The sequence below is a fragment of the Cnephaeus nilssonii genome, assembly GCF_951640355.1.
Source record: "Cnephaeus nilssonii genome assembly, chromosome: 14".
NCBI lineage: Eukaryota > Metazoa > Chordata > Mammalia > Chiroptera > Vespertilionidae > Cnephaeus > Cnephaeus nilssonii.
In genome coordinates this window covers 9,336,700-9,549,199 of record NC_137085.1, presented here as the reverse complement: position 1 = coordinate 9,549,199, position 212,500 = coordinate 9,336,700, and the positions used below count along the sequence as shown (strand labels likewise).

Below are 212,500 nucleotides of genomic sequence, written 5' to 3'. Positions count from 1 at the left end.
CTATAGACTGACCGTAGCTGGTTTGGCTCAGTGGATAGAGCATCGGCCTGTGGACCTAAGGCTCCTGGGTTCAATTCCGGTCAAGGGCACATACTTCAGTTGCAGGCTCCTCCCAGGCCCGGGCCCTGGTAGGGGCACATGTAGGAGGCAACCAATCGATGTGTTTCTCTCACATAGATGTTACTCTCTATCTTTCCCTCTCTCCTCCACTCTCCCTAAAAATCAATGGAAAAATATCCTCGGGTGAGGATATATTTTAAAACACACACACAAAAACCCCCCACAAAACTATAGACTAATATTCCTCATGTAAATGATGCAAAACTTCTTAACAAAATATTAGGAAATAGAATTCAGAAACATATTAAAATCTTACACACCATTACCCAAAGGTAGCTTATTCCAGGAAGGCAAGACTTGCTCAATACTTGAAAATCAATCAATGTAACCCACTATATTTACAGGCTAAACAAGAAAAGTCCTATGACCATATTAATTGATGCAAAAAAAGAATTTAACAAAATTCAACACCCGCCTGGCCGGCAATGGCTCAATGGTTGAGCATTGATCTATGAACCAGGAAGTCACAGTTCGATTCCTGGTCAGGACACATGCCCGGATTGCAGGCTCAATCCCCAGAGGGCGGCGTGCAGGAGGCAGCTGAGAATGATTCTCTCTCATCATTGATGTTCCCTCTCCCTTTCTCTCTGAAATCAATAAAAATATATTTTAAAAAATAATTCAACACCCACTTATGATAAAAATTGTCAGAAAATTAGGAATTAAGGGCATCATCCTATAATAAAAAGGAAATTTCCTGTGTAAATGTTTATGTAAATATAAATATATAAATAAGCATGCTATATAAATAAAATAGTTCCTAAATAAATAAATAACATCTAGAAAACAACCAACAGGTAATATAGCACTTGTTGATGAAAGACGGAAGCCCAATAAGGCAAGAGAGGGAAATAAATGACATACAGACTAGAAAGGAAAACTTAAAACTATACCTACTTGCAGAAGACATGATTAATTATATAGAAAAATTCCAGGCATCTACAAAGAAACTTCTAGAACTACTGAGCTCAACAAGGTCACAAGCTACAAGATCAATGCACAAAAACCCAGTGAATTTCTGTGCTAGCAATGAACAGGTGGAAACTGAAATTAAAAAGAGAATGTCATTTACAATCACTAAAGAAAGAGATACTTAGGTGTAAATCCAACAAAACAAAACTTGTACGTGGGAAACTGCAAAGTGCTGATGAAAGAAATCCAAGATCTAAACAAATGGAAAGACATACCATGTTCATGAATGAAAGACGCAGCATAGTAAAGATACCAGTTCTCCACAAATTGAAACACAATGCAATTACTCTCAGGACTCTGTAGACTAGGCAAGATTATCCCAACACAATGGGATTTAGTATCAAGACCTCAGGAAGACTTCTTGCCAGTTAGGCAAGATTATTCTAAAATTTACACAGAAAGGCTAAAAAACTACAATGGTTAAAACAATTTAAAAAAAAAAAAAAAAGTAAAGTGGGAAGAATCACTCTACCTAATTTTAAGGCTTATTCTACAGCTACAGTAATCAAGACTGTGAGGCTTTGGTAGAGGGATAGAAACTTAGATCTGTGGAATAGAGAATCTAGAAATAGAACCACACAAGTATGGCCACTGATTCTTGACAAAGGTGCAAAAGCAATTCAATAACACTTTACCTGCACTAGGATGAATATGATGAAAAAGAAAGACGTTATAACAAGTATTGGCAAAGATGCGGAGAGACTAGAACCCTCACACACTGAATGTCTAATGGGGTGGGTTTGGCAGTTCCCCCAAAAGGGAAACAGAGTGTTTATGACTCAGAAATTCCACACCTAAGTAAATACCCAAGAGAAATGAAAATATATGTCCACACAAAGGCTTGTACATGAATATTTATAACAACATTATTCATAATAGCCCCAAAGTAAAAACAACACAACGACCCATCAACTAATGTATTGGATGAATAAAATGTGGTATGTTATGTGGTATTGAAATAGGATATATACAAAGGAATATTATCAGGCAATAAAAAAATGAAGTACTGACACATGCTACAACACGATGCCAAGTGCAAGAAGCCACAAAAGACCACATATTTTATGATTCCATTTACATGAAATGCCCACACTAGGCAAATCTAAGACAGAAAAGTAGATTAATCGTTGCCCAAGGATGGGAAGGTTGGGGTATAGAGAAGGGAGTGATTACTAATAGGTATGGAGGTATTTTAGGAGATGGTGAAAATGTTCTAAAATTGATTGTGGTGAGGGTAGTACAACTTTGTGAATATACTAAAAACCATTGAGTTGTATACTTTAAACAGGTAAATTGTATGCTGTGTGGTTACATCTCAATAAAGCTGGCTTAAAAAAACAATTCAATGGATGAAGGACAGTCTTTTCAACAAATGGTGCTAGAGCAATTGGATATCTTTATGCAAAAAAAAAAAAAAAAAAAAGAACCTAAACCTCACATCTTACACAAGAATTAACTCAAAAGGGACCATAGACTTAAATGGAAAACTATAAAACTGTTAGAAGAAAACACAGGAGAAAATCTTTAGTACCCAAGGATTGGTAAAAGTTGTTAGACATAGCACCAAATACATGATCTGTAAAATAAAAAATAATAAATTGGACTTGATCAAAATTAAAAAGCATTTACTTTGCAAGAGACACATTAGGAGGAGGAGGAGACAAGCTACAGACGGAGAGAAACGATTTGCAAATCACATAGCTGACAAAGGATTCCTATGTAGAATATATGAAGTGCACTCAAACTCAACAGTAAAAAGGCAAACGCTCTAATTGGAAAATGGGCAAAAGACATGCAGAGACATTTCACCAAAGAGGATATACAGACGGCAAATAAATGAAAAGATGTCCACTATCACTGGCCATTAGGAAAATGCAAATTAAGACCTGGAAGAGCTCTCAACTCGCACCTATTACAACAGCTAAAATAAAACATACGGGCCACTTTAAGGGCTGGCCAGGTTGCAGAGAGCTGGGTCTCTGATGACACAGCGACTCGGGCAGTTTCTTAAACATTGCACCTCTACTTACCATACCACCCAGCAATTGCACTCCTGGACATTTTCCCCAGAGAGATGAAAACTGTGTCCACCCAAAACTCGCCACGCAATTGTTCATGGCGGCTTTGTATGTAATAGCCAAGAACCCGAAACAACCAAAATGCCCCTCAGTAAGTGACTAGTGAAACCACCTGTCGTACATCCCCACCACGGAACGGAACGCGACTGGGAAAGAGACAGGATGGAACTATCGACAGACACAGCTTGAGTGGATCTCAAGGTCATGATGACGAGTGAAGAGAGACAATCTCATAAGGGCACGTCCTGCCTGGTTCCCTTCACATATCATTCTTAAAATGACAAAATGATACCGATGCGGAGAGGATTCAGGGCTTAGGGATGGTGGGGGTGGAGGGTGGATGTGACTATAAAAAAGTATCGAGGGAGATCTTTTCTGTGAAAGAGGTCTGCCTCTTGACTGGGGGAGTGGTTCCAAAATCTACACATGTGATCGAGTGACAAACCCCATCCCCTGTCAGACTCTGGGTGTGACAGTGTGCCATAATTGTGTCAGATGTCACTATTGGGGGAGCTAGGTGGAGGGCACATCAGCTTTGCCTTTTCCATCCCCTGTATATTGTTACCTTTCCCAGGGTGCACACTGAGTCTCCCCCTGACTCCAGGGATGCTCTGTCCTGGGCTCAGTGACGCCGTGTGTGTGACAGAGGTCAGGTGGGGTGACGACTTGACCTCAAGGGAAGGAATGTGTAAAAACCAGCAGATCCTTCCTCCTCGAAGCCTGGCTGGAGGACCTGGAGGGCAGAGCCCCAAGGGGTAGGGGGTGAACCATGGAGACCCGGGGCAAGTGGTAAATAGGCAGCTCCATCCAAGTCGGTGCCCAGTCGTCTGGGGACATAGCTAAGCTCCGTTTTTAGAGTCCTAACAACTCATGTGTGCGCGCGCACACACACACACACACACACACACACACACACGCGCGCGCGCGCGCGCGCACACACACACACACACACACACGGCCTGGATCCCAGCCCCTCACACCACACAAAGCACCATGTGCCCCTTCAGAAGGTCCTCAGACCAGAGGAAAAGCTTGATTCTCCTTGTTTTCCAGAAGAAACCAACAGGACGAGGGAGGGCCCTCATCCAAGGTCACAGGAGGGTTTGGGACAGATCTCCGGGCAGGCCAGCTGGCCGGCGGTGTGGGTGCTATTCAGTTGCTCCTGAAACTGGCAGGTAGGACCCTGCCAGGCCCACGTGGAGCCAGGGGCCCAACCACACCCTCTGGGGCCCTGCCCTTGTCATTGAGTCACTGGCCATCTCTTCTCAGAAACTGACCATGAGGCAGATGTGGAGGCGGCTTCCTCCTGTGCAGCTGCTTGGGGCTCGGCCTGACCTCACCTCCTGGATCAGTCAGTCACAGCCCCACGCTCCCTCCTCTCCCCCATGCGGGGCGCCCCGTCTGTGGCTGGCCCTGTGCTGAGGGTTGACACATATTTATATTTATTATCTCACTGAGTCCATGTGAGTCCAGGTGGATCATTATTCCCACTTTATACATGAGATGCTGAGGCGCAGAGAAGTCAGGCAACCTGTCAGACAGCTATACTGAGAACTGAGAGTCGGCTCAGGACCAAGTCTCTCTACACACTTCAGCTCCCGCCATTCCTTGGCCCAACTTAGAAAAGCTCTGCCCGCAAGCCCAGGGGAGCCTGTGGTAAGAACCCCCATCCAAGCCACTCAACCTCAGACTGGCTGGAGGTGAGGCTGCCTGGAAGTTAGGGGTCCAGGTCCCAGACCCTGCTCCGTCACGCCATACTTGTCCACTCTCTCTGGCCCTTACCTTCCTCGTTTGTAAAGTGAACACAGTGTTCAGACCTTCTCCAAGGACGGGTGGCGATAAGGCTAACGGTGCCCTTGAGGGGTGTGACCATAGCTATTATTTCGTATCTGCCACCTGTCCCTGCCCTCCCCCACCCAGCCACGCCCTTGCTCCCATCCAGGCTGAGCAGGCCCAGATCAGCCCCACAGCTCTTCCTCATCCCCCTTCTCTAACCCAAAAAAAGGACTCCTCAGTGGCTGGGGCCCAGGGTATCTCCTTCCCTCCTGCAGGCCTGCCCAGCCAGGGAAAGGACAGGCAGAGCCAGATGTTTCCCAGATGTTGCTGATTTTTAAGCACAGGAGTGCTCCTCTGAGGCCCAGGGCCTATTGCTTGAGGTTCTGAGAGCTCTGAGGAAGAGGCAGGGGAGGGCCTGGGGGAGGCTTGGGGAAGAGAGGTGAATTGGAGAGGCTGGCTAGGATAGGAGATCCGTGGGAGGGACCCAGAGAGAGAGTAAGCAAAGGGGCTGGGGAGCAAGGCAGGGAGGTGAGGGTAGGGAGCTCAGAGAAGTCTGGTGAAAGGGAGGGGACCAGGGAGGGGCGAAGGCTGAGAATCAGGCTGACCTGCCACCACCCCCCCCCCCCCCCCCGCAGGATCCCCACTTCACAGGCACAGAACTTTAGAACTCCCTCGAGGCTGCCGGGCCCTCCTGAGCTGCTCCTGGAGATAATGAGCTCCCTGCTACAGGAGGGAGGCAAGCAGAAACCCAAGAAGGGACCCGAGCACCAGGCAGCAGTTTGGACCCGAGCGAGTCTGGGAGGCCATATCTGTCCCAAACCAGACCAAGAGGCTGAGAGTGCGAGGGACTGGACTCGCCAGCAAGAAGTCAGCTGAAGTTGGCACAGGCGGGCCAATACCGAATCTCTACCCACTGGCACCCAGCCAGGCAGCGCTGCTGTGCCCTCTCCCCTTTCCACATTTTGCACCCTACTTGCCAGCTGACCCCAAATGCGCCCAGCTAGGCCAAGACTGGGCAGTGGCGCGGGGACAGGCTGTTCTTAGTCCCTGGAACGGGCTGACTTTGTCCTCCAGCAAAATTGTTCCTGAAGGACAGGGTTCTGGGGTCTGGGACTAAAGGCCCCCTGTCCCCTTTAATACGGGCAGAGCCCGGGCTGGGCAGGTGGAGAAGGAGCTCTGCCCCTCCCCCTGACCCTGAATAATGCCCTTGCTAACAGCAGCTCCTACTGAAGGAGCATCGCCCTGTGCCAGGCACCGGGCTACACTTGCCGCAGGAATGACCTTGCTCAGTCATCACAGCTCTGGGGTGGGGGTCAACATGCACAATTCACAGATGAGGAAACGGAGGCAACGTGAGGTTATGTGACTGATTCACAGACTGGCAGCTAGTAGTCGGTGGTGGAGGCAGAAGCTGAATCCTAGAGCCTGACTCCGGACTCTGGGCCTCTCACCGCGCTGGGTGCTGCTTCCCTCCCTCCACCTCCGTCTTCCCACCTGTGGGATGAGGAGCGAGCTGGACATACTGACCACACAGCTCTCAGAACCCACACTGACCAGCCTGGGATTGCCAGGCAGAGACCAAGAAACCTGATCTTTTTTCACATGTGAAAAAAAAAAAAATGGGGACCAGGCCAAACCACACTGAACAGGTGAGGGGACTGAGGGACTGAGGTCTATGGGGGTAAAGGCTGTCCCCAAGGCCCACCCCAGGAGCTCAGGGCAGGACCCAGGCACTTTCCCAGTCTGCCTTCCAGAAGCTTGGCATAGCCAAAGCCCCTCTGAGGCCGGGGGTCCCGGTGTGAGTCATGGAAACCAGGCAGTGGGCCCTTCCAAAATGGGAATTCCATCTGCCTGACTCTGTTCTCCTGGACTCTGGTTTCCATGGCAATTTGGGGTGGGAAGGTGGAGGGCCTGGAGGAGGGCTACATCCCTGGAATTAAGAAAGGGGAGTCTCCTATGGGCTGAGTGTCTCCTCCAAGCAGAAGATGCCCTCGCTCCCTGCCCTTCCTGCCTCACTGAGGCACTGGCAGCTGCCCTCCACCACGACACAGCCGCGCACGGCTCACTGGCCAGGTCTGGCGCCTGGAAGGAGACCCAGCCCATTCCTGGAAGAGCTCACATTCCTGTGCTCGTATATTAAGCACCTACTGTATGCCTGGCCCCAGGTTAGGCCTTGAGACCACCATTTCTGATGCTCCCCTTATGGGGGTGGCCTCGCCCAGGGAGACCAGCGAGGGGAAGCAGGGCGAAGAGTGCACAGCCCCGTGTCCAAGTGCCCAGTGGGCAGACCCGAACCCAGGACACCAGACAGGGAACGAGCTCCAAGGAGAGGGGTCCAGCCCCTCTTACACCAACCAGTTCTGTCCAGATTTAAGTCAGCCCAGCTGAGCCAGTCCCCACCCACAGGCCGTGTCCTGGCCCCTGCCCCGAGACCCTGGCAGCTGGTATGTGTGGGCATCAGGGAAAGCTTTGGCCTCAGCTTGGCTTGGATTCCAGGCCCTCTTCCACCCTCCGGGAAAGTGGGCCAGGGCCTCCCCTGAACTGTGGCTGTGGACCAGGCCTTCCCTAAACTTGCATCTCCTGTTAGGCACAGTGGGGGAAGCCTTCCCCAGGGCCACAGAGGGACTCTGGGAGCCCTACTCCCTGTCACCTCCCCAGCTCTTCCTTGTCCTAAAGGCCTCGTCTGCACTGCTGCCCTGCCAAAGATTCTGGCCCACCCACCTCCACCAACCAGCCCCGGGACACCTGAAAGTTCCACCAGAATCCCAGGGTGTGGCAGGGCAGAGGAGTGAAGGAGCTTGCTGAAGGTCACACGGCCAGTGGGTGACCAAGGCCGGACTCCATCCTGTGGCTGGCAGAGGACAGGAGATCCAGAGCTTTTCAGCCAGTCGGGCTTAGACTGAACCCTGTCTCTGCCCCTTGCCTGCTGTGTGACCTTGAACAAGTCTCCTTACCTGCCTGGGCACCACGCTCCGCATCTGTAAAATGGGGATAACCCCCTCCTCCCAGGCTTGCAGAGAAGAGAAGCGGAACGAGCATGGCAGAGCCGGCCACAGAGGCAGAGGTGGTCAGGGAGCAGCCCTCACCACTGTATGGTGTCTGTGGCTCCAGGATGGGAGGCAGGGGATGGCTAGAAAGGAGGAGAAGCTGGACCAGCAGGCCAACGACCAACCCTCCCAGCCCCAGTCACCCTGGGAAGCCTCAAAACCAGGAACACACAGGTCAAAAACAAGAACTAACACAGGCCTTTTATTTGCTCCAGAACTTGGCTGCTGTGTGGTCTGAGGGTGTCATGCTTCCCCAGAGCCCATCAAGGGACCTCCTTCCTCGAGGGCGCTGGATTTCTGGGCGAGGGCAGACAGCATCGCCCGCTCCTCCAGGCCTCATCAGTCCAGAAGGCCCAGCTGCCTGCCACCGGTGCCTGGGGCCAGCACATCCCCTGAACCTGGAAAATGATGCCCACCTTCTCTGCAAGGTGGCTTTTCACAAGGCGTTGGTTAAAATATTGCACTTGTAAATTAGGAAAACTGATGAGGCAACGGTTTCCTATTACAGGAAGACGTGTCAAGCATCCTACTACTGTTTAAATAAATAAAACTCAAGGCGGGGGTTCTGTGCGAGCCCCAGTGGCCCCTGGAGAGCCCTGGAGCCCGGGCCATGCCCCTGCCCCACCAGCCAGTTCTTTAAGGAACTTGGTCAACGCGAGGTCTCCGCAGCAGGGAGCAGCAGCTCCGGATGTGGTTCAGCCAGGGCCCCCGACCTGCCGGGGCCCTTGAGCCCCCTCGTACCGCGGCAGTGGGGACCCAGTGGGGCCGGTCCTTCTCTCCTCCAGTGGCCTGGGCCTCTCTTGGTCCCGGCCTCTCATCCAAATGTCCATCTGTCTGTCCGGAGACGTGGCCTCTGGGGGCTTGGTTGCCCCCTCCGTCGCAGGGGAGAGGGAGGCGTAGGAGGGAGCCCAGCCCTCCTAGTGTGAATGCTGAGCTCTACCCTGGCGGCCCCTAAAGTGGGGGACTCATCTTCTTTTGGTTAACGAGGTCCAGGTAGAGGTCAGAGCGGAGGAAGCGTGGGTACGAGTCCTTTTCCATGAGCCCGAAGATGCGCTTCTGTGCCAGATCGAAGCAGCCCCTCGTGACGCTCTGCAGGTTGTCCTTGGTGTGCTCCCGTGTGTACGAGTCCAGGTTTACCTTCAGGGGCACAGGTGGCATGGTCAGGGCCGCCTGCAGGGGGCTGACCCTGGGGTGGGGGGTGGGACCTGGGCGGGACCTATCTGGCCTCTCACCTCAAAGCCCCTCTGCTCCACATCACAAGGTTCAGAGTGGAGGCCCTGGGCCGGCAGTTCAAGTCTTAGCTCAAGTCTTAGCTCGTCCCTTACTGAAGGGCCTGAAAACCACCTCCAGAGTCAGGCTGCCCGGGTTTAAATCCCAGTAGCGCCACACCTAGGTGTGTGGCTTTGAGCAAATCACTTAAGTGCTCTGAGTCTCAGTTGCCTTATCTACCGCTTAGGAATAATAGTACCTTCTTCTAAGAGTTGTGCAAATTAAGCTAGACCACCCGTGTTAAACACATAGGGGTTGAATCAACAGACCCCCTCCACCCCCGTGGCTGCGCACACAGTAAGCACTCAATAGACGTCAGCTGCTATGATTAGGCTCTCCAAGACGGTCCCTCATTTTAAAAATGAAGATCATATTAAAATCTACTTCACAGGTTATAGACGTGAGCCCATTCATAAAGGGCTTAGCATCGCAAGAGGCCATTTTTGGTATCAACTGAATTCAGTTCTTCCCGAGGTCCCAGCTGGCTTCCTCTCCACCCCAGGACACACGGTGCCTGAGAATCACCCTGCCCTCTCCCCTTCCTGACCTCCTCCTGGAGGCATCCAGCTACCCCCAATCACTAAGAGGCCATGGGGCACGGGGACAGGGCTGAGGGCCCGGACGGAGTCCTTACCTCCTTGCACGCCTGGATTGCGATGTACTCGGCAAAGATCTTCTTGGCCTTGGCTGCCATCTTGGACTGTGACTTGACCTTCTTAAAGTCCTCGCATGCCAGCCAGAATTCCAGGTTCTCCTCACTAAACTCGGTGCGCAGAAAGGCCTGGAACACTGCTAACCCGTCTGTGAGGACAAGTCCGGACCCTGGGTGAGAGGCAGAACCAGCCTCTCCTGCCCTCAGCACCCCCAGATTATCCTTCTGGGAACCTTAGGGTGTAAATGCCTCGGTGAGCCCTGGCCAGGTGTCTCCCCATCTGTGCCTCAGTTTTCCCATCTGCAAAATGGGGATCACCTGCCCTGTGAAGCTCAGAGGGGATCCTGCCCCTGAGAGGAGGATTGCCACATTTGGCCCAGTGTGAGCCCTCACAGTACATGGAAATGTTTCTTGTTATTCTGGGAAAATGGGTCTGAGCACACAGGTCCCAACGGCCTCCAGCAGGCAGTGCCAGCTCCCATGGACAGGGAGGGGCTGGCGGAGCCGGCTCAAGGCCAGGCCAAGGGCCTCAGCCCGGGCTCAGCCTCTCCCAACAATAGGGACCCCTCACGGGGCCCAGCAAAGAGGGAAAGGCTACCGCTGCAGGATCAGGCTCCCGCTCTGGTCTCGGAGAGGAAGAAGAGAGAGGGAGGGAGAGAACCCAGGGAGGGAGAACAGGACACTGGCCCCCACTTACATTTATGAAGCAGCAGCTTCTCCAAGGACTCGCCCCACTTGAGGGCTTCCTCCGAGGTGGGCCTGAGGGCAGAGGAAAGGGGCACCATGAGGCTCTGAAAAGTGGGGCAGCTGGGTCTGGGCAGCCTCTGTTCGCCGCCCTTGGCCCAGGCAGTGACTGATCCTGACTGGGGAGTCCAGGAGGGGCCCACCCCGTTTCTTGGGGTCAGCTTCACTTCTATCCCCCCCTGCCCCCCGCCCCTGCCTGGCTGTCCTTCCCAGGGCAGCTATCCCCTGAGGGCTGCTGCTTGTGGGCACCAGGCTCCCTCTATCTGAGCCTCCATCCCACCCAGAGCTGGATTCAATACCCCTTGCCCTTTAACCCCACCACCAGCCCTGCTCCCCCTCTCCCCCGTCCTCCCTCCGGGGAATCAGTGAGTGCCTGAGGGGTCCCAAGGTGCCAGGGGGGGACCTACTTGAATGACTTCATCACTTTGTCTGCCTTGCCTGTTGGCTGGGCCCCGGGGGACTCGTTCCGCCGCCTGAAGATGCCCAGCTTGTTCTTCATGTCCTTGGCTCTGGGGGCAGAAGCAGAGAAGGCGGGGGTCGGTCAGCCAGGCACACTCAGACCCTGTAAACTCAGGGTCGGGAGGCCGCGGGCTGGGGCAAGGGCCACCTACTCCTTCATCGTGTGCCGCCTCTGTAGGTTCCCGTTGCGCGTGAGGTACATGCCCCGGAGCATCTCCGTAGGCCCCCCCACCTTGGGGCCCGGGAAGGTCTGCAGGGAGCACTCGGGGCTCCTGCTCCCCAAGCTCTGTCCTGAGCGGCAGGCAGGCCAGGCAGCAGTGGGGCAGGATGTGGAAGAGCGTGCCTGTGCTTGCTGGGATCCCAGCCCGACTGCTGCACTCCCAGGCATAGGCGGGGCTGGGACTCAAACAGGAGGAGCCAGGAAAAGGGAGGGGCCAGGACGGGGAGCAGAAAAAAAAGCCCCCCTGGCCAACCCGGAGAGGGAGCCCGTGACAGGGGCTGTGTCTGCAAGGGGCGGCCTCCGGGGCCCGCCCAGGCAGGAAGCCAGGCCCAGTTGTTTGTGAGTGGCCTCCCCCGTTACCACGGCAGCTGGGGGAAGGAGAGAACGAGTCAGCAAATTGCCGGAGGGAAGAGGGGAGGAGGGAGAGCCTGTGCACACCAGGGTGGCAGGACTGCCTATTTTTAGCCAAGAACTATTTTTAGCTTTGCCACTCCCCCCCATGGCTGCAGATTTTAGCCCTGGGCGAAGCTGCTAGCAGCGAAGGGTTAAATGTCTCATGCTCCTATTGGCCTGCCCTCCCCCCCTTTTCTCTAGCCCCCTTACCCCTGAGCACCCCCCAGAGAATAGCTCCCAACCTCAGCCACTGGCTTTGGATACCCCCATCCACGAACATGCAGGATGCGCCAAACGTCTTAGTACAATGTTAAGCTTAAATAGCTTCAGAAGTACAAGTCCTATAAACTTTCAAAAACATCTTTTGAACGTGCAATTAGTTAGTCTTTGAAACATTTTGAGTAAGTTTGTTTGTTTTAATTTCTTATCTCCATCTTTCTGATTAAAGATGAGAAATGCTGACTGAAAGCAAACATTTAGAAGGTATGATCTAAATCACAGAGCTAAAGACGTGCAAAAGAAATGTAAAAAACTCAACTTTCAAATGTGCTTTATAAGTCTGTAGCATTTATACTTCTGAAGTTATTCAAACTAGGACCTACTGGACACCCTTGTACTTGAGGGGAGTGGTACCCGGTGGAGCTTAAGAGTGAGAATTTGAAGCCAGACAGCCCAGGGTTCGAATCCCAGCTCCAGCAACCAGCTGTGTGCCTTTTGTCAAGTTACCTAATCTCTCTGAATGTCAAATTTTCTCATCAGCTAAACAGGGATGACAAAGGTACCTAACATCTGCTGGGGTTGTTTCAAGGCCAGGATAAGATGCACAGAAGGCTTTAACACAGTGCTAGGGGCAAAACTGCCCACATGTCTACCGGAGGGTCTGGGGCAGCTGCCCAGGGATGGGGACCCTGCTCTAGAAGGTTCCAAGCCAATGCGATAAGGCCAAGGAGTCCAGGGATTGGCAGCCCTCTGGGTGAGGACTGGGCCCACAGAGAGCCCTGGGGTGGCCGGGAGGGAGAGAGCACAGCTCCCTGAGCCTGGTGCTGAGAGCCCCTGCTCCAGGCCCACTGTGCAGGTGGGTACACAGAGGGGCGGAGGGAGAGGGGGCGCTTGTCTGAGGCCCAACCTTCAGGGGCTCCTTGCTGGCTCAGAGCCCACAGGGAACAGCAGAGAGAAGCCTGCAGCTGCGGCAGGAAACTGGAGAGGGCAGGGGAGCTGGGGGAAGAGAGTTTCTACCGTAGTGGATGGAGCCCAGCTAGGGTCGAGGCTAGGGAAGAAGGTTGCAGGAGGCATCTGGGAAAGATCCCTGTTCTCCCCACCCAAGCCCAATTTATGCATAACGGTGGGCACTACAGGACCTGGAGAGGAGGAGGTCCCCTCCAGGTGCCACCATGTGTCCCTTAACTTCCCGCCCTGCCATTCTCTGCAGTCTCCAGGGTCTCGGCCTGAGGGAAAAGGAGATTCTCCACACACCCTGTTAACTGACACTTCTAACAAATCCCGGAGCATGGCCAGAAAGGCTTGGGGAATATGGGATTCGCTATCTGGGCCAGCAGCGCCCCCTCCTGGCAATGTCTGAGACTGCTACTATTCAAGAGCCAAGAGGAGAAAGGGGAACCTTACCAACTGTCTGTTCAGCCCTCTCAGAGGCAGCCAGGACCTGTTGAGGTCTCTCAGCCACTATTTCTTTCAAAGGCTGGGGCGGGGCAATGGCAACCTGGCTGGCTTCCTCCGCTTGGTTCCCGGTGGCTTCCAGGCGCTGAATCGGCACCTTGCCTGACACTACATAGAAGCTGAGGGCAGTGCCAGAAGCTCAGAACCCTAGTAACCCCGCCCTGGGGCCACTGCCAAGTCCCAAGGTTCTGCTGTTCCCTGTGTCTGCCTGGGGCAGGACTGGGTGCAGCCCCTTCTCCCCACCTGTACCCCCGGAGGAGGAAGAGGGGTGCAAGGGTGAGGGCCATGGGTCTTTCCAACATACAGGTTTTTGCTCTTTCTCTTCCGGGAGCCTTCGTCATTGTCCCCAACCGTGTCGGGCCCACTCATCTGTGGAGAAAAGACAGGTATGGTGTGATCCAGAGGCTGCTGCCTGAGCAGCGAGAGACTCAGGAATCAGAACAGCTCCTGCAAAATTGCTTCCTCTAGTCCCCACCCCTCACAGAACAGGCGAGGGAGGGAGACCCCACTACTAGAAACAGCCTGTCCAATGGAATGCAGCTGGCTTGGCCGAGCCTCCCCCCAAGGGTCTCCTCCTAGTGCACTTAGGACCTGGCTTGCTGAGAAGAGGGCAGAGACATCGCGGCAGGCAGTAGGGCTGGCTGGAGAGCAGCACTTCAGCAGGGCTTCTGCTGTGTGACTGGGCCAATGGCTGTCCTTCTCTGAGCCTCTGCCACAACCTTTTGCAGCAAGGATTCAGAATCTGGAGAAGGGGCCACGCGCAAATGGGTATACTAGATAAGAAATATAAATTTGGAAGGCATTGGGGGAACCAGGCGGACGCCCTTCTCTAGTGGAATGGCTCCCTGAATGTCCGGACCCATAGCTTTTTATTTACTAGAATACACATTTGCCCTTTAGCAAAGCAAACAGACATCAATGGTAAGGTTTGGTAAACAATAAAAGAATATCAGGTTAGGGCCGTGGTCGGCAAACTGAGGCTCGCGAGCCACATGTGGCTCTTTGGCCCCTTGAGTGTGGCTCTTCCACAAAATACCACGGCCTGGGCGAGTCTATTTTGAAGAAGTGGCATTAGAAGAAGTTTACGTTTAAAAAATTTGGCTCTCAAAAGAAGTTTCAATCATTGTACTGTTGATATTTGGCTCTGTTGACTAATGAGTTTGCCGACCACTGGGTTAAGGGATTGCCTTCAGCCATTCAGCCAGCAGCAGGTAATATAATGCTGATTCTCAGCCCTTGCTGAATATCAAAGTCCATCAGCCTTCTGATGGACCTCTCGTATTTATATGTTAACTACTTTTTGGTCGTTGCCTCCAGCAAGCCTCTATTCCTTAATTTCAAAATTGAAATCCTAAGGACTAACTCAGGATTCTGCAGTTTGAAAGATACCTGGGACTGCTCAGTAGTGTGTAAAGTGAATTATTACACCTCTCTTGCCTTAAAACTCTCCATGGCTCCCTAGTACCCTCGGGGAAACATCCAAACTCCATAACATGATGTGCAGGGTCTATCATCTCAGGATCCGGGCAGAAAGGTCCATTTTAACATCCATTACCACTCCTCCAGTGATCTCCCCAGCCTGACTCCTGCTCCAGCAACCTCCTTGACCTGCTCCCCAACCAAACAGAATGTATTCACTTGCCTCGTCCCTTACTGTGGGCCTTCGCACATGCTATTCCTTCCATGGGGGATGCCTTCTCCTCCTACGACCCAGCCTCTGGAAAGACCTAGACCTCTGGAAAGATGCTTAAATGCCTCCTCACCTGGGAGGCCCTCCCTGACCCCCAAATCAAAGTTGTGCCTCCTTTACTCCCTTTGAGGTCCCCACTACACCCAAAATGGCTTGTTCCAAATCTGTCTTCTCCACTGGACTGTGAGTTCCCATGAGCGAGGCCGCTGTCTGACTGCACCTGTCTAGGTAATCTTCACCGGACCTAGGGCACAGTATCCAATAAATATGTGTAGAATGAATGAATGAATGAATGAATGGAGAGAGAGGGAAAGAGGACTGGGAAAGATGCATCTTGAGGTGCCTGCTGCTTGATTCAAGGCCTGCAACTTTATCTCCCAGGCTCCACTTCAGCCCACAGATTCCACCCATTCCACCCCCATCTCCTTGCCTTTGCCAGTGCTATGCCCTCTTCCTGGAATGCCCTCTCCTCTTCTCCCAGTCTTCACCTCCCCCTACTCCAGTGGTCGGCAAACTCATTAGTCAACAGAGCCAAATATCAACAGTACAACGACTGAAATTTCTTTTGAGAGCCAAATTTTTTAAACTTAAACTATATAGGTAGGTGCATTGTTATTAACTTAATTAAGGTACTCCTAAGCTGGCCTTTGCTAAAAACTCAAGAGGCCAAAGAACCGCATGTGGCTCGCGAGCCGCGGTTTGCCGACCACTGCCCCAGTCCATCACTCCTGCAGACCACTCCAGACTCACACCATCTCTACCGGGGCCTCCCTCTGTCTCCCTGCCTATGCTTGCCTGTCCTTCTCAGGGGAAACCAGAGCCCCAGCTGTGCCACCCAGAGCAGGAGCCCAGGAAGTGCTCCGAGACAGCAGAGGAAATAGCGCTCAGAGAGGATGGGCATGGACACTGTGTCCCAAGATAAGATAGAGGGCCTCCAGGCGTGGCTCTCAGCTCTGATTCCGCATGAGCCCCACCCTGGGTCTCAGTTTCCTCACTTGTAAAATAAAGATGGGCTACGCCTTAAAATACTGTGTTAATTCTGGAAAGAAAAATAATCCAGAGATATCCAGCAGGAGGAGCTACTAGCCTCAGTAAAGCATGCACCCATGGATGGATGGATGGATGGATGGATGGATGGATGGATGGACCTACGGATGGATAGATGAAGGACAGGTGAAGTATGGCATCATTTATAGAGCTTGTACTATAGGCCAGACCTTGGGATGGGCATTATTCAGATACTATCTCATTCATCTTCAGAGTAAGTCCATACAGTAAACAGAGGCTCAGAGAAGGTAAGCCACTTGGCCAAGGATACCCAGCACTTAACTGACAGCAGGAATCTAGGCCTATCTGAATCCAAACCGTGTGTTTCTCCGCCAGAGGATGCTGCTACGCAAAGGCGAGGACAGAGCACGTTTTGAATGTTTCCAGTGAAAGACTCAGGGGAAATGCCGCCTCCTTCCTGAGAACGCTGCCCCACCAAGGCTGTAAACACGAGTGTGTACGTGCACACACAGGCACACGCCCGGCTGTGACGAGGGATTCCAGAGCTGGGTCTGCAGCCAGACCTGGCTATAGATCTTCTTCCCACTGACTTTGGAGCAGTTTCCCAGCCTCTTTAGTTCTAACACAGGGCATGGGGCCGACCACACACCCCACTGCCGGAAGATTCCCTAGGAACAAGTCTGGGCCCGCACGCCCCAACCTTGGCACACAGTGTGTCCTCACTACCCAGAGGCTGCTTGTGCTCATTGCCCAGTGGGTGCTACTACCGTCACCCACTGAATATACAAGCTGTGGCCACGCCGGCCTGGCTAGGCAGGGCCTGAAGCCCCCACCCGTGGGAAAGGGCCCAGGCGCTGTGCTTCCTCCCATTCTAACCTCAGCTTCCGCACTTTATCAGCACCACACAATGGGCCTGGGGGCCACTCCCACCCGCCCGCCAGCCCCAGCCTCTGCACTGCTGGGAAATGGGCTCTTCCTTCCACTGCTGGGAGGGGGTCATCTTCGGGAGAGGGGTCATCTTCGGCAGGGACCAGCCAAGCCAATCCCCCGGAGAGAGGGGCCGGGCAGCTCTGGCCCTGGGAGTCGGCCCCCAAAGTAGCCAGGAAAACCCAGGCACCAAGGGGTGGGGGGCAGAAAGCGGAGAAACGAAGATGAAAAGTTAGGATTCTCGTTTGCAGCCAGAGTAGTTCCCAAGGTTCCTGTCTATGGGAACGGCAGCCAGGCCTGCCCAGGGCCCAGCACAGAGGGCCTCTCCTTCCCATCGGCTCCCCACCATCTCTAGGCTACGTGACCCTCCCTGATGAATGGCTAACGGAGGTGGGCTGAGCCCAGAACCATCTCCCTTCCCTCCAGGCAGGAATCCCTGGGGCCTGCCCAGCCCCACCCGGCCATCTCCAGGGACTGAGAGCTCACTGCCTCTTGGAATAATAACCATACTTTTTATTGTAATTAGAACTCTAACCATAGCAGTAAAGATGCTAAACTGCCTGGATTTGAATCCCAGCTCCGTCGTTTATCAGCTCACAGGCCTCAGACGAGCTACGTCCCTTTTCTGGGCCTTGGTTTCCTTACCTGTAAGAGGAGGAGGATAATTAGACCCACCTCTTATTATAAGGATGAATGTTAGCCCGGATGAAGGGCAAAGCACAGCGGCTGTCCGTGGATGTCCTGGTAACTATCAGCCATTGTCGTTACTGCTGTGACTTGTTGAGCGCTCACTATGTGCCAGGCACTGAGCGAAAGTGCTATTCAAATGCGAGGAGCGCGCACATTTGGAATGTTTTCAGTGAAAGACTCGGGGGGGAGGGGGGCGATGCCGCCTCCTTCCTGAGAACGCTGCCCATCAAGGTTGCAAAGACGTGTGTGTATGTGTGCACACACAGGCTGTTCCTAACTTCACCTAATTTAATCTTTGCAACAATTCTAAGAACTATTTGCTTATTGCTCCCAGTTTGCAGGTGGGAAAACTGAGGCCCAGAGTAGTTCCGTTACCTGCATGGGCTCCCAGAGCTGGTAAGTAAGCAGAGAGTTTTGGGCCCAGTTCCAGAGCCCACCCAGGCCTGAGGGCGCTCCTGTGAGCAGGGCCTCCCCGGGTTTCCCAGCCTGGCAAGCCCCAGGGAACCCTGTGGAAACACTGGATCTAAGCTCTACACTTATTTGTTTAGACACCGGCAATCATTTCTCTTAGGCTTTTCTTAAATAGGAGCCTGGAAGGTGTTATCACCTCTCGGAGCTGGAAGGCATCCTAGGAGCCCTCTTGTCTGACCGGCAACCTAAGACTTAGTGCGGCAGGGCGAGCCCCCTCCGCTGATGGCCTCTGCACGTGCCAGTGCCCTGCAGGAGGAGGGACAAGGAAGCATGGCCAGGGAGGGGCCCTGCCTGTCTCCTCGCTGTCAAAGAGTGACCTGTGACTCTGGCCTGGGCCAGGCCAGACCGTGGTGCAGTTCAATGGCAGCATCCTGCGCCCAGACACAGCTCGGGGCTTCCCTGGCTCCCAGGAAAAGGGCAGGCACAGGCCTGTGGATCTGTCCAGCCTGGCCTCCGGGGAGCAGCCGGCAGAGCCAGGGCTGGCAGCAGAGGGCACTGTGAGACAGCTCAGCTCAGCACAAGGAGGCAGGCCCAGGCAGGACTCATGGGCTAACTGTGTGGGGTCTCCTCTCTGGACCTCAGCGGGCCCATCAGTAAGGTGACCATAGCAGGCAGACCACGTCCGGGTCTGTCTGATTCGGACACTCGCGCTCACAGTAGAAATCAGTGCACAAGAGGGCAGAATGACAGGTGGGGGGAGGGTCAACGTAGGGACGGTCACCCTGCGACAGGCAGCTTTGTGCTCTAGGCAGCCTCCGCTTAGCCACACATCAGCACACTGACCAGCCTGAGGCCGAGCCAGCTCTGTCTGGTGCTCCTAGGTCTCACGTCACCCCAGGGTCAGTGCCATGGGCACGGAGCACCTACATACGGCAACCTTCTTGAATCCCTGGACAACTCCAAGCAGACTCAAGTCTTCCCAGTTTATAAGAGAAGACTGAAGCTCAGAGAAAGACGTCACGTGGCCAAGGTCTCAGGACCAGGCAGGAGGAGGCAGAGCTGAGACTTGAACAGAGTCTGTCTGATTCCTTAGCCTGAAGACTTCACCCCTCTCCTCCCAGGAAAGCCAGGCCTGAGCCAGGGAGATGGAAGTCCTGGGAAAGCGCTGCCTCCCCAGCTGCCAGCCCCCTGCCCCTGCCCCTGCCCAGCATGAGGTGTGCAGGGTCTGGGGTAGAGCCAGAGGGGACGGGACCAGGCTGAGGCCACTGTCCAGCTGCACTCGCTGTGTGGTCTGGGACAAAACATTTCTCCCTTGGCCTCAGGCTCCCCACAGCAAGGTGAGTACAGCTGGGCCCTCCTTGAAGCCGTGCTGTGAAAGCTGGAAAGGGAGCTGGAGGCACTTGGTGCATGTTGGGGTAACCGCTACTCCTCGTGCGGCTTATCTTCCTCCTCCTCCTTGTCAACGCGATTCCCATTTATGGAGCACCCACCCGGTGCTGAGTGGCAGCCCTGCCCTTAACACTTTACCTGAGTCGGGCTATTTAATCTTCTCAGCATCCCTACGAAGGAGGTGTTATTTCCATACCCATTTCACTGAGGAGGAAACTGAGGCTCAGAGGGACAGGGACTTGCCCAATGCCCACTGCCAGTGAGGGCTGGAGAGAGACCAGGGTGCTTGTCCAGCCTAGACCTTACTTCTCCTTGACAAGGGCAGGTTTCTTACTAAAGCCGGCTGGCTGGAGGGAACAGGATATGAATGATGATGAAGGACTCAGGGCCCAGCAAGCAGAAGCCACACAGAAGGGTAGCTACCACGGGCTGGGGCGGCCTCCGAGGCCCTGCCAGCTCAGTCCCTCAAGCCCAAGAAAGGAAGCAGCAGGCCAAGAGAGGGGCGGGGGGTGGGGGGAGAGGAGGCCAGCGGGAACCCTGGGTACCCAAAGGAGGAAGCTGAGAGAACTGGCCCAGGCCTGCTGGACTCCCAGGCGGAAGTATCTATCCCAAAATAGGAGTTGAGGTCAGCTAATTTGGGGAACTGGAAGTGTATGCATGAACGTGTGTGAATTTATCGGTATTATGTGTATTTCCATCGGAGCAAGCGGGGAGGGAAGAGAACTTGGATGGGTCTGGAGGGGGGATCAGGATTGAGAGGCTCAAGGCAGATGGTGGACCTCGGACGTCCTCCAGAGAAGAGTGTCCAGGCCTCGCTGAGTCAGCCCGAGGCCTCACCTCAGCAGGACAGAGGTCTGGACTCTCTCCTGTAGCAGCTGCATCAAGAAACGGCCTAAGACCGTGACACTCAAACTACCAGGAACATCACAATCCCTGGCCCTGGAGGGGGCTTGTCTATAATGCAGGGTCTGAGCACCCCCCGTGGGAATTCTGATTCTAGAAGTCTGGGTTGGGGACTTAGAAACTTGTATATGCATAGCCTCCTCCTGGTGAATTGGAAACACTTCAAAGTTTGAGAACCACATGTGTTGACAGATGAGGAAACTGAGATCCAGTCCCCAATTTGGGATTTCGTTCCCATCCTGGACCCAAAGTTTAAGGTCCTGTTCTTGAGGGCCCAGCCTGCTTTGCCAGCCCGACCACCTTTCCTCCCAGGTGCCACGCACCTGCCATCCCTGCAGTTCAGGATCCCCTGCTCTAGCCAGACTGGCTCCTGTGGACGTTTTCGTCCAGGCCACGTCCTCTTCCACCGAGTGCCTGCCTCCGCCCCTCTGCTTACTCCAAACCTGCTCAAGTCTCAAGGCTCAGCTGAGGGAAGCTGAGACGGGAGAGAGCGAGAAGACTTCTGAAGCCTTCCCTGATGGCCCTGGGCCCTGGGGTCTCTCCTCCCTGGACTCCCAGGTCTCTGAGGGTCGGCTGTCCTCTGCGGACACTGACCACCCCCACCCGCCTAGCCTCACAACAGTCGTCACAGCGACACCTTGCACTGCGCTGGCTGTTAGCACCCCAACAGCATCCGCTTAGCGTCTGCGCCAATGTCCTCAGGCCCCAGACGCTTCCGGCGTATCCTCAACCACCCTGGGACGTGCGTGCCATCCATCTCTGCTCCTCAGAGGACACTGAGGCCCAGAGGAGCTGTGACTCACCCGAGGCTCCACAGTAAGAGACAGAACCCAGACTCAAGCTGGCTAATGGGCGTCAAGGACATGGCGCAGTCATTCTCGGGTAGGCCGCCTTCCTGGCCCACACAGATAGCTCACGCCTCCCAGGCTGAGGTCGGCCTCACACATTGCTGGGGCCCAGCTGGGCCCAGAGAACAGAGCCTGGCACACAGTGGAAAATCAATACACACGTATTCCTCTACTTATACCCTGAGTGGCCAGATTATTATGATCTCTGAACGCATAATAATCTGGCCACTCAGTGTATATATATATATTTTAGAGGCCCGGTGCATGGGTAGGGTCTGGCCAGCCTGGCCAGGGGGAGGGGACATGGGCGGTTGGCCGGCCTGCCTGCTGGTTGAACTCCTGGTCGAGGGAACAATTTGCATATTAGCCTTTTATTATATAGGATATATACTGAGTGGCCAGATTATTATGCATTCAGAGATCATAATAATCTGGCCACTCAGTGTAAATATTTGCAGGAGGCAAAGAGCACGGTGGTGGAGAGCTCCAGCCCTGGAGGCAGATGCTAACTCTGGTTCTGATATTTAAAAGCCTGGTGCAAGGGAGACAACCTCAGTGCCTCAGTTTCCTCCTCTGGGGGGAACAATAATCGTATCCACTTCATAGGGCTATTGTGAGAATGAATGAGGTAATGTGAATTACGTAAAATATGTGCTGTCATTGTTTTCGGCCGATGGATTTCTAATCTGGCTGGGCCCGGGCCACGTCTAAACTGTAACTGTTTCTCTAGCTACTATCTTGGGCCTTCAAGATCCAAATACACAATGTCCTGGGCTAGGCTGTGTCTGCTCTACTTTCTGTGGGGGTCCCCAGTACAACGGAGCTGTAAGAACACACTATCTGGAGTCATAAAGTCATGGGTTTAAGTCCAGGTTCTGCCTTCTGGTCTCTTGGGTCTCAGTTTTGTTCTCTGTCAAATGGGTATAAGGCTCATTGGAAGAACTCATTGGAAGACTTAGCAGGGAGGTCCTGGTGGGGGTGGGATAAAGTGACTGCTCCTTCCCTGCAGCTCCTGGACCCCACCCCACCATCCCATGTACCCACGCCCCCTCCACCCTCGGCCTTCTTACCTTCCGGTGTCCCGTGAAAAAGAGGGAAAGGTGGTGCATGGAGCCCCCGTTGCGGCCCAGTTCCTTCTTGAGGGTGCGGGGCGAAGGTATGGCCCAGGAAGAGGTAGTGCCCTCCCCGTCGGAGCAGTTCAAGGTGGTGTCGGAGGAGAAGCAGGGCCCGCGGGGCTCCTGCAGCAGGCTGCCCTCGCTGTGCGTCCGGCGCCGCAGCGAGTTCTGCACCCGCAGCGAGAGGCCGCCCTCAGCACCCTGGCCCGTCTCTATCATGCTGCTGCGCTTGGCCTCGCTGCGCTCTCCGTAGTTGTCATCGCTTGTGTCCTCATCCTCATCTTCCTCCCCCTCGTCCCCCTCCTCAGCCTCCTCTGCATCCTCCTCATCCCCGGAGCTGCCCCCCTCCGCCCCTGCCTTCTGGGTGTAGGCACTATCCAGCCGGACCTCAGGAATCACAAAGGCTGGCCTGGAGGCCACAGGCGGGCCCCCGGTGGCTGCCGGAGGGTCCCCAGAGCCCGTGGTCTCAGCGAGGGCCTCAGCTGGTAGCGGGGCCTGGCTGGGGGGTAGGTCTTGACATGGCGGAAGGTCCTGAGCAGGAGGGTCCTGGGTGGCAGGGAGGTCTTGGCTGAGTAGAGGGTCTTGGCTGGGAGAGGGTTCTTGCTCAGCAGGAAGGTCTTGGCAGGGAGGGAGGGCTTGGGCTGCAGGGGGTTCCTGGAATGGTGGGGAGTCCTTGGTTGGTGAGGGTTCCTGGCGTGGTGGGGGTTCCTGGCATGGTGGGGGTTCCTTGCAGAAAGCTGAGTCTTTGCTCGATAGGGATTCTTGGCCAGGAGATGGTTCCTGGCCAGAAGAGGAGTCCTTAGTGAGTGGAAGGTCTTGTCCCGGAAGAGGCTCCTGGCCAGGAGAGGGGTCCTTGCTGGGTGGGGGGTCGTCGGCACCTGGCCCCTTCCCTTCCTCCAAGGGCATCTCCCTTTTCTCATCCACCTCCGACTCAAACATCTGGGAAACAAAGAGAAAACAACAACGGTTCAGAAGAGGAGGTTACACGGTGACCAGGTACTGCGCACACAGAGGCTGAAACAAAATCAGGCAGTGGCCTGAGCCCCACCCCACCGTCTGAAAGCCAAAGCACCAGATGGAAACCTAGAAGCCCCTTTGGTCCCAGCCTTAACTCCTTGCTCAAAACTACCGCCCCATCAAAAACATGAGGGGAGGAGAGGTAACACCATGATCTGGCTCCTATTGTGTGCCAGGGGCTATGCCCGATTAAACCCCTTATGCAGTCTTCCCAGTGGCCCTCTCAGGACTTGCTGTGGGCAAGTCTCCTCTATGAGTGACGGAGAAGCCAGGCTCTCTCTGCGTTCATGGACTAGAACCAAACCAAGCCCCAAGCCACAGCAGTCACTGAGTGGGAGGATCCTGGAACCGGCCAAAGGGAACCTTCTACCTGAACCAAAGTCTTTTTTAAAAAGCCTAATGAATTGTTCAAATAAGAACTTGCTCTCAACAAAATGAAAAGGCAACCCACTGTATAGGAGAACATAGTCGCTAATGATACACCTGATAAGGGGTTAATTTCCAAGATATAAAAGAACTTATACAACTCAACACCAGGGAGACAAACAATCCAATTAAATCCTGGGCAAAGGAACTGAATAGACACTTCTTCAAAGAGGACATACAGATGGCCGATTGACATGAGAAAATGTTCAACATGACTAATCATCAAAGAGATGCAAATTAAAACTACAAGGAGATCTCACTCACACCTGCCAGCATGGCTACCATCAATAAATCAATAGACAAGTGCTGGTGGGAATGCAGACTGGTGCAGCCACTGTGGAAAACAGTATGGAGTTTCCTCGAAAAATTAAATATGGAACTCCATTTGACCCAGCGATCCCACTTCTGGGAATATATGTCCTAAGAATCCCAAAACACCCATCAGAAAGAACATATGCACCCCTATGGTCATAGCAGTGTTATCTACAATAGCTAAGATCAGGAAACAGCCCACGTGCCCATCAGTAGATGAACGGATAAAAGAGCTGTGGTACAGTTACACAATGGAATACTATGTAGTAGTAAAAAAGAAGGGTCTCTTACCCTTTGAGACAGCATGGATGGACCTGGAAATTATTATGCTCGTGAAAAAAAGCCAGTCAGAAAAAGACAAATATCACATGATATCACTTATATGTGGAATCTCCTGGACAAAATAAACTGAAGAACAAAATAGGGCCAGAGACATGGATGCATAAAACAGACTGACAGATCTCAGAGGGGAAGAGGGTGGGAGGCTGGATGAGATTAACGAAATAATTTATGTGCATATATGCATAGTCCATGGTCACAGACAATAATGTGGTGAAGGCCTGTGTTGGGGCAGGGTCTAGGTGGAGGGGGGCCAAGGAAGGGTTGGGAGACATCTGTAATTCTGTCAACAATAATTTTTTTAAAAAATAACTTACTCTCAATGTTTAAATATCTTTTTTAAGTAGCTATTTAATACTAAATGGAATGAAACAAGAACTTCAAAATACTGCCGACACGTGCACTAACCAGATGTCACGGATACATGGAACCTCACTGAGGGAGCATCCAGGGACTTTGAAACTGTGCTTGGAGGAACCCCGGGAGTTCCCCACACAGAAGAGAGAGCATTTGCTGCCTTGCACACGTCCCCTCGAACCCTCGGAGTTTTTGCTGGGTTCCTGTAGGTTTCCTTTGCAAAGGGGAAAAGAGTGCCTGGAGGAAGTCTGAACGCAGCCGTCTCGCAGGAAGACTGGGGCGCAGAGGTGGGGAGTGTCCACGGTGCCGCAGTCACGGGAAGCAGGTCTCAGGCCTGGGCTCATCAGAGTCCAGGAGTTGGAATGCTGTTGCTAGGACTATTTAGAGCCCAGTTTTTGTCCATGAAGAGGCCATAACCAACTAGTACTAATGAAAACGAAAAGCAGCACCACACCTACACCGAAACTGTACAGACACATGAGCGCACACACACACACACACACACACACACACACACACACACGCTAAGAATTTCAGGGGTACATACCCCTACAACACAGTTCAGAGTTCTTGCGACAGAGACCCTTAATGTCCATTTGACAGATGAGAAAGCTGAGCCAAGGAGCAGTGAGTGACTTACTGCACAGCCACCCAGAGACCAAAAGGCTGCACCAGAGGCGGAGAAAACGCCTTCGCCCTCAGGAGTCTGTGACGGTGAAGCCCCAGCCAGACCTCGCATCTGGGAGCAAGTGGCCAGCCACATGCGGCACACACGTGTCAGGGGTCACACGGGGTCTGGGAGCACCAGAGGGGGATGTGAAAGCACAGTGTGGGTAAGAACCACTGCCTGGGAGCCTGAAAGTGAAAGTGTCCAACCCCCGCAGAGGTGGTGGCTGCAAAGGGGGAGGGGAGGCCTCAGAGGACGGGAGGAGGATCTGGAGGGTCTGGTCCCCAGGCAAAGCCCAAGACGGGTGCCCACGCACCCCATGGACTCTTTGCCCTGGAAATCCTGCCCGAATCTGGGAGATGACACTCAGACCTCGCAGCCTCAGACCCTGAAACATCAGCAACCCCAAATCCCCGCTGCACAGAGAGGGAAGCTGAGGCCCAGAGAGCGGCAGGGGCCAACCTAGACTCACACTGCGGGGTCAGGTAGAGTCAGTCGCTAAATCCTCAGGGCCTCAAGGTCCCCACCTATTCAATGGGACATCCAGCACGCCCAAGTAACAGCCAGGAGAACATACTACAGAAAGTTAAAGCTCTCAATGGGATTATGGTGCGGGTAGGCATGGTGACTAAAAATAGATCGAGAGGCAAATGCTGAGATCACAGACCTCAAACAGCATCATGCCTTTCCCAGGGGCCCCTGGGAGCAAACCCAGACACCCCGAATCAAAGTGGGTGGCTGTGATGCCAGGTCCCCCAATGCAGAAATCTCACCTGGAAACTAAGGACTGCTCCCAGGCGGACAGAGAAAGCCTCAGCTGAACGGACAGCGACCTGGGGACTTGCCCAAAGGTACCAATCAGGGCCAGGCGGGGGTTAGAGCCTCAGGCCTCCAGCTCCTTCTCCCCAAGCCTACTTCAGATCTCAGTCCCCAGAGCAGCCCGGATCCCCGCCCATCGCCCCACCCACCAGGGAGCGGTCTCCACCAAGAAAAACAAATGCCCAAAGCCAGCTCCCTGACGATCCACACGGGCTCAGCTCACCCCCACCTGGGAGGACCAATGGAAGGAAGCAGCAACCGGTGCCCTTGGGCCAGGCACCAAGTGGCCCCGAGAAAGGAGCAGCCTCATTTGCATTCCCCCTTTCCTGGGGGGTGGGGGTGGGGTGGGCGTGAGGCCCCTGCCTGTCCCAGAGGTGCCTGCAGCCTGCCTGAGCCTGCCCACCCCTCAGGAAAGTGCAGCAACAGACCCAAAACCAGAAATGCAAGTCAGCCTGCCTCTGCCAATCTTCCAATCTTGCCCTAAACCGAGGCCAAACCAAACAAAGCCCGGAGGACAAGTGCCTCTGTCCCCAGGGGTGCCCTGCCCTGGGCAGCGGAGAAACCACCGAGGACCGAAGGGCTCTCAGAGTGCCCAGCATTTTGGTGCTCCGATGCCAGAGTCAGACTTTGGTTTTGATCCCTGTGGGGTCCCTTTCCCGCTGTGCCACTCTGGCCAAGCCCCCCGAGCCTCCGGGAGACACAGAGCCGTGATATCACACCGGACTCACAAGGGTGGTCCCACAGGCCTGGCCCAGGAGAAGCATCTGATGGAATGGTGGCTGTTATCGGTCTAAGGAATGGGGAACTGAGCTCAGAAAACAACCTAAGAAATCGGAGACTGATTCAGTTATGTCTCCTGGCAGAGGGTCTCTCCCTGCTTCCTTAGACCCTTACACACAAGTTGTTGGGACCCTCAGGGCTCTAGAAGGGGGAGCAGGCTGAGCATTACCCAACTTGGGCCCATCCCCCACAGGCAGACAGGGACCAGACCTCATTGGTTCTGTCCTGTGCTCCTGATGGGCCACCAGGCAGGTCTGGTCAGGCCAGTGGTCTTTGGAGAGCCGGGATGGGGGGTGCCTTGGGAGAAGGGGGCCTCTGGAGCAAATACAGGAAACCTCAGAAATCTGGGGGGAGAATTAGGAAAGGAGAGGAGAACATGTCACAGAATCGATAGACGCCAGCCATGGGACTGTCCTGTGAGCAAAAAAATGGCACATGCAGAGGCGTCCTCCATGAAAACGGCTCTGGGCAGGTGAGCAGGGCAGGGGGTTGGGAGGACTGGGACAACGTGCATGCATTCATTCATTCTCCAGGCACAGGGTGAGGCCCTGGGGCACAGCAGAGGACAAGTGGGACACAATCCTTGCCTCAGTTACCTGAGCAGAAAAAAAACAAAAGGTTGGACAATCGGTCTTGTCGAGCGTGGTGAGTGCTCTGATGGAGGACGTGCAGGCAGCGGGGACACCCCGCTAAGGCAGCTGTTGCAACTGATCGGGGTGACAACAATCCGGCCAGAGAGACCAGTCTGCTGGCCCATGGCCTTGAGTCCCGAGTCCTCAGAGCAGCTGCCCCTCTCCAGCGGGGAGTCTCTCACCCCCACCCATCACTTCCTTGGCTTGGCTGGACCAGGGCTAATTCTGTCCATGTCTCGCCTGCTAGCAGCACACAGGAAATGAACCAGGCCCTCTAAATGGAGCTGCTGTTGAGGATCTAATCAAATCCTCTCCCCAATCCAATCCCGGGGCTCAGAACGGGCTGAGGAAGGCCGGCAGGTGTGACACCAGAGCTCTTGCTCACACCAGCTCTGGCTTCTCGCCCCCGGTCCCCACCAGCTAATGCAGCTGGGGATGGCCGTGAGCTGCTGGGACTGACTCGCTCCATGTCACACAGCTACTAAATGTGGAGCCAGGTCTGCTGACCTCAGAGTCAACCTGCAGCTCTCACTGAGATGACTCATCACATCCACTACGCATTCCAGCTCCACGTGTGCCCTCAAAAGCCACTTCCTGAATGAGGTGGGGGAGGGGAGGGCACGGGGAGGTGTGAGCTGGGGTTTGCCTCCATCTCGGGGTGGCCCTTACACAGCTAGGATTTCACAGAAGGAGCACGGGACATAAAGCCAGGAGGCCTGGGCTGGAGCCCTCGCTCTATTATTTGCTCGCTGTGTGGACCCAGGCTATCACTTCTGGGTTTTTTCCTACCATAAAATGGGGTGGGATGCCTCTTGCCCCCTGTCCCAGAGAGCTAAGGGGATCAAGTCTGAGAAAGGACAGGAAAGTGCTCTGTGAACTCGAAAGGCCTCGGAGAAAGGGAGCAGCTATTAGAATTCTGGCCCAGCATTCGACCTCTGGGTTGACTTGGGATGGGTTACTCCTTCGAGTTTGGCACGCTCTGGGCCTGGCTCCTGGGTTCCTGGCTCAACGCTGGCTTCCAGGAACCTCAGTTGCTCGGCTGACACTGAGCTCCCCAACCCAGCCTCAGTCTGGCTCCTCCGGCCTGGCTTCTTGACGCCTAAAGGTGGAGGCCAGTTCCCTCTGGATACTGATCCCGACTTCACACTGGCTGGGTGAACTCGGGCGTAACCACTCTGACCCTCAGTTTCCTTAGCCATAACCGGGTCCTGCTGCTCTCTCAGGCACCCACCCACCCCTCAGGCTATCATCACCATTTGGCCACTGACAATGCCCAGTCCACTGGGCCAGCACAGACCTGCCTCCTAAGTAAGTGTCAGTAAGTGTCCCCCATCAGTAAGTGTCCACCAAGCACTCGTGGGACAGCGCTGCTCCCAAACACTGTTCTAGGCTCTGTGGACGCAAAAGGGGACGAGAAAGACATGGCCTCTCCCCTGGTGGAGCTCAGAGGCTAGAGAGGAGGGACTGACATTAACCAAGTCATCGCCCACAGAAACAAACAGTGAATACAAACCGTTATCCATTGCGCAAAGGAAAACTATAAGGTGCTGTGAGAGAGAAGAAAGGGGCAGCGGGGAAGGCCACCCCGTGGGCCGACACTGAGCCTGAAATCTGCTCATTGGGCAGGGAGGGGCTCCCTCGAGGGGAGGAAACAGCAGATGCAAAGGCGCTGAGCCAGGAAGGCTAGCACCCAGAGTGCAGGCACGGAGATGGAAACCTTCCGGTGGATATCCCGTCAGTGCCCCCCGATTCAATGTGTCCCACCCTGAATGTATGGTCTTCCTGGGTCCATTCCTCCTCTTGGCCTGTGTATCAATGATGCCAACACCCGTTGCCCAAACCAGGGGCCTGGGTATCATTCTCCCTCCCTTTTCCTTCGCTACTGCCCCTTTGGCCAATCACCAAGTCCTCCCTGATTGTCCCTCATAAAATCTTAAGAATCATTCCACTGGGGGAGGTTATGCATGTGTAGGAACATTCTGTACTTTCCTCTCAATTCCTAAAATTTCTCTAAAAAATATAGGTTATTAATTTTTAAAAAAAGTAATCTTTCCATTCTCTCCATCTCCACTGCCACCACCGCCCTCCAGACCACTGTGTTCTTCCATCGGGATTGATGTCAACTTCCCAGCAGCAGGCCAGACCCCGCTGGTCATTCTCTGAGTCATGCCCGGGAGACGTCTAAGTGCAAATCTGACCCTATCACTCCTCTGCTTGACACCTCATGTGGCTCACCAATGCCCTCCAGATAAAGTCCAGATTCTGTAGCCCTGGGAGACTGTCCTCCCTCTACTCTCACTACTGCAATCTTAAGTGTCTGGTGAATGAATGAATGAATGAATGAATGAGAAATCCAATGAACTTCATGGGTCCATCTAGACCCGTGGTGGGCAAACTGCGGCTCGCGAGCCACATGCGGCTCTTTGGCCCCTTGAGTGTGGCTCTTCCACAAAATACCACGGCCTGGGCGAGTCTATTTTGAAGAAGTGGCATTAGAAGAAGTTTAAGTTTAAAAAATTTGGCTCTCAAAAGAAATTTCCATCGTTGTACTGTTGATATTTGGCTCTGTTGACTCATGAGTTTGCCGACCACTGATCTAGACTCTTCCTACTCAGAATGTGGCCAAGAACCAGGAATAGCAGCACCAGGAGCTCATGTGAAACAGAATCTTAGGCCTCAGTCCACATCTCCTGGAATTTTACTGAGATCCCGGCTGATTTATTTGCATATTGAAATTTGAAAGGCACTGATCCAGACTATTGGTTCTCAACAGAGGAACACTGTAGAATCACCTGTGGCACGTTTAAAAATATCTCTGTCTGGGCCCACTCCCAGACCTACTGGATTCCCTACAAGTAGGGCCTGGGTACCTCCACTTTTTTCTGACTCCCCGGGGAATTCTGGGGAACAGCCTCAGCTAACAGATGAGGTGGTGACATGCCCAAGGAATCAGGACAGAGTCCAGACCAGAATCTAGGTTGGGACCAGTTCCAACACATACCGCTCCCTCTGTGACGGGAAGCAGTGACAAGAGGCATGACCTCAGAGCACCTGTGCCAGGATGGGGAGCTGGCAAGCCGGCTTGAGTCAGCTACCCATACACGTTCCCTAGAAACAGGCCCGACTGCAGGAGGAGCGAGAGGAAGGAGGAATTGAATTGCAGATGGAAAATTCTCTGTTTCTTAAAGGATCCCACAGTAACTTACAGGCTTCTCAGGGGTTCAGGGGGGGCAGTGAGCGTACCCATTCTATGGAAAGCAATACTGAGGCTAAGAGGAGACGTAGCTCATTCAGTTCAGAAACTCTCAAGACACAGCCATCCTGAGGCATGAGAACAGAGGAGCCTCCTCTAAGAAACCTTCCCTACCCTTGGCACTGCCACCAGGCTAAGCGGAAGGACATACCCCCAGGCCTGGCCTTTGGAGCCTGCTGGGATGCCTCCCCACCCTCCTGGATGCCCAGCCTCTCACTGGGCAGGAGGAGGCATTCCCAGGGTCTGAGTTCCCAGTACTAAGCCCTGTCACCACCTTGCCACGTTTCTTCTCGTCTGGGGACTCAGGTACCACTGTTTCCATCGCATGGGGGAAGCTGCACTCGCAGTCTCCGCCGCTCCTCCTCCCCTCGCCCCAGAGACCCCTTTCATACCTGTAGCTCTCTTCTCATCTGACAGGCATGGCGTTGAGAGCCGGCATTTCCCAGCCTCTTCCTCTCCCTGTGGTGACTGATGCCTCCCTCTGGCAGAAGGAGAGCGCTAGGGCCTTTGCGTCCCTCCTGCCCCACCCACCCCTGGGCCCTCTGCTCAGGAACCAGTTTACCTGTGGGCTCTACCACCACGCCCCTTCCCACCTGGCACCCTCTTTCTCTGCCTGAGAGACATTTCCCCGAATATCTCTATTTCCTCAAGCCCCTTTCCTGCCCATCCCTTGGAGCCCAGCTAAATGCGGCCCTGGGGTGGCCTGGCTAGAGGGCTCTCTCCTCTCCTGCTAATAACGCCTGGCCTGCCCTCCTCTCGTGGCCTGAGGAGGCCCTGGTTTGGCTCATCAGGACTGAGCATCTGGCTTACTCACCCTCACCTCCGCCCCCATTGCCAGAGTTACTCAGCAAATGCCTCCGGAGCCCCGGCCATGGGCAAGGGCCTGTGCAGGACAAGGAGCCAAAGAGGAGCAAGACCCGTTCTCTCTCCTGAAGGCATCAGCCCTCAGAGGGAGAGAACCAGGTGAGGGGCCAAGGCAGTCTCCCACCCACCCACTGCCACCCCAGGGGACTATGAAAGCGGAAAGGGCTGGGAAAGGTGGCAGACAGCATGGAACATTCGAGGAAGTGCAGGTGGGTCCATGGAGCAGAAAAGCATGGATATGCTAAGGGATTTGGGCTTTTACCCTGAAAGCAGTGCAAACTTGGTGCCATGGGGATAGGGGAGGTGGAGCTAGAGATGGTGGAAACAGAAAACGGTGAAAAAGATAGGGGAAGAGGGAGAGAGAGACCATTAATTGAGCATCTACTAGACACCAGGCACTGTGTGACACTTGCTTTACATACACTCTCACTTCCAGCAACCTTATGAGGTCATCACTGGCCCCATTTTGCAAATAAGGAAACGGTGACTCAGAGAGGTTAAGTAACTTGAGCAATTTCAAAAAAAGCGAGGAGAGGCATCCGAACTGAAACCACGGTCTGCCTGCCTCTAAAGGCCCACTCCTCCTACCACCCCACGATCCCTCTCCCGCTCCCTTCACTGCCTTTCCTCCCTCCCTTCCTTCAAAACACTTTACCAGGCCCCCATCTGGGCCAGGCCCTGTGCTAGGCATGGTGAGCAATACCAGATACAGGGTCCCTGCTCTTAGCCCAAATAGGTGGAGACTGAAAGGCAGATGCCCAACTCACCCGGTGCGGGGAGGGGTGGTACAGAACTGCATACACCTGGCAACCCTCCCAAACTCTCTCCCTCCCAGGGACCTCCTCCCAGGCAGAGCCAGCGGCATGTGGCTTCTCGGTGATGTCCACACCAGGTGTCAAACAAAAAAGCTCTGCCAAGCGAGGAGGACCCCGGGGGGAGGGCACACATAGCCCCGTGGCCATGAGACCAGGATTTGGACTCAGGCAGGCCTGGGAGTGAGTCCCACTTCCTAACCGTGTGGCTGAGTCATGTGCCGCCTCCCCCACAGGGCTGCCAGGGGATGGGAGGCAGGGCCTGGCCCACAGCATGCCCAGCCCACCATGCCCCTCCTCTCCACTGCCTGACTCTCCCTCACGGCCAGCACCAGGGATCGACCCAAAATCTACGGCTTAACTCCGAGCAACAGCTCAGAGAACAGGGAGCACGTTCAGAGCCGGGGTGGCGGAGAGACGCCTATTGCCAGGGAAGCAGTGGGGTCTGGAGACAGACAAAATCCAGATTCAAATCCTGGCTCTGCCACCTCCCAGCTCAGTGGCCTCGGCCAGGCTGCTTAAACTCTTCACGGCTCCATTTCCTTACCTGCAAGATGGTGACACGAGGAGTGAGTGCCTACGGCTCAGCGTTTTGGGGAGACCATCACACAAAGGAGCCTGGCACATAGTAGGTGCTCAATAAACATTCACAGTTCCTATAATCATAATGATTACTCTCCACAGCAGCAGCCTCCCCACCCCCACCCCCACCCCCTGCATGCCACTCCAGGAGAAGGTGCTTGACACATTCTGACCCTTGTGACAGCCCAAGGATGGGGGTACTATTATCGGTACCTTTCGGGAGAGGAAACTGAGGCCCCATACCAAAGGCCCTGGAGGGGCTCAGCTTCCCCTAGGCTGGGTCAGTCTGGCTCACCATGTGGCCTAGGCCAAGTTACTCCCCTGTCTGGGCTGCGCTCTCCAGGAGGGAGTCCGTCCAGTTCCGAATCTCAGGGAGCCTGGAGGGGTCAGATCTCAGGACCCAAGGTGTGGCCAGGTCTCCCGGTGGGTGCATCAAGGGCATCAAACCCTGTGTCCAGAGATTCCCCACGCCTTGTCGGGCTGCCCCAGTTCCTAAAATATCTCCTCCTTCAGGGCATGGAGTGCTGGGGCCCTGAAGTGGGGTGGGGAAGAGGCTCTTCCTCTTGACAACACTGGGGTGGACATCTGGACATCAGCTGCAACCCTGTGGCCAAAGGTCACCCTCCAAGGCCCCAGGCAGGCTGCAGCCTCCGCCACTGCCCCCCTGTAGCAGACACCTTCTGTCTCTGCTGAGGGGTGATGGTGAGGCTGGATTTACCTGGGTTTACATTCTGCTCCTAATTCATTCTCCCGCCATCCTCCTGTCATGGGACTTTCTCCCACGTCCCTCACATGAACCTGACTATACTCCTCTCCTGCTTAAAAGCCCTCCATCGCTCTGGGATAGTATAGTCCTAGCTCCTTACCAACTGATCCCTCTACCAGACATACCATTTCTCCTCTCTTCCCTCCAGCCAGTCTGAACTACAGGTGCCCTTAAACAATACAGTTTTGAACTGTGCAGGCCCACTTATATGTGATTTTTTTTTTCAATAAAATACTGTACATGTATTTTCTCTTCCTTATGATTTTCTTAACATTTTCTTTTCTCTCGCTTACTTTACAGTAAGAATACATATGTAATATATTTAAATAGGAAATATGTGTTACCGACTGTTTATGTTATCAGTAAGGTTTGTGGCCAACAGTAAGCTATTAGTAGTTAAGTTTTGGGGAGTCAAAAGTTGTACATGGATTGTCGACTGTGCAGAGGTTTGGTGCCTCCAAACTCCCATGTTGGTCAGGGCTCAACTACATTTGTGTTTCCCCAAACCCACTCTACTCTCAGGCACCCCGATACCTGTGCTCACTGTACTTCCTACCTGGAACACCCTGACTTCCCTTATCTACCTGGCAAACGCCTTATCTACCTTTAAAACTCAGCTCACCCACACATGGATTGCCCGTTGATTTCTATCAAAGGTGATATTGCCCTATCGTGAGAAAAGATGGTCTTCTAAATAAATTGGATAGCCACTCAGAGAAAAGGAGTCTCACCCTCTATGCCCATGCCGTGCCTAAGAATCTATTTCAACTGGATTTTAGATCTAAATATAAAACCACAAAGCAATTAAGCTTCTACAAGATAAAATAAGAGACTATATCCATAACCTCATAATGGGCCAAGAAACACGATGATACAAAAAATGCTCTCCATAAAAGAGAAAGATTGACAGGTTAGACAGCATTAAAAGGGTGAGAATACAAGCCACAGAGTGGGAGGAGATATTTGCAGCGTGCATATCCGACAGTAAACACTATCCAGAATATTTTTAAGCTCCCACAAATCAATCAGAATAAAGGCAGATAACTCAATAGAAAACTGGGAAAAAGACTTGAACAGACACTTCACAAAGCGTTCATCCAAATGGCCCGTCAACCCATGAAAAGGTGTTGGACCTCATTAGTCATTGAGGAAATGCAAACAAAACCCACAGTGAGATATCAGCACACCCAACACCAGCAACGTCGGCTCAGTACTCGTACGCTGCTCCAGGAGGGTGTGGTGGTGTCACCCTTTGGAAAATTACATGATTGTAGCTACTAAAGCTAATTATACACCATTTTATGACTCACAGTCGCAAACCGTAAGTACTTACCCAGTAGAGAAGTATACATAGTGCATCAATAGGCATGTGCAAGAGTATTCATAGCAGCACTATTCATTATAACCCCCAACTGGCAACAGCCCGAATATCCATCAACAGGAGAATGGGTAAATTGTGGTATATCCACACAATAAAACACCACACCGCAAGGAGAACAAATAAAATCAAACTTCATGTAATAGCATGGATAAATCTCACCATCAAAATGATGATCGAAAGAAGTCAGTATAAAAGAATACATTCTCAATGATTCCATGTGCACAAAGTTCAAAGACAGGCATCACTAATCGATGAAGGGAGTCGGAAAAAGGGTTACCTTTGAGGGGGTAGTGACTGAAATGGGGCGAAAGGGGATTCCAAGGGGACTAGAATTTCTATTTCTTGACCTGGAGGATGTGTTCACTTTGTGAAAATTCATTGCTTCTATCATCCTAATCTTTATGTAAATTACACTTCAACTTAAAAGTTTACTTAAAAAACATACAAACAAAAGCCTTTATCCCAGTGTCTCCCCTGCCCCCGGGGCTGGGCTCCCCCTTTGCTTTGTACCCATCTCTGACAGCACATTCCAAAGAGCTGCCATGCCACCTCCCGTGCACGGAATGCCCACTCTGTGCCAGACCCTGTGCCAAGAGCCTCGCTTCACCCATATCGTCTCATGCAGTAACAGCCACTGTGAGGGAAGATGCCAGCAAAGCATTCTGGTACCCACATCATCTCATTTAACCGGATGAGGCTGGGCCATGGCCTGAGGAAAAGGAGGCAGGGAGAGGTCCAGGGTCTTGCCCAAGGGCACGCAACTGTCAAGTGGAAGGGCCTGCCCTCAAGTCCAGAGCCCATGCACCCACCCACACATATCCTACGGCCTCCCGTGGGACAGGAAGGTGCATGTGGCGCGATACACAGGCGATTTTTATAGCTGGGCAGGAATCACATCTACACGTCAGAGGGGTGGACAGACCAGGATGGAGACCTGCTCCTTGGATGGACAAGAGTCTCTGTAACCAGATTCAGCCTCACCTCCTGCAGAAAGCTTCATGGAGGCTCTCAGGCTGGGTTAAAAGCTTTCCCAGGATTCTCACAGCCCCCTCCCCAAGCCTCCCCATCCCAACTCTGTTGTTACCATTCATCACATGCCTATCCTGGCACTACATTAAAGATTAGGCCTTGCCTGGCCAGTGTGGCCCAGTGGTTGAGCATCAACCTATGAACCAGGAAGTCACGGTTTGATTCCCAGTCAGGGTACATGACTGGGTTTCAGGCTTGATCCCCAGTGGGGGGCATGCAGGAGGCAGCTGATCAATGATTCTCATCATTGATGTTTCTATCTCTCTCTCTCTCCCTTCCTCTCTGAAATCAATAAAAACATATCTTTAAAAAAAAGATTGGGCCTTTATGTCTATACCTCCAGTACCTGGCAATGCATGCTACATGGTAGACATTAAACACATGTGCAAGGAAGGAAGGGAGGGAAGGAGGGAAGCAGGCAGAGAGGACAAGTACAGAGCAGCTCTTTGGATCAGCGGTCGCCAACCTTTCGGACCTCACGGACCACCAGTGGTCCGCAGACCACCAGTTGGCGACCACTGCTTTGGATCAACAGGGAACTTCACTAATGGAGGTCAGAGCAGTGAAGGACTCCATGTCCTGGATGGACAGCAGTTCCAACCCTTGACTTGAGGCACGACCACACCACCTATCATCCTGGGTCCATCCCCAGGCTGCCTCCGGCCTTGGCTCAAGATTTCAGCCAGCCGTTTGGCTCCCAGAGGCTCTGCCCAGCTCTTCTCTGCCTCTCCCAGGTCCCCCACACTCGGCCACCCTGTCCCAAGGGTCTGCGTTCTGCCCTTAGCCCCAGGCTAACCCAACAAAAGGTGAGAAGGACACCACAGAGGGTCTTGGCTACATGAGGGAAAGTGTGCCCGGTTCCAAATTACTTATGGTGTCCCCCGCCTTTCTAAGTTGGGGGCGTTGCTGACAGTTCTCTGGCAGCAGCCTGAGCCACAGTGCCAGGTGCAAGCAGGAGGGAGAGGGGGAAAAGCCACGGGCCGCCTGGAGTGAGGACCTAGGCCCATTGCCAGAGGAAGAGGGACCCCTTCCCCTCTCTTCTGTGCCTGGAAGCTTTGATCTCACAAGTGGCTCACGGCCCTAGCACCCCTCTCCCCAGTGCTGCCTCACCCTCACCCCATCCAGATGCCTGGGTGCAGCGGGCTGTGCAGGGGAAGGTGGCGGCTCCCTGGGGCTGAGCCTGGTTGGCCTGTGGTGAGTGGCTCCAGCCTCTGTGGGCTGAGAGGGCTGAGCCATAAGCAGCCTTGTTTATCCCTGGGAGGAATGATGGCTTTCCCCGAGCAATGACATCTTGGAAACGGCCTGGCTCCACAAACAACAACAAACCTCCCAGCCTCAGCCTGGGCTCCAGCTCGCAGGAGAAGGCTTCTGACCAGGAGCACCTGACAGCAGGGAGGGGGCGGCTGCCTTGCTGAGCCAGACCCTGGCCTTGACCAAGGACTCTGGAAACCCAGGAAGAAGAGAGGGTCTGCAGAGAATCCAAGAATCCGATGGCTGGAAAGAGCCTGGCAATACCTGGTCCAGTCCCTGGTTGCCCCAAAGGGGAAACTGAGCCAGAGGGGGAAGTGCATATTTGCCTGAGATCCTCCAGCAAGCAGGGACTAGAATGTGCCTTAGCCTCCAGCCCTGGCCAACCCAGGGCTTTCTCTACTGCACACACTGTTCTTCCCGAGGAGAGCCGGGCCCCAGCCAGCAAGCCCGGAGGTCCTAGGGGAAAAAAGTGTCGATGCGGAGTCCAGAGAAAAGGAGCGCCAAGACGAAAGCCAGGTACTCTGAGCAATCCAGTTGGTGTGACAGAGAGAGACACCTGGGCTGGGGGGCCGGAGACCCGGGTCTTGTCCCAACTGTGCTGCTGAGTCGCATATAACCTCAGGCAAGTCCTTCCTCTCCTGCCTCATTGCCCTGTGTGTCCAGAAGGCAAATGGACTCCGCCATCGCTAGAGCCTTGGAGACCAAATAGGGGAAAAGCTCTCAGGAGCCTCAGGAACCCAGCTTGGAATGAGCACTCCTTCCACACCTGTGCTTCTTCTCAGGAAACCCGGCAGACCCCTGGTTGAAGAGCCGCCCAGATCGACCCCCCAGGTTGGCACCATCTGAAGGGGCCCCAAGCTGAGCTCCAAGCCACTCGAGTCTGTGCAAAGGACCATAAGCATTGCATTCAAACAAGCCAGGGCTGCGCCTTCTGCCCGCATGCCCAGGCCACGGTGTGGACACCATTCTCGCCCGGTATGACTTCTGAGTGGGCTCTCCCTGTGGCCTCAGCCAGGCTGAAGGCAAGATTCTCCCTGCCTCGCCTCCTGTCAACTCCCCCCTCAACCCCTTGACCCTATGGAGGCAACCCTGACATGCAGAAACGAGGGCCCCTCCAAAGGGACTCCTGGCCACCAATGGACAGACAGACTCCAAGTGGAATAGTTGCTCTAGTGGTGGAAGTGTGGGTGGGATTAAGACTTGGAGAGAAAAGAAGAAACCGGCTTTCCAGGCAGCAGGAACAGCATGTGCAAAGGTGAGAAAGCCGGGCGTGGGGTGACTTCATTGATACCAAGTACTTATAGTCAGAAGCCTCGGCAAAGATGTCTGGTGCCAAGCCCTGGAGACATCCCAACAGGGGGTCCCTTGCCTCAGCTGCCTCTATCTCCACCATCGCCCTGCTGCCTCAGATGCCTGGCGGGGCCTGGAGCAAGCCCGGCTGTAGAACTTGGCTCCCTGAAGGGCCCGCCCTGGGCTAAGCCAGGCCACGTGCTGGAGCTGGGGAAGCGGGCAGGTGGCCCTTGGCTGGGCAAGGAGGACTCCAGGGGCTCTGGTGGAAACTTTGACTGTGGTCACGGTGCCCTGGCTGGGATCCCGCGGGCATTGGTGGGGCAGGCACTGCAGCTCAGCTCCTTCCTTCTAGGAGATCTATCCGCTCCAGCCAGCTCGAGAGGAGAAGCAGCCCCCAGCCACAAGCCTTTAGGCGGCAGAATGTGGAAAGTTTGTGGTGCGTGGCCCCGTGGCCCTGCCCTGAGAGTGCCATACCCACAGCCGAAGTGCACAGCTCGGGCCGCGGTGCTGGCAGCCACGCATCCTGTCGTCACTGTTCCAGGGCGCAGCAGTCCTCCATCTTGGTCCCGGCCATAGACCACGGTGTGAACTTGGATGTGGCCCTTACCCCCTCTGGACCCGGGCTCTTCTTCAGCTCTGAGGTCCCACGCACAAGGGCTCTTCCTGAAAACCTCAGGACAAGAGCAGAGGTGTGGGGCCTCCAAGTTGAGAAAAGGACTGGCCTCTGCCCGCTCACAGCGGCTAGCTCTGTGGGGTGAGTGGGTCCCTGACCGTTACCCCCTTTCCTTACGGGCCTCAGCCGGAGCCAAGGGAGCAGGTGCGGGACCTTTCCCAAGGGGCTCAGGATTCCGAGCATCCCGGCTGCGCTCCCGGTACCATTTCGGCAGAAGTCTCCGGGGGTCGCAGGCAACCCTGGGGGCCCGCCCCCGAGACCACCTCCCTCCCTGACACGGAACTAGGCAAGAGCAGCCTTCCCGGGGGCCTGGCGTGCGGTCAGCATCCCCGACATCACCACCACCACCGCTGGCTGGGCACTCCCTCCCTCCCCAGGCAGTGTCCCGACTTCTGTCACCAAACATTCCTTTCTCCCAGAAAGAAAAGCCGGCTGACCAGCCCCGAAGTGGAGAGCGGCACAGGGCGGAAGCATGCCGCTACCCTGCAGGGTCCCCACCCCTGACACACACACACACACACACACACACACACACACACACACACACACACGCTCCGATCAGAACACACACGGTTTGGTTGCAACATGCCCATCAATGGCTGCCCTGGGGAAGAAACAATAGGAACAGGGGCATAGGGTGGCTTGGACAAGACCCCCCCCACCCCCCCACACACATACCCTGTCCCCGAGGCACCTACCCAGCACACTCCGGCAGGGACCCAGGCGACGCGGGGCTGCCGCTGCCGCCAGCCCGCCCGCCCGCCCAGGTCTCTGCCCGGTGTCCGCCCGGCTCCTCCCGTAGGCGGGCGGGCGGGCGGGCGGGCGGCCGTGTCAGTGGCAGCTCCTGGCGGCCGGCCGGCGGCCGTGTCAAGCAGCTGCCTTCCCAGACAGAGCTTCTTTGTGTCAGCAGAGCTATTTATGGACTTACCCAAGTTCCCCAGGGGAGCGATACCTGCTGGGAAAAGCAGAACCAAATGACCAGGTTCCACCTCCCACATCTAGGTAGCCTCTTCAAAACCCTTGCATCACTCGGCCCTCCCCCTCCTCCTCCTCTTCCTCCTCCCCCTCGTCCTCCTCCTCCTCTTCCTCCTCCTCCTCCTCCTCCTTCAGAGCTCTTCCCAAACACACACCCTGTCCAGCCAGCAGCCACCACTCTGCAGAGCGGCTGGATTTCTTTCTTCCATCAGATAGAAAACTCTGTGATTTCCCAAGCCACTTCCACCCGAGGAACCCGGGATGTCTCAGAGAGGAGTGCTCTGCCAGCCCGCCCTTCAGCCTGCGAGGGGCCCGGCTAGCTCCTGGGCTACCCGCTCATACTTGCGGGCCCTCGCCCCCCCCCCCCGCCCCCGCTATCTGTCCCCCCACCCCAGGCTGGCCCCGGAAGGGAGAGGCATCCATCCCTTACCGTGGCACCCACTGGCACTAGGATCCCGAACTGGCGGCACCCCACACACATCCTGAGGGCTCCCCCTGCGGGGGCAGTGCAAAGCCACCAGCCACCACTCAGGCAGGAGGGAGCCAATCACCGAGGCTTCCCTGTCACGCCCCCACCCCCATGCTGCTCTCATCCCAGTGGGTGGCTGCAATTCAACCCAGGGTCCTGCAGCCAACACAGGCTGACTTTGCAAATGCCACGCCCGCCCCCGCCCCCGGGGTGGGGAAGCGGCGGCTGCCTCAGGCCCCTCCCAGCAGCACCATCCAGTGCAGCATGTTTTTATTTAGCACTTTTGTGTCCCAAACTCTGGGGAATCGGAGATGGACAGGGAGGGCGGGGCTTCCTCCCCTCAATCTGATGCTACAGCAGCCCAAGAGTGAGGGCCACACGTGAGGGGACCTCCCTCACAGAGAGACGAGGGCGGCAGAGGAGAGAACAAGGGACTGGGAAGCAAGGGTCCCCGGTTCTAGCTCCAGCTGCAGCACTGGTCAGCTGGGCATCACTGAGCAAGTCCCAGCCTCCCTGCCCCTTGGTTTCCTCATCCGTAAATCGGGGCTGACCACACCTGACCTGCCCACCGAGGGGATTAATAGAGGGTTCAGTGATCCTGTGCCAGGCACTATTCTGAGAGCATGGCCTTCGTTAAATGATTCAATTAATCCCACCAGCGCCTTGTCAGGCAGGGTCTATCATTACCCTGTGAAGAACCCGAGGTACAGAATGGCAGGGGAAGTTGCCCACGGTCACACCGCTAGATGGGTGTGGAGCCAGGATTGAACACGGTCGGTCCGACTCCAGGGTGCCCCCTCCCAGGCAGGGCAGCCCCACCACTGCGGGCAGCGGCCTGGCCGGCACAGAGCCATTCGGCGCTGCCGCTACGGCTGCTGCAATGGGCTGTCTGATGTGCCTGAGGCCCAAGTTGGGGGTGCCCATCCCGTAGCCAGCTCCCACCTGAACATGCAGGCACCCTAGGATGTCGGCACAGAAACAATGGAACGGGAGGAGTCCCATCCCCCTTTCTGCCTCACCCCACCTCGGCCACTCTGGACTGAAGTGCTGTCCCTTAGCCCCTTACTCTCCTTATGTTAGTCCCAATGCCTCTGAGGGCCCATCTCTGTCTGTCTCTCTATTCCTGTCTCTCTCACACATGCAAGTATAAGAAAATGTCCTTTCTTAGGGGAGACCTGGAACAGCCCTCATCCAAACTACAAACTCCGGCCGATGCTGTGTCTTGTCCCTGGGGGCAGAGCCAAGGCATTTCTTGCAGGAAGCTCCCAGGTCGGAAGGCTGCCATCCAGCAGGCTCCGGGGAAGCGGAGCCCACCCTTGTCCCGAGAAACTGGGAAGTGAGTCTCAGGAGACGGCCAATTCCAACAGGGCTGACTTAATTCCTTCCCAGCGGGGCTGGTTGGCTCCCAGGATGAAATCTGTGGTGGTTGGGATAAGAATTCTTAGGGTGCAGAGCCTGGACACAGGGTTCCTTTATCTGAGAGGAGCCCTTGAGCCTCAGCTCAGCCTTTACCTTCTTTTAATTAACAAATAGTTCCAGAGCACCAACTATGTGCCAGGCTCTGCGCCAGGCCCTGGGGACTGGGTCCCGCACTCACAAAGCTGACAGTCAGTGCGGGAGGCAGACATCAGCCACACAGTCAGGCTAATGAGTCCATAAATAAACATCGTGCCACAGCGGGCAGAGCAGCTCTGCCAGCCCCGGGCACTGGGGCGAGAACAGATCCCGAATGCATCCATCAATGCCCTGGGCCACAGGATAGTCAGGAAAGGGCATAACAGTCAGTGCCTTGAGGCCCAGGCATCTGCCAGGCCAGGCTAGGAGGGCATCTAGTCTCCGGAGGAGCTCAGGCAGCCGCTGCCCTCTCCCTTCCCATGGTTCCAGACACACATCAGAGGGACCTGTGGGCCCTCCCAGTGCACACACAGCCTGGGGCAAGATGGGGGAGTCCCTGACAGCCAGGCTGTCTAAGCTGGAGGGCCCTCAGAGGTCTTCCACTCCAATTCTCCGTTTACAGCCAGTGAAGCTGAGGCCCAGAGAGGGAAAGTGACTTTCCCAAGGAAACGGAGCAACTCAGCGGCAGGGCTGGGCCCAAGGGCTGCGAACTCCCGGTCCAGCGCTCCTTCTGTGGCATCCCAATGCTTCTCAGACCTACATGAGTGACGGTGCTGCTCAGTATAGGAGGGATTGGGATCTAGGGAGCAGCAAGAGCCAGGTGGCTCACTGGCCACAGCATTGGCGCCTGGGCCCTCAGGCCTGGGCCCCACCTATTATGTTTACCAAACACTTACTTGACACTTACTATGTGTGAACGCTGTTCAAAGCACTTCCTGGTTATTGACTCATTAAATCTTCATAACCCTATTGGATGTGATGTCCAATGAACCCATTTTATAGATGGGTAAACTGAGCGTAGGGAGATTAGAAAGCCTGCTCAAGGTCACACACCAGTGAGTGCACAACTATGGATCAACCCTAATCCACTTTCCACTGTGCCCTGCACTACTGCCTAGAGCAGCACCTGGAACAGATGAGCCCCCCAGCAACACTGAGAAGAAGGCTGGGTGGACAGCCCAGTCACGCAGGCAAACTTCACACTCTTCACAAGCTGGCAGCAGCTTCCAGGGCTAGGACCAAGAAGGTTCAGTAGGGAGCCCGTGTGTGCACACCTCCTGTTTTGGGGGGCAGTACCCCAGGCAGAGCCCAAGGCCTTAGAAAGGCCCTAGAGAGATGTGGCAGCAGCAGGATGCAACTCAGGTCCCCTGGACAGGCCGCTCTCCTGCAGCCCCGACCATCCCGAGGTTTCCACCATCTTCCCCTGCTGCCTCCACTGTGTTAAACCTGGTATGTCCAGGCTTGTGTTCCCAAGATCCCATAGTGAGCCCTGCACAGACGGAAACCCACTCACCCGCCCCTGCAAACTCTACCTGGCAGAGGCCAAGCCCCGGCAATGCCCACCTCAGAGAAAGGAATGTACCTGCGAAAGGCGTGAATGAGTTTCCCATCCTGGCTCCTGATCCAAAGTCCAGGAGGATTTTGTCGCAGGGCAGGGAGGAGCGTGATGCCCGCTATGCAGAAACTGGGCACAAGCAAGAGAGAGGTGTGGTCCCAGAATTCCAGAGCCTATGATAGACTAAGACCAAGCCCCGCCTCCACCAGCAGCGGCTGGGGCTTTCATTATCCCTGGACAATGCAAGGACCAGGCCTGCGCTCGGGTGTCTAAGGTAACGGAAGCTTGAGCTGGAACACTGCGGCCCCACCGTCTACAGAGCCCTGCCCCTGCCCCAACGTGCTACAGAAGAGGGTGGTGACCCTGAGCTGCCCTGTGAAACTGTGGAATTGTCTGTATATACCCTCCGAGCCCCAGCTTTGAATCCACTAACCCACTTAGGAAATCTGGTTTTACTCATTGGATCCCACAAGCCCTGGTTTTGGGGAGGGGAGGGGGGCAGGGAGGCGTCTACAGATTCCATGCAGAAAGGCCCTCCCCACCAGAGAGTTAGCCAAGAAACAGTTATTTGTTATTTCCATAACCACTGGATCCCTACTATGTGCTAAAGCCTGTGTCCAGAACTATGGACACAGGCCGACAGGGAAGCAGCCCACCCCTAGGGTCCGACTCGAAGGTCGGCATGGCTGACCTGGCACTGATGCTGCAAGCAGGCACTGTCCTATCAAGTCTGGCCTCTATGACCCGAACCCCAGGGTCTCACACTGCTTGCTAAGGCCATGCGCCTGGCTCTTCCTGGTGGCACTGGCCTTGATCTTGGGGCACGTGCTGCCAGGGGTGGGGTGGGTGGGACAAGAGCAGGTATCCTCAGGTTCAAACTCACAAGGAGCCTGCAGAGCCCAGGGCAAGTCCCTACCCCTTTCCTGGCCTCACACTTAGGTCTCTAAAATGAGACCACACAGGTGTGTCTGGTGGCCCCAGGCCCACTCTTCCCCTTCGATGGTCAGTCCAGGCCTCTCCAGGTTTTCTCAATGACTAGTTTCAGTCAGTGGTGTTTAGAAAGAGCACAGGCTTTGAAATACAACAAATCGGACTGCAAGTTATCTGGGGCCAGTCCACTTCAATGGCTCCGAGTCTCAGTTTGCTCATCTATACAATGGGGCTATTACTACCTGCCTCACTGGGCCCTGTGGGGACTAAATGAGGCAGCACGTATGGAGTGTGTGGCACACAATAAGTGCTCAATAAATAAGAGTATCGCTGTTGTGCTGTCATTGTTGTTGTTATCCGTAAAAAAGACAGAATTTACCCGTGAGAGGGCCAATGCAAAGAGCAGAGTTAAAAGTGCTCTCTATGAGAGGTCTAAGAGATAAGGAACTGCCGTGGTGCCTGGCATCTACTAATAGCGGATAAGCATGAACCATTACTGAGCAACAGGCTACTGTCTTCATCCCCGTCTTACAGATGGGGAAACTGAGGTTCAGAAAGGTGACCAGTATATGGCAAAAGTAATGGCAAACAGGCAGTACAGCTCCAACACCTATGTTCTTAACCTATGTGTTCTGCCCCCGGTTCATGCTCCCAAAATGTCTCCCCCCTTGCCATCTGCCTCTTCCTCGCAACGACAGGCAGCAAGGACAATTCCCAACCTGCTCCCGGGAGCTGGAGCTCCCAGCCACAGCAAGAAGAAGCCCATGCGCAGTGAAAGCCAGGAGACCAAATGTCCTCCCCAGAGAGCTGGCCTTGAGAGCTGTCACTTCTGGATTCCGCCTCCAGCCTGGGTGCATGCTGCAGTCCCCTCAGCAGCCTCGGCCTGACCTTGGGCGGCTGCAGTGGTACAGGATGGCCAAGAGCCGTGACCACCTCCCTTCCTGGCTCCAGCCCAAGCAGCCATATGTTGGCCTGAGATGCCAGGCTTTTGGGAGCAATCCTCGACCCACTGTGCTTGTGCCAGCTCCGGGGACAGGCTGTGTCCTGACTACCCGAGTTCCTGGGAAGTGTTCGGCACAGAGCAACTGGCTCAGATATGTAGAGGCCAGCCCTGTGACCTTGGCTGCTAGATGTGGTTCATCCACACACTCCTCCCGGGCCACCCCGGCTTGAACCGCTGGGCCTCTGCCCAGGCCACCAAATCAGAGGCCATAATGCTGCCATCATGACTGCCATAACTGAGGGAGTGAGCCAACACATAAGCAGGCAGAATCAAGAGATGGAAGGGGTGAGGCTAATTCTTGGGGATATTGCTCAAGGTCCTGAACTCAGCTATACCTGAAGGCTACCCTCCATAACCCCATCAATTCCATTTCCTGGCTGAAGCTAATTTGAGTTGGGCTCTTGTCACTTGCAACTGGAAGATTTCTGACCAGTACTTAACCCAGTGTCTGACATACAACAGGCACTCTGAAATTATCTGTTCACTCAACCACTCAACAAACATTCCACAATGAGAAAGTGACCAGGTTTGCTCTTTAGGAAGAATCATCTTGGCTGCTGTTCAGGGAGGTGACTAAAGGGACAGGAGAAGGTACAGGGAGATCTATAAGGAGGCATGCCGTAGTCCCAGGGACAGAGATGAAGCCTGCAAGAGGGTGGCCGAGCAGAGGGAAAGGGAGGGAGGGGAAGATCCCCAACTCTAAATTCACTGGGAAACCTTTGATGATCCCATCTCCTCTTTGGTCTTGTTTCCTAAGCTGTCTCCTTTCCATCATTCTAGCATCCCTATGTTTTCTCCCTCTGTCAACAAAGTTTTACTGAAAGGTACTGGGGTCAGGCAGGGTCTGGGTCGGGTTTGAGGGTTGGATTTGATAAGCAGGGAATTTAAGCAGCTAAGAACATGGGCTCTGGAGTCAGATCCCTGGTTTGGATCATGACCTACACCTCATGGTAGGAGACCCTGGACAATCTACTGGACCTGTCTGTTCCTTTGTTTCCGCATCTATAAAATAATAATAGTGTTGGGCAGAATACATATTATCGAAGAAGGAAAAAGCACATTCGATAAATATTAGGTGCCATTATTACTATTACTATTATTTGTAGTAGAAAATCAAGAAAGAGGGAATTGAACACACAGAAGATAAATAATTCAAAGAATTAGTTGAACATTTCCCTGAGCTAAGGGAAGACTTGAGTATTCAGAATGAAACAGCTGAAGTTAGTACCAGGAAAAATTACCAAAAGAGAGCAAACAACTAGAAATAATCTAATGAAATTTCTAAATTCCAAAGATTGGAAAGAGAACTCTGCTCATTTCCTTAAAGAAATCTGAGGTTCGGAAAGATTACGTGGCAAAAGCAACGGCACGTGTTCCAACACTGGATGCTGGGATGACAAAGCGCCTGGATCCGCTCCTCAGGAAAAGGGCAAACACTTTGAGACTTACAAACACTGAGAAAGTATGCTACCCACAGACCCTTTCTGGAAAAATCACTCAAGAATGCTCTCCAGACAAAAATGAATCAAAGTCAAGAAGTCAAGAGTGAGATAATGAAGTATGTTAGAGAACGAGAAGCAATGAAGCCAGAAACATTTACTCAGTTAAGTACTGATAACGCATCATTGAGAAGTTAGATGCAATTTAAACAAGTTAGTCTTAAAACATAATAGAACTAATGTTTAAAAACCCTAACAATCAGAAACTGAAATTCTAGATGACTTCAGCGATAGTGTGGAGGCATGAAGAAAAGCAAAGCAAAGTATGGGCCAGCCCACATGCTCATTATGGGTAGTCGGAGGTGAGGACAAACTATTGTAGATCTGGTGTCATTCCTGATATTGAAATGTGTTTGTGAAAAAGTAAGGGTAAAACCACTGGCAGATTAGAGTTAGGTGTATAACTTCAGAGGAAATTTTGCAGAGTAGTGGAGATTGGTCTTGGGATGTTGACTACTATTAACCCATATTATGAAGCTATAGTAATGGAGTCTCAACCGGATGTAGTATTAGATTAATGAGGAAGACAAGAGCATTAAGAAACCCACCCACCGATGAGATGGAGGGAGGTAATGGGAGAATAAGGACACATATGTAATACCTTAATCAATAAAGAAAGTTAAAAAGAAAAAAAAGAAACCCACCCACCTATGTCTGGAAATTTGGTCTATAAGAGAGAAAAGGAAAGATGATTCAAAAATTAAGTTTGGGAAAATTATTTAACCATTTAAGGGAAAATTTTAATGAGAGTTCCATCTGACACCAGGTATTAAATTAACTGCAAATAAGTTGAAAATATGAATATACTTGAATAAAATATAGAAGAATATTCATTATAATCTTGGAGTGTGAAAGACCTTAGAAAATATAGTCCTTCTACCCCAACCCCCACCCAAAGGCTTGACTATCAAAAGATTTGATTACAAAAAATGTTAATTTCTGAATGATTAGGGATACTATAAATAAAGTTCAAAGACAAATGGCAAATTGGAAAAGATATTTGTAACCTATATCATAAGTAAATGGTTAATATTCTAGCCATATAAATAAGTCAAAAGCCCCAGTAGAAAACTGGCAACTGATATGAACTGACAAGCAAAGAAAAAGAAATATAAGTGACTAATAAATGTAAAGAGAAGCTCAACCTCACTAATAATCCAACAATTGCAAATTAAAATAAAATATATTTTTTCACTTCTCATACCAACAAAGAATTAAAAGAGCTGTAACACCTAGGATTAGGTAGGGTGCAGGAAAATAGGCACCCTCACTCACTATTAATAGGAATGTGAATTGTACATTTCCGTAACCTCTCTGTTCCTTTGCTTTCTCATCTGTAAAATGAGGATAATAAGAATAGTGTTGGGCAGATGACATGTTTACATAGAAGAAAAATATTTGCAGAGCATGTTGGTAGTGTCACGCTCTTTTCTACAGAAAAATGCGATAGGATGTTGTACACAGGGCATTCTTAGGATGTTTATTGCAGCATTGCTCATAATATCAGAATATTGGAAACAGCTGATTGCACATCAACAGGGGAGTAGTTAAATAAATTATGGTCCATTGGCTACTAAGAATAAAGAGAGAGAACTTCAGGTACGGATGTAAAAGATTTATACACTGAGTGGCCAGATTATTATGATCTCTGACTGCATAATAATCTGGCCACTCAGTGTATATCCTATATAATAAAAGGCTAATATGCAAATTGTCCCCTCGACCAGGAGTTCGACCAGCAGGCAAGCCAGCCAACCATCCATGTCCCCTCCCCCTGGTCAGGCTGGCCGGACCCCACCCATGCACAAATTCATGCACCAGGCCCCTCTAATATATATACTAGAAGCCCGGTGCACGAAATTCGTGCACGGAGGGGGGTTGTCCCTCAGCCCAGCCTGTACCCTCTCCAATCTGGGACCCCTGGAGGGATGTCCGAAACGGGCAGTCGGACATCCCTCTTACAATCCAGGACTGCTGGCTCCCAACTGCTTGCCTGCCTGCCTTCCTGATTGCCCCTACCAGCTTCTGCCTGCCAGCCTGATCACCCCCTAACCACTCCGCTGCCAGCCTGGTTGATGCTTAACTGCTCCCCTGCCAGCCTGTTTGCCCCCAACTTCCCTCCTCTGTCGGCCTGGTCACCCCTAATTGCCCTCTCCTGCAGGGTTGATCACCTCCAACTGCCCTCCCTTGCAGGCCTGGTCCCTCTCAACTGCCCTCCCTTGCAGGCTGGGTGCCTCCCAACTGCCCTCTCCTGCTGGCCATCTTGTGGTGGCCATCTTGTGTCCACATGGGGGCAGGATCTTTTACCACATGGGGGCAGACATATTGTGTGTTGGAGTGATGGTCAATCTGCATAGTACTCTTTTATTAGATAGGATAGAGGCCTGGTGCATGGGTGGGGGCCAGCTGGTTTGCCCTGAAGGGTGTCCCTGATCAGGGTGGGGTTCCCTTGGGGCGTGGGGCGGCCTGAGCGAGGGGCCTGTGGTGGTTTGCAGGCCAGCCATGCCCCCTGGCAACGCAAGCGGAGGCCCTGGTATCTGGAATTTATTTTCCTTCTACAATTGAAACTTTGTAGCCTGGAGCGGAGCCAAGCCTGCTGCTCCCTCCCCGGCCGGCAGCCATTTCTGTTGCAGTTAATTCACCTTCTATAATTGAAACTTTGTTGCCTTAAGCGGGTGGGCCCTGCCAGGGTGTGCGGAAAGCTTTGCTTCCCTTGTTGCCGCCGGCAACCCTGGCCTGCTTTCTCGAGCTTCGTTCTGCCACCATTTCTGTTTGAATTTGTTTACCTTCTATAATTGAAACTTTGTAGCTTGAGTAGAGGCTTAGGCCTGGCAAGGGCAGGCTGAAAGCTTGGCTTGCTCTGTTACCTGGCAAACCTTGCTCTCTGTGGCTGTAGCCATCTTGGTTGGGTTAATTTGCAAACTTGCTCTGATTGGCTGGTGGGCGTGGCTGGTGGGCATGTCGAAGGTACGGTCAATTTGCATATTACCTTTTTATTAGGTAGGATATACAAACACACACACACACTGAGTAACCATATTATTATGTGTTCAGAGATCATAATAATCTGGCCACTCAGTGTATGTTATATTGAGTTTTAAAAAATGAGTTACAGAAACTTTTGTATGATGATATTATCTAGTAAGATAAAACATAGTCTATGTATACATATGTGCATGGAATAATATTTGGAGAGACCACACCAAGCTTATAGCAGAGCTGAGGAATGGGGATTTTCTTTATTTTATCCAGTTTAGTAATGTTTCAGATTTTTTGTACAAGTATATATCAAAGAACATATATAAGGCTAAATAAATAAATATTTTCATTTGTAAATAGATTTAAACATTTTAATTTCCTCAAATAAGTTTAACAAAAATATACAAGACCTATAAGAAAAAAATTTTCTTTTCAAAAGTTTACTTGGGAAATAATAAATGAGGAGACATAATCCTATTCCTGGATGGAAAGACAGTATTGAATAGACCTCAATACTCCCCTTTTTGATATTATATTTTTAACATAAGCCTAATCAAAATCTCAATGAGATTTTTGGGGAGGGCAGAGAGGAAGTAGGGACTGAATAAAATTATACTAAATTTCACTTAAAAGGATAAATATGTGAGAATAATTTTTTTTCTTAATTTTTAAAAAGAGTAATGAAAGGGTACTTATGCTAACATAATGTAAAAAGCAATGGAACAAATAACTGAGAAAAATAAAAGGCATTCTACCTCATACTATATACCAAAGTAATTGCAAATAGACTAAAATGTTAAAAGTTGAAAAACAACCTGACAGACGTGGCTCAGTGGTTGAGCATTGACCCATGAACCAGGAGGTCATGGTTTGATTCCAGATTGGGCACATGCCCGGTTGCAGGCTCGATCCCCAGTGGGGGGCACACAGGAGGCAGCCATCAATGCAACGCTCTCATCATTGATGTTTCTATTTCTCTCTCCCTCTCCCTTCCTCTCTGAAATAAAAAAAAAAAAAAAAAAAGTTGAAAAATAAAACCATTAAGTTCAAGGGAGGTGCAATGACTATTATATAAACCTTGGGTGACTACCATAACACCAAAGGAAAAAATATTTTTAAAATAAACAGATATGATATTAATCATCAGAAAATGTAATTCACAACTGCAATGAGAAACTACTTCACACCCAGTAGGATGGGCCTAATTTAAGAAATGGGAAAATAGTAAGTGTTAGAGAGAATGTGGAGAAATCGGGATCCTCATACACTGATGGTGGGAATATAAAATCATGCAGCCACTTCAGAAAACAGTCCAACAGTTCCTCAAAAAGTTAAACATAGAGTTATTATTGGACTCAGAAATTCCACTCCTACGTATATATCCAAGAGAAATGGAAACACAGGTCCACACTAAAACTTCCACACAGACGATTATAGCAGCATTGTGCAAGCAACCCAAATATTCATCAAGCGATAAATGGATAAACAAAATGTGGTAGATCCACATAATGGAATAATATTCAGCCATAAAAAGGAATGACACGCATGCTACAACATGGATGAACCTTGAAAACATTATGTGAAGTGAGAGAAGCCAGTCACAAAAGACCAAATACTATGATTCTATTTATATGAAATGTCCAAATCAATAAAGACAGGAATGGATTCGTGGTTGTTTATGGCTGGAGGAGATGAGAGAATTGGTGATACTCTCTCATTATTGGTGTTGCTATTTCTCCAGATAAAGGTTACTAGCTAAAGGGCATGGTTTCTTTGGGAGATAATGAAAATACTGTAAAATTGATTGTGGTAATGGTACTAAAAACCCACTGAATTGTATACTTTTAGGAGATAAATTGTTTATGTGAATAATTTCTTGATAAAGCAACTATCAAAGCAATGCAGAGATCTGATTACCTATGAATAAAAAACATTTGTAATTTTAAAAATGATAAAAAAATGAAAGACTAACACAAATGTCTTTATTAGATAAAGAACTCCTGATTAAACTATAAACCACCCAATTAAAAAATGAGCAAAAAAATACCTTGAACGCATGTTCACAAAACATAAGTAACAAAAGGGCATATAAATAAATATTCAACCTCTCTAGTAATCCAAAAACGAACCTACTAAAAGAAATGTAACAATGCACAGTGTTGGTGAGGGTGTGGGGAAATGGTCCTTCTCTTACCCAGACTGTTTCAGTTTGCTCAGGACTAAAGGGTTTCCCAGGAAGCAGAACTTTCCGTGGTAAAAAGGCCAAGTTCTGGGCACAGCAGGATAGGTCGGTCAATCTACAGTATGGGTTATATAGCACAACCGATCTGGAGGGTCACTGGCAACAGATATCAAGAACCTCTTTTACAAATACACACTCTTTGACATGAAAATTCTACTACCAGGAATTTATTCTAACAAAATGTTCATTCATTCATCAGATATTTGTGGAGGGTCAATCATTTTCACTAGATGCTGGAGATACCAATATACACCCACAAGGATTTGTGAAATATCAAGTTTTTGTAAAAAATGAAAAAATGGAAACAACCTAAGTGTTAAACTTCGGGAAACTATTTAAATAAAGCCTGTTTCATCTACACCAGGGGTGGGGGACGTATAAGGCCTGTGAAATCATTTCGTCTGGCCCTGCCAAGGCATTAGGGGTGTGTTAATTAAATTTTTGTCCAAAGATAGCAGGCTAATTTTTAAGTTGATAATTTTGTACGGCCCGAGAATGATGTTATAAATATCCAAATGGCCCTTGGCAGAAAAATGGTTCCCCACCCCTGATCTACATAATGAAATATTCTGCAGGCACTAAAAATGATGCTGGAGAGGAACATTTATTGACATGGAAACATGGATACACTACAGGGTTAAATGGGGAAAAAACAAGTTTGAAAATTGTGTGCACTAGTAACTACAACTTGCAAATAAGATATATGTGTGTATAAACAATTGCCCGACGAGGATACACCCAAACATGTTAACAGTGGCTATCTCTGGGTGTTGGGATGAAGGGTGAACTTCATTTCCTTCTCCTGGTTCATCTGTCTTAAACGTTTTCTTCATGATAAACGTAATTTTTGCAACAACACAACAACAAAAACGCCAACTGCATTAAAAGCAAACACCGGCATGCCCCATGGGGGAGGCCGCAAGGAAGGGGCTGCAGAGAGGTGAGCACATGTTCATGCTTGACCTAGTGATGACGGCACCTTTACTGAGTACCTTCTGCATGCCAGGCACTTTGCACACCCAGCCCTTTAATCCTCACAAGAAACCAGTGAGATAGGTGCCCTCGTCTCATCGGACGGATGCTAGGTGGTCCACCGGTAATTCCACAGCTGGTGAGAGGCACAGCTGGCATTTGAACCCTGGCCTGCCTGCTTCTATACCCAGGCCCCTGCCTCTACCTTAGCTGCCTCTGCTTGTTCCTGGGGCAGGGCAGAAAAGAAAGAGGTCCGAGGCCACTAGACCCTCTCTCCTGCAGACCAGTTTTATGCCCCCGCCTTGTACTCTCTCCCTGCAGACAGTCCAGGGGGCGACAGGAGGACACATCAGCAAGGATAGGGACACCAGTAAAGGGAAGGCGTGGCGCTGGAAGGCCAGCTGGCTGAGGTCAGGGCTCAGGGCAGACTAGAGGGGGACTCCTCGCCTGCTGGGCGACTCTCAGGAAGCCCAACCACATCCGGCCCCAGGAATTCCCAGGCCCTGTGCTCGCCCAGAGGCAGTGAGAGAAAACCTCACCAGGCCTGGAGCCGCCCTGCTGAAACAGCAGGAGGAAGACAGCCTGCCATCCGGGGCCTTCTCCCGGGACTCTGTGGCTGCTGGCCAGTCCTTTCCCCTCTCCCGGCCTCCGGAGCCTCCCCTTCTGTATGAGAAGGGGACGTGAGGGCTGATGCTCCAGGACCCTCCCAGACTGAAACCCTCTGAATCTACGGCACTTCCTCACAGAGGGCCTGGCAGGAAGAGGAAGGGGGCGAGGTCCCACCCAGCTCCCGAAGGAGCCCCCTGCTCTTCCCCTCAGCGCTGATCCCAGTGCTATTTTTAGAGCAGACCAAGGGAGCTTCTCCGCCAGTCCTGCCAGGCTCCAACCTCCAGGTGAAATACAGCAGCCTCATTCATTCCACTCCAGCAAGGACACGCCAGGAATTGGGAGACAACTCAGCCTCCTAGACAGCCGCTGCCCACGCCTTTAGCCGGGCCATTTCTCACTATTTCCTTTACAGCCCAAGGTGGTGACTTACTCTTCCTAATGACAACCCAGCGGAGTGAGATGACGAGAGCATGTCTAAGACAATCTGAGTCCTTCCCTCCTCCCAACCTGGCAAACTTCGAAAGTCACTAAAGAGGAGCGCTGGCGGCCTACAAGGTTAAGGGGGTTGGGTCCTAGTTCCAGCTCTAGCATCAACCATGTGCCCTTGGCCAAGTTCTTGCCTCTCTTGGTCTTAGTGTCTACAAATCAGTTTGTTAATCAATTGATCTCCGTGGGGGTAGCTTCTCAGTTCCACATTCAAAGACGGTATGGTTCGATCAAATTTCTAATCACTCATAAGATAAATACTATATTCCCAATTGTGGTTTTGTGTTGAAGAGAGGTGAAGAAATTTGCCCAAAGTCACACAGTGAGTTACCAGAAAATCAGGATTTGAACCAAGGTCTTCAGAATCCTATGCTGGTTTACTCTGAGGGCAATGGGCTCGGCGAGAGGGGAAGAGAACCACAGGGACAGTTTTGATCAGGGCTTCTTTCTCTCTGAGGATATACAGGGATCAGCATGGAATAAGATGGAATCCATGACCCGGAAGTGAACCTGGACAGGTTGCTTAATAAACCAAGTGGGGACCCAGGCTCTGGTCTTGCAAAGCTGAGGTGCAACAGAAACAGCTCGGAGTCAAGAGAGTCAGGACACCTGAGTTCTAGTCCCAGCTCTGCCACTAATTTGTCCCATGACCTTGGCCAGGCCACTTCCTGTTTGTGAGCCTCAGTTTCCTCATCTAGATTTCTAGAACATGGGAGGTTTGAATTGTGTGACCCAGTTCAATTCTACAACATCTACTAAGGGCCAGGCAGTAACAGAAAAATAAGTAAGATACAGCCTCCACTGGCTTCCCAGGAGCCCACAGCCTCACAGGTGAGACACATCCGCCTGCCACACAGTGCTGAGAATGAACCAGATACTATGGAAATGCGGAGGGGGAAAGCCACGACCTGGGGTGCAAGTCTGAGAAAGATGTCTCAGGGAGGTGCCAAGCCTTGAAGGTCGGGAATTGCATTCAGCAGAGACAACAAGGAAGGCAGGCAACATCAGGCAGAATAAGCAGTCTAAACATGAATGTGCGTGGGGGACTTGGAGAAGGGGAAATAGTCCAGTGTGGCCAGGGTGCGAGCACAAAGCAGGAGCACAGTACAACCAGGGAGAACCTTGAGAACCAAGCTGAGACCCGAGCTTGATTCTGAAGACCAGGGCCTCCCACACTGGCCTTGAAGCAGGACTGTGGCTGCTCAGCCTCCCCTTCACCTTCAACTTGGATGGTCCATGATTGCTGGAAAGCAGTACAAACAGAGCAATCAAAAGCAGGCGCTCTGGAGTTGGGCCACCCAAGTTCCAATCCCAGCAGCCCACTAGCTGTGTGACCTTGGGCAAGGTTCTAAACTTCTCTAAGATAGCGCCTTCATATATCAACTGGGTATGATGAGGGTAAAGGTGTAACAGGGATAATGAACCCCATGAGGCTGAAATGAGGATTGAAGAGACAAACGTAGGTCCAAAGCTTGGCACTGGGCCAGATTCACAGTACACATGCTCACCAAATTACTTAGTGTTATTGTTCTACCCTTAAACCAAAGATCTGGGAACAATTCGGAGGATGCTGGCCCTATTCAGAGAAAGGCTTGAGGGGAGACAAGGTCAAGACAGGATAGACGGTCAGGTTGTGCTGTCTTTGTTAAGAGCTAAAAAAGGAATGACAAGATGGCCGAGTCCAAGGGTAAGACTTGAAGAAGGCAGTCTACCCACAGGCAGACAGGCAGCAAGGAGGTGGGAGGGGAGCTGGAGAGTCTGCTTCTTTGGGGGGATATCTGAAATCCTGTCCAGTTGATTCCCAGTTACTTAGAGTTGAGATTTGAAACCAGTCAATTAGCAAGATCTGGGCCCAGAACCTGGAACAGTCTCTCCCCGCCCTCCACAGGGCTTGGGTCGAAGGCCTCCTTCCCGGCTCTTGCTCCGTGCACCCGGCCTGAAGCTGAAGCCATCCTTTTCTGCCTTTGGCCCACGTGCCATTGCTGCCGGGTACCCCAAGGCTGTGTCTGCTGGTCCTCTTGAATGCCAGACTCAGAAGGGGAAGGGAGTCAACCCACAGTCCCAGTGCCAAGCCCCCACCCGACCCCCAGCCTGTCTTGAGGAGCTCCACGATGTCTTTTATACCAGACTTTGCAAATCTTGTGTGAAGCTATTGAATCTTTCAGCCTGGGCCACCCCTCAGGAAGATGAACGCTGGAAGTTCATTCTCCATGGTGTAGAGAATATTGTATCTCACTTATTTGTCCTAAAGCTTTAGGACAAATAAAAGCTTAAAAGGCCACAACTTCTACATGCAGGAGAGCCCCCTCCTGCCTCTTCCTGGAGGAGATGACAGATTTCTCTCACTCTCATTCCAAAAAGACAATTTTTTTTTTTTTTTTACATTGGAAAGAGCAATGGATTAACTTCAAAGGCCTGGGCTTGAGAACTAGCTCGGCCTCTTACCAGCTGAGTGACCTTAGATAAATCATTTAACATCTCTGAATCCTAGTCCCTTTCATCTGAGAGCTGGGAGGCCTAGGGGAGATAATGCCTGGGGTCCCAGATTACCATCTCCAAAGCCCATGCTCTCCCTGTGGGGAGCCCTCCCACACTGTGAAACTGCCTGCGCCTCACTTGACAGAACGCTCATGGTAACATGTGTGAAAAAGGAAGACTCTGGTGGCAGAATATATTTTAAAAAATTTAAACAAAGAATAAAAATACTAGATATAAATAATTGTCCTCATTATTTCCAACAGGTCCCAACTCCCCAAGGGCCAAAAGACCCAGGGCCAGCAGAGTCCCGGGCATGACTGCACACAGAAGAGAGGAGAGTTTCAAAAGACCCAGAACCTGAGACACATAAGCGGGTACAGAGGGTATATACCGGGAACTGAAGGATCACTTTGTATTCAAATCACACAGATGGCCTTTTCAACAATACATGCTTGTGCTCCCATCCTCCCAGCTCCCAGGCCCTGAGACACCAAACCAAGACAATTGGCCCATCAGGAAAGAGACCATTGTGTGGGCTTCTTGGGTGATTTATGTGGAGGGAGGGGCTCGGCTGTGTTTCCCGTGATTATGACTCTCAAATGCAATTTTGATAGCTTGTTCGCCTTCCCGGACTGCTGGGATGGATGGGGGTGCTGAAGAGCGGTGGCCACCGGTCAAATTGCATCTTCTCAAGCTCCCGGAGTCAAATTAATGATGTCCTCGATTTGAGAGGCAGAGCAGCCACGGCACTCTGACCACCGTCCCTGGAAAGATGGGGTCCTTCAGGAGCTGATGTCTGCTTCCCCAACAGCTGGCGGGACCGAGGACCCTCATGTGAGCATCCACCCCACTCAGCAGCTTACTGAGACAAGCTGGGGGAGAAGCCCTGTCCCAGGCCTGGGTGCTGCATTCGGATGCACCATTTCCCTGTGCCCAGAACTCCTGTCCCCTGCACCTGTCTGGTGGACAGAGGTAGGTCCCAGGTCCCAGAGAGGCAAGCTTGCTCTCTTCCCAGACAGGCGAATCTCCTGTGCCCCACATTCCCCTTAATGTCATTTTGTAAGGGAATCAAATGAAATCAAAGTGCAGCAGCAGAACTGTCTGTGCAGACCCAGCTGCGCAGCCTCTCAGAATTAACCCCGCGGCTGAGTCCTGGCTGACGGACAGTGTGCATCCCTTGTCCCACTTCAGCCCCGGTCTATTCCCTGCTGGGCGGGGGGACTGGCTTGGTCATGAGCACATACATGCCATCTCCTGTTAGACTGCTGAGGCCACATGCCCCATCTTTCCTAGACTGAGAGGGGGGTAAGGGAAGAATTCTCGTCGGGGCCACCCTTCTTGGGGTTCCAGTGGCCACCGCAGTGGAGCAAACTCACCAGGGCACAGGCCCCTCTCTAAAGACATGGAAGAGGTCTTACAGGACACGACGCAGACTATCCGGGCTATGGAGCTTCTGGCCTCTCTGACCCCTTTCCCTGCAAGTGAGCCTGACCTACACACCTCCCTCCTGCATAAGCTATGTCACTGACACCTGCAGCCTTGGGCTGTCCTCATCCCAGGCAGTTAGCAAACGTGTGAGAGCTGTCCAACCCTGGGCTCCAGTGGGGGTGCAGCCAGCAGCCAGCTGGCTGAGCTCTAGGCACCGTCCCCTGGATAGGCCTTTCTTTAGCCCTGAGGCAAGACAGTTTCCTGTAGAGTGCTGAGCCACACCTCGCCCTGGGCCCTGACCTGAGGAGCTCTGCAGAAAACAAACCAAATCCATTTCCAGAGGTTTGTGCTCCAGCTTCCAATCAGACCGTTCATCAGAGAATGGAGGGACAGCACAGATAAGCCCTGAGGGCTGTGAACGTCCCACCTTGGCCAGCAAAAGCACCCACTGCTCCCAACTCCCAGAGGCATTCCCAGAACTCAGCACTGGGCCCTACCCAGGCCTGGCCAGGAGGGGGTCTGGGAGGAAGGCCCCAATCCTCTCTTGCATCCACGGAGAGAGCAAGGCACAGTGGAGGATGGGGGAGGGGCGAAGAAATGGGAGAATTCTCTGTGCTCATTCCAGAGCCTCTACCACATCCCCACCTCCCCAGCCACCATCTAGGACAGGCCACCCCCACCCCTAACCTGGAGGTCTAAGGGGACCCCTAACTGATCTCCTCAGAGCCAGGTGGGCACCTCCTGAAACTGACCTTCTAGAAATGTGCCTGAAACTCTATGACTCTCTTTCTCGAAAGCCTTCACTGGCTTCCCATTGTATCTAGAACAAAATCAATAAAATATGAACCACCACAGCCCTGTGCAATATGGCCCCCACCCGCTTAACTGCCTCTTCACTGAGCTCCAGCCACAGGGGCCTGGCCCCGTTCCTCCTGAACGCCAAGCTTCCCATTTCAGGTACTCTACCCAGCCCGTCCCATATGCCTGGAATACTCTTTCCAAAGTCCTTGAGTGGCTAAGTCCATTTTCTGGCCCGCAGGACCCAGCTTAAGAGTTACGATCTCCCCCACCACACACTACACACACACACATGATCTAAATATTCTCTCTTACAGGAATCTGTTCTTTTACTTCCTAGATTATCACAGTTTGTAATCACATGAGAGTGTGTGTGTGTGTGTGTGTGTGTGTGTGTGTTCATTTATTTAATGCGACTCCCCTACTAGGACTGAAATCTTGATAAGAGCAGAGATCATGTCCATCTCATTCTCCGCAGTATCCCCAGGTCTTAGCCCAGAGCCTGGCATAAAGTAGATGCCCCCAAAATATCTGTTGAATGAAGGAATGAATGAGTGAGTACAGATGAATGAATGGGTGACGATGTCTTCTGGCAGTGGAGGGTCATGGCATTGTTCTCCACCAGGGCTGACCTCCCAGCCTCTCCTGCTGCCCCCAAGGCAGGCGCTGGAACCACCAGAAGCCCAGATGCTATTTCACCTCCTTCTTCCTTGTGGGAAATAAGTTTCTGAGTCTTCTCCATTAGGACTTTCTGATGCCAGTCTGCAGGCGCCCTGAGGGCCTCTCACACCACGGCAGTCCTTCTGATGCCAGTCCACACACACCTGTGGGGCTGCTCCCTTCAGATGACCCTAGGCCCACCATCTTGGTCCTCAGTTTTGGGTCCAGTTGAGGTGAGGTTACTGTGTGGTAGGGGATGCCCAAGAAAGGGTTAAGTTGCCAGAAGCAGAGTCCGGCCTTTGGGTTTGCTCAGCCAATCAGAGTCTGTCCTGATGAGGTAAAGCTTCTATCCTGGGTGGCATTGGTTGAGTTGGCCAGCCCCATCTCCTGCTGGAGGGAGCCGTAAGGGTGGAGTTTCTGTGGAACCAGACAGAACTGGAATTAGCTTGCTGTCTACTCAGGCCTGGGCTGCCCGACTCCAGAACCTGCCCCTGCTCCTTTCTAAGGCGCTGAGACAGACCCTGGCCATCTCCCAGGGCCCTGTCTAGCTTCCCAGTAGAGATGACAAGGTGGCACACCTCAGCATCACATCTGGAAAAAGTCTCACAGCCAGAACAGACCCAGGAGGCCTCAGTTTCCCTGCCTGAGCCCTGGAATACAGCAGTTGGTACAGGAAGTGACGTGGAGCAGTCGTCACAGGCACTCAGAGCAGCAGCATTCAGCTTCAATAAACAAAGCCACTAGAGGAATCTTCCTATATAGACATGACTTTATTAATCATCATAATTCACAGAGTTCTTCTTGTGCGCCGCTTTGCTAAGCACATGGCATGAGCCTAATCCTCACAAGAACCCTGTTAACCCATCTACTTTGCTGATGAAAAAACTGAGTCTCAGAGTGGCTCAGGGTCTCGCCTGAGGCCGCAGAGCGGGAAAGTTTGTATCTCCCTCATCGCTTGCTATGCTATTTTTGAATGACCGGTTGGCATATCTGTCTCCACCGCTGGACTGTGATCTCCCCAGGAAAGAGCGTGACAGATTCGTCTGTGCATTGCCACCATCAGGCCCAGGGCGTGCCCTGAGAACAGGGTAGAACAGGCTGTACCGCACCCCCTTCTCATCCCTGATGGCTCAGTCAAAAGCCTGCCCTCCTCAGAGGCTTCCCATTGCCCAGCCCAAAGCTGTGCACACGGTGGGCTCAGGGGTGGTTCACGGAACGGACGGCAAATGTGCAGCCGCGACCCCACTAGACGGCTCTTAGGATCCACCAGGCACCGCCTTTAATACTCAGCTTGCCACTCTGGTCCCTGTCACGTCTGTCTAATTAAAGGAAAATTCCAGAGGACAGGAATCCAGTCTTGTACATCTCCATGACCCCAAAGGACCTAAACAAGAGTCTGGCACAGCGTAGGCATTTATTATGTATATTTGATTGAATAACCAAAGTCATGTGTATCTGTCTGCCCTACTCGCTTAGAGCCTCAATGGCCACAGGGCAGAAAGACCACCTCTGAGTTCTAGATGAGTTGCATGGCAGCATGCCCTGCGCAGGGAGTTTGGTAAAAGTCATCCCAGGCAGAAGAAGAAAGATAGGTTCCCTCCAGGGAATGATAATGAAGCAAGAGAGGGGACAGATAATGAGGAAGAAGGGAGTGGTGAGCAGAAGACAGAGGCTGGGAGAGCGGAGGGAGTGGGCCATTTATTTCTACAGAAAGATGGAGAGCATGCAGGCCAGCCCCAGCAGCCTTCTACCTACTGTGGTCGGCTAATAGTGAGCAAGAAAAAGGCAATGGATTCCCCAGAGAAGAAATGCAGTCCACCTGCTGCCGGCCTCATTGTGTCCACCCTGCCACAGCTGGAACCCCCACCCCGCAGTCCACAGGCCACAGGCACCTCAAAGACAGCACCGAAACCCTGTGCCTGCCTGCCCCTTCCCACCTCCAAGAGAGAAACAGACCTGGCCCCTAAGACAGCAGATTTCACAGGCAGTCAAGTAATGCAACATCTTTAGGGTACAATTCCCTACTGGAGACCGGATGACCCCAGGTCCTCGGCTCTCATGAGTGACCAGAATCGCAAAGCTTGACGAGCTGGATGGAAAGAGCCACCAGACCGATGCACAGATGGAACCCCGGAGGCCACGCGGGAAGTGGTTGCGGGAGGACACACGCAGGCAGTACCTCTCTATCCTCCTTTGACTCCATCTTGCTCCAATGCCCTCTGTCCTTCCCAACGAGCATTTCGCGTTCAGGGCACCTCACATTTATTATGTTTTGCAAATTTGGGGGAACACTTTGCATTCTTTGAAATGTTTGAAGCATCTCTATTCGAAGGTGTCAACAAATACGGGCGAAAGGAATGAGGTTGCGAAGGGGCAGCGTAGGAGTTTGTGGAATTGCCTTGATAATCCCGCTTTCCCCAGAGAGGCATTTGATTCGGGGGCGGGGGGGTTGGGAGGCGGGCGGCTTGGGCAGTGGCTTCCATTATGCAGCAGAAGGCGGAGCACTCCAGAAAGAACAAAGAAAAGACGTTAAGAAAAACGTGCTACTCAGTCAGGACAAGTTGGTCAAGCAGGACTCTGCTTAAAAATCAAGAAGTCGATGTCTGAGGCCTGCTTGGCCTTCCCTCTTCTCTCTCCCCTGGAGGACAGCAACCCTCGTGGAAAGGCTGTGGCCCAGCCCTTGGCAAGGAGTTCACAGTCACCTGCCAGGACCTGATGGAGCTGAGCCCAGGGGGACAGCCACCTGGGCCGTCATTTAAGGTTCCTAAAGCCCTCCCACAACTACATGGGGCTGGAGAAAGTCATGTTGACCAAACTTTCCTCAGGGAGCATTCTGTGAGTGACCAGAAGGAGTGAGTTGCTAAGACGCTTTAGTGTGTTGGTGGGAGTGGGCAAAGTTGGGCAGCGAGACCCCCAAGGGGCCAGTCGAATAAGATGATTACACAAGTGTCTTCTAAGGAGGGTGGGCCAAGTGGGGTGTGCAAGACTGGGGTGGGCCCAGGTCTCAGGGGAAGAGGCAGTTCTGAGACCATCCCCGCAGTTAGCCTCTCCTTCTTTACCTTTCTCCTGCCCAGTATACAACTTGTCCATCAGACACACGTTTAAGGAGTTTTGATTTGAAGAGGCGACCAACTGTTGCCTGCCCAGGATGCTCTATATCTTGGTGTGGCCCAGAAGCCAGGCCTCGAAGCCTGGGGCCTTCCAGGCTCAGTCAGCCAAGCCCGCAGCCCTGCAGGGACCAGAGTGTGTCTCAGAAACGCAAGCTACTTTAGTCTCGAGACTCCCCAAGGTACTGAGAAGGCTGTTGGGAACACACTCCAAGCCCAGGAACCCTGAAGCTGGGCAGAAAGAACTCTTTCCCCTGAACCGGAAGGAGCTAAGCCCAAGACATAGAAACCTGGAGGACATGAGTTCGGCCATGCAACATCCCAGGGGCTGCCCCAGTGAATAGGGAGTGGCCTGGCTTCTGACTATAACCAACCCGGGATCAAGAGCTCAAGGCAGCCGGCAGCCAGCAGCCTCCACGGGTCTCTGTTCAGTAAGAGAATCTGACAGTGGGAACCAGCCAGCCAGCACACAACAAGTGGCCCTGATGGAGGTGGGGGCAGTGCACTGCCTACTGTATACCAAGCACTGTGCTGTGAACTGTATAGGCGACATCTCCTTTAATTCTCACAACAACCCTTTGAGGGAGGAACTGTTGTCCCCCGATAAGGATAGCAAAGCTCTAAGTTAGTATAGTGACTTGCTCAAGGTCACACCACCAGTCAGCAGCAGGTTGCCACACCAAAGTCCATGCTCTTCCCACAGTCCTCCCTCATGAAAGTTATTCTTGCCCCCGGCTAGTGTGAAACAAGATAACGGTCAGGTCTGAGGTTGTATAGTTCTCAGGCGCTTACCCGGGCTGTGCACCACTGCCCAGACCCCTCTCCCCAACCTGCTGCCCTCAGCAGACGCCACTGCCCCCAGCAGATGCCTGCTGCCCAGGGCACGATGGGCTTAACCGCATCAGGAAGAAACAAGGCCAGGGAGTTTACAGACAGCTACCCTCCCTTATCCTCTTCTCCCCCACCTTGGCTCCTGCAGCCAACCAGACCAAATCCCAAAATGGCCAACCCTTTAGCAAGAGAAGCACCCGAGCGACTCACAAATGGGGAAATACAGCCGTGCCTTGTGGCTGGCCTCCGAGCGACAAGGGTCCAGCTCCCATCCTACCCCCTCCACAGGCACGGGGCCAGCTGAGGGGCCTGCTCCAGAGCAGTCTCAGATGGCAGTCTCTCATCTCCCCTGATGCTCCAGTTGGCCACCCCCCTGCCCGCCCCCGCCCCAGCAAACTCCACTTGGCTCCAATGAGCTGTGACCTGCTCAAACTAGAACAGCATCTGCTGCAAACATCCCCTCCCAAGTATGTCTGCCTTGGGCCAGCGTTAAACACCAGTGTGCTGCGCCTGGCACAGCTCGCCGATGGCAGAGGGGCGCCACATGCCCGGCAGCAGCAGGGAGGCCAGTCCAAATTAGACCTTGCCATGGGCAAACCAAAGAACAGAGCCGAGAATTGATGGGTCATGCTCAATTTGGCTCTGCCACTCTACCCGAGCAATATGAAACCCACTCAGTAGCCCCGGTGAGGTGCCAAGGGGCAGAGACATTCAAGCGCAGGCCTCCCTGCCAGGAGCTCGTGGTCCAGATCCAAGTCCTGAGCTGAGACTGGTCCCAAGCTCAATTCGGAGGCTCCAGGGTCCAGGCCCCTGAGGGGAAGGCAGGCAGCCGGGGCTGCAGCCACTGGCCACACCCTTACCTTGCTCTGTGGGGGCGAGGCCGCCAGCTGTTGCTGCTTCGCGATGTTCTCTGACAGGCACCAGCACACTCTCTTCTTCTGCTCCTGCGAGTGCGCTTCCAAAGTGAATAAGCACTCTGCCTTCTGACGTCAGGGAAAATAGAGAAAGGGACGGTCAGGGCTGCTCCCCGGTCCTGGGGGCTCCCAGGCCCGAGCCCATCCCTGGGCTGCAGAGGGCGAGGCTGCAGCAGGGAGGGGAGTGCCCACTAAAAGCCACAAATGCACACGAATCCCCGGTGGCATCGAGGCAACCAGAGGAGCAGGGAAGCTGGTTCAGGGGCCAGCTGGCGAGCCTTGTGCCCACGGGTTGGGGGAAGGGAGGGAAGCAGTGGTTCCCAACACAGTGGAGGCCTATGGAGAGCCACAGAACAGAAATGGTGAGGTCACCCCCGGGGACAGGCAGCACAAAGCAGCAGCTGGGAGAGCACGTGGGGAACCCAGAGGGCCAAGCTTGGTCTTTGCCTTTCTGATGCTCTGTGGAGCCAGGACCCCCCTCCCCCAGCTCACAGGACCCCCTCTCCCACCCAGGGCACACTTGTCTAATCACCAAGCCAAGGTTCGATGGGTGATTGGATGGCACACCAACAGAAGCCTTTGGAAAGTCTTTGGCAGGCACCGTCCTGTGGCCTCTAGCCGCGCTGCTGCCTGGCCTGCGAGCTGGGACTGATCCATGACTGCTCAGCTCCCCTGAGCGCAACAGCAGTCTCTGGCACTGCTGTCATGTGACTCCCGCTTCGCTATTTAACCTCGTTCAGTGCTGCAATCTTATCTCCCCAACTGGACTAGAAACTCCTTCTTGGAAGGCCTTTCTCATCTGGACCTAGCACAGTGCTTGGCAAGCAATGCTCCGGTAAGCTCTGGCTCCCTGGAGGGACTTCCGGGAGGAGGTCAAAGCCAGGGCAGCCCGGCCTGAGCACCAACGGGCTGCGGAGACTCAGGGAGTGAGCCCTGGGTCGTCAGAACGGGCTGGGTGGGGAGGGGCGGTGCAGCACGCCCAGGGCTCTCATCCACTGCAGCACACTCCGGTCAGGGGATCAGGAGCTTTCTGACTCCGCTGGAATTTGATTATAACCTCCCAGGGCTGCGAGCAGATGAACTCAGCCAGGGAGCTAAGAGCACACGCTGGACGGCTTGAAACAGAGAAGACAGCGTGTGTATGCAGTCCTTCCTTGTTGTGCGGTTGAACAGGCCTGGTCTGAATGCCAGCTTTGCCACTTCCTAGCTGATGACCTCAGGAAAAGTCTGTAAAATGGGAACGATAATGCCATCGCCCACGTCTCAGGGTTCTGGGGAGGCAAGTGACGAGGGTCATCTCAGGCCTCAATAAACAGCTGCTATTGCTCAGCTATTGTTCACTCCTTCATTTAATACATATTTGTTGAGCACTTGCTATGTGTCAGAGATTGTACTAGGCCCTGGGGGTAAAGGAGAAATAGAGCTCTTGCCCTGAGGTTGGGGCGGGGGGGGGGGGGGGGGGGCAGACAATAAACGAATAAACAATATATTTACAAATTGTGAAAAGGCGACAAAGGGAGAGGGCCTACTTGGCCAGAGACGGCCTCTCTGAAGGGGCAGCAGTCCAGCCAGGCTGGAGCAATAAGGAGCCAGCAACGAAAGTGCTTGGGAGAAACTGTTCTAAGCAGAAGCAACAGCAAATGCAAAGGCTCCAAGCTGGGTGGTTACAGCATCATCTGACGGCATTGAGGAACATTTTCCACCCTGCCATCCAACGCAACCCTCGGGGATGCCACCCTCCAGGGTGAGGACAGCTCCCATGTTAAGTGTTCTCTGGGTATAGCAATTACTTTCCAGCTCAAAAGTGCTCAGAAGCTGATCTTCCTAAAAGCATCAGAGGAGAAAGAGAAGAAAGCCCTGCCCCCGGGGCTTCTGGGAACTGGGTGGATGGGTGAGGCAATCCTATCACTAAACCACAGGTTCCCTCCATTTCCCAGAACCCCCAGCCCACTACAGGGTAGGACACACCCAGCAAAAGACCCCAAGATCCCCCATGGAGAAGTCAGGTGGAGCGGGAGACAACCAGACAGGCCGTCTGCACCCAGTCTCACTGTGTCCCCCCTACGAGGGGGGTAGGGGTGAGGCAGGGAAAAGGCCATCACTCCACAAAGCTGGCCCTGGCGGGAGCCTCCTGGGGTCTGCCTCTACCTTGCTGTTTGGATGTCAGCATATCCTTTAATCTCCCTGAGTCTCTTTCAGCTCTGAAGCAGAAATTCTGTCCTAATAATAATTCCTTCTATCTCATTACCAATTTTAAAAAACACATTACCATCCACGATCTCAAGAAAAGTGTCTCCTCTTAAGGCCCTAAATCTAGGCCTGGCCCAGTGGCTAGTGGTCTTAGACGGGTACACATTATTAGGAAGCCCTTGCTCCCCAGGCTCCTCTTGAGGTGCTGCCTAAAGCTTTGAGGCTGGCCTGGCCAAGAGTGACAGCACAGAGCCAGGGAGGCTGAATTGCCATCTGCCTAAGTCTCTCTAAATCGGGGACCCCAGTGCTGCCCCCACAGGATGCGAACCTGTTGCTCTTAATCCATTGTGTGATCTCACCCATCCGTTACAAGCTGATACACACACTGCCCTCAGGACCAGGCTCCAGGGTCAAGGGTGTAGGCTACCCTGCAGGCATTCTCACATAACTCATTCGGGGGGGGGGGGGGGAGGGGGGGGGGCTCTTGACTTCAGGGAGGTTAGCCAAGCAGCACCCGGGCCCAGCCCTCTCCATTCGAACATGAGCATCCCAAAGCCAACCAGAAACCCAGCACCTCTTGGCCTCTTTCAAACCCCCGTCTTGCCTCACCGCCTTGTTCCTAAATTACTATCTTTGTAAAAACTAAAACCTCTTCTTCTCCTATTTACATTTGTTCACTTGCTTTGACAAACGTTCTCTCTTTTAATTCAGTTCTCCCCATGACCCTATCCCATAGCGAGGAAGGGGAGGCACAGCTGCTACCATTCTTCAGATGAGAAAACAGAGGCTCAGAGAGGTCAAGTTGGCTGCTCCGGGAGCTCTCAGGAGAGGAGGCATGCAAAGTCTGTCTTCCGCCTCCCCCAGAGCCTGTGAGCTTGCCACATTTGTATAACTGCGTATGGACATTAATTACAAAGAACGTGAGATATTCCTCTTAACTTTTAAAAGGTCAATGACTCTAATGGAGAGGAAATGAATATGAAAAGCTCTCCTCCCGTTATGGAGCTGACAAAATAACAGCTACCATTTACTGAGCACTTACTGTGTGCCAGGCTCTGAGCTAAGTGCCTTGGACACAGTATCTCATTGCATCTCATTTAATCATTACAAAGTAGGCCTCATCGGCCTTGTTTCAGACATGAGTATGTAACCTGCCCAGATCACTCAGGTAGGAAATGGAAGAGACAAGATTCGAATCCAGGTCTTCTTAACCCCAAGTGCAGACTGAAATTAATGGAGCCAGTATCAGATTCTATGTTGGTCCCTAGCCAACGTGCACTCTGACCCAATGCCCCAGATGCTCTGAAGCCAGTAGTGGGCTGCATCTGTCCCATGGACTTGCAAGTGCTGAGAGACATTGGTCCAGAAGAATAGAGACCCCATAGCCAACGGGGTCTTAGGGCCATGGTCGGCAAACTGCGGCTCGCGAGCCACATGTGGCTCTTTGGCCCCTTGAGTGTGGCTCTTCCACAAAATATCATGGCCTGGGCGAGTCTATTTTGAAGAAGTGGCATTAGAAGAAGTTTAAGTTTAAAAAATTTGGCTCTTAAAAGAAATTTCAATCGTTGTACTGTTGATATTTGGCTCTGCTGACTAATGAGTTTGCCGACCACTGGCTTAGGGGAAATCCACCCAGGGCCTACTGCTGGGGCACAGTCAGAGCAGCTGCCACCCAGGCAACTGGGGCTTTCTCAGGGCAATGGAAAACCCTCTCCAAATCCCGACTCTCTGGCCCTGGTTTCTTCTCTGGGTACCACCTGCCTGTGAGGCAATGGAAAGAAACCGCTTGTCACAAGTTCCAACTCAGATGTGAGTTCTGGGTGCTGCGTGGGATCCAGAACCACCGTGTCAAGCCTGTCCCAGGGAACAGAGCCAGCAGCCCTCTCTCGTCTTCCTTCTTCATGGACATGCCTCTCATCCACAGCAGCCCAATTAAGAGCAAAGAGAGGCTCCTGGCTGGCGTGGGGTCAGATCACCTGGCACTTTACTGAAATAAAAGGCCCCCGATCAATACCCCTTCATCAGTCTTTGGAGCCTAGGAGGTCACAGCTCCCGGGAAACGAATGAGCAGAAGTGCTTTCCTCTGGGAAAAACAAACCCAGCTTGGCAGGAAGCCCTCTTGGCATTCAAGAACGAGGAGCTTCATTTCAGACCCCGCCGGAGGGAACGGGGGTCCAGAGGGGTGGGCATGGAGGGGCCGATGCTCTGGCTCTTCCCAGCCTGGCTCGCAGCTTCTAAGCTGCTCACTGTGCTCTGAACTGAACACCCGCTACCTCTGAAGTGTCTCCGCCAGCTCCTCTCAGGACCTGGGGGTTGTGCTGACACAGGGGAGGATGTCCAATGCTGTCCGGCCCTCGGGTTGCCATTCTAGGCAGCCAGCATCCCCGGCTCAGTTCTGACGGTGTGCACTGTCCTTTGCAACTCTCTGCTCTCCCCTGAAGCTAACATCAAATCATCTTCTCCCCAGAGGTCTGTTCACCGGAGGGGACCCTCTCCAAGACCTGCACCTCTTATCTTAGCCAGGAACTGAAGAAATGGTTTTCAATCACAAATGACACACACTCCTTCTCAAAGGGGTGGCCTCCTCTCGGCCAGCCAGGGTAGACCATGCCCCACCCACAGGGTGTGGCCAGGTTCCCGGGACTGTTGGGTGGGACAGACCAAAGCAGGAGCAGGGGACAGGAATGGGTCTAATGAACCCTTGCTTGGGACAGAGAGCCCCCCTTGCTCATATTAGCAGAGACACAGGTGGCGAATAAAAATTTCGCTGAAAATGGAAAAGAATTTGATGGCTCAGGAGTAGCTCTCAGTTTTTGTTTTTTTTTCACCACCAAGAACCTCTGATGAAAGCCCCGGTTTGATGATATTTTATCTCCCAAACCGTATTAAGCAATAAGCTGTTTGCCCCATTTTGCTCAGCAAAGGCATTACACTGCCCATCAGAGCTTCTGTTCAGACTGAGATAACCAGGACTACCAATCACACGGAGCCCAAAACACAGACACGTGATGTGTTCTTTAGCCTGTGTTATCTGACTCGGGTAAAGGTACAAAATGCCAGACCTGCCCAGGACCACTTTGCCTGAGGTGGGATGGAGGTGGCACCAGAACCCTGCCCTAGAACCTATCCCAGCAGCTCCTCTCAAGCACCAGGTCACGGATCTCTCCTCAAAGGCGGAGAGGAGGACTCACCTCTGCCAGATACAGCACGCAGAATTTCAGGTCTTCCGAAGGACCTTTGGGAACAAAAAGGAAGACTTGCGTTAGCACTGGCTCCCGTCTCGGCAGTTTGTTCAAGCACAGTCTCACCCGCAGGGCTGTGTGGTACGTCCTGGAGAAAGAGAAAGCAGCAGGCCCTGGAGACAGGGACATCGCTGGAGCAAATGCCATTTAGGAACCAGCAGGTTGGGACACAGCTGGACGGCCTCTGCCTGCAGGTCAGCCTGACTGGAGGAACGCTGGGATCGCACCCCCACGAGGCAGCCGGGAGCCCGCTTTGGGCATCCAACAGCCAGGTCCAGGGAACTGCCATCCATCCCAGGAGGCCTCTTCCTCTCCATGCCGCTGGGAGGGAGGGAGCCCTGATAGGAAATCTGTCATGTGTAAGGACCCCATCATTTCCAAGCTTCTGCCAGCTCTTTGTGTTGCTGAGGGTGGGAACAAAAGGAGCTGGTTTCTTTTGTTTAAAACGCACTGGGATGTTTCCTTGACTTTCCAGAGCAGACCTTAGTGCCAAGGGAGAAACAAAGAGGTCTAAGTAAAAAGAAGAACAGAAATTTGGGTTTAGAAGCTGGTGCTGAGAGAAGAGAAGGCTCCATATAGCAGGGAGGGGAACGCCCAGGATTTGGGAGCCTCAGGGGCACAGGAGGCCGAGGTTGGGGGAATGCAGCCTAGGACACGGTCCCGATGAGGAGGGACAGCTGATGATTGCCTTGACCGCATTTCCGTGCTGTGACACGCCACCTCCGCCCTCCCGCATGACCCCAACCCTTCACTGAAGTCTACTCTGCCTCATAGCCTTGTGCTGGCAGCACTGGGAGGGAAAGACAGAATGGGGGCAGTGCTCAGCATGGCTCCGCGCCTCCTAAAAGGATGACGTGCCTCCAGAGCCAAGGGTGCCAGCAAGGAGCTGCAGCTGTGGGAGAGCAGGCTGCAAGGTGGCTGACCCAGGAGGGACCACAGTCCCACCAGACACCCTTCTGAACCTTAGATTGAGCTCTGGACTCCCCAGAGTGTGGAAATGGGGTGAGCATCAAGGAAAAGCACAGGGACATTTGGGTTTCTATGCTCCAAATGCTTTTGCCATGCTGAAAGGTAACAAGGAGCCATGTGGTTCCTGGGTGGGCCTTGCTTCCCACTAATGACTGTGTGGGTCTGTTAGGAGGATCCCCAGCCAGGGGCTGAGTAGGGCCCCGAGGGGCTTTCCCACCCAGGTCTGACCCCGCTGTCATTTCCCAAAGTTCTCTCAGGCCTGGACTGGGATCCCAAACTCGGCCATTCACCAAGGCCTGTCCACCCTGAGAGACATGCCAAGAGGGTTATTGTCTCCATTTTCCAGGTGCAGAAACTGAGGCCCAGGGAGGGAACACAACTTGTACACGGCATACAGTAAGGAAGTGAGAGCTGAGATCTGAACCCAGGACTACCTGCCTCCAAAGCCTGTGTTCTGACCCCTATGTCACACTTCTGCCCCCGAACCAGGTCACTTCTCTGTTACTCCACGGGCCGCGTGCTCCCCAGGTGGGAATGCCCCCCCTTCCTCCACTCGCCCTGGCAGCCAGCACTGAGGTGGACTCTGAGGATGTGCTCAGAGAATGTCACCGACTAAATTTCTCTCCCGACATTCCCGTGGCTGGGACCTCAGCGGCTGAGCTTTCACGACTGGGCGCCTGGCTCCCCAGGGTGGGTACAGAGCCCAAGAATCAGCTAGACATTTCCAGGCCGTCCTGAGCGAGCAGAGCAGGCCAGGAAGACACGCTGTGGGCGGGATGCTGGCCGCCCGGGAGGCAGAAACACAAAGAGCCGCAAAGTCAGTGGGTGGCAGAACAGGAAGAGACCACAATGGGCCCTGGCTGACCGGAGATGTCCCAATTGTGAGCGCCAGCTCTCCGCCTGTTCCCATTACACTGGGGTGCAGCCCCGCTGGAGCTTGGGGAGAGCTGGACAGGAGGGCAGGCGAGGAAGAAGCACCCCGGCCCCCAAGCTGAGGCAGAGCTTCCGGTCTCCTTTCAGCTAGTCATTCGTTCACCCGTCAAACATTCCTTGAGCACCCACAACGTTCTGGGGCCCCATGCTAGACGCTGGGAATGTGCTTTTCCAGCGGAGGTAAGCACCCTTCAGACAAGTCATCCCAGGGAGTCCTTGGTCCCTGAGCGGGGCTGATTCTCCCCGGCCAGGGGGGCAACCCTCAGCAGTCCCAGCCCGCAGGAAAAGCTGGGTGTGTTCCTTGTTTACCATCTTCTTTGCCCCAAATTGAACTCTTCACACATGTTGATCTTGAAAGAAACAGGAAACCTAGGAGTGTGCGCGATGTTAATTGTTCCTGCAACAGAAGCTCCAGCTGAGCCCCAAATGCATCTCTTAAAAGCCTCACTCAGGCCCTTGCCTCCGCAGCGGGTCTCTGGGGGCACAAGGGAGGCGGGCAGGAAATCGGGCGCCAGAGTTCGGGACACTGGGTCCTGCAGCTCCAGCTCTGACTGCAGGAGAAGGGGTCACTGGACTCTGAGAACCCCAGGCAGGACCCACAGGGCTGTCTCAGGGGAGGGGGGGCGGGGGGAGGCGAGGGCTCCGCCAATGCCTGGAAAGAAATCTAAGCAACGGAATGTGCACCTTGAGTGCTCAGTGTCACTGAGCCATTTCCGTTGCTCTCAGCAGCTCACGGGCTCCCTGGAGAGCCATGTTCAGTGTTTGCTCACCGACACTGCTGGAAAAGGGCAAGGCGATCTGTCTGCTCCAAACCATCTGCCCAGCAGACCCAGGGCAGGCATGCAAGCACACGTGTGCACACACATGCATGCATACACACACACACACACACACACACACACACACACACCTCCCATGCCAATCCAAATGAGCTCTAATAGCATGGTCATCTCTCCTGAGGAGTGCTGGCCTTGGCCACCCTCAGCTTGCCATCTGCAGGGAGAGGGTGTGGTCTCCAGCCTTGAGGAAGCCAGGCCTGCACGAGGCTGTAGCTCACATGGGCTCAGCATTTGGAAAGCATTGGTGCAACGCCTCAGGCCCCGCACCACCTACCATGACCATCCGCCACCCAGTGGAGGACGGAGCTCACCCAGCCTCGAACTTCAAACCTTGGGCTGGGGGCTTCAGGTGGGGAAGATCCAACCGATTTCCAGTCAAGGCCCCCTGAGGGGTGGAAGCTGGACATACGGGCACTGTCTAGCTTCCCACAGCCACCTCAGGGTCTGTCTGGGCACATCAGGGCTGGGAGGGGACACAAAGAAGCCCAGAACATAGAAAGCGCCAGATGAAGTCACATGGCACATTAGCAGCAGAGCGGAGCCCAGACCCCAAACTCGCAGCGGCTACCCTTGGCTCTTCCACTGCCCTCGTCGCTCCCAACCCAACCCCTACGCAAAGCACAGCCAGTTTGAGCCCCCCTTCTTTTCCCTCCCGCCTTTTCACAGGAGGATGAGCCCTGTCACCTAATAAGAGTTCAGTTCTATAATCAATCAGCCCATGTTACCAAGCACTGCCCCCCTGTATTCCTCACAGCTGAGCTAAGCTGGGGATGGGCAGATGCATGAAGGAGGAGACTGGACTGTGTGTGTGTGTGTGTGTGTGTGTGTGTGTGCGCGCGTGTGCGTGCATGCAGGGGGTGGGAGGGACTTGACAATGGGCATGTAGGGGAAGCTGGTGAGAGGAGGGAGGAAAGGGCAGAGCAGCAGGAAACCAGGGCAGTAGCTCTCAGCTCCCAGGAGAGCTCCCTGCAATGCCAGGGTCTGAGCTGAGCTTGCTCAGCGGGCTGCTCCTCACCACTGACCTTGGTCAGGGGAGCCCGCCCCGAGGAAGGGGTGGCCTCTGAGCGAGGTGACTTGCTGTTTCCCCTCAGGGGCTGCCCCGGTCAGCGGGCAGGAGGAAGGCAGAGGCAGAGAAGAAGTTGTAAGACTTCCTGTGGGGTGGCGGGAGTGGAGGTTCTCACCCTGCCTGGTGTCTGAGGAGGAAGGCCGGCCGGGGCTGAGCACACAGGTTGGGTTGCAAACAGGCAGGAAGTTTTCCTGGAGCAAAACCCATCAAAACAGAATTCTTTCGCCGGGTAATATTTTCCTCCCTGCCCCTGTCACCCACACTCAAACAGGTCTGTTGTTGTTTTCATAATCTGGGAGAGGAAATCAAGCCCCTTTCAGCGGAGACCTCAGGCGCCAAACCAAACCGCGCAGCAGATCCTCCCAGCTGGCTTCCCGTCGGTGGAAAGTTTGGGGTTGAGGTTCACTCCACACTCCCTTGTGCTCCTGCTTGCAAGCCCCCGGCCACGTGGGCTCCAAAGCAATAAAGCAGAACGGAGAAGGAGCAGTGGTCTCTTGTCCCGGATGTGTGTGGTGAGTGCGGTGACAACGAGCATTTACTGGGCACCTAGTGGGTCCGGCACTTTACACATGTGACCTAATTTACTCTTCACAGCAACCATCTGAAATACTATTGGTCTCCCACATCCACACATAAGGAAACGGGCCCAGAGTGGTTCAGTAACTTGCCCAAGGTCACACAGGTAGTGAGGGGCCGGGCCAAGAGCTGAACATAGATCCAAGTCCAGCGCTCTTCCCACTTCACCCCGTAGCCTCCCTAAACATCTCTGGAACAGAAACCTCCCACAAAGGTCGGGGTGTACGGGGAGGCTTGCCAGCCTAGAATGGGATACCAGTGTGTCAGAGCCCTCCAGCCCAGGGGCAGGACCTCACCACACATGTGGTGCCCCACTGACCAGCTGGCAGCTCAGCACCAGAGGGCCTGGACCCAAACTGAGCCTCCAGGCTGCCCGGAGCAGTGGCCCTGGGGCAAGAGGGGAGAGGGCCCGGGGCACGTTGGGCATAAACTTACCTTCCTGCAGCTTCACACTCTGGAGGTAGAGGGGGTTCCTCAGGACGTTGCAGCGGCCCGGCTCGTCCTCCTTGGTGAAGAGCAGCAGGTCCGAATAGGCAAACAGTGTCACCTGCGCCAGGCGAGAGCGAACAGAACGGGCTCTTCAGCCGGCCCACAGGCCAGGAGCCACGACCTCCCTAAAGGCCCGGGGAAGGAGTCCTTGTCTTCTTAGGCAGAACCAGGAGCAGATTCAATGTGGCCTCGGCCAAGGGCAGAGACCTGACCTGCAGTCAAGACCATCCCTTTGCCCTACAGTTTGCTACAGCTCCACTCCTCACAGTAGGAGAACATACAACAAAAAGGCCCAGCTTCACCGTCTCTGGCAGATGGCCCCTGCAAGCCTCGCCACAGCCTGACGCTGCACAGGCCCACAGCTCTGTCCAAGAGCCCCTGGAATCTCCAGCCCTTGGCTCAGAGCTGTCCTTGAGCTGCAGGATGTCCTGCATCTGCTTGTATTCTCCTCTAAACACCTGGCTGGGAGAGCACTGGACTTGAACTGAGAAGTCATGAGGCTCTCTCCCCTAAGAAGCCATGAAAGCTTGGTTAAGTCTCCTGCGTTTCCTCATCTGCACACACAGAGGGAGGGCCCCTGCCCGGCTCCCTCGCAAGCTCCGAGCAGACGGTGCATTGAAGCGCGGTGCAACGTGAGGTACTATTACCAAATTCCTTGCAGTAATTTTAACTGCAGTTATACGCAATCAGTTTAAGAAGTTAGTTGTGTATACTCCAGTACAGACATGCGCATAACTTTTATCTCTTTCATGCACTAGCTGCTCCAAAAATAAAGGAGAAGGCTATTTTTAGACACTATAGGTAAACCAACAGGCATGCTCCGCATATCTTTGTGCTGCAAAAGTCCACTTGATCCTCTAATGCCACAAAAGATTATGCTGCTCTTTGTTGTGTAAATCCTGCAGTGGCCTCTAGTCAAGAGCAATAATTTCCAGTTTTAGATCCTTCAAAGAAAACAGATCATGATTAATTATGTGAACTTCCCTTGGAGGTGTCAAAATCTGACGCTTCATCTCTTCGGAAGTAAGAAGAGTCTGCCAGCAGGGCCTGGCGTGGGCTACTAAGGGCCACAGTGAGTGTGTGTGCTGGATTGTCACTGAAATTTAAGAAGCCAACAGGTTGACATTTAGCTATCAGACCGTTAAGGACGACCTAACAACTGTACCTCTGAGACTACCCTTTAGAAACATTTACAAGGCTATACAGTATGGACCCATAAGGATGTTCTCAGCAATATTTTTGTCATAAGAAAAGGATATAAACTGAGGTTGAAGAAGGTGAAGGGAGTCTACGGTGACAGAAGGAGACTAGACATTGAGTGGTGAGCACGCAATGCAACGTACAGAGGATGTGTCATAGAATGGTACACTTGAAACTTACATAAGCTTATAACCAATGTCACACCAATACATTTCATTTTTTAAAAAAGCACATAAACTACTGGGATGGGGATGATGTAAAAACAAAGAATAAAATAAATAAGAAAAGGGTAAAAAAAAAAAAAAAAGAGCGTAAGTGCCCATCAAGAGAAGATGGATAAAATAAATTATGCTACCTTCATAAGGTAGAATTTTATGCAACGACTAAAAGGATAAAGTAGAGCTATGTAGACAGAAGCTGAAATCTGTCAAAATAGTGCCATGTGTAAAAATACCAAGAGGATAATCCAATTTGGTGAAACGAAACTCTAAATCAGTCTATACTGAACATTTTTTGAATGTCTCACATGCCACACTCTTCACTCTGGAGAGTGGATTTTACTTCATACATTTCTGCTTAGTTTGCATTGTTGTGCAATGAAAATCTGTTACTTTTATAATTTAAAAAAATATATAAATATTTTTCAAAGAGCCACTCGGCTTCTTGAGCACAGGAGAAACACAGAGGTCTGAGGGAATCTGGGCCACAGAGTCCACGGGAGGCATCCTTGGGCAAGAGGTTCTCAGGGGCTCTGGCTGCTATAATGGGACCAAACATGAGGGTCCTGGAATCATGAGCTGGGAGGGGTCCTGGCGATGATGCTATCTAACCCCCTTCCCACCACAGCCCTGCCCCAACACAGCCCATCTAAAGCCTCCATTTGTTAAGCACTTAGATTTCTGCTCCGTGGATCCGCACTTGTAAATAACATCATTGCCCTCAGTTATGAGGACCCTGCATCTCAGAGAGGTTAATAAGTGACACAGCAGGGACCGTTGCCCAGGTCTGGCTGGCCCCGAAGCGCTCACTATTACACAGAGGTAGCAATATGCCTAGTCATCCTGTCCCTGAATGTGAAAGAATCCAAGCAGGTGTCTTGTACCCATGGTGTGGGGAAGTGGGTTTATGATATCTAAATCCAGCGTACCACCAGGAATGCTCAGGACCTACTCAAGAAGGCAAATAATCCTTTCCACTAATATTTACAGGGTAAAATAAGATTGTTGTTAGAGTAATAAATTTGACAGTAAAATAGTAGTCAAGTTTTCAGGCAAATTTAAATTGGCTAGTTGAAACAAGCGAATATTCTAGAAAAATTAATTGTACTGGACAAAAAGGTGTTTTTAAAGTGTTAACTAAAATTTTTATTGGTAGTTCATCTCATGATAAAATTGTGCACCATGTAATGAACCTAAAACAGTAATATTATAGTGCAAAAAATTAAAATTTAAAAGCCATCAAGACTACATTATAAAATTTTCAAAAGCCTCCTAACATTTAAATCAAAAAAGGGGGGGATAGTAGAAGAATATCATGTAAGGAAAAATATCCTGTAAGTAAACTACATCTAGAAAATTAATACTTTAGAAAATTAATTGTAAGGCTAAAAGCAAGACACCCATGAAAAACACACAAGGTGTCAAAACAAGCCAGAGGAAAATCATTTGGGCAAAAAATGAAATAGGATCCCAAGTCAAATTTATAGAAAATATTCCTTTATTAACTTTTGGTCAAGAATATGTTTGTATATTTTCAGAAAACAACTCCGAGACCATGTGGATTCCAGCAACAGAGAGGAATCGACAGGACTACTCCAGCCATGAAGACAGAAGAGAAGCAGTCCAGAGATGGAAGACACTGAGGTCGCCTTGCCATACTAGCAGTTAGCAGCTGTGCGTCACTGCAGGTTGCCCAGGACCAAACCGGACAGAGTCGGACCTGCATTACCACCATTTGTCCACCATCCAGAACTGAAATGTCAGTGCTGACATGTACACATAAGGAACTGGTGGACATTGAAATTGGGTCTCAAAAGAACTGTTGGCCCAGAAAGAAACTCACTCTACAGGCTGATTCATTTGCCTGTAAGCATAACCATTATTGCTTGTCTCATTTTCGGTTCTTATAAGTGTATTTCTAATAGCACATGATCTCACTCATCTAGGGGAAATAATGAACAACATAGACTGATGAACAAGAACAGACCCAGAAACAAGGAGGCATGGATCAGACTGTCGGGCCTCAGAGGGAGGGTAGGGGAGGTTGCGGGTAAAGGGGAGAGATCAACCAAAGGACTTGTGTGCATGCATATGAGCCTAACCAGTGGTTAAGGACAACAGGGGGGTGGGGGCATGCATGGGGAGGGGTGTGGGATGGGAATGGGGGGATGAGGACAAATATGTGATGCCTTAATCAATAAAGAAATTTAAAAAAAAAAGAATCCAAGCAGGGACCCAAAAAAAGAGGAGCAAAGGAGACTGGGGAAAAAATGAAATTAAGGGAGGGGAAGAAAATGATCCGACAATTCAGAAGGATTTGAGGGGTTGGTTGTCTGAGGAGAGAGCTTCAAAGTCCAAACAGTGAAAAGAAGAAGGCTCTAAACACCCAACACAGGCAAACCGCCAGGCTCCCCTGCCCACTCAAGGGGAACCTGGTAGTCACCTGCGGACTCGCTGGGAAGCTGGCGGGGGAAGGATTGGAGAAGACAATCTGTTAGGAGCCTATAAAGTCAAAAAATGGCCCAGGCCAGAGAGAACTGGATAGAGGGTAACAGCCCATGGGCAAGGTACAAAAAGCCCCAGGCTGCTGCCCTGGCCCCGATTCCCAGAGCTGGAAATGTGGTCTAGACAGGAAGTGATTAAGGCATGAACGAAGAATTTCCCCAAAGGTCGGGTCAGGGAAAGGACAGAGCTGGCACACAGCAGAAGGCAGGGCAGAGGAGCAAGCGTGCCAGGGGAGGCAGGTGGGCCCCTCTCCCATCTCACCAGAATCCTGCGGACTTGGCTCCCGCAGAAGCCGCAGCGGCCCACAGTGCCGTGATGCCCATCTCCATGGCCCTATTACCTGCTGCCTACCAGGTGTCTTCCCACATTTGCTCCAGAGACACATCTGTTTTCCCAAAGGGTCAAGGGTGGAGGGATTGCTTAGGGAATCATTGCAACTTGGAGGGTCACTTCTCCCGAGTAACCTAACCCAGCCTCCTCCAGGAATCTGGTCTAGGGGCAGGGTTTGCAGAGAGAACCTTGGCGCCTTAGTTAATGGTAAACTCGGTGAGTCAGTGTGTAAATGAGGGTGTGTCTGTGTTGGACCCTGTAGTACTCCTGGAAGCTCTCGCACAGGGCCTGGCTACACTGTAGACACTCAGTACCTATTGTCTGAGTGTATAAATCAGATTACTCCATTATGCTGATTTGATCTCACGGCACGTTAATGAAGTCTGTGACTTCCGGGAGCGGGTGTGAGGAGGGCAGTTCAGGGTGTGGGTCTGGATCAGCTCACAGACGTGAGCAAACTGGAGCATGCTCAGAGCAGAGGCGGGACCAAGAACCAAGGGGGAATATCCGGGAATAAAGATTCCTGTTGAGCATAAGGGAGAGATTTCTACAATTTAGCACTCTCCATGAAAATACACACACACACACACACACACACACACACACACACACACACACACACACACACAATGTTTGCAGGGACCACCTCTGCAGACTCAACAACTGGCTAGAAAACCAGCTGGACGTTACAGGGAAGCGATCAGAATGACGACTCCTGGGGACTACCCAGCATTGCGATTCTACGAACTTATTCAAGCCCCCCTTGGACTGGTTTATATTTGGGGCCTGAATAACAGATGCCAAGACGCACACATTTGCTTCCTAGCATAGTTCAAGAAAAACAAATACATTTATTTCACTTGTCTTCAAATTGCCTCTTTCAGTCTTCAAAAGGGAGCCTTCTTGGTTCTAAGGCTCCAAAGATCCCCTAGCAAAGAACTTTGGAACAGACTGCAACCAGGCTATGACTTCAGCTTGTGTTTGCTAGTTTGTTTTTAAACAAACAAGCCAGAGGCAGCACGGGATTGTGGGAAGCACTGCTGAGCCAGAGATCTGAGTGCTAAACCTGGCTCCATTCCTTATAGCCTTAAGATCCAATTAATCTCGCTGGAGCCTCAGTTTCCTCATCTATAGAGTGGGGACAGCGTGCCCCTCCTGGGGTGCTATAAGAATTAACTGAGATCCGGTATGTGAAATGCACGCACAGTGAGGGTAACATCATAAGTGCTCAGTGTTTGCAGACTTCATGGTCCGTGGACAAACACAAGAGCACATTTAGATGCATGTGTGTATTTCGGGGCAGCTGCCATTTCTGAGTGCCTTCTTTGAAATGTCCCACCTCACTTTCTGACCCTGGTCACCTGACTTAGCTCCCCCACACCCTTCTTCACCAAGCACAGTTCCAGGTGACTTATTCCTAAAATTCAAATCCCGCTCAATACTCGTAGATGAGGCTTTACTCCCATGGAGGCAACTCAGAAGATATGCCAAGGTTCTTAAGGAAGTTCCCCAAGAAGAGGTCTAGAAATGTAGTGAGCAATGCCAGTGCGGCAGAAATAAGCTTGCAGTCTCCCCAGGGAGCGCCTTTGAAAGCGATGATGCTCATTTGGAATATATGAGCTATGGTCTGCTTGTTAAAGAAAAAACAACAACACAAAAGCAGCCTCCTGCTTTAGCCACAAGTACACATAATGTCCCAGAATGCCTGGCTGAAAGGGCCCTTAGACAACAGCTGCCTCAGACACACACACACCCCCACTGCTGAGATGAGAAGGCCGAGGAAGAAGGAAGAAGTCCAGCAGCAGAAGAGGAGCTGGCTATCTGCTTCCTGCCTCCAACTCTCCTGATCTTTCCACACACTACCCCAAGCTGTCACTCAACCCAGCCAGCCATGCTGCCAGTGTTGAGTCAGGGCCTGATCTGCAGCAAGCCCCTTGCCCTTTCTTCCAGGCTCCCAGGTAGCCTTGAAGATCCCAGGGCTCCGACCTCTGTGCCCCGGTAGGTTTAAGCTCACAGGACTGAGCTGGAACCTGGCCAGCTCTGCGGACTGTGTGGGTGAGTGAAATTCCCCGAGTCAGATATCAGCAGGGGCCAGCTCCCAGGAAGGGTGGCATGATCTCCATCCCCAGGCCTCGGTTGGCAGAGCTAAAGCCCAGGGGAAATTTCAGACTTACCCCTTAAGAGAGGATTTGGGATTTGGGTTCGTACAGACCCACAAAACCTGCGTAACTGATGCTCCTCTAAAAATCCCCTTTGGCTGACAGCTTTCATGTTCTCACCTACGAAGCCATTCATCACACCTGGAGGAATGGCCACCTCTTCTGCTCCTCAGAGGAATTTAGGACAAACAATGGGGTGTCTTCAGGGGCTGGGAAAACTTTCTAACCATCAAACGTGGACTAAACAGCTTTGAGAGGTAGCGAGTTCCTTATCGCTGGAAATGCACAAGAAAAAGTTGGGTCACCGTTTGGGAAGGAGGGCGTGGAGGGGGGGGTGGAAGACTTTTCAGGTATTTTCTACCCTGAGATTGTACAATTCTAAGCAAGACAGAAAAGTTAGGGGCCTGGAGAATGGCCCAGGAAGCCCCCCCAGGGCACCCCACCTGGGAACGGCGTGTGTCAGCCTTACCTCGGCAGCCTTGTTCCTCCCCTCGTACAGCAGCAGCTCCTCTGACAACAGGAGGGTCCGGGCAGGGTTACAGAGATCTAAAGGCTGAGAACAGAGTGGGCAGTTCAAAGAGGCCTGATGGAGATGGTTGGGGGTAAGGAGGTCACAGCTTGACAAAGCCAGACACCGAAAAGTCTGCCAGCCCTGCCCGCTCCCCAAGAACCCACACGCCCCCTCATACGCAGATGGAAACAGAAAGACAAATGCTCTGGTCCTGGGCGGAACTACCGCTGCCACCTTCACCACCAGCCCTCCCCGCGAAAGCTGCACTCGCTGGCAGGAAGTCCAACCACACATTGCGGTCCTCCCCGCCCCCCGCTCCTCCACTGACTTCCCAGGCCCCACACTCCCCCGTCTGTCCTGCTCCTGCCTCACGGGATGGTCCCTGCTCTTAGGTCCAGGCTCTCAGGATACCAAACTGGACCAGATTTGGTCACTTGAGTCCCTTCAAAGCCAGGCCAGCCCCTGCTCTACATTTGTGACACACTCGGCCATCAGTTCCCAGGAACCACTTCTCACCCAAACCTCTTACCCTACCCCATCACCCTGCTCCATCCCTGCCCAGCTCGGGAAGAGCTCCCTAAGCTCTGGACGAGCCTGCAGGACTTATCCTCATGAATGCATATTTATAACACGGCTTCCAGGCACCTGACACCAAGCAAGGTGCTGGAGGAGAGAGAATGAGGCCAATGTCAACTGCACACAGCAACCTGGGTGGATCTTACAAATGTGTGAAGCAAAGGAAGCAGGGGCCCCCCAAAAAATGCATGTGATATGGTTTCATTAAATAACATTCAAAAAGAGGCCAAATCAAATACGTTATTTAGGAAAGCACGCATAGATGGTAAAACTAACGAGAAGCAAGGACATGATTGTTGTAACGTGGGGCTAGAGGGTTATGTCTGCTGGGAAGGCGGGCATTCTGATCGAGGAGAGAGCAAGTGGCCTCTGGAGTGGCGGCAAGGGTGGATTCTTCATCTTAGCGCAGATCTGCTTTAGAAGTATTTGTTCAACTGTGCGTGTAAGTGTTGTGGCATTGTTTGGTGTATGTATTTTATAATGTTAAATTTTTTATAACTTTTTAAAAACTCGTTTTAGTTCTTTTGTAAACATTTAAAAATGAAAACAAAACATAACCCCTGTGAACGCCAAGACCTTTGTGGTTACGTCCCAAGAAAGAGAGGAGACCAAGAGCAAGGCCAAGGGCGGCCCTCCTGGTGGAGCTGTCTGGGAGAGGCACGTCACCTGCCAGAGGTCGGGGTAAGACCCACTAGACAGTGACAGAACCAGAACTAGAATCAGAGGCCAGGAAGGCCAGAGAAGGAAATAGTGGTAAGAAATGAAGCCCTTGGGACACTGTCACCTCTAAGCCGCTGACAAGAGGATAAACTCATCAAGTCGTTATGGATAGCCATTTGTCCATCGGTATAAAGGGCCTTTCAGAAGTTTATGGCCTGTGACTCAGTCCCTGCACTCCTAGGAAGCTCTTCCAAGGAAAACAATCAGAGCGGCAAATCATGCACAAGGATTTTCCTCGCAGGGTTATTTATAAGAAGAAGTAGACATAACATAAGTGTCTGCATAGAGAACCGGTTAACTAAATAGGGGACGTCCATATAATACAACAGTGTGCGGCCACTACAAAACACAGGCTCGGAGCGTATTTAACGATGTGGGAAATGTTTGTGCAATTTTCATTTTAAAAAAGCAACAGGAGGAATCTCAGAGGGAAGGTGGCGGGGGGGGGGGGGGGGGGGGGGAGGGATCAACCAGAGAACTTACATGCATAACCCATGGACACAGAGAATAGTGTGGTGAAGGCCTGGGGGGCAGGGGTGGGTGGGGGGAACCAATGGGAGGAAGAAGGAGGGCAGCTGTAATACTTTCAACAATAAAGATACATTTTTAAATAAATAAATAAATAAATAAATGAGCAACAGGATATAAAATGTACAGTAAGGCCTGTTTGGTGTTTGTTTTCCCAATGTGTATATGTACACAGCAAGGACACCTAAATGCTCACACTGGTGATGTGTCGGTGGTGAAATAAAGGTTTGGAAACGGGGAGGAAGTGAGGGAAGAGGAGGGGAAAGGAAGAGAAGGGAGATTTAAGTGAAGCTCAGGCCACCCGCTGCTACCGGCCAGACATGTTTGCTCAGGCTGAGGGGACCAGACAAGATGTCAGACCTCAAGGTCTGGACATTCCCGAACAATGAACCACTGGATGGGACAGCAAGCAGAGGCCTCCGCACACCAGGCCCCGTGACCGCACAAGTGGCTGGAGTGTGCCTGGCCTGGCCCCAGGGAAAGAGGGGGTGGGGGGGAAGCGAGGAGGGGACCCCCTTGTTTGTGGGCTCCCCTGCCCCAACTCTCCTGTTCTCCCTCTCAAAGACCTGTGCTCCCTCCGTATCACCCCCCAGAATCCTGAGCACCTGAAGCGATTGGTCTTTCCCTAAAGGGGGAAATGAGGCACCATCCCCGAGTCCTGGGGTCCAGGACCCTCCTCTTTCTCACCTCCCCCTGAGGGAGTGCTTGTGACCAGCCACCAGCTCACCTGAACAAAGATGGGGAACACCAGGACCTTGGGAGCCAGAGTGACGTAGGTGCCATAGCTTGAGTGTGGGGGGTGTGGCCTCATGACTGAGCAGTTCTGGTAGTTCCCGTGGCCCTTCATGGTCTGCACCGTCTTCATCAGCCGAGACTTCTTCCCCAGGCCCGTGTAGGACTTCCCTTTACTGGGGCTCCCTGATTCTGTAGAGCAGAGATGGGGGGCCGTGAGGCATTTCCATTACCCCTGCCAAGGCACCCCCTCTGCAGAAATAGGGAACAGACTCGGTCCACAGCCATCTGCTGTGAGCATCTGCTACGTGCCAGGCCCCGTGCAAGGTGCTGAGACTGTAGGGAGGCCTCAGAAGGGCCTCAAGGAGTTCCCTCGCCATCGATGAGAGATACTGACATGTAAATAAGCACTCCCACGGCGAGCACGGAGCTGGGAACCACCCACTGTGACGGGGGTGCAGACCCCATCTGGTGACCCAGGGCCCACATCAGCCCTGTCGGTTTGGCCTCGTACTTATTAAAACCAGGAAATCGCTCGTATTTGAAAAACCAGATCTGACCTCACCAGGCCCACGGTCCCACGCAGAACCATCACTTGGGGCACAGCAGTGAGTGCCCAGGTGACAGAGCACCTGCTCTCCGCTTTCCACCATCCCCACCACCCCCTGCACACACCCAGCTCAGCGCACCCAGTCCATCGCCTCCCAGGCCCCAGGGGCTAAGGGTCTAGAGACCCAGTCTCTGTGGTGGCAGCAGAGACAGTGGGCTTGCCCGGGATGTATCGAGATGCAGCCTCTCTCAGTCAAGGGAGCTGGGGCGGCCGGGCTCACCTAAGTCAGTCTAGAATGAGGAGTGGCACCTGCTGCCCCAGTTCTCGGGGAAGAGCACCCTCTGCTTACTGGCTTGGTGACCTTCGGCAGCTCACTTCCCGCTCAGAGTCTTGGTTGCCTCAACTCTAACGACAGTACCAAGCTCACTGGGTTGCTGCGAGGATTAAATGAGATGTTCCAAGTAAAGCCCCTAGAACAGTGCCTGGGACCTACAGGTGTGCAATTAAAGCTGCTGACTTGGGGTTCTTGTGGCTGTGATTCCTCCACACGGAAAAGCAGGTTAACCAGGTTCCTCAGGGACTCTGGGAATCCCGGGCTTTGTCACAGCCAGGAGGTCCTCCCAGCTGTGCCACCAACTCACAAGTTATTTTAATCAGAAAAAGGGGAGAACAAGGGCGGGGGGGGAAGGGGGTAGGGGAGGGACACTGTCAGGAAAGAGAGCAGAAGACTGCAGGAGGTTCCTCTTTAAAAAGACAGCGCTGGGCACACACCCTCACCCTGAACAGCGGTGGCCCACAGGGCTTTATCATGTCCCGTCCAATGGGCAGAGGAGCGAAACACAGAGTTCCTAAAACGTCAGGGATTCTAGGACGCAAGCGGGCAGGAGGCAAACCCTGGAGCCTTCAGGCTCCATGCAGCCCTGGCCCCTCCAAGGGTTCCTGCTGCCAGCTGGGCACCTGACCAGTCTTCCTTGACCTGCATGTCCCGGGGTCAAGGTCTCCTTCCACCACCCCCAGTCTTGGAAGCCAGAGCGTGAACAGGTGGCCTGACCCCGCCACATCGCGGGGAAACTCCCCACCAACGCGAGGTCCACGGCCTCAGAGGAAAAACTCAGCTCAGAAGGTTTCACACTTGCTTCCTACGCCCACCGCACACCCCTGCTCCCAAGCGAGGTGAGAAAAACAAGTCGACACCTCCCCCACAAGTGACCACCTACCCCTGCTGTGTCTTGGGGCAGCACTCAAACCATCATCACTTAAACCACTTCCTGACTCTTCGGGGAGGTGCTTAGAGAGGAGTAGAAAGAGCCTGAGTCCAGGACAGGGATGGGGGTAGAGAGTATAGACATCTGCAAGATCCTGGCCCCTTTGCTGGAAGAATCCATCCTGAACTAGACTTATCAGGGGATCACTTTGTAAGTTATATCAATGTCTAAGCACTGTACGGTACACCTGAAACCAATGTACTATTGAATGTCAACTGCAATTGAAAAAAAAAAAAAAACTTAAAAGAGAACCCGTCCTGTGTCTATCAGGATTTCAGTTGGACAAGACACCTGAACATGAGCACGGGCTTCCCCAGAACCCCCTCTCTGAGGTACCTTCCCCCTCTGAGCCAGAGTTACCTCCACTGCAAAGTGGGGATTGTACGAGCTACTGCCTTGCCTGTCCCAGGGCCAGTGTGGGGGCACACAGGAGAGACCTGATGGGGAAGGGCTTGGTGAATGGTACCGAACGTGAGTGCACAAGGGGCTATTACAAACCCCAAGCCCACAGATAATCCACCCACCACGGCTGGCATTAGGACAGGACTGCTGGGCCTCAAACATACTGTGACTGGGGTGACAGGGGCAGCCTGGAACTAGACTTCACACAGGCAAGCCGAGACCAGAGAAGGCAATCCACACAGGACTGCCAAGCAGGGGGCTGAGGCAAAACAGACCGAAATTAAAGAAAGGCACCCTTAGCCGGTCTGGCCCCAGGCCCTCTCTCCCCCACCCCGTCTCAGCTGTTTAAAAGGATGCATCTCTTCCCTTCCCCAGCCCAGCCGCACAGGGCAGCCACAGAACCTTTGCTCGGCCTTGGAGAGGCACGAATAAGCCGTTTGACACACACCTCTGCCTTCAGGTGGAAAGCGTTTGCTCAGCTCCGTTTTATGGACGAGGCTACTGAGGCCTGGGTGGTTGAGTGATTTGCCCAATGTCATTTGGCCAATAAATGGTACATGGCAGGATCAACCCAACCTATGTGGCTGTCCTGCCCTCGAGCCCCCGCTCCACACACCCCAGGATAATGTGTGGCAAGTGGGCATAGCTCTCCAAACTGGGTTTTGAAGTATCTTTCTAAAAAAAAAAAAAAAAATCCAGATTGCAACCCAGATACTGAGCTCTGTGAAGGCAAGCTACTTGACTTCCCTTCTGCTACCTCTGACCACCTCCATATCGCCTTTTTGGGCTCTAACACCTGCTTCACGGACCAAACACAGGGATCACTCGGCTTTGCTCCTGGCAGCCATCCCACCCCGCAGTGGTGAATCTGAGGCTGGGCCGCCTTCACAGGGCAGGGGACAATGCTGAGGGTCACAGCAGCCCAGGGGAACATGCCAACCACAAGTGGGCAGGCACCCCAGGCCTCAGAAGGGCACCAGACCCCGTTCAACACAGGGTGGCTCAGTCCTCCCTCCCGAAAGGAGGCCGGCCAGGCGGCCCAGCCAGAGGCGGGGACAGAAGCAGGCACCTGGTGACAGCCTGAGCCTCCGGAGAACCCTGAGTGTGTCTAAAGGAAGCTTTGTGCCCTGGATTCCACGCCTTCCTCCGAACCCCAGGACTTGGAGCTATGAAGACTCGATGCCTGGTAAAGAGCAAAGACGTTCTTGGAGACCAAAAGGATGTTTATTATGAAGGAAGGTCAAGTTCTTCGTGTAATGCATTCAGAAAGTTACTGTCATTACTAACATCATCATCATTGCCTTCCTTGTCCCTCCCCCCACAGCTGAGATGGCTGTGCCCTTCTTGGGCCCCTAAGTACTGTATTCTCAGAGGGGAATCGCAATGTGGACACAGGTTGGGAGGAGAGCAGGGTGACTCGGAGGCAACTCTCAGGCTGAGAGGGAACCGATTCCCAACCACTAGCCCCCCACAGGCGACTCTCCTCTCCAGCCTCGCTCTGTGGCCAGTCTGCAAACCCCTACAGGCAACCGGAGCCACTCTCCTTCAGTCAGCTGAGTACAGAAATCCTACTGACCACTGCCCTCGGTCACACGTCTGGCGCGGGACACACAAATGAGCCGGCCCAGGCCCTGCCCTTAATGAAGTCACCATTTAGCAGCGGCATCTCCACTCTAACCTAATGTACCAACTAAAAGCTTTGGTAAAACTCAGTGTTGAGTCACTATCAGACTCCTCTCTAGAAGGAACACAGATTCATTTCCGACAGAAGAGGCCCAAGTACCCAAATGCCCCCGCCTGGAGAGGATGAAGATGTCCATCAGCAGCACGGAGCCTGACGGGAGCCCTTCCCCACCCCCACCCCACTACCCCCGAGAGGCACAGGCATTCTTCCAAGTAGCCGCTCTAAGCAAGCATCATCTTCACGTTGCTGATGGAGGGGATGGAAGGCACAAGTGCAAGTGGCTGGGAGAAGACCACTCTCAAGGAAGAAGGTCAAAGGGCATCCTGCGGGCACTAGAGGAAGGGCTCAGGCACCCCCAAGGTAGGCATCACGAACCACCTGGCAAGGTTGGTCTCAACATTCTAGTCAGAAGTCTCCAGCAGGCGCACAGGGGGCCTGAAGGAATGCCCAGCCAGTTCCAGCACCAAGACTGACAGCTCAGGCTTCCTAAGAGGAGGAATTGATTTTGAGCCCCGCTTCTCTCCCTGGCCCTTAAGAAATAGGGCCAGGCCCTAACGGTTTGGCTCAGTGGATACAGCGTCGGCCTGCGGACTGAAAGGTCCCAGGTTCAATTCCAGTCAAGGGCATGTACCTTGGTTGCGGACACATCCCCAGTAGGGGGTGTGCAGGAGGCAGCTGATCGATGTTTCTCTCTCATCGATGTTTCTGACTCTCTATCCCTCTCCCTTCCTCTCTGTAAAAAATCAATAAAATATATTTTTTTTAAAAAGAAAAGAAAAAAAGAAACAGGGCCAGGGTTTGAAGGCCAAAGGAGAAGAATCATTCAAACAGCAGAGACTTTTGCACTTCAAAGACAACCACCCTCCGTGGAGCACCTCTCCGCATACAGGCTACTACCCACAACCACCACCTTCTTTAACTCTCCCACAACCCTCTGAGGTGGAAATTATCAGCCCCATTTTATAGATAAAGAACCTGAGGCTCAGTGAGGGCACATGAGCTGATCAAAGTCACACAGCTAGAACTCCAATTTGAGACCTCCCAGCTCCAAATTCCATGCCTCCCTTCCATGCAGACCTGACCATGCTGCCTACAGCACCTAACAGATATTGGTTGCTTAGTAAAAATTGGATGAATCTCAACTGAATGCCCGAGTCCTATACACCATCTCTTAGACAAGATTCCCCCCTTCTTCCTCCTTAGGCAGACTCCCAGGCAGAAAGACACTGGGGTTCAGTGTGGGAGAAAATGCACACGAGGAAACAGAGTCTGCGTCAACGTGCGGGGGGATCTTGACCCTGTTGAGAAGGCCTCCAACCTCAGAGGAGGAGGCTGGGCCCGGCCTCCCGGCTGACTTCGCAATCTCTCATAGGGCTCGGAGGGCACAGCAGCAGAGGACCAACTCACCTTCGGGGATGGCATCCTCCTGGTACACAGGCCGCAGCAGCTGCAAGGCAAAGACAGGAGAACCACCTCAGCCCCAGGAACCGGGCAGGACAGCCCGGCGGGCTGCTCACCCAGCCTGGGGATGGGAAGCGAACACCTCAGGGCACTAGGGAAAACAGCAGTCCTGCTACCAAGCTGAGAGGGGGCTTGGAAGCAAACCCAGAAACCTCCAGAATATTAGAGTTGAACAGGCTATAGCTGTCAACAAGTCTAATCCCTTGGCCAAGTCCCCACCTTCCTTGAAGGCAGCTTGTTCCAAAAAATGTTCCATGGAACATTGGCACTGAGCGATGCTAACAACCCTGCCACAGGGTGTACCCTCAGGGGAGTCTGGGAAATGCTGAGGGAAACAAGGTTAAACCCCCGTCTCCAGTGCAGGGTGACCAGAGCAGGCTCCCATGGGCTAGTATGCATGGGGATATTGCTCAAACTTATGTGACTCCAGAACACTTTCCCCCCCCCCCCAAAAAAAAAAATACCTCATGGGGGCAATGTTTTGGGGCGCACACTCCCTCATCCCACCCTGCCGTCATGTACTGTCTGCTTTCACACCTTTTGTGACTGGGAACTCACCACCCACCACCCACAGCAGCCCATCCCATTGTGGAACCGTGCAGGCTGGCACAAGGCTCTCCCTTCTTCTGAGCAGCAATCTCCTCCCCTGTGACACCCCCTGGTTCTGTGTCTGTGCCCTGAGGCCACAAAGACCCGCCTGCTCTCTGCACCCAGGTCAGCCCTGCAGCAGCGGAACCAACACACACTCCCATCCCCTGGCAGGCTCCTCCCCACATAATTTTGGGTCTTTTCCTGGCCTCACACAGGGACCCATGCCCTTCACCTTCCCCGAACCAGCTGTCCATACCTGGCTCCCAGGGTTCAGCGGGGCCAGGATGATGTAGTTGGGGTCGGTGGGGGCAGTGGCCCGGGACAGCGCCGGCAGGGTATGCTGGCCCCCGCGCTTGGCCACCTCGGTGTAGCGCTCCCAGCCTCCGAGCAGCAGCCCATCCGAGCTGTCACATACCAGGTGGCAGCTGTGGCGCTGCTCAGGCCGAGCCTGGGCCCCATGGCTGCAGTTCTTCTCCCGCTTGTTGGGGGGCAGCTGGAGGTCATGCGCTGACTTGCAGGACGCCCGCCGCAGGACCCCGCCATCCGGCCCTGGCTTGACTTGGGGGACCAGGCGCCACACGAGCAGGATGATCTCACTGGGGCAGCTCCTGGAAAGGGGGGGGGTCACAGAGAGAAGTTGAGTCTGGGGGAGACCAAAGTCAGCTGGGGCAAGGGCCTGCAGGGGCAGAGAGATAGAGCACGGGCGGGGGAGAAGCCCCTAACGTCAGGGCAGGAAAGGGGATAAGACACCACGTAAAACAGAGATAGCACAGGGTTCCTCCTAGGACAACTCTAAGGGACTGGCAGAGGCTGAGAAGGGTGCTGAGGCCAAGGCCAGGTTAAAAAAGAAAGAGTACCAAATTCAATTAGTGACGTCTGTGGGCAAAACATAAGCCAGGAGGAGCAAGCAAACACCTGCGTGCATCCATTCACCCAGTCATTGTAGAAGCAGACCAGCAATGGGCCATGAGGGTTCTACCCCAGCCGGCCAAAATTTAGAGGGCCCAGACATTTTCAAGAGTATTTTTTTTAATTGGGCAATTGACACATTTGCAACATCTACACACCCTTTAAAAACAATGGGCTTAGCTGTGAGGTGGCAGAAATAATGAGCTCAAGTAGAAAGCCACTCCTGGAACCAGAGGGCTGGTTTGAGAGCTCCTGCCCTGCTGTTTGCTCTCAGCCCGAACCTCCCATCTGCAGGCTGAGAAATGGATTCCCTGAGGGGCAGAGTGACTTGCTGACGGCTGGGCAAAAGAGGGAAGGATAAGGCCCCGTGCCAGGGCTGGGGAGGGGAGGCGTGCCTCCACCTGGGCCTCAGGCAGCCCCCGGCCCCTCTCACCGGATCTCGTGGGCCAGCTCCACGCATTTCCAATGCTCCACGGGCCTCTCGTTCAGCTGTAGCACCGTGTCCAGCTGCTGCAGCCCCGCCCTGTCTGCCGGGCCCCCTGCAGGGACAAAGAAAGGACACTCAAGGGCTCCTCAAGCCCACAGCCCGCTGGAAGGACCTGGGGTCCTCTGCTTCCCCAGTGACCTAGGACAAGGACTGCCACTCTGTTTCTTCATCTGTGAAATGGGGGGCCGACCTTGGCGGCTCCCAGGGACCTTGGAGGAACACACCCTCGCCTATTCACACTTCCCTGCTGTCTGTCCTTCTAGCCAGTCCCACCCCACGCCCCAGGGCCTCCCACCCCCTGAGAACCCTCCCTCGTTACCAGCTCACACACTTCCTTCACTCCCTCAGCACTGTTCATCGAGTGCCAGCCTCGTGCCCGACCCCAATGTTCCCCAGGCAGCCATTATTGAAAATATAGGTTTAGTTCCTGTTTGAAATGCTTGGGAAGCCAAAATGTAAAAATCTATTTTCATTTTGATAAAAAAAACACACACACAAAAAAAAGAGGGGGTATATTTTCATAAGCCTCCATTTTATCTGCGGTCACTTAAAAATATTATTCTTTTCGTTTTGAAAAACGAGGCCACATGTTGCTCCACTCTGGGGCTCCCCTTACATTCCGCGGTCTTGTTGGCAAAGCCCACACGCCTGGCGGGAGAATGGGGCTGCGTCACCCAAGACACTCACTTACCCGAATCCACCGCCTGGACGCGGACCGGGGAGTCACAGCAGATGGTGAAGCCGAAGCCATCCTTCCCCCTCGGGATGGTGATCTAGGACACAGCCCCGCCCGGTTACTCCCAGGAGCCGACCCCAGGTCAGGAAGCCCACAGGCCCCACCCCAGAGCCACCCTGCTCTCTCACTGGAGCCAGAAAGGAGGCTGGCCAGCCTCTCACCATCCCTGTCTCGGCCCAGGCATCCTGACCACTGGGTTGTGGGCCAAGCAGGCAAGCGGGGAGCTCAGGCCGATGCGGAGGCGGGGATGGAGAGAGCCTGGGGAGGGCAAACCTCGCCTTCCTCGGCCCAGCTACATGCAGCCCTTCCCCGAAGGCCCACTGGACCTGCACGTCTGCCCTTGGCCTGTGACCCACTGCCTGCTCGGTCCCTTTCTCCTTTCCAGAAACAAAGCCCACCTGGGCGCTGCCTTCCCAGACAACAGGAGGAGGAAGACAGGGACACTTACACTCACACCCTCAAGTCAAAGGTCACAGGGCAAGTGCCGGGGTCTCGGGGCAGTCCATCGCCAGAACTCGAGGCATCCAATGAGGGCTCCCAGGTGAGGGGGCAGGTGAGGACATAGTCAGGCCTCCCCTGCTGAACCTGAACTGGCCACCGACCTCACTGAGCCTGCTGAGGCCCGTGTGCCCGTGCGCCTGGCAGCTCCACAACCCCTCCTGTCAGAAGCCCCCTGGGAGGGCTGTGCCATCAGGATGCTCTTTACAAGGCAGTTATTCAGTTCCTGATGCATGCCAGGCTCTGCTGAGGTGCGGAGCATGAGGCCGGGTCTCTGGCTCCCAGAGAGATTGAGGGCACACAAATCTTTCCAGAGCAAAGCAGGACATGACAAGCATTGTAGCAAAACACGAAGGCCGAGCTGGGAGTGGCTCTTTGTGCTTGGCTTCGTGCACCGCAGGAACGCAGCAAGTGCGAAGTTAATGAGGACAGCCCAGCAGCATCCCACCGGCAGCGGGGAGCTGGGGGGCGGGGGTGCAGTGCAGTCTGCTGACTCAATTCAGTTCAGTCTTGCTGTGCTCCCCCCTCCCTGCTCCCCCAATTAGGCTTTGGGCAGAGTGCAGAAGGCCCAGCCTGGCTCACCCCAAAGTGATTCCAAGCTGCTGGGAACAGGTGCATGCAAGCAACAGAAAACAGGCTCCAGGGGGCTCCAGGAGACCCCCTGGAAGTGGACGTGGAGTGGGCCTGACGAGGCACGGGGAGGGGGTCCCAGGCAGGAAGAAGCCAGCTCAGCAAGCCTGGAAAGGACAGGGCTGCCCGCTGGTCAGGAGAGTCTCTTCAAGGCTAGGGGCCTGGCATTCACCTGCCAGCTTGTCCCCAAGGTCAGGCGTGAGGAAGGGGAGGGCCAGGGGCCCAGGGTGACCCAGGCCCTTGGACGCTGCCAGGAGGCCCCTGAGGCTCTGCTTCCCACCAGCCCTGGGACTGGATTCAAAGCGAGTTTTTAAAACAGGAAATCTGACAGACAAGGGGATGGGGGAGGGGGGGCAGGAAAATACCCTGTTCCCATAAGAATTCTGGGAAAACACGCAGCTAAGACAGGAAGAGAAAAAAAATGGAAAGAAAGAAAGAAAAACAAACGCTGGAGTAAGTGCGGAAAGCCCAGGCCGAGGCTGAGGGACGCTGTCAGGAGCCTGGTCCACTCCGTACGACCAGGGATCTTAGGGGCCTGGCCACTCACCCTCAACCCAAACCCAAACAGAAGCTGGGATTCCAAAGTCTTGCCAGCACTTCCCTAGTCCTACCCCGCAAGGGCCACAGCCCCGCTGGCCTCGGTGCAGGCTCTGGACACAGGTCCTAGCCCCGTGGGCATGGTGCTGACAATTAGGGACTGGCTCCAGAGTGGAATCTGGAGTTGAACTATGTGCTCCAGCAAAACAGCCTCCCACATCCACACCCTGGTCTCCTCATCCAGGTGGCACTGTGGACTGGAGCTCCTTCTGCCCTCCTGCGCACCGGCCTAGGAAGAGCCAGCCGGGTCCCTGGTCCAAACCAGCTGGGGGTGGGGAAGAGGAGAAGGTATGAGGAAGCAAAGGGTGGGACCAAGCGAAGGAGACAGAATTATTCTCTGGCCATCGTGCGCACCGGCCCCGTTGAAAAGACGGGGCTCCAAGAACCTGATCCTCACTGCAGCCCTGAGTGGAATGCAGGGCTGGTTTAATACGCCCATTTCAAAGAGAAAGAAAGTGAAGCCTCCAGCTCTCGGTCCTCCTCTCTGACCTCAGGCCTCAGGGTCAGGAGGTGAGGAGAGCAGCCCCGCCCTGACTCCGGGACCTCGGTGGCTCTGCCGTCCTTCCTGGAGGTGGTCCTTGCTCTTTCCTGTCTGGGGCAGGCACTGCCACTGCTCCTGGATCTCACCCATCGCCTCGCCTCCCTCTGCCCTCCTGCCTGGTTTCTGGTCCTCTTCCATTCCTGGACTTCAACTCCAGCTGCCACCACTCATTGAATACACCCGGTGCTGTGGCAGGCGCTACACACAACATTCCACTTATTCTCCCAGCATCATCCCTGGGCATTATCATCCCTTTCCACCGACGGGGAGACTGAGACTCAGGGAAGAAGAGGGACGTGCTCAAGGGCCACAGCGGAAGAAAGGCAGAGCTGGATTTGAGCCCAGGTCTGACAAAAAGCTGGTGCTCTCACTGCTGCACTGGTTACTAGCGCAGGCTTCTCTTGAACTTGAGCCCCAGAGCCCCAGGCCCAGCCCGCACTCGTGCCTGGCCCCATTGTGGCTGCAATGTGCCTGTCGTCCCAAGGCGACCAAGGACTTCTTGACCTCCCATCCAGTGCCCTCGCGTCCTCACCGCTCCGCCGCCCCGGTGTGGCAGGGGCCACTCCGCCTGGCCCCGGGAGGGTGGGAGGGCAGGGTGGGGCCGTGCAGGAGGCCCCTCTGGGCATCTCCCTTGGACCGAAGGCCGCCTGCCCTAAGGAGTCAAGAGCCAGGTTTCAGTCTGTGCATTAGGACACACAGAGGGACCTTTCCATACGCACACAATCAGAACCGTTTCTTAGCTCCCATCCCCCAAATCTGGACATCCCTTCCCTGCACCCTCACTGACCCCATGGCTTTTTTTTTTTGTAAGGAAAAATGTCCATCACAGTTCCAGAAGAGGCTCAGAGACTAACGGATCATCCTAAGACTGGAGGCTGAGAGGCCAGACCCTCTCGGTGAACTTGGGCTCCGGAGCCAGAGGGCTCCGGATCCGCCTCAAGGTATCCGTGGGGAGGAAAATCATGTGTGCATGTCCATGGGTGAGCATGTGCAAGAAAAACCGTATGTGCGTACAGAAACACAAACATCCTATCTCACATACAAGCGCGCACTGCCACAGGCAGAAACAGTCACACAATCACACACGCGCACACACAATGCAGGACAGGCACTGCTGTCCCATCGGAAGTAGGGAAAGTTCGCAAAAATACAAAGTTAGCAAAAAAAACAACCACACACAAAACCCAGCTGCTCAGCAACTTAGCCACTTCCATTCTCAGGCTTGGGACGCTTCTCTAACAACCACGCTCCCACAAAATAAGAAAACACAGAAAATCAATCAATAATCTCATGAGGGACACCACCCGGCCCCTGGTCAGGACAGCACCGAGCTGGACCCCACCCGCCCCTAGAGAGAGGCAGTGGGCAAAGGCTGGGTCTCAGGTCCAGCTCCTGCCTCTGTCCTCCCCGTAAATCAAAACGAACCTGCAAGGCGCAGGAGGGGACAAGGACGGCCGTGAGGGGAGAGAGGTCCTGCTAGGCTAAGCCCCCAACCCTGACCCCCCCCCCCAATGACACCCCACGCCGCCCCTCAAAGGGCCGGGCACCCACCTGGCGGTAGCGGCGCTCCGAGCACACCTTGCAGAGCCCGTTGAAGCGGTTCATGGCTGCAGGTCCTGCTCCGCTGCTGCCCCATGAAAACCCAGCTCTCCCCCCAGCAGCAGGAGCCCGCACTGCGCCCCGTCAGCCTGGCATGACCGCCCTGGGAAGCCCGCCCCGCAGAAGAATGGCAGGAAATCACCTCTCACCTCCCCAAGCCCTGTCTATGCTGTGTGCCTCTGCATGATAAGCCCGAAGGCTTCCTGAAACCTCAGAACGACAAGGAAGAGGGAGAGTTTTATATTAAAATTCCTGTCAACTAGTTAGTATTCCCCGGGCCCGGCGGGGAGAGGGCGCCTTTGTTCTGGCTGCATTCTCCGCCACGGGCCACGGTGTGATCCCAGTGTTCTCACAAACACCCCCGGCCACAGGGGAGGCCAGGCAGAAAGCACGGCCCACTCGCCACCAGTGCTGCCTCTCCCCGCAAATCCCAGGGTCCCCGCCGCAAATCCAGGGGACCATCCCAGCCTACGGAATCGAAGCATGGTTCCGGGGGTTGCACCCTCAGGCGTACCAGCTCAACAGGGAACATGAAACATTTGGAGTCTGAGGACCGGCCTGCCACTCAGCAGCCACGTAAAAGCCAGTTTCCTCACCCTTGTAAGTGGGCTGCTTTCCAGTCTGATGGGCCCCCAAAGGCAAATTGGGAAGGGTTTCCAATCACCAGATGACCCAGCCTCCTCATTTTACCCAGGAAGAAGCGGAGGCCTGGAGCAGTCAAGGTCACACAGCTGGGTAGGATGGAGCTGGGACCAAAACTCCATTCCTGTCCCCTGTCTTGTAGCACCTGGTGAGCCTGCTACACCCGCCTCCGGGTCCCTGGGGAACCCACCCACCCACCCACATCCTGGCTGCCAGATGGTGTCCCTTCATCCAGCCCAGCTTTGGCTGTCATGGCAGTGGACAGGTCACCCAGGTTTCTGGGCCTCCATCTCCCCATCCACACAATGGACAAGTTGAAGAGGTGACTTGAGCGGGGCGGGGTGGGGGGGGCTCTCGCCCACCCCAACAAAGCCTCCAACAATCACGCCCACTTGGCTGAGTCCTACAGACAACGTCGAGTGTGCACGCCCCGGAAAATCAAAGGCGCGTCAGAACCATGCGCCCTGGGCTCGGGCCTGTGTGCAGAGGCAGGCCTGTCCCAAGCCACCTGGAAACCTGCAGTGTTGGTGTCCCCGTGGCCCCCACAGATCACCAGCGGGGCTCCCTGCTCACTGCCCTCTGTGACCAGCAAGTACAGAGAGCGGGAGAGAGGTCACTGCAGGTGCCCCACCGAAGCTAGAAGACCGCTCTAAACTCCTAACAACGCCACATAGAAAACAGTAACTGACCAGTTCCTCTAACACAGTGCTATCCCAACACAGTGGCAATCAGATACAAGAGCAAGGTGAATTTAAATTCAAGTTCAATAAACGTCAGGACCTCGGTCAGACTAGCCACAGTTCAGGTGCTCCAGAGCCACGGGTAGGCAGTGGCTGGCTACCAGATTGGAAAGCGTGGCTGTAGACTGCACGCTCCATGAGGGCAGGGACATCTCGAACCGTGCACATCCCCCTCATCTGTGAGACGGGGAAGTGACAACCCCCTCGGAGGTGGGAGTCGGGATTAAATTCAGTAACAACAGCACCTGGCACGCAGGGCTACTCAGTCTCTGGGAGTTTGTTTCTCCCGCTCTGTGTTGCTGAAGAAACCCATGGACCACCTGCCATGTTCTGCAAAGAGACGAAATGAATTTGGGGGCATTCTCCCATCCCTACGTGAAGGCTCCTCCCTGGATTCAAAGCCCTGATGGAGCGAGAACCATCAGTCTCAGCGTGAGACTCTCGGCTGCTCCTTGACACCGAGCAGCCCTAACCTGAGAGGAGAATTCGGCCTCCGTTCCAGGGAAAGCAAGGCGTGTGAGGAGACCTGTGGGGAAGGGAGGACTCCTTCAAGAGGCTGAAAGTCAGGAAGATCCGGATTCCTCCATTTCCAGGGCCAGGGCCTGGCTCTCCCCAAGCTTGAGGAACCAGAGAAGAGCTTCAGAAATAATCCCTCAAAAATGCACGCTTGCTGAGTTTCCGGGCACCAAGTGCTGCCCTGTTTAGGGGTCTCCTGGGCCAAGGGACTGACCAAGAGCAGGTTCTAACCCGGAGCAGTGCTCAGGCCCATGAGTCCAACCCAGGCTTGTCCCCACCTACCTTAAGTTCTTCCCCGTTCTCAGTGTCCCCACCTCCTGGCATTCTCAGCAGCGGGTCTGGGAGGCAACAGAGCAGCATCAGAAAGTGTCTGCTGGCATGTAAGGGTCCGTTCCACAGACCACCCAGAGGACCAGGCCAGAGTGCCCGGCCCATGTGGCTGCCCAGGTCACTCCTGGCCTCCAGGATGTGGGGATGCCCGAGCTCGGGTCAGGCAGGGGCTCAGGAGCCATGACTATGTGTGGGAGGGACAGAACAGAGGAAATGCAAAATCCAAGTCCTGAACCTCAGTTCTCATGGCCAGGCCCGCGGGCCCTGTCCACAGAGGTGGGTTAGAAAGGCAGCTGGGGAGGATCCTGTGGCGACTGTCCCTGGGAAGGGGCCATGTAGGAAGCTCCTGAAGACCACCCTCCCTGAGCTAGGGGTGGGACCGAACCACGTGGGATCAGGCCTATAACCCTATCCAAGTCCAACCACGTACATAAAGGTACATGGGTAAGAGGCTACTGCTGCCCACATGCTAGCAGGGGTTCGAGAAAAGTGCCTGGACCCGTGGTCTGAGCATAGCTGGGATGACGTCTGCCACAAAACATGGGTATTGATGCTGCTACCCAGGGAGGGAATGGGGAGGTCCGTGGGGGAGTGTGGCAGCACATCTGGGCAGAAGCTGAGGTGGTGTGCCTATACCTCTCAGGGGTCGCAGTCGCCGCCTAGCCACCTTCAGGTGCTTGGTCCGGCCCAGGTCCTCGCCCAGAAGGTAGTACCAGCCACTGATCTCCTGTCACAAGAGAAGACATGACACAACTCAGAGGAGGCAGAGGGCACAGGTCAGGCAGCCACTAATATCCCTCAAAGAGCAGCAGCATTTCTGTAGAGATGGACACCCCAGCCTCTCTGCCCCAAAAGTAACTGTCGTGGCACCACCTCCAGGAAGCCTTCCCTGATGCAATGAACGGAGCTGGTCCTCCCTTCTGCTGAATTTCCACAGCCTCTTCCCTGAAGCACAGTTTACTTGCATGCCTACCTCCCCCACTAAGCTGTGAACAGGCTCCTTGATGTGCCTAGCACTGTGCCTGGTATATAGTAGGAGCCCAATAAGTGTTGACAGAAGGGAGGGAATGAGGGAAGGAGGGGAATTCCAGAAAGTAGGCATCCTGAGGCTCCTGAGCAGTCTCCCGGGCGGAACATCTTCTCCCAACAGGGAAGGAAGCCCAGGTTGCAGTCAAGACATTTGGGACCCACATACAGGATAAAGGGTCCTCGGCCACCTGCCCAAGACCTCACTGCCAGGACACTAAGCTGGGTGACAGGGCTACCTGGCAACATCGTGTGGCAGGCCATCAGGACATCACCAGGGATGTACAAAAGAAGCATGTCCCTCTCCTGCTCAAAAGCCTCCAGTTTGGGGGTGCGGTGCAGAGTAGAGATGGATGAGGGACTGGCTATCCGGGGGAGAGTTCTCTAGACCCCAGAGTCCTCACCCAGCCAGAAGGATAGCTCCATGGAGGATGTTCACTCTACCCTTGGGTACTTGCCTGGCCCAAAAACACAAGACATGGTAGATGACATCACGATGACCCCTGGAGCAAACCTGGCCCTCCTCCTCCAGGAAGTCCCAGGAGTGCTTTGAGCTTCAAGGGACCTACTCGTGTCCTTAATGGCAGACACCAGAACCGGAGTCTCTGGGAGGACTTGGGTCTCCTAACAACTGCTCTCTGACAAAAAGAAATCAAGAAGGGACCCAAACCCTTGGCACATAGATGACAAATACAGTATTGTTATTCAGGCCACTGGGCACCTGTCTAACACAGAAAGCAGCCCTGCCCAAGGGCTTCCAGACAAAGCAGCTCGGCTTAGGTGGGATGACCCTGCCAGAAGCTTCTCTAGGACTCACCTTGTCTGGAGTCAGGAGAGACCTCACCCCGAAGCTCATGCAGCCGATGAGTCCACTCTGTCTGGGAGAACAACAGAGGCTTAAGTCAGCACCTTTTCCCTGGGGTATTTCAGGAAATCGATTACCAAGTGTAACGTGGGTTTGTCAGATGCACTGCTGTTTACATCATCTCATTTGACCTTTCCAACTTTCATGAGTTAGGCTGGAGAAAAGTTATTTCTCCATTTCACAGATGAAAAAACGGAGGCTCAAAGTTGGTCCTCTTCCCAAGGTCACTGGACTACTCAGTAGCAGTGTCCCGTGGGAAACCCAGGTGTTCCAGGTCATGGGGCGGCACTCCCTCCACCAGCCACAGAAGCTCAGAGCTACCTCGCAGGTTAACTGTTCTGGTGCCAGTAGATCCAAAGAACTGGTCCCTGCATGAAATTGCAGCTTCCATATTAGCTGATGATGCTCAATTGAGGACGAAGGTTACAAGACCACAAGCTCAAGAAGCTCTGTCTCAGGTCCACGCAAGACCTGAGCAGATCCTGGACAGTTTCAGATCAAGATCAAATGCAACAGGAAAGTCGACGAGAGCAACCTGACCTGGTGGCCAGGGGGACAAGTAGGCATGAACCAGGGTCAGGCCTCATGGGGATGTCACTGTAGCGAAAGGCTGAGTTCGGGCGGGTCCTTCTTGGCTAAGAGTCATTCAAAGTTCCTTGAAGACTGTCCACTGTTGAGTCCCAACAGTCAGAAACTGATTGATACTTGGCAGCTCTCAATAATGATGGCATAGATGAATACTAATGAAATGCAAAAAATAATCTCGCTACTGTGAGAGAAAAGGAAATTCACAAATCTGTCGTTTAATGAGGAAAACGCCCACAAAAATATTCACAATGGTTGTTAATGAGAAACACCCACGAAAATTAATAATGATTGTATCTGGTAGGCGGGATTAGCGGAGGTTTTGTTTTCTCTGGGTTTTCAGTGTTTTCCAATTTTCAGAGGGAACAAGCAGTACTTTTATAATCAGGAAAAAAAAATAGTATAAAGGTATTGGCAAGTGCTTCTATTCTACCGCATCGTTCTCTATCCTAACACTAGAGTTGCTTTTTAACTTTTCTATTCTCTCTCCTAGCACATCCCCAACTCAGACTCCTTTGGATTGGTTTACTACTAATCAGGAAACAACATGGGTATTTAGACTGGAGCAATGCCTGTCTGGTGGTTGACGTCAATGTCTGAAAGACCCACACGGATCTAGCATGTTCTGTGGAAGGCACAATAGCAGAGCCAAGACGGCATGAGCTCCTAGATGGGCAGTGAACTCCCTAGAGATGTGCCTCCCTGGAACCTGGTCTAAGGGGGCCTGAGCGAGGTTGGTGGCTATAGCCAGGGGTGCACCACAGAACCCCCTGAAGTGCCTGCCCACATCATATGCCCCAGAGCCTGCACCCGGAGATCCAGACCCACAGTCTCAGGCGGGGTGCAGGCAGGTGAGTCTGGAGAAAGCACCTGCCCATGCCTGCCCCAGTCAAGGACCAGTGGTCTAGAAGGCCTCTAGACATGCATATTGTTTGCATTCTCTGGAAAGGGTGGCAGCTCACCGCCTAACAATCCTAAGCAAAATAAAACTGGCTTCTGGAGGGTAACCAAGCCAAGTGAGGGGTGGAGATGCAGAATGCTGGGGCCTGGTCCTCAGACCAGCGAGCCTGCCCTGCAAATTCTGCACCTGGCCGGGTCCCACCGGCTACTCTTACTCTGCTACGCCCCCTGCTCTCACTCCCTGCCCCCATTTCCTGCAGCCTGGACTCCACCTGCTCCTCCCCTCTTTCTTGCCCTCTCCCATCATACAAGGCCATATTAATAATCCACCCAAAGAGGACAGGGGGGTCACCCCAGTAAAGCGACCCTTCCACATTCCCCTCCCCAGCCCACCACCAAAAACAAATACTCCTCCCTCCTGGCAAGTGGCCAAGGCACACTGACGGGGAGAGGCAGCTGCCGGGACCGTCACAAGCGCAGATGCTGACCTGAGCTGCCATTCCACAAAAGCCTTGTCGAGACTTTGCCAAGGTCCTCATCACCAATTTCATTTTGTTTGTCAACACATGCAAGAGCAGGCCAGCTGGCACCTGGGTGCCCACACGTTCCTTCCACACTGGGCATGGCTGTAACTTCCTAAGTCTCCAGGCACAAAGCTCCAGCTGTAATAAAGGCTGCCTCTCCCTGCTCTTCGGGAAGTTCAATTTTCATTCCCCGGTGCCTGGAGAAGGCTAAATGGTTAATAGCCTCCTAGGAGCGTTGCTTCCTGCTAAGGGGCCTCCAATGACTTCATGATAATTCAGGCAGAGTAAATTGTCACAATTCATGTCCATAAGCAGGACCCTCCCTCTGAGTGTTCTTCAATTGGGCACTTCTGAAACCTGCTTTTGAAAAATCTTTGGAGGAAGAAAGACTTCTTTTGCATGTCACCTGAGTGCACAGCAATATACCGGTCAGCTTATAAAATTGGGAACGAACATGCACCCTGGACTGCTTGAAGTTTTGCGAGGCACAAAGTCCCAGGAGCCAAGCCTTGGTGACTTCTGGATGCCGAACCCTGAGCTCAGGGTTTGGTGCACTCAGTGAAGGCTTGACAAATGGATGAATGCATTATGCCCATGGTTGTCAGGCACTGGGCAAGGAGCCACAGCATCTATACTAATAATTAAGTAATATGCTAATTAGACCAAGAGACCTTCCAGACGTTCTTCCAGACAAAGCCATGGTGGCAGGGCCGAGGCAGAGGCGGTTAGGGGCAATCAGGCCAGGAGGGGAGGGCAGTTGGGGGTGATCAGGCCGGCGGTGGGGGGTGGGAAGTTGAGGACAAGCAGGCCGGCAGAGGGGGCCAGTTGGGGACAAGCAGGCCAGCATGGGGGGGCTGTTTGGGGCAAGCAGGCCAGCAGGCAGAGTGGTTAGGGGCAATCAGGCAGGCAGGCAGGTGAACGGTTAGGAGCCAGCGGTCCCGGATTGTGAGAAGGATTGGGCCTAAACCGGCAGTCGGACATTCCCCCAAGGGGTCCCAGATTGGAGAGGGTGCAGGCCGGGCTGAGAGACACCCCTCACCCCATGCACGAATTTTGTGCACCGAGCCACTACTTAAGGAAATAAGGCAAACATGCAGGAATTTAAATAGCAGTTCAGAACAGCAATACAGGAATGTCACTAACAGTGCAGGCAACAAATGATGAAAGCTCAGGAGGCAAGAGGTAGTTTAAGGCTAAGGTGCTCAAAGAAAGCCCAAAGAGTTAAGCCTCAGAGAGTGAGAGTGAGAGCATTTCAGGCAGAGGGAACGGTCAACACAAAGGCTCAGAGGTAAGGCTTCATGGAACACTCATGGGGAAGAGTGCTTGGCTCCGTTTACCTTTGAGCATAAAGTAGGAAACCTCCAGAAGGCAAAAGGCACTGCTATTTTGAGGGCGTGCACTTTCATTCCATCCCAGGGACCTTGAACTACTTCTGTGGCAGGGCTACTCCATTTAATCTCAATTTATTCTTAATCTCAAATTACTTTTAATTTGATGGGTTCAATCGAACCCATTTTCCCATTCATCATTTCTTTCCTTAGGCTCAGTCCCCATCTCTGGTCACAAGCTTCCTAACAAGACAGCACTGTACTCGGCACGGAGGTCCTGTTCATGAAAGGAGATTCAAGGAGAGAGCGCGAGCAGAGTACCCATGACCGTGTGACACGGAGCAAGCAGGCTCTCCATAAATGTAGCTGCTCCTGGCATAAACCATTACGTCCTTCGGGCTTATGTGCATGTTGCTGCTGCTGTTTTTAACTTGGTGCATGACATTACAAATCTGAGCTTGTTCTCTGGCCCCAAGTTCTGAAAATGCTATGACCAGAAGCTTCCATTTGGCGTTCACCATACCATCCAAAAAAACTTTTTAATAGCTCAGTTCCACAGTCAGAGATATTAAGGAATTACTGTCAGTTGTTAGACGTGATAATGGCATTGTGGGTGTGGGTTTTTTTTAAGCCATCTTTTATAGAGATATAGAGATGAGATGAGGTCTGGGATTTGCTTTAAAATAATCCACTGGAAGAGGGGAACGTGGGTGGGGCCACAGATGAAACAAGACTAGCCATGTATTGACAATTGATGAAGCCTGGCTAAGCGTATGAGGGTTCATGCCGTGATATTTTCTACCCTTCCATATGTTTGAAATTGTCTATGCCTTCTTAAAAACTCACAGAACCTGAAAGCTGGAAGTCACCTTAAGCGGTCGGTGCATTTTACAGACAAGGAAACTGAGGCCCAAAGCAGGGTCCACTCCTCAGACTCGCCGAGGACTCACAGCCAGTCTGAGCGAGGCCAAAATCCAGTGTTCTGAGCCAGTTCTCCTCAGCTCCCACTGTGATCACCGGGAAGGGTGGGAGTCAGCCGGCCCTCCCCCAGAACGTCTTTGCAGAGCATCTCGTTCCCCTCATACAAGTTCATGGTCATCACTGGAAAGATCGTGAGAATCAATGAAATGGGTGCCTCCCTTTTATCTCCTGTCGTTTGCAAAATGTAACTGCCACACATTCAGCTGGATGGCATGTAAAACGACATTATAAATGCTATGGAAAGTACATGTGTTCCTCCGGGGCCTGAGGGACACATGTACTGACACAGGAAAAGCATGGTTTGGGAGTCATTTATCACCTGTGTGAGACTGTCAAGTGTACTATAATGTGGTTACCAGGACAGGAGTTTGGCGCCAGACTGCCGGGATTTGCATATTATTTTCATCACATCCTAGCTGTGTGACCTTAGGCAAGTTACTTAACCTCTCTGTGCCTCTTTTTCCTCACCTGTAAAAGAGCAACCATAATCTCTACCTCATACGGTGTTATGAGGATTAAATTAGATAATGCCTGGAATATGCTTAGATTGATGTCCACGAGGAGTGGACCTTAAGGTGCTTAATAAACATGAGCTGTGATGTGTCCTCAGACAAGTTCCTGAGCCTTCAGAAGCCTCACTTTCCTCTCCTCTGAAAAGAGGGGCAATAATAATTCCTACCTCTCAGGGTTGCTATGAGGGTTAAATGAGATAATGTATGTAAAGTGCTCGGCACAGAGAAGAGCTCAATAAATGTTTGTTTCCTTCCTCCTGTAATTGTCTCTCATGTTGATAAGTTGAATGTCCGTCCTTCAGAGGAGCACAATTTGATTTGAGAGCGTGGAGCAGGGCAGAGGTTTCCTGCAATCGCTCTGTCTGCCTCCTCCCGCTCAGAAGCCTCCTGGGTCAGATGATGGATCAATACTGCGCCTCCCACCGGCTGAGCCCTGAGCCGCTGAGCCGCTGAGCCGCTGAGCGGGTGGCTGGCGCTGGCGGCTTTGTTCGGCAGGGCCCTCTGTTCCGAAAGGCAGGCCTGTCTGAGCCTGCTCTGTCCCTCCTGAGCTTTGGGTTGGGACTGTGACCACAAGTTCAACTGTGTTTTGTTAATAAGGAATCTCACTTTCCCAAAATAGGCAACAAGTGGAGACACTCACTGCCTCTGTCACGCTGTCATGCTGACTCACTCTCCGGCCTCACCTTCTTTTCCAAAAACTGTGAGCGGCACTGCTGACGTCTCCAGCAGCCCTGGGCTTGCCCTGCTCTCCCAGGAGGGTGGCTCCCGGTGGGAGAAGCGACGGCTCCCGGTGGGGGGTCTGCCGCCAGCACCTGCTCCACTCCTTGCCCCCACCCAGTGGGCGGGCCACGTGTTTCTCTGACCCCCTCCTCTGTCGCTTCCCGGCTTTCCCTTCAAGGCAGGATTCTGACCCCTGGCCCCCGGCACTCACTTTCTTCCTGGGCAATCTGACCTGCTCAGAATGGCACCCACCACCTCGGCGGTCCTGGCTTTCACATACTCGCATGGGCACAGACCCCTTTTCCCCTGAGATCCAGGAGAGCTAAGGCAGCCCCCCTCGCAGCCCTCCGCTGGCTGCTGTCTACGCACCTCCACCTCACCAAATCCAGAGCTGGCTCCCTTCCCCTCCGGCACACTCTGGCTTAGTCGGGGACACCACCCAACACCCAGGAGTCATCCTTGACTTCTCCCACCGGCTCTCATGCCCAAATCACCAGTAAGTACTATCAGTTTACCTCCTATGTCCTGGGTCTCTTTCCCTCCCCTCTATCCCTAAATCACCTCTCTCACGGATCACCACAAGAATCTCCTGGTTCCTCCCCAACCTTCCTAAGATCTACCAGAATGATAGATCTAGAATGCACATCTGTCATTCCCTTGCTCAACACCCTTCGGTCCATCCCCACTGCCGGATTACCAAACACCAATCTGGCTGCATGAGGCTCTCCCTGAGAGCTTGTGTAAATGCAGAGTCCTAGGCCCTGCCCATGAAGATTCGGTGGCACCTGGGAATCTGGGTTCCTCACAAGCATCCCAGGTGATTCTGATATATATTCAGGATTGAGAACCACGGGCCCTTGGGAGAAAAACCTACAGATTCATCAGATTAGGCTTGCGACTACTTCTTCATCTTACCTCTAGCCGGTCCCTACTTTGTACTTGACCTTCCAGCAAGGCCAATGCGTTTGTAGATCTGTCCACACTCCTGCCCTGCCCCCTCCCCTCTACACTCTACTGGTTCTCTCTTCTGTCCTTTTACTTGAGCATCCAGGAGGCAATATAGCGTTGAGAGTGAGGACTCTGGGGTCTAACTGCCTGGGTTCCCATCCTGGCTCTACTGTTCAATGGCTGTATAACCTTGGGCAAGTTACTTCCTTCTTAGCTTCAGTCTCCTCTTCTGAAAACTTAAGATAAAAATGTACGCCCTTTAGAGTCACTTTATGAATTAAATTAGGTAATACACTACTAACGCCTGTCTTGTGGTCAACACCCAGTAAATGGTTGCTCCTATTTTTAAGGTGATGTCCTCCTCCTCACCCACACCCCCCAAGTCTCTATCAGTGATCCTCTCGAGAGCAGGACGGTCTCTGATCGACCCCATGTGTCCCCAGAACCTATGACAATGTTGCCACATTGGTACCCAGGAAATGGCGGCTCAATGAAGGAGGCCTACAGCACCATGAGCTCCATTCCATGATTTTAAAAAAATAGATTCTCTATTAAAAGACAAATCCTTCCTTATGAAGGTTGAATAAGGCTCAACTTTAGAAAGCATACTAGCTATAAAATTTAGGGTACTAGCCTAACCGGTTTGGCTCAGTGGATAGAGCGTCCCAGGTTCAATTCTGGTCAAGGGCATGTACCTTGGTTGTGGGCACATCCCCAGTAGGGGGCGTGCAGGAGGCAGCTGATCGATGTTTCTCTCTCATCGATGTTTCTAACTCTCTATCCCTCTCCCTTCCTCTCTGTAAAAAATCAATAAAATGTATATTTTTTTAAAATTTAGGGTACTAAAAAGCATTCAACCCGAAAATATTTTCTGGGCCTAAGAAGGTGAGTTGAGCTCATTTTCATTCACCTAGACCCTTTTTTGTTCACCTTTGGTTCTATGATTGCTTGACAAATGTTACTGGTCACAGGGTCGCCCAGATTTCTTAGGCTGCACCAGGTGAATGAGCCCCTGCCGCTCCCAGTCGGCCATGACCATCAGTCAAGTGCTCTCATCCCCTTTCCTTCGCAGCGATCCTCACCCTCCCGTGCCCAGAACTCCTCCCCTGCTCTATACCATGCATTAGAAAGCATGATGCCTTCAAGGGAATTACACGTCACTGCACAATTACTAATGACTGTAGCTGGCCTCAAGCATGCTGCAAGAGCCGCCTGTTTGGAGTCTCCTACACAAAACTTCTGCATCTCCTGAACTGGCCTCCCACGGCAGCCTGAGCCCACCACGCATATTCCTGCCTCCTTGCCTTTGCTCATGCTGTGCCCCTGCCTGGAAGACCCTTTCCAACCTTCTCTCCTTGTCTTATTCTTGATCTCTGCCCCAAGTTCAAAATCCCCCTTTCTGCATGAAGGCTTCCTTGACCACCTCAGCCTACAATGAACTCTCTCCCTCTGCCCACATTGACTGTCCTATTACTCATTTCATTCTTTTATTCATTGAACCAATAGTCACTAAACTTCTATATGCCAGGCACTTGGTACAGTGGGTGCGTAAAAGAGAAACGGGCCCATTTTTCATGGAGCTTCTACTCCTGTGGGGCTGAGCATGTGCATGCTGTTACTGTAATTTGTCTCCTGGTGTCCCTTACTGAAAGGAGGTGTCTTGAGAGCAGAATGTAGGCAGTTTGGCAACCCTGGTGGCCAACACAGTGTCTTGCTGATGCCAAGGGCACAGCAAATGCTCTCTGATAACACGATCCTCGGCATCACCTGGAGTGATGGGGACTTGGTGGTACATTTGGCTTTGCTACTGCTGGTCACTCATCCACTCACTGAGCCCCTGTTGTATGCTGGCCACCTGGCTGCCACCCACAGGCCCAGAGCAGGCTCTCCCCTCCAGCTCAGCAGCTCCCCTCACCTGGAGTCACCTGCCCTGTTCCACACCGCGACCAGGAGGCGCTTCTGTTCGTCTTCCTCTTGGACAGGACTGCAAAGCAAACCAGACGGTCAGAGTGTTTGCAGAGCTGAGCTCCAGCCCAGACCCCATGGAGTCCAACCCAGCTGCAAAATCTGGAAATGACTTACACCTCCAACCCTGAGGAGCTGTTTGAAAAACTCAAGCACAAGTAGTGTGAGAAGTGAGTACTGACATACATAGAAGAGTTTGCATCACGTTATTAAGGACAAAAGGGAGGTTCCCACACAATATTATAGAACAATTCAACTTTTATAAACACACACACACACACACAGCCATAAACCCCCTGCCCACAAATTCAAAGATCTGAAAAGAAATAAACCAAGACATATCAGTGAGTAGTAGGGCTGGAGGGATTTTTCTCTTTTCTCCTTTTTGCTTATCTATAATTGCTACTTTTCTATAATAAGCAAAATTACCTTGGGAGGTTTGAAAAAAAAAGCAAAAATATTATTAATCTGCACTAACAGAAAAACCCAAAATGTCCATTACCTTCCCATCGGCCCCCGAGGTCAGGCATCGAGGAAAGAAATACTAACAAACCACACTCCGTGTTCCTGTCTCATCCACACCTCAGCTTTCTCAGGTTGGCACTATTATTGGCCCCATTTTACAAATAAGGAAGCCAGGGCTCGGAGAGGTTAGCAAGTTTTAAAAGGAGGGGGGTAGGCAAAACATTGCTCAGCTTGGAAAATTCCTTCTGCTGCAGGAGAAAGCTTGGCCCGCGGCACAGTGGGAAGTCGCCTTCTCCTCGGGGGCTGCCAGTCTCAGGCTGGGCATTTGAATTATGAGAACCAGCCAAGTGAGACCTTATCACCGAGGACCTCACGGCCGGGCCAGGTGCCAGGGATGCAAGGACACGGTGAATGAGAAAACAAAGACATCCTTTAGAAGTCACTGTTTTTCTGCTGAGATCTAGTTCTAGATTTGGCAGACAGAGCTGTTCCCAGATAAACACTCCTTCCCGCTCCTGTCGGGGGCCCGGCTGCACCAGATTCTTACCAGAAGAAGTGCTCGTGGAAGACGGGGTCTCTGCAGTCTGGAACGGTCTGTGTCTTCTGACAGCACAGCCCGGCGTCTTCGGGGATCAAAGAAATCTTAAATTGGAGGAAAGGAAGCATTAGGTGATTGCTTGTGGCTATACGGTCACCTAAGCCCAGAGGCTGACTCTGCACATCTGCCGTGGAAGGCTTCCCAGGGGTCCTCTCGCCAGCCTCTGAAGGGGACACGGTGGCGTCCTCAGCCAGATGCTGGGAAAGACTGAGGAGCCCCAGGCCAGAGGTGGACTCAGGCACCTCTGATTCCAGGGCCCCATAGTGGGTGGTAGCAAGAAGGCAGCCAGAGGCCCAGCCAGAGATGGGGTACAACTTGACCATCTCTGCTCTTCCTCAAGCAGAGAGGTTGCCCCCAAAGCACAGGCTTCCTCTCTTCTAAGTTCCCAGCAGCTGCTGAGTTCTCCCTTCACAAGAGGCTCCAGGTTTCTCTGCCAAGGCCCCCAATCCATGCTCTCACCCTAATGCGTTCACCCCCTGCCTCAGGCTCCCACCCTGCTCCTGACCGAGTCCTTGCCCACAGGGACCTCTGACCAGCGTGGCATCGAGGCTGCCACCCTCTGGGAGGCATCTGGCCTTTGGCTCTGGCTAGTAGTTCCCCCACCCCATGGGGCCTCTGTCTCGTTGCAAGAGCCCCACTCGGATGGACCTTCCAGCTCTCAGAGACACTCCCTCCACTCCACCACCCAGATCTGGCCATCCTGCCTCCCTCCGATTTGGGGGGAGGAGAGGAGTGAAAATACGGCTTTTCATGAGAGGGCTTGAGATCATCTGTGGATTTCTGCCATCCACGTGCTCACTGTGCTCACCTGTGTGGATGACCAAGATCACCCGGAAGATTCTCACTCTTGCAGGACGCCCTACGGACCAAGCCAGGCTAAGGGGAGGGGTCTATCCTAGCTCAGGGCTTCGCCCCAGAACAAAATAAATGCCTACTGACCAAAGGAGGCGGCAGTCACTGTTACCTCAAATGGCCCCAGGCCCACAGATGCGGGGTCCTAAGACTCAATCCAGTAGCCTGGCCCTTCACCACCCCCAGCCGCATCCAGACCCGCCCCGACCTCCATTTACCTTCACGTAGGGATCACAGATGCCAGGCTCTTTGCTCATCAGACCTTTGCCTTCCATGACTAAACAGAGAATTAAAATGTTGGAGTGGGTGAGTGGGAAAGATTATTACCAGGCCCTTAAGGCATATAACCACCATTGGATATTAACCCCTCTATGGTCTGGTCCACTCCCACCATCTTGCACCCTCAGGCAGCACCCTCAGCGAGGCAGTATAGGGTGCATTCAATCCCCTGATTCTGACAGCTGGAAGGAAACAAAATTTATTGAGTCCAACCCTCATTGAAAGGGGAAGATGAGGCTGTGAGGGGGGCCCAAAGACAGTAAGAAACGTGTTCAAAATCACAGAGCAATGGGGTGACAGATCCATGTTTCTTAATTCCTTAGGCCAGTGGTTCCTTCCACCACACAAGACTGTGTCCTGGGGATGGAGGGGCTACGCTGGAGAACGTACACTGCTCCGTGATCTGGGCTGTGGCTGGCGAACAGTGTAGCACAACAGGCGAAAGTCTGGGCCCAGAGGTAGACAGGCCTGAGGATGAACCCCAGCCCTACCACTTACTACCCATGTCAGCCCACGCAAGTAGCTTCACCTCTCTAGGAATGAATTTGCCTTTTTTTTTTAAAATGGGTTTGTGATCATACTACTCACTTTCAGGGTAGTTGTGCTGATTAAATGAATGGATGTGTCAAAAGTAGTTAATAGAATACCTGGCAAATAAAAAAACTGCTCAACAACTGTTGGTTGAAGAAAAGAATAATCAATAAAGGCAAGGGATATGTGGGGGAGGGGTTCAGGTCTGGTTATGAAAGCAAACATGGCCCGTTGGCCTGAGGTCTGCAGAAATCTGACAGCAGACCTGACAGAAGCTGAGTCTCTTTTCTATTTTCTTGTGTGTTCGGTTTTGATGGAGCCCTGGGCTTTGGCTCAGATGAAGCTCCCGTAGTCTGAGGCCTGAGGCCTGGGAAACCAACGGAGAGAGGGCAACAGGCTGGACGGGATGAAGGCCTGAGGCTGGGGGGAAGCCAAAGCAAACTGTGCAGGACAAACGAAGCGGTGGAGGCCAACGCGCATTCTGCAAAAACTGTTTGCACAGCTGGAGGCAGGCTCTGGCGGGCAAAGAACCCCCCTCGGCTGGTCCTTGGGAACTTCACCTTGGGCCCCCCAAGGCCAAGACCCCAGGATCCCAGGCGCCTGCTGGTTTATGCTTCCTGGTATCCTAGTTACTGTTCCTGCAATGCATCCTTCCCCTCAAGGGTGTGGTCCCTGAGGCCAGGATCCAGGCTTGATGAGCTCTGGGTGATTCTGGCTCTCGGGGGATGCACTCCCATAGTGGAGGAGAAGAAACACCCGGGGCAGACCGAGGTGACACAGTGTCGTCAGGGCTGTGAGGAGGACACAGGGGAGGAAGCAACAAACAGCCCAGGAGGGGATTCCTCGCTAAGTCTTAATGATGGTGAAGGCAGGCAGAGGTCTTGCAAAATCAGAGGAAGAGGGAGTTCTTTTTCTTTTTCTTTTTTAAAATTTATTTTTTATCAAATTTATTGGGGTGACATTGGTTAATATAGGTTTCAGGGAGACAATTCTATAGAGAGTGGTTTTTCTAAAGGAGTTCAAAAAGAAGGCAGGCTATTCCAGACACAAGGAACAGAGGGTGCAAAGGCGCAGAAGCATTAGAAAGCATGATGCCTTCAAGGGAATTGCACGTCACTGCACAGAAAAGGGGGTGGAGGGTGGCTTTAGCAGCGGGAGCCAGGGAAGCTGGGGAGAGAGGCAGGGCCTGCTGGGCCAGACAGAAGAGTCCAAGTAAAGGGGATAATAACAGAAGCTCGATTACTATTTGTGTGCTGGATGGAAGGATGAACAAAGAGATAAACGGACAGGTAAAGTGTGAAACCCTCTGGGTGGCACGTAAGACCTTCATCACCTGGCCCTGGCTCGCTCACTCCTCTACCCGATCCTGTTCCACGCCCCAGTCGCGTTAGACAGTCCTTCAAATGCATCGCATTCTCACTGATCTCTTTGCACTTGCTGCTCTCCCTGCATCGAATGCCCGGCCGGCCTGCTCCCTTCAGGGTGTTCGAGCTACAAGCCCAGCAATCCCACAAGGCAAGGCCAAGGGTGGGACTGAAGAGGAGGAAGGCCTGGGGTGAATCTGTCTCGTAGTCACCTGCTTCTGCCTGGCTTAGACCTGTTCTTCCTTCAGGATCAAGTGTGGCCATCACCCCCGTGGTCAAGTCTTCCCTGCCATCCTATTAGCACCGCCTACACAGGAATCGGTGCTTCCCTTTGGCGTCCCACCCCTAGCACAGAGCCAGTGCGCAATGGTTATTTTGGGAGTTCATGGTTTTCTATCTGATTTAGCAAACACTGAAAGACAGCTTACATACTGGGCACTGTCCCAAGTGCTTTACTAATATGAACTCCTTCAATCCTCACAGCAGCCGATAAGTAGGTACTATTATTGCTGCCATTTGACACATGAGAAAACTGAGCTTGCTTAAGGTCACTCCGCGGAGAGGGAGGCTGGGGAGGCCCTTGCGTGGCCCTGCTCCCCTGGGGCCAAGGGTGATGGTGAGGTGCCCAGGAGCAGCTCCCGCCTGCCAGGGCGCAAAGCCCACTGTGTGAACTCCATCACATCCGGGGCAGGACCAGGGCCGGGTCTCTGGAACGAGTCCTGAGCGAATACCCACTCTTTTTCAATGGACGCATGGAAGGACACTATACAAAGGTGAGAAAAGATGCCTTGGCCCATAGGAACACCTCCTCCAGGCAGGAGGCCAAGAGGCACAGCCCTTCCCTGGTGGGCCTGGCATGTAACCATACTCACTGTGGAGCAGCAGAACCCGGTCCTGGGCATCAATGGACAGCTTCAGCTGACCTGCGGGCATAACAACAGAAACAACTTCACCTCGTCTCCTTATTGGGTGAGAAGTGGAGTCGCGGTGACGGGAACGGACTTTGGTTCACGTGAAGTGATTCAAAAATCCACACAGTCTCTGGGTTGTCAGGGCACTCAGAAGCCGCCTAGAACAGCCTCTTCACCCACATCAGAGCCCCGCCTGCAATACCTCCAGCCGTGGTTCTCCGGCCTCGACTCCACACCGCTCTAGGGGTAGGGAGCTCATCACTTCATAAGGTAGCCCAAAACAAACCTCAGGTCGCCCTCACAGACACCCAGCGGCCCTCCAGCACGGACAGAGGAGAGAGAGGACCACGCTCTTCTCCCTCAATGACGTGTTGAAAAATCTTCTCTTAGTGCAATAAACCCTCCTGGGAACCTCAAGAAGCTGCTGAACTCAAGCCACCCACTGTGGAGGCGAAGAGGGCAGGTAGGACCTCCCAGCCTGCCGCAACCCTACACGCCGACCCGATAGCCCTGGCATCTGCTCCATCCAGGACAAGCCTGTCTAGTAGTCGCCTGCTTCTGCTTGATCCCTTCCAGCGACGAGGAGCTCGCTTCCTGAAGCGGGAGCCCTGTCGATCTTAAGGTAGCTCTGGTTGTTCAGTGCTCCATCTTTGTTGAGCCAAAAGTGGCTTCTCAGTAACTTTCACTGACGGGACCTCATTCTGCAGTATGGGATCGCTCCTCTAGACCAAAGGCTAAAGTCCTTCCACCGTTCCTCATGGCAGTGTGAGGCATCCCTCATCGTCCCACTGCTCGTCCCTGAACATGCCCCCAGGGGACTGGGATGGTGGCTGGGCTTGTGCTTCATTGCTGGTTGGAGGAAGGCCAGGCGGGGTTTGGAGAAAGGAAGGAAGCTCCGTGTCTCATGACTCTGCAGTCATCCACCAACCACTGTGGCCTGGCAACCACTTGCTCCTCAGTCTTCAGGGTGTTCAAGCTACAAGCCCAGCAATCCCCGCTCCAGCGACTTGGGTCCCTATCTCCACCCATCAGCAATCCCTGCTGCTCGCCTGCCCAGGACACTGATCTCAGAAGCCCAAGAGGCCTGCCCTAGTTCCCGCACCGACTAATCTCCTCTTTCAGAGCCACCGTGTCCACGGCAGTGAGGTGGAGCTAATTAATTACAGGGGTTATCGCACGCTCTGAGCTGTGTGGGGATCAGATAACACTGGAGGGTGAGGAGGTCCTCGGATGAAAGGCGCCACGAGAATCCATGGTATTATTAGCTCAAGGGCTGAGCAATGACCACTTTGGGACTCCCGGACGCTGGGAAACCTCCTACAAAAACTGTGCGCGGTCCGGTGTGGGGTGGGAGAGGGAGGTTGGAAACAGACAAACAAGGCCAAGCAGTCACTGGTTGGATCTCATCAACCCACAGACATCTATGTTTAGCACAAAACATTTTTTCTGAAACTATCACCAGTGCATAGCCAGCTCTGGCCCCAACATGTTTGCCTTTCGAAAGGCATGAGAACCACTGTGCTGATCATTCCTATCACCTACCACCGGCCCTTCCCCAGGAACCAGCATCGAGGAATCTCCCGACACAAGTGGTCACTGATCCCATACAACAGACACCTGCGGGCACCTGCAGAAGCCCTGCGGGAGGGAGGGCAGATCTGAACAGCCCAGTGCCTGCCCTCTGGGAGCTCACAACCTGAGGGCTAGGACAGAGGCCTAGGCAAGGCCAAGGGTGGGACTGAAGAGGAGGCAGGCCTGGGGTGAATCTGACTCAGAAGTCAGGTGAGTCTGCATCTCTCCATGCGGCTCCCCTCAGGGCCTGACCAGCAGGTCTCTTCAGGAAGTCTCTACACCCTGTTACAGCAGAAAAACCGAACCCAACAGAGGAGGCTCCAAGCCCCGGTACAGGGCACACCCTACTTAGCCCATCCCAGCTGCACAGATAAGGGCAAGATGAAGAATGACACGTTTCCCTCCTCCATGCCTGGCCCCTCTGTCCTCCCCGCATCAACCAATTCCATCAAACATCTGAGGCTCCTGCCCTGGCTGGGTTGGCTCAGTTGGTTGGAGCATCGTCCCATACACCAAAAGGTTGCAGGTTCGATTCCTGGACAGAACACATACCTAGGTTGTGTGTTCAATCTCCAGTCAGGGCACGTATAGGAGGCAACCTTTTGATGTTTCTCACATCTATGTTTCTCTCTCTCTCTCTCTCTCTCTCTCTCTCTCTTGCCCCACCCCTTCCTCTCTCTCTAAAAATCAATGAAAATATATCTTCAGGTGAGGAAAAAAAAATCTCTGAGGCTCCTGAAATCGTCTTGCCCAAGCTTCTCATTTGGTAGTCAAAACAGGCATGCCCAGCAAAGGAAGGTGACTTGCCCTGGGCCCAGAGTGACCAGGGTGGGCCAAGCCAGAAGTGAAGGCTAGAACTCTGTGCTAGCTCCAGCACTGTTTCCTGTGGACTGCGCCTGCCTTCTAGAACACTCACAGCCCTCTACGGCGCACCATTGCATCTGCCAATGTAACTCTGGGGTTCAGGAGCAGAGAGAGCCATCAGGCAGGAGACAATGTGCCACAGCTTTGCTCAAGAAGCCAAGAGGAAGCCAAAGAGAGGGCAGGCTCCAAGGAATGTACCCAAGTCTAGAAAAATAAATCACTAGAAGAAAGAGCTTTCAGCTGCTCCAGGTACCAGCTAGTCAAGCCCCTCAAGTTCCCACTTTCTCCCCAGGCTCGGGACTCAAGGAACAGGAGTTGGAGATTAGGGCCTGCCCAGAGGTGGGGTCCTTCTGAGCCCCCACCTTTTGGATTGGAACCATAAAGGCTTGCTCCTTAGGAACAGAATTAGCCGAGATGAGAAACAGTTCCTCAAAGGATTGCAGCTCAGCTTCAAACAGTCTCCATCCCTAACATTCAACTAAGATTATTCCAGATTGCTAGTGACCTCAAGCACCTGAGAGAAGTAAAGAAAGACCTTTTTGAAGGAATATATCATCTCAGGACTGCATTAAGAAGAAAAAGAAAAGCTCTCTATGCCTACCCCCTGTAATAGACACAGCACACCGAAACCCAGAGGAACAGAAAGGCTGGAAGAAACAGGATGGAAAACGATCTGTCAAGCAGTTATGAACCAAAAGAAGGCTGGGTGGCTCTGTTAATGTCAGTAAAAGTAAAATTTATCACCACGAGAAATAAAAGAGATTTCACAACAATAAAAGACTTCATAATAATAAAAGGCTTCATTATAATAAAAGCCTCAATTCACCATAAAGATAATAATTCTAAGTTTGTGTGCTCTTAATATTTCTTCAAAATATATAAAAGAAAAACTGACAGAACTATAATGAGAAATAGACAAATTGACAGTTATAGTAGGAATTTTAACATGTCTCTCTCGGTAACTGATAGAACAAATGGGGGGGGAAAATCAGCAAGGATATAAAATATTTGAACAACATAATTAGCAAACTTGACCTAAAGCTGACATCTACAAAGAACCCTACACCCACCCACCGCAGATCTTTTCAAGTACATACAGAACATTCCTAAAAACTGACCATGTGCTGAGCCATCAAAAGACTGAAAGGTTGCAGGGCATGTTTTCTGAGGAAAATATAAGATAATGAATAAAAAGATTACTAGAAAATCCCCAATCTTTGGAAATTAAGAAATATACTTCTAAATAACCCATGGGTTCAAGAAGAAATGACTATGAAAATTGGAAAATATTTTGAACAGAATAAAAAGAAAAGAAAGCTACATATCGCCCTAACTGGTTTGGCTCAGTGGCTAGAGCATCGGTCTACAGACTGAAGGGTCCCAGGTTCGATTTCGGTCAAGGGCATGTACCTTGGTTGCAGGCACATCCCCAGTGGGAGGTGTGCAGGAGGCAGCTGATCGATGTTTCTCTCTCATCGATGTTTCTAACTCTCTATCCCTCTCCCTTCCTCTCTGTAAAAAATCAATAAAATATATATTTAAAAAAAGAAAGAAAGCTATATCTCATCAAACATGAGGCTTCTGGAAAAGGAACTTGTATCTAGAATATATAAAGAACTCTCAAAACTCAACAATTAGAAGGCAAATAGCCCAATTTTAAAAATGGGCAAAGGATCTAATTAAACTTTTCTCCAAAGAAGACATACAAATAGCCAATAAGTATATGAAAGCTGTTCAATATCACTGATCGTCAGGGAAATGCAAATCAAAACCACAAGGAGATACCACTTTACACCCACAGGATTGCTAGAATCAAAGTCAGTTAATAGCAGGTGTTGGTGAGGTTGGCGAAATCAAAGACCTCAGACACTGCTGATGAGAATGTAAACTGGTGCATCCACTTTGGAAACGAGTTTGGCAGTTCCTCAAACAGTTAAACCTAGAGTTACCATTTGACCCAGCAATTCTACTCCTAGGTATGTACCCAAAAGAACTGAAAACATTTGTCCACACAAAATCGTGTACAGTTATAAAAAGAGCATTATTCATAACAGCCAAAAGACAGAAATAATCCAAATGTCCACCAACTAATGAATGAATAAACAAAATGTGGTCTACCTATACAATGGAATATTATTCAGACATAAAAAAATGAATGTGAGTGCCCTCGGATCTGTCTCTTGCTTTAACAGTGTTTGGACAGAACAGACTCAGGGACGCCCCTTCCAGCTTCCGGCCACTCTCCTGCGCCTCATCCAGTCACCACCTTCAGAACCACCTCTAGGACCAGCCAACACACCAGTTTGTTTGTTTTCGTACCTTAACTCCTTATTGCCGAACAAACATGAGCTCCCCAATTCGTCAGAATTACTCCACCGAGGTGGAGGCTGCGGTCAACCGCCTGGCCAACCTGCATCTGCGGGCCTCCCACACCTCCTCTCTCTGGGCTTCTGTTTTGACCCAGAAGATGTGGCTCTTGAGGGCGTGGGCCACTTCTTCCTCGAGTTGGTGGAGAAGAAGGGCAAGGGGGCTAAGCATCTCTTAAAGTTGCAAAACCAGCGCGGTGGCCGCATTCTCTTCCAGGACGTGCTGAAGCCTCCCCAAGGTGAGTGGGCAAAACTCAGGACGCCATGGAGGCCGCCCTGGCCTTGGAGAGGAGCCCGAACCAGGCCCTTTTAGAGCTGCGGGCCCTGGTTCCACCCCATCCCTGTGACTTCCTGGAGAACCACTTCCGGGGTGAGCAGGTGAAACTCATCAAGAAGATGGGCGCACCTGACTACCATCCGAGGGCTGGCCGGCCCCCAGGCTGGGCTGGGTGAGTATCTCTTCCAAGGCTCACCCTCAAGCACAACTAGGAGCATTTGGAGCCCAGAGGCCTTTGAGAGACCCCTCTGCATCCCCTGGTGTCTGGCTTTTACCTGAGCCTCTTCCCAAAACTACTAGCCATTCTTTAACCACCCTGAAGCCCTCTTCCATGCATGAGATCAAATGACACAATAAAGCTTTTTGCAGCAAAAAGTGCTGACACATGCTATAACATGAGTGGATCTTAAAAATATTATGCTGAGTGAAAGAAGGCAGTCACAAAAAAACTATATACAATTCTATTTATATGAAATGTCTGGAATTGGCTCATTTGTCGAGACAGAAAGTAGATTACTGATTGTTTAGGATTGTCCAAGAGGGGGGAACTGGAAATTAGGGGTAATAAGCTGAAGGGTACAATGTTTCTTTTTGGAGTGATAAAAATGTCCTAAACTTGACTGTGGTAATGGTTACAGAACTCTTTGAATATACCAAAAACCATTTAATTGTACACTTTAAATGAGTTAATTGTATGTAAGTTATATATCAATTAAGTTATAGAGATTTTTAAGAGCATGTTAGCAAATAATATTAATAACATTAAAAGATATAATCCTGGAGGGAAAAAAACTGATGTACACCTAGAATGGCTTCTTCAAATTACATTATTTCTCATAAATAAAAATCCCTCTGGAGTAGATGGGTTCTTCCCCCACCCGAAGCCAGGTCACCTCCTGAGAAGGCCGTGAAGGGCCAATTAACGTTACCTGCACATGACCTTATTCGGGGACAAGGGTTTATACTCATGAGGGTGCACACACAGTATATAAACCACTTATACCACAGCCCTAGCCGGTCAAGGGCACATGCCCAGGTTGCAGGATTGATCCCCAGTAGGGGGTGTGCAGGAGGCAGCCAATCAATGATTTTCTCTCATCATTGATGTTTCTATCTCTCTTTCCCTCTCCCTTCCTCTCTGAAATCAAATATATATATATATATATATATATATATATATATATATATATATATATATATATATATATCACTTATGCCACAAAGGACTCTCCCTGAAAAGAATTCTGGTCAAAACAGTTTGTCTCTATGATTCCAGAGAAGCTGGAAATGTAGTTCCCTTTACATATGTTTGCTCAGGAAACTACCAGCAAGGCGGTACCTTCATCTGGTTCGTTCAGGACAGAGCCAGGCTACCTGCCAGGCTGGATAAAGGCCGGTGAACAGAGGAAAACTTAGCCAAGTTTTCCCGTTAAGGGAGTCCATGTTGGCGACTCAAACTGACCCTGGATCCATAGCTTCCAAACCTGCCTGATCGCCAAAGTACTTCGGTGGCTTTTTTAAATTTTAGATTCTCAGGCTTCACCCCAGACCTAGTGCACCGGGATTTCTGGGAGAAGATCCTAGGAATCTGTGTTATTTGAACAGGCTCCCCAGTTGCTTCTGATAATTGGCCAGGTTAGTACCCACTGATCTGAATCTTCATTCATGAGTACTCAAGCCAAGATCATGAAGAAAGCCAGCCGCCTGGAAAAGGGGTGGCTTTTGTCATGGAAACAGAGTCATTACTTCAGGAAACAGGAGAGAACTTCTCCAGTGTCACTCCGTGTCCTTGGAGAGATTTGAGAGGTGACTGCACACATACATAAGAGCAGGAGGCTCCCCCCCCCCCCCCAGGTTCCTGCCTGCCCCCTGCACACTCAGATCAGTCACTCGTTAGTAGGAACCTTCCCTGGTACCCATCTGACCCAGCCCTGAGGCCATGGCTGGGCAGGGCACCCCTCCCTGCTGGGCTAGACCCTCCCCAACTGCCTAGATCTGCTGGGAGATTCGTTCCATAGAAGCATGGGGACGGATGCCAGTCAATTTTAGTTACAGCATACCAGTAAGAAAAAGAAATGGGTTGCAAAACTGTATTTACAATATGATCTCAATTTTGTTAAAATTAGACACAGCTTCCCCATACACACAGAGAAAGAAGTCAGGAAGGATACAACCCAACACGTTAACAATGGTCTTTTTCTGGGAGGTCAGGTTACAGGTGATTCTTCCCACTCAGTTCTCGATAACGAATACAACTTGCCATGTTAATGCAGAAGAAAACACGTAGTTTTACTTTTTAATCAGGACACAGCTAACGTCACAGGGCCTCACAGCCCTCGGACACTTTCCTGGACCACCAACTCAGATCATCCCGGATGTTCATTAACCACGTCCCAGGGAGGTTATCAGGATTTGCCTCCAAGAGTTGGAAGGACTAAATGAGATCATGCAGGTAAAGGACTTGGTACCAGGCATGACACATGATAAGTGCTCAACAGATGGTGGCTAGTTAGTTAATCTCGTTATCCTCCACCAGCTGCACCACAGGCCATTTCTAGGGGCCAAGACACTGCGTTTCCATCACTTCCTCTGCTCCTGGAGGAAAGGGCAGGTTGAGAAGAGCCACGTGTGCGGCCGGGTAGCCTGAGAGCCGGAGGACTGGCCCCCAGGAGGGCCTGGCTCCTTGGGTGCTCTGTCTTTGAATTCTGAGCCAACTGCCCCTGCCTTCATCCAGAACAGTGTAGAAGGTCTCAGAAGGCCTGTGCTCAGGTACCAGCGCTGTCACTGGCTCACTGGGCGACCTTCCTCTCTCTGGATCTCAAGTCTTCACAGGGGAAACACAGCCCCCTCTCCCCGGGGAGCTGCAGAATCGGAGGAAACCAACGGAGAGCTGGGAAGGGCTGCATTCCAGGACAGGGCTGCGATCTTTCCCACAGCTACCTGGAAGGCCGGGTTTGTCCAGACCGGGGCGCAGCTGCTGCGCAGCAGTTACTGGGGAGACTTGGGAACAGCAGCCATCTGCTCCTTCCTTTCCACCTCCAGCCCCTAGGACGGCCCTGTGCCCCTGCCCAGAGCCTGGTCACGCCTGCGGAGAGAATGCTCGCGCCTCTGCGGTGGGTCAGACATCAGAGCACAGTCACACTGTAGCTTCCCAGGTGAGCCCCCAGGAGCCACGGCCGCTGGGCTGACCCCGCAGAAGACCCTGGAGATGTAGTAGCAAGGCCTTGATTAAACCCTGAGCTGCTTACTCATGGGAACTCGGTGGCGACAACCTGGGTCTCTGAGAGATTAACTGGGGCGTGATTATTCCGGCCAAGTGAGGCAGAACCAAATGCACTTGGCACCGTGGCCAGGCAGCAGGTGGTGCCCAGCGGCTGCCCGGCCTGAGGCTGCGCCTGAGCCCCTCCTAAGGCAACCACAGGAGGAAGGGGCCGGAGAAGGTGCCCCCAATGGAAGGATCGCCTGCTCCCAGCCTGGCCTTTCACCACGAGCGCCCGGTGCAGCAGCCCCGGCAGCCGGCCGGCCGGGCGGGCACTTACCAAAGGTGGAGAGGTAGAAAGACAAGCCCGGCTGCGCGCGCCGGCTCCCCAGGGAGACGCGGTGCAGGGAGTGCTCCATGGCCGCCGGCTCCAGGCCTGGCGGGACGGCCGGTAACCCGAGGCGTCTGTGTTGCTCCGCGGTCACCGAGGCAGCGGGTTCACCCGCCCCCCCTGCGCAGCCGGTGTCTCCGAGGCGGGAGCCGGAGGCCCTGCTGGGGCTGGACCCAAGCGCGCGTTTGAACTGGCGGGCGCGCCGGGCCCTGATTGGCCCGCGCGGGTTTGAATGGGGAGCTTTCCACCTGACCGAGCAGACGCGGGCCACGGGCTGCGAGGCGCCGGCGCCCCAACTGCACGGGCAGCCACGGCGGTCCTCCCGGAAGCCCGCAGGACAGGCGGCCACGCCAGGGCTCCTGGCTCCAGGACCTCTCCTGGGCTGCCCACTCGGCCACGCTGGGCCTGCTTGTCCAGTCTCCCCGGGCCAGCGATTAGCCAGGTTTGTTCCATGCTTTTGAAGCTCCGACCTGTAATCACCAGAACTGAGCACCCTCCCGGCCCCGGAGGCTTTGGAAAACCACCGGCTTGTAGCGCCATCCCAAACCCGGCCCTCTCCGGCTCCCTCCCGAGCCTCCACTTGAAGGAGAACAGGCTGGCACGGGTCCAGACCAGGGCAGCTTGCTCCAGCCAGCCAGCCGCATGGCCCCCCTCAGCGGCCTGGTGCCCGGGGACAGGAGGTCGGGCTCCCAGAATCTGAGGGGACAGAAGCGCCCAGGACGCAGAGGAGGTAGACGCTTTCCATGCCCAGGGCCTGCGGCGAGGAGGCCGAGCTGGAAGAAAGGTCAGCTTTGTCTGCAAACATCCATGGGGCGACTCCTGGGAGCAGTTTCACACCAAGACATCTGCTCTGCAAATCTCCACGATCGCTGCTGTGGGAGGGAAAGCCGCTAGTCTTGTAAGTCTAAAAATGGGAAGTGTCAGAAGTTGCCAAATGGATATCTGTGGCTCAGGGATGCGCTCAAGACAGGGTTGGGGGATGTAAGAGAGAAAGTAGGGGGGGGAAGTTATATATACTGAGTGCCAGGGGCCAGGGGCTAAGCTGGGCAATTGACACACATCATCTAATTCAATCTTCACAGTAACCCTAAGAAGCATTAGCCCCCGTTTACCAGGGATAAATCTGAACCTCGGGCAGAGGAGTGGATGGCTTGGCAGAGCTGAAATGTAAACCCAGGCCTGTCTGCCCCAAAGACCGTCCTCCTTCTTTTGTTCCTTGGCGTCCATACCTGCCCCGTGGCCAACAGCCAGTGGAGGTAGCAGGCCTGCCTTCCTGATGCAGGTGAGGAAACTAGATGCCCCAGTGCCAGCTGGCCACCAGCAGGGAGCAGACACTGGAGAAGGAACCCCGAAGTCAGCAAACTAGTGGCCAAGTGCCACTGAGTCACACAAAGGGCAGCGGGTTGTTTGAATCCTGGCCCTGAGGGAGGCCGTGCTCTGATCTTTCCCCAAGCCTCCCCTCTGAGCACTGTCCTCAGCAAGGGCAAGCCAGCGCCCCTGGCCCCAACCCAGTGGCAGGTGGACTTACCTGCACCCTGGACTTGATTGTGCCTGATCTTACTCCTGGCTGGGAAGTGTGAGTCCAAGCATCCTTCTGTGCAGGGAGGTATCCTGGCCCTGCCACTCCATCCAGCCAGGGCAAATGCACTTCCTCAGGCTCAAGCCACAGGATGCAGACAGAACACGGAGGCTGGAGGGGCCGTAGACCTGCAGGAGCAAGATGGGAGCATGGCTAGCCTGGCCGGAGGATGTCCCCTGAGAGGGGTGTTCTCTCCCGGGAGGGATTAGGAGGTCGGCAGGAAAGGAGAGAGTGCTGTGCCCAAGGTGACAGTGGCTCCTTCACAGCTCCGCCCGGGACCACTGGAGAGCCCACACCAGGGAAGCCGTGAGCATCCTGCAGATGCACCCTCAGGATCAGGGGACCCAGCAGGAGAGCTATACCATCTGTAAATGGCCGGGAGGACCATATGGGCACTTCACCCCCACTCAGGACAAAGGTCCCACTGCCTTGCAAGTTCCTCCTGACTCCTTCAGCCCCATTCAGCAACTACCCTATGTAGTTCAAAGACCCCAATGCCACTCTGATCCTGATCTGACCTGTGTGACAGCACCACCTTCACCACCTTCACCACCATCAGTAAAGCCCTTACTTAGTAGAGTGCTGACAGTTTCCTTCTCTGAAAGGGGCAGGCCACTCTTTTCTCAGGGCAAAAGTGAGTGGGAGCCTGGGTCGTGCCATTCCAGGCGAGACTAGTCCTATTAACTCATACTATTGCCCACAGGGAACATTCAGAAAGGATCACAGTTATGGATCTGCTTTCCCCAGAAAGGCAGGGGAGCTTGAGGACCAAGCCTGGCTTTCTAACATACCCAGAATACTCTAGCACCCCATGATTGTGGGCCCCAATATCTCTTTTACACCTCATACCCGCCCCCCCCACACACATACTTATGCATACTACACACACAATACAAACACACACCGCAAACACTCTGCACACACACAGACATATCATAACACTTTCCATGTACAAACAAATACACCATATATGCAAACACACCTTATATATACATACACATCACCTACTACACACAAATAAACACACTACATACATACCTTATACATATATAAACACACGCCCCACACCATAGATGTATCTATGCACATACACAAGCCCATAGAAACATATCACACAGACACACACACAAAATACACTTAAATACACTATACACATAAACTATATTCACATAAAAAGATTGATTATAGGCATTTTTAAAGACTAACTCTGTATCTAGAAGAATAAGGACTGCTTGGGTTTGGAGGAAAGGGACAAATAGGATTTTTTGGGTGCATTTTCACCTTAGCAATTAAAGAATCTTAAAGTGCCTTTAAGATATCATCTGGCTCAATAGCCAAACAAATTTTGAAAAATAATAATAAAGGGGTCTAGGGCTACCAGATGTTAGCTAGTATTATAATAATGTAGTCCCAGAAAGGAGACAAACAAATCAATGGAACAGAACAGAAAGTTCAAGCAGGAAAATGGTTTATTTAGGAAATAAGATTTTCAAAAATTCTTAAAATAAATCTTTATTTCAAAAAGTTAGAAGAGGAACAAATTAATTCAGATGAAAATCTTAAAAGAAAATAATAAAGTTAAAAAAATTTTTTTTGAAAATAGACTTTTCGTTGTTGTTAATCCTCACCTGAGGATATTTTTTCTTTTAATCTTTATTGTTGAAAGTATTACATATGTCCCCTTTTTTCCCCTCGAGAATATTTTTTCCATTGATTTTTAGAGAGAGTGGAAGAGAGGGAGGGAGGACTAAGACAGAGAGAGAGAGAGAGAGAGAGAGAGAGAGAGAGAGAGAGAGAAACAAGGATATGAGACACATCGAGTGGTTGCCTCTTGCATGTGCCCAACCAGGCTGAGTCTCCAATCTGCAACCCTTGACCAGGAATTCAACCACTTACCCACATCGGCTATGGCTGAAAATAGACTCTAACAATAAAACCGAAGCCTGGTTCTTTTAGAAACAAACAAACAAACAAATAAATAAATAAAATAGAACTCTGGGCCCTCCTGGTGTGGCTCAGTGGTTGAGCTTCGATCTTTGAACCAGGAGGTCAGGGTTCAATTCCTGGTAAGGGCACGTATCTGGATTCTGGGCTCCATCCCCAGTGTGCCGCATGCAGGAGGCAACCCATCAATGATTCTCTCTCATCCTAAGTTTAGCAATAGAAAACCATAGACCAAAGCTCAAAGATGAAAATAAAAGAGAAATTAATGAAATAGAAAACATGCATAGAGAAGATGTAGCAAAAAATGTGACAAAGCTGGGCCCACATTCTCCCAGTTTCAATACATTTTTTTAAGAAAAGCCAGAAATCTCTAGCTTTTAATATATCTCCCAATTTTTAAATATTGGCTATTCATTCAAAAAAAATTTTTAAATGGCCCAGCCGGCATGGCTCAGTCACATAAAGGGCAGTGGGTTGTGACAGTTCGATACCCGGTCAGGGTACATGACCGGTTGTGGGCTCGATCCCCACTGTGAGGCATGCAGGAAGCAGCTGATCAATGAGTCCCTCTCATCATTGATGTTTCTATCTCTCTCTCCCTCTCCCTTCCTCTCTGAAATAAATAAAAATAAAATAAAACATTTAAAATGTTATATAAGCCAAATAAAAAATATCTCTGCCCAATAAAAAGTTTGAAATCTCTCCTAGACCAAATCTGACTTATGAATATGAACACAAAAATTTTTAAATAAAATATTAGCATATCAAAACCAGCAGTATATTCATAATCAAGAGGTATTTATTCCAGGAATTCAAAGATGGTTCAAATTCAATGAACATATTAGTACAAGGGTACAAGCCAAATCTGACCCACCACCTATTTTTGTGCAGCAAATGAGCTAAGAATGGATTTCACATTTTCAAATGGTTCAAAAAATAAAAAATGTTAAAAGCTTTTCTAAGGCCATAACAAATTTACAATTTTAAAAATTTAAACAAAGAATTTAAAATATTTATAAAATATATGGCAAATATGCACATATGTACAAAGAAATCTTACAAATCAGCATGAAAAATATAAATGTACCAACATGAATAATCATTGCACAAGAGAAGAAAATAATTGATTAATGCATAAATTACTTGTAACCAAAAAAAGAACAAAGGAAAAAATCATCTGGACCCACTAATTTACATTTAGGAAATTTCTGCATTGTATTTACAGATGAGGCAACTAAGGTTCAGAGTTGTTAAATGAATCAGGTTGCTAAAGTAGTCAACAAACAGTGGAAAAATAAGAATCCAGCCAGCGAACAACTATCGAATATTATCTTTCACACCAATCCTCTTTCTCAGAGTATCTAGGATGGAGTTTTCAGACTTTCAGAATTCATTACTAGGATGCCTTTCTTGTAATATCCACAAGAGAGAGCTATCACAACTAATCCCTTACTGGGGGCTTTTCCCAGAGTGTCCACAATGGGGCACTATTGAAAAGGAGATTAAAAATGGCTGGAGTAAGTGGATGCTACACAGACTCGCTCCCAGGACCAAACTGGAATTACAACTAAAATACAAAAAAAAAAAAAGAAACAAAACACACCCTGCATAATCAACTGAAGACTAGCTGGAGAGAACCCTGGTAACCAAGGACGGAAAGTGGAGACCGCATAGCGCCTGGCTGAAAGGGCGGAGGTGCGAAGGGCTGGCCGGGCTCCCACACACAGCCCAGCACATAGTAAGTCTCAATATAGGTTAGTCACTCACTAGTTCAGGCAGGTGAGACAGAGACAAAAGGCCATCGAGGATGAATAATGGGACTTTTAACCTGGGGACTGGTACATGCCCACGGCCTTTCTCTTCTCTTCCTGGACCAGCTTTTCTCTCAAACTTAACTGACCATACTATAAAAGTGTATATATGTAGTACTTATCAAACAATATTTGTCTTTGTTATGCATTATTTAAAGTGGGTGAATATAATACTTCCTGGTTCTGTTTCCTAAAAACAAATTCTCTCTCTCAAGCCCTGGCTGGTTTTGGCTCAGTGGATAGAGCATCGGCCTGCGGACCAAAGGGTCCTGGGTTCGATTCTGGGCAAGGGCACCTACTTTGGTTGGAGGCTCCTCCCTGGCCTGGGCCCAATCGATGTGGTTTCTCTCTGTCTTTTCCTCTCTTTTCCCCTCTCTCTAAAATATCAATGGAAATATATCCTTGGGTGAGGATTAACAAAAAAATAAAAATAATAAATAAATAAATAAATAAATAAATAAATAAATAAAATGACTTCTATATGCTGCTAGACATAATCATCTTCAGGCCCCAAATCCAGTCTTTGGCTCCAGTTACTTAATAAAACTATTCGTTCCTTCTCCTCTGCTTCCACCATGTGGTCATATCAGGTTATAACCAGCGTTTTCACATGCTCTGGCAGGGTTTGGGATTTAGCTTGAACTTGTGATCTGGTTCTCAGTGAGCATAGGTAGGTAGCGCTCCTCCTTTCCTAGAAAGGCAATATAATAGATAGCCTTCTGCCCTATTGCGATGAATTCTGACCTACGAGGGAATTTTCCCCACTTAAGCAGCAAACATTCACTTATGTCAATTTAGATCAGAGACCAGAAATGACACAGTGCCTGTCCCCAAGGACTTTATAGTCTGACTAGATGACCAGTGCATGAATTCGTGCAACAGTGGGGTCCCTTGGCCTGGCCTGTGGGATCAGGCCAAAACCGGCTCTCCGACATCCCCTGAGGGGTCCCAGATTGTGAGAGTGCGCAGGACAGGCCGAGGGACCCCACTGGTGCACGATTGGGGCCAGGGAGGGATGCAGGAGGTTGGCCAGCTAGGGAGGGACCGAGGGAGGGCTCCAGGGCATGTCCCGCCCAGTTCCAATTGGCCAGACCCCAGCAGCAAGCTAACTTACAGGTCATAGCATCTGCCCCCTGGTGATCAGTGCACGTCACAGCGAGCTGTTGAGCAGCCTCAGCATATCACTAGCATAGTACGCTTTGATTGGTTGAGCGGACGACCAGACACTTAGCATATTAGGCTGTTATTATTTAGGATATGTAAACAAACAATTACAATTCAACTTTGGCAACCACACATGCTGAAGATGGGATTACCCTACAGGAAAGGGAGCCAAGGTCGTTCCAATCACCAGGACGTTCACCTCTCATACTTAGGGAAAACTTTACATTTTTCATTAAATTAAATACAAAATGATAGCAGGAGGCCAACAGTAGATAACGGAGACGTTTCTATGTGTTAAGCAAAGCGCTAAGTGGTAACTCACAGACCTGTCTTCCAACCTCTGTCACTCCCACTGTGCAGGTAGGTAAACCAAGGAACAGACAGCACTAGAGCCAGGCTTGGAGTCCTCAAAAACTTTTCTTAACGAATGTCACCGTAACCTGTGGGAGCACACACCATGACATGACTGCTTCTTTCTGAAGCAGCCAGAAAGACTCGGGGCACAGAGAAGACGTGAGATTTGTTCTTTTTTTTCATCATCATCTGAGGATATTTTTCCATTGATTTTTAGAGAGAGTGGGAGAGAGAGGGAAAGACAGAGAGAAATATCGATGTGAGAGAAACACATTGACTAGTTGCCTCCTGCATGCGCCCCACCAGGTACATGCCCTTAACCGGAATAGACCTGGAATAGAACCCGGGACCCTTCCCTCTGCAGGCCAATGCTCTATCCACTGAGCCAAAGCAGCTAGGGTGGATGTGAGATTTGAACTGAGTTTTGAAGTATAGATGGGGTTTTCCAAGCAGTCCAAAGGGATCCAGGATCTTGGATAAGGCTCTTTTTTCATAAGTGGACACAGGCTCTGTGGAGAATGGATAGTAATAAAGATGACGTTTTTGGAATGTTTACTATGTGCCACACCGTGCTGAGAACTTTGGCTCATTGAATGAATCCTTGCAGGAACCCTGAGATAATCACTGTGATTGTCCTCACTTCAGGAACTGAGGCATGGAGGGGGTGAGTTTCTTGCCCACGGAGCTGGTACAGCCTATTCCAGAGCGAACACAGGGTATGCCACACAGGCAGGAAAACAGTCCACGTCTCAGTGAGGCTTTCATTCCAGAGGAAAGTGAGAGCTGGAAAACTCCCGAGACCGTTTGCAAGAGACCGGTGTTAGTGTCTTTCCTTCCCACAACTCCACGGCTAACAAGGAGAATCATATTAAACAGGAAGAGAAGTGATCTGAGTCCTCTCCTTTCTTCTGTGACAGATGCTGTCCCTCACCTTCACCGATAGGTCCATGATTCTCAAACTTGATCCCGCCGCGTGATCACCTGGAGGACTTAGAAGAAGGGTGCGGGGCCACTTCCAGAATTTCTGATGCAGTAGGTCCAGGGAGAGGCCTGAGAACTTGCATTTCTTTTTGTTGGTGGTGGTGGTTTTTTGTGTTTTGTTTGTTGTTGTTGTTAATCCTCACCCAAGGATATTTTTCCATTGGTCTTTGAGAGAGAATGGAAGAGAAAGGGAAAGACTGAAACACATTGATTGGTTGCCTCCTGCACGCATCCCCAGGCCAGAGAGAAGCCTGCAACCAAGGTACATACCCTTGACCGGAATCGAACCCAGGACCCTTTGGTCCACAGGCCGACGCTCTATCCAGTGATTCAAACCGGCGAGGGCAAGAATTTGCATGTCTAACAAGTTCCCCAGTGAAGTGGCTGCTCTGGGACCACACCTTGAGAAACACGGTCACAGAACCACCCAAGAAACAGGTATCGCTCCCACTGCAAAGGTGAGGAAGCTGAGTTTCAGGAAGGCTAGGAACCTCGCTGGAAGCTATTCTGCGAGTGAGTGACAGCAGGGTTTGAACCCTGATCTGACTCCAAAACCTGTGCTGTTTGCACTACACCTGAGTTGGTGATTTAATGCTAGGATTTCCCCACTTTTTTTTATAATTTCCATTCTTGAAAGGCAAAGTCAAGGTTCCGTGAAAGCAAAATATATTTTCATTTCCAATTAGACCAAAAGGTGGCTTGTGAAAGCTATTTTTGTTATTTTTTTTTTTATAGAGGGAGAATCATCAATGTGAGAAACATTGATCAATTGCCTCCCACACATGCCCCAACCAGAGATCAAATACGGTTGTGCCCTGACTGGGAATCAAACCCTTTTGGTGTATGGGACACCACCTAAGCCACCTGGCCAGGGCTGAAAGCTATTTTTAAACATTTCTGTTCATTATCCAATAATTCATCTTCTAGAAATCTATACTAAATGATCCAAAATATAGTCCAAAATACTAAGTGTTTTAGCAAAAAACTTGGCCTCTAAATATCCAATATTAATGGACTAGTGAATAAATTATGGTATATCTAAATAATGGAATATTATGAAGCCATTAAAATTTATTTAGAATTTTTATGTCAAAGTATTTATGATATAGTATGAAATAAAACAAAACACAGAATTAAATTCAGTAAGTTCTCAATGTTATTAAATACAATGAAAAAGACTGAAAGGAAATAAACTAGAACATTGGCAATAGTTGTCTGATTTTAATAATTTTCAGTACTTTCCACACTTTTATAATGAGCTTTTCTTTTATTGATTTCAGAGAGAAGGGAGAGGGAGAGATAGAAACATCAATGATGAGAGAGAATCATTGATTGGCTGCCTCCTGCACGTCCCCTACTGGGGATCAAGCCTGCAACCCGGACATGACACATGCCCTGAGTGGAATGGAACCATGACCTCCTCATTCATAGGTCAACGCTCAACCACTGGCCAGGCACAATGAGCTTTTATAATCAGAAAAACTAAGCATTTTCTCTTTTATAAATATATTTTATTGATTTTTTTACAGAGAGGAAGGGAGAGGGATAGAGAGTTAGAAACATCGATGAGAGAGAAACATCGATCAGCTGCCTCCTGCACACCTCCTACTGGGGATGTGCCCGCAACCAAGGTACATACATGCCCTTGACCGGAATCGAACCTGGGACCTTTCAGTCCTTAAGCTGACACTCTATCCACTGAGCCAAAGAAAGGGCCCAAGCACTTTCTTTTTGTTGATTAACTACAACAGATATTTTCAGGATCCATCATATAGTTAGTCAATTCCTAAACGGTCAGGCAAAGCGAAACTGAGAATTTTAAAGCTAATATTTAATTCCAGATTACATTTCCCTGACCCTAAAATGTACATTTTTTTAAAAGCAAAAAATAAGAGGAAAAAACATGTGACAATCACTAGTATAAATACACAGAAAGAAGACTAGAGAGATACCTGTAAAATGATATCAGGGATTATTTTTGGTTGGTGCAATTATAAGGCTTTTAAAATCTTTTTAACTTAATCAGTTTTTTAACATTTTCTACAATGAACATCCACTAGTGAGTGACAACAGGATTTGCAATAAAAAATTCTGTGCTGTTTTTCTTTTTAAGCGACAACCAACAAGCAAACTACAGCACATCCATACGATGGAATATCAACAGCCATTTACAAAATGTTGTAGAAGAGTATTGAGTAACGAAAAACGGTGTGCTATATTGGCTGACCATACTATAAACAGTATGTTCAGAATGATCCCCTTTTCTTAACAACAAACAGAATGTCTACAAAGAAAACACCCTGGGAGGAAAGTTGTGTTTTTTTTTAATCTACATTAAACAAAAAATTAATTTATTAAATAAAAGAGAAAGAGATGAGTATGTTATTGAAAGATCCTCCTTTAAAAAGGCTTTCCGGCTCCACCCAGCTCTCATCGCTAAGTTAAACTGGGCTTCCAGGCGGTCAGCATGGATCCTTCCTCCTCCTCTAGACTTTGTGCTTGGGCGGCACATGGGCCCCAGCAGCAAAGGTCGCCCTCTTTCTTGATGGGGCAAGTGCACATCGTCTAGAATCTTAGAACAGGGTCTCAGGGGGGATATTTAACCGCCTTCTTGGACTATGGGTCTGATTACAATTACAATATAATTTACAATCATTTGCTGAAGGAAATGTACTATTTACAAGTAACACACTGTAGAATCAGACGCCCAGCCCTGGCCAGGCCTCTGAGATCATCTGAAGACAGTTTCCAGGACACAGTCTTTAGGTTGCCATGGGAACAGTGAGTGGAGGCAACAAGGATGTCGTGCTGGAGAATCCGGAGTAAACAGTTCAAAAGCCTGCTTCCCTGTTACACAATTTTAAGTCGCTTTATTGCGAGCCACGCGATGATTCGGCATTCTGATTTAATCTAAGACATTCTTGACTTTACATATAATGAAAGGGACTACAAAGAATAGCTGCAGAGCCAGAAGACACAGGAAGGAATACAAATAAGCACAGAGAGGTATCTTCCAGCCCAAACAACGAGAGATCTGCGCCACCAGAGTCAGCTCAGTCTATTTCCAGATCGCTGTCCTCGCTGTGGCAGGTGGCCGAGTTCCGCACAGACGTCCGCTCCACGACTTCCTTCGCAGGGAGCAATCCACACTCCTGCAGGAAAGCTTCAAGGTCCACGGCGAAGAAGTCTTCGCCCAGCTGGTCAGTGACGCGAACGAAATTGCCAACCAAATCGCCCCCCTTGTAGACCAGCAGAGCGGGAAGGGCGTTCCTGGTGAAGCGGCGGCTGGCCCCGATCACCGAGCTCTTCACCCGGCAGAATTTGACAGCGGGGTACTCCGAGGCAAGGCAGATCATGCAGCCATGCATGGCGTCGGTCCCCGGAATGCCGTCCTCGTAGATGTGGACTATGATGAGGGTGCTTTTCCGTTCTTTGTCAATCATGTCTACAAACCTTTCTCCGCTGGGGATCTCAAACACCTGCCGGAACTGGGGCCCCTTGTGGAGCCGCCGCCGCATCTCTTCCATCCTCTGCTTCCGGTACTGCTGCAGAAACTCCTCGTCGTCTTGGTCCCCGTTCATCATGGCCATCTCCTTCAGAGTGATCTGCAGGAGGACCAGCAAGTGAGCATCCGAAACACAAACCCAACACCCGCAACAACAGTTCACGTGTACCACGTGCTTATGACGAGAGAGGCAGGCACTATGCTCAGCGATCCACATGTGTGACACTTCTGAATTCTTATGCTAACCCCATGGGAAAGGGGCCTTTCTTTCCCCCACTTTATTTTTTGTTATGTTGAGTTTCTTTAAATGTATCTTTATTGTTGAAAGTATTACAGATGTCTCCCCCCCCCCCCCCCCCGCCTTTTTTTTCCCATTGACTCCCTACATCCCATCCCTCTCCCCGAGGCCTTCGCCACACTATTGTCTGTGTTCATGGGCTATGCATATATGCATGTAAGTTCCCCAGTTAATCTCTCCCTACCTTCCCCCTCCCCTCCACCTATTTTCCCCACTTTAGAAATGAGGTTCCAAGACTTGAGATCATTTGCACAATTCACATAGGTAACAAGTGTAAGGTCAGGAATCAAACTAGATTATTTTAAAACCCAGGCTTTTAACTACTGTATTAATATTGCTTCTCGAATCCAAATAGGCAGCATCAGATAATATCACTTCACCAGCTTTGCCTTTGTTGTCAGTCTTGACAATAGATTATTTTATTCATGGTTTGTTTTTGTTGAATAGGCAACAGGACATTAAGGAACTTTAAAAAGAACACCCATAATCCCAGCCCTGCACACACACATGCACATCCCACACACACAGTACACAGTCACATGCTGAAATGGCTTTTGTTTTTATAATAGCAGTTGTGGGGGTCAAAATTAAGCTATGACCTGCTTTTGCCAGTTAGCATTACCTATATATATAAAAGCCTAAGCGACCAGCCAACCGTTCAACTGGCCGGTAGCTATGACGCGCACTGATCACCAAGGGTCAGACGCTCAATACAGGAGCAGAAACCACAGGCATGGAAACATAGAACAGACTGATGAATCTCAGAAGGAAGGGGGGAGGGGGGAGGGTGGGAAGAGATTAACCAAAGATCTTATATACATACTAGAGGCCTGGCCTGTGCCCTCTCACAACCCAGGACCCCTCGGGGGATGTCGGAAGGGCAGTTTCAGCCCGATCTCCACAGGACAGGCCAAGGGACCCGACTGGTGTACGAACCCATGCATGGGGCCTCTAGTTATATCATAAACACTTTGTGTTTTCAAATATTTTTTATAAAACGATCCATCATGTCCCATATTTTGCTTTGCCACTCCCCTATTTCTGGCATCCAGGTGGTGTCCAGTTCTGTTCTACCTCACACAACTCAGCAGGGCAGGGAGAGCCTCTCTCAAACTGTCATGTCATCATGTGACACATCGCTGCCTCAGTATGAGGAAGCACGGTGAGCAGTGGGCACACCGCCCTGCAGCCAGCTGAAGTTACTAAAGTGTCTTGCTTCTCCTGCTCTAGTGCAATAAGACAGCCCTGCCCTCGTTACAAGGCCTAGCTCTGCCTAACCTGGCACAGATTAGAGGGTGGAGGCTGAGGGACCACACTAGATCAGAACAGATGTTACTGCACCACAGCCAGCCCCGTTCTGAATTCACTGTTTTGCTTATCATTCCCAATCTTCATCCCACCTCAGAGCTCTACACTCTACCTCAGCCTACCCATTAGGGTCTTTGTTTGAGTCTAATGCCCTGACATCATCCTTCTGGTCAAGGTGAATGGCTCCTCACTTAAAGCTCTTAACGGCTTTTCCTGATCCTGGCTGGTACGTCCAGCCATGAGCTGCTCTGGGTCATAGCCAAATGATCTCAGACACTCCTAGGCATTCATCTGTGGTCAGAGGGCATGGGATGAAATAGAGAGGCCTTTTGATACTGGGAATACAGAGAGTCAGTGACCTCATTCCATACATCTTCTATTGTATTGCCTCACTGGCTTCCAGTGAAACAGAGAAACACCATGAAAAGAGCAAGAAAATCTGGCTAGTTGCAAGTCCCCTCCCATCTCTAAGCACTGGTTTCATCATCCAATAAATGGGGATAATACCACCAACCTCAGAGGATTATTGCTGAAGGCCCAAGGTCAGAGTTCAATCAAGGACAGGAAACTCACATTTACTGAGCACTTTCAGTGGACCAGGCACTGTGATGGGGATTATACCCACACGGCCCTGTGAGGTAGGGCCACTGACTTCATTTATTCAATGAAAAGCCAGACTCAGAATGGAAGAGACGTCTCCACATCACTAGTGGCTGAGCTGAGATTCATGCCCATGTGTGTCTGAGTTATGACATGACGCTATACGTTCCCCAGCATGACAGCTCCTTGGAGGCCACATCGAACACCCCATACCTCCTGAATCATTAACCCCAGTTGCAGCCGCCAGGGCAGCTCCGGAGAAGAGCCAGGGTTTAGGCATTACCTTCCCACTGATCTTCTCCTGGAGGTCCTTCTGTTTCCGTTGCTCCTCCTCTTCGTCCAGCTGGGACCTGCAGGTCATTGACAGCTTCTTGATCAGCTTTTCCACCTCCCGACACTGCTCCTCCCTTTGCTCTGTCTCCAACTGTTTGAAGCGGCGCCAGTCATTGATCACACCTTTGGGACCTGAGTCGGGGTGAACACGGAGGTAACCAAGAAGAATGGGCAAGGAGTTATGGACCAGCTCACATCGGTCTAAAGCTCCCCCCATCGACTCCACAGCGACGCTCACAGAGGGCAGCGTAGTCTACACACAATGATGTCCATGCAGCATAGTTTGCCATACCTAAAGGGCCAAGCTAAGGGTCCAACGTTAAGAGATGCTATTTAATTGATGTTAAATAAATTATGATTCACCTACCCAAAGGAAAGTATAGGAACTCTTAGAAAGAGATAGCTCTGTTTCCTGCCATGAAAGATGTTCAAATATATTAGATTAAAAAAAAAAAAAGGAGGGGGGAGCAAAATGCAGAACACCATAGAAAAAGAACTGTATGTTCATAGAAAAAGGGCTAGGAGGATGTTAACCTTGGTTGTCTCTAGGTAACAGGATCTAAGGGGACCAGAGAGAGAACTTTTCCTTTTTCCTTCCTACACTTCTGTATGATCTGAATTTTTATAACATTATGGCAGGTTGTTCTGTTATTCGAGCTACCCCCCACACCACCCTGCCCCATGTATATAACCTTGCCCCTTGCCATGTGACTTTCTCTGGCCAATGGATTCTGAGCAAAATATGTATGAGCCATTACATGTCCCCAGCAGCCCTCTCTTGCTCCCTGAGCTTGGCCATGAAAAAGGCATGTCTTTCAGCTAGTTCCCAGGAGGAGAGGACATGTGAAGCAGAAGCAGAGCTGCTGCTGACCCCACAGGGAGCATGCAACATGACTGAGAAATACACAGCTAAGAATCTATGTAAAGAAAATACTACCGAGAAATGCTAAGAAAACCTGAATAAATGGAAAGGCAGTGCCTTATTTCTGACTAGAGCGACCCAACATCACACAAGGGTGCCAATAACCCCTAAGTTAATCTACTTTTTAGTGAATTCCCAGTGAAAATACATGATTACACATATGTGTGTGTGCTCCTAAATTTGCTTTGGAAAAACACAAAAGTAAAAGTTAGGAAAATAATGACATAGAAGAGTCCTGAGGAGGGACTAGCCTTACCATACTAAAACATCGTAATACCGTATTTTAAAACTGTGATTAGTACAGTAAAAGACAAATCAGTGGATGAATGAATTTATAAGTGTAAAAAATAATAAAATTATAAATACACTAAGAAAAAGCATGGGACAGTTTTTTATAATCCTAAAGAAAGGCCTTTTAAGTAAGAAACAAAATTAAGGAACTATAAAATAATGCTTTTAAGTACATAAAAACAAATATTTCTTGCCAGGAAAAAACCTCAAAGTCAAAAGACAAACAAAAAAATATTTCACCTCATACTATAGATTAATTTCCTTAATATATAGCTCCCTAAGAAGAAAACGACCAAGCAAAGCACTCAATTTTTAAATAAGTAAAGAATATGAAAATCTAACGTTATGAAAAGAGGCTCAATATCACTCTTAAAAATAGAGAAAATAAAACTACAATGAGTTACCATTTGTCATCCAGCCGATGGCAAAGATAAAAAAGTGTGGGAACAGCCCTAACTGGTTTGGCTCAGTGGATAGAGTGTTGGCCTGCGGACTCAAGGGTCCCAGGTTCGATTCCAGTCAAGGGCATGTACCCTGGTTGCGGGCACATCCCCAGTATGAGGTGTGCAGGAGGCAGCCGATTCATGTTTCTCTCTCATCTATGTTTCTAACTCTCTCTCCCTCTCCCTTCCTCTCTGTAAAAAAAATCAATAAAATATATTTTTTAACAAAAGTGTGGGAACAAAGCAGGAGGGCAAGTGTACGGAGAAACACTGTCCTCCTGGCTAAAGTATAAAACAGTGCCACCTCAACTTGACAGCAATGTGGAACTACTAAAATGAAAAAAAATGTAAATATGCCATTTCTAGGAATTTATACTACCAATGTACTCATACCTATGATTTACGTGTTATCAAACGAATACTAATTTGAGAAGGACTCAAACTCAGGCCAATCTGTGTTCATTGCCATAGTGCTATGCATACATGTTTGTATTGTGCAGTAACGTGGCTAGAAATGACAACACCAAATCTCTGGAAGTGGGGCTGGAATTAGAGGGATTTCATCAGGAGACTTCCAACTGATACATATTTACCTGACATTTTTAAACCTATTCCCAGAGCTCAGGGATTTCCAGTACCTGTGTTAACGGAGATGCCTTCGCCTGCCAACTTAGCATCTGCAGGCCTCGAACTGCCGGCCAGGGCACCCCTGCCTCTGTCCTTGTCCTTGTGGTCGTCCTCATCCTCACTGCTGCTGTAATAGTACTGCAGCTTCTCCCCCAGCAACTTATCATCCAGGGTGGTCATGGTGCCTGGGAGAGAGGAACAAACACATCAGGCTCTTTGCTGGCTTGAACCAGGCAGACTTGAATCTGAAGAGCAGGAGCTCACTTGTGCTGAGATCACACTGTTTAGAGGACGCTAAAAGCGATTTTTTTTTTTCATCAGCAGGATCTCAACAAATCCATATCACGACTCTGTGTGATAGGGTTAATCATCTGTTTGTGTAGAAGGTAAAACAGAGGCTCAGATAAGGGAAGTTTCTTTGCCAAACTTCACAGCAAATGGTGGAGCTGGGTTCAGGGGCCCAGGGAGGCCTGACTACAAAAAACTGAAGGTGTCAGCCCTAGCTGGTTTGGCTCAGTGGATAGAGCGTCAGCCTGCAGACTGACTGAAGGGTCCCGGGTTCGATACTGGCCAAGGACACATGCCTGGGTTGCAGGCTCGGTCCCCAGTAGGGGGCGTGCAGGAGGCAGCCAATCAATGATTCTCTCTCATCATTGATGTTTCTATCCCTCTCTCCCCCTCTCCCTTTCTAAAAATCAATAAAATATATATATATTTTTTTAAAATGGTGTCAGCCACAATCTTCTGAATAAGGGACACTAGTACTTAATAAGTGCAGTGGCTTGAAGTCTACTCACTGACTGGAGGTTTTATCTACACATTTAGGTTTAGGTTTTCCTATCAATTAAGACTGCTGGGTAATTGAAACACTGGGTAAGCATCCTCAGGAAAATCTCAAAAAGGATCAACAGGATGATGCTGAGTCGCTAAGTCAATCACTTGCCTGTCTGTTGCCTTCAGCCCAGTCAGCACACTGAAGGCAGATGGATGAGGTCTGAAGCCCTACCAACTCTGGCTAAAAGAAGGGCCCATGACAAGATTTTACTTCTTTCCAAGCTCTTAAAGGACAACTGGAGCCAATATTCTGCATCAGAAGAAGCCTGGGACATTTTGAGAGCAAGGCACAGCTTAGCCCCTCGCAATCCTGCTAGCAGATCCAACAGGGAGGGTGAAAACGGTAGCATTCCTTCCTTGAAGCTTAGCAGTACTGTGTTTCCTTCATTCCCCGAGCCTGTTACACTCCCTTACAAAGTGACTCGCCCACAGGGCAGGGAGCTCTAGAAAGCAGGGACCTCTAACGCCCAGCAGCAGGCCTCTGCACCATCTGCTAAGCCCAAATGGAGACAGACTGGATGGGTGGGGGAACCTGGGGACCCCAGCAGGAAGAGGGGTGCACAGGAGGCAGGGTTAATTGAGAGAAAGGAGCAGGTGCTAAGAGGAGGCACAGAACCAAACGTAACAGGTGTGGAGGGGCCAAGGCGGTGCACCGTGGGCAGAGAGCGACTGGGCGGTGGGGTGCTCGGTGAGGACGCGGCCCGTGGAGGGGTTCGCGGAGGAGGCGGGGCCGCTGAAGGGAGCGCCGTGAGGGCGGGGCCAGCAGACGGGGTGGAGCAGAGGGCGGGGCCTGCAGAAGGGCTGGCGGGGAAGGCGGGGCCGGTGGAGGGGCACGCGGAGGGGCCAGCCGAACCTTTGTGGGAGCCCGATGGAGGTGGGGCCAGCGGAGGAGGCGGGGCAGGGAGATCGCGGAGACCACGGGGGTCGAGGGCACCGCGGGCCAAGCTGGCTCGCCCACCCCCCGTATTCCACCCGCTTCTTCCCCGCTGACCTCAGCGCAGTCCTGGCAGCTCCGGACACTCCGGAAGAAAGGGAGCGCTCAGTTGGAGGGGAGAGAAGTGGGCCAGCGCCTGGAGCACCGAGAGAAAAGCCGCCGCTGCCCGGACTGCGCTGACCAATGGGCCGGCCTTCCTGTGTCAGGGCCGAAGCACGCAGCCCAATTGGAGAAAGCCCCTCTCGGGCCGAGGGCGGGGCTACGGGTCCCACTCTGGGACAAAACACCTCGACAATAGTAATACGCTTTCGTTTTCTTTGTTTTTTAAATACTACGAAAAGCTGCATTCTGTATGCCCAGCCTTGAACAGGAAAAACATTTATTTCGTTACCTTTGAAATTTTCGAACTATTCCATATACATATTTTAGTAGACCTTATTGACGAGAGAGAGAGAGAGAGAGAGAGAGAGAGAGAGAAAGAGAAACATCCATTGGTTGCCTCCCATACGCGCCCAGACAGGATGGAACTGCAACCTAGGTCTGTGCCCTGACGGGAATTGTACGGGAGGACGCTCCAACAAATTGAGCCACCCAGGCAGGGGCATGTACTGGTATATTTTTTATTGTTCTTAATCACATCACGTCTATTATGACAGAATCAGAGACATTAAGTACTATGCCCAAGAACACACAGCTCTTGAATAAAAATTTTAAAAAATCTAGGTCCATGGCAACTAAACGCGGTGTGCAATCCTGGGTTGTATCCTAGGACAAGAAAAGGACTGGATGGGTGGGGGACCCTGGGGACCCCAGCAGGAAAAGGATTGCACAGGAGGCAGGGTTAATTGAGAGAAAGGAGCAGGTGCTAAGAGGAGGGAAAAGGACAACTGACAAAACTGAATAAGGCCTATTAACTAATAATAGTCTTGTATCAATAGTTTTGATAAGTGAACTACAGGTTATGTGAGATGTTAACCTTTGGGGATGTGGGTTAAAGAGAATAGGTGAACTTTACACTATTTTTGCAACTTTCTCAAAACCTAAAATGATTTCTGAGTCCTTATTGAGGTGTCCAGTACACACCACAAAGTAATTCATAGAAAGCTTTGTGTAAATTGAATCATTCAAAATAGACTAAAATTATACACTGTTTAATACAGGACTCTTAATTTAAGAAAGAAACTCTTTCGTTTGGTGGTTTGGTTGGTTTTGTGTTTGTTTGTTTTTTGTTAATCCTCACTAGAGGATATTCCATTGCTTTTCAGAGAGAGTAGAAGGGAGGGAGGGCGGGGGAGAGTGAAGAACATCAATGTGAGAGAAATACATGCCTCCCACAGGAGCCCTGACCAAGAGGGGTAGGGAGTGAATATGAAACCCAGGTACAGGTGCCCTTGATCAAGATTCGAACCTGTGACCCTTCGGTGTGCAGGCCGACACTCTTAACCACTGAGCAACACTGGCCAGGGCAAGAGAAAGATTCTTAATTTATGGTTCTGCGACCATCTGAAATTGCAAATTTGTATATGTGCATATTTTTTCTGAGAAGCTGTTTGTTCAGGCTATCAAGAGTCAGAACCCTCCCCCGCCCCCAAATATAAGAACAATTAATTGGACAGATCCTATGGTAACTTTCTGTATTTTTGTTTGCATGAACTGCTGACTTGAATATGCTTATGATCTGCTTTTAAGTGACCAAACCAGCACCCAGCAACAGTGCCTCTTCATAGGAGATTCCCCATAAATATTTGTTAAGTCAATACTAGATGCATACTTTGCTTTGAATTTTATTTTTACTCACAGCCCCCTGAAACAGGGGTCTTCTTCATCCATGGTGGTTCCTTGTCCTTCAGAATCCACGTTAAGGCTGTAATCCTCAGTACTGCCCAACAATCCCAATACTCGCCCCCACTCTCCCAATCTCTAAGAGAAGCAATTCACACCTCTTCTTTCAGATCTTCAACACTCCCTTCCCTCTCCTAGCTCAGTTTATAACCCTAATTCCTATTTCACCTGAAAAATAGAAGCAATCAAAATAGACTTGCACTTGCCCTAGCTACTTTGGCTCAGTGGATAGAGCGTTGGCCTGTAGACTGAAGGGTCCCAGGTTCGATTCTGGTCAAGGGCACATTCCCTGGTTGCAGGCTCGACCCCCAGTAGGGGGCGTGCAGGAGGCAGCCACTCAGTGATTCTCATCATCAATGTTTCTATCTTCCTCTCCCTTCCTCTCTGAAATAATATATATATTTTTATATTTTATATATATATATTTAAAAAAATAAGAGAGACTTGTACTTGAGCCCCCCCTCAAGGTATACCTTTAGCCAGCAATTCCATCCTGGGAGTTCATCATATAGACATACTTGCATGAATATATTATTTACTTTTTTAAAAAGCAAGGTAAAGAACATTATGTATTAGTTTCCTGTCTTCTGCATAAAAACATGTGAACAAATGTTTGCTTATGTATGCATAAAGAAAATCACTGAATATATATATATATATATATATATATATATATATATATATATATGAAATTTTTAAAGTTACTTCTGAAGGACAGATGAGAATCAGGAGTGGGAGACTTTTATATAACTTAATATAATTTTAGTATAACTTTTAAAAATATATTTTTAGAGGAGGGAGGAACATTGATGTGAGAGGAATACATTGGCTGCCTCCTACATGCCCTCTATCAGAAATTGAGCCCACAACCCAGGCATGTGCCCTGACCAGGAGTCAAACTGGCAACCTTTTGATTTACAGGACAATGCCCAAACAACTGAGCCACACCAGCCAGAGCCATATGTGTGATTTTTAATCATCTGAAAGTATTACCTATTCTGTTCCAAAAATATTGATCTGTAATCTTGCATTTTTTTGGTATTGTCATTGTCTCATTTTGGTACCAAGGTTATATTGGTCTAATACAACCAGTTAGGAAGTTCCCTCCTCCTCTATTTTCTGAAAGTTTCTGTAAATTGGTGTTTTTCTTCTTTAAATGTTTAACAGAATTCACCTGTGACACCATCTGGGCCCAGAGTTTGCTTTGTGGGAAGGATTTCATAATAAATTCAATTTCTTTAGTGGATAGAGGGCTATGGCCGGCAGCTTCTAATGGCTCCTGTCTGATAAACAATTCATTGCCTCTCAGTTCCCAATTAACCCTTCTTGCTTTGCAGTAATGAACAGAATTCCATTAAGCATCTGTGCTTTGCAGTGAGCACAATGATAAGCTTTCTCAGTAGACGGCATTGGAGAGGCAGTGGTCAGTGGTATGGCTGTGAGGACATCCAATGGAGATTTTCCCCAGCCATGTGGGTCCAGTACATATGGTCCCTTGATAACCTTGCAGCCTCCGTCTGGCTCAGCAATAATTTTTCCATGAACCTCTCAACAGGGAAATTGGTACCCTGAAGATGGAGGTATAGCCTGGGGAGCGGAGGAATACCGGAGACTGAGATTTGAACATGTTAAGTTGGAGATGTTTAGTAGAGATCCCAATGGAGATGTTCAATAGACTGTCCTACCTAAACTGTCCACAGTGTTGAGAATTACCACTCCCACCTTACAAAAGCTCACCACCTGGTTGCATTATATTCCTTCTGGTTGTGTTATTCCTCATTATCTACATACACCTTTTATTTACTTCTTGTCTGTCCCTCAAACTCTAAGTTTCACGAGGTGAGAGACTAGTTCATTCCTGTGTCCCTGTTGCCTAGTACATAGTGCATTCTCAGAATTATTTGTTGAATGGGCCTCTGAAAACGATCTGGACCTGAACATTTGATGACGGGTGTTTTTAATGCACCTGGGCAAAGACAGGCCGCAAACCCTTTTACGTTCATTATGGCAGTGGTTCCCAAACTTTTCTGCACATTGGAAGCACCTCTGGAGCTTCAAAAGGACTGATGCCTGGCTCCACCCCTAGAGATTGTGATCTAATCGGTCTGAGGTGTGATCTGGGTTTTGGGATTTTTAAAACCTCCTGAGGTGATTATAATGTGCAGGTTGGACCGAACATAAACTGATGAACAAAGAGATCCAGAGACAGAGAAGCATCGAACAGACCGTCAAACCTCAGAGGGAAGGCAGGGGAGGATGGGCCAGGGAGGGGTGGGGGAAAGTAAGGGATCAACCAAAGAACTTGTCTGCATATTAAGTATAACCAATGAACACAGACAAGAGGGGGGTGAAGGCCTGGCTGGGGGGCGGGGGCAGGCTGGGAGAGGACAATGGGGGGAAAAGGGGACATATGTAATATTTTCAACAATAAGGAATTAAAAACGTAGTCTTTGCATGATCATTACTTGGCTATTAACTATACAGGAAATAAAACCTTCCTGGAATTTCATTTCCTTCATTATGTTGCCTCTCTTTTGCCTGGATCAACGATCCATGGTTCTTCCTCTTGTTGCCGATTTCAGTGGTCAGTCCAGGGTTACATGTTTCACAAATAACTGTTCTCAGCAATGAGGTCTGGGATTCTAATACAAATTTAATCCACAATAACGTGCAGATGTCCAATATGCCCCCTACAACAAATCCCATCAATTGCTCTCTCCTACTTTTCAAATCCATCTCTTTCCCTCCCTCCTCGCTTTGGCCATGCTCTACACTTACATTGACATGGCCTCCCTGCTGGTCTACCTCCAGCTTCAACTCACACTACTGCCAAAGCGATCTTTCTAAAAGCCTAAGTTGTTCAGATCATCTAACTTCTGGGACTCCCTAGTAGTGTCTTTAGTATGATGTTCAATGTCCTTCATAGAGGGCCCTACCTACCTCATCTAGCTGTATGACCCTGGGCAAATTCTCTAAGGACTCTAACTCAGTTTTCTTATCTGTAAAATGATGGCAATGGTAATAGATTGTAATATACCTACAGCCCTTAAAACTGTGTCTGTAACATATTAAGTGCTCTAAGAGGTTAGATAATCTATTCCTTCTACAGTAACATTTATGGGGAAAATAGGTTCCAACCACTACCACCACCACCCCCTCTGGGAAGTAGAGCAAGGACAGACTTGAATCAGAATTCTCATTCCACTACTTTCTAGTTTTGAGGTCTTGGGTAAGTCAACCGCTCAAATATAAAAAAGGAGTAATAACTACAGAGAAGGGCTGTTTTCTCCTTATCTTTGCTTGGTGAAATATTATTCAGCCTTCAAGGTCTAGCCCAAGGTCATTTTTCAAAGTACCTCCTCCAGCTAACCACCGCTACTACCTGCCTCATGATATCCCTTTTGGAGCTTCCACACACCCTACATTGGAACATAGTTCACTGAGCTGGTTATTCAGATTGGTCTTTCCTTTTTTCACAGTGAGCTTCTAGAGAAAGGGCTCACATTTCATTAACCTTTAACCTTAAAGACCAGTACAAACAGGGGCTTCAAATATATCAGCCAAGTGAATAAATTAAACTACTCAAGGCCCAGTGAAAAGGGCCATTTTCTGAGCCATTTTGACAGCACTGTCTTCACACTTCCACAACACATTGCTTTGTATTAGTTATTTGTGTATTTTCTCCACTAGGAGAAATACTGTGAGTTCAATACCTTGAACTACTAGTATTATCTTTGTTCTCATCTCCCACTGAATAAATGACGTGACTGATCGAATTAAGGAATATTTCAATCTCTCTGGTCTATTCCTTTCAGATCCTTCCCAATGATGCATACATATATAAATCTCAACTTAAGAAATATCTGATAGCTTAGTTAAGCCAAAAAATATACCAAGGAAATCAAGATAACTAAAATGTATCAAAAACCTTAATATTGACACTAAACAAACAACTTTTAAGGTGGACAAATAATTTTATTTTGTGCATGCAAATACATGTCAAGTACTGCAAACTTTTTCCATCAATTTTCTCTCAAACACTGAAAATCATGATGCTCTATTCTGTGAACAGCCAAAGCTAATATCTCTTCACTTCAGTCCTACAGAAAAAACACACAGAATTCACTCTTCGCTATTCACTACCATCACAACCCTCATTGTTCCATCTCTGCCCTCCCCCCATATACAGGCCTTATAAGTCCTAGCCTTCCCCCACTTAATCCTATTCCTATAGCACAAAGGGAAACATTACAATTTGGAAATTCAAATTGAAATAAATGGAATAGAATTTATTCCCATATATATTCCCCATTTCATTGTACAGAATTATTTTAAATTATAGTTTTAAATAGAAGCTGAGTATATGCCTTAAAAATGAGCATTAAATCCATCTTAGAGATGGTGCCTGCTTTTTACATGATGGGTGTACACCATCTTTAATTTCATTTACATTTCAATCGAACAATAGATTTGCAAAGAAAATGTCTAATACAGACGTAAAAATATTCACACTAGAGCTTCACAATCGGTTGTACAATTGACAAACAGGCCTCTTTTCCCAAACTTTCCAGCTAAGCAAATTTATAAAATGTAATCAATGCAACAAGAAAAACATTTCTCTTTCACTTCCAGGGAAAAGAATATGCAATAAACAGTATAAATGCAGACAGCAGTTGCTGTAAGCTAACCACGATACTCCCAAGTGGCTGTACAGTGGATATGTGCAGTACAAATAAAAGCCACATGTGTTGTATCACAACTACAGTATAATTGTTTGCCCAGCTAAGAGAATGCATGCACTTCCATGCCTTGGGTTATAAAGTGAGGCCTAATTCTTGACAGATCGATGGAATATATGCAAATGACCTTGTCTTTTGGCAGTACTAAGTGCAGCCAGTGTCTGTGTTCCACTGGTTTGAAGATATTTTTAAATTTTTATTTAAAAAAACCACAACTGCCAATTTTGAATTGGGGGAATAACTGCTCTTGGAGTAAAAATAAGACTCCACTCAAATGTAGAGTGCTCTGATCAGTGGCCTTGACACTTTGTATTCCCTCGCCAGCAAAGGGATACAAAGAAACCGCTAGTATAAAGGAGTAACTAGCAAATTTATTCAATTTATCCAGAAAACGGGATACTCCTTGAGCATATTCATTTTTGTTCTGCTTGCAGAAGGGGTTCTTATGTAGGAGTTACAGTAAGTGATCCCATCAACACTCTTCATTCTCTAAAACATAAGACAAGTTCTTCCAGTTAACTAATACATAGTTGCAGTGTAACTTTCCCCTGTAATGACTAGTCACCAATACTGGTGACAGTCTGCTCAAAAAATGACTCAAAGAAACTAGGGAAGAAATATTCAGATTCGAAGTTGAAATCACATGCTGAATCTGATCATCACAAATTCCACCCATTAACAAGATAACCACGACTTTAACATCTAAAATGCAAAAAACAAACTAAACAAAAAACAAACCAAAAAAATATACAAGTTAGATGGTTTTTAAAACAATGTTTTCAAATGTTTAAATAATCCCATTTTAAATTCCTACAAACTGCTGTGCATCCTGTAATTTTCTCAAGGTAGCATGTAAAATTGGAATGTGCTTTATGTAACAGGGTGGGGCAAAAGTAAGTTTATAGTTGTCCACAGATTTCTATGATCAACTGTGAGCTTACTTTTGCCCCACTACTTAGAACTTGAAATTTGAGTGAAAGTAACTAGATCCACACAAATGGACATTTTCAGCCCTAGATTAGGAGGTTTCTTTCATTCTCTTGTGAGAATAAATAGCTTCTATGAAAAAATCAGGGCCACTGACCCAATGAAGTACCTTCTCTTGAAAATACAATCCACAACTTTCATGCATGACATTGGTATATCAGGTGGTATTGAAAGATGAAGTCATGGCAGCAAAGACAAGGAAATCTGCTTTGTTTAGAAATACATGTGTAACTTTCTCAGAATTTACCAAATGAAATTAAACAACAAAAGAGAAATACTGATGCTACATTCACAGTATCTAAATGAGGCACATGGACTTCAGAATGGGACTTAGAAATTGAAAAACATAAACAGTGGAAAAACAAAACCCAACAAAAACAAACAAAACACCATTTCCCACTTTCCAGATCTCAGACTACTGTTTTCTAATTACAGCATAGGTAACACATGCAGTTTAGTTACCAATATTATAAATTTCTTCTCCGATTGCTTTATATCCTTTGATTTCTAACATATATATACATCACATGTTGGTAAAAGGGTCAAATGACAAGGATTGCCCCCAATTTTAAAAAGTCACATCTTATGTCTGATTTGTGTTTTTTCTTCTATGACATCAGCAGGTACCATTTTGAAGAAGGATCAGATAAACTGAACTTTCTTCTAAAGTGGCAGAGAACCAATGTCTTTACTTCACATTAAACCCATGAGAAACAAGATGGCTACTACATAAAGAATACCATACAGAATAATCCCACACAGAAACAATTCCTATGTTGTTAGTGAGAATGAGAGAAAGTTTTTAAGATCAGGGAGTTATTGTTTTATGGGATCACCTGCTGCAAGACAAGCATTATTTTAATATTAATGTTCTGAGAAATACCAATAAGGTTGGCAGGTATATAAAATACACTGATGCAAATGTAATTTCACTGGACAAGTAGGCAAACACCTAAGCAGTTTATCCCAACCCCCTCCAGAAGAGCACAACCACGTTTCAAAATCTTGATTTTAAAATTAAAAAGATATGGTTAAATACACAAGATCAATTTATGTAGTATATATCCACCCTCAGAGCGTGCTGAAGATGTTTTGCGTAGTTCTGTTGCACAGAGGGTTCTTTCCCTGAGGGCACATAAGGAGCTCTCGAACTGTTAATAGGTCTCTATTTTGTAACAAAATAGCAATTTTTAAATCTTAAAAAAAAATACATTACCTTCAACATGGAAGATCTCACTATTTAAATATCCATGAAATAGACATTATGGTTTGCATATCCTTTTTGGAAACACAAACAGCAAATAAAGTACATTGGAAGCATTTCAAATGTAATAAGCGCATATTTATAGAAAGGTTCTGATATAAATTATATAACAATCATGTTCCTGTAATATCCTAGGCTAATTTATAATGTCAGAAATAAGTTAATGTAACATGGTTTAAAACTCTTGTTCCTATGCATTTCAGGTTACAGAGTGAAATAAATAAAATGTCTTTGTAGGGATAGGGAGCACTGGCCATGGCAAAAAAGTACAGTACTAATAATCGAAGGAAACTAAGTCAAGGCTACTGTGCTGTTATGTTACAAACATCTTCATACAGTTGAGTATTAAATAAATGTGTAAGATCTTCCATACTGACACCAGAATATCAAAACTACCCCTTTGTTTCTCAGGTATATTTACAACTTATCAGTCACCTTATGAGCATGTTCATTAAGACAGGTATCAAACACCAGTATTTACTCATTCTGATCAAGAAATTTCAGGGAAATGTGAACCCTCCCGCCCCTGGAAATGCGCACAAAACTTTTTATCAAAATCTTATCTGATACAATTCTGTGGTTTTGTAAAACAACTAAATAGCTCAGACGACCAATAACATGATCCTGTTTAAGCATTTTGCTAGCAGGAAAAGCCCTTACATACAGTACACCTGGTGAAAGATCAGCTTGGCTTAAAATATTCCAGTACAATTTTCAGAGTAAACAACTTCACAGAAGTTAATTAAAAAAATAGTAATAAAAGTCAAACTAATCTTAAAGAAATGGGGGAAAACAAACCATAGGTAAGATCACCAGGAAGGAATGCCCAACTTTTGCTTTCACATGTTGACTGAAATTTAGGTTTCAATAAAATACCTCCAAAAAATCTGGGGTATGCCTAGTTGAATATACTGCATACTTTCAGATGCCAAGTCAAAACACTTTCAGTCACATGTTAGCAGGGCAGAAATTATTCATGTTTTTAAGTATGAATAAAGGTTAGCCAATGTTCTATTATTACATGGTTCGTAGTCTTATCAACCTAACAGTAAAAAAAAAAAAAAGGGAAAATTAAACCCCAACATCAAGTAACAATAAACAATATTTAACCAAGATAATGCAATGAACATCCAAAATAATTAGTTTAAATTAAAAACCCAGCAATACCATCTTGTTAGTCAGTGCAAACGCTACATACAGGGTTTTCTCAAGAAAGCTGAAAGCACCTGATTCTTTTGCCAAGTCATCAGAATCAATAATGTACAGGCTTAAATCTGCATTTTAAAAAACTGCCATTACATTAGTGCATAATTTATCAAAATTGTAAAAACGATTCTGCATAACTTAGGAGAATTTAATATCTAGTACATCAGCTGAAAGACTTAGGCACTTGGTTATATATTTAATTACTTCAACAAGTAGCCTGTGTATAAATATTAACAAAGCAGAAACTATTATTGAAAAATGGAAAATTAAAAAAAATTTAAATGCTACAGATAAAAGCACTGCACCACAATCCTACATATAATGCAGTAAAGAAAGCTAGTATATAACCCTGCAAAATTCTATGGTAAGAACATCTAACTCCACTCTTCAAAGTAAAAAACAAAAATAAAAAAATCCATGCAAAGTCCCATGAAAAAGATAAATAAAGCAGCTGGAATGAGATGGAAATTTCTCTTAGTGAAACATAAAATAGAAATAAATAAGTTAATTAAGTCTACTTTCACTAGATGTATCATTGTAGGATCCTGCTAGTTTAATAACTGAGTTGTTAATTTTCTATAGAAGCCATTTAAAATAGGAAATGGCTCAGTTACTGCACCGGATTGCTACAAACTCATAAAAAGCTGCTTGAAGCTTAAGTTAAATGTCCAAATTCCAATCACTTCTGGAAAGTGAACATGTTACACCCTAGTAAATTTTCTTTTTTTCTTTTTTCATAATGCTAATGCAAGAGGGCTTGAAGTATCAAAGAGTCCACAGGAACTGGATGCCCCCAGTAATATCTTTTTTTTAAAAAAAATATACATTATATAATATATATTATATATATATAAAAAGCTAGTGTAAATGCTTCCATGGTATGGTCACAAATTTGAAAGATGAATCTCCTTTCAGCTGTTAACCATCTTCCCATTTGCAACAACAGGTTTTAAAAAGTCATTTTTATCTTCAGACATAACATGAGTTTTCAGAATGAGGTTGCCAACGCTGACAGATGTGGTGATGGGGAGGCAACTTGCATTGCTAATGGACACTGGAAGTGGCTGGCTAAAGCAAGCCGTTACTGGCAGAATTGTTTTTTGCTCCTCCCTGAGAAAAAAAATAAATGACATTGAAAACAAATTAGCTTTACTTAATACATATGTAAAAAGTTATACCAAACTTTAAGAGCCTCTAGCAAAGGCATGTCTTTAACACTAAAAAGTATCAGAGATCACTAAAAATGTCCCATTTTTCCAATAATTAAAATACTGGTTAATTTCAGACCAACAAACTATCAAGTTTAAGATTAGCCCATATTTTTTACAGTAATTATACACAGTGGCAATATTAAAACCAAGTTCTCTTACCAAGATTTTTAAAAAGGGAAACCCTTCATATAGGTTTTAACTCTCCATTTTGTAGTTTATAAGATTAGCTATCAGACTGAGGAGTATAACCTGATGCTAGAGCACAAAGACTAATTTTTACCCCAAGAAAAAGTAAATTTCAGGCTACTAAAATGGACTACTTTGTTAGTTCAAATTTAGTTCTTCTCTCCTAAAAATCTAGACTGACCAAAATCATTGCCCATTACATAAGGTCTTCCCCTCACAGGATAAAAAAAGAGTCAAAAATGAATTAAAGACCACATCTATTTCACTTTAAATATTCATGGTTATGAATTTTCTGTCTAACACTCACAGAATCACATGGTCTTCACCTAAACTCTGTCTCTTCTGCTCCAGTGGCTCCTTTTGGTGCGGCTGGACTGGATGCCCATTTTCCACTGCAGTTCCATTCAGCAACTGATCATTTTGAGAAGTGATACCAAGTTGTATATCCAGGATCTCCTAAGAAAATAAAGTGTTAATCCTTCAGTATGAAAGTATTTTATTTTAGTTGCCAATGGAATAAAGCCTTCTAAACATCTACCTGTGTTACTTACTTCAATTTGTTCACTCTGTCCATCAGGTTCATCAGTGTCAAGTGCCGAAAGCTCTAATTCAATATCCCTATCAGGCTTAGTATCAGTTGCATCTTCTGTATAATCACTCTGTAATGTAAAAAAAATAACGATTTTATACCTGTGGAAACTAGGGCTTCCCTTTTAAATTTAAGTGGGAATCCCAATAATTGATCTAAAAAATTATTTAAGGAATCTGGGACCACAATTTTATTGTTACTGTTAAGTTTTAAAAGCAAGCATATAAGAAAAAGGCACACTAAAGTGCACAGAGTAAAGACATAAACCTACGCACAGCAATAGCAAACAACAAATACATTTAAGCACGAAGCTGGTAGGTTCAGTTTCTTTACCTCTCCATTTCTCAATTCAATGTCCTTGCTGAGTAGATTTAAGGTAAGGTGACGGCCTTCATCCAGGGAATTCCACTTCTGTTGCATGGCCAGAGCATTGGCCTCCCTCTGAAGAAGCAATGAGTTACTCTTGGCCTAGAGGGGGGTGAAAAAGTAAAGTTAGCTTCCAACCACCATTCTATTTTTCAAAAAGTCAAAGCTGAGCGACACAGAACCTACCTGCTGAAGTTCAATGCTTAAAAGGTCTCCAGTACTGGAATGCTTTCTATGACAAGATAAATCAGTAACAATGAATCTGTCCCTTTAAAGAGAAACATGTTTATTGTAATAAAAGTAAAATAAGTGAAGCAGCTAAAGCAGTAATAACTATATTCTACATATGTTTTATGTAACAGATCAATCCTGAAAATCTCAGTCATAATTCCAAATGTAAAAGTAAATATTTTTTTCAGAAATTTGTTACATAGTTAAAACTAGCAAAGCACATTTTATGAATAATTGGGGATAGAATCTGTACTCTGAGGATATATACAAGTCTGAGAATAGAAAATCCTCAAGAATTAAGAGTAACCTTACCGTTCAATATAGTGTGCTGATGATGTGGACTCACTACCATAAGAACTCCACCTTGAATCAACAGCATTGACATAAGGGACATAATCTACAAAAATGTATAAAGAAACAATGATCAGAAAAGTAAAAAATCAGTATCTTTATGTGAATAGATAATTTTTTTTAAGATTTACTTATTATTATTATTATTTTAAATATGTGTGTTTTTTATTTCAGAGAGGAAGGGAGAGGGAGAGATAGAAATATCAATGATGAGAGAGAATCATTGATTGACTGCCTCCTGCACACCTGTGACTGGGGATTGAGCCTGCAACCCAGGCATTTGCCCTTGACTGGAATCGAACCCAGGACCCTTCAGTCAGCAGGCCAACGTTCTATCCACTGAGCCAAACCAGTTAGGGCATGAATGGGATACTTTTCAAAAAAGATCCATATTTTATCCAACGAGCCATGTTCTCTTGGCTAAACCATTTAATTCTGAGTTTCCTGTGGTTGTTAAACTGAGGATTAAAATAAAATGCTAAAGCCACTCCATCAACACAGGGAAGCAGCCAAAATGCGGAGACAAAGAAACATGTCACGAAGAAATGGAGGAAAGCAAACTATTGGACATAGAATTCAAAACCACATTTATAAGGTTACTCAAGAATCTTCTAAAAACCGCCGAGAAACTTGATGAGACCTACGAGGAGCTTAGTGAGACCTTCAAAAACCTTAATGAGAATGCCAAAAAAAATGGAAAAGGACCAGTCAGAAATTAAGCATACACTGTCTGAAATAACGAAGATACAGAAATTCAACTCTAGATCAAAGGACCCCAAGAATCAAACCAAAGATCTGAAATATGAGGAAACAAAAAACACCCAACCAGAAAAACAACAAGAAAAAAGAATCCAAAAATATGAAGATAGTGTAAGGAGCCTCTGGGACAACTTTAAGCGTACCAACATCCAAATTATTGGAGTGCCAGAAGAAGAGAGAGAGCAAAATATTGAAAACCTATTAGAAGAAATAATGACAGAAAACTTTCCCTACCTGGTGAAAGAAATAGACTTACAAGTCCAGAAAGCGCACAGAACCCCAAACAAGAGGAATCCAAAGAGGACCACACCAAGACACATCATAATTAAAATGCCAAGGGCAAAGGACAAAGAGAGAATCTTGAAAGCAGCAAGAGAAAAACAGTTACCTACAAGGGAGTACCAATACGAGACTGTCAGCTGATTTCTCAACAGAAACTATGCAGGCCAAAAAGGAGTGGCAAGAAATATTCAAAGTGATGAACAGCAAGAACCTACAACCAAGATTACTCTACCCAGCAAAGCTATCATTCAGAATTGAAGGTCAGATAAAGAGCTTCACAGACAAGAAAAAGCTCAAAGAGTTCATCACCGCCAAACCAGGATTATATGAAATGCTGAAGGGTATTCTTTAAGAAGAGGAAGAAGAAGAAAAAGGTAAAGATAAAAATTATGAACAACAAAATGACAACAAATACATATCTACCAACAAGTGAATCTAAAAATCAAGTGAATAAAAAATCTGATGAACAGAATGGACTGATGAATATAATAGAATCAGGGACATAGAAAGGGAATGGACTGAAAATTCTCAGGGGGAAGGGGGTGTGAGGGGTGCGGGAAGAGATTGAAGAAAAATCTTACACCTATGGATGAAGACAGTGGTAGGGGGTAAGGGCATGGGGTGGGGTGGGGAATTAGATGGAGGGGAGCTATGGGGGGAGGGGGGGAAAAGAGGAACACCTGTAATAATCTGAACAATAAAGATTTATTTTTAAAAAATGCTAAAGATAACAACAAAACAAAAAAATGCTAAAGAAAACTTTATCCTTTGCAACAGCATGAATGGACCTGGAGAACATTATGCCAAGTGACATAGGCCAGTTAGAGAAAGACAAGTACCATATGTGGAATTTAATGAACAAACTGAGCTACCAAGCAAAATAGAGACAGACTCATAGATAAAGAGCAGGCAGACAGCCTGGGGGATGGGAGATGGGAGGAATTGAGGGGGAAAAAAAAAGAGAGAGAGAGGGATAAAAAAAGAGAGAAAACTCATGGACACGGACAACAGCGTGGTAATTGTGGGGTGGGGGGTGGAAGTGGAGGTGAAAGAGGGCATAGAGGTGATAAATGGTGATGGGAAAAAATAAAATAAATAAATAAAATTTCAAAAACCAGGGCTGCCCTAGCCAGTTTGGATCAGTGGACAGAGCGTCGGCCTGCAGACTGAAGTTCTGCGGCCTGGGTTCAATTCTGATCAAGGGCACATGCCTGGGTTGCCAGCTGGATCCCCAGTGGGGGATGTGCAGGAAACAGCCGATCAATGATTTTCTCTCATCATTGATGTTTCTCTCTCTCTCTCCCTTCCTCTCGGAAATCAATAAAAAATATATTAAAACAAAACAAAAACAACAAAAACCACTGTGCTTGAGTATATCAGATGAGGTATCAGTTAAATGGGTTACCTGATATGCTGATGGGCTTAGTTGCACTTCCTTGGGAAGCAGTGGCCTGGACAGGGTCCGTGGTATGGTAACCTGTACGGGAAGATCTGGAAATTGCACCCCATTTTGAGATGATAGGTCCATCACTAAAAGGAATTATTGGGTCTTCTTCTTTTGTCCTTCTCTGAGTTTCAAATAAATGTACTCTTCTCTTAACATCGCCACTGTCTAGGTCCTGCATAAACCAAAGAAAATCAGTAATAGGATTATTGGCAATTACTTTAGCTAGTATTACAATCACATGCTTTCAAAAGACATGTAATTAAGTTTTCTGCTAAATTCAACACTAGCTGTAGATCTCAATGACAATCCAACATCTATTTTAAACCACCGAACTGGGCTCAGATAATTTAAACATTAAATTCAATTTAGTTCAGACTTACAGCAACAATGAAGATAAAAGTATTCAAACATTCTAAAACCTAAGTCAACATGCATAACAGCCTCCCAGCCCCTAGAATCATACCATTAACACAGCATTTGAATTAGCAATCACATCTCTGGGCTCTGAATCAATGACATTTATACAGGAGCCTATGGTGCCACAAGACCAGGGAGAATAATGGGAAAGATGGTCTTCTTCAAATTTTGTCCCACTCACACTGTCAGAGAGCTGATTAAAAAATAGAAAAAGGCACAGCCAATTAGTAAAAAACTTAAATTTATACACTTGTAACTAATATTAAGCAACTACTATAGAATACAGAGGACCTCATAGTGAATAACTAAACCTTCAGTGACTAAAAAAACTGTCATAAATAACACATAGTATTTTTACTACTTGTCTTTATATTATTTAGTAATAGAAAATAGAATGTCTTCTCCTTTTCCTTTAAGTGCTCATAAGGAATCCCTGATTGATACTATTAAAACCAATCAACAAATCATTTGCAGCATGCTTCTAACATAAGGTGCTCCAGAAAAAAAAAGGAAACAAACATACACATAGATTACAGTCCATGTCCTAAAGTAGTTTTATCATTTTGAGAAAAGGATAAGGAAATAAGGAAACATAACTGATAAACCATACAGTATTAAATAAAGGACAAACATAATGCAAAGAAGGCTCTGGATCTAGAAGGGGAAGTGGATAAATTTTAGAGAGACTATAAGGATAACTGTAGAACAAGAATACTAAAGTTGAAAGAATCATTAAATCTAGTTTATTAATTAAATAGATAAGAAAACTCAAGGCCAAAAAGATTAAATTACTTATCCCAGGTCATATTACTAATAGCAGATCTGAGTCTCAGGGAAATACTTTCTAAAGCATAGTATAAAAAATGTAAATCCAGTTTTCTATTATTAAGCAAGTGGCAAATCTTTCACTCTGTTGTCAAGATGTTTACCTGTTCTTAAGAAGTCTAAGTTTGATGAAAAAAATTTGGATCTAGTTTAAAAATTCAGTAGTTTATTGCAATATTCATGGATGGGCCCTGGCTGGGTTGCTCAGTTGCTTAGAGCATCGTTCTGATACACCAAGATTGCAGGTTTGATCCCCGGATAGGGCACATACAAGAACCAACCAATGAGTGCATAAGTAGATGGATCAACTAATCTCTGTTTCTCTCTCTCCTTCCCTCTCTAAAATCAACAAATACAAAAAATTTTTTTAAAGTTAAAAAAAGAAAAAAGAAATGTTCATGGATGAAAATAGTTGATGTCTAGGATTACTTCAAAATAATCCAGTAGGAAGAGTGGGTACAAATAAGGTTCACTGAGTTGATAACTGTGGAATCCAGGTGAGGGCACATGGGGTTTATTATACTATTCTCTCTACTTTTGTTTGAAAGTTTTCATAAGGAAGAGACTCAAAAAACTTTTTATATTAGAAACTCTAGGGATGGGGAATAAACTAGGAGTTTTTTTAAAATGGTGTGTTTAAATATAAAAGTACTAAAAACACCAGAATAGATTGAAATGATTCTGGTTTAAAAACTTGTTTTGTGATGACAAGAACAATAATTCATGATGTAAAACACCATGAATAATACAGTAGGCATTTCTGCACCTTTTGTAAAGTAGGGAAGAAATATCTCAGGTAGACCAAGATTCAAATCTCAGCTACTACGTATAGACTGAATTTATTAGTTGGGCAAATTACTTAATTTCTCTGGGTAGGATTCCTAACCTGCAAAATATGGATAACACCTACCTCCTAAGGTTTTTGTGAGAATTAAGTAACATTATGTAAATGCTTAGTACAGTGCCTGGCACAAGTAGGTGCTTCATAAATGGCAGATATAAATGCTGTTATTAACAAAAACCATAAAAAATAATGAGAACTCTACTGCTGAAAAGATTTTGAATTCTTGGTGAAAAAAGGACTATGTCTTAAAGGTCTTCAGTGTCTCACAAAATCTATCCATAATGCTTACAAATTTCACATGTGTTGAAGTAAATTCAGCTGCGAACCAAACCACTGCAAAATATCCACTACAAGCTAACCCTGGATTGAACGAGTGCTCTGAAGTCATTTGTTTGACCTATCCCTGCATCAAGTGATTGAAACCTTGCTTACGTCAGTGCGAAAGTCTACACTGAACAGAGGAGAAGGTGGTGTTGGAGACTGTGTTGCCACAGGAAGAGCTGGAGAGACAAGAGGTGCTTTCTGAGTGTGGTACTGTGCCCACTGTTCTGGCTTTCTTCTTATCTGCTCCTCGCAACTGGTCTTCAAATGACCACAAGGATCCTAAGGGGGGATAAAAGAAATCTTAATCATGTAGGGAACAGTAAACAAATTTAACTATATTCTGTGGGAATAAAGTAAACAATTTATTATATATTTGGGACAAAAAAACAATACAATAGGGAAGTCATCCTAGCATATTCTCTACACAACTAAATGAAAGGGTCAAGGTATATTTAAGTAAAATCTGAGCACTCACTTTTGGGGTTTTGGAAAGTCATTTGTATGAATGTGGAGGTACTGAAAGTAAACCCTATTCCTGTATTTTGAAGATTTCTTTTTACCTTCCCATCAGTTTCCTATCCAAACAACATTTACTGAGCATTAATACGTATCAGGTCCAGTTCTAAGAGCTTTGTTTTTCTGATTTAATCCTCACAACAGCCTTATGAGGTGAGTACTACTATTATTCCCATCAAACAGATGAAAAAACTAACACAGAGAATTAACTTCCATAAGTCACAGTTAGTGAGTGGAGGAGCGAGGATATATACCTGGGTGGTCTGACACCACACATTGGGTTCTTAACCATACACTTCAGCAGCATTCCTATTTCCATCATCACTTACTCTTGGTAAAGGCACAGTTGTCCTTGGTTCACTTGGTTGCTGACAAGCCACTGAATAATACCCATCTAAGGAGTTAAATCTTTCTCGCAAAGACGTCTGATAGACAGACGAGTGCATCACATCCATAGGAGGTAAAGAATTGCTTCTAATAATGTCATCTCGTTGGTACATAGGTGGACGCCAGATGCGCCTACTGTCGTACACAGGAGCATACATTCCAGAAGGTACTGGAGGAACTGGTCCATATGGCTGCGGAGGAGGAGGTTGGTAAGGAGAATTCATTCGATCCCGAGGGGAAAATGTACTGTAATGATCGGCATATGGCATGGAAGCAGGTGGGAGGGAGGACTCTGGAACATTATTGGACCTCACAAAGCGAGGAACACAGGGAGCCACACCAGCTGGTACCGTTGGAGGTGGTGGGTAGTATCCTTAAAAATTGGAAAGAGGAATATTTAATGTAATCTTAGTAAAATCCAACATTTTATAATGGTTTAAGTCTAAAGCAATCTTTAAATGTGGGAAAATAAAATAAGCTTTGACCTTACTTTAGTTACCCCTGCTTTTGAAAGAAGCTACACCCTTTCAAGACACCACTATATGAAAATCATTAACATTCATTACTTTGTTAAACTGCTCTCTAAAAACACATGATAGAGCTATTAACAGATGGTTGGTAAATTTCCTCCTAGGGCATCTATTGCCACAGGTTTTGAATTAAGTAATTATAATTACATCTTCGATTCTTAACCTTGTTGGGAGCTGAGGTTAAAACCTTTTTCAAAATATATATAAGTTGTGTGTTGTCTTTCCAAAATTACACCTAAGTATATAAATCAAACATTTTGCATATCATTTCAGGGGATTTACAGAACTCCCTGAAGCTCTTCTATGGACCCTATCTTTGATTCATAAGAATGACAACTCGCCGAAACCGGTTTGGCTCAGTGGATAGAGCGTCGGTCTGCGGACTGGAAGGTCCCGGGTTTGATTCCGGTCAAGGGCATGTACATTGGTTGCGGGCACATCCCCCGGTGGGGGGTGTGCAGGAGGCAGCTGGTCGATGTCTCTCTCTCATCGATGTTTCTAGCTCTCTATCCCTCTCCCTTCCTCTCTGTGAAAAATCAATAAAATATATTTTTTTAAAAAAGAATGACAACTCTAAAACTATTTGTATGTAGAATTATATATTCTTAGGGCAAAAAAGAAATTTAGTGGTCATGAAGTCCGAAGGATTATTTTTTAAGTGCAAATATTCTAGATAGACATAAATTATTAACTTACTTATCTAAGGGCAGCAAATGTTATATTAGTTTCTTTTTTTCTTAGAACTATCTAAAATTACTTACCTGTCTGTGGGTACTGTGGGACTTCAAAGGGTATCTGAGTTCTTGGATCTTGAAAATACTGAATGTTTTCAGAATGCTGAGGATATACTGGTACTCTAGTTATAAATGGGCTGGATTTTGGAGGCACAGAATTCAGTTCTGTTCCAACATTAGAGGGCCCAGCTGAGGTAGCTGCTACACTGCTTACAGGAGTCTTGGGTGGAGAACCAATTTTACTGGAGAGAAAATTTAACAAAAAGCAAATGATGAATCACTGTCTATGACTCTTAAGTCTTCCTCAGTAGGCATTTTTTTGTAATTATATAGCAAAACAACTAATAGAAAGATACTTTAGGAATTTCCATAGTGACAAGGCAATGAATTTCATTGCCACCTAATATTGCTAACTCACAGCAGCATCGTGACAGATCTCTGATAAGAACAAAAAGAAATACAAACAAATCCCAGGCACTAATGTGACCCATCAGTTTCTTTCCACTTGTTTTTTTGAACGAAAGTTTTTCCTATTGAAAAATTTTAAAAATTCCTTTTCAATAAGTCCTCAACAAAAACAACATAGTCTACCAGTAGTATTCTTAGGGACAAAGAAGACAGACATGAAAAGGGTTGTTCTATTAAGAGTTAGCTTAGCTGAAATATAAACACACAGAGGAACAGCCATTTTGTTAACTGCTATCTCTCCAGGACTTAGAACAGTTCCTGGCACACAGAAGGCACTAAATAAACATTTGTTGGACAAATGAAATAGTTCTTTGCCACGTAGTAAATATCTGTTGGATGTACAAAACTCCAATGAAATAGCTACTCATTAAATTAACACAACATACTCAAACTTTTTATCTTAAAAAAAAACACAAAAAAAAAAAACAGAGAAGGGAATGGAATGAAGTATACAAAGTGATGCAAAGCGAATGAAAAAAACAAACACAAAAACCAAAAACCCACAATGGATTTTCTTTGTTGAGTCACCAAGCAATCAGCTCCACAGGACCTCATCATGGCTTTTAAGAAGTCAAAGTTTTAGCCCTGACCAGGTTGTGGGTTTAGCCCCCAGGTCAGGGCACATACAAGAATCAACCAATGAATGCATAAATAAGTGGAACAACAAATCGATGTCTCTCTATCTCCTTTCTTCCCCCTCTCTAAATTCAATAAATACAAATTTAAAATTTACAAATTTAAAAAGTCCAACTTTCCCCAGACAAGACGAAACTAAAAGTGCATCACCACCAAAGCAGTATTAGAAGAAATGTTAAAGGGACTTCTTTAAGAATAGAAGAAAAAAAGATAAAAAAATCCTATATAATAAAAGGGTAATATGCAAATAAGATCAAACAGCGGAATGACCGGTTCTATGACATGCACTGACCACCAGGGGGCAGACGCTCAACACAGGAGCTGCCCCCTGGTGGTCAGTGCACTCCCACAGGGGGAGCGCCGCTCAGCCAGAAGCTGGGCTGACGGTGGGTGAGCACAGCGGCGGCGGTGGGAGCCTCTCCTGCCTCCGTGGCAGCACTAAGGAGCAGTGAGCCAAGCAGTAAGGAGCAGAGAGGTCCCAGACTGCAAAAGGGTGCAAGCTGGGATGAGGGACCTCCCCCGCACCTGCACCCTCCCCTCGAGTGCACGAATTTCATGCACTGGGCCTCTAGTATGAATAATAAAGTGGCAATAACTACATATCTATCAACAATTACCTTAAGTGTAAATAGATTAAATGCTCCAACCAAAAGACACAGGGTGGCTAAATGAATAAGAAAACAAGACCCTTCATATGTTGTCTACAAGAGACTCACTTCAGTTGGAAAGACACACACAGACCGAAAGTAAAGGAATGGAGAAAGATATTTCATGAAAATAAAAACAAACAAAAGCTAGGGTAGCAATACTTATACTAGACAAAACAATTTAAAACAAAGGCTACAACAAGAGATAAAGAAGGACCCAGCAATTCCACTCTGGGTATTTACCCGAAGAAACCCAAACACTAATTAGGAAAGAAATATGCACCCATATGTTCGTTGCAGCATTATTTATAACATCCAAGGTATGGAAGCAACCTAAGTGCCCCTCAATAGATGAATGAATAAAGAAGAAGTGGTACATATATACAATGGAATATTACTCAGTAAAAAAAAATAGAATGAAATCTTGCCATCTGCAGCAACATGGATGGACCCAGAAGGTATTATGTATGCTAAGTAAAATAAGTCAGATAGAGAAAGACAAATACCATATGATTTTAGTTATATGTGGAATCTAAAAAAAAGCAAAAATAAATGAACAAACAAAACAGAAGCAAACTCATAGATACAGAGAACATTTTGATGCTTGCCAGATGGAAGGGGAATTGGGGTGATGGATGAAAAAGGGGAAGGGATTAAGAAGTACAAATTGGTAGTTACAAAATAGCCACGAGCATGTAAAGTATATCACAGGAAATAAAGTCAATAATATTATAATATTGAATGCTGACAGATGGGGTGATCACTCTGTAAATTATATAAATATCTAATCACTATGTTGTACATCTGAAGCTAATATAATATTGTATATCAACTGTAATTGAAAAATTATGGAAAAAAAAGCCAAACTTTAGCAGAGCTTGACATGTGGTGACTCAAGGAAATGATCTTATTAATGATACAGAAACTCAATACGCTGTATCTCAACTAGATTAGAAGGGTTTTCTCAAACTAGAGAAGCCCCTTTAAAGCTGGAGTAAAAACAACAAGGAGAATGTGCTGCCTTTAAGTCTAGCAGATGTTTACTTCTATGTGTAATTGGGTATTAAAATGTAGGAAATAAAGAACAGTGGAGTAATATTTGATAGAAATATATTGACTTAGACTTCAAAGATATTTTAGAGCTATATTTAGTCTTTGAAGTAAAATAAAGGCAACAAAGGAAATGAGAATTTCCTTATAACAAATAACACTGAGGAATTAGAATTCTAGGCAGTATGCTAAGTGTTTTTACATAGATTATCTGATCCTTTCATATCAAAATGTTATATACTGTAAATATGGGTCAATACTTCGAGATGAAAAATTCTTACATGTATCAAGAAAAAGACATCAAAATCTATGACAAGGTTCATGGTCTCATGAAATCATGCAAGCTACCCCAACAATTCGGACATAACGAAAAACCAACTTTCAGTCAGACAGCTAGATGACTACGGCTGTGGATGACTTTCAGGATTCTAGGCTCTCCTTTGCTGCAGCCCCTCTCATACATACATGCTCTTAGCTGTGCCCCTTCTATTGATGAAGCCCCTCCTTCCTAACTAGCCATAATTTTGGAACCAGCTCATTGCCTTAACCTCTGAGAATCTTTTCACAGTAACTCCCTGCAGAATCAGTTACTCTTTTTTTAATGTCAAAACACACTTGGAACACAACTCCATTACAGTACCTTTCACAATATATTATATATTACATCTGTCTCTTAGACTACACGAGAAGACCTTTAGAGGCAGGAAGTATATCCAGTTCATTTTCATTACTACACCAGCTGGCCTGGTGTTTGGCACATAAAAGACCCATAATTCTTGATTGAATAAATATATGATTTATATTAATTTATTTTAAAAGTTTCCTCCTGGTCCATCATATTTAAAATGAGATATAATTTACCCTTTTAGAGTATGCACTTAAGTGATTTTTGGTATATTCACAAGATTATGCAACTATTACCATTATCTATTTTTGAAACGTTTTCATCAACCCCAAGAGAAACCTGTACTCATTAGTATTCATTCCCCATCCCCTTTTCTCCCAGCCCTAGCCCCTAGGAACTACTAATTTACATTCTGTCTAAATAGATTTGCCTATACTGGACATTCAAATAAATGGAAATATACACTATGTGGCCTTTTGTATGTAGCTCCAATGTTGCTTCATTTATGTAAATGCTGTCTCCAAAATTATATCATCTTGTTTACAAGACAGAGATATCTTATACATCTCATGTATTTTCAAGAGTGCCAAGAACAGAATTCAGAATGAGTGTGCAAGTAACATTAGCTAACTAGACAATGCTCTCGGATATATAATTTCTAAAATCTCCCCGAGGTAAAGAGTATAATGATCGTTTAATAAACAAATTCCCCTATCACATGCTAACTACAGAAATAAAAACTATAAATGCTTACTTACCCATCATTTATTATATGAAATCACCAGCAGTTTACTGTGTACCTAGCATAAACCTAGCGAAAAGTTTTTTTCCTGGAAGGTATATATACTAGATATAGGTGACAAAAATCTGAACATGCTTTAACTCGGATTTTAAGATAAAAGAATACCAAAGCATGAAATTTTAGAGGTGGAAGTAACTTTTCAGATCACCTGGTGACTCAAGGAAATGATCTTAAAGCACTAAAACCCCTTTACCAAATTAAATCTTATGATGAAATCCAACAATAATGGAGGCAATAATAATAATATCAGAGCCCTAACGGGTTTGGCTCAGTGAATAGAGCGTCAGCCTGCAGACTCAAGGGTCCCAGGTTCGATTCCGGTCAAGAGCATGTACCTTGGTTGCGGGCACATCCCCAATAGGGGGTGTGCAGGAGGCAGCTGATTGATGTTTCTCTCTCATCGATGTTTCTAACTCTCTCTCCCTTTCCCTTCCTCTCTGTAAAAAATCAATAAAATATATTTAAAAACAAAAACAAAACAGATTATTAAATACTACGTGGCAGGTGTTGTTCAAAGCACACTGCAGTCATTTTATCTTCACAATAGTAGTAGGTACTATTATTATACTAACTCTATGGATGAGTAAACTGAGGAAAACAGATTAATTGGCTAGGAAACAGCTAGAATTTGAACCCAGAGAGTTTGGCTCCAAAGATTTCCCTCTTAATTTCAGAATATAGAGTAGAACTGTTCTCATTAAAGCAGGAGCTGGAGGCTCAAGCTTCTCACCTGCTTAGGTTTCTACTTAATTCCTTTCTGGCACCTCTATGGACTCAACCCTAAAGTTTAAGGAAAGAAGGTGTGAAAAAACATAAATCTCGTCCAACCTCTTCAGTTTACGATGAAGGGAAACAAAAGCAAGTTAAAGTGACTTCCCAAGGTCACAAAGCTATTCATTTACAGAGCCAGGACTAGCACTCAAATTTTTTGGAATTTAGTACTATTTCTACATGACACATTCTACATAAAAATTCTACTGCTTTTCCTCGGGAAAAATAAAAATACTCAGGCATTTCTAAAAAGTCTAAGTAACTCATATTAAGCATTTTTACCTACTACTTACTTTTCAGTTACTGACTCTGAAGAAGGCCCAGCAGCATTCTGACCATTAGTGCCAACCTTTCCCACTTTCTTCACAGTCTCCAGAGCTCTTAATGCACTGTCAGTATTACGTGGGATTAGCTGGGAAACACTGTTTTCTGCATTGGAAATTCCATTTGTACTTGGAACAATTTTCCCCGTTGCTTCAGTACTTCCTATGACAGAAATGACATTTCCGGCTGTGGTTGTGACAGTGTTGTTTACACCAACTTTATTTAGAAGAGGAAATGTTCTTACAGTTGCATTGATCTTTTTGTTCCTTAATCGATACCTGTTTTAAAAACAATCAATGTGTTGATGAATATTTCACTCTATTTAAAAAAAAAGACAATGGGAAAAGATTTAAAAAGGAGGAAACAGTTTTGAAAAGTTTCTTCAGCTAAATATCATATACGGTCTATATCAAACTCTGCTCTAATAGATGCCACATGAAAATACATATGCCATTCAACTACACACAGACACCTGTACATATAGGCACATATTTAATAGCAAGCAAAGTACACATGCATCCAAAGAAGGCTTCTGAGGGAGTGGGAAGAGATCCTTTTGAAAATTTTGTCTAACTGGAATATAAAGTACACTAAATAAAAATGAAAGAAACCATATAAAATTTAGTTGGCAATATAAAGAGAAAGGTATACAAGAGTTGAAAAAATTCTGTTGTTAAAAATTTGTTAATTATATAATTTTAAAGAAATAAAAACACTGCCCTATCCGGTTTGGCTCAGCAGATAGAACGTCGGACTGCAGACCGAAGGGTCCCGGGTTCGATTCCAGTCAAGGGCACATATCTCGGTTGCAGGCTTCTCCCTGGCCGGACCCTGGTTGGGACATGTGCAGGAGGCAACCAATCGATGTGTCTCTCTCACATCTATGTTTCTGTCTCTCCCTCTCTCTTCCACTCTCCCTAAAGATCAATGGAAAAATATCCTCGGGTGAGGATTAACAACAACAACAAAAAATAAAAAAAATAAAACTCATTTTTAAATAAACAGATTAGTTTATGAGATGATTATCAGAAAGGTAGGCACAGACTAGATGATGCAAGGTCTTAGAACCACAATCTAGATTTTATATCTTTATCCATACAGTAATGACAAAATACCTAAGTATCTACAATGAGTCTTATGGCAAAGTTCTCCCTATTTTGTGGGAAATAATGGGATTGGCGGTGGGCAACAGTAGCTGTAAGAAAACTAGTTAGGAGGCAACTGTCTATCAAGAAAAGGGGATGATAGCCCTGGATGGTTAGAGCTTCAGCCCTCAGACCAAAGGGTTGCAGGTTCAATTCCCGGTCTAGGCATATACCTGGGTGGCAGGTTTGATCCTGGCCCTGGTCAGGATGCGTGCAGGAGGCAATCAATCTCTCTCATATTAATGTTTCTCTCACTCCCCCCACCACCTTCCTTCCACTTTCTCTAAAAAAAAAAAAAAAAAAAAAAAAAAAAAAAAAAAAATCAATGGAAAAAATATCCTCAGGTGAGGATTAAAAAAAAGAGGGAAAGGGGATGATAGTTTGAACTATAAGAATGGAAAGATGAAGGAAGAATTGAGAAATACATATATAGAAACAGATAGAACTCAGTGACTAAGACAAGCAGGTGAAAGAAAGCTGACAAAGATGCTTCTTATAACATGACATGAATTAACTGGTTGGACCAGGGAACACTGGGGCAGAGTAGAATGGAACGTAGAAGAGGAGGGTGCATAGGACTAGAAAATGAGCTCAAACTGAGTTTAAAGTGTCTAAAAACAAAAGAGAGAGGTCCATTAAAAGTTGATACTCAGGCCCTAACTGGTTTGGGTCAGTGGATAGAGAATCGGCCTCCGGACTGAAGGGTCCCAGGTTCAATTCCGGTCAAGGGCACATGCACGGGTTGCAGGCTCAATCCCCAGGAGGGGGCGTGCAGGAGGCAGCCGATCAATGATTCTCTCTCATCAACAATGTTTCTATCTCTCTCTCCCTCTCCCTTCCTCTCTGAAAGCAAAAAAAATATATTTAAAAAAAATAATGAAATAAATAGATTTTACCCATTTACTTTTATGTTTGGGGTAAATGGACATAGAAAAAGGAATTACCCATAGGAGAAGAGAAAAAGAAAAGAAGATACATAAAAAGAATGTTAAAATAAGACCAAAAGTTATAAAAAGAAAATCTGCATTACCATTTACCTGGGCCTTTGCTGTTATCTTCAAGTGAACCTGAGCAAATAAGATTGCACATAGGAGTATTTTCATTCTACACAGGTGCTTAGCAGAAACATGTATTTCAGCTAGATAACTTAAGTTAATCTTGCTCCCAGAAGCAACAAGGTAGTTAACTGCATCTTGAAAACTCATCACAAACTTTAAGATTGTATATAACACTTTCATAATGGCCCCAAATTAAACCCATATGCAAGAGAATTCTCATAACTTACTTTTCAAGCTCTTCCTGAGAATGGGCAAAAGTACAGTTTGTTCCTCGTGGACACCCTCCTTGCTGCCTTAGATCTCGGCACATGCTAGTCTTATATTTGCTGTTTGGCTGAGGCTACAAAAAGAATCAGTGTGTGGAAAAGTGAAGATTCCAGGTGTTATTCACTCTTGGGACTTCAAAATTTCATGACTACACCTTCAATTCTTTTTCACATTAGCTATAAGTAATTCTTGTGCTGAAACAATGATCACTCCATTGTTTCCTGTTAAGAGTTAGTTGGCATAACCCTGAGTTGACATTTTAGACATTTGCTCTGGAGATTATCTGAAACTGGTTCAAATGTTACGTCTATTTATTTTTCAGTCAACACAAAGCCCATGAAAATACAAGATTTCCTCATCAATTCACTGCTGTGTTAAAATTATGATACCAAAACCAAACAAAAACTTTAAAAAAGCATTTAAAGGCCATAAGCTTGTTCACTTAAGCTTTCCCAGGTTATGTAGAATATGATTTTCCCTGAAAGTGAAAATTAAGAAATACCTACTTATTTGTCAAGTTGAGGGTACAACTCTTTTTTAGGCTCAGAGTTAAGTTCACATAATGAGGCAAAATATAAAAACCTCATCATACCTACTATGATTTGCATTAAAATCTAAAATGTCCTTGTTATTTTTGTCATCTTAATAAAGATGAGATATTTATCTTTCAGTCGGTATTTGAATATATTCCAATCTTCTAACGTAATAAGGATATAAGATTGGAAAGATCACTTTGGAGTAGATTTGATCCTACCTATGTCACTTACTGTCACCATGACTTTAGATATGCTATTTAACCATTTTAAGCTTCAACTTGGCAATAGCAATTATCTTGCAAGTGACTGTGAGAATTAGAATTAATATATGTAAAATATTGAACATAGGAACTGGCTCACAGTAACTTAATAAATAAATGTCACCCTGGCTGGTGTGCTTAGTGGTTAGTGCGTCAGCCCATGCACCGAAGGGTAAGGGGTTTGATTCCTGGTTAAGGACATGTACCTGGGTTGCAGGTTAAACCCCCAGCCCTAGTGGTGGCGCATGCAGGAGGCAACCAATTGATGTCTTTTTCACATGGATGTTTCCCTTTCTCTTTCCCTCTCTCCCCTTTTTTTCCACCCTCCCACTCTCTAAAAAAAAAAAAAAAAATCAATGGCAAAAATATCCTCAGGTGAGGATTAACAACAAAAGTTAACAAATAATAGATATTATTAGAATAAAGGAGTTATACCTTAAATAACTCCTTCTAAAGTACAGTGAAAATGTTTTAAAAAATATTTTTATTTTTATGTTTTTAGAGAGCGGGGAAGGGAGAAGGACAGAGAAAAATACAACCAACATCGTTATGACCCCTACTGGGGAGGGAACCTGCAACCCGGGCATGTGCCCTAACTGGGAATTGAACCAGAAACTTTTTGGTACACTGGATGACTCGCAACCAACTGAGCCACACAGGCCAGGGCTGAAAATATTTTAAAAATTCAATTTCCACATACTTACAAATAGAAATTCATTGTCTGACAGCAATGAAGAAAAAAGTGACAATTTTTCCACATTAGAAAAGAATCAGATAAAATGTTTGGAAGGAATCAATAATCTATATTTGGTAAAAGACATCAGCAGTAAATTCATATTCAAGATACTATCCAAACTGTTGCTGTGCTCTGAATTATTTATCAGGTATACTACAACTTGAGTTTCTCCCAAAAGAATAGATAAAAACTTATAACAGAGAAGAGCCATATAAAGAGTCCATTAGCCAAATAGTTTGTTAAATGTTCAGGATGAACCTCTGTTAGAGATAACGGTACAAGTACAATAAATGTGCTTACCTGAGGTGTCTCATGGCCTTTTCTACTATAATTCTGTATGAAGTCCACAAGGCCATGAACTACAGTTTTAACAGCTACCATTGCATTTTCTAGCTGCTCCCAAGTTGGTGAAACAGCATCTAAAATAAGCCACCAAGGAGATGGGATGGAGGAGAGAATTTGTTAGCAGAAATTATCTTCTGTTATTATAAAAAACATAAGCAATTGAATATTTTCCAACATACCTGGATTGGGGTCTATGTTTGCAAGAAGCTCTAAATGAGGCCTCAGTCTATTTAAGTTAGCTGGGTCACCTGTTCGTTGCAAAACAATTGTCAATTCCTGGACACTCTTTGCAAATGATTCTGGAGATTGCAGCTAACAAAACAGAAGACAGAATTTTTTTTTTACTCTGGTTCTTACATCTAATTTCAAATGCTTTCATTAAGTCAATATACTAAAATAGGTTTTCAAGTGTCTTCAGACTCCATAGTATGAGTATCAATGGTGAATTAGATTTTCACCTCAGAATCTGCCCTATGAAATTCATCATTAGACACTCAGAAAACTCATTATAAGCTGTATTAGCTCTCTGGAGGGAATGTAGATGAATGACAGACTTTGTAAGCCAACCTGCTTTTATCTTGTATTTGCTTCCCTATTGCCTCCCTTAGTTTATTTTGAAAGTTTAAAAAGTAATAATTAAAAGGGGAAAAAAAAGATTTTATAAGACTCTGAGTTTTAAAAACATAGACTCTTCAACTGGTTGTCTCTTCAGTCCTTTCAGAAGATTCCAGTATTCTCCAATGTAACAACAACATAGATTAGGATCTCTAATTTCACAAACCTTATCAATAATAGACTGCATGTGTGATTTATGCGCTAAGTCACCATATAGAAGTGAGGACCACTGCTCGGGTGAAATACGGAGTCCTGCTTCCATAGCAATATGAACAATTTGGGCATCATGTTCTCTGCGTAATGCCTCATAGCTCCGAAATTCTTCTTTTAATTGCATCAGAGAAGAGTCTTCATCCCTTTTAGTAACCTAAACAATAGAAAGGAGAAATACACCCAACCCGTCAGAACTGGTCTGCTTTCCCTCCTTCCACAACTAAACCTTCTTTTTTTGGGGGGTGGAGTGTAGGATGAGGGGGACCTACTACATATCAGATATCACACCAAGATGGTACAAGAAAGAAAAGTTTGGGACACAGAAATTCTAATCAGGTATAATTTAAGAAGGAGCAGAGTATAACTTAGAAGTCACAAAAATCTATATTCTGTCATAACCTACTTAAAGAAACACTGAGGAAACAAAAGGAGGAATTATCAATCTAAAAAGTACAAAAAAAGAAACCCAAAAAACTAGAGGATGTTAGCACCTCTCTAACCACCATCTATGGTACAGGGTATCTCCTGGGAAGCATATACATCTATCTACCTGAGTAGTAAAGATGGACACAGGTGATTAAGAGAACCTGGTCCTATTCAAGTTCTATTTTTTTAAAATATATTTTATTGATTTTTTACAGAGAGGAAGGGAGAGGGAGAGAGAGTTAGAAACATCGATCAGCTGCCTAATGCATACCCCCTACTGGGGATGTGCCCACAACCAAGGTACATGCCCTTGACTGGAATCGAACCTGGGATCCTTGAGTCCACAGGCAGAAGCTCTATCCACTGAGCCAAACCGGTTAGGGCTCAAGTTCTATTAATGTGCATCAAAATTACCCATGAAGTTTTGAAAACTATAATTTCAGGTCTACTGAATCAGAACCCTTGGCTTGAAGAGCACACAATTTAAAGTATGTATGAATGTTCAAGTCCTACATGAGATATACCAAATCAGAATATCTCTGCATTAAACAGAATCATTAACTTCCCTTGTTCTGACTCCATGCTAAAATCAAGCAAAAGTCTGATACTCTTTTACAGAAAAATATCTACAAGATGAGAATTCAAGTCAATTAAGAGTTGCACTTCTCAAAAAAAAAAGAGTTTCTTCAACTCTTATAAGCATTCTGCATTTGTGGTGGCCTCTAACAGGATAATACCCATTATAGGAAGCCTCTGTCCCACATATAGGCATGTAATGTTTAGATGGTTGCTTATTACTCACCTTAAAACAAGAAGCTCGATACAGTAGTTGCACAACATGACCAATACTTGTTTTTGATGCCTGAGGAAATCTTGGTTCTAATCTTTGCACAACAAAAAGTACCAGAACTTTCCTTGAGAGAGCAGAACCATCTTCTAGTGCCAGCAACACCAGCTTCAAGGCCTCTTCTTGCATAGCTAGAAGAAACATGACTTCATGATAAATGAGAAACCCTGCAGATCATGTCTGTCACAGATTTCTTTGGTATTAGTTTACAGTGGTTCATTTTCCAGTCTGTATTTAATTAGCACAAAAATAGGACATCACACATACACAAATATAGCTTAATTAAAAAATACAGTAGTCCACCCTAATTCACAGAGGATATGTTCTAAGACACCCAGTGGATGTCTGAAACTGTAGATAGTACCAAACCCTATATACAGAGGTGGGCAAAAGTAGGCTTACATTTGTGAGTATGTGAAGCAGAGCTTCTTCTTTTTTTTATTCCTCACCTGCAGACATGCTTAGAGAAAGGAAGGGAGAGGGAGAGAAGGGGAAAAAAAGAGGGGAGTGGAGAGAGAAGAGAGAAACATCGACCCACTGCCTTCCATACCATATGTGCCCTGACTGGGATCGAACCGGAAACCTTTTGGTGCACAGGACTACACTCAAACAACTGAGCCACGCAGCTGGGGCAGAGCTTATTTTTGTATTATTATTTAATTAATTACTCTATTATGAACACACCTGTAAACCTACTTTGCCAACCCTGTATAATATGTTTTTTCCTAAACAGTAAAGTCCTCACTTAACATTGTCAATAGGTTTTGCAACTTTAAGCAAAACAACCTATGATACAACCAATTTTACCATAGGCTGATTGACACAAACAAGAGCTAAGTTCCTATAGCATCTCATCAACATTATAATAAAACGATGTTGAATGAAATGTTATTCAAGAACCTGCTGTACATACGTACATACCTATGTAAAGTTTAATTTACAAATTATACACAGTAAGAGATTAACAATAACTAAAAATAGAACAATTATAATATACTGTAATGCTTTGTGAATATGGTCTCTTTCTCAAAATATCTTACTGTACTGGATTCAAGATTCTTGTGAAGATATGAGATGATACAATGACTACACAATAAGATGAAGTGAGGTGAATGACATAAGCATTGTGACTTAATGTCAGTCTACTATAAGTGTTAACTGAACACAAGCAGTGAGACACCTCAACAGACTAATTACCAAGAAGGCTACTAAGTGACTAATGGGTGGATAGAATATACTGTGTGGACATGCTGGACAAAGGAATGATTCACAATGGCATGAGATTTCTTCACACTACTCAGAGCAATGTGCAATTTAAAACTTATGAACTGTTTATTTCTGGAATTTCCCACCTAATATTTTTAGACCTTAGGTAACTAGAACTACAGAAAAAGAAACCACAGATAAGGGGTCTGCAATCAAACAAAAGAAAACATCCTTCTTATTAAACAACCAATCAGAACACAAGTCAAGAGAACTTAACATATACATTCTGTAGATATTTAACAATCAACTAGATGACAATGTTAAAGTGAAAAAAAAATCCTCATTTATAAAACACACACAGCTACTCTGACAAGTAACATGTGAAGGACACACAGTAGTCTTATGATAAATGGTAATTTTTTAATGCATGAAACTGTTACTCTGCCTGTCAGAACTATCCTATCTAATAAAAGGGTAACATGCAAATTAACCATCACTCTGTCACAAAGATGGCAGCACCCATAGCCACAAGATGGCGGCGCCCAGTCCTCTCAGCCCCGCTGGAGTCTCCCAGTCCCAGGGGACAGCTGCTGAGAGCGGGCAGCGTGAGCGTTCCGTGCCCGGCCATGGATGGGGCTCTGGCCAGGCCGGGGCGCGGATGGGCCTCTGGGCTGCGGAGAGCCTCTGGGCAGTGGGCGCAGTGGCCAGGCCCCGCAGAGAGCTACTGGCACACGGATTCGTGCGCAGGGCTACTAGTTTTGTATATAATTTTAAAGTGATATTAGCCTCTAGGTGCAATACCTAAAGAAGGTATTAATTTATGTTGTTTTCCAGCCAGGGAAATATTTACAAAATAAATGCCATAAAAAACATGTTTGAAATAACTGATAAAACTGGAATATAAACTATAGAATGTAGTACTGTATCAAGAGTATCCTTGTTTTTAGGAAACACACTTAAGTGTTAGTGGGTATTCAACCTACTTTCAAATGGTTCATAAAAGAAAGAGCGAATAATAAAACAAATGTAGCAAATTAAAAAACTAATCAATGTGGATAAAGAGTACACAGGAATTCTTTGCATTACTCTGTATTTTATTTATGGATTATTAAGAAAGAAAAGAGAAAGAGAAACACCCGTCTGTTGTTCCACTTATTTATGCACTCACTGGTTGATTCTTATTTGTGCACTGACCAGGAATTGAACCTGAAACCTTGGCATATCAGGATAAGGCTCTAATTAACTGAGCTACCTGGCCAGGGCCTCTGCATTATTCTTGCAACTTTTCGTTAAATTTGAAATTATTTCAAAATTAAAAGTTAAAAAAAATTTACTTTTCCTTTACTTACCACCTGTGTAATCTTAACTAACTCAGTTTTCTAATTTGTAAAATTGGATCTGTGTCACCTCTTTTGAAGGACATTGAAGATTAAATGAGAAATTTGTTCTAAAACATTATAGCACTTATCATATAGATTATGATCAACAAAAACTGGCTTGTTTATCTGCAATTATATCAGGCTTTATATGTATAAAGATGGGTTGAGTCTGGGGATTCTCACCTACCTTTAGAAATTGGCATCCTCTAGCCCTGATAACCAATAAGAAAGGCACGATAGTGATCTATCTTACCTGGCCCTAGAAACTGGCATCCTCGAGCCCTGACAGCAGCCCATAAGTTGGCAGACAACTGCTGAGGGTTCTGGTGCTGTAATATTAGTTCCGTTACAGTTCGTTCTCCAAGTGAACGGGCTGCTCGCATGGCTCTTACACGACCTTCTTCTTCTACCAGTTGACAATTTACAAGTGTCACCAGTTTCCTTTGCATTGGACGGCTCAGTGCACTCTGGTTCAAACTAGCTACACCTTTAGGAAAAAGGAAACAAAGAAAACTAACGTTTTTTCAATTAAAAAAGACAAGCCAATTTTTATTATCTGTATTTAACTATTAAGCCACAATTCCTAATGAGCCTCCTATAAACAAATTTCCTTTTTTTTACTCAATCTATTTCAGTTTATTACCAGTCACTGGTAATAAGAGCCTAATTTTTAGTTACTTCAAATTTTATTTAAGTATCCTCTTCTCTGGGTTATATGAGTCCCTCATTTGGTTTGTTTATTTAGTCTATTTACTAAAATTATTGAAGGTAAATATAAAGTTGAATGAATAAAGTTTAAAAGTAATAATTAACAGCGTTGTTTTTTCATTATATAAAAGATATTAAGAACATGGCTTAGTGACAAGATCTTAGATCCTAATCCCTTTTCCTGACTCAAGGACATTGCTCCAACAATCCTTGTCTTTCTCCCATGTCGTCATTTTTTTCCCTTCCCACTTGATCATTTCCATCAGCATTAATAAGAACAAGGAAGCTGTATTTCATCTGTCTTAAAATCTTTTTATTTATTCTTCTTCCCCTACCTCTGTCCCAATGCTTTCCTCACCCCCCCTTTTTTTGAGTTTTTCGTTCCTCCCTTTTGTAGCAAATCCTCTAGAATTAACTCCAATTCCTTTCTCCACATCTTTAAAATCTATTCCAAGTTTTTGCAACTATCACTTAACTAAAACTGCTCGTCATGACAATTTCCTCAACTTTGCTAAATTAACGGTCCATTCTCAATTCTTACCTTACTTGACCTTTCAACAGCACTCATCACAGATATCACCTCTAACTTACTTGATCACTTTTCTTTACATGGCTTCCAGAACACTGCATTCTCTTAGTTTTCTAACCTTCTTCCTATTTTTCCCCCATTCTTATTTTCTGATTTTATCTTTTCTTCCTGTCTTCTTAATGTTAAAGGGCCTCAGGACCCAGTTTTCATTTTCTTCTCTATCTACACTCACTACTTAGATGATCTCACCTAGTCTTACTGCATTAAATACCACCCATATGTCAATGACTTCCAAAGTTACAGCTCCTATACTTCATTCCTTAACATATATCCATCAGTTACTCAACAGCATTCAAGTGAAGATTTGACATAGCAAAGTTAACATGACCAAAATTGAACTCCAGGTTTTCCTACCTAAACCTGATCTACTATACTATCCCTTATCTAAATTGACAACAACCTCTCTTTTTTGTGCTCAGGCCTCAAACCCAACAGTCTTACTCGACTCCACTCTCTCTCTCCTACCCCACATCCAATAATTTAAGGAAGTCTCTGGCCCTACCTTTAAAATAGATCCTTGTTATTCTTTGAAGACACTACACATGCGTTGAGGACTTTACTATTGTCTGCTTTTAACAGTCTTTACTATTCTGTCTGCCTTTAACAGTCTTTCCCCAGGTACCTACATAGCTAACTACCTCACCTTTTATCTCAAGATCAAAAGCTACCATCTGAGGCCTACCTTCATCACCTTATTTCAAATTGCAATCTGCCTTTTTGCACTCACTCTGACATTTCTTATCCCTCTAAATGTATTTTCTTTCCATAGCAATTATTTATAATATGCTACATATTTTTAAATTATATTTATTGTTTATTATACTTTCTCCCTTTTCTAAACATGAGTGCTACAAGGGCACACATATTTACTCAAGTTTCCCCAAGTACCAAAATAGTGTCTGGTGCTTACTAGATGCTCTTTAGATATCTGTTCAATGAATGAATGAGGTGTACAGGGTAAGTCTCTCAAAAAAAAAAAAAAATCACTATATCCAAAATACCGAACAGTGCAAAGCTCAGAGCAGGTACAAAATAAATACTTGATTGATTTATTCATTCAACAATATTTTATTACATATATGATGTGCTAAACACTGGGTATGCAGTGATAAACAAAACAGAATTTCACTTCTGTCACAGCACTTAAAATAATTTATTGTGCTTACATGGCTATCACCCCCAATAGACTGCAGGCTCTGTGAAGACAGGGACTGTAACCTCTGTAAGTGCTCAATAAAATATAATGAATGATTGAATGAATAAATGAACACATAAAACTTGTCTTAACAGGGCTTATCAAAATTAATATCCTGCTATAGCACTATTAGTTTAATCAATGAATACAAATATTGCTTAAAGCTCAATGTTGTATGTCTCATGAATTATTAAATAACAATATTGGTTGTTTTCAGAAAATAGTATAATAAACGTTTTCAATCAAAAAGTTTTCCAAGATCTCTCCAAGCAAACTCATATTCCAAAACTCAAAATGTTTTAAGAGGGTATCAGCAACAAATTTGTCTAAGTAAATGTATTACCAAGTCCTCCTCACCAGAAAAAAACACTTTTTGGGAACTTACCTTTACCTCCACTTAGTGGTTTTAAGTAGAGTGCCAAATCTTCAACACATTTCTTTGCAACTTCATAATGTTTGTTCTCACCTAGATTACTTAACTTTATTGACTGATGGTCTGGTACCTAAAAACAAAACAAACAATTCAAGAAATACATCCACCCAGCTTACAAGCTGTTATTTATATATTTGATAATAATCTTGGTGAGTATAAATTATAACACAGAGACATACATCGAGGTAGTTTAAATAAAATTAAAGGCAAACACCTAATAAATCTGCTTTCCAAGAATCAAGGATATAATACTTAATAGCAGGGGCTGGGTGGGTTAATGGATGAAGAAAAGAAGCAGGCAGTTAATAGTACTGTATCAACGTTAATTTCTTGGGGTTGATAACTATGCTGTAATTTTAAAAGATGGTAATATTAGGGGAAGTTGCAGAAAGTTATACAGGTCCTCTGTATAACTTTTGCAACTTTTTCTAAAAGTATTCAAAACAAAAAGTAGGTAAAAGGATAAGAATTTTTTCCCCCTTAGCACTAAGTGCCTTCTTACTATATAATGTACTTACTATATTTACTGTACCCCCTTGCTAGACTATAAGCACCACAAGACACAGTGTTCTCAATGAAAGGTCAAAACTGCAGCTCTGCCATTTCTACGAGTGATCTTGAGTAAATTATTTAACTGCTCCAAGTCATGGTTTCCCTATCTGCAAAATGAAGATGAAAATCCCTATTTCATTGTGCCATTATAAAAATTCAATTTAGCTTGTTGGGGGGTGCAGGGCGAGGGGGGTCAATGGGGAAAAAGGGGACATCTGTAATACTTTCAACAATAAAGATAAATTTTAAAAATGTTTCAATTCAATTTAATTAAACAAATATTTATATTTATGGAGTTATTACCATGTACCAAGCACAGTTTTAGGCACTAGGCCTCTATCAGTGAGCTAAACAGACAAAATCTTTTGCCCTTGTGGAGCTTACATTCTAGTGGAGAAGAGAGAAGGCAACCAATAAATTTAAAAGAAACATAAATAAAAAACAGTATGATGAAAGGTGATCAATACAAATTATCCAACAAGAATAAGGAAAATTAGGAGTGCTGGAGAGAGGTTGCAATTTTTAAGGGGGATGGTCCAGATAGGCTTCCTTGGAAATCATGACATTAGAAAGACTTAAAAGAAGAGAAGGAATGAGCATTCTAGGCAAAGAGTCACTACACAAAAGCCCTCAGGTGGGAATACTTCTGGTATATTTAACAATTGACTGGAAGGCAGTGTGGCTTAAGCAGAAAGAGTGAAGACAGTTGTAGATGAGCCTGAAAAGATAAAAGAAATCATACTGCATAAGCCTGCAGGCTATTTTTAAGGATCAACTGAGAGAACATTTATTTAAAAGACAAACACAATACCTGACCTATAGCAGATGATAAATAAATGGTAGCCAGTATTATTACAAAAAGTTTAAAGTATTTTGTTAGATCTAAGATGCCATTATTTGCAAGAGCCACCATTATTTTCTGCACTGTTAAGAAAAAAAATACTGCCAATTAAATTACGATGCACTAATAATTACAACTGCATCTTGATTTCAGAGTGTCTGGATTATGAACATTGAGAAGAAATGCTGTGCTTTAATAGGAAAACCTCAAATATGAAGATACTATGGAACGGGGTATTTTAATTCATTGAATTTCCTAAGATGTGACTGATTAGAAAAATCCTTACTTTCTTACTTTATGTAATACACGATGTACAGAATCTTCTTCCTCACTTGTAAAATGGGGATATTACATACCTGAAAAGCTATAGCAAGAATCTATATATATAAAAGCCTAAGTGACCGGCCAACCATCCGACAGCTATGATGCACACTGACCACCAGGGGGGAGACGCTCAACGCAGGAGCAGAAACCACAGGCATGGAAACATGGGACTGATGAATCTCAGAGGGAAAGGGGGAGGGGGGGAGGGCAGGAAGAGATTAACCAAAGATCTCATATGCATACTAGAGGCCTGGTGCACTGATTTGTGCACCGATGGGGTCCCTTCAGTGTGGCCTGCGGGGACTGGGCTAAAACCAGCTCTCCGACATCCCCTGAGGGGTCCTGGATTGCGAGAGGGTGCAGGCCAAGCCAAGGGACCCCACAGGTACACGAATCTGTGCATCGGGCCTCTAGTTAATATTAACAGACACTGAATGTTTACCATCATACCTACACAAAGTAGACCCTTATTAAATGAAAATTACTATAAATCTAGGGTCTTGCTCTGATTCAATAAAATGATTATCAACAAGAAATAGTTACTTTATAGCATGGTTTTCGATATATTCATCCCCAAATAGGACTTATTTTATCACTAGAGGCCCGAAGCATAAAATTCATGCAAGGGGCTCAGCCCTCACAGCCATGGCAGCTGCCTCGGCCCTCACAGCCCCGGCTTCGTCTGGAAGGTCATCCGGCTGTTTGGTCTAATTAGCATATTACACTTTTATTATTATAGATGTCAGGTGAAATTAAAAAGAAAACCAAAAACATCCATTTGAGGTTTCTAGATGGTTGCTCTCTGGCCAAAACTTTGATTACATTTCTTTTCATACCTCCTAATGAATATTGATGTACTAGGGGCCCAGTGCACGAAATTTGTGCACTGCTGGGAGGGGGGTGTGTCTCTCAGCCCAGCCTGCCCCCTCTCACAGTCTGGGAGCCCTCAGGGGATGTCCTACTGGGGAGCGGGCCTAAGCTGCAGTTTGGCCTCCCTCTGTGGGAGGTGACCGGGCTGATCAGGGGAAGGCGCCATCCTCATCACCCCACTGCTGCTGTTACTGCCAGCTGCCGCAGCTGCCAAGGTGTTTTCATGAACAAGGACTCCAGTCCCTTCGCCATGAAAAAATGTCTGTGTCCACTCCGGGCCTGCTCAAGCTGTGCCACGGTGGCTCGGGCATGCCCCCCTGTCTGTGTCTGCTCCGGGCCTGCTCAAGCTGCACCGCGGCAGCTCAGGCAGGCCCCTGTCTGTGTCCCCACCCACCAGCTCCTGCCTGTTTGCGCCTCCATCAGGAGAAGCCTCCACCTCCAAGGCAGTGTGATGTTAGCGCTGGGCAGGCCTGCGTGCGCCTCCGCTGGGGGCGGAAATCCCCGCCCCTGCCCACCAGCTCCTGTGCGAGCTCAGCCTGTTGACCGGTTGTGACTGGGACACCGTTAGGACCAATTAGCATATTACCTCTTTCTATATATATAGATAGATGCTTATATCAAAATATTTCTTATCCATCAAAATGACTTATAAAATAAATTTTGACCACAGCATTGAACACTAAGAAACATATAGCCATAATAAAAATTATGGTTTTGCATAAGGATTTATGACATTAAAGAAAAACTTTTGCATAATATAATCATGAAAATCAGGTACACTGAATATTTTTACGTATCAAATATCATTAAACATACTTTGTACCCCTTAATGAACAAAGTACTATAATTATTACACATACCAAATTAGTAAAATCTTGGAAGTTTACCTGGGCTCCAACTAACTGGAGAAGTGCAAAGTTGACAGGAAGCACATCAATGTCGGTGTTGATGGCAGTCTGGTCAAAGGGACAAGCTTTTCGGTGAAGTTTGTTCAAGCAGGTCTTGCAAACAGTGTGTGAACAACCTAAACTGATGGGTTTGTGCACATTCTCATCAAATTCATTATAGCAGATTGGACAGGACAGAAATTCTGTCCATTGAGCTGCCTGCACAGGCATTGTGGAAGCTGGATGCTCGGGTTAGCAGTCTAGCAGATCATTATTTTGCTGTGTAGTGTTTTGTAAGCTGGAAATGGACAAAAGAAAGAATTAAACATATATTCATCATTCCCTTTCAAGAGCTAATTGTAAAGTCAACCATCACAGCCTCAAGACCTAAAACACTTCTGAGTAACTTTGTATGTTTTGGGTATCTTTTTCTTTAAGTCTATTTGCTGAATTAAATTTCTGAAATTTTGTCCAGAAGCATTATTCTAACAGTGTTCCTTTCAACTAAAAATATTTATATTGGTTGCTAATAAAACAATCATCAGAGCTATCATTTGTTTTTCTTAACTACTATATCAAATGAGCATATTTCATTTTTAGGAACACACATTAATTTGGATCGCTGATTTTTTTTAAAAAGTGTTTCCCCTGAGTATCTACTACCCAAAACATATTAAGAAATGGCCTAGAGTTAGTGAACTTTGGAAACCCTTGATCCAAACAATATCGGAGTGAGTCAAGTGTGAAGAAACAGCTTTGCCACCTGAATGACCACGTCAGTCCAGGATATATATTCAACTTGGCAGCTTCACAAAAGAGGAAATCTCTGGTCAGGACTTGATTAGGAGGCTAATTGAGGTACTGAAAATCCTATTATAATAAAAGTGTAATATGCAAATCGACCGAAGGTGGAACGTCCAGTCGCTATGACATGCACTGACCACCAGGGGAAAGACACTCAATGCAGAAGCTGCCCCCTGGTGGTCAGTGCGCTCCCACAGGGGAGCGCCACTCAGCCAGAAGCCGGGCTCACGGCTGGTGAGCCCAGCAGCTGTGTCAGGAGCCTCTCCTGCCTCCACTGCAGGTGGGCAGTAAGGAGCGAGGGGTCCCGGACTGCGAGAGAGATGTCTCACTGTTGGCAGGTGGACATCCCCCAAGGAGTCTCGAACTGCGAGAGGGCGCAGGCTAGGCTGACAGACCCCCTATTCCCCCTCCTCCCTCCCCGCTCCAGTGCACGAATCTTGTGCACCGGGCCTCTAGTAAGGGTATGAAAGAAGACTGTAATGATAGAGCTGGTTACACATAAATGAAAAAAAGATGCTGACCTCAAAATATATTGCCAAAGTAAAAAAAGAAAAATACTGTCTTACGGCCCTAGCCGAGGATAAAGCATCAGCCTGCAGACTGAAGGGTCCCAGGTTTGATTCCAGTCAAGGACACATGCACGGGTTGGGGGCTCGATCACCAGTAAGGGGCGTGCAGGAAGCAGCCAATCAATGATTCTCTCTCATCATTGATGTTTCGATCTCTCCGTCTCCCTTCCTCTTTGAAATCAATAAAAAAAATATTTAAAAAAATATTGTCTTACAAATCTTGAACGTGGTTCTCTACAATACTTTTGACAAAACATATTTTGTGATTGATAAGTATATATATATTACCAAAAACTGTCAGGTCCAATGAGCAAGATATAGAAGAAGAGCCCTGGCTGGTGTGGCTCAGTTAGTAGGAGCGTCATCCTATACCAAAATGTGATGGGTTTGATTCCCTGTCAGGGCACATACCCAGGTTATGGGAGGGATCCCCTATCGGGGCATGTGCAGGAGGCAACCAATCCATCTTTCTCTCTCTCACATTAATGTTTCTCTCCTCTCTCTCCCTCTCCCTTCTTTTTCTCTAGAATCAATGAAAAACATGTCCTAAGGTGAGGATTAAAAATAAAATAAAAACACCTTTTAGGAGACTAAAAGAATATTAACATATAATAATTCTAAATTGAAAAACTGCAAAATACAAATTTCTATTTTTGATATTATAGTGTGAGAAAAATTATATTTGTATATGATTAAAAGGCACATGGGAAAAATAACAGTTAAGTTTTCTTATTCCTAAGATCCAAATGTTTGTTCCATAATTTTTAGTAAAATAAAATATTTAGCCCTAACCAGTTTGGCTCAGTGGATAGAGCATTGGCCTGCGGGTTCGATTCCAGTCGAGGGCATGTACCTTGGTTGCAGGCACATACCCAGTAGGGAGTGTGCAGGAGGCAGCTGATCGATGTTTCTCTCTCATCAATGTTTTTAACTCTCTATCCCTCTCCCTTCCTCTCTGTAAAAAAATCAATAAAAAATATATTTAAAAAATAATAAAATAAAATATTTAGTATCAAAACTATGCTGTCCTCTAAAATCTTTAGATTCCTAACTTGAACATTCTACAGTTCACAAATTTTCTGTATCTTCTAATACTAAACTTATGTAAGTCTGATAAAGGCTCTTTGGTGAACAAGAAATCTAGGTATTTAGGGCAATTAAACAGCCAATGGTTTATTTCATAAAAATGTTTATCAACCCAAATATATTAGTTCCACAGAAATTAGATGTTTAAAAATGAAGTCAGATTTAGGACAGAAAGGTCTATAAACTCATTCTCCAATATCCTCACATCCAAATGAATTTTATTAGCCTTTATTGTGCTTTTATGTTCACAAAAACTTAAGGTTTTAAAAATATCTTGTAAAAATAAATGATAGGGCTTGCTATGTAAAAAGCTCCCTATACAAACTTTTCCTCAAATAGCACTAATGAAATGTATCTAATATACATTGTCACGCCTATTAATGCCATCAATCTTAAAACCAGTCAGTTGGCTTTCAACTTTAGGGATGAGCACTAAGTAGGTGAATACATCACTCCTTGAAACTATATAGCATTTTTAATGTTCAGCTTCCCAGGCTGCAGAATTATACAAGGAAAAGGCCTCTAAGGAAGAATAAATTGTATCTTAGATCTACGATTGAGAGCCCTAATTTAGTTAATAACTTGAACTGATAAAGTATTTATCAAAACAAAACACTGCATCTATTTTTTTTTCATAATTTCAACCTATTTGGAAATGCTAATTCAGAGGGTCAGGGTATCAAAGGCCAGTGAGTAATATAAAACTAGTAGCAAAATACTCATTCCTTATAGTTTTCCAAGATCATCCCCAAATGCTTTAAAGTTAGTGTGTGCGTGCGTGCGTGCGTGCGTGTGTAGGGGGGGGAGCATTGTTTGAACATAAAAATTGTATCTTTCATATTTTTACCTATTAGCTTTAAAGTGTTTCAAACTATTCCAGAATATACTTGATAGTAGTATGTTATACTATCCCATATATATTTCTAGGTCTACAAACACCAGATGCTTTAATATTATTCAAGTTTAATTTCTAGTAGAAATTTAATGTATACCTTTAAAAGACAGATTGTGCCAAAATTTTGACAGCAACTCTGCAAATTTTCCTTCTGCTGTGTGTCCGATTCTAACTTTCTAACAGGAAAATTATGACCTAAATTTTCCTTATTTAATATTATAAGGAATGGTTTGATTTTTAAAAAATGTTTTTCTTCAGTACCATTATCAAAGAATTCTAGATTCCTCAATAAAGATAAATACAAAATAAAAATTTACCTAAGAGTTCATGTTGTTCACTAAAACATTTAATTAATAATGACAAAATAGGCCTTTCATTTATTTAAAAGGCACTTTGTAAACATTTACCTAGAATATATTTTTATAATTATAAAAAGTAATTAATACCCTATTGTCTTTATAATTTAACAATGGCAAGCTAAGAAAATACACTGTGTAAAATTTCTAGATTTATATTAATACATTCCAGAGTAACTTATTTGAATCTATGGAAACCTAAATTATTAATAACATTTATAGTTAATATTGATGTATTCATTCTAAAAATGCTACCAAAATATCTCAAATTGAGGTAAAGTGGATTAAAAAGCTCACAACTCTAGATATGCAAAGGGACTACTTAAGAAAAACATTCTAATTAATTTTTTTGTTTTCAACTAACTTTAGTTATTAGTTACTAAAATTGAAGATGAGTAAAATGATAAAGCATAGGCGAAACATTACAGGTGGAACCTTAAACACATTTTTACTCAAGTAATTTTTAAGACTGTAAGTCTCATATGATGCAAATTATAAACTGCTTTAAAAGCAAACTGCATACCAGCTAAGTACTTTCATTTTCTCATAACAGACTGCCATGATATTGTGCAGCTAGTTTATGACTATGATATCTGATTTTAAAATGCCAGAATAAAGTTTATGCCTCTTTCACTATTGTATAAATATATATATTATTTTATAAAGATGTAAAATTAGGGCTCAGGTCTGTTAATTAAAACACTCATTGTTTTCATTCTAGTTTACCCATGTGAAGAATTTAAGCTACTGAAATGGACTTTTAACGGTATTTAAAACCTTTAAAATAATTACTTTTGGACTTAAAATAGTATTTAAAGCATCATAAGTACAATTTAGACCTTAACCTACAAAACAAACAAAACCAACTAAAACTAAGCATTCAAACATATCAAAAGGATTGGAGGACAAGGAACAGAATTACAATTTTAAAGACTGCTATGTAACTTTTAGTATAAGTTAGGAAAAATTTTTGACTCAAGTTTTACTTCAGCCCACTATGGGGTTGAACTAGATTTTTTATTAAGTATGAGGTTTTTAACTTTCAGTGTCTTCCAAAAGAACAGTAATTAAATTTATTTTAAATAATATAACCAATAAAGTTTTGCTTCTACAGTGATGACTAAACTTGAAATTTTTCGTTTTCACGTCTTTTAATTCAGATAATTTATTTATTGGAAGAGATACTCTAGAACAGCACTGTCCAATAGAAATAATGCAAGCCACAAGTAATTTAAAATTTTCTAGCAGTCATATTAAAAAAGGAAAAAACAGGTAAAATTAATTTTAATATCTTTTCTTTAACCTAATTTATACAAGGTATCATTTCAACATGTAATCAATGTAAAAATTAGTGAGATATTTTGAATTCTTTTTTGTTGTTGTACTACATTTTCAAAATCTGGTGTGCATTTTACACTTTCAGCACATCTCAATTCACACCTGCCATATTTCAAGTGCTCAACTGCTACATGTGACTACTAGCTAATATTGGACAATGCAATTCTCCTCAAAATTAAAAATAATACTCAAAAGTAAATTTTACTCAGAATTTGAGGTGAAAGTCACACCTACACCTAAGAAGGTTTTCATAAAATTAGAAAACCCTGAGGATTATTAAAGATATAACTTACAATAGTTAAAGACTGGGTGCAAAACATTAATTTTCAGCTAGCTTTATTTGACCACATGCTTCCTTTTTGCATCAGTAGAAAGTGAAACTTCAGCTCAGTCCAAAACAATATGCAAGTACTTATCATGATAAAACCTTGTTGTAAGTTTATTTAGCATTCTTAGATATTACATACAATATAGAAGTTCTATTTTTTTAATATAAAATAGAACTTCTTTCAAACTAAAAGACATAGTAGGAAGTGAATAAATGAAAACATATGAACAACAACGAAAAAAGAAAACATGAACAAAGGACATAAAGTATTCTTGCATGTCAGGTTAACACAACAGTAATAACAGATCAGGAGTAACTCAAAGGATTCACTAATCAACACGACAGCAATCAAATGCTCAAATAGGAGTCAGTTTGAATGACAACATCTGCTTTTGGAATATATGTTTAACATTCTGTTTTTCTAGCAAATTTCCAAACTCCACAACTCTGAAAACAAGAATCTCCGACCAAAACGGCAATGTTGAAAAAATGGTTTCTATTTCTTCAAAAATTGAATGTGGAAGCAAACAACAGACAAGAGATGTTATGTTAGAACAGTGGTGTCGCTCTTTAGACAGATAAAAGAAGGTAATGAGGGGAGAACTCTTCTTAATGTTTCAAGAAGCCTTAACTAAATTTGTATATTTAACTATAACAAGGCTCCACAGGCTAACGAAAACATTTGTTTCTTTGCTTTTGGGAAATTATAGCAATTTAGCATAGCAACATTAGCTTTCTCAGGTTAATCAAAAGTTCCTACTGGAACTTCAAAGTTTGACTAATACAAGAATGGAAAGGATTCCTTTAGCACTTTATTTGGGATACAAAGTCCTAATCGCAGCGGGTGGGAAAGTAGGAATTAAAAAGAAAGGAGCTGGGTAAATGGAGAGTAGGAATTAAAAGGGAACGTACGTGGTTATAAAAAACACACACACACACACACACATACCGGTAGGGAATCACGAGATTAGATCTACTTTATGTCAGTGATTACTGGAGACTATTTTGGTGTCAAGGTTCTACCTGCTGGTATCTTAAAACTCTTTTGTGATTCGAAAGATGTAAATGACAGCTACCCTCATCTCCTTTCGGAAAGCTAAGGACACAGAAAAGTAGATCTGCATCTGAGAAACAAAGATGCTTTCTACCATTCTTCTAAGATGGTGGAAGAGTCTCCCCTTCAGAGGCTTCCCCAAGAAGGAACATTGAAAGAGGGGAAGAAGAAAGCCGTGGCAGAATTCCCTGGCTCCGTTTCGTGCCAGTGCTGGGTCACATCCACTGTGCACACCACTCTGGGCCGGCCTTCTCCCTCCCGGGAGGTTAAGCCCTCCCAGGGCATTGTTTGGCCAGGGTCCCTATTTACTCCTCAGATCGCCTCCACCATCCCTGCGTTAGGATCTTGGGAAGCCCCAGGACGCAAAGCTAGGAGAGTACTTGGTTTCGAGAACCTCCTCCAAAGCCCCTCTAACAAACTGGTGTAGAAAGGGAAGGGGAGCCTGGCCTTTGCTTGGGTGGATTCCTTAGGGGTCAGAGGCGTCCCCTCCGCAGGAGTCGAAGGGAGGTGGCCATTTGCGCCAGGCCTCGGTATTGAAAAAGCCCGACCAAGGCCAGGGGCCTCCTTGATCTCCGGACTCCCGGGTGGGGTGTCAGGTGCGGCCCTCAGGTTCCCAACCCTCCGTGCACCCACAACGACAGAGTACAGGCCCCGGGCTAAGATAGGTCTCCCGCCCAATCGATCGCCGGGGACCAGGGACCCGGACTGGGGCCCGAGCCGCATCGTGCCCGCCCCCGCCCTACCTGTGGGGGCCCGGGCGGGGTCGCTAAGGGCCGCTCCCGGGAGCCCCGCGGCGGCGCGGCTCGGCGACACAGGCGCCTCGTCTCGCCGGGGCAGAGCTCGGCGGCGGTTTCACGACCTCAAACTCCATCGGGAGCTACAGGGACAGCCCCGTTGGCGGCGGCGGAGGCCGCGACGGGGCCTCCTCCTCCTCCCTCCACCTCCTCCTCCACCACCGCCTCTTCACCATGGAGGCGGACCTGGAGGGATCCAGACCTAACTCTCGCGAGAAGATACTCCCCACATCACGCGAGATCACGCAAAACCAGGAGTAAGGGCGGTGGAAGGGAAGCGTAGTAGCTCCAGCCACCTGGACCGCGCTGTAGCTTCCCTGTGGTGGAGCCGAACCACCCCCATCACGTGACTAGGGAAAACTGGAATACCGTGGGAGGTGCTGTTAGGATGCCTAGGCAAGCTGAAGGGGTTTATGGGAAACTCCCAGCACATTCATCTGCTTCTAGAGCCAGCCTCTAGGACATTGGTTTGAGCCAGTCTGCCTGTCCTCATGATATTCGTGAAAATCGTGATATTTAACTTAATCTGCTATGTCTGTATTACAATTTTATCACTCTCCCACAATCAGATGTTGACCCCATCCCTCAATCCCTCTAGGTGCCAACCAATCTCCCTGATTAAAAAAATAAAAGAAAAAGAGAGCATTTGTTTGGCAGGCAATAACGCACACCTCTTTATTAACGAGAAAATTGTTTCTCAGAATCTGGCAGACATCAAAATTCAAGCACAAATTTTGGCACTAATAACTCCAGAAATATCTGCTGCAGGATTTTTCACAGTAAACTGCAAGGTATAAATTATTCTCACTGTTTTTATATCGGAAGAAATAGGCTTGGAATAGGGACACGGGGATTAATATTTATGGATAACTTACTATGTGCCAGGTCCTGTGTTAATAAAATTTTCATTTTTACTTTTATTTATATTTCATTTACTCATCAAAATAATCCTAAAAGGCAGATACTATGTATTCTGTTCCTAATTAGAAACTGAAAAACTCAGGTTAAGAAAATGGCCATGAATTGCAATTAAGCTCAAGGCACTTTCCAATATGAAACCAGATATCCAACAAAAGAATCTATGGAAGTAAACCCACCATGAATTAGAAGACATCTGGAAAAATAGTCTATGAACTATAATGAACTTAATAACAAATATGGTTATTAATGCCTGAGAGACCAAAAAAATACCAATTTTTAACAATTCAGTGACCACCCAAAGACTGTTCTCCCATACATTTTTACCCTTTTCATACTCTTCTATTTATGAAATATAAGCCAATCCTAGAGGTTCCCAACAATGGTTCATTTGATTCAGTTTTCCATTCAACTAGATAGTGATGGCTGTGTGTGTGTGTGTGTTTTCCATTTTACTGGACAGTTGTACATGATGATCTGATAAGATTTTTCAAAGGTGGCCTGACCACTCACTATATTTAAAATTACAATCAGAATTTCCCTTCCCTAGCACTCCCTACTTTATTTTCTCCAACTCCATTTCCAAAATCTGACATACATTAATTTTACTTGTTTACAAATTTTGTCTCCCTCTACTAGAATTTAAGTTTCATGAGAGCAGAAATTTTTGTTGGTATACCTAACTTCTAGATATTGTAAGCACTCTGTAAATATTTGTTGAATGAATTAACAAATAGCCAGGAGAAATAGTTTCCTTCTTCAAAATTCATAGATGTACACAAAACACAAAGCTCTCCATTCCCATCTCCAGTTTATTATTTCTTATGTAAACATATATGATAGTTACATCTAAGGAAAAAGGGAAAGGATTTTCTCTTATACCAAAGTAACAACTACCTTTCCAAGATCTTTTACTCAAAAATGCAGTAAATGAAAAGGCTTAAGACAAACATTTTGCATTTTTCCCATCATACAGAAAAACAAACAACCAAAAGTGAATGTTTAAATGAATAAATTCAACACTTTACTTTGTCATGCCTGCATTTAAAAAAAATTTCGTTTTCCTGAAATTGTTTAAGCACATCATGCAAACAGACATTCACCTAGAAATGTTTTGAGATCACTCTGTGCTAAATGGACAGGAATAAATAAATAAATAACAATCACTTTCACAAAACACCCCTTCCCCACACGCAAAAATCTCAAAGTGCTTACAAAAAATTTCACAAGAATCTTACAAGGCACACATAAAACTTAAACATATTCAACCATAATTCTTTTTTTAATATCAAAGATAAGTAATTCATAAAAAAAACAACAGCAAAAAAGTTTACTATTTGTTCACCCACCCATCTGCATCCCTCCCCAACTAAATTTTATCCTAGAAAGCAAAAATAAGAAAAAGTATTTCAAACACAAACTATTTCTGATAGAAAAATGTCTACAAATAGCCAATCATAGATCAAATGGGAAAGAAAATTAAGCATGGCACTATCATGTTCTCCAGTAGAAGAAAAACACTATTTGCTTTAGAAAAATTCTGTCTCTGAAGGAGTGCGCAAATAGCAACTGTCATAAAGACACCAAACTCTCTTTTGCTTTCCCCTCTTCTCTGTTCTTAGGAACTCTGGAAGATTTAAATATAAAATCACAGAATTTTAGACCTGGAAATGATATTACAAATGATCAAGATCAAAGTTATTATTTTGTATATAAATTTAAGAGAAGCTCAAGAAGAGGTGACTTGTCCAATGATACTAAATGGTGACCTGAGGGGTCATGAAGTTGGCTTTCTTATCAAATATGAGAGCTAGATTCTTTAAAGTCTCTCTCAGAGTTAAAATTCTATAGAAAATATATTTTTCACAAGTATCACAAAAAGGATAATTAACATTTATAACAATCAACATGTGATTCATCACAAAATTCTTATAAATGATACAAAGTAAGTATATTACATATTAAAATATGGAAGGGCTTCAACAGATACTAAATATAGCAGAAATGCTACATAAAGCTGAGGTGAGTAGAAGAGGAATAGAACATCTTGAAAGTAAGATGCATCCAGTCAGGCTTCTTTACTAAAAGTGGTTCCTGTCTTTTAGAAGATATGACTTGCCCTGCAATATATTTTAATCTGCTTTATGACAACGAAGTTTTGTGTTACATGTAGACAAGGATATTGGAGAGCAATGGCTCATAACACAATCTGAAATATTACTGTAAGTAAAATAACCATATGGTCATGGTTTTGCTTTTGGCACATTTCTGGAAATATAGCATAAAACTCTAAAGATGGTTAAGCTTTTTGTCAACATATAGTAAATAAAAATTGCATTAATGTTAATGACTATTAATAATTAAGAGAACACTAATAGATGTCCATGTTTAAACTGTTCATCTAGTGATAACAAGAAAATTACTATGTATTGACGATTCGTAAAGAAAAGGGAATGGACTACTGACACATACAAAATGTATGAATCTCAAAGGGCATGATGCTAGTTGAAAGAAGCATCTCAAAAGAGCTCATACTATGCTTCCATTTATGACATTCCAGAAAAGGCAAGATATACTGATGAAGAACTGTTGGCAGGGTTTAGAGTTAGGAGGAAGAACTGGCTACAAAAGGGTAGCATAAAGGAGTTTGAGGGGGGGAGTGATAGAATGTTCTGTATCTTAATTACAGAGGTGGTTGCATAAATCTATACATGTGTTAAAATTCATGAAACTGTATACCAAAAACAAATCATTTAGCAGAGGGGATCACTGTTCGAGAAAGTAAACAAGCAATGAGGAGGAGCTAGATATGGGAAGTGTTCTTCTGTCTGATGACTTCAGAGATGTCTGCTACAAGTGTTTTGAGCATACCATTCCTATTATCTAGATACAAAATTGACAAAGGTCAACTTTACTATATGTTAACTAAAAGATAAAAGGGTAGCCCAGCCGACATGACTCAGTGGTTGAGTGTCGACCTATGAACCAGGAGGTCACGGTTCAATTTCCAGTCAGGGCACATGCCTGGGTTGTGGGCTCGATCCCCAGTATGGGACGTGCAGGAGGCAGCTGATCGATGACTCTCTCTCATCACTGGTGTTTTTATCTCTCTCCCTCTCCATTCCTCTCTGAAATCAATAAAAATATATTTAACAACAACAAAAAAGGTGTAACAAATACAAAAAAAAACAAAACAAAACTGGGATTTCTAAAAGTAATTTTTTAGAGCTTCAAGCCAATGGTATTTTACTGGCCACAAAATTATTAGATGGAACTGCATTAAATCAAATCAAGATATTTGGGCCTATTGAATAATTTATAAAATATGCATACTAACAAACCATGGAAATAGTATTTTAAGAAATGTATAAGGTAATTCTGCTATTCCCAAGTGAATATGAATTGTGTTTTTACATTTTATAACAGGTACCTGGGTGTTTAGTTTGCAATCCAAAAGCAGTAGGTTAAAAAATTTACTATTCCTATCTGATTTTAAAGTGACTAATAATGGATAGTAGGGTATTTTAAAATTTATCTTTCCATTATCTTAATTCATTAGTTATTACATGGCTAGATTATTTTACACTTCCATCAACTACATAGATATTCAAAATCTGAATATGGAAATTCTGCTGGATCCACTGTTATTAGAATCAATAATATTTAAGAGAAGAACAATATATCTCTAGGTATACAATTGGGACTTATGTAACACAAGATGTGAGATAGCATTCAATCAGCTTTATCATGTCTCCCACACTTTGGAACTCTTAGTATAAGTCAGAAAGAATAATGTGTAGGCAGACCAAAAATAAGACCCAAAGATGAAGAGGAAAACAATATTACAAATGCTGCATTTCTAAAGAAAGACTTGCCTAACATAGCTTCCATAGCAAGGTGTGATTCTACTATAACATATTTTGTTTGTTGAGATCATGAATAGGTATTTTTTCACCACTGTTCCGGCCATGCACAGAGGTTACATGCTTTTTGAGGGCAGATTTGTGCTTGAAATCCATGTCACAACACTGGCACTTGTATGGCCGATCCCCACTATGTATGTTCAAGTGGTCCTGCAACGTGCTTTTAGCAGTAAATGTCTTCAAGCACACAGTACACTGAAAGGGCCTTATGCCCATGTGCCCTCGAATGTGCCGGTTGAGATTTTTCTTCTGTGTAAATGTTTTCCCACACTGTAAGCACAAGAACAGTTTATGCATCTTAAGGTGGCGCAGATAGTTTTCAACATGAAGAAATCCTCGTGGACACCTGGGGCACTGGTGCCTCAGTGAATAAACATCTTCCAGGTTCTGAATCTCATTTGCTGTTCCATGACTTCCTTCAATATTCCCACAAAATGAGCCCTGATCTTGATTCCCAGGAACTTCTGCCACTCTGCTCTCAACTGTAGAATTGATCAGTGAATGCTGTGTTTCAGAGAAATACATGCTTGCTTTTGAAGAGGTACAAGGCTGTGAAAACTGCTCATTTTCTACACCATCGGTACTTATAGATTCCACACGGAGGATACAGATTTCATTGTCTTTAAAACCCATATCAACTGAAGACAGCTCTGGTGACTTCATTTCCTGTCTCTCTGATGTCAAGCTCTCTACTGTAGACTGCAATACACTGCTTTCCTCTTCTTTAACGTGGAAATCTATGTTTACAGGACTATCTTCTGAAATTTCAATGATCTCACAGTCTTTATCTGTATTTTCTTCCTCATTTTTAACATCTGGGTTAGAGGATTGACACAGGTCGGTATGTTGATTGTTGTTTTTCATAGAAAGATCAATTTCCAGGTATCCTGACAAAGCTTCTGTACACTTTTCCACAATGTGAACCATCTGAAGGTAACTAGCAGCAGTCAAGTATTTCAAAAGCTCTTTCCTTTTCACTTCAAGCGCTCCCGTATAGCAAGAGAGCAACAATTTTCTGCCAACTTCTGCACTCTGCAAGATGGTAATTCTGACATGTTTTGACTGTGTGAGTAAAAACTGATCTCTCATGAAAGTGGAGCAAGCAGCTAATATCACCTTGTGCCCCTGGAACTCGGTGTCATTAATATAAATGGATACATCACAAAATAAATTCTGCTGTCTCAAGAGATTCATTTTCTGCAAGACTGCATCTCCTTGCTGTTCAAACTGGAAGTGCAGAACATCAGACTCTGCAGCCATGGTCAAAATCTAAGCAAAATACAATACAAACATTGATGTCAGGATAGGAAATGCTTTCCTACACTGTGCTAGTAAAAACAAACAAAATTTTAAAATCCCAAACCTGAACTGGGTAAAAGAATACTCACTCAAATTTTAATCTGGGTGCTAAGAATAAATTCCAGAAAATTAAATCTCAAAATCCAGAAAAAACTAAAATGCATTTCTCTCTGATCTCGTGGCACATTTTTCATATTTTTATTACAACACTTATATTATATTGAATTGTACTTATCAGCTTCTATGTTTTTCTCCTTGGCTAAATTTATGTGTCTTGTATTGTTAATGCCCACTATTAAATGGATTTAAGTCTCCCAAATTAGAAACCTTAAATCCAGAAAAAACTAAAATGCATTTCTCTCTGATCTCGTGGCACATTTTTCATATTTTTATTACAACACTTATATTATATTGAATTGTACTTATCAGCTTCTATGTTTTTCTCCTTGGCTAAATTTATGTGTCTTGTATTGTTAATGCCCACTATTAAATGGATTTAAGTCTCCCAAATTAGAAACCTTAATGTAATCTCCAAACTTTAGACTCCCCATCAGAACTGCAGGACTTTATTCTGTTCACCTGGACCACTGCCATGTCTTCCAAAAGTTCTCCTTGAAACCGGCCTCTTATATTCCAAACTACCCTCCTGAGTGCCATCAAAATTGACATCTTTTAAGACTTTTCTTTTTTCCCTCTCTCTACAGCTGTCCTCTACCTACGGGACAGCCTAAACTTCTTAGCAAATAAAAGGTCACTCATGATTTGGCCCTAAGCACCTTTATAGCTTTATCTTTCCTCTACTCTTTTTCATGGAAGTTTCTCTGATATTCAGATTTTCACCATTGCCCAGGCAAGAAGACCCCCGAATGCACGTTTGCACATGTTACGCTCGCGCTTCCAGTTACTTTTTCCAGCGAGCGATTTAGCTCCTTTAAGGCCTAAATCAAGTAAGACTTCCTAGACTCCTCCTGTCTCCCCCTTAAGAGTCGGTTGCTTCCAGAGCATCACGAAACAGTGCCTCGTTCGACTGAGCTCCTGCAGCGGACGCCGGGGACCGGTACAGAGCGGGAAGGAAGGGCTTAGGGAACGGCTGTGGAATTGAATCTGGGTTCCCAGCGGCCGGGGAGATCCGCCAGCTTGCCGCAGGTCTTCCTGAGCCAAGCCTGACGGGATCGAGGCCCTGTCGACCAGGTGGTGGCAGGACCCGTCCAGCCACTGCCGGGCAGCACCCGGCTGCCCTCCTCCTCCTCCTCGTCGGGCCTCCTCACCTATCGAGTCTCCCTGGCGCTCACTCACCCACTCCGAAAACCAGAACCGACGTTTCCGCAGCAAAGGGCCCGGACCGGAAGGTGGACTTAGTCTGAAAGGAAATACATCCGGTGTCAACCACCTTTATCCCTCAGGGGGCGGGCTGAGCATCCCGGAAGAACATTCTGAGACATCCTCCCCTCCTACTCCCCCGCCCCTGCGGAATGACAGAAAGACGCCCAATTCCTGCAAATCCCATCTCTCCGGTCCTTGTATCCGTAAGGGAGCCAATTCCCCGTCTGAGTTCTCCCCAACCTCCGAATCGCAGGAGGCTTGTGAAGCTGGTTGGGGTCCAGTGCGTCCATCAGTATACCCAGCGCCGGGACCACAGGGAGGCCCTCGCGGATTATTATGGCCAGGTCCTCTCCTTTTACTGGGCCATCTACAATTTACAAGGTGGCGGAGGAAAGGAGAGGAGGCTGCCATGGGGATCAGTTTTGAGATTGCCTAGCTAATGCCCCATTAGGATCTGGCCCCAACCTCTGGATCTCTCTTCCTTTACCGCTTCCTTCTCACCTTCACCGCCCCCCCCCCCCCCCCCCCCACGTTTCTGGGCAAACCCAAGCCTCATGTAAACTGTTTCCTCCCCTAGGCCCAATCCCTCCTCCCATTTACCCTTCAAAATCCCATCATCCTTAAAGTCACCAGGAACTGCCTTGAATTAGTTGGCTCTCAGTTGGGAGCCTGTCAAGCCTTCAGGCTGCCTTCATTATTGCAATTACCATTCCAGTATTGAAATCTGTGTCCCATCTAAACAGAGGTATTTAGGGCAGTGCCTTACTGATCTTTACATTCCCCAAGGCTAGCACTGAGTAGGCATCCAAGTATTTGCCAAATGAAGGAATTTCTGAACTAGTTCTTAAAAGCAGTTGCTTTACCCCTTAGTCAACAGGCTCTCATTTAAGTGACTGACCCTAGAAACAATTTCTGGTTAACCCATATTTGGTTCTGAAGCCAAGCTCAGCATATTTTATTAATATGTGTTTTAAAGAAGAGGAATGAAGAAAGTGTTAACGAAAAAAAAAACCATTGAAACCTGTAAAGAATTTTAGTGAGTTTATTTGAGCCAAACTGTCGACATATGCCGGGAAGCAGAACCTCAATGAATTGAGATTATGCTCCGAAGAATGGTGGGTTACATCTGTATTTATGCATTGCCATCAAAGGAGGGACATAGGTGGGCTACATGAAATTCATTGGATAAAGTCAAATGGTGGGAAACCCCTGGGATTGGACAAAAAGTAAAATGATGGACACATACTTAGGTGGGTACAGGAACAATTAACATGATAATGAAGGAATTTGAGGCATCTGTCCCGGTGCCTACCACATTTGGTTGTACCCCAGGGGCTCCAGCAAAAGAAGGAAGTTACAAGTTACCCAGACATCTCACAGATATGTTATCTTTAGAGGCAAAAAGGCAAATGGGCTCAGTAAAGAAGATCCAAGTTGATCTTTGTCAGGGAAGATAGCAGCCTAGGAATGACTGCCCACCATAACCTGTTTGTAGTTAAATATTTAATTTTCAGACCATCTTTTGTGGTTATCCTAGGTCTCTGAGTTTTCAAGACCGCCACACAGGCCTCCCCTGAGCTTGTCAGGTTAGCATGTGGCTCCTTTCGTCCACAAAAGCATTCCTGTATTCAAATTCTAGCAATTGAAAAGGAAAGGAGGGGAGAAAAAAATAAACCACTCACACCAGAGCTTTAATTGTCACACTTTTATTAAGGAAACTTCCCCATAATAAGTGAAGAGGTAGTTCATAGTATGTCTAACATACAACAGGTTTAGAACAGCTATTCACCAGCTGAAATAAAATGTTCTAGGTTGTTTTTTTTTTAGGACAGTATTTAAAAGTAGTGCCACTGGTCACCCTCCACTTACTGATTTTCTAAAAAAGAAACTAAAACAAATTAAAACCACATCTGATTTACCTCAGAGCTGCTTCGGTTTGGAGTTTGTCTTTAAAATTAAATAATAAATAAATAACTGTGATACAGTATCTTTTTTAAACCAACTATGGTAAAGAGTGTTCTCCCCTTTTTAGTTTTCCTGGGGATCCATAAAATACAAATGCTGAATAACAAAGGTTTTTAAAAATCTTCCTCTATAAAACTTACTTGATATCAATAACTTGACCACTTTGCAATACAATCTAAGAAACATGTATAAACAAAGGAGAAAAGTAAAATTCCACCAAAATTAAGAAAATGTCTCACAGAAACAGAACACCTCCCCAGCCAAGAGGTTTGCAGTACAAAAGGTGAGAACTGTAGCTTTTACAGATACAAAACCATCTAGATGCTGATTTTAAGTGATCAAAAAAAGCAAGGCAGTTTCCTTTATTACTCCTAGTATAAAATCAAATTGATATCTTAGCTCCCTAAGACTATACAAAACTAAGATCTGAGAGAGCAGGGATCATTGTAATCTTACCTTCATATCCTCATCATCTAGCATAGTGCCTGGCAACAGTAGGTGCTCAATAAATATTTCTTGAATGAATAGATGAACCCAGAAATAGTCTCCAAAGAGACCAATCTATTTTGAACCCATGATTTTTAGTCTTCAAACCAGTAACAAAAACAGGACATGAATATAAACAAAGGAAGCATTCCAACATGAAATTTCCATGATAAAATGATGTTCAAAGGAAACAGTGAATTGTTGGTTAACATGGTAATGTCTCACTGTTGCATAGAATTGGTACTCTGCCTGGGTCATATAAAAATTGGAATGCTTGGCAGCATCATTAGACCATATAATGAGTGAACTTAGGCATAAGATACCTATTAGTCTTCTCACTCAATTTTATTCTCATTTTAAATCTTTTAACAAAAGGTAGAAGTAATACCTCAAGTCAGATTCACATGTAAATGTATCAAATTATAACAACTTTAAGAATTCCCTGACTACTCAAGTTAAACCTAATTTATGGTTTATCTGTATATGCACTGCATAGCTCAAACATGAAAACAAAATCCTGATGGAAATTAAATAAACACTGTTTCCAGACAAAATCAGTTTCACATTTAGATCCTTCTCACATTTATTCTTACTTGTCCTTTCCCTCCCTAACTAATACCCAGCAAATCAGTCACTTGATTGGGAAGAATGCAATATTTATTCTAACTAAAAAATAACTAACAAAAATAAATCCTTCTGTGATATTTTGTTTGCAAAATCCAGGCTGTCTTAGAAAGCCAATAGGGATTCACAAAGGTGAGTTTTTTGCTAACGTATTATTGATTATGTACTAAATCTTTTTAAGCCAAGGGGTAGTGAGAAAAAATGAGGAGACATTAGCTCATATTTAGTCCCTTGTCTTATTTGGCCAACCTTGGCCAGGCCACCTCTTTGGGCTATGAATACCCCAACCTAAAAAAAAGAGGTGGAGTAAATTATCTCTTAAGACTCTCTAAGGATTCTAACACTTCTATTACCTATGTCTAACTCATGGGTCAGAAACTAATAAGACTTAAAATTTTATTTCTGAACTACAACACACAGTTGTTCTGTTTTACCATACTGGAAAATCAACTTTGTATTAGTGATCTATCAAACATAGCAAGGTGGGGCTATAGGAATATCTGAATGCAAGAGCCTGTTTGCTCCTTCCGCAACCCCCTTTTTTCATCCATTTTAGAAATTAAGGTACATGAGAAAATGAGAATTCAGAGACTCTTAGAGTACACTGAACAAAACTCTGAAGCCCAAACACCTTTCTGATGGCTAAACACCTCTCTGATAGCTAACCTATAAAGCAGAGTCCAAAGACTGACTCCTAAATAGCTTCTTTTTAGAGAAACTATTATACTTTTTAGCACATTTTAAGCATGCTTGGAGCATCCTGACTTAAAAAGCACCAACAAATAATTTACACATGAATAATAAGCATTTGGCTTCTTCTGAGGAAGACGTCTCATGTTAAATTGTAGTACAAATGTACTTCTATCCTTTGTTGATTATGCTCCTCATGGTGATACCTAACTATGCCTGCAGGTGTTGCCGGAAAGATTGTACTCTGGTCTATGTGAACAATTCAGTGACATAAAGTTGGGTCATAATGCTGTTGAAAAGAGTGAACAACTTAAAATACTTCTTTAGAGCCAGTTCCAAGAAAAGTACAAATGGTAGGGAGTCATTCATTCATCTGACCAGACATAGATGAATTATAAATAGGCAACCAGAAGTTAGTTCTATCACATATTCAGGCCAATAGCAATATCACTTTATAGCTTAGCCTATTTTCTGCCAAAAAAAAATATTATTCACTTCTCTTAGCATAGCATCCATTAGTGGATTGCAGGTGATGTTATGAACTTGTTGGTACCTTCAGAATGTGTCCAGTGAAAAGCCTAAAATGTGTCAGTCTAAAACATAAGTCAATGTTAGGTAGACAAATGGAATACTCCTTGGGAAAGGAAGACAGGCATCACAAGATAATTCAAAACAGGAAATGGGAGAGGGCAAAAGGAAGGCTAGACCACTCCAAGTGGTAAGTTGCCTGGTCTGTTAGTACTTTGATTCACTCTACAACCTGCACAGAGACTTTGGAGAAGTCAAACTAGCAAAATCTCCCCTAAAAAAAACTCAGACTATTGCCACGTTTTCAGTCATTTCTAGTTTTGAGCATAAAGCCCCTATTCAATTCACACAAGTACTATCATTTCTTAAGTTCAGGACAGCTTGGGCCAGTTTACCTGCATCCAGGACCTGTGTTGCATCAGGCTGTGGCTGACACCCTTTAGAGTCTGTAACTGTTGTACATGCAAAAGAATCAAAATCCACTGTGAGGTCTTGCACATTTCTCTCATTGGCATTATCAAAGCTGTTTTTGCCATGCAGCTGTTTAAGGTGTTTCCTCAAAACTGGCTTATGTGCAAAAACCATGTCACAATAGTTACACTTATGGGGCTTATCTCCACTGTGAAGGTTAAGATGATCCTGTAAGGAACACTTCTGAGAAAAGGTTTTCCCACAGATCTTACACTGGAAAGGTTTAATGCCGGCATGCACACGCATGTGTCGATGAAGGTTGCCTTTCTGAGTAAAAGTCTTGCCGCAGAGTAGACACATAAAGAGTTTGTGCATTTTTAAGTGGTTGGCGTAGTTCTCCAGGTGACGGAACACCCTGGTACACTTTGGGCATTGATGATGCCACTGTAGGCCTTTGTCTACACCTCGAATGTTAGGCCCAAAGACATCTTTTGAGGCCAAGACGATGTTATCACTGCCTGTGTAAGAGAGGGCATAATTGTGGAGATGGTTTTGTTCTATTTCACTTACTCTGTTTTCCACAGTTGAATTTATCAGGGAGTGCTGGGGCTCAGATGAATGTAAAGCAGTGGGTTCAGAAGAAATAAACTGGTTCTGATCTTTTTTACTTCTAACCTCTGATACATCCCCAATAGATTCTACCTTAACAATCTGAATATCACTGTCCTCCATATCCATACTGTCTTCAGATGGATGAATACAAGGTGAGTCCTGCTTTGGGGAGCCTCTGGCATCTCCCTGCTGTTCTTTTGACTGGGGAGAAGCACTCTGTGGTTCACATCCCTCTTTACTATCCATTGGTTGTTTTGGCTTTATAAACTTCCACAAGGCCTGTGTGCACCGTTCTACAATGTGGCTCATCTGAAGAAAACTCGCAGCAGTCAAGTAATTTACCAGTTCCATCTCAGGGAATTCCAGCACACCACTATAACAGGATAAGAGCAATTGTCTCCCCACTTCGGAACTCTGTAATATGGAGATTTTCACCTCTCTGGAATCATTCAGTAAAAACTGGTCTCTTAAGAAGGGGGAACCTGCAGCAAACACAATTTTATGCCCCTGTACCTCAATATCATCTATGAGAACTGTAACATCACAAAATTTATTCTCTTCTCTTAATTTGTTCATTTTTTGTAACATTGAATCTCCATAATTTTCAAACTTGAAGTGAAGGAGATCTGATCTTTCAGACATTTTGGCAGACCTAAAGAACAGAAATGTAAAAAGGATGAATTTAAGAAAATTCAAACAATGAAGAAACCTGAATTTTCTTTCCAAAACCAAATCTGTGTTATCATATCTGTTTGTATGTATCCAAATGAAATTTGCCTTGAAAGAGGAAACAGTATAACAGCTTTCAAAGGCTGTTGAAAATTACTCCTTGTCAACATCAGTTTCAATTGCACCTAAGGAGTGGACGTGTATCAGTATGAATAGCTTGGCATTTATTCAACTTTTAAAGATACAGGAATAGTACTCGAGTTACTCCATGAGCATTTTTTTTTCCTTCTCAAATGAGAATTCTTTCAGGTTTCAAAAAGAAACAAAAACATCCCAACAAGTATTAATGACGTAACTATTTTCTTTTGCATGACACTGTGAAGCTACTTCTTTAAAGACAAAACACTGCTCTTTTGCTTTGTATTTTAAAGAATTGCAGTGACAATGCTTGCCCCATTCCTGAGTAAACCGTCTTCTGTTTAAAAGGATGTGTATTTATTCATACAAGTATTCCTACTATAAAATGAAAGTTACAGACCTAAAGGGATAATGTATATTCTGTGCACTGGACAAATCTAATTCTCTCTTGAGAAACATTTCTTGATATAGAAAGAAAATAAAATATCTTTCTTCTTTGCCCAAATTTATACATCATTATTCATCAACTGGACAACTAGAACTGACTCATACATGTTCCTTAGCTTCCTGGTTCTATTCCTTTTCATCCAACTCCTACACCACCACGTGACATCTTTAGAAAACACAGATTTGATTATACTCAACCCCTACCTAAAGTCCTGTGACTGCCCATTATCTTGTGGATAAAGACTAACCTCTTGAGTATAAACTGATTAAGTAAACTAATAATAATTAAGATAAACATTGGCATACACATTCAACTACGGAGAAGGTGTCTTTGCCAAAACTCTCTGCATATTTGTCCTTTTATAGAGCAATTCCTTTGGAAAAAGTCCCCATATTCTGATTCCATAATCTCCAAATAATTTTCTAGTAACTTGGCTTCCTGTGTGTATCTCTAAAAGTAAGGATGAATTAGCTATGCCACCAGCCATTGTAAAAACAATAAACTGGCATTCTCTGTCTATATACCAGTCTCCTGTGAGATCAGTAGAGTACCAGCTGTACCTTGAGAAATAGCTCTATAATTTCAGTCCATCAATAAATTCACCTTGCATTTTGAACATTCATCAACTCTGTAGTTGAGAATCATATAAGACAACCAGCTGGTCTTGGCCACATCTGGATCCTAAAGCCCAATCTTTATAATTTTATCTTCTATAACACTGACCTGCAAAGGTTCATAGAACACCAGCTCCTGAAGGCAGAGTCTAAGTCTTTTAAAAAATATATATTTTATTGATTTTTTTTTTAACAGAGAGGAAAGGAGAGGGATAGAGGGTTAGAAACATTGATGAGAGAGAAACATCTATCAGCTGCCTCCTGCATACCCCCTACTGGGGATGTGCCTGCAACCAAGGTACATGCCCTTGACTGGAATTGAACCTGGGACCCTTCAGTCTGCAGGTCGACACTCCATCCACTGAGCCAAACCGGTTAGGGCAAGAGTCTAAGTCTTATATTGCTCAGTGCCTGGTGCATGATAGCACTCTACTGACTCCAAGTCTTAGCACAGTTATTTCTTTAGTCTAGAACACTACTCCTAGCCAATTCTGACTTCTTTATTTCCCTCACCCTTTAGACTAACAGTTTTCTTTACTGAACTCATTGCTTGGTACTTCTATCATAACACTAAAAATCATTTGTTAAGTACTTGTTCCTTCCCCTCCAAACTGCAAGCTTCATGGTATTAGACAGAAACATCTCCATCCTATTCAACAGGCTAATGTTGCAAACATCCACCTTCTAAAGCCAAACACTTTTTCCTTTCGCTTCAAATTATACTTATTGCAGCCACATTACTGGTCAAACCTTCTTCTGTTCAAACTGGTGTGTTCTCCTGCCACCTAATACTGTACTGAACACATAGCAGTGCTCAGTTTGTGTTTGTTAAACCTATAGGATTTGTTTGGCAGTGGTAAGAAGAATTGCAGAAGCATTACAGGTCTGAGGCCATGAGAGCTTAGGAAGGAATGAAAATGGGAATACGGAACAAAGAAAAATAACAAAAGATATTTCATAACACTTGGTAATTTACTAGACACAGAGAATGAAAAAAGGAATGTGTAAAGGGTCTAAGTGTACAAGTTCAGCTAAATGAAACTGTCATTGAAAGAAAGGTGGTATTTAGGAGGGAGAACTAGTATGGTACAGGTATGTATATATATATATATATATATATATATATATATATATGTATATATATACATATATATATATATATTTTTCATATTAAACTTGTAGTTTTATTCAGGTTTGATTTTAACAAATGTGTCAGGGTGAGAGCCCACAGGAAAGGGTGAAGCCCATGGGGGCAGGGCCCTCCCAGATGCCTGAGGAGGGGGCAGGTTTAAATATATTTTAATGATTTTTTACAGAGAGGAAGGGAGAGGGATAGAGAGCCAGAAACATCGATGAGAGAGAAGCATCGATCAGTCGCCTCCTGCAGACTCACTATTGGGTATGTGCCCGCAACTAAGGTACATGCCCTTGACCAGATTCGAACCTGGGACCCTTGAGTCCGCAGGCCGATGCTCTATCCACTGAGCAAAACTGGCCAGGACTGGTACAGGTATATTTACAAAAATATACATAAGATGTAAAGAAGCAAATATTGCATCAGAGAAAATATGATGAATATCAGATGAAAAGGAATAAATCTAGGAGATCCAGGAAATATATCAGTAAAGAAGCAGCAAAACTGCATTATCACTGGTCAGTGTTAGCAAATACAGTAGCTTAATATATTCATTCTGGAAAGAGTGAATGTCCCAATTGAAAAACAGAATTTTAAAAATGGCTATTGTTTCAAGCAACCAAACAAAAGGGGCATTCATTTTTAGAGTTTAGCTTGTCCTTAATCCACCCTCTGGTCAGTATTTTCCCACTCACACCCCAAAATGAGCATTAACTGCTTCCATCTGTAGTGTGACAGTACTCACAATACTTTATTTAGACAACTATCCTCAGGGATCATTGTTCCTTGTAGCTCCAAAGATGAGGAGCTGGAAGTTTCCTTTACTTACTCCTATCCATCAGTCTCAATAAACTTACCAAGAGGAGTAGCCAAAGAGATACTCAGGAAAGTGCTTGCATTGAATAAAAAAGACATTTTATTCTGTTCAAGAAGTTTTCAATATGTGTCAGCCCACTCTATTGTTTCCCTTTGATAAACTCTTATTTCCAGGTCACAGTTTATCCCTTAATTGTTTCCTGTCACTAGCTTCTCTTTCCAATAGACTGTTAATTATTTGAGGACAAAGATCAATTGCTACTTTTTTACACAGATCATTCAACAAAACACAGCAGAATAATAAACTCTTAATGTTCCCTATGAAATTATTATTGAGTGCTCTGGGGAAAATTTCTTACGAGGGTTTATTTCTAAAATACTTTTGACAATATAAAACTAAGTTTTAAACAAGCCTTTTTTTTTTACTTTTTAAAAATGACAAAATGAAAGGAAATAATTGTGTTTCTTATAAACTGGCTTAATTTTATTTAAGAATTAAGAATTAAAGGAATGGTAGTTAATCTTTACCAAAACCTTGCTAATTTTATACAAACCTTGCTATATACCAGGTATAGGCTAAGTGCTTTACCAATATCGACCCATTTAATCCTCAAAAAGGTAGGTATTATTATTACCCCCACCTTACATATGAGGAAACTCAAGCTTGGAGAACATAAATAACTTCCACAACTTAAGATAGGTAGAAAGTGTTAAATATTAGAGTGGAACTTGTGCCCAAGCTTCGTGATGCCAAAATGTGTCAACTGATTTGAAAATTTCCCTTTGTTCAAACGTGTAACCAGAAAGGATCAGTGAATACGTAATCCAAGTTAGACAATGTTCACTGGTATGCTCTGAGCAGTGAGAAAATACCCAAGTTTCTTATCTCAAATGCCTCTAACAAGTACTGATAAGGAAAACTTTTCTATCTGTACAATAATCCCCAAGCTGTATGTCAGTCTGTTTCCTCATCTACCTCATAAAAGTGTCTTTATCTTTCAACTTAGCACTCAGAACTATTTGGAAATCTTTCTTTATCTCACTAACACTATATGCCATTCTTTAAAGATGTTGTGATATACCACAGCCTTTCTCTCTATAAACTTCAATCCTTTTCTTCTTTTGGGTAACTGTCGTAACACTACATTCTCCAAGTTTTCACACTTTTGTGTTTTTCCCCCTTATTATTCTACATAACATATACAGAAATACATCATTTCTGGAAAAATTTTGAACATTATAGATAAAGTAAAAGTCCCCTTTCCCAACTACCTTTCACTCAGTACTCAGTTTGTTCTAAGTTTGGTCCTTAATGACTCTCCCTCTCCCCATTTAAATTTTTTAGTTGATTTATTTTAAAGAGAGGAAGGGAGGGAGGGAGGGAGGGAGAGATTTGTTGTTCCATTTATTTATGCGTTCATTGATTGATTCTTCTATGTGCCCTGACCTGACCAGAGATGGAACCCACAACCTTGGCGTTCCATGATGCTCTAACCAACTAAGCTACCTGGCCAGGACCCCTTCCTCATCTTAAAAACAACACTTCTGTATGCCTACCCACAGAAAATAAAAAATTATGTTTCTTAGACATAAACTATACATATTGTTTGCAACTTTCTTTTCTCTTTTATTGTTTTTAAGACCTATATATGATGAATAATTATAGACCTCATTCATTTTTTTAAAACTGTTGTATAGAAGTGGGTAAGTTACTTAACTACTGGCTTTAGTTTTCCACCAGCAAGGATTCACAAAAGTATAACAGTAAATATAACCTTTACAGCTTAGTCCTTGATTTTTTCCTGTGTTTTATTTTTTTTTCAAGGCTTACTTCCTCAGAAAGCCTGTCTGGTTTCTCAATGTTTTATTACAGTCTCTATTTTAAAAATTCCTAAATCCTCACCCTCAAGACCAACCTTAACCTCAGTTGAAACTATTCAAAATACTTGCCTTAGGCTATTACGGTATCAACTGAAATACATGATGGCTAAACTACTGCATTATTTAAAATTCAATTACTCAAAAATAAGAATTTATGGAGAATGGCTCTAAGAAAAGTAGATGCGAAGGCAAAGAAACCTGTTAGTATGCTATTACTCAAGCAGATCAAGATAGAAATGATGAGGACTGAACAGAGATAGTAATAATATGGATGGAGAGAAGAAACAGAATTGAGAGTTTTTCCAAACAATCAACTGATGAACTTGGTGACCAAGGGGATGAACAAGAAAGGAATTGTAAAGATGACACCAAGATATTTGGCTAGAGTGACTGGATGTCTTTAAGAGTGCCATTCAATAAATTAGGAAATACTGAAGGGGATGATCATGGGTCTGGTCTTAAAATGTTTAGTCAGAGGAGAGGGCATGACATCATGGGCTATTTGGATATGAGTCTGAAGTTGAAGAAGAGACTAGATTATAGATAGTAAGTGATAGATGAAAGCGTGACATAAATTGACCTAATTGTGAAAGAAATGGACCTAAAATGGCACAGATTGAAAGAAGATCTAAGACAGGAGGAAAGAAATAAAAAAGAAATAGATAACAAATATAAAACCATTACTTACCTTCTTCTCAATCTGGATCTCTTTCCAAGCCTCTCCATTTTTTTTTACCAATGAGCTTACCTTTGTTTAAAAATTTCCCACTCCTTTGACTCCCATATTTAGTCACTGCTTACTTTAGTAGTATAAAACTCTGGATTCTGGAGCCATATTTCCTAGGATCAAAATCCTGCTCAACCACTTACTAGCTGTGTGACCTTAGGCAAGGTATTTAACCACTTCTGTGCTTCTGTATACCCAATGTCAAATAGTAATATTACTTCATAAAGTTGTTATGGGAAATTAAATTCATTTTAAAGTAAATTAAATTTAAAGTAAATTAAATTTAAAAATCAAGTTCATTTTAAAAAAAAGCTTAGAACAATACCTGGAATGAGCTCTATAAGCATTCCTTAGGTAAATTCTAGTAAACAAATAAAGCCTGTAAATTTTCACTGGGAAAGCCTTCATTTGTGGCCTTTTCTCATTCTTATTTAACAAACCAGTTGAGAACGCCATTATTTCATATATCATCACCTTATCACTCTGCTAAAATTGCTTTTTGAAAGATCACTAATGATTTCTTAATACAAAAAAATTCAATCTTTTCCCCCCTCATTCCCCAAATGCTCTTCATGAATTGTTTCAGTGGCGTGCTTCTTAATATTCTCTTCTCTTGATTTCTGGGTCCTTTTGGTTGTAGGAACTTTATATTCTTATACTTTATCCCCTAAGACTGCTTCTGCTGCTATACCAACTACTGCTTCATAATGCAACCATTCCCCAAATTATTCCCTTCAATATCAATAATATCTTCCTGTTGGCAACTATGCCCATAGCCTCCACCTCTATGCAGATGACTCAAACCTTTACCTCTAGCCACAATATTTAGGCTAAGTTGCAGATTTGCACTTCAACTATACACTGGAAAGTTCCATTAGACCTTTAATGCAACATATCAAAAAAATAAATTTGTAATCTACACTAAGCTTATGGCTTTATTGCTGACAATGGCATCAAATGTTCTTCAAATACCAAAGGCCTAAAACCTGGGAATCAGCTTTGGTACCTCTTCCACCCTCAAAAGCCAATTTATTATGGAGTCTTCACACCATTCACTACAGCACGCTTGCTTCCTTTCCAGTAATACCTTCATAACTCCATTTCAGGACTTCATTACTGCTCACTAGGCTGATGTCATTACTCCTTAAAAAACAAAAACAAAAAAAAACCAAAACACAAAAAAAAACTCCAATAAGTATGCCTAGATTTTAGCTAAAGAGTTCAGAATCAGTCTATAGAAATTTCTATTCTATAGACTGATCTCCAGAATAATATGGCTTTCTACAGTGCAACTTTGACTGTATCATTCTCTTCCTTAAAATTCTGAAGACTATCCACCTCCTTTAGGATTGAACCTTTCACTATCTGGACCTTGGTCTACTTTCCCAATCTCACATCTTATCTACACACAAGGATTCTCCGGCCCGCCCCCCCCCCCACACACACACCCATTTCCTCCTCTCCCCACACAAGTTATGCTCAGTCCTCCTTTCAAAGCATTGCAACTGTTTCTTCTGCCTGAAAAGCTCTTCACCTGATGTTCAAGAAGTGTAATTCAGAAGTCACTTTCTTCAGCCTTCCCAGCAACTGCCCCTTGAGCAGTTCACACATGTATGACTCATACACACTATATTGTAGGAGCACTTATTTGTTTATATCTGGCTCCCAAACTTGACTATAAAAATTGGAACGATATCTTACGCATCCCCAGCGCCCGGCACAGCGCCAGTAAAATAAAAGGTGCTGTCGCCAGTAGCTGATGTGCAGGGAACCCCGGCAAAAGGATAACCCCATAGTGATCCCCGCGGGCTGGCGCTAAGGCCTTGCCAAAAGCCTCAGCTCTGGCACTTCCTACAAGATACCAGAGTCAGGCGTCCGAGCCAACTGCTGGGACCTCGGCCGGGGTCGCAGGAGGAGGTCCCGGGAGCATCCTGAAACTCCCGGCTCCGGAGGAGGAAAGGGAAAGGGGCGGGGCGCAGCGTGGGCTGGGCCAAGGGCTCCTTAAGTCCCCCCGGGCCTAGGCCAGCCCCTCGGCCCCCATCAGGTCCTCGTCCTCGCCAATCGAGGGCCCCAAGGGGCTCCATCCTGAGAGACCCCGTACCCCTGCCCGGTTCTCTGGCCGCCTCCGCACTTACAGACCCAGGGGAAGGCCACGGTCCGTATCCGGCACCACCAGGAGCTCCGGCCCCTCGGGGCTCCGGAATGGGGGAGGGGCAGGGAACCCGAGCCAAAGGGGGGACCCAACGGAACCGGAAGGGCAGCCCTCGCGGACAGGGACAACTTCCAGGTCCCATGGTCCTCTCCGCCAATCGGAAGGCTCGAAAGGCGACGGGGCCGCCAGCGGGAATTTCCACGCTGAGGCCGGAGTGCGGATCGAGTGCTCTGGGCTCCAGGTGCCAGCGTTTACTCCCGAGACTTGGGGTGCGGAGGTTCCTTAGCGTTTGGGGTTCTGGCTTCTCAGCGGTTCCTCTCGAGCTGGGATCTCGACCATCTGCTGCCTGCAATGGGCCTGCAGGGCGCCTCCGCCCTGAAGCTTTGGTAAGTCTCGCCTGGGGATGTGGACTCGCCTTGTAGGGGCCCTGACAGCAAGTTCACGCTCCTTGCTTTTGGATGTTGGTGTTTCCCGGGGACCTCGCATTCTCGTGGCTTCCTTTACGTACTGCGTGCTGACCATTCCCAAATTCCTCTCGCCAGCTCAGACGGCTCTCCTGGGGCTCCTGGGCCAACTGCCTACAAGACATCTTCAATTGAATGTCCTAATGCCAATGTACTCCCCCCCCGCCCCCATGTACCTGTTGACCTTATCTCAAGTGCATCTGGCTCTTATCTCCTGTGGTCCTTGGATAGGTGAGTGGCATCATCCACGACGCAGCCCTGCCGACCAGGAAACGTCAACATCCTAGACTCCTTTTCCTTCCCCTTGCCAATCCAGTTGCTCCCTGGGTCCTTCCTCCTTGGTGGACGTGTTGTGGTAGAACACTCATACTTAGTTACCATTTTCATAATTTGTAAGTGCAAAGTTCTGGGGCATTAAGTACATTCACAATGTTGAGTGATCGTCACCACTGCTATACCTAACCAACTTTATTCTTTTGCTTGTGGATAGCGTGTTCTCAGTACTATTGGTTGGAAAGACATTTATTTCCCCATTGAATGTTCTTGGCACCTTTGTTGAAAAATCAACTGACTATATATGTGAGGGTTTATTTCTGGGCCCTCTGTTCTAGTACATTGAACTATATGTCTGTCCTAATGCTAGTAACATATTTTTGTTTTGTTTTTAAATATGTTTTTATTGATTTCAGAGAGGAAGGAAGAGGGAGAGAGAGAAACATGCATGATGAGAGAGAATCATTGATTGGCTGCCTCCTGCACGCCCTCTACTGGGGATGGAGCTGGCAACCCAGGCATGTGCCCTTGACTGGAATCAAAACCCGGACCTTTCAGTCTGCAGGCGGACGCTCTATCCACTGAGCTAGGGCTGTAAAGTAATGCTATAATTGTTGTAATTTTGTACGTTTTTTGTTGTTAATCCTCCCCCAAGGATGTTTTCTCCGTTGATTTTTAGAGAGTGGAAGGGAGGGAGGGAGAGAGAGAGGGGTATATGTAGAGAGAGATTGGTCGCCACCTGCACTCTTCCCCACTGGGACCTGGGATCCAACTTGCAGCCCAGGTAAGTACCATCCACCAGCAATCGAACCCGTGACCCTTCCGTGTGCTGGCCAACACTTTAACCACTGAGCCACACTGGCTAGGCTGTAGTAAGTTTTGAAGTATAAGTCTTCCAACTTTATTCTTTTTCGAGATTGTTTTGACTGTTCCAGGCCCCCTGCATTTGAGGATCAGATTTTACATTTCTGAAGAAAAGGCTGTTGTAATTTTGATAGAGATTGTGTTGAATCTGTAGATAACTTTTGGTAGTATAGACAACTTAATTTTTAAAAAAATATATTTTATTGATTTTTTTACAGAGAGGAAGGGAGAGGGATAGAGAGTTAGAGAGTTAGAAACATTGATCAGCTGCCTCCTGCAAACCCCCTACTGGGGATGTGACTGCAATCAAGGTACATGCCCTTGACGGGAATCGAACCTGGGATCCTTCAGTCCACAGGCCGATGCTCTATCCACTGAGCCAAACCAGTTAGGGCTAGACAACTTAATTTTAAGCCTTCCTGTCCATGAAATACGGAACAGGGGAAAAAGGCAACAGGATGGGACGCTGGAAAAACATGGGGAATCAGACTTTATAATGGGGTGGGAGACCCGGGGATGCTGTTTACTCTCCGAGTACAGGCGGCGCCCCTTTCCCAGCAAGCCCGTGCAGGAGTGGGGCCCAACCGAGTATTGGCTCTCCAGCCTGTCAGCCCCCGAGTGTCCATGCCCGGGAGCACCCAGGCCCC

General features: G+C 47.3%; 6 protein-coding genes and 1 pseudogene across 20 annotated transcripts in view; 2 read left to right on the top strand and 5 right to left on the bottom strand.

Annotated features, from left to right (window-relative positions):
• Positions 1 to 8,175: 8,175 nt before the first annotated feature.
• On the bottom strand, positions 8,176 to 123,463 carry RGS3 (regulator of G protein signaling 3). 6 transcript variants are annotated; one of them, XM_079791009.1, is made up of 24 exons: positions 122,899 to 123,463; positions 114,242 to 114,292; positions 111,414 to 111,472; positions 110,293 to 110,387; positions 109,231 to 109,299; positions 100,770 to 100,830; positions 99,563 to 99,653; positions 98,879 to 98,934; positions 92,789 to 92,870; positions 92,044 to 92,149; positions 90,958 to 91,309; positions 90,057 to 90,096; positions 84,744 to 84,940; positions 82,151 to 82,234; positions 75,216 to 75,327; positions 74,161 to 74,331; positions 70,347 to 70,390; positions 64,912 to 65,034; positions 22,341 to 23,324; positions 13,709 to 13,773; positions 11,066 to 11,167; positions 10,612 to 10,673; positions 9,897 to 10,063; positions 8,176 to 9,130 (listed from the first exon to the last, which is right to left on the bottom strand). In XM_079791009.1, exons 1-24 carry the CDS (start codon positions 122,975 to 122,977, stop codon positions 8,945 to 8,947), a joined length of 3,438 nt encoding a protein of 1,145 aa, XP_079647135.1. In that variant the 5' UTR covers positions 122,978 to 123,463; the 3' UTR covers positions 8,176 to 8,944. The 6 variants fall into 6 exon arrangements, with proteins under 6 accessions (XP_079647135.1, XP_079647130.1, XP_079647131.1 ...); XM_079791004.1 differs by lacking the exon at positions 74,161 to 74,331; XM_079791006.1 differs by lacking the exons at positions 8,176 to 9,130; positions 9,897 to 10,063; positions 10,612 to 10,673; ... (2 more) ...; positions 22,341 to 23,324; positions 74,161 to 74,331 and adding an exon at positions 49,953 to 60,530.
• LOC307111487 (ferritin light chain-like) lies at positions 118,168 to 119,598 on the top strand (annotated as a pseudogene). The gene has a single exon. The product of its transcript is annotated as a ferritin light chain-like (transcript).
• An 8,507-nt stretch (positions 123,464 to 131,970) lies between the features above and the next one.
• On the bottom strand, positions 131,971 to 141,073 carry PDCL (phosducin like). The gene is made up of 4 exons (XM_079791043.1): positions 140,935 to 141,073; positions 139,121 to 139,294; positions 136,777 to 136,958; positions 131,971 to 134,387 (listed from the first exon to the last, which is right to left on the bottom strand). The coding sequence occupies exons 2-4, from the start codon at positions 139,287 to 139,289 to the stop codon at positions 133,836 to 133,838; spliced, it is 903 nt and encodes a 300-aa protein (XP_079647169.1). The 5' UTR covers positions 139,290 to 139,294; positions 140,935 to 141,073; the 3' UTR covers positions 131,971 to 133,835.
• Positions 141,074 to 146,186: 5,113 nt separating this feature from the next.
• Positions 146,187 to 189,074, bottom strand: RC3H2 (ring finger and CCCH-type domains 2). Of its 3 annotated transcripts, none has more exons than XM_079790632.1 (21): positions 188,843 to 189,074; positions 181,670 to 181,967; positions 178,148 to 178,265; positions 175,524 to 175,757; positions 172,641 to 172,816; positions 171,366 to 171,566; positions 170,764 to 170,896; positions 170,540 to 170,658; positions 168,668 to 168,780; positions 166,207 to 166,515; positions 160,942 to 161,156; positions 159,593 to 160,023; positions 158,856 to 159,026; positions 156,801 to 156,947; positions 156,296 to 156,509; positions 153,811 to 153,895; positions 153,454 to 153,499; positions 153,235 to 153,369; positions 152,864 to 152,971; positions 152,620 to 152,768; positions 146,187 to 152,025 (listed from the first exon to the last, which is right to left on the bottom strand). In XM_079790632.1, exons 2-21 carry the CDS (start codon positions 181,898 to 181,900, stop codon positions 151,827 to 151,829), a joined length of 3,534 nt encoding a protein of 1,177 aa, XP_079646758.1. In that variant the 5' UTR covers positions 181,901 to 181,967; positions 188,843 to 189,074; the 3' UTR covers positions 146,187 to 151,826. The 3 variants fall into 3 exon arrangements, with proteins under 3 accessions (XP_079646758.1, XP_079646757.1, XP_079646759.1); XM_079790631.1 differs by having other exon boundaries at positions 146,188 to 152,025; positions 153,454 to 153,535; XM_079790633.1 differs by having other exon boundaries at positions 151,848 to 152,025; positions 152,639 to 152,768; positions 153,454 to 153,535.
• A 1,567-nt stretch (positions 189,075 to 190,641) lies between these two features.
• ZBTB6 (zinc finger and BTB domain containing 6) lies at positions 190,642 to 210,253 on the bottom strand. Of its 5 annotated transcripts, none has more exons than XM_079791038.1 (2): positions 210,240 to 210,253; positions 190,642 to 195,003 (listed from the first exon to the last, which is right to left on the bottom strand). In XM_079791038.1, the coding sequence occupies exon 2, from the start codon at positions 194,992 to 194,994 to the stop codon at positions 193,720 to 193,722; it is 1,275 nt and encodes a 424-aa protein (XP_079647164.1). In that variant the 5' UTR covers positions 194,995 to 195,003; positions 210,240 to 210,253; the 3' UTR covers positions 190,642 to 193,719. The 5 variants fall into 5 exon arrangements, with proteins under 5 accessions (XP_079647164.1, XP_079647163.1, XP_079647162.1 ...); XM_079791037.1 differs by lacking the exon at positions 210,240 to 210,253 and adding an exon at positions 196,330 to 196,382; XM_079791036.1 differs by lacking the exon at positions 210,240 to 210,253 and adding an exon at positions 196,302 to 196,379.
• On the bottom strand, positions 198,053 to 210,268 carry ZBTB26 (zinc finger and BTB domain containing 26). 3 transcript variants are annotated; one of them, XM_079791042.1, is made up of 2 exons: positions 210,236 to 210,268; positions 198,053 to 202,324 (listed from the first exon to the last, which is right to left on the bottom strand). In XM_079791042.1, exon 2 carries the CDS (start codon positions 202,312 to 202,314, stop codon positions 200,989 to 200,991), a length of 1,326 nt encoding a protein of 441 aa, XP_079647168.1. In that variant the 5' UTR covers positions 202,315 to 202,324; positions 210,236 to 210,268; the 3' UTR covers positions 198,053 to 200,988. The 3 variants fall into 3 exon arrangements, with proteins under 3 accessions (XP_079647168.1, XP_079647166.1, XP_079647167.1); XM_079791040.1 differs by lacking the exon at positions 210,236 to 210,268 and adding an exon at positions 208,062 to 209,496; XM_079791041.1 differs by lacking the exon at positions 210,236 to 210,268 and adding an exon at positions 209,188 to 209,496.
• A 340-nt stretch (positions 210,269 to 210,608) lies between these two features.
• Positions 210,609 to 212,500, top strand: part of RABGAP1 (RAB GTPase activating protein 1) — a 126,424-nt gene continuing 124,532 nt past the window's right edge. Inside the window, exon 1 of the mRNA XM_079791011.1 lies at positions 210,609 to 210,638. The gene's annotated coding sequence lies outside the window, so the exon portion shown is untranslated. The remainder of the gene's footprint in view (positions 210,639 to 212,500) is intronic.

Bases quoted from the DNA above. Each gene is read 5' to 3' on its own strand.
- ZBTB6 (XM_079791035.1), bottom strand. From the start codon at position 195,702: ATGTCAATTTTGATGGCACTCAGGAGGGTAGTTTGGAATATAAGAGGC. The intron at 195,004-195,612 runs GTGAACAGAATA...TATTTTGCTTAG, and splicing joins AAGACATGGCAGTGGTCCAG to ATTTTGACCATGGCTGCAGA.
- RC3H2 (XM_079790631.1), bottom strand. From the start codon at position 181,900: ATGCCTGTGCAGGCAGCTCAATGGACAGAATTTCTGTCCTGTCCAATC. The intron at 178,266-181,669 runs GTAAACTTCCAA...TTTTGTTTTTAG, and splicing joins TCCAGTTAGTTGGAGCCCAG to GTACCAGACCATCAGTCAAT. The intron at 152,769-152,863 runs GTAAGTAACACA...TTATTTTCTTAG, and splicing joins GACAGAGTGAACAAATTGAA to GAGATCCTGGATATACAACT.
- ZBTB26 (XM_079791040.1), bottom strand. From the start codon at position 208,099: ATGGAGAGGCTTGGAAAGAGATCCAGATTGAGAAGAAG. The intron at 202,325-208,061 runs GTAAGTAATGGT...TCTGTTCTTTAG, and splicing joins AGATCCAGATTGAGAAGAAG to GTCTGCCAAAATGTCTGAAA.
- RGS3 (XM_079791009.1), bottom strand. From the start codon at position 122,977: ATGGAGCACTCCCTGCACCGCGTCTCCCTGGGGAGCCGGCGCGCGCAG. The intron at 109,300-110,292 runs GTAAGAATCTGG...TTTGCTTTGCAG, and splicing joins TTCCACGAGCACTTCTTCTG to TCCTGTCCAAGAGGAAGACG. The intron at 11,168-13,708 runs GTATGTTGGAAA...TTCTGCCCCCAG, and splicing joins AAGAGAAAGAGCAAAAACCT to AGCCAAGGACATGAAGAACA.
- PDCL (XM_079791043.1), bottom strand. From the start codon at position 139,289: ATGACCACCCTGGATGATAAGTTGCTGGGGGAGAAGCTGCAGTACTAT. The intron at 136,959-139,120 runs GTACTGGAAATC...ACCCCGACTCAG, and splicing joins AGGCATCTCCGTTAACACAG to GTCCCAAAGGTGTGATCAAT. The intron at 134,388-136,776 runs GTAATGCCTAAA...GTCCTCCTGCAG, and splicing joins AGGAGAAGATCAGTGGGAAG to ATCACTCTGAAGGAGATGGC.